The sequence below is a fragment of the Homo sapiens genome, chromosome Y (genome assembly GCF_000001405.40).
Source record: "Homo sapiens chromosome Y, GRCh38.p14 Primary Assembly".
Classification (NCBI taxonomy): domain Eukaryota; kingdom Metazoa; phylum Chordata; class Mammalia; order Primates; family Hominidae; genus Homo; species Homo sapiens.
In genome coordinates, this window is record NC_000024.10 from 18,870,476 (window position 1) to 19,158,833 (window position 288,358).

The 288,358-nt window shown below is 40.3% G+C and overlaps 2 long non-coding RNA genes and 4 pseudogenes across 9 annotated transcripts; 3 read left to right on the top strand and 3 right to left on the bottom strand.

The window, feature by feature from the left end:
* On the top strand, positions 1,627-1,797 carry MTCYBP2 (MT-CYB pseudogene 2; annotated as a pseudogene).
* Positions 2,026-207,072, bottom strand: TTTY14 (testis expressed transcript, Y-linked 14). 8 transcript variants are annotated; one of them, NR_125733.1, is made up of 5 exons: positions 206,570-207,072; positions 198,249-198,323; positions 62,882-63,000; positions 62,268-62,366; positions 2,026-2,359 (listed from the first exon to the last, which is right to left on the bottom strand). It is a non-coding gene; the product is annotated as a testis expressed transcript, Y-linked 14 (long non-coding RNA). The 8 variants fall into 8 exon arrangements; NR_125736.1 differs by lacking the exons at positions 62,268-62,366; positions 62,882-63,000; positions 206,570-207,072 and adding exons at positions 6,593-6,730; positions 41,893-42,007; positions 205,466-205,528; NR_158641.1 differs by lacking the exons at positions 2,026-2,359; positions 62,882-63,000; positions 206,570-207,072 and adding exons at positions 174,067-174,220; positions 174,767-174,816; positions 205,466-205,554 and having other exon boundaries at positions 61,532-62,366.
* ZNF839P1 (zinc finger protein 839 pseudogene 1) lies at positions 114,639-115,888 on the top strand (annotated as a pseudogene).
* CD24P4 (CD24 molecule pseudogene 4) lies at positions 120,165-122,343 on the bottom strand (annotated as a pseudogene).
* Positions 148,508-148,612, bottom strand: RNU6-255P (RNA, U6 small nuclear 255, pseudogene; annotated as a pseudogene).
* Positions 207,073-209,380: 2,308 nt separating the features above from the next.
* On the top strand, positions 209,381-218,403 carry LOC124905306 (uncharacterized). The gene is made up of 2 exons (XR_007068460.1): positions 209,381-210,250; positions 216,025-218,403. It is a non-coding gene; the product is annotated as an uncharacterized LOC124905306 (long non-coding RNA).
* The last annotated feature ends 69,955 nt before the right edge of the window (positions 218,404-288,358 follow it).

Here is a 288,358-nt window from a genome sequence, read left to right on the forward strand (position 1 = left end):
ACATGGGATTGTACCTAGGTATTTTTCAAAGAGTAAAATTTCAATTAAGGCTATTTATCAAATATTAAAACTGAGATGATTTAATTGCTTAACTAAAAATTGGATGGGTTTCTGGAAAGATGGTAGTGGTAGTAACTGCATAGTGTTTATCTATTGCCAAATTCCCACCCAAAAACAGACAGAGCAACTAGAAATCAAACCCCCTAATTCATGGACAATACGGCCAGCAAACTAGATGCCAGAGTATCCCAGAACCACAAACACATTGGAGTCATTCTATGCCACCAGCAGCCCCTTTGTATGAAGTCAGCTGTCAGCTGTCTCTGTGAAAAAATTTAGGTGGTGCTTTAGTTCTTTAAGAATTTAAAAATCACATACATATCAAAATATGATTTTTATATTAAGGGATGAAGAGGAAGAGTTGGTATATGAAATGGGTGCTTGACATTTCTATAATTGTTGTGTCTTAAAGCTTGTGCTGGTTGCTGGGGCACTTCAAGATCCATTCTGATCATAAAATATCTGGGATGATGCTGTTTTACATCTCTTTGATGCTTTTCATACTACACCCAGCTCTGGAAACACCTAGCTTTTAGCCATATAATTATATATAATTATTACATATAAGATAATTAAAAAATATATATTTTTAATTATAATATAATTAAAAAATATATATTTTTAATTATAATATAATTAAAAATATATATATTTATAAATACATATATAAATATATAAATATATAATTATATATAAAATATATAATATATAAAATATATAATTATATAAATATATAATTATATATAAAATATATAATTATATATTTATATAATTATATATAATTATATATTAATTATATATAATTATATATTTTATATATTATATTATATATAAATTTATTATATATAAGATTATATAAAATTATATATAATTATAATTATATACAATATAATATATAATTATAATTATATAAAATATATTTTATATAATTATAATTATATATAATATTGTATATAATAAATAAATATATAATATAATTATATAAAATATATAATTATAATTATATAAAATATATAATATATAAATATATAATTATATAAAATATATAATATATAAATATATAATTATATAAAATATATAATTATATAAAAATATATTTATATAAAATATATAAAATATATATAAAATATATATAGAATATATATAAATACATATAAAACACACACACATATAAAATGTATGTGTGTGCATGTGTGTCTGAGTGTGTGTAAACACACACTATATACATATCATATATTCAGATTTTAACTGTAAGTCTATGCTGCTATACATATAATAAAACATGTGTGATGTGTCCCATTGGGCTAATTTATATAAAGCAATCATAAAATACATAAGCAGAACCAGTCTGTTTTCTTTAAGAGGGATCTCATAGATATATTCCACAGAATAAAGATCTAACACTCTTAAATGATAAATTGCTAGGTACTCCCAAGCAATTAATATAAAATGAAGCAGAATTTATTTTTGACAGTTTTTTTTTGTAGAGTCATTACTGTATCTAAAATAAAAATATTTGCTCTGATGTTGAAGTGTTTATGAAGAACCTCCATGTATCCGTGTACCTTCTTAGTTGCCTACACAATCTTATGACCCATCCCTAACAAATTAGGAGGCATATTAGCTTTTGTATTCTCTATTCTCACTCTGGCAGTGATGCCCATGCGTCACACATCTAAACAACAAAGAGTGATATTCCAACCATTAAGTCAGGGCTTATTCTGAATTCTGGGTGCATCCAATGACAAACTCTACCAGTAATAAGCAGAAGAACCCACACAGACATTTGCTCTGTAACTATGATTTTTTTTTGCATTGGCTTAACTAATTGGAGAGACCAATTTCTGAAACTTTTAAAGAATAATAAGAAAAGTATACTGCGCAGTAAAATTCATTTACCTGACTTACCTATTCGTGAATTAAAGTAACTATTTTAGTGGAAAAACAGTCACCTGATACAACAAATTGTGATGTCAATATTTTTATTAGGTATGGCCTCTGGTGTTTTCTTAGTCCATTTGGGTTGCTATAGCAAAATACCAAAGATACTGGACAGGTAATAAACAACAGACATTTATTGCCCACAGTTCTGGAGACTGGAAGTCCAGTATCAAGATGCGGCAGATTCAATGTCTGGTGGGGACCCACTTTCTCATTCATAGACAGAGCCTTCCCTCTGTGTCCTCACACTGTGGAAGGAGCAAGCGAGCTCTCTGGAATCCTTTTTGTAGGAGTGCTCATCCCATTCATGAGGCTCCACTCTCATGACCTCATCACCTCCCAGAGGCTCCACCTGAAACTACAATTGCATTGAGGTTTAGTATTTCAACATATACATTTCAGAGGACACATTTGGAGTTAGATTTCCACATATGAATTTGGCTAAGGAACAAGAATTCTGCCTATAATTGGTCATAAGCAGACAAGTATTTTAAACTCATCAAAACAAACATAGATATTGGTTTAAACGTATAGATAGGCCAGATGTGGTGGCTCAGGATTATGCCTGTAATCCCAGCACTTCAGGAGGCCCAGGTGGGCAGATCACCTGAGGTCGGGAGTTTGAGACCAGCCTAACCGTCACGGAGAAAACCTGTCTCTACTAAAAATACAACAACAACAACAACAACAAAATTAGCTGAGTGAGGTGGTGCATGCCTGTAATCCCAGCTACTCAGAAGGCTGAGGCAGGATAAGCACTTGAACCCAGGAGGAGAAGGTTGTGGTGAGTCGTGATTGTGCCATTGCACTGCAGTCTGGGCAACAAGAGTGAAACTCCATCTCAAAAATAAACAAACAAACAAACACGTAAAATCTAGATAACTGCTGGATTTCAGAAAGTGCTAGAATCAAGACATGGCAGGAGATCAAAGAATGATTCTCAGCCTCATGCCTATGACTTCCTGATTCTTTACTATTTTTCATCCTTTTTCTAGAAAATGTGACAGAATGTGCACCTCCACAGCTCCTGGAGCAATGAGTTCTGCCTCCCTCCACCACTGGAAAAAGTCATTTGATGCACCCAAGTTGTTCCACTCTTAGTCAGCTGGGTAAGGCTAGAGGAGAGGGTCAGATGTCAGTCATGGAGACTTAAGAACTGCACTTGAAAACAGGGCCGTGTTTCTCAGAGATGAAGGAAATGCAAAATTGCAGAATGCTATTGACTGAATGTTAGTGTCTCCTAAAAATTCATGGTGAAGAGCTAACTGCCAAGGTGATGGTATTTACAGATGGGGCTTTTGGTCAGTGATTAAATTTAGATGAGACTATAAAGATAGAGTTCCCATGATGGGACCAGTGTCCTTATAAACAGCAGAAGAGACCAGAGCTCTCTCTCCCTTTCCCTCTCCACTATGTGATGACAAAACAAGAAGATGACTATCTGAAACCTGGGAAGACAGCCCCTACCAGGGACGAAATCTATCAGAACCTTGATCTTTGACTTGATAGTATCCACCAAAACTAACAAAAATAACTCTCTCTCTCTCCCCCACCCCTTTCTTTTTAGAGATAAGGTCTTGCTCTGCTGCCCAGGCTAGAGTGCAGTGGCATGCATGACCTTGGCTCACTGCAAACTCCAACTCTGGGCCCAAGCCATCCTCTCACTTTAGCCTCCCAAGTAGCTAGAACTACAGGTATGTGTGACTATGCCCAGCTAATTTTTAAAAAATTTATAGAAATGGGGTCTTTCTATGTTACCCAGGCTTGTCCTGTATGCCTAGCCTCAAGCAATCCTGCCTTAGCCTCCCAAAGTGCTGCGATTTATAAGCATAAGCCACTATGCCCAGCTAAACCTCTTTTGGAAGAAGCCCAGTCTATGGCATTTTGTTCAAGCACCCTCAGCACTCTGAGACATAAATGAGGCAGACACCCTTTCCTGCTAAACTGAACCTATCCCATTGCCTCCTGCAAGTCATAAGAGAAGGGTATGTGTTGGGCATTTCCATATATGCTCCAGAGGAATTTGCTAATGATAACCCTGTCATAGGTGCAAATAATCTGTCTCCTGTTCCTCTGTTTGACTTCAAACTTCCTCCACACATTAACTTCTTTGTATTTCCTAGAGGTGCTGGTGATATTGACTCCTATTTCACTCAAATAGGATTTTCAGTTAAAGAATAGATATCTTCCTTATCATCACTGTGATGGTCAGCTTTATGTGCCCATGAGGCTAGGCTACTGGGTCTAGCCTTATAATTAAATATAAATTTAGAGGTTGACATGAAGTCATTTGCTAGATGTGATGAAGCCCCTTGTTTGTTGATGTAAAGTAATGGAGATTATTCTATGTGATCTTAGTGGGTCTGACTCTGTTAGCAAAAGGCATTAAGAATAGAGGTGCAGCTTCCCTGGCTGGAGAAGATTCTGCTCATGGACAGGAGCTTCCACTCACTTCTGAGAATTCCAGCTAGCGTTTCTTGCCTTATAGATTTCAGGAATGCCTCATCAGCTCCATGATCACATAGCCAATTCCTATGTCTTCTTTTCTATCTCCCATTGCCCTTGCTGGATTACCTGAACTGACACATTCACGTTTTCGTAAAATTTACTGCGAAAGTCTTACCGTCTTGCAGCTTCCTTGCAAAACTGTAACTTCCCCAAAACCACAACCTTGCAGCTCCATTTTTTTAAAGTAAATGTTCCTTTTTCATACTTTGTTCTTGTGGGAGGATACATTGAGATGTGAAACATTGTGTTTCAAAATGAATGGGGGATACGATTTGACTATGTCCCCAGCCAAAACTCATTTTGAATTGTAGCTGCCATAATCCCTACCTGTTGTAGGAGGGACCCAGTAGTATATAACTAAATCATGGGGGAGATTTCCCATTCTTGTGGTAGTGAATAAGTCACAAAATATCTGATGGTTTGATAAGGGGTTCCCCTTTCTTTTGGCTCTCTTTCTGTCTTGCCTGCCACCATGTAAAACGTGCCTTTGGTCCTTCTTTGCCTCCTGCCATGATTGTAAGGTGTCCCTAGCCATGTGAAACTGTGAGTCCATTAAACTTGTATTTATTTTTTTGTTTTTTGTTTTTTGAGACAGAGTCTAGCTCTGTCACCCAGGCTGGAGGGCAGTTGCGTGATCTCGGCTCACTGAAAGCTCCACCTCCCTGGTTCACACCATTCTCCTGCCTCAGCCTCCCAAGTAGCCAGGACTACAGGTGCCTACCACTGCGCCCAGCTAATTTGTTGTATTTTTGGTAGAGATGGGGTTTCACCATGTTAGCCAGGATGGTCTCGATCTCCTGACCTCATGATCCACCCGCCTCAACCTCCCAAAGTCCTGGGATTACAGGTGTGAGCCACCACACCCAGCCACCTCTTTTTCTTTAAAAATTACCTAGTATGTCCTTACAGCAGCAAGAGAATAGACTAATACAAGGGGAAATCCTGAAAATAATGAAATTTCAATGGACTTATTCACAACTCATGATGCCCAGTGGTATCATTCAAAGACCTAACAAGGTGGGTTCTGGACAGATGCTGGAAACAGGATCTTAGCTTTTATATGTGAGATCTGAGATTGGATATAAAAGACCTCAGAGGCAAGTGACAGGCTAGGCCTTAAGTTAGTCATGAGTACACAGCTATTCATTTATCATTCTGCATTCTGCTGTGCATTGCAGCAGATTGAATGCTAGCTCCCAAAAAGTATGCCTGTGTCCTAACACTGGCAACCTGTAAATAAAATTTGATTTAGAATAAGGGTGTTTGCAGATATAATTATATAAATAATCTTGCAATAAGATTATCCTGAATTAATGTAGACCCTAACTCCAGTGACTGATGTCCTTATAAGAGACAGCAGAGGAGACACACACAGACGAGAAGGCCATGTGAGATGGAGACAGAGAATGGAGTGGTGTGTCCACAAGCGCAGGGACTCCTGGAGCTACTAGGAGCAGGGAGAGGGGTGAAGGATATTCCCCTAGTGTCTTCAGAGAATGGATGTCTCTGAGTCACCTTGATCTCAGACTTCTGGTCTTCAGGACTGGGAGAAAATTTATTTCTGTTGTTTCAAGCTCCTGGTTTGTTGTACTTTTCTTATTACAGTCATATACACATAGCTTATGTTCTTTTACCTCCACATAGAGTTAAAAAAGAAGAAACATTAAGCCTGAAGTTACAACTACATGATAATTTCTCACTGGTTTTCCAAGTGGTACACTCAAGAAACCCAGGATGTTTCTGGGAGAACCCTCCACAACTTTCTTCATTCTAACTTGATTCTCCTCCCTGTCTACTATGTTAAATGCATTTTCTGAAGGCAAGATGAAGATGGGTCCTTTTCTGAGGCCTCTCCAGATCTTCTATTAGAAAAAATAATTGTAATTGGACCAGAGTTTCTTGGGACTTTTCATGTGTCTAAGTTTCAACTAATTTTGAATAAACATTGCAATTTATAATTTTTAATTGAATGTGGCAGTGTCCTCTACTTAGCTCCAAAGTTTCATCTGTGACTTTAGAATATCACTTAACCCTGATGACCCTTGATGTCTTCATCTGTAAAATGCACTTCACATGAACTCACCTCATTTGATTTGGAGATTTAAAGAGTAGCTGTAGGGCATGTTGTACAACTTTTAGAAACTTTCCGAAATGTTAGCTGCATTTCATTATTTAACCCTCCACTTCCATCTTCCAATCATCTCTTCGGAACATGCTGTGGCTGTCAAAAAAAAAATCTTTCTAAACTGTGGTTTACCATTATTACCATGGGGTAATAAATACTCAACAGAAATTTCTAGCCAGTACCAATTCCCAACATGTTCTTTCCTGTGAACAAATATCCTGAAATGTCATTGGGAAGAACAAAATTCACTTTATCTTAACCTGATAAGCATATATGTCTTTAGCAATGGGAGTTATTTTCTTTTCTTTTTCTTTTACTTTTTTTTTTCTTTTCAGACAAGATCTTGCTGTTTCACCCAGTCTGCAGTACAGTGGCATGATCATGGCTCACTGCAAGCCTGCATCTCCTGGGCTCAAGAGATCCTCCCATCCCAGCCTCCCAAGTCACTGGGACTATAGGTGAACACCACCATGACCAACTAATTTTTGTATTTTTTTGTAATGGTGGGAGTTTGCCATGTTTCCCAGGCTGGTCTTGAACTCTTGAGCTCAAGTGATCTGCCTACCTCAGCCTCCCAAAGTGCTGGGATTACAGGGTGTGAGCTACTGCACCTGGCCAGAGTTATTCTTGAATTGTGAACCATAGTAACAAACAGAAAATAATCTTAAATGTCAATAATTTTCAGTGATATTTCTGGAATTCATGGATCTTTCTGTTAGAACTGCATGCCTTATTCTGTCTAAAGCAATAAAGTTCTTTAAATCTAAACATTTTCATAAACACTCGTGGGAAGTTAGAGATGCGATAATTCCTAAAAAGCCTGCATGGCAAAGATGCACACAATGTCAATATGGAACAGACATAGAACATAATTGAACCAATCCTATTAGTACTCAATTTAGCAAGGTTGCATTTTTTAGAACTAAATTTTTCATAGTTGCAGGCAGAGTGATGAAAGATGTTGGCAGACAGCCTCTTCATATAGACATCAGGAAGTGAATAAACCAGCATGAATTGATACATAATTTAAGAGAAGGTAAAGGACATAGTCAGCATGCAACAAAATGCTGAAACCAAAAAACCTCCTGCACATGCCTGGAGCAAGAAGGGTTGCTTTTGACTCTTTCTCCATCTCAGCACTGATAGGTAGATAATCCCAAGGCCTCCTGGTGTTATATCTGAACAACAGAGTTACATGCTTTCTTGCAAAGTGTCAGACTATCCACGAGTTATTTTACATTACTCAAACAAAAGTCTATGGTAACACAACACTTCTAAACTGTTAAGAAGAGGGCTTTAACCACATCTTCTAGGTTGATGAATTAAATGGAGTAGGGAGAAGATAAGAGATTTTCAACTATGCTTTTAAAAAAATTGCTGTAGATACCTTTTTAAACTTTATGCAGTCTGAATTTTGTCAATATCTGACAAAAATGAACTTGAGAGCAAAAATTTTCATGCACACAATAAATAAGCAAAATAAAAAATCCTCTAAGCCCAACTTTCTCATTACATAGGGAAATGTGTCTCTTCGTTAGAAATCTCCATCTTAGAAAGCTGAGCTCTGCACTGCCCTACCATAAGGGATACTTACTGTGGTTATCCAAGTCTCAGAACTTGAGGCTTCTTACCATTTATTGTCTGTTTGCAGCCCAAGATAAACTTTTCTTCCCCAGAGACAATGTTATGTGCTGAGGGACTACAGGTCAGGCAGAGTTCCTAGCAAATCATCTGCTTTTTTTCCTTTCTATTTTATCTTCATTTATTTCTATTATACAAAGTATACCACTCTGACAGTCTACTGTATGCATGTGTCATCCCCTAAGCTGTGCTGGTTGAATCAAAAGGATAAAATTGACTTATTATTTAAGGGAAAAAAAATGCATGAATTGATGAAACACATGGATTGAATTGATGAAACAAATGCCATTGTTTGGCATTCTACACTTCGCAGACCTTGGCATATTTCTTGGTAGGTAGCTGGACCTTAAATACTCAACCAGACTTTTTGGAAAACAAAGTTCACAGAATATATACCTGTTCTGCTCCAGTATTTTCTCTTTGGAGAACAGCATTTCTATAGTTTTTAAACATAGAACAACAATTTTTAATTTTTCTAGCTTCCAAAAGAGGAAACAGAGCAAACTCTGGCTGCAGAAGACCCAAGTATAGGCAGCCAATATGGAAAGAATTTTGGCAATCGTTGATAGTTCATTTGTTAATGATTTCCTTTGCTCTTGCAAATCTGAGTGTTGTCTAAGGTAATTTTAAAATGCACAAAATTGTGATTACACTATGCGAAACCAAACACCATTGTGTATTAGAATTCAACTTTGTGGCAGACGAGTCATTCAATGTATGCCAGAACAAAATTCACATCGCCAAGGGAGAGCGAGAAGAAGGAAAGAAGAAGGGAGGGTGGGAAAAAGAAAGGAAAGAAGGAAGGTGGGAGAGAGGAAGAAAGGAAACAAAGACAAAAAATTGTTTAAATAGACAAAGTAATATCCAGCAGGAGTGAAGTAATCTTAGGTTTGATATTGAAAATTAAAATTCAAGTGCTATGGCAGCATCCTAGCTAGTAGAGATGCCCCCAAATAGAGGAAGAGTCTGAAATTAATAGATTTCTGTGTGCATTCAACCCCACTTAGGTATGTGATCATGACTGGCTTCTATTGAGGATGGCTGTATATCTTCACTTTTTCAGCATATCTGGGGGGATATCCTAAAAAATAAGAAGATACAGAAATAAGAAGATCCATAGTAAAAATAGCACATCCTTGATTTTTGCTTTTATTTTATTTCTCACCTTGCTACACATGTTCATCATCATTTTTTTAGAGCCCAGTCTGTATATTGTGAAGTCTTCCTTTCTCATTTCTAAATTTGTATCTCTCATCTCAGCTTGAGAGGTGACAGTGTGCTGGCAGCCCTCGCAGCCCTTGATGGCTCTCCGCGCCTCCTTGGCCGCGCTTGAGTCCTTCAGCCCGCCGCTGCCCTGTGGGAGCCCCTTTCTAGGCTGGCCATGGCGGGAGCCAGCTCCCTCAGCTTCCTGGGAGGTGTGGAGGGAGAGGCGTGGGCGGGAACCCGGGCTGCCGCATGGCGCTTGCGGGCCAGCAGGAGTTCTGGGTGGGCGTGGGCTCTGCTGGCCCTGCCCTGGCAGCGTCAGGCCCACCCGCAAGCCCCAGGCAGTGAGGGGCTTAGCACCTGGGCCAGCAGCTGCTGTGCTCGATTTCTCGTGGGGCCTTAAGCTGCCTCCCGGCAGGGCAGAGCTTGGGACCTGCAGCCTCCCATGCCTGAGCCTCCTTCCACCCCAACGTGGGCTCCTGCATGGCCCTAGCCTCCCTGATGAGCCCTCCCCCTGCTCCAGGGCCACGGGTCGCATAGACTGCCCAAGGGCTGAGGAGTGCCTAGGAACCGCAGAGGGACTGGCAGGCAGCTCCATCTGCTGATGGGTGCAGGATCCAATGGGTGAAGCCAGCTGGGCTCCTGAGTCTAGTGGGGACTTGGAGAATCTTTATGTCTAGCTAAGGGATTATAAATACACCAATCAGCCCTCTGTAGCTAACTCAAGGTTTGTAAACACACCAATCAGAACCCTGTGGCTAGCTCAGGGTTTGTGAATGCACCAATCAGCACTCTGTATCTAGCTTAAGGTTTGTAAATGCACCAATCAGCACTCTGTGTCTAGCTCAAGGGTTTGTAAACACACCAATTGACACTCTGTATCTGGCTAATCTAGTGGGGAGGTGGGGAACTTTTGTGTCTATCTCAGGGATTGTAAAGGCACCAATCAGCACCCTGTCAAAATAGACCAATCAGCTCTCTGTAAAACAGACCAATTGGCTCTCTGTAAAATGGACCAATCAGCAGGATGTGGGTGGGGCCAGATAAGAATAAAATCAGGCTGCGGGAGCCAGCAGTGGCAACCTGCTCAGGTGTTCTTCCACACTGTGGAAGCTTTGTTCTTTTGCTTTTTGCATTAAATCCTGCTGCTGCTCACTCTTTGGGTCCACATCGCCTTTATGAGCTGTAGCACTCACTGCGAAGGTCTGCAGCTTCACTCCTGAAGCCAGTGAGACTACAAACCCACCGGGAGGAATGAACAACTCCAGATGTGCCACCTTAAGAGCTGTAACACTCACCACGAAGGTCTGCAGCTTCATTCCTGAGCCAGCGAGACCAGGAACCCACTAGAAGGAAGAAACTCCGAACACATCCAAACATCAGAAGGAACAAACTCTAGACATACCACCTTTAAGAACTGTAACACTCAATCGCGAGGGTCCGTGGCCTCATTCTTGAAGTCGGTGAGACCAAGAACCCACCAGTTCCTCACACAAGCTCACCACTTTTGATGTCCAAAACACTTTGTTATGAAACTTTAATTTTCAACTTGCTTACATTGGTAAAACAAACTAATGAATTCTTGTTGAAATGAGTTGGTTACTTATATAGGAATTTTTATTAGGAGGTTTTATAACAATACCTACAAATCACTGCTATTATGCGTTATTTACTGAGGTCAGAAATGACCCTATAATCTGGAAGTGGATCTTCTAACAATCCATTCCAGTGATGCTGAGTGTCATGTTTTACTTCTAGGTAATACGTCTCATTGGAATACATTTTGTTTGCTCTATGAATATAAAATGTGGGGCTCTTGTGCAAGAGAATGAACTTTTGAACTTCACAGACCAAGTTTAATTCTGATTCTGTAGATGGTAACACTGTTAACAGTAATTCTCTGAGCTTCAGTTGCTCCATCTGTAAGGAAGGGGATCATGCTAGGCATCTGATAGAAATCATGTGAAAGTGGCAAGGCACGGTGGCTGATGCCTGTAATCCCAGCCCTTTGGGAGGCCAATACAGGCAGATCACCTGAGGTTAGGGGTTGGAGACCAATCTGGCCAAAATGGTGAAAACCTCTCTCTACAAAAAATAAAAAAAATTAGCTGGGTGTGGTGACACACACCTGTATTTCCAGCTAACTGGGATGCTAAGGCAGGAGAATTGCTGAACCCTGGATGTGGAGGATGTAGTGAGCTGAGACTGTGCCATGGAACTCCAACCCGGGTGACAGAGTGAGACTCTGTATAAAAAAAAAAAAAATGTCAATGTCTCATTTTCCTGCCGCCTCTAGAGAGCTAGCTATCATCATTTGGCATATGTATAAATACCTACAGACAACATGTGGACAATTGGATGCGTTTCGCTGATAATATTATATGGTACTTATATAGTATATAATGAAGGTTTGGTGTGCATCACAGTACATAGAGATCAGTAATATAATTCTGTGTGTCTTTCTTTATAAATGATCATACCTATACAATGGCTTGTTTAGCCATCTCCCTACTAACGGATTTGAGGTTGTCTATAATATTTTGTTTTTATACACAAAGCCCTAATATAAGGGTAGATTTTTCTCTGGTTATTTGCAATAGTCAATTGTCTATGGTGTTAATTAACCTTTTAATTTTTTAAAAAAATTCAATTACTCCTTACTGGTAAATAGAAAAGCAATTGACTATTCACATTAACTTTGTATTCTGTGATTTTCCTATAATCAGTTATTCCAGGCGTTTTTGCTGTCATTGTTAATTCTTTGGGATTTTCCATATAGATGATCATATTATCTACAAAGAAAAAGACAATTTTATATCTTCTTTACTGGTCTATATAATTTTTATTTCCTTTTCTTGTCTTGTTACATAACCTAGAAACTCCATCACACTTTGAACTATGAATAGTGAGAGGAGACATCTGTGTCTTTTTCTTGGTCTGAGGGAGAAAATATTCAATTTCTCCTGATTAAGCAGGATATTAGCATTAAGATGTGTGGAGCTATTCTTCATAAAATCAAGGCATTGAGGACTCTACTTCTAACTTGCTCATAGTTTTTGTTTTCCATGAATTGGTGTTAAATTTTATCAAATGCTTTTTCTGGCTCAGTTTGTATGATCTGATGACTTTTCTTCTTTAACTTGCTGCTTACATTAATTGATTTGTAAATGTGAACCAGGCTTGCATAGACAGGATACACCTCACTTTGTCATTGTGTATATATAATTTCACATATGGTAGAAATCTATTTGATAATATTTATGGTAATAATTTTTGCATCTATGTTTATAAGAGACATTGGCCTGTAGTTTTTCTTTTGTGTAATGTCTTTATCTGTTTATCATGTAGAATTCTATTTTCTATTACTTATGTTAAGAATTTTTGCATTTATGTTTATGAGAGACATTGGCCTGTAGTTTTTCTTTTGTGCAATGTCTTTATCTGGTTTTGGTATTAGGCTCATACTTGCCACATAGCAGGAGACAAAAAGGGTTCCCTTTACTCTTATTTCATGGAAAATATTTAGAAAATTGGGATTGTTTCTTATGAGCTGGATTGCTACCCTGCAGTTTCCATACATTAAAGTTCTGACACAAAGTACCTCAGAACTTGACCTTACTTGAAGATAAAGCCCTTAAAGAAGCCATAAGTTAAAAAGAGGCCATTAGGATGGGGCCCTTATCCTGAATGACTGGTATCCTAATAAACAGACACCAGGTGGTTTGCACATAGAGAAAAGATGATGTGAGGACACAGGGAGAAGACAGCCATTTACAAGAATGGAGAGAGTTCTCAGAAGAAACCAAACCTGTAGACACCTTAATCTTAGACTTCTAGTGTTCAGAATTGTGAAAAAAATAAAATTATGTTATTTAAGCCACACATCTTGTGGTATTTCATATGGCAGCCAAGCAGACTACTGCATGTTTATTCTTTAGAAGTTCTGTAGAATTCTGTAGTTAAATTAGGTGACTCTGGTACATTTTTGGAAAAGACATTAATTAGCAATTCATTTTCTTTATAGCTATAAGCCTATTCAAATTATCTATTTGTCTTTGTATGAGTTCTGACAGTGATGTCTTTCAGGAATTTTGTTCTATTCATTGAAATTATCAAATTTGTGGGCATAAAGTTATTTATAATTTTTTGTTACATTTTCATGTCCATGGGATCATTCATGATAAACCCTCTTTCATTTGTGATATTACCAAAGTGTGCCTTTTCTCTTTTTGCTTGGGTAGTATACATAGAAGTTTTTTATTTATATTGATTTTTTAAAATTACTTCTTTTTTGGTTGCTGATTTTTTCTGTGGGCTGTTTTCAAATTTATTTTTCTCTGCTCTGATTTCTTTCTTTTCTCCTACTTGCTTTGAATTTAAATGTATCTCCTTTTCTGTACTTTACTAAGACAGAAACTTAGATTATTGATTTTAGATTTTTTTTCTAATATATGCGTTTATTGGTTTAAAATTTCATTTGCACTCTGTATGTTTCGGTAAGTTATATTTTTATTTTCATTTAATTCAAATATTTAAAACATTTTCTTCATTACACTTTTTCTTTGGCCCATGTGTTTTTCAAGAGAGTATTATTTTATTTTCGGATATTTTAGGAATCTCCATCTACCTTTGTTATTGATGTCTAGTTTAGTTCTATTGTGGTTTGAGAATATATTTTGTTTTGTTACAGTCTCACCAATGCGCCACAGTGTAGTGGTCTCATTGTTTCAGGTATCATCCAAAATTCTTTATCTTACGGCCAAGAAAATTAAGGCATGTGGACACAAATGGTGAGGCTGGAGTGAAAGTTTAATAAGCAAAAGAAGAAAGCTCTCCACAGTGGAGGGTAGGCCTGAAAGAGGATAGCCAAGTATGAAGCTGAGTCTGGGGTTTTGATGGACTGGGAAGGGGAGGAATGTGCTGACTGGGCTGCAGACTCTATTCGAGAAAGCAGCACTTAGAAAGAGGTATGAGAGCGTAAAGGACCAATTGGAGACAGAGGTGAAGGCTTGGCCCAGAATCTTGTCCTGGGAACAATCAGCAACTGAAGTGATGATTCACCCTATGTAAATGTAGACTTAGCCTACAGCCAGTTACAGAAATGTAAGCATATGTAAAATAGGTGAAAAGTAAGATACTAAGGCCTGCCCAGGAGAGAGAAATTTGTCCAAAAAGGAATGGAATTTGTTCATCTGGGTTCACAAAGTGAACATTTCTATTCAAGGCATGGGCTCTTTCTTATCTGGGGCCTGCAGTTTGATTTTCAGGCTGTTCTTTGTTTGAAGAAATTTTACCAAGAACCTACCCTAACTGCATGTGTGACCAGTTTTTTACTTTCTCCTCTCTTAGTATGATTTCTATTTCTATGAATGTGTTAAGTTGTATTGCCCAGAATGTTTTGTGTATTGGTGAGTATTCTATGTGAGCCTGAGAAGAATGTATATTTTGGTTCTGTTGGATGACACATTCTATATATGCAAGTTAACTCAAGTTAATTGATAGTGCTGTTTAGTTCAACTACAATTTTTCTGATTTTTTTTTGCTGTTTCCTCTATCAGTTACTGACAGACGGGATTTTAAATCTATAACTACAACAGTGGATTAGTCGGTTTCTCCGTTTAGTTCTATCAGTTCTTACCTCATGCAATTTTATACTCCTGTTTTTGGTGAAACATATTTGGAGTTGATATGTTTTCTTTGAAAATTGTTCCCTTTGTCTTTACAGTATTTGCATGTTTATCCTTGATAATTTCCTCATTCTGAAGTCTGATTTGTATGAAATCATTAAGTACTCCAGATTTGTTTTCATTAGTGTTTAGATGGCATACCTGTCCCTCTCTTTATTTTAACATGTCTGTGTTTTTAAATTCAAAATGAGTTTCTTTAGACACGTATAGTGGGTTTTATTTTCCTTTAAATTATAATCACATTATAATCTTAGTCTTTTAATTGATGTACATAAACATGAGTGTTTAAAGTAATATAGTTGAATGAATTTTTAACATGTTGGTAATCATTCAATTTGATATATTTTTTATTTGTTTTTTGCCCATTTTCAGCTTTCTCTGCTTGAGTATTTTTAAAAATTATTTTTATTTTTTGTATGTACATAGATGTATATGTTTCTGGGATATGTGGGATATTTTGAGCAGTTTAAACAATCTTATTTGTCCCTTCTCTTGGCATATATATTAAACTTTAAAACAATGTGGTATTTTCCTGAACATTACTAATATATCCTTTTAGCTAATACAAGTCACCTGTTGAATACTATGATACTGCTTCCTGGACAATGGAACTACCTCTCAAGAGTATTCTTAATTCCACCCTCCCATTACTTATGTAATTACTGCTATGTGTTTATTTTTATTTGCATATATGCTATAGTCTCTTAATACTTATAATACTCTTAATACTCATAATTGCTATTATGATTACTTTAAATTTCTATCTGTTTAGTCATAGGCAGAAGATTGAAACTATACTACTTCCTTACCCCATACACAAAAATCAACTGTAGATGGATTAAAGACTTACATATAAGACCCAAAACTATACAAACTCTGGAAGACAACGTACTCAATACCATCCTAGACATAATAATTGGCAAAGATTTTATGACAAAGATGCCAAAATACATCTCAACAAAAACAAAAGTCGACAACTGGAATCTAATTAAGCTGAAGAGCTTCTGTACAGCAAAAGAATCTATCAACAAAGCAAACAGACAACTTACAGAATGGGAAGAAATTTTTGCAAAATATGCATATGACAAAGGTCTAATATCCAGCAGCTATAAAGAACTTAGACAAATTTACAAGAAAAAAACAAACAACCCCATTAAAAAGTAGACATGAACACATGTTTTTCAAAAGAAGACATACATGTAGCTGGCAAGCATATGAAAAAAAGCTCAGTATCCCTGATGGTTAGAAAAATGCAAAACAAAATGACAATGAGATACTATCTCACACCAGTCAGAATGGCTATTATTAAAAAGTCAAAAAATAACATATGCTGGTCACGTTGCAAAGGAACATTTATACACTGTTGGTGAAACAGTAAATTAATTCAATGACGGTGGAAAGCAGTATGGTGATTCCTCAAAGAGCTAAAAACAGAACTACCATTCCATTTGGCAATCCCATTACAGGGTATATACCCAGAGGAATATAAATCATTCTACCATAAAGATATATGCACACAAATATTCACTGAAGCACTGTAGACAATAGCAAAGACATGGAATCAACCTAAATGCCCACAAATAACAGACTGGATAAAGAAAATGTGGTATATATACACCATGGAATACTATGCAGTCATAAAAACCAATGAGATGTCTTTTGTGGGAATGTGGGTGAAGCTGGAGGTTATTGTCCTTAGAAAACTAACGCAGGAAAAGAAAACCAAGTAACACATTTTCTCACTTATAAGCAGGAGCTAAATGATGAGAACACATGGGCACAAGAAAAGAACAACAGGCCCTGAGGCCTACTTCAAATTGGAGGGTGGGAAGAGGAAGAGGAGCAAAATAAATAACTATAGGTTACTGGACTTAGTACCTGGATGATGAAATCATCAATACAACAAATCCCATGACACAAATTTACCTATATAGCAAACCTACACATGTATCCCTAAACCTAAAATAAAAGCTTATAAAAGAAGACTAGGACTTAATTTTTTAACCATCTTTATTCCATCTCTAACACTCTCCCTTTATTGATGGAGATCCCAGCTACTGCATTATATATTCGGCACCATATTTTTCTCCCTATAGGGCCTCTTTTAACATCTCTTGCAGGGCAAGTCTCTGGCATTGAAATTCCTCAGCTTTGTCTGTCTGAAATATATTTTATTTTGCTTCACTTAAGAAAGATTATTTAACTTGATCTAGAATTTTAAGTAGGTGTGAACTTTTTCCTTTCCATATTTTAAATATTTCACTTTTCTCTCTTTTTGCTTGCATAGTTTCTAATGAGAATTCTGCTGCAATTTATTTCTTATCCTATTTGGGAGAGAGAGAAGGAGAGAGAGAGAGAGAGAGAGAGAACTCTGGCCTATTTTAACGTTCTGTGTCTGCACAATTTGCACTTTGATAATAATTTGTCTAAGTTTTTGTTTATTTGCTTGTTTTGCTTCATTTTGGATATTTGATCCTGTTTGTTATTTTCCGAGCTTCTTGTATCTGTAGTTTGGTATCTGTCATTAATTTTAAAACAATCTCAGTCATTATTGCTTCAAAAATTTTTACTGATTCTGTTCTCTTTTCTCTTTCTGATAAAACAATTGTGCATTCACTGTACTTTCTGAGACTTTACCTTGTGTCTTGGGTGTTCTGTGTCCTATTTTTGATTTTTATGATTTTCTCCTTTTTTGTATTTCAACTTGAGAAGTTTCTATTGAGTTGTCTTCCAGTTCATTGACTATGTAGTCTCCTAATGAGCCCATCAAAGCCATTCTTCATTCTGGTTACATGTTCTTGATACTTAGTGTTTTCTTTTGATTCTCTAAGGAGTTACATCTCTGCTCTTACATTACCCATCTGTTCTTGCATGTTGCCTACTTTTGCCATTAGAAACACTGACACAGTAACCATAACATTTTAGATTTCCTCTCTGGTAATTTCTTCTGTGGTATATGTGAGTCTGGTTTTATCCTTCAGCCTGTGTTGTTATTATTATTATTATTATTATTAGTCTTTTAGCACTCTTTACAATTTTTTTCTGAGAGCTGAATAAGTTGTATCAGGTAATAGGAATTGAAGTAAATAGTCCTTTAGTGTGAGTATTCAGGTAAATCTGTCCAGTAGTGATGCTGTGTCACTATATTTCTGTTTCTCTCTTATCTGTCTATCTATCTATCTATCTATCTATCTATCTATCTATCTATCTACCTATCTTCTATCTACCTATTATCTATCATCTACCTATTAGATATATCTGTCTATCCATATCATCTATCCTCTGCCTATCATTTATTATGTATTTGTCTATTATCTATCTATCTATCTATCTATCTATCTATCTATCTATCTATGTCAGAGGTGTCAGATTCCTCTGGTATTCTTGTGCTTGCTACTGTCTTGACTTTCCTAGATAATTCTTCTTGGAAAGAGTTTGGCAATTTGGGCTCTTTCTGCTGAAGTTCACTGTTACTAAAGTGGAGCCCTTTTACTGTGGTGATCAGGGTAGAGGAAAAAAGAAATCCATAATCTTAATATTAAATTTCAGTTGTTTTTTTGTGGGGAGGACTATAGTTCTGAGCTGAGAACTTTAAAAATGTTTCTCCAGTGATAAGCATTTATATTCTCCTTTTTTGTGAGGCAGGAAGATTAAAGGTTGTCTAAGATGTGAAGCATGATTTTCTTCTAGTTGGATTAAAGCTGAGTAAAGCCATTTTCCCTAAAGCAGGAGGTAACTTGATTATTTTTTACAGTGCTTTCATTTCTCAGCCCCTTGAAGAGCCACAAGGAATCTGTTTGGAATCTTCATAATGAAAACTTGGTGGAGTTTCTGGAGGTAAGGTCCATTAGAGTTACGGCTCCCCTAAAGAGAGTTGACTCCAGAAGTTCCTTACTCTCATGCTATTCCAGTCAGCCTCTAGTAATTGCGCAAACTTCCCATGGACATGTTTCCCTACCAATTAAGGATTATGTGTCTTCTGCTCCAGGTGAGCTGACCTCGGCTGTGCATCTCTGTATTCACCTGTCTCTCCAGTTTTCTGAATGGCATCTTTCTGTGCCATTAGTTCTCTGAAGGTTCTAAGCAGACTTGCTGATTTTACTTTGCTCAGCATTTTTATTCTGACAAAACAGAGTGTCAGCTTCTAAGCTCTCTACCTGTCATAGCTAAAACCAAGTTGTATTTACTATGTTAGTTTTCAAGAGGTCACAATGTCAGCCTCAGTGATCATGGGACTTCTGGAAGTCACATAAAGGGGGCTGAGGGCTGAGGTGAGACCTGGTCTTAACAGGGCAGAGACCAGAAATGGAAGTCACAGAGAGGGAACTGGAGAGCAACATGCCATCTGGGATTCACAAGGAGAATTCATGGGCAGAAACTGAGAGTTGAAGTCCCATCTCCACCTTCGTGGAGAAAGGTCACAGTTCCAGGTCATAAGTCAGGCATTGGTGACACAGGTCATGGATGGAGATCACAGGTCAAAGTTGAGGAGCATATTTCAAGCTTAAGGAATTATTCACACATCAAATACGAGGAGCAGTGTCCCATCTGAGTTCACAGAATGGAGCCTGGATTTTATAGGTCAGAAATTACCCTCAGAGTACACATTTAAGGGTCACAGAGTGGTAATCATGGATAGAGTAACAAGTAAGAGTTACAGAGTAGGGATCTGAGATGGAAGACCAATCTGAGGTTCACAGGTCAGAGTTCAGAAGAAAGAAGACCAAACTGGAGTCACAGGTCAGAGTTTAGCAGATGAGGGAGGAGTGCATCTTGGGTTCAAAGGTCAGAGTTCAGGGCCAAAGATCACAACTGCAAGTTAGAGCAAGAAATGCTTGGCTTCTTGGTAAGGAGACAACTGATGCAGAGAGTTGCTGGGGCCATACCAGTGCTCAACTCTCCCTATGTGCATTTGCTCATTGACGTCCTGGCTCAAACATGCAAATTATGTGCAGTCACTGTAGATGCCACCCAAATCCTCAAATTCTGCTAAACTTCTGGAAAATCAAGTCAGATGAGTGGGTCTGACATTTCCGGCAGTGGGGGGGGTGGGTAGCAGAATATTCAAATCAGAAAATTATCTTTATTTTAAAGATGTATCAATTAATTTGTAGTTAATCTTCAGATATTAGCATTTTGAACAAATTTTGAGCTGATTAGCTCATTTTAAAACACAGACTTTTTTTTTCTTTCCTTTCCTTTTCTTCTCTTTTATTTCTGTTGTGTCCAGCTAGTGTCTGCTTTGTATTGTTTTGTTTTGTTTTTGTCCCAGGGATCTATGAGGAAGAATTGCCTATGTCATCAATAGGAAGCACTGAGGACTCCACAAAACTCCCGGTTCTCAGGTTTGCTACAGAGGGAGCAGAAGGCCACTGGGATGTTGGGTTCATATACGTGAAATCATAAGGTGCCAGTTCCCTAGGTTCCAAAACCCAGTCTAAGATCGAAGCGTGCTTGCACGTGATCTGAGAAGGCAATGCTAAGAGAAAATTCTTAAGTACAATACTGTTGAGTTTTACAATAGCAAAGAAAACGAAAGAGCTTGAGACTTAGCAAGTGTGTAGTGATGTGAAGTAAAAGGAGAGAACCTTGCTGCAAACACAGTTTTGTGGACAGTTATGTAAAGGAGTTGCCCGACACTGTCCTACACAGAGAAACTCTTTGTCTGGGAGCTTACAGGAGGTTGTAAATCGCATATCAAGAGGGCAAGAGGAAAGACTTCAAGGATGAAACCTTTTCTAGCACTGAGATTATCTAGGGATGAGAGTGCATACTTCTCTGAGAATTTATTCTATTTTTGGTCAAATGCATACATTGTTAAAGGAACCATGATAGACTTAAACACTGGCTATATGAAACTTGCACCATTATAAAGGCTCTCCTGATATCTGAATAAATATTGATATGTTTTTTGAAAAAGAACTTATAGTATAGCAAAATAAAATAACTAAAGGAAAATGCATAACCTCTAGCTGTTGTAAAGAATTAATTGGAACATTCATTGCTAACACAGAGGTTGCATATTTCTTGGATAAGATAAATTTCATAAAAGTTACTAAGTCCAAACACAGGCCACCAAGAGCTAAAATATGGTCTGAAAACTAAATAAGCTCTACCAAAAATCCTGACTTATTTTTCTACTACTGTGGCAGAATTGGCTCCTTTAAAATCTCAATTTTTAACAGAATTTGTTTATTGCATGGGAGTGGTTAACAGTGTCAATGTTGAGCTGACTTCACATTAACGTGCAGTTCAGATACATGGAGTTTTTAATTTGCTATTATATAATGTAAGATTTCTTGAATCTGAAATGTATACTGTAAATATGCTGAGGTGCATTATAAACTAGAGTTTGGTTAGATGAGAACATATGTGTTTACATAGACTTTTAAAACCCTCTTTTTATGTTATTTTTAAGCTCATCAGTTACTTAACATTCATAGATGCAATGGTATTTAAGTATTACTATGGATGTTTCATTTCTACTTGTAATTATTTGGGCTTCTAGACCATAACTTTTAGTTTATGCTCAAAGTTTTCCATGAATCAGCATAAAATATTCCTCTCCCAGCCTTAAGTGGTGGCTCATGCCTGTAATCCCAGCACTTTGCGAGGCCAAGGTGGGAGGAACGCTTGAGGTGGGGAGTTTGACACAAGACTGACCAACAAGGAGAAACCTCGTCTCTGCTAAAAATACAAAAAATTAGCTGGGCATGGTGCTGCATGCCTGTAATCCCAGCTACTCGAGAGGCTGAGGCAGAAGAATTGCTTGAACTGGGGAAGCAGAGGTTGCAGTGAGCTGAGATCGTGCCACTGCACTCCAGCCTGGGCAAGAAGAGTGAAACTCTATCTCAAAAAAAAAAAAAAAAAATTCCTCTTCCTCTAAGAAAAAAATGATTTTAAATTCCATTTATCTTATTTTAAATGCTAAGTCCATTTTTTATGACAGATTTATCTGGGAAATCATGTGTTTTTGTGTGTGTGTGTGTATATGTATACTATAAAACATATGTATGTAATAGTATAACACATGTGATTATATTATACAATATGTATACATCGTATATATTTATGTAATACATATGTATATAATATATAAATATATAAAACACTTGACATTAAACGTTTATTATAGATAATGTATTAAAACCTAACATTATATATTTTATTAATTTATTATGTATAACATATATAGCTTATATATGTAATGAATTATATATTATGTATTATAGTTTATATACATAATATTTAATGTATCATATATTATATAGTTTCTATATTATATAATGTATTATATAGTATAGTATATATAATATACAATATTAAAATTTATATATAAAAATTTGCATATGAAAACATATAAACATATGTAAATATATATTAAATAATACATTATATGTTATATATTTAATATATTATATGTAATTTAAATTATGCATTAAATTTTAATATAATATATAATATATACTCAAATACATAATTGAATGTGATTACTTTATGTGTAAATATATAAATATATATTAGTATTTATGTGACATAAGAATATGTATTCTACATAAACGTGTATGTTTATGTAATGTAAAATATGTATTCTATGTAAATATGTATATATTTATGTAATATAAAAATATGCATTCTATATAAATATGTGTATATTTATGTAATATAAAATTTGCACCATATATTTATGTAATACATACATGTATTATACAGTTACGTAGCACATATACATATATTATATATGTTTATATAACACAAAGTATATATTATGTGTTATCTGTATGTATCTATAATGTATTTATTATACGTGTAATATATGTAGTGCACAAATATATACATGTATAATACATATAGTATGTTTATTATAAATACATATGTATTACAGATAGATTACACATGTACATGTGTTGTATAAGTATATAACAAACATAATATACATTACATATTCATGTATTTACATGAAAATATGTGAGCAACACATATATAAATATGTGTTAATATGTATATTATATGTAACATGTATAATATGTATACATGTTTTTAAAATACATATATGTATTATAATCATTTATAACATACACATGTATATATTTTGTATATACACACATCATATATATGTGCATATTTACATACATGCATTTTATTCATTCTCAAATGTTCTACATGTTTGCTAAAACTTGCCTTTTACAAATGACATACATCTGAATATAATTTTTTAATTCCAATTAGAAAATCATAAGTATTAATAAAAATGGGGAGGGGAGGAGCCAAGATGGCCGAATAGGAACAGCTCCGGTCTACAGGTCCCAGTGTGAGCGACGCAGAAGACGAGTGATTTCTGCATTTCCATTTGAGGTACCGGGTTCATCTCACTAGGGAGTGCCAGACAGTGGGTGCAGGTCAGTGGGTGCGCGCACCGTGCACGAGCCGAAGCAGGGCGAGGCATTGCGTCACTCGGGAAGTGCAAGGGGTCAGGGAGTTCCCTTTCCTAGTCAAAGAAAGGGGTGACAGATGGCACCTGGAAAATCCGGTCACTCCCACCCGAATACTGCGCTTTTCTGACGGGCTTAAAAAACAGAGCACCAGGAGATTATATCCCGCACCTGGCTCGGAGGGTCCTATGCCCACGGAGTCTGGCTGATTGCTAGCACAGCAGTCTGAGATCAAACTGCAAGGTGGCAGTGAGGCTGGGGGAGGGGTGCCCGCCACTGCCCAGGCTTGCTTAGGTAAACAAAGCAGCCAGGAAGCTCGAACTGGGTGGAGCCCACCACAGCTCAAGGAGGCCTGCCTGTCTCTGTAAGCTCCACCTCTGGGCGCAGGGCACGGACAAACAAAAAGAAAGCAATAACCTCTGCAGACTTAAATGTCCCCGTCTGACAGCTTTGAAGAGAGCAGTGGCCCTCTCAGCATGCAGCTGGAGATCTGAGAACAGGCACACTGCCTCCTCAAGTGGGTCCCTGACCCCTGACCCCTGAGCAGCCTAACTGGGAGGCACCCCCTAGCAGGGGCAGACTGACACCTCACATGGCCGGTTACTCCAACACACCTGCAGCTGAGGGTCCTGTCTGTTAGAAGGAAAACTAACAAACAGAAAGGACATCCATACCAAAAACCCATCTGTACATCACCATCATCAAAGACCAAAAGTAGATAAAACCACAAAGATGGGGAAAAAACAGAGCAGAAAAACTGCAAACTCTAAAAAGCAGAGCACCTCTCCTCATCTAAAGGAACGCAGTTCCTCACCAGCAACGGAACAAAGCAGGTTGGAGAATGACTTTGACGAGCTGAGAGAAGGCTTCACATGATCAAATTACTCTGAGCTATGGGAGGACATTCAAACCAAAGGCAAAGAAGTTGAAAACTTTGAAGAAAATTTCGAAGAATGTATAACTAGAATAACCAATACAGAGAAGTGCTTAAAGGAGCTGATGGAGCTGAAAACCAAGGCTCGAGAACTACATGAAGAATGCAGAAGCCTCAGGAGCCGATGTGATCAACTGGAAGAAAGGGTATCAGCCATGGAAGATGAAATGAAGTGAGAAGCGAAGTTTAGAGAAAAAAGAATAAAAAGAAACGAGCAAAGCCTTCAGGAAATATGGGACTATGTGAAAAGACCAAATCTACGTCTGATTGGTGTACCTGAAAGTGACAGGGAGAATGGAACCAAGTTGGAAAACACTCCGCAGGATATTATCCAGGAGAATTTCCCCAATCTAGCAAGGCAGGCCAACATTCAGATTCAGGAAATACAGAGAACGCCACAAAGATACTCCTCGAGAAGAGCAACTCCAAGACACATAATTGGCAGATTCACCAAAGTTGAAATGAAGGAAAAAATGTTAAGGGCAGCCAGAGAGAAAGGTCGGGTTACCCTCAAAGGGAAGCCCATCAGACTAATAGCGGATTTCTCGGCAGAAACTCTGCAAGCCAGAAGAGAGTGGGGGCGAATATTCAACATTCTTAAATAAAAGAATTTCCAACCCAGTATTTCATATCCAGCCAAACTAAGCTTCATAAGTGAAGGAGAAATAAAATACTATACAGACAAGCAAATGCTGAGAGATTTTGTCACCACCAGGCCTGCCCTAAAAGAGCTCCTGAAGGAAGCACTAAACATGGAAAGGAAAAACTGGTACCAGCTGCTACAAAACCATGCTAAAATGTAAGGACCATCGAGACTAGGAAGAAACTGCATCAACTAATGAGCAAAATAACCAGCTAACATCATAATGGCAGCATCAAATTCACACATAACAATATTAAGTTTAAATGTAAATGGACTAAATGCTCCAATTAAAAGACACAGACTGGCAAATTGGATAAAGAGTCAAGACCCATCAGTGTGCTGTATTCAGGAAACCCATCTCACGTGCAGAGACACACATAGGCTCAAAACAAAGGGATGGAGGAAGATCTACCAAGCAAATGGAAAACAAAAAAGTCAGGGGTTGCAATCCTAGTCTCTGATAAAACAGACTTTAAACCAACAAAGATCAAAAGAGACAAAGAAGGCCATTACATAATGGTAAAGGGATCAATTCAGCAAGAAGAGATAACTATCCTAAATATACATGCACCAAATACAGGAGCACCCAGATTCATAAAGCAAGTCCTGAGTGACCTAAAAAGAGACTTAGATGCCCACACATTAGTAATGGGAGACTTTAACACCCCACTGTCAACATTAGACAGATCAACGAGACAGAAAGTCAAGAAGAATACCCAGGAATTGAACTCAGCTCTGCACCAAGCAGACCTAATAGACATCTACAGAACTCTACACCCCAAAGCAACAGAATATACATTTTTTTGAGCACCACATCACACCTATTCCAAAATTGACCACATACTTGGAAGTAAAGCTCTCCTCAGCAAATGTAAAAGAACAGAAATTATAACAAACTATCTCTCAGACCACAGTGCAATCAAACGAGAAATCAAGAATACGAATCTCACTCAAAACCACTCAACTACATGGAAACCGAACAACCTGCTCCTGAATGACTACCGGGTACATAATGAAATGAAGGCAGAAATAAAGATATTCTTTGAAACCAACGAGAACAAAGACACAACAACATACCAGAATCTCTGGGACGCATTCGAAGCAGTGTGTAGAGGGAAATTTATAGCACTAAATTCCCACAAGAGAACGCAGGAAAGATCCAAAATCGACAGCCTAACATCACAATTAAAAGAACTAGAAAAGCAAGAGCAAACACATTCAAAAGCTAGCAGAAGGCAAGAAATATCTAAAATCAGAGCAGAACTGAAGGAAATAGAGATACAAAAAACCCTTCAAAAAATTAATGAATCCAGGAGCTGGTTTTTTGAAAGGATCAACAAAATTGATAGACCGCTAGCAAGACTAAGAAAGAAAAAAAAGAGAGAAGAATCAAATAGACGCAATAAAAAATGATAAAGTGGATATCACCACCGATCCCACAGAAATACAAACTACCATCAGAGAATACTACAAACACTTCTACGCAAATAAACTAGAAAATCTAGAAGAAATGGATAAATTCCTCGACACATACGCTCTCCCAAGACTAAACCAGGAAGAAGTTGAATCTCTGAATAGACCAATAACAGGATCTGAAATTGTGGCAATAATCAATAGCTTACCAACCAAAAACAGTCCAGGACCAGATGGATTCACAGCCGAATTCTACCAGAGGTACAAGGAGGAACTGGTATCATTCCTTCTGAAACTATTCCAATCAATAGAAAAAGAGGGAATCCTCCCTAACCCATTTTATGAGGCCAGCATCATGCTGATACCAAAGCCGGGCAGAGACACAACCAAAAAATAGAATTTTAGACCAATATCCTTGATGAACATTGATGCAAAAATCCTCAATAAAATACTGGCAAACCGAATCCACAGCACATCAAAAAGCTTATCCACCATGATCAAGTGGGCTTCATCTCTGGGATGCAAGGCTGGTTGAATATATGCAAATCAATAAATGTAATCCAGCATATAAACAGAATCAAAGACAAAAACCACATGATTATCTCAATAGATGCAGAAAAGGCCTTTGACAAAATTCAAGAACCCTTCATGCTAAAAACTCTCAATAAATTTGGTATTGATGGGACGTATTTCAAAATAATAAGAGCTATCTATGACAAACCCACAGCCAATATCATACTGAATGGGCAAAAACTGGAAGCATTCCCTTTGAAAACTGGCACAAGACAGGGATGCCCTCTCTCACCACTCCTATTCAACAGAGTGTTGGAAGTTCTGGCCAGGGCAATTAGGCAGGAGAAGGAAATAAAAGGTATTCAATTAGGAAAAGAGGAAGTCAAATTGTCCCTGTTTGGAGACGACATGATAGTATATGTAGAAAACCGCATTGTCTCAGCCCAAAATCTCCTTAAGCTGATAAGCAACTTCAGCAACGTCTCAGGATACAAAATCAATGTACAAAAATCACAAGCATTCTTATACACCAATAACAGACAAGCAGAGAGCCAAATCATGAGTGAACTCCAATTCACAATTGCTTCAAAGAGAATAAAATACCTAGGAATCCAACTTACAAGGGATATGAGGGACCTCTTCAAGGAGAACTACAAATCACTGCTCAAGGAAATAAAAGAGGATACAAACAAATGGAAGAATATTCCATGCTCATTGGTAGGAATAATCAATATCGTGAAAATGGCCATACTGCCCAAGGTAATTTACAGATTCAATGCCATCCCCATCAAGCTACCAATGACTTTCTTCACAGAATTGGAAAAAACTACTTTAAAGTTCATATGGAACCAAAAAAAAAAAGCCCGCATTGCCAAGTCAATCCTAAGCCTTTTGGCTTTTGAACAAAGCTGGAGCATCACACTACCTGACTTCAAACTATACTACAAGGCTACAGGAACCAAAACAGCATGGTACTGGTACCAAAACAGAGATATAGATCAATGGAACAGAACAGAGCCCTCAGAAATAATGCCGCATATCTACAACTATCTGATCTTTGACAAACCTGACGAAAACAAGCAATGGGGAAAGGATTCCCTGTTTAATAAATAGTACTGGGAAAACTGGCTGGCCATACATAGAAAGCTGAAACTGCATCCCTTCCTTACACCTTATACAAAAATCAATTCAAGATGGATTAAAGACTTAAACGTTAGACCTAAAACCATAAAAACCCTAGAAGAAAACCTAGGCATTACCATTCAGGACATAGGCATGGGCAAGGACTTCATGTCTAAAACACCAAAATCAATGGCAACAAAAGCCAAAATTGACAAACGGGATCTAATTAAACTAAAGAGCTTCTGCACAGCAAAATAAACTACCATCAGAGTGAACAGGTAACCTACAAAATGGGAGAAAATTTTCACAACCTACTCATCTGACAAAGGGCTAATATCCAGAATCTACAATGAACTCAAACCAATTTACAAGAAAAAAACAAACAACCCCATCAAAAAGTGGGCAAAGGACATGAACAGACACTTCTCAAAAGAAGACATTTATGCAGCCAAAAAACACATGAAAAAATGCTCATCATCACTGGCCATCAGAGAAATGCAAATCAAAACCACAATGAGTTACCATCTCACACCAGTTAGAATGGCAATCATTAAAAAGTCAGGAAACAAGAGGTGCTGGAGAAGATGTGGAGAAATAGGAACACTTTTACACTGTTGGTGGGACTGTAAACTAGTTCAACCATTGTGGAAGTCAGTGTGGCGATTTCTCAGGGATCTAGAACTAGAAATACCATTTGACCCAGCCATCCCATTACTGGGTATATACCCAAAGGACTATAAATCATGCTGCTATAAAGACACACACACACGTATGTTTATTGTGGCATTATTCACAATAGCAAAGACTTGGAACCAACCCAAATGTCCAACAGTGATAGATTGGATTAAGAAAATGTGGCACATATACACCATGGAATACTATGCAGCCATAAAAAATGATGAGTTCATGTCCTTTGTAGGGACATGGATGAAATTGGAAATCATCATTCTCAGTAAACTATTGCAAGAATAAAAAAAACAAACACCTCATATTCTCATTCATAGGTGGGAATTGAACAATGAGAACACATGGACAGAGGAAGGGGAATATCACACTCTGGGGACTGTTGTGGGGTGTGGGGAGGGGGGAGGGATAGCATTGGGAGATATACCTAATGCTAGATGACCTAATGTTAGTGGGTGCAGTGCACCAGCATGGCACTTGTATACATATGTAACTAACCTGCACATTGTGCACATATACCCTAAAACTTAAAGTATAATAATAATAAATAAATATAAATATAAAAATAAAAACTAAGCATACATTAAAATTGAAAACATCTCTTTAGTAAAAAGTTATATTCAGTGGAAAGACATGCTGTTTTTATTGCGGCAGTAGAAATTGAAAGCCTACATGTCTGATAAAAGTTATGTCCAAAGTGTGCAAACAGAGTAAGAAGATTCTCATATATTTTTTATGGTGAGACCCTCTCTAAAATCACAATTATTGCATTTGGTTAGATCTTATGTTTACACAAAATCTACAAAAATCTGTGTAATAAATATACATATATTTATATATGTATATTTTAAAAATTAAATTTAGCAAGAAGACGTGACTTACCAGTTCCTGAATAGTCATCGTTATATAACTTATTGGTCTCCAGACTTCTGCCACCAATTCACCACATTAGGAAGACCTTTACAATATCTAACCTGATTTTTGATCCAAATTGAATGCCTTTGAATTTTATTGTTTTATTAAATAAGTAAAATTTCATAATCAAGAATTACATCCAGGCAATATTCTATAACCTCAGAGGCAGGTGCTGCACCAGTGCTTGAGATGGAGGTGGGCTCCATGGTGTTCATTTATGATTCTGCATTTTAGTGTTCATGGGCATGGGTTGAATGGTAGCCTCCTAAAACATATGCTCATGTCCGAATGCTTGGAAACTGTGAATGTGACCTTAGTTGAAAGGAAGGTCTGTGCAGATGTAATCCATTTAAGGATGGGAAAATTAGATTATTCTAAATTGTTTGCATGGGCACTAATTGCAATGACAAGTCTCCTTATAAGAGACAGAGGAAGAGGAGACACAGACACTGAGGAGAAGAGCACATGAAGGTGAAGGCAGAGGCTGGAGTGAAGCAGCCAGAAGCCCTTGACTCCTGCAGCCACCAGGAGCTGGCAGGAAGGATCCTCTCCTAGAGCCTGCGGAGGGAACACATGTATATGTGTGTGTGTGTGTGTGTGTGTGTGTGTGTGTGTATGTGTTTGTATCATATATATGTATATGTGTATATATACATATGTATGCTTGCATGTATACATATGTATGCATATAAACATATATATGTATATTTTTCACATTAATTTTTAAAATGTTGAACTTACATGTTACTGAATAAAAGTCCCTCTTGTATAACTAGCTGGTCTCCATACTCCTAGCACTAAGATACTGTGCCATAGCTAGGAAAAACTTTGTGATAGCCATCCTAATACTTGGCCAAAATTCAATGCTTTTAAATGTATTATTCTATTAATTCAATATAGTTTAAAGAACCGTAAATACATCCAGGCAATTTTCTATCTGTTAGAAATACAGTTGATAAGATAGATTGAGAAAGACACCCACATTTATGAAAATTATCTTTGCGACTAGACACAGATTACAGAAAACCAGGTATCTAGTATTTTAGAATACTAGATAAGTAATATTACACATATTGACAATACAATAAAGTTATCTAGTATTTTAGAAGGTGTGGAGAGCTATGCAAAAATAACAAAGATACAGCAGCATGAGGGTGATCACAACATAAAAGGTGGGGCGGGGTGTCCAATTTTCAGAAGAGCGATTAGGGCAGGTCTCATTGAAAGTGGGATGTTTGAGCAAAGATTTAGGAAGAGGTGAGAAAGTTCAGTAAGGTTCTATTTGAGAGGGATGGTAATATTTCAGGAAAAAGAATTAATAGCTAAGGCAAAGCCCAGATAGAAAAGCCTTACAGGGATATTTGAACAGAAACCTGGGGGCCAGTGTGGCTAAGAGGAGAGAAGTTCATAGATGAAAGGGGGCAGGAGTATCAGACCTATGGTGCTGCTGAGCACTTAGGTTTTTATTCTAAAGGCTATATGAGTTATTGTGGCATTCTGAGAAAGGAATGATGCATACAACCTCATGTTTTCTGAAAGATAAGCCTGACTGCTGTGTTGAGACAAGGACACGGCACACGAGAAGCAGATAGGTCTGTTAAGAGGTTGTTGAGTTAAACAAAACAAAACAAAACAAAACAAAAACTGGGAAATGATGGATGGGTCTGCCAAGGTAGACCAACAGAAGTGCCTTTAGTGTGTGGAGCACACAATGCCATGAGCAAAAGAGAGAAATTAACAAAGAGAGGAAAGGCTGGCACGGTGGCTCACTCCTGTAATCCCAGCACTTTGGGAAGCTGAGGAGGGCGGATCACTTGAGGTCAGGAGTAAGAGAACATCCTGGCCAACATGGCAAAACCTAGTCTCTTCTAAACCTAGTGTCTATGATTTTTAGTCTACTAAAACTACAGAATTACTTGGGCATGGTAGTGTGTGCCTGTAGTACTTGGGATGCTGAGGCAGGACAGTTGCTTGAACCCAGAACGCAGAGGTTGCAGTGAGCCAAGATAGCGCCGTTGTACTCCAGCCCAGGTGACAGAGTGAGACTCTGTCTCAAAAGCAAAAAAACACCAACAAAAATAAAGGAATGAACACAGACGCCAAAGATTTTGTCTGAGCAACTGAAACAATGGAATGAGGAAGGAAGTAAATTGAGCAGGGCTGTAGGTGAGTTAGAGTATGATTTTTGACCTGTTGAGGGTAGGATGTACAAGAGACCAGGAAATGGAGATTTTAAGGAGACAGTTGGGTGCAGAGCCTGGGATCAGAAGAGAATTCTAAGCTGGAATTGTAAGTGTGGGGAAAATAAACTATGCCAATGTGATTTAAAGTCATGATAGTTGGTGAGATCCCTAAGGACAGGAACATAGTAAAGAAGAGGAGCAGTACTGACTTAGAGAACTCAAGCATGAACGGGTCCAGTGAACAGGAAAGGCCAAGACAAGGGGATAAAAGAAAGCAAACATGAAGAAGAACAGAAGTCAAGGTTAGGAAATCCTGACGAACACAAGGGTGTTGCTGTAGGGAATAAATATACATCGAGTTCTAATTGACCAGGTAAGATAATAAGCATTGAACAGTGGACTTAGCAACACAGCACTAATTGCCAACATCTGGGAAATGTCATTGGAAGATGGTTTCTCATTTTCCCTTCTCTAAGATTCCAGGATTTTATTTATTTATTTATTTGATTAAACTCCAGGGAGGGGGAAAAAGAAAAAAAAAGAGAAATAGGAAAACAATAAAAGGGAAGACGAGAAAAGGAACAAGGTCAGAATCAGAAGAATGTAATATTTGTTCCATTCCTTGATAAATCTGGCCAAGTAGAGGAGTATGTTAGCACTCACTAAGTACTTACTGAATCAATACAAAAAAGACAAATTTGATAATGGTAATAAACGTAAGGTATGGTGAGGTAGAGAATTTTGTTCCTGAAGTTTCAGTCATGTGTAATAAAAAAGTATTCCAACATTTATGATTGCAGTCATGAAAAGAATGTATTCTGAGATTTATGTTCGCAGTTGTGAAATAAGTTTCAGCACGTATACCTGAAGGTCAAAAGGCATTTGTAAGTCTGTTGAATGCATTTAAATTTGATTTTAATCCTTTGTCTCAGATGAATGCAAAAAGAGAGCTTTTAAATGTAGTACATTAAAGGGGAATGGACTTATCTTTTCCTCTTGCTACACCTAAAGGAACAGATTGCAGCTCCTGGTGGTAGACAAATAGTGCTCTTGAGAAATGCTGCCTGCAGATTTAAGAACATTAAGACAAAGGTAATATGGCAATAATACCAGTTACAACAAGGTGTCTAGTAAATTTTGCACTCACATTGTGACTAAAGATTTCCAGTCTCATGTTAAAATATGCATGGACATTCACTAAGGAGCAGAGAGGTCATAAATTATTCGTATTATTGCACAGGAGTAAATGTGCCTAACAGATGGAAAACTAAGTACCAAAAGATTAAGGATACAAAGCCACACAGCAGGAAAGCAAGTGTCAGGACTAAAATTGAGGTCTCCTTACTGCCCCTTCACCTGCAGCTTGCTACAACTTTATTTTTATAGCTAAACTAGGCTGCAGAGGACATGAATGAGTGAAAACATTTATCATATAGCATTCCAAAAGGAAAATGTTCTCTCCTTGAAGGGAAGAAAGGAAGAAAGGTAAAAGGGGATGGAGGAAGGTACAAAAAAGAAAGAGAAAGGGAAGCAAGGAAAGAGAAAGAAAAGAAGGGGGGGGAGAAGAAATAGAGAGAGGAAGGAAGAGAAGATTCAAGGTTTCAAAAATTCAAAGATCCAGAATTCAAGCCTCTGACATTAAATATGTTAAATCATAGTAATAATTGTCACCTCACTGTGCTACTTTTGATGAATGGAGGGAGGGAGGAGAATTAAAGAGAGGTAAGGGGGAGAAGGAAGTCAAAGAATAAAAAAGGGTGAGAGAAAAGGAAAAAAGAGAGAGAGGGAAGGAAGGAAAAAAGGAAGGAAGTAAGGGAGGGGGGGAAAGACCAGCCACCCCACAATGACTTCTGAGTAATTATTAAAGTCTTCAAAATATTGATATAATAGAAAAAAATATGAATTCCAAATTTGTTATAAATGTAAATGTTAGCGACAATAGAAACAACAACACTTTTGGCTGAAAGTGATCCCTAACTAGAGAAGGCAATCTGCCATGGAGACTCGCTGCCAGCTTCCAGCCTCCAGAGCTGTGAGCAATAAATGTCTGTTGTTTAAGCCACCCTATCTGTTTAGTTGGCAGCCTGTACTAAGACAAGACTTCAAAAGGAAAGAGAGATATAATTTTTGGAAAGGATGAATTATAATTATGTTTTTAAAGATGATATAATTAAATACATAGACAATTCAGGACAATCAAATTAACACATGAGAATTAATAAATCTAAAGCCATTTCTAAGCATTAGCAATGATTAAAAGATAAGATGGAGAAAATGAATCTACTCAAAGAAACTTTAACAATTTTATAAGGAAAAATATCAAATCTAACTAGCATAAATAAAGAGGCAAATTATATGCGCTGTTTATGACTGGATACTACAGAAAAAGGGAACAGGGAAAAGGGGAGAAAATGGAAATTTTCTACCATGTTCATACAGAGCTTTAATGAAGATCAAACACATTTCCAATTACATTTACTTTGTGACTTGGCACAGTCTATTGTGAAAAATGAAAATATGTAATATATAATATTCGATAGGTATTATAAATGTAATATGCATTTAATATAAGTGTGATGTGTTTGAGAATACACTACCAAATATCCTGAGTATTACCTTTCAAAATAGGCTATATGCATTTTTAATTGGAAAAAAATCTACCAGATAATTTATATATTAGAGTGGACCTAGGATTCAAATTCACATGTAATATGCATGTAATGTAATAAATGCAATGTATTTGATAATAATTATCAAATGTAATATATATTACATTTCAAAATAGGTAATATGTATTTTTAGAAGGAATAAAGTCTACCAAATAATTCTTGTATTATAGTGGACTTAGGATTCACATTCAGAGCACAGAAAGGAAGAGATAATTTTGAAGCTACCCCTACTGTATTACAGTAAATTACAGATGAATTTACTTTAAATAGATTGCTAAAGTAATGCTGTTTTGTGAAATTAACTTCTTGTAATAAGTAGAGCTATAGCCATCATTTCCAAATGAGTTATAGGGTGAAATTGAAAGAGTGCACTCAGAAGAAAAAAACAAGAGGAGGTTCTCAGTCATGGATGGTGTCCTTGGAGGCCAGACAGATATACACCCACACAATCTTCATCATGGCCATACACAGCCAGTAGCAAACAAAGAGAGGCAGAGTGGTATGGTGGAGAGACATTCTGGAATGAGCAGGCTGGGTATAGATTCCAGGATTCAAGCCTCTGACATTAAATCTGTTAAATCATGGTAATAATTGTCACCTCACTGTGCTACTTGTGATGAACTTTCAAGAACTAATATTTGCAAGGAAAGTGGGGTGTATGATGTCAAAAGGCCTTGTTCTAGTTGGAGTAACCTCCCTTTGACACAAATATCTCTAATAAATCAGACAGAATTCACTAAGCAGAACTAATATTTGCAAGGTCCTCAAAAGCAGTTACTTAAACGTGAAGAATATGATAAAATGTTCTTAGATGAACCCCCAATAGAGTGTATCAATGGGCTTCGTGGTGTTTTTCTAGCAGACCCAGCGGGAATATTCTTGGCAGCTGGGAGTTTTCATGCAGATGGAATGTCAAGGGATTCACGATGAAAAATGCTGCAATATCCTACTTTGTAACATTGACTGTGGATGCTAAACTGCATCCCTTATCTATATTAATAGAGTGTTGTATTATTTTTCTACATTTACAGATATCTTTCAATCAGATGCTCTTGTCCTTGTGCAAACTAAATGAAAGAACATCAAAATGAAATATACAATAGGGGCCAGGTGCGGTGGCTCACGTCCATAATCCCAGCACGTTGGGAGGCCGAGACAATAGGATCATGAGGTCAGGAGATTGAGACCATCCTGACTAACACAGTGAAACCACAGCTCTACTAAAAATACAAAAAAATTAGCTGGGCGTGGTGGCCAGTGCCTGAAGTCCCAGCTACTCCGGAGGCTGATGCAAGAGAATGGCATGAACCTGGGAGGCAGAGCTTGCAGTGAGCCCAGATGGCGCCACTGCACTCTGGCTAGGGCAGCAGAGCGAGACTCCATCTGAAAAAAAAAAAAAAAAAAAAAAAAAAAAAAAATATATATATATATATATATATATATATATATATACACACACACACAAACACACACACACACATATACACACACATATAATATATATAAAATACATATATGTATGTGTATACACATATATACACATACACATATATACATACATATATATACATACATACACACACACAATTATGAAAAGTGGATAAATGCAATTTCAGTTGACCACTGTGGACATGATGGTGCAAAGTGTCATATTATTGCATATTCTTTCTTGTCATTTTGATGCATTCTCTTGACTTATTATTATATTTTTTAGGAAATAGCAATAAGGCCCTGTTTAGGTGATAAAAATTAATCAAGTCCAGTCTAATTACAAAAATCAAAACTCTTAACAATTTTTCACTTGCCCTATGCTATAGTTTGAATATTTGTCCCCTCGAAAACTCATGTTGAAACGTAACCCCCAATGAAACAAAATGTGTTTCCATATTTTTGCTATTGTAAATAGTGCTGTGGTGAACATACATGTGCATGTATCTTTATAATGGAATGATTTATATTCCTTTGGGTATCAATAGCCAAATTGACCACATGATGCAGTTTCAATAATCTATCTTTTTGGGTGCCAAGATTTGTACAGAAACCCTCCCTGTTCTGCACTGGGAGCTGATAACCATGGACTAGAGGTCACTTACAGAGTTTTCAGCTGTGTCTCATCTATCTCAGCCTTGAGGAGGCATATATGAAGCTCCCTGATTTGATCTCATAACAAGGGAAATGTTACCAAAACACCACGGGTTTGGTTTAGATCTTGTTGCACCAGAAAGAAAGCCAATCACTGAGACAAGTATTACCAAGGAAGGCTTTTATGGGTGCTTCAGCCAAGGAGACAGGAGATAAATGTCAAATCCGTCACTGCAACCAAGTCAAACTAGTGGTTTATGTGGTAGGGAAGGAATCTACAGGAATTGGGGGAGGGCAGTAAAGAAAAGGAGTTTCAGTTCCTTGATACTACATGGGAGGCCTGAGGGTCAGTTTCCTGAGAGAAGAACTCAGATTAAACCAATGTGGGTTTCAAGCTCTGAGAAAGAAAGACACTATTTCTATGTTGATTCAAAATAATGATAATAGGCTGGGCATGGTGCCTCATGCCTGTAATACCAATATTTTGGGGGGCTGAGATGGGTGGACCACCTGAGGTCAGGAGTTCAAGACCAGCCTAGTCAACATGGTGAAACCTTGTCTCTACTGAAAATTAAAATAATTAGCCGGGAGTGGTGATGTGAGTGTGTAATCCCAGCTACTCAGTAGTCTAAGGCAGGGTAATCACTTGAAACTGGGAGTCAGGTTGCAGTGAGCCAAGACTGTGCCACTGTACTTCAGCCTGGGTGACAGAGTAACACTCTGTCTCAAAATAGATAAATGAATAATTAAAATTAAAAATTAAAAATATTAAAAACAAAATTTAAATTTAAATATTTAAAAATGTAAAAAATAGAAAGCAAAAATAAAAAATAAATACAAATAAAAATTAAAACAAAAACAATAAAATGAAAACAAATAAAAATTAATAAAATTAAAATGCATAAACATAAAAAATAATAAACATCAGTTCTATGGTGAAATTGGGCTGGTTTCAGCAAGAGGAGATGCTGAATAGAAAGATAATGGTAGGTAAGTAAGGTACTATTCACTTAATTTGTAGTGAAGAAAACATTCTCTTCATCTCTCAATTCTTCATGCTAGATGCTTGGGTCCTAACAGAAAATATATACTCCCTCCAAGGAATTCCTCATGATTGGCCTTGGACACTTCTCCATAGATACTTGACCTCCTCTCATTTAGCTTGGTGGTTATCTAATTTTCTAATACTGGAATAAGCAGTTTCACACTCCCACAGCATGTCTACCTTGGCAAAGATAAGGTAGAGTAGTTTCCACTTACTGTGTCGTCCTCAGGAAAAAATAAAGTAGTGCATCATGAATAGTTGTCATTAAAAAAATGAGGCAGTAGAAAAAGTTGTCTTCAATGTCATATCAAAACACATAAATTTTGTTTTCTTTGTATGCAAACATCTTCTCTAAGATTTTAGGAAAAGAATACTGAAAACTTCCACAAAAAATGGGTAAAGTCTAGAAATAAGTAATAAATAGAGAGATCAAGTGTGCATGATATATAAGAAATATGTGACATAATTAATCATCAAAAATGCCAAAGAAAATAAAAATAAGATGAGGTGAATTTCATAGCACAACAGGGTTACTACAGTCAATAATAATTTAATTGTACCTTTAAAAATAACTAAAAGGTGTAATTGGATTGTTGGTACTTCAAAGGATAAGTGCTGGACAGGATGGATACCTCATATACCCTGATATGATTAGTACACATTGCATGCCTGTATCAAAATATCACATATACTCCATAAATATATCCACCTACAATGTATCCACAAAAAAATAAAACAGGTGAAACAAAATTACAATGCACCTTGCTCACAATAGCAACAGAGATTGAAGAAAATGGTTGAGAGTATAATCAAAGGTAAATTCAAGAAAACTAAATGAGTTTAAAAAGAGCCTATTGATAAGATAATTGAAAAGATGTTTAAACGAGTTCCAATAGATCAAGAACAACTTTTTGTCTTTTCAAAACAGAATACCAAGTGGAACAGAAAATATATTTCAAAGAGATAGTAATGGATAGACATAAAAGCAAAACGATCTCCCAGGAAATGTGTATCCACACCTATAATCACTAAGATGCAATAAAATAAAGCTAACACAAAAATTCATGATATTTGGGTGACACACGGAATCTGGAGGTGGGAAAACTCAGATTTTTTTTTTTTTCTATAGCAGCATTGAAAACGGCAAGAAATGAGAAGATAGTTATAAAATCTCTAGGAAAAAAACATAGAGCCCGATAATCTTGTACCCTAATTGTCAGTCACTGTTAAGCTATCTATTTAAATGCAATAAATTCAAAATTTGATATACCTGGGTCTACACACACACATTTTTAAAAAGTACAAGAGAGTGTTCTTACCTAAATTAATGTTGGAGAGTAGTTCTGGCAAAAGAGGTCATGGGAAACACTGAACCAACTTAAAGGTACTATTAAGAGTGTGCAGGTCTTATTTCTGGGTTCTCTATTCTGTTTCATTGATGTGTATGTCTGTTTTTGTACCAGTACCATGTTGCTTCTGTTATGGTACCCTTGTAGTATAGTGTGAATTTAAGTAGTGTGATGTCTACAGCTTAGTTCTTTTTGCTTAAGATTGTTGTGCGTATTTCGGCTCTTTTTGATTCCATACAAATTTTAAAATATTTTTCTCTAGTTCTGAGTAAAATGTCCATGGTAGTTTCATAGCGATAGCATTGAATTTATAAATTGCTTTGGGCAGTATGACCATTTTAATGGTATTGAATCTTCCAACCTATTCATGAACATGGAATGTTTTTCTGTTTGTTTGAGTCATCTCTGACTGGGTTGAGCAGTGGTTTGTAGCTCTCCAAGAGAGATCTTTCACCATCTGAGTTAGCTGTATTCAAAGTTATTTGATTCTTTTTGTGGTAATTGCAAATGGAAGTTTGTTCCTGATTGGGCTCTTGTCTTGACTTTTGTTGATGTATAGGAATGCTAGTGATTCTTACACACTGATTTTGGGACTTGAGACTTCACTGACATTGTTTATCAGCTTAAGAAGCTTTTTGTCTAAGATTATGGGGTTTTCTAGATGTAAGATTATGTTGTCTGCAAACACAGATAGTTTGACTTCCTCTCTTGCTATTTGGATGCCCTCTTTCTCTTACCTGATTGCCTTAGCCAGGAATACCAATACTATGTTGAATTGGAGTGTGAAAGATTCCCTATTCGATAGATAGTGGTGGGATAACTGGCTAGCCATAGGCAGAAAATTGAAAAGGGACCCCTTGTTTACATCACATACAAAAATTAAATTAAGATGGATTAAAGACTTACAAGTAGAATCCAAAACTATAAAAGCCCTGGAAGACAACTTAGGCTATACCATTCAAGACACAGACAAGGCAAAGATTTCATGATGTTGACACAAAAAGGAATTGCAACAAAAGCCAACATTGACAAATGGGATCTAATTAAACTAAAGAGCTTTTGCACACCGAAATAAATTATCATTGGCATAAACAGGCAACTTACAGAATGGGAGAAAAATTGTGCAAACGATGCATCTGACAAAGGTGTAATATCCAGCCTCTATAATGAAAGTAAGCAAATTTACAAGACAAACAACTCCATAAAAAAGTGACCAAAGAACATGAACAGACACTTTTTAAAAGAAGACATATATGTGTCCAACAACCATATGAATAAAAGCTCAGCATCCCTGATCATTAAAGAAATGCAAATCAAAACCATGAGATACCATCTCACATCAGTCAGAATGGCTATTATTAAAAAGTCAAAAAATAACAGATACTGCCAAGGTTTTAGAGAAAAAGAAACACCTATACACTGTTGGTGAGAGAGTAGATTAGTTCAGCCATTGTGGAAGACAGTGCTGTGATTCCTCAAAGATCTAAAGACAGAAATACCATTCAACCCAGCAATCCCATTACTGGGTATATACCCAAATGAATATAAATCATTCTATTATAAAGACACATGCCTATGTATGGTCATTGCAGCACTATTCACAATACCAAAGACATAGAATAAACCTAAATGCCTATCAATGATAGACTGGATAAAGAAAATGTGGTACATATATGCCATGTAATTCTATGGCGCTATAAAAATAATGAGATCATGTCATTTCAGGGATATAGGTGGAGCTGGAGGCCATCATCCTTAGCAAACTAATGCAGGGACAGAAAACCAAATACCCCATGTTCTCACTTATAAGTGGGAGCTGAATGATGAGAAAACATGGATACATAGAGGTGAACAACACTCAGCAGGGACTTTTGAAGAATAGAGGGTGGGAAAAGGGAAAGGATCAGAAAAAATAACTACTGCATACTAGGCTTAATACTCGGTGTTGAAATAATCTGTACAGCAAACCCCCACAATGCAAGTTTACCTTTGTAACAAACGTGTACTTCTACCCCTGAACTTAAAAAAAAGTCAAAAAACAAAAATAAAAATACCAAAGTAAACTAATTCTAAATGATTAACGTGGAAGAAAATCCTAAAATCTTAGGGCTGCAAAGGTGAAACAAAAAGGAATTAGATGAGGCACAATATATGCTGACTGATTCATTCTTTTTTCCAAGCAAGCACTCAAAAATCTTGTTTTATCTTGTACACACACACACACACACACACATACACTCGTGCTCTTTCTCTCTCTCAAGAAATATAAAGGAGAAATAAAGGCAAATTTTACTGAACAAAATCAGGTGATAAACAGAAGTGGACAAATAATCATAAATATATCAAGCTAACTATAGTCATCAATTGTATTAAATAAATTCTTTAATAGAGGAATGCAAGACTGTCAAAAATAGTGAAAGATCTGAGATATCACCCTCATTGCAAACAGACAATTTACTCTAGCATGTTTCCATAAATGCTGATGGTAGACATGAGGTTCTGGAATCAGAGACAAAAGATATTATTACTCATGCACAGCAGGCAACATGAGCTTCCCATGTGTGTGAGTTCTCCCTGCATTCTTGCTGTCATTCTCTCTGTGATTTCTCCCTGTCATTCTGTAGAGATGACTTGGAGTATGTAGGTAAATACTGCTCATGCGGTAAGTTTGCATTACAGCTGAGGAACTTGAAGCTTAAGATATTTCCCTCTTTCGTGAGAGACTGCAAGCAAAATCGCCTACCACTTTCCTCTGGATGAGATGTTATCTTTATGATACTGAACACTTCTCCCCAGTAGATAGTCTTCCAACTGTGTTGGGAGATTCTTCCAACTATTTTGTTGTATTTCAAACATCTCTGAAAAACATTCAGAATAAAAGTTGTTGGTTCTCCTCAGGCAAGAATTCTATCTCACGAGAGACAGTGTTTACTACTAAAGCCACTTTGACTTGATTGTTTTAGACAAACTACCTGAGATGAAAGCAATTTTTAAAAATCATACAAAGTTAGGAAGAAATAACACATTAGCAATATTTGCAGTTAATAGGAATGCAAAACTGAGGAAAATATTGAATTGAACTTCTTCCTTAGACAATGGTGTTATGCAGGAATTCCGCAGGATAAATAAATGAATACATAAAAATTAAAAGCAAATTATACACACAAGCACACACACAATTTAGAAAAAAAAAGAAATAAACTACTGCAGCAAATATAAACTAAGGATGGAATTATAATTGTCCTAGGATCTCAGGAGTGAACTTATTGGAGAACACACAAAAACTTTATAAAGAATACAGTTGAGGGTTCACTTAGGCACAGATTTTTTTTTCAACCGATTGCAGATTAAAAATACATTATTCATGAGATAGGAAACCTGAGTGTACTGAGGTCCAATTTACATGTGTTCTGCAGGGCATGTTTTGGGACTTGAGTATGCATGATACTGGTGTAAGCAGGAGTCCTGGAGTCTATCTCTTTCATATTCTGAGGGTGATTATAATTCCAGTGCTACAAAGGAGGATACAGTCTACGTGGATTAAGAGAAACAAGCACTATCTTCTTGCCCAAGTTATCAATATTAGATATCAATTATCTCCAAGTTAAACTATAAGTGAATTCAATTCTACTTTTAAGATATCACTTTTTAGAAGGAAAAAAGTCAGATGTAGTAACTATTTTACAGAAAACTAAACTGGGGAGAATAGAATATTCTAAAGCAAATGGGTAATGCATGGAATTTTTCCTACCATATAATTTATGCTAGTGCTTTATTTATACCTTAGACAAATATGCAGCTCAGAGCAGAAACTGGGGACTCCAAATGCCTTTGTACAACTCTTGCAATATCTCTTACTAGACTCAAGACATACAGCAAATTCCTTAGCATCATTTTGTGTTTTCTCACCTTTTCAATTGTGACACTAAATCACTAATATTGTCAGTCTTTGTATAAATAGAAGAGGATTCATATGCAAAAGAAGGTAGTTAAAATATTGTCCTGTATGTAGTATGCATATAGCCACGAATGTGTAGGGGGTACCTAAATGTTAGCCATGGTGACATTATTGTTGGCATAATTGGAAACTGAGTAATGAGTTGGGATTAGTATATGAAGAGTTGAATAAATACTTGGAACAAATTAGTGCATCCAGGAACAGATCCCAAAATATAAAACAAGTTAGTATATGATGTAGGCGTCCATCGAATTTGAAAATTTGTAATTGCAAGTTTCCACCTTGAGGAATTCATTTCCTCTGGATTAAATATTTCAAGGTTAAAAGAAGCAGCAGAAAAAAGCTTGAAATTACTTTGCTTAAATGATCTCAGAGTGGTAAATATGATTTTAGCACTGAAATCACCTATTGTTAAAAGGTTGATATGTTGGGCTACATTTTAGTAGATTGCAAGTACTATCAATAAAAACAAAGTATACATGAAAACATTAAATATTAATGTATTTAATGTATAAAATGAATATAATATATATTTTAATATACAAATATATAAAGAATATAGAAAAAAGATAATATACATTAATCCGTTATTCACAAAAATACTATTTAATTTATAAAAAAGCTATTACTCATCACATTAGGAGAAAGGTCAATTAAAATTTAAACATTCACTTTCTGGATTGGAAAAGAGGATGTTTCGTAACACACAGCAAATTAATGAGTGGATGGAGAAACTCTCTCATAAATAGGTGATGAAAATATAGACCATTGTAACATCACTGAGGAATTTTGCCATACCTATCATGATGAAAAATGCACATATAGTTTGATTCAGGAGTTTCAGTTTTAGGAATAGGTTTAATCAGGAATGTGTAACATATTAGCATCTGGCTTTTCTCAGGGTGGTTCCTAGAAGCTCCACCCACCACCTTCCACTCATGTCTCATTGGTTAGGAAGAGGTCTAGATGGGCATGCTACTTTCTGGGAATTCTGACCAGGTAAATATTTTTATCTGGACACACTGCCTTTCTAAGCAAAATTGCTATTACATAATGATTTATTTTTATTTTCAATTTTATTGGGAAGCCTCCAAAACCAGAAAAGTTGCAGAGAGAATCTCCATAGTGGTTTCTTATATAGATATGTAAAAAGATTAAACAGCAAGATAGTAGACATTGTACAAATGAGTGTGTGTGTGTATATGCATTTGTGTACATATGTGGTGTTTTCTTGTGTGTTGTTTAAAAGGACAAAAAGATTAAACAGAAAGATAGTGAACATGTACAAATAAATGTTTGTATTTGTATTTGTGTATGTGTTTGTGTGTGTGTGTATGTATATTTTGGAAGTACAAAAAACTTGGTAATAATATTTTACTCTCATGAATAAGAGTGGAAGAAGCATATTTCATTTTATATATTGAATTTCATTGAAATTTTTACCATGTATTTATCATCTTTTAAAAATATACTCTTAAGAATATTACATTGCTATCCCCTTCAAGCTACCATTGACTTTCTTCACAGAATTAGAAAAAAAATTACTTTCAATTTCATATGGAAGCAAAAAAGAGCCCACATAGCCAACACAATCCTAACTGAAAAGAACAAAGGTGGAGGCATCACACTACCTGACTTCAAACTATACTACAAGTCTACAGTAACCAAAACAGCATGGTACTGGTACCAAAACAGAGATATAAACCAATGGAACAGAACAGGGACCTCAGAAATACCACCACACACCTGCAACCATCTGATCTTTGACAAACCTGAGACAAACAAGCAATGGGAAAGGATTCCCTATTTAATAAATGGTGTAGGGAAAACTGGCTAGCTATATGCAGAAAACTGAAACTGGACTCCTTCTTTACATCTTATACTAAAATTAACTTAAGATGGATTAAAGATATAAATGTAAGACCTAAAACCATAAAAGCCCTAGAAGAAAACCTAGTCAATACCATTCAGGACATAGGCATGGGCAAAGATTTCATGATTCCAAAAGCAATGGCAACAAAAGCCAAAATTGACAAATTGGATCTAATTAAACTAAAGAGATTTGGCACAGCAAAAGAAGCTATAATCAGAGTGAACAGGCAACCTACAGAAGGGGAGAAAATTTTTGCAATCTATCCACCTACAAACGGTTAATATCCAGAATCTACAAAAAAATTAAACAAATATACAATTAGAAAAAGCCCTATCAAAAAGTGGGCATGGGACATGAGCAGACACTTCTCAAAAGAAGACACATGTGCAGCCAACAAACATATTTAAAAAAGCTTATCATCACTGGTCATTACAGAAATGCAAATCAAACCTACAATGAGATACCATCTAATGCCAGTTATACTGGTAACCATTAAAAAGTCAGAAAACAACAGATGCTGGAGAAGATATGGAGAAACAGGAATGCCTTTACTCTGCTGGCAGGAGTGTAAATTCGTTCAAACACTGTGGAAGATAGTGTGGTGATTCCTCAAAGATATAGAACTAGAAATACCATTTGACCCTGTAATCTGGGTATATAACCAAAAGATTATAGATCATTCTACTATAAAGACACGTGCACACGTATGTTTATTGTGGCACTGCTCACAATAGCAAAGACTTGGAACCAACCCAAATGGCCATCAATGATAGACTGGACAAAGAAAATGTGGCACATACACATGATGGAACCTCTAAGTCGGGAGTTTGAGATCAGCCTGACCAACATGGAGAAACCCCATCTCCACTAAAATAAATAAATAAATAAATAAATAAATAAATAAATAAATACAAAATTAGCCGGGTGTGGTGGTGCATGCCTGTAGTCCTAGCTACTTGGGAGGCTGAGGCAGGAGAATCACTTGAACCTGGGAGGCAGAAGTTGCAGTGAGCCGAGATTGCGCCATTGCACTTCAGTCTGGGCAACAAGCGTGAAACTCCATCTCCAAAAAAAAAAAATAATGGATGAGTTCATGTCTTTTGTGGGGACGTGGGATGAAGCTGAAAACAGTCATTCTCAGCAAACTAGCATAAGAACAGAAAACCAAACACTGCATATTCTTATTCATAAGTGGGAGTTGAAGAATGAGAAAACATGGACACAGGGAGGGGAACATCACATGCTGGGGCCTGTTGGGGGTGTGGGGGGCTAGGGGAGGGATAGCATTAGGAGAAATATCTAATGTAGATGACAGGTTGATGGGTGCAGCAAGCCACCATGGCAAGTGTATACCAATGTAACAAACCTACACGTTCTGCATATGTACCCCAGAACTAGTATAATAAAAAAAAGAATACTACATATGACATATTAGTAATACTAATCATACATATTGAATATATTGATACATATATATGTATCTACATACTACTTATATGGATATATACCTATTACATGTGTGCTAAAATATTCTGTATTATACAATATATACACATATATACCATATGTTTTAGGTAAAGCATGTATATACATTATATAAACAAACTATATATACACATTATATATACACAAAAATAAACTTAGAAGTTTATTTTTGGCTTACCACACATATATATACATACACACCATATATATGTATGTACATGTATATACACACACACCATATGTATGTACATATATATACACACACCATATATATGTATGTATACATATATGTAAACCATATATGCATATACCATACAGATACCATATATGTACATATATACCCATATATATGTATACATATATATGTATATACCATATATATATATAAACACACACACACACACCATATATGTATGTATTGTAAGCCAAAAATGAACTTCTAAGTCCTGCTCCAGGCATCTGAGTGGACCCCTCCTCTTGGATAAGGACATTCTATAGTTAATCTGAAGATCTAGTTCAGGCCATGATGGATGAGGGGGTCAGACTTGCCTCATTCTACCTCTCCAGAATTAAACTTAACACAGACCTTAAGTCTGATGGAAAATTTTTACAATCTGTTCTCCCTGAAGCCTGCCACCTGAAGGCTTCATCTGCATGATAAAAACTGGGTCTCCACAACCCTTTATCTTAAGGCAGATACTCCTTTCTATGGATAGTAGGTTGGTGCAGAAGTAATTGCTGTTTTTTGCCATGGAAAATAAAATGCAATTACTTTTGGGCCAACCTAATAATAACTCTTTCAACCAATTGCCAATCAGAAAAATTTTAAATCTACCTAAGACCTGCAAGTCCCCCACCTTCCTACTTCCAATTGTCCTGCCCTTCCCAATCAAGCCAATGTAAATCTTATGCATGTATTGACTGATGTATTATGTCTCCCTAAAATGTATAAAAGCAAACTGTACCCAACTACCTTGGACACATATCATTATGACTTCCTGAGTCTGTGTCACAGTGTGTCCTTAACCTTAGCAAAATTAGTTAATTTTGCCTAAATTAATTGAGACCTGTCTCAGATATTTTGGGTTCACAGAGTACATTTTAAATACATACATCAATGTACATACATAGTTCATTATACTTAATTTTATATTGATAAGGTATTATGAAAGACTCAGGGAGTTAATATTTGAGAAGACACTTGGTAAAATGCACTCAAAATATACAAACCTAAATAATTCACTCACTGAGACAATTTACATTTGTTTCACTTCAAAACTTGCTTCAAACACCAATTAAATAAAATTCAGTATGTCTCAAAGTTTAAACTAAAAACAAGATCAACAAAATTTTCTCACACATCAACTTTATCCAGACAAAGCCATTAGAATTTATCTGAGAGGAAAAGCATTTTAATTTTTGTATAATAAACATTAAAAGCTCTCCCAAGCTGAAATGCCTTAAATCAAGTTGTACTTATTAATCAGAGTATTGATTTAAATGTTGATGCTGCATCACTTCTATGCTGTCTCATCTTCAGTTTTTATAATATTTTCATATTTATGTTTTTTGGGGGGTGTATCTGACTTTATCTTCAAATCAAAGCAGAAACTAGAAGTAAAACCTGATAGGTTTTTACCATGGTAGATACAGTAGAAATGTCCACAGAGTGTTTCAGATTTGTATGCATGGAAATTAGTCCTCAATGGTGAAATTGAAGGGGTCAAAGATCATTTTGGTAGCAATATTTGTGACAAAATGCCTTCACTCTATATGAATTCTCTAAAACATTATTTAAATGTGAAGCATCAGTAAGGTCCTGCACCCGTAGAGAATTCAACAGGCAGAGAGATTATGCATCTATTGTATCTTCATTTTCCGTCTGGGAAAACTCATGGCACTAATGAGCTCTAGACATACAAAGATCAACAGGATGTTGTTTGGGTGCTAGCCTGTCATAACCACAAAGTAGGGGGAAATTAGCTGGGTAGAATGAGTAACAGCATCAGATTAAGGTTCCAACCAAATTTTAGCCATACAAACTTAAGTACATTTATCTCCCTGACCCTTACTTTTCTTGCCTTTGAAGTGAGAGGAATAATTCTGCACTGAGCTATGTCTTCACAAGGATTAAGCAAGAAATTGATTGACGAGCATCTATACTCATGTCTGATGCATGATGTGGAGACTACAAGAAAATTATCCTTTTCCCTAAAACACAAATGCTAAAATAAAAGGTGTAGAAGAAGGAAGAAGGAAGATAATGTACATAATATTTTGTGGGGAGGAGGCAGAAGAACTGATGAGAGATTATTTGAATCTTAGAAAATCCTAGGAAAAGAATCATAGACAAAAAGATGGCACTGGTGTTGGGGCAGAGGAACAGGTCACGCTAATCGAGCAAATCTTAAAGACTTGGGGTAGATGGAGAAATGATGATTAAGACAGATGTGTTCACATGGTGGATCATGCCTGTAATCCTAGCACTTTTGGAAGCCAAGGTGTGTGGATTACTTGAGGTCAGCCTGGCCAACATGGTGAAACCCTATCTCTACTAAAAATAGAAAAATTTCCTTGGTATGGTAGCATGCACCTTTAATCCAAGATACTCAGGAAGCTGAGGCAGGACAATCACTCGAACCTGGGCGGTGGAGGTTACAGTGAGCTGAGATTATGCCACTACATTCCAGCCTGGGTGACAAGAGCAAAACTCGGCTGGAAAAAAAAGAAAAAAGAAAGAAAGATGTAGGCTAACAAGGCATTCTGCAACTCAATTTTAAAGAACTTTCTAAGTGAAGAGCAAACAGTGCTATGCCATGGGAGCTGGTTAAGGAAAACTTAAAGCATGGGCTTTGCTTTGGAGTTTTCAAATAAAGAGAACTCCTGGAGACATGCTGAATGTTGAGTGATGATATTGAATTTGGAGAAAAGAAAGTCAATTATACCAATTTATTCCTTTGTAAGGAATTGGTTTGTCTCCCTCAAAAAATATGTTGAATTCCTCACCTGTAATATTTGTGAATGTGACCTCATTTTGAAATAGAGTCTTTGCAGATATCATTAAGAAGTAAGTTAAGATGAGGTCATAGTGCAGTAGTGTGTGACCTTAATCCTGTATAACTGGTGTCTTTATAAGAAGAGATGGCTTGGCAAGGTGGCTCATCCCTGTATTTTGGGAGGCCAGAGCAAGAGAATTGCTTGAGTTCACAAGTTAGAGAACAGCCTGAGCAACACAGGAGAACCTGCCTCTACAAAAAATACAAAATTAGCCAGGTGTGGTGATGTGCACCTGTAGTCCCAGCTATTCAGGAGGCTGAGGTGGGAGGATTACTTGAGCCCAGGAGGCAGAAGTTGCAGTGAGCCAGCATGGCACCCCACACTCCAGCCTAAGTGACAGAGAGAGACCCTTCCTCAAAAAAGAAAGAAAGAAAAGGAAGGAAGGAAGGAAGGAAGGAAGGAAGGAAACAAAAAAAGAAAGAAAGAGAGAGAGAGAAAGAAAGAAAGAGGGAGGGAGGGAAGAAGGGAAGGAAGGAAGGAAAGAAGGAAGGAAGGAAAAGAAAGAAAGAGAGAAAGAGAGAAAAAGAAAGAGAAGAAAGGAAGGAAGGAGACAAAGAAAGAAGGAAAGAGAAGAGAGGGAGGGAGAGAAGGAAGGAAGGAAGGAAGGAGGGAGGGAAGGAGGGAAGGAAAAGAAAGAGAACAGAAGACACAGAGACCAATACACATAAGGAGGAGAAGACAACACCACACAGTCATGATCCAGGCAAAGGTTGCAATTATGTGTCCACAACCCAAGGATTACCAGAAACCAGCAGAGTTGGAAGAGTCAAGAAAGTATTCTCTGATAGAGCTTTCAGAGACAATGCAGACCTGCTAACTCCTTGACTTTTGGTCTCTTGAATCGTGAGAAGATAAATTTATCTTGCCTGAAGCAACAAGTTTGTGGAACATTGTTTCTGTAGCTCTAAAACTGATACAGATTTTAATATTATTTAATGCTAAACAAATGGAATGGACAGAAGGAACATCATCAGGTGGGAACAGAGAACAAGGGATGGTTGTAATAAGTAATCAGATATTAGGATCTGTCTGGGCACAGTGGCTCATGCCTGTATCCCAGGAGGCCTCAGATCACTTGATCTGATCAGGGCAGGAGTTTGGGACCAGTTTGGGCAACAGAATGAAACCCCATCTCTACAAAAAAATAAAACATTAGCCAAGTGTGGTGTCATACACCTCTAGTCCCAGCTACTCAGGAGGCTGAGTTGGGAAGATTGCTCAACTCTGGAAGGTTGAGGCTACAGTGAGCCATGAGTGTGACACTGTACTGTAGCTTTGGTGGGCAGAGTGAGACTCTGTCTCAAAGAAAAAAAAAGTTAGAATCTGATTCAGAGAAAACAAAAAAGGGCAAGGCTGATTCTGAAGTCTCTCCCTACTACTGCATTCTAGCTTGGGTGGGCTGAGTGACACTCTGTCTCAAAGAAAAAAAATGTTAGAATCTGATTCAGAGAAGATAAAAAAGGGCAAAGCTGATGCTGAAGTCTCTCCCTACAAGGACTGGGCAAGTAATGCTAACTTTAATCAATTGATGAATACTCCAGGAAGAGAACTTTTGGGGAACTAATGAGTTAATTGTTCATCATATATTTGAGCTGTCTGCTGGGAAATTAGGAGGAAATATCTACACATAGAGAGAGAGAGAAATCAAAGAACCCTGAGATGAAGCAGGCAAAATGCTGCCTAGCAGAATCCAAGCTACTAAACAAAGATAGAAGGCACTTTCGTGAGAACAGGTGGCCAACACTTCCAAATGCATGCTTCAGTGTTGGGGAGATCTACCTCTGATAAGCAGACCAGGAGAGGCCCATTTAAAGTCATCATTCTGGTAAGAACCAGAGTCAAGAAGGGAATTTAGATTTTTCTCACTCATCATTCACATTTTGATGTCAGTTGAAACCTAAATTGACTGCAAGTGCAGAACTGTACAAGATGATAAAATTTCTAACAAAGAAGAGTTTTAGAAATTGCTGTAGCTCTTAGAGTCCATCATGCCATCATACAAGGTCAAACACATCTGAGGATAGGTACTTCCTCTTATAATAAAAATTTTAGATTCTCCTCCCTCATACATTCTAAGGAGGTTTTCCCAGAAGTCTGCACATTCTTTGACAGAAAGAGAGAAGAAGAATGGCCACTTATTACCTGCAATTTGCCCAGTACTGTTAGGTGCCCCATTAAATCATCTATCAGTGCTAGGTACAGTTTTCCACATGAGGAAGCAGGTGATGGGATTTTTCAAGGTCATGCAAGTTGTGGCTCACTCATGCTGTCTTTGAAACCAAGCCTGAGCCCTTTCTGTTTTCGCCATGCTGCCCTCTTGGCTGACATCTAGTGCTTTGGTGCATATTCTAGATAACCATCAAGGTAATGTTGCATATCAGGGCTTTCTTTGACATTATTATGGTATACCTCCCTGCCCCTTGGGATACATATATATATATATATATATATGTATATATATATATATATGTGTGTGTGTGTATATATATGTGTATATATATATGTGTGTGTGTATATATATATGTGTGTGTGTGTGTATATATATATATATATATTTTTTTTTTTTAGATGGAGTCTCTCTCTGCCGCCAAGGCTGGAGTGCAGTGGCACGATCTCTGCTCACTGCAAGCTCCGCCTCCCAGGTTCACACCATTCTCCTGCCTGAGCCTCCCCAGTAGCTGGGACTACAGGTGACCATCACCATGCCCGGCTAATTTTTTTGTATTTTCAGTAGAGGCAGGATTTCACCGTGTTAGCCAGATGGCCTTGATCTCCTGACTTCATGATCCTCCTGCCTCGGTCTCCAAAAGTACTGGGATTACAGGCATGAGCCACCGTACCCTGCCACCCCTTTGGATATTTTTCAGAGGAGCAAGGAACATGTGCCCTTTCCTGCTTTATCTAACAACTTAGCATAATGAGTAAATTCTCTGCTTTTGTTTTGTTTTGTTTTGTTTTTGACAACTGCCCAACTCCATTAGAACTCTGCTTGTGTTTCAGGGTTTGATATTGTTTTCTAAGGTATCCTTTGAGTTTGATGAGTCTCGAATTACTCTCCAAAGGATTCATGCTCCTTGTTTTCTTGTGAGTGCCAGAAATAATATAAACCAGACAACATATATAATTCATGAGCACTGTTTCACCTCACAGTTATTTCTGGCTCCCAGTGTCTGTCTGTAAATAGTGTATTAAGAGCAAGCACTGTTTCCTTTTTTTCTTTATATTATGGTAGAATGATAAAAATAATGAACTGACTATTCAGCCTTAGAGGTTCTTGCCAGAATGTAATGTGTCTATATCTAATACTTTTTAAAACAGGTGTGAAGAGGTTTTGTGGTTTGGCAGAGCGAATCCCAGCTCTATTTTTGTGTGTTTTCTTGTCTTTATTGAAATGGAAAGGGTGGATGTTTTGCACACCGCTCTGGAGGTGGCATTCTGCTTGTGTGGCAGTTGATTGAATAAGTTATTTCAAAGACCATCATGGCTTCCTCAGCATCTTCTATTATTGGATAATAACCACAGCTCCTACAAACTGCCACCACTAATGACCTGTTCTTTATGATAGCTTAGTTTGCACCACAGTGGAGGTATTTATTTTCCCCATTAGGAACTTCAGTGTTTAGCAGTAAAATTGGCAGGAAAACCATTGGTTGGCATACAAAGCCTGCAGGTTGCTATTCTAATGACTTTCTGTTCAAATACACATTCCAATTGCAAGGAGAATGTGGAGATGCAGTACAGGCAAAGATGAACAGCCAAGGATCTGAAAGGCTGCCAGTGTTCCATATATTACATAACACAGCCTTCCCTACATGTTAGAGTCTACTCCCTCTGTTTCTGATGATGCATCTGACTCTTCATAAAACTCTTGTCATCCCAGAGTGAGACTCCGTCTCAAAAAAAAAAAAAAAAAAAAAAAACACCTCTCATCATCCTGAGTTTGTTATATTGCTAAGGCATATTATGCATTTGAAGAGCTTTAATTTTGAGGTCTTCTCTGTTTCAGGTTTGAAGGAAATATTTCTTCCTGCCAGGTCCAAACAATTAAATCATAGTTTGTTGGACTGAACATAAGATTTCAGAGATGTGGTCTGACTCTGACTCACATGAGTCTCTTTTATTCAGAAGCATTTAATATCTGTACACTCTCGGGCACTAAGCCAAGCAACAAGGGAACATATAAATGAGTCCGAGTTATTTTACTGAAAAAGTTTTTAGATTACTGCTGAGTGAAAAACCATGTAAGTCCTCTTAAAAAAAAAAAAAAAAAAAAAAAACAAGGATAGAGCTAAATGAAAAATAAATACTGGGTCCAAAGGGGTAGAAAGAGATCAGATATTTTGTCACATAGGCTGAGTTGGGAAGACTTTGAAGTAAGAGATAACATTTGAAGTGGGACTTCAATAATTTTGAAGTTGGACCAGCACAAAAGGGAACTTTCTGGTAGTAATAATTTACAAAGCTACAGAAAAGGATTGGGTTCTTTAGGAGCCTGGAGGAAAACTGGAGTGATGGAACATCCCAGCATGAACATCAAGAAAAGCAAGAAAACTTAAGACCCTAATGTTGGTCAGGCAGCAGAACCTGTTGGCTTTTGTGTGTATAACATGTGACAGTGTTTCAACTTTCTCCTCCAGGCAGTAATGGGCTGGCCTGAGGAAGGGTGTGCTTGCAGCAGACAGGATGATTCAAATGCAGAGGTGATATTTTTTAGGGTGTGACACTCTTTAAGTATTGATGTCATCTTGATCAATTGCAATGGTAAAGAAAAAGAGGGAATCTAAATTAGGGAAACTATAAAACAAGAATCCATGGAATTTGGAGTCCAAATAAACATAAGTATGGAATGAGGACAGAGTCTCTGCTGAGGTTTTAGCTTGGACTCCAAAATGGGTTAAGAAAACTATTACAAATATAAATCTCTGAAGGAACAGACAGCTTTTGGGAAGAGGAGGGAGATACCTGTTGCTTTAGAAATGTTAATCAGACCCAATCCCATTTTCAGGTATATATCGAAAGGAATATAAATCCTTCTGCCATAAAGATAATGTATACATATGTTCACTGCAGCATGATTCACAATAGCAAAAACATGTAATCAAACTAGATGCCCATCAACAGTGAACTGGATAAAGAAAATGTGGTACGTATACACATATATACTACACAGCTATAAACAAAAGTGAGATCCTGTCCATCAGAGCAACATGTTTGGAGCTGGAGGCCATTATCCTAAGTGAAGTAACACAGGAACAGAAAACCAAACACTATATATTGTCACTTATACATTGAGTATAACATTGAGCTAAGCATTGAGTACATATGAATTCAAGAAGGAAACGAGAGACACTGTGGCCTATTTGAGGGTGGAGGAAGGGAGGAGCGAGAAAATGGAAAATCTACCTATCTGGTACTATGCTTATTACATGGTTGACAAAATTATCTGTACCCTAGATCCCACAACGCATCTGTATAAAAAACCTGCACATGGACCACTGAACCTAAATTAAAAGTACAAAAAAAAAAAAAAGAAATGTTAATTTGAGACGGTTTTAATCATTTGAGTAGAGTTCAAATTTTGGTCTGGAACTCAAAGGAGAAAAGGCAGATGGGATCAGAGAAAGTGAATGCTGAGCTAACTAGAGGGTTAGTTTCTCAGGGCTGCTGTAATAAATTGCAGTAAACAACTGAGGAGCTCCAAATCAAGGTGACTTTAGGGCCATGCTCCAGTGGAAGGCTCTAGGGGAGGATGCTTTTTTGCAACTTTCATTTTCTAGTGGCTCCTGGTGTTCCTTGGCATGTGGCTCCATCAGTCCTATCTCTGTCTCCATTTTTCCATGTTCTTCTTTCTCTTGTCTCTGTGTCCTCCTCCCTCTCTCTCTCTCTCTTTTATCATGAAACTAGTCATTGGATTTAGGGCCCATGAGTTTATACCAAGATCTTAATCAATTACATCTGCAAAGACCCTATTTCCAAATAGGGTCACATTCTGAAGCTTCCAGAGTACATGAAGTTTAGGAGTGCACTCTTCAATCCAGAATAGCTACAGACAGATGAAGCTGAAGTAATGAGGGCTGATAATGTTGACCAGAGACAAAAATAGTGTTAATGAAGGACTGAGACACAAAAGATAGCCTAGAGAATATAATTGATGGGAAGACCAATGGAAGTAAACTTCAAAGAAGACAGAAGTCTCTCTCAAGTGCTAAGAGGAAACCAGGAGAGATTACAAACTCATGGCAATACAATTCTTTCAAATCCAATTAGGGTGAATTCTCAGAGGTTATTGCCTCAAGGAGGGGAAATAATAAATGAACACTTCAGAGTCCTACAGGACTGGAAAATAACTTGAGAGAAGCTCTGTTCATCAGTACATTTGCAGTGCTTTTAGAGTTGTCAGGGAAACCTCATCAATATCAGTCAAAGCAGCATTTATAAATTCGCCAACATGTCTCATCAAAAACAAGACAGACAGAAGGATGAATGCAGTCAAGTGTTGTTTTTTATTTCTTTAAATTTTGTTCAGATTTAAATGCAATTTTTTTTTGAGACAGGGTCTTGCTCTGTTGCCTAGCCTGGATTGCACGGTGTGATCATAGTTGAATGCAGCCATGACTTCTTGGAGTCAAACAATCCTACCATGTCTGTTGGGAGCAAGCCCTCCAAAATCTGGCCATAAACTGCCCCGAAAACTGGCCATAAACAAAATCTCTGCAGCACTGTAACATGTTCATAATGGCCCTAATGCCCACGCTAGAAGGTTGTGGGTTTACCGGAATGAGGGCAAGGAACACCTGGCCTGCCCAGGGCAGAAAACGTCTTAAAGGCATTCTTAAGCCACAAACAATAGCATGAGCGATCTGTGCCTTGAGGACATGCTCTTGTTGCAGTTAACTAGCCCAACCGATTCCTTTAATTTGGCCCATCCCTTTGTTTCCCATAAGGGATATTTTAGTTGATTTAATATCTATAGAAACAATGCTAATGACTGGTTTGCTGTTAATAAATATGTGGGTAAATCTCTGTTTAGGGCTTTCAGCTCTGAAGGCTGTGAGACCCCTGATTTCCCATTTCATACCTCTATATTTCTGTGTGTGTGTCTTTAATTCCTCTAGCGCCACTGGGTTAGGGTCTCCCCGACTGAGCTGGTCTCAGCAATGTCAGCCTCCAAAGTACCTGGAATTATAAGCACATACCACCATGCCTAATATTTTCAAATTTTTTATAAAGATAGCATCTTGCTTTGGTATTCAGGCTGGTCTTGAACTCCTGAGTTCAAGCAATACTCTTGCCTCAGCCTCTTAAACTGTTGGGATTATAGGCATGAGCAGCCACACCCAGCCTTGAATGCATTCTTTAAATAAAGATGACTGGGTTGGTGTTAAGTGTGCAATCAAAGATGTTTTATAACTAGCAGAAACTATTGCAGAAGAGTTAACTTCTGTTTCCTTATAAATAGTCATCTGGCAACACCTTAAATGTAAGTTCTGAGACTCTACAAAATAACTGAAGTCAGCCTCCCTCACCACTTGCTTCAGAATATATTGGAGAATATATTTGCTCACCACTTGCTTCAGAATATATTGGAAAATATATTTGCAGAAAAGGAAAAAACGGAAAACAACAGCGATAATATTGTGCTTGGCTTCACTTGCCAACATGGGAAGAGTAACAATAACAACCCTTTGATTTTCTTCTTTAATTGAGGAGTAGGTTTATGGACCTATAAGTTCACACACCCAATTTAGATTACTCATGTTCTTGACAAGGCCAATTTTAGTAATTGAAATTATATGAAATGTAGCTTTCAGTGTGTTGTTTCTACATTGGATCCATGTGTTTTTGAAGCAGGCAGCAATAGCAATTGCTATTACATTTGTTAAGTGGCAACTACAATTTCACAATACAATCTTCAGAATCCAAATTCCAAATGCATTTCATAAAGGCATTAGCCATGTTGCCCTATCTTTGTATTCAAACAATTTTATTTCATTATGTGAAGCTATTGTTGGATGTTATCATATTGTTTTATTTGGTACTGAGGAGACAAAACACTGATGAAACAGGAAACATTTAAATATGCTTTCAATTTATCTCTGTGTTTGCCCGACCCAGTGGCTCATTCCTTTAATCCCAGCACTTTGGGAGGCAGAGGCAGGTGATCACCTGAGGTGAGGAGTTTGAGAACAACCTGGCTAACACAGTGAAACCCCATTTCTACTATAAATACAAAACTTTGCTGGGCCTGGTGGCGCATGCCTGTAATCCCAGCTACTTGGGAAGCTGAGGCATGAGAATCACTTGAACCTAAGAGGCAGAAGCTGCAGTGACCCAAGATGACACCATCGCACTCCAGCCCAGGTGACAGAGGAGGCTCTGTAAAGTAAATAAATAAATAATAAATTACCTCTTTGTTACAAGAAATCTGCTGAAAGTAAGGTTAATGTAAAAAGTCTAAGATAAATGGCTGTTTCAACACAATATGAATGTGAACCAAATTGCAAGAAGTGCCATCTTTCACCATGAGCAGGGCTGTCAACTCTGTTTAATAAGCATTAATAAATTCAATTTATATTATAATCTACTGAGAAGATACTATTATGCCAGTGTTAAAGACAGTGGCACTTTAACTTAGAGTGTTTAAATAACTTTTCCAGGACAACTTAACTAGCAAGGGTACACTCCAGGTCTAGAAACTTTCCCTTTCTAACTCTGAACTCCATGTGTTTAACCACTCAACTATGTCACATACCTGGACAACCATAATGTCTAATTAGTTGCTAAACAAACTGCATTAGGAAACTGAGGGATAAAGACAGATTCTGTAGAAGCAGAAGTGAACCATGGTCAGAAGACAGCCACAATAAAACTGGATTGGAATATAAATATCTAGGCCAGATGTGGTGACTCATGACTGTAATCCCAGCACATTGGCAGGCCGAGATGGGTGGATCACAAGGTCAGGAGCTCAAGACCATCCTGGCCAACATGGTGAAAGCCCGTCTCTACTAAAAATAAAAAAATTAGCCAGGTGTGGTGGTGGGTGCCTGTAATCCCAGGTACTCGGGAGGCTGAGGCAGAGAATTGCTTGAACCTTGGAGGCAGAGATTGCAGTGAGCCGAGATTGCACTACTGCACTCCAGCCTGGGTGACAGAATGAGACTCAGTCTCAAAAAAAAAAAAAAAATAATAATAATATAAATATCTCTGTTGCTGCATTTCATTTGTGTTGGGAAGGTCTCATAACCAGGTATAATTTTCCATATGCTTATCCATGTCTTAAGTGGTTTAGAAATTCAGAATGTTTTTCCTCACACTGACAATTTTAATGAAATTATATATGTCTTCAAAAGTTATTTCAGAAAATGGAGAAGAAACACTCAGAGACTTATTTTATGTCAATGTAATTTTAATATGAACTCCTGACAAAAATTCTACAAAGAGTAAATTATAGCATGATAATTTCTTACTAGAGTGGATACAAAAAATACTAAAGATAAAATCTCCACATACAGTAAGAATAAAAAAATTATTTATTTATGTATTTATGTATTTATTTATTTTTTATGGACAGAATCTCACTCTGTTGCCTAAGCCAGAGTGCAGTGACGTGATCATAGCTCACTGTAGCTTTCAACTCCTGGGCTCAAGCAGTCCTCCAGCCTCAGCCTCCTGAGTGGCTGGGACTACAGGCATACACCACCACACCCAGCAAATTTTTTAAATTTTTGTAGAGTCAGGGTCTCACCATATTGCCCAGGCTGGTCTTAAACTCCTAGGCTCAAGTTATTCTCCTGCCACAACCTCCCGAAGTATTGGAATTACAGGTGTGAGCCCATAATCTGGCCTGGAATTTCTTGATTTTGATCAGTGACATCTAATATAAAAACATACAGCTAACATTCTGCTTTATAGTGAAATATGGAACACTGTCTTTTTTGAGATTGGGAGCTAAGCATTGATATGCACTATCACCTCATTTCCTCAAGATTGTACTGGAAGTCCCAGCCACTGCAGTGTTCCAAGAAAGACAGATATATTTCATATAGATTTTAAAACAATGAGTGAAATTGTCTATATCCAAAGACAATATGCTTTTCAAATGCAGAAATTCCTAATGAACATTCAAATCAATAGTAGAACCATTAAATGAACTTTGCAAGGTTGCAATTTACAAAGGTGATATAAATAAATCAATTTTTCTACATACTAGCAGCTAGCCATTATAAATAAAACTAAAAAATTCATTCCTTTTAGTATAAAAACAAACAGTAAATGTTTAGAATTTTTTTCTTTCTTTTCTTTTTCTTTTTTTTTTTTTTTTTTGAGACAGAGCCATGCTCTTTTGCCTAGGCTGGAGTGCAATGGCACAACCTCAGCTCACTGCAATCTTCACCTCCTGGGCTCAAGCAATTCTCCTGCCTCAGCCTCTTGAGTAGTTGGGATTACAGGCATGCACCACCGTGCTCAGATAATTTTTGTATTTTTAGTAGATACGGGCTTTCATCATGTTGCCCAGGCTGGCCTTGAACTCCTGACCTCAGGTGATGCACACACTTCAGCTCCCAAAGTGCTGGGCATGAGCCACCATGACTGGCCAGAATATTTAAAAGAAAAAAAAATTATCCAAGATCTCACCACTGAAATCCACATAGCACGATTTTAAGAAAAGAAGAACGCTGAATTAAAAAGGATGAGTTCATGTCCTTTACAGTGACATGGATGAAGCTGGAGATCATCATTCTAAGTAAACTATCACAAGGACAGAAAACCAAACACCGCATATTCTCACTCATAGGTGGGAGCTGAACAATGAGAACACATGGTCACAGGGCGAGGAACATCACACACCAGGGCCTGTTGGGAGGTGGGGAGCTAGGGAGGGATAGCATTAGGAGAAATACCTAATGTAAATGACGAGTTGATGAGTGCAGCAGACCAACATGGCACATGTATACCTATGTAACAAACCTGCACGTTGTGCACATGTACCCTTTAACTTAAAGTATAATAATAAAAAAAAGAAAATAAGAAGACTGAGATAAATTGGAATATATACCACGTGCATGGATTAAACGACTTAATGTTGTTAAATACAAAACCTTCTCAAATTGGTTGATATATTTAATGCAAATTTTCTCATTATACTGATAGGATTTTTAAGCAGAAATGGAGAAGTGTTATCTAAGTATTATCTGGAAATGTGAAGGACCAAGAAGAGACACATGATATTGAAAAAGAACTGTATATACAGGAGGTTGTGTAATCCCAGAATTTACTGTAAACATCAGGAATTCAGAGGTCCTGTTATTATTATACATAGAGGCAAATTAGCAATGCATAAAGAGGACATACACTGACCCTCATTTATATAGCATGTTGCTTTTTGGCAAGAATGCTAAAGGAATTAAATGGGAAAAGAAAGTCTAATAAATAGAGATAAAATAACTCAGTATTCACATAAAACATGGAGTTCTAAAACTTAGAACTATTTTTTAAGAAACCTATAAAAATTAGTAAGCTCCGAGTATTATTATTATTACTATTATTATTATTTTTTGGAGACTGAGTCTTGCTCTGTTGCTCAGGCTAGAGTGCAGTGATGCGTTCTCGGCTCACTGCAATCTCCACCTCCTGCATTCAAGCAATTCTCCTGCCTCAGCATCCCAAGAAGTTGGGATTACAGGTGCATGCCACCACACCCTTGATATGGGTTTTCACCATGTTGGCCAGGCTAGTTTCAAACTCCTGACCTCAAGTGATCTGCCTGGCTCAGCCTCCCAAAGCGCTAGGGATACAGTCATGAGCCACCACACCTGGTGAGCACAGTTTTTTAGAGGAATCAATCTCAAATTACCTATGTGTGTTCATTATTCACATACATACATATATATGGCATAGGTGTATAATTATATATGTCAATGTATAACCCTACCTCCCAATATTTTTCTTGGAAAATTCCTTTGAATTAGACTTACAAGGTCTTCAAAAATGACATGCAAGCCTTCATAATTAGTTATTTATTGCAAATTGTTATAGGTAAAATATGAGTTATGGTTTCACATTTGTGTACAATATACACAACAGCTAAAGGAACATAGATGCTGTTAGATTTAGTAGATAATTTCAGTGACAAGAGGCCAAACCCAACTTATTTTTGCCCTTTTCAGGTATATTTCTTCCTATAACTAATAAGTTGTTTTAGATCATCTCTGAAATTGTTGCTTTTGTACATGAGGCATTCTATTATTCCATTACTCTGTTTTTCCCCATTTTTTTGGTTTCAAAATTAGAATGATGCTTTCTAAAAATAGCAAGTTTTGTGAGATTGATCATTTTATCTTCCTGATGCTTCTCTCTTCCTCTCATTTTTCATTCTTGACCCTACCCAGGCATTCATAGACTAAGACTCATTTTCAAAGTAAACAAAGCTCAATATTTTTCACTGTAGTCCAAAAGGGAATGCTGTTTATTGAGAAATGCAAAGATGATTTTGAAGAGCTATTTTGTAATCCCCTCCCCTCAACATTATGATTATTGATTTACAGCTTAGTGATGAAATCCCATGAGAACCAATGAATAAAAATAATATTTGAAGCATAAAACAGTGCCAGCTTTGAAAACCTACATCACACATATCAAAATGATCTAACCTTGTAAGTCAGCATACTAACATCATCATATACAAGCAGAAAGTCTTGTTGCTTTTAATTTTTTTAAATTTATTTTAAAGTCAGGGTCTCACTATGTTGTGCAGGCTAGTCTTGAATTCCTGGGCTCAAGTATTCCTTCAGCCTCAGCCTCCCTGCTGTGTAGCTGGGACTAAACATGCATGCCACCAAGCCTGGAAAAAAGAAAAAAAAAAGAGAAAAAGAAAAATACACTAAGCTTCAAAAATACTTTGGGTTTTTAATGTTCTCCTGCCATATAAGTTTTCATAGCTCAAGGGACTGTTTTGAGTTGTAGCATCTGTCTCAGTGTGGAGTTACTCCTTCAATATAATAAAAACTAAGAGAATTTTCATCTCTATCTAAGGGTGCTATATATCTTAGCGATAGCACTGAGTTGTGATAACTTTTAAAAAGCTTATAAAATGATATTTAAATAATTTTAAAAATGCAGCACAAAGAATAAATCAATGATTTTACAGAAATAAATGGTAATAGGAATGAATACACAATTATCCATGACATTTTAAAATTAAGCTTTTTCTTCAAGATCTGGCAGGGGAAAAATAAAGGTTAGAAAGTAATGAGCTATATGTGAACATGACAAGAACAATTTTCAGTTGTACTCATTTGTCACCTGTCATTTAAGTTAAGCTGATATTTTGCTCTTAATCATTCCTCTGAAACCTACCCCAATGTGTAGGTTTCTGTCCCAGACTCCATTTATGGGATGTCTGCTTTAAATTTCTTTTCAGGATAAATGCTTATAAAAGCAAGCAGGATGATTCGCTCATAGCCAAATGGACAGTTCTATTTAAAACACAATCAAAATGGAAGTTAAAATTATTAAAAACATTTAAAATTTAATAATTGCAACATGTTTACTTTTGACTTCTAATCACTGTCTTACAAATTATTATCAGTGATTGGGCCAGATAACCTGCATTATATTGGAATTGATCTCCCAGGACCTTATTTATTTATTCAGCTTAAACGTAGCTCACTGTTGAGACTTGATTTATAGTCAGGGTATACATTATTACTTAGAAAGGGCAGACCACTTTTAACAATCTAAAAGGAATAACTCATTAGTGAGCTATAAAGAAAGAATGATAATGGCTAATCTAAAATATTAAGATAGCAACTAACTATAATAGTCATTTTTAAATAAAATATACTCAAATATAAAAAATGTCAATTCAGATACAGAATGATAGAGCTGTCATTATGAGATATATACATATATATAAAAAATATACACACATATACACATATATATGTGGGTATATATACATATACACACATGCATAATTATATTAATATAAATACACAATATATTTTATAAATATAATTTACATGAATTGTTATGTATTATATGTCACATATAATATATAGTTATACATGTAATGTGTATATGTAATATACATATATGTACATTATAGAAGGAAGGCTATACTGTATATCACATATAGTATAATTAAAATTTATATTTTAGGCCTGGCAAAGTGGCTTACACCTATAATCTCAACTGGGAGGCCAAGGTAGTAGGATAACTTGAGGCCAGGAGTTCACGACCAGTCTGGGAAACAATGAGTCTCCTTCTCTAAAAACAATAATACATAAGTAAACAGGCCAGGCGTGGTGGCTCACACCTGTAATCCCAGCAGTTTGGAAGGCCAAGGCGGGTGGATTGCTTGAGGTCAGGAGTTCAAGAACAACCTTGCCAACATGGTGAAACCCCCATCTCTACTAAAAATACAAAAACATTAGCTGGGTGCACACCTGTATACCCAAATACTCAAGAAGCTGAAGGAGGAGGATCCCTTGAACCTGGGAGGAGGAGGTTTCAGTGAGCGGAGATTGTGACATTATAATCCAGCCTGGGCGGCACAGAGAGACTCCGTCTCAAAAAAAAAAAAAAAACAAAAAAACAAAAAAAGTAAACAAGTAAATGAAGAAATCAATAAATTAATTTTTCTATTATAATATACTATGTATATATGAAAAATTTATAATACATAATATATGTTATTATTATAAACTTTTGTTTCTTCCTTTTTTTTGAGATGGAGTTTCATCTTGTTGCCCAGGATGGAGCACAACGGTGCAATCTTGGCTCACAACTTTAGCCTCCCAGTGCAAGTGATTCTCCTGCCTCAGCCTCCCTAGTAGCTGGGATTACAGGCATGTGCCAATATGCCCAGCTAATTTTGTATTTTTAGTAGAGACAGTGTTTCTCCATGTTGGTCACGCTGGCCTTGAATTCCTCACCTCAGGTGATCCTCTCACCTCAGCCTCCCAAAATGCTGGGATTAGAGGCATGAGTCACCAAATATTTTCATATGATATATTAAATAATTACATAACTATAACATATTTACATAATGTTATATAAAATTTATATAACTAAAATAGAATTTATAAAGCCACCATGGCACATATATACCTATGTAACAAACCTGCATGTTCTGAACGTGTATCCCAGAACTTAAAGTAAAATAATAATAAAAATAAAAAATTATATTGAGATATATTAATTATAACATATATCTTATTATATATAACATATTATATATAAGACATGTTATATGTTATAGTAACATAATTGTATAACTTATACAATATATAATTATGTTGTAATTAATATATCTCATATGATATAAATACTATATATTACATTACAGTTATACTGTGATTATATGCTATATATATCACAGTATGTAGTATTACATATTATAATAGTACATAATGAAACATTTTATGTTACATAATTATATTAGTATGTTGCATAATTATTATATTATTATGAGTAAATTATATTGCAATGGTTATATTATATATAGTATATATTACATATTTTGGTCATGATGCCAAAACATACAAAGAGTAAATATGTTATTAATATAAAAGTATCATGTTTGAATATATTCACAATATAGTTAGTACACACTGGAGTGACATAAATCTATGAGATGTATATGTTGAAACAGTTGAACCTATACTACCTACAGGGATGCATATCTGCAAGCAAGAATACCCTCTTCCCAGGTCTCAGTGCCTCTTCTTTTGCACCCATTCAACCTCATGGCACCATGAAGACCTCCTTCCCTAAGGAAAGGGAGGATTCCTAGATCTGAGTCCCCTTGGGAAGGTGGTCTTTGGAAATAGCAGCCCAACAAGAACTTCTATGATCCTTCTGTAATTATGAGAGTCACAGCTAAGCTTTATCCCCTAGAATGTAAAGTCAGTTGAAATAAAGGCAAAGAGTCTGGGCTAGGGAAGCATCCCATGGAGACGTGGCCCAGTAGCTACAGAATGCTCCTCCCCTGGGCTTCCCGTGTCCTGCACATCCTCAACTCCACAGAAGCCCACAGCATTTTCACAGGGGAAGTCCCACGTTGTTTTGGTCTTTCTAATACCATCCTTCTCAATGTCATGGCCATCAGACCAAATGAAATATGGCACACACACTTAAATCTTTTCCTGTTTGAAATGTAAGTATTTTTAACTTTGAAATGCTGCCTCTAAGAAATATCTCCCCAACGGATGCTTATTGTAAATTCAGCTACCAATGCTCCTTTTCAAATAAAATGAATAATATTGAGATGGAATGTCACTCTGTTGCCGGCTGGAGTGCAGTGGTGTGATCATGGCTCACTGCAATCTCTGCCTCCTGAGTTCTGCTCCAAAAGAGTGAGCCAACCAATTAGCTCACAGGTGATTAATACTATTTTGTAAATTGGCCTGATCACCAAACATCATGAATTTATGTCATGAATTTATTCTCGCTCCTCACAGACATGTCTTTTTCAGATGGTTTTTGATTCTTTGTGATTCCATAGAGTAGGAATGTTACCTCATTGTTCGACTCGCAATCCTGTGATATGTCATGAGTCTGAACATTTAACATAAGAATATAATCACTTTGTTTTGGAATTTGTGAGCCCACTCACATGTGGCTTCTTTGATGCCTTTGAAGTGCTTTGAAGCCAAAAGAACTGTCTTCTTGTGGTAAGGGGAGCCAGGAACAGCTGAGTAAAAACTACAGATAACCTTAAGCATCTTTCCTATTTGACTTCCTATTTATTTTAAGAACTTTTTTAGTTTTCCATATTTAGGGGAACGAATGCAGGTTTCTTATGTGCACGTATTTTATAGTGGTGAAGTCTGGGCTTTTAGTGAACCCATCAAACAAAGAGTGAGCATTGTGCCCAATAGGTAATTTCTCAACCCCTACCCACTTCCACACTTCTGGGGAAGATTCATATTTCTCCTTAGGCACTGATAAGTTCAAAAGTAAAGTTGGTTTCATAACCCTTCCATCAAGTCCTCCTGACAACAGCCCAAAGGCCTTGTGCAGAGCAAGCAGAAACTTGCCCACCATGTCAACTTCAAAGTGAATAATCATCACATCATTAATGAGCTTCTGACAACTACTCATTGATTATGGAATCATAAAACACTAGAAAGTAAAGGGTGGAAGAGACTTCCAATACATCACTTTTGCTTATTTTCCTTTAAGAAATTTTTTAGTTTTCTATATTTAGGGGTAGAAGTGCAGGTTTCTAACATACACAATTTTGTACTGGTGAAATCTGGGCTTTTAGTGAACCCATCAATCAAATAGTAAGCATTGTGCCGAATAGGTAATTTCTCAGCTCCTACCCACTTTCACACTCCTAAGTCTCCAGTGTCCATTATTTTACTGTCTATGTCCCTACCTGCACACTGTTTAGTTCCCACTTACAAGTGAGAACATGGGGTAATTTTATCTCTGTTTTTGAGTTATTTCACTTAGGATAATGGCCTCCAACTCCATCCAGGTTACTACAAGACAATATTTCACTCTTCTTTTATGGCTGGATAATATCCTATGGTGTACCTATACCACATTTTCTTTATCCAGTCCTCTACTGATGGACACTTAGGTTGATTCTATATTTTGGCTATTGTAGTGCTGTGATAAACATATGAGTGCAAGTGTCTTCTTTAGACAATTTTTCTTTTCCCATGGGTAAATACCCAGACGTTGGAACTTCTTGCAGATCAAGATACTTCCCCAAACTTCAAAATCAAAAATCTGTAGTATATATCTCACCATTTAGGGTACTCAAAGACACATTCTACACACTCTCTTCAACATGTAAGTTCTACCTTGGTGCTGACCAGCTGAAATTCTCTATCTTGGCTTTTTTTTTTTTTTTTGAGATGGAGTCTCACTATGTCGCCAGGCTGGAGTGCAGTGGTACGATCTCAGCTCACTGCAACCTCTGCCTCCTGGGTTCAAGCGATTTTCCTGCCTCAGCCTCCTGAGTAGCTGGGATTACAGGCACGTGCTACCCCGCCCAACTAATTTTTGTATTTTCAGTAGAGATGGGGTTTCACCATGTTGGCCAGGATGGTCTTGGTCTCCTGACCTTGTGATCCATCGGTCTCAGCCTCCCAAAGTGCTGAAATTACAGCTGTGAGCCACCGTGCCTGACCTCTCTATCTTGGTTTTCAAAAAGGAGGAAGAAAGAAGGAAAGATGAGAATAGATGACTTACAACCACAATGAACAATGTGCTGTCAACAATGTTGGATAGGTAGATCACATTTTTAGACTGATAAAAATTTGCAAAACAATTTTTTTGTTTTTTGTAAATTCTACATGCCTACACTCTTAACCCTTCAACACAAGAAGAAGGAATTTGGTTCTCTCTGAACAACTGCTCACACCTCATACTCATACTCACCAAAATATTCTCCCAAATAAATCCTTCTGAGTGGCTTGGTGACTGACACCTGCAATCCCAGCATTTTGAGAGGGCAAGTAGGGCAGATCATGAGGTCAGTAGATCGAAAATATCCTGGCCAACATGGTTAAACCTCGTCTCTGCTAAAATACAAAAAATTATCTGGGCATGCTGTTGCGCACCTGTCGTCCCATCTACTCAGGAGGCTGAGGCAGAGGAATCACTTGAACCGAAGAGGCAGAGATTGCAGTGAGCCATGATCACGCCACTGCACTCCAGCCTGGCAACAGAGTGAGATTCCATCGCAAAAAAGAAAAGAAAAGAAATCTATCTGTATAATGTGACTACATGTGCTGAATCATCTTCATTTATGCAACTGATTAGATAAATTTGGCACAAACTATTCAATTACCTGGCCAGAGTTCTCCAGAGAAACAGAACCAGTAGGGAAAATAATAGAGGCTGAGTGTGGTGGCTCACTCCTGTAATCCTAGCACTTTGGGAGGCTGAGGCAGGGGAATCACTAGGGACTAGGAGTTTAAGACCAGCCTGGCCAACATGGCAAAACCCCATCTCTACTAAAAATGCAAAAATTAGCTGGCCATGGTGGCACATACCTGCAATCCCAGCTACTCGGGGGGATGAGATAGGAAGATTGCTTGAGCCTGGGAGTTGAAGGCTATAGTGTGCCAAAATTGCAACACTGCAATCTAGCCTGGGCAAGAGAAGGAGATGTTCTCTCTCTCTCTCAAGAGAGAAAGAAAGAAAGAAAAAGAAAAATAATAGATGACTGATAGAAGATAGATGTGACAGATGATAGATATGATAGATGATGATGATCAATATAGATAGATGATAGATACATGATGGAGATAGATAATAAACAGATAACCGATACATAGAGACATAATAAGATGGATAGATGGATAAGATAGATAGATAGATAGATAGATACATAAAGATTTATTATGGGAATTGAAGTTATTATGGAGGCTGAGAGGTCCCAAGCCTTACTACGTGCAAGTTGGAGAAAGAGGAAAGCTGGTGTTGTAATTCCAGTATTTCCGAAGGCTGCGAACCAGAGAGTTCACCATGTAACTATCAGTCCAAGATCAAGGTCCTGAGAATATGGGACATCACTAGTGTCAGTTCCAGATATGAAGGTTCTGTCTTCTAAGAACCTAAGTTAGGGTGACAGAGAGCAGAAGAAGATGACTGCCCAGCTTGAGAGAGAGCAAATTCACCTTTCCTCTGTTATTTTTTTTCTACCTCTGGTGCTGTACAGTCTGAATCATCATGTCCACTCACATTGCTGAGGGTGGGTCTGCCGTCCTCAGTCCACCAGTTCAAAGGCCAGTCTATTCCAGAAACCTGCTCACAGGCACACACCTGGTATCCCTCAGATAGCTAAAGTTGCTGCCTAAAATTAATCATCACAATAGTGTTGTCTGAAATCAAATGGACGGGGTCCAGCACGTGTTGGTGTGTGCAGCAAATATATCATCCATACCAAGCCACTTGGTGGTAACAGCCAGGTGTTGGCTTCAAGGAAGGGCCTGATAGAGTAAATGGAAACTGTTCCACCAAAGCAGGGGTTCTTCAGGCATAGACTCTCTTGAGACCTATATGGCTGTCTACTAGTTTAAGCATTCTAACATTATGTATGCCCTATATCAAACCTCATAAAAGAGTTGATATGGCTGATAGACTATCATTACAGATTGAAAATTGGTTAAGGCCAGGCATAGTGGCTCATGTTTGTAATCCCAGCACTTTGGCAGGCTGAGGCAGGTAAATGGGTTGAGTTCAGGCATTTGAGACCAGCTGGGGCAACATGGTGAGACCTCTAACTTTGGAAAAAACTCAAACATTATTTGGGCATGATAGTATAGTACCAGCTACTTAGACAGCTGAGATGGGAGGATCATCTGAGCTTAGGGAGATCAAGGCTGCAGTGAGCTGTGATGGCACAACTGCACTGCAGCCTGGGTGACAGAGTTACACTCTGTCTCAAACAATTACAATAATAAGAAGTCAAGCAACATTTTGGTGCATATTTTAAATACTTCAAAAATACCAAGGCAAAGTTAAGAAGTAGCCAGTGTCACACATGGAATCTCTTCCTTTTAAGCTGGAAGTGGAATCACATGTTCTAACATTGGACTTCTGCTGCTGCATTTAGGTCTCATAAAGGGAACATACTTTGGGGTTGCAAATTCAGAAAGAAAACAAGGCTGTGATTGACTTTACCCTACTGCTGGAAATCTGGTTCCAAATAGTCCTTTGTCTCATACCCATTGTTCAAATCAAGAAACTGTTCATCGCTAAACCAAACCCTGGGATTAGCATTGACTCCCACACTTGAGGTTTTACATGCATGAAAAGACCAGGCTTAGAAAATTAGTTCAATAAAAAATAATAGATTTTTTGCCTATTTAGCTTGAAAATGGGGAGTTTAAAGATGATTGGCTAAATTATCTTCAAAATATTTTAATTGTATGCAGAAGATATTCATTCATTATCCTAAGTATAAAATGAATAAACAGACAGCTAAAACATATCCAGAAAGTATTTGGGTGTAAGTCAACCTAATTACAAGTTGATTATACATTAGTCAAGACTAATAAGGAAGACTGATTTCAGAATTTTCAGGTGTAAGTGTAAGTTTTTTTTTTTCCCTCACCATCTTCAGGTGTAAGAATAAGGTTTTTTTCATTTTAGGTTTTGTTTTCTTCTGTTTTTGAGACACAGCCTCACTCTATTATCCAGGCTGGGGTGTAGTGGTGCGACTGTGTCTCATTGCAGCCTCCAACTCCCAGGCTCAAGCCATCCTCCCATTTCAGACTCTTGAGTAGCTGGGACTAAGAGAGAACACCACCACACCTGGCTACTTTTTATATTTTTTGTACAGACAGGTTCTCCCTATGTTTCCTAGGCTGGTCTCAAACTCTTGACCTCAACCAATTCTCCAGCCTCAGCTTCCCAAAGTACTGAGATTACAGGTGTGAGCCACCATGTCCTGCAGGGAATAATTTTTTTTTTTTAAGGAAGAAAATGTTATTTGTCCTGAAAAACTTAGATATCTAGCCATCTTTAAAAAAGGAATTAAACTAGATAATCTATTTAGGTTTTATTCATGTATGTGTGAGCATCCATAAATATATGTTACTGCAAACAGATATCTGAGTTCCTAAACAGAATATGGCTTATTACTATGAAACACAATCAGTTTCCCAACATTTTTTTCATAAAATAGTTGACTCTTTATCTAGAAGATCTTTTCTGTATTTTTTCTTGGCCTTCCAAAAATAGCATAGAATGAAACAGAGAGCCATAACTGAGAGTATTAAGTGTCAGACTCAGCCTACACACCTATATGGGTGAACTATGACAGTCAGGCAAAGGTAATACACACCTGTCTTTGGAAGAAGAACTTACAATTGACCTTTGAACAACATGAGTTTGAACTGCATTGGAGGTCCTGAGACAGCAGGACCAACCCCTCCTCTTCATTCTCCTCCTCAGCCTCTTCAGTGTGAAGATGACGTGAGGAAGACCTTTACGATGATCCACTACTACTTGATAAACAGTAACTATATTTCATTTTTTTAGGATTTTCTTAATAACATTTTTTCTCTACCTTATTTTATTGTAACAACACAGTATATAGTATACATAACATACAAAATATGCGTTAGTTGACTCTCTATGTTATTGTAAGGCTTCTGGTCTTTTCAGCAGTATATTAACTGTTAAGTCTTGGAGGAGTTAAAAGTAATACATGGATTTTTGACTGCATGGGAGAGTAAGTGCCCCTAATCTCTACACTGTTCAAGGGTCATCTGTATATTGAAAATATAGTCTTTTTACCAATGAAAATATCTTTCACGTACTAATGCAAGATGAATGCTGCATAGACTCAACTATATTTTACTCCTTAAACCAAGACATATATATATACTTGGAAATTGTCACTGTATGGTATTGTAATACCTAACTCAGGATATATTGGCTGTTATAAAAAGTTCCTCCTGCCTGGTATGGTGGGCTCATGCCCGTAATTCCAACGCTTTGGGAGGCCCAGGTGGGAGGATCCCTTGAAGCCAGAAGTTTGAGACCAGCCTGGGCCACATTCGGAGACCCCATCTCTATAAAAAAAAAAAAAAAAAAAAAATTAAAAGTAGCCAGGCTTGGTGGTGCACACCTGTAGTCACAACTACTTGGGAGGCTGAGGTGGGAGGACCCCTTGAGCCCAGGAGTTCAAGGCTGCAGTGAGCTATGATCACACCACTGCACTCCAGCTTCGGTGACAGAGCAAGATGAGAGAGAGAGAGAGAGAGAGATGGAGAGAGAGAGGGAGAGGGAGAGGGAAGTTTCTCCTGTATAATTATTTTTAATATGAGAAAAAGAGACAGAGGGAGAGAGTGAGGAGGGGAGACAGAGAGAGGAAGGAAAGAAGGAAGGAAGGAAGGAAGGAGAGAGAGAGAGAAAGTTTCTCCTCAATAATTTTGTTTTTTGTTTTGAGACAGAGTCTCACTCTGTAGCCCAGGCTTGAGTGCAGCGGTGCAATCTCGGCTCTCAGCAGCCTCCATCTCCCAGGTTTAAGTGATTATTCTGCCTCAGTCTCTGGAGTAGATGGGACTACAGGAACATGCCACCATGCTGGGCTAATTTTTGTATTTTTTTTTTTAGTAGAGATGGAGTTGCACCATATTGGCCAGGCTGGTCTTGAACTCTTAACCTCATGATCTGCCCACCTTGGCCTCCCAAAGTGCTGCAATTACAGGCATGAGACACTGTCACTGGCCAATTATTTTTAATATAACCCAAATAGTGACCAACTATAAAGAGAAGGCAGAAAATAGTGCCAAAACCTTTTCTCACCTTTAGAGATAAAATGCCCTTGTTGGTATGGTCTGTTCTTTTAAGTCTGTTGTCATTTGGTATTAGAAAGAGAAATTTAACATATGGAGTTTCTCGTGGAAACTTCCTTTGAACTGGTTTCGCTTGGGTTCATTTGATAAATTTACATCTGTTTATTTTTTACGCCTCCAAATGTAACCACACAACCACCTATTTATTTATTTATTTTACTTTTTTGGGATGGAGTTTCACTCTGCCATCCAGGCTGGAGTGCAGTAGTGCAATCTCTGCTCACTGCAGCCTCTGACTCCTGGGTTTAAAAGATTCTCCTGACAGCCTCCCGCGTAGCTGGGACTACAGTGGCTATTTTTTTTTTTTTGCATTTTTAATAGATAACGGGGTTTCATCATGTTGACAAAGCTGGTCTCCAATTCCTGACCTCAGGTGATCCACCCATCTCGGCCTCCCAAAGTCCTGGGATTCCAGGCATGAGCTACTGTGCCCAGCCACAAATACCAATTTAAACCATGGGTTCTGTGTCTGTGGTTGTCTGAGGTACCTCAAATCCTTATTTTTCAAATGAATAGTTTTTGCTCTAGCCAGTTTCCTACCTTTCCACAGTAAAGAGCTTAGACACAAGATCAGGCATTCAAAGTTTTATTGTTTTTCTTTAATACTAAATGACACAATATAACACCATCCAGGCCTGCAGCTCTCAATAAAGCTAAATGTGATTTTGTTTGAAATGACAGGATCCACCAATGCATTCAACAGCCTTCTACATGTCTGAGGTCAGGAAGTTGTCTTAAAGAAGACAAATCCCTTCTAAGAGAAAAAAATAAAATAATTTTTTTTTTGATTCTTAAATTTATATAGCTGGACTATCAAATAAAAACATGAAGGATAAAAAGAAAAATCTACCAGCTGCTACACACCAGATGATAAAAATGTGAGAGATTCTGAATATTCAGCTTACGGAGGACAAAGTGCAGCTAAAATACAATGAAATGTGCTCCTTTTCACTTGAAAGATGTTAAACCACTTTCATAAAAGGTTAAGGCTTTACAACTATGTATTAATTTTCAAATCTCTTAAACAGCATCTTGAGTTGTTGAAAATATCAAGGAATTTTTGCTTTCTACTGAGATTTTTCCTTGCAAGGTCAAAAGCATGATCAGTCTCTTCTTAGGAGTTACTCAAGCGTCCATAAAACCTTATTGTTAACACTAGGCCCTGTGACATACAGCAGATCTTCAGAACTTACTCATCTCAAGTAACTTAACTGTAGATCAGTATCTCCCTTTTCACTCTCCTCACCTTCCCTAGCAACCACCATTCTGTTTTCTACGTCTCTAAGTTTGACTGTTTTACGCACCTCATATGAATAGTGTATACAAAAAAACTTGCTTCAAACTGTGTTTTACCTCTGCTCTTAAACTACAAAACATCATCAACACATAAGCAGCATTCTGTGACTAAATGTATGACCTTTCAAGAAAAAGAGTCAAACTCTGTAAAATATTTGAAGAGATTTATTCTGAGCCAAATATGAGTGACCATGGCCTGTGACACAGCCCTCAGGAAGTCCTGAGAACATGAGCCCAAGGTGGTTGGGGCGCAGCTTGGTTTTAAACATTTTAGAGAGGCATGAGACATCAAACTGTTACACACGTCCATGTGAAGGGAGTCCACCAACAGGCTTTGTGTGAGCAACAAGGCTGTTTATTTTACCTGGGTACAGGCAGGCAGAGTCCAAAAAAGTAGTCAGCAAAGGGTGGTGGGATTAACATTAGTTGTTACAGGTTTGGGATAGCAGTACAAAGTACGTTCTCACGGGCAGGGAGAATATTACAAAGTGACTTCTTAAGGGCTTAAGGTGGGCAAGGTGGGGGCGGGGGCAGGGGAAGAATATTACAAAGTACCTTAAGGACAGAGGAGAATATATCTTTTCAGTTAGGGTGGGACAGGAACAAATCACAATGGTGGAATGCCATCAGTTAAGGCTATTTTCACTTCTTTTGTGGATCTTCAGTTGCTTTAGACCATCTGGATGTATACATGCAGACCACAGTGGATATGATGGCTTTGCTTGTGCTCAGAGGCCTGACATTCCTGTCTTGTTATATTAATAACAAAAACAAAACAAAATGGTGGTGAAGTGTTGGAGTGGCGAAAACTTTGTGGAGATGGTACGGGGAGACAATGGGCAATGTTTCTCAGGGCTGCTTTTAGCAGAATTAGGGTGATGTGAGAACCTAGAGTGGGTAAGCTTAAACTGAAGAGCTGCTTTGAGCGGGATTAGGGGCAGTGTGGGAACCTACAGCGGGAGAGATTAAACTGAAGAAAGATTTTAGGGTAGGGTGTGATGTTGTGGGGTGGTCAGAAGGAGCATTTTTTGTATAGAATGATTGGTGATGGCCTGGATGTGGTTTTGTAAGAATTGAGAAACTAAACGGAAGACTCAAGGTCCGAATAAGAGAAGGAGAAAAATAGGTATTAACTAAGACTTGGGAGGACCCAGGACATCCAATTAGAGAGTGCCCAAGGGGGTTCAGTATAATTATTTGGTAGCTGGTGAGTTTTAGGGCTCTATCTTTGAGTTTTTTTATGTTGTCATATACCAGGCCAGATTGATTCAGGTAAAAACAACACACTTCATTTAAAAATATACAGAGTCCCCTTTTCTTAGCAGTGAGTAAGTCGAGGCCTCAGCGATTTTGGAGGAAAGAGAAATGCAAAGCCAGCAATTGTTTGTTAAAGAAGGATTAGAAAAGGCTGGAAAAAGTGAGCGAGATTGATAGTGTGGTGGAGATAGCTGGGGAGAGGTAAAGGGTGGCATAAGAACAGGAATGAGAATAAGAGTGAGTATAAAAGGAAAGAATAGGACTTCATCAGGGTGAAAGTGTTGGAGGGTGCCCTATCAGAAAAGATCATCTGTCCACTCCAAGAGGGAGTCAAGATTGGTGGACTGGGGATAGTACCAGGAGATATCTGCTGCAATGATTTGGAGGAAAAGTGTAAACCAGCAGTGGAAACAAGGGCAGGGTGAATAGGAGTATAACTAGACAGAAGATAGTAGGGATGACAAGTTTTTGGGGAGCAGTCCAAGTAGTGGAGGTGACTGCGTAAAGCCCTGTTGCAAAAAGTAGGGTAAGGACCAATAGACCTAATAGAATGAAGGGATGTATTAGGCTCATAAGGGTTATTACTGTTCTTCAGAAATGCGAGTGAGTTTAAGGGAAGTAGAGGAGAGTACTTGTGACTTCCAGGAGGAAGATGAGAGATCAGGCTGGCTGTCTGATGGACACAGCTTTATTTTGGAATGGTGAACCCAATGGGGAGGGTCCTGCAGGCAGATGGCAGCTGGGGTACGATAGATGACTAAGTAGGGTCTGGTCCATCAAGGCTGTAGAGTTTGAGGGGTCAGATTCTTAATAAGAACTGATCGTCCAGCTAGGGTCTCTTCCTATGGCTGGGAATCTGGAGTAGGCAAGAGATTAGCAGCCTGGCAAATTTGCTGTCTAGCCTGCTGGAGGACCAGTAGAGTCACCTAGAGGGCTGTTGTCTAGGACAAGGTTGGGGCCGAGCAAGAAAGTGTGTCTATATAAAAGTACAAATGGGCTGTACTATGTAGCATCTCGAGAATAGGCTCTAATTCTGAGAAGGGCAAGAGATAAAAGTACTGTCCAGTCCTTTTTTAAGTTGGAGGCTGAGCTTGGTGAGTTGTGTCTTTAAAAGACCATTAGTCCACTCTACCTTTCCCAAAGATTGAGGACGGTAAGGGATATGAAGTTTCCACTGAATACCAAGAGCCTGAGAAACTGCTTGGGCGATTTGACTAATAAAGGCTGGTCTGTTATCGGACTGTATAGAGGTGGGAAGGCCAAACCGAGGAATTATGTCTGACAGAAGGGAAGAAATGACCGCAATAGCCTTCTCAGACCCTGTGGGAAAGGCCTCTACCCATCCAGTGAAAGTGTCTATCCAGACCAAGAGGTATTTTAGTTTCCTGATTCCAGGTATGAGAGTAAAGTCAATTTCCCAGTCTTGGGCAGGGGCAAATCCCTGAGCTTCATGTGCAGGGAAGGGAGGGGGCCTAAGCAATCCCTAAGGCATACTAGAATAGCAGATGGGAGTACTGAGAAGTGATTTCCTTGAGGATAGATGTATACGATGGAAAGGACATGAGAGGTTCTAAGAGGCAGGCTAGCAGCTTGTAACCTACATGGAAGAGGTTATGAAATGACAACAGAATAGAATGGGCCTGTGAGGCTGGAAGGAGATATTTTCCTTGGTCCAAGAACAATTTGCCTTGTGTGGGAAGAGACTGATAGGTGGAAGTTTCAGTGGGACAGTAGGTGGGAGAGACCAATGAGGAGAAAAACCGGCTGTAAGGGACAGAAGTTGGAACACTAGCTGCTTCTTTAGCTACCTTAACAGTGTAAGTGTTGCCCTTGGTGATGGGATCTGATGCCTTTTGATGGCCCTTGCAGTGAATGACTCCAGCTTCCTTTGGAAGTAAAGTGGCCTTGAGAAGAGTTTTTAATAAAGAGGTATTAATGATGGAGGACCCTTGCATAGTGAGGAAACCTCTTTCAGCCCATATAACAGCATGGCGGTGCAGGATATGGAATGCATATTTAGAGTCAGTAGAAATATTGATGCGTAGTCCCCTTGCAAGAGTGAGGTCCCGAGTTAAGACAATGAGTTCGGCTTGCTGAGAGGTAGTGGAGGGCAGCAGAGCACTAGCCTCAATGATAGATGTGGATGATATTATAGTATAGCCTGCCTTTGCTGGTGAGTGGCAATTAGGCCTGGTGGAACTGCCATCAATAAACCAAGTGTGATCAGGGTGAGGGACAGGAAAGAAGGAAATATGGGGAAAAGGAGTGAATGTCAGGTGGATCAGAGAGATACAGTCACGGGCATCAGGTGTGCTATCTGGAATAATGTGGCAGGCCGGATTGAAGTCTGGGCCAGAACAGTGGTAACTGTGGGAGACTCAACAAAGAGTGAGTATAGCTGAAGGAGCTGGGGAGAAGAAAGTATATGTCAGGTGTGAGGAAGGAAATAGATTTTGGAAGTTATGAGAACTGCCTTGATTCTTCACCTTGGTGGCAAGCACCAACTCCCCTGGGGGGCTTTAGATTTCACAGACTAAGGACTCCATTCCCAAGACTGCCCCGCCCCACACACATCAGTCACAAGTCTGGGCTTCTAGAAATTCTGCCCAACCACCTTCAAATTGGGGTTCCCGCAAACCTCTCTTTGTATTCAATTAATTTGCTGGAGTAACTCACAAAACTCAAGTTACTGCTTAATTACACTTACTGGTTTATTACAAAGGATATCCTATTCCTTACTTTTATACTCAATCTTTTTCTTATGCCACCCTCTACCTCTCCCCAGCTATCTCCACCACACTATTAATCTCACTCACTCTCTCCTACCCTTTTCTAATACAGATAAGAACATGTGTAGGGCAAGATTTGGAGGTGGGAACCAAAAATAAAATTGTGAGTTCCCCCCAGCCACCTGAATGGACTTTCTCCTGGGCCAGGGGACTCTAAAATTTAACCTGAAAGACTGTTTCAGACCACGATGGGAAGTGGGGCTTGGAGATACCTCATTATAGCCGTTCAGCATTAACATCAACACAGACCTTAAGTCTGATAGGAAACATTTACAATCTATTCTCTCTGAAGCCTGCTACATGGAGGCTTCCACTGCATAATAAAACCTAAGTCTCCACAACCCCTTATCTTAAGCCAGACATCACTTTCTATTGATAGTAACTCTGTCAACCAATTGCCAATCAGAATATGTTTAAATCTATCTATGACCTGGATGCCCCCAACCCCTTTGAGGTAACCGACCATTCTAGATAAAACCAATGTGTTTCTTAAATGTATTTGATTGATGTCTCATGTCTCCCTAAAATGTATAAAACCAGGCTGCACCCCAGCCACCTTGGGCACATGTTCAGGACCTCCTGGGGCTGTGTCACAAGGCATGGTCACTCATATTTGGCTCAGAATAAATCTCTTCAAGTATTTTACAGAGTCTGACTCTTTTTATTGACAGGGAGGGGGCACAGAGCTTCCATGTCCTCCCTGCAGCACCGCCCTCCAGGAACCTCCATGTGTTCAGCTTCTGGAAGCTCCCTGAACCCTGTCCTCTTGGGGTTTTATGAAAGCTTCATAACATCAGCACTTCTTCCTCCAGGGAATAAGGTGGGACCTCTCTCATGACAAGGTCTTAAGTCTCACAATCAGAAAGGCTATGAGAGGCCTGCTTCTGAGCCCTGATAAATGCAATATTATAACAAAAGACTGTAAACAGGGCTATGGGAGTTACGGGCCAGGAACCATGAATGAAAACCAGCATGTATCATCATAACACAAATGGAATCGGGCAGAATTTCATACACTTAAAAATTTGTTAAGAGGGTAGATCTCATGTTATGTATTCTTACCACACACACTGTCAATGGAAAAAGTCAAACTCTGTAAAATATTTGAAGATATTTATTCTTAGCCAAATGTGAGTGACCACATCCCATGACACAGCCCTTAGGAAGTCCTGAGAATATGTGCTCAAGGTGGTCGAGTGCTTTATGTATTTTAGGGAGGCATGAGACCTCAATCAAATAAATATATTTGAGAAATATATTGGTTTAGTCCAGAAAGGTGAGACAAGTCAAGCAGGGCATGGAGGAGAGGGCTTCCAAGCTACAGGTAAATATAAACATTTTCTGGTTGACAATTGTTTGAGTTTGTCTAAAGACCTGGGATTAACAGAAAGGAAATGTTGAGGTTAGGATAAATGATTGTGGAGACCAAGATTCGTTTGAAGTATCATAGTGGCTGCCTTTAGAGACAATACATGACTATTTCCTATTCAGACCTTTAAAAGGTTCTAGACTCTCAGTTAATCTCTTTAGGATAGGGAGGGCCTGGAAGATCTAGTTTTGTTAACAGAGATTCTCTGCAGATGCAAATTTTCTTCCACAAAGGATGGCTTTGCAGGGCCATTTCTAAATATGCCAAATAAACATGTTTTCGGGTAAAATAATTTTATTTTTTTCTTCATCATGTAATGTTACACCCGAGTCAGACTGGAAGGTAAGTCTGATATATAGGGTTAAGTAAAACTCATAGAATGAGAATTTATGTTTTATAGAGCATGACACCCCAGGCCTATTACATAGGAATTTGCGCAAGATTTAAAACAAAACAAAACAAAAAAATCAGAAAATTAGTACACACACACACACACACACACACACACACACACAAGAAAATTCTAAAAAACAAAAAAGACACAAAGAACTTTGGAGATGATGGATATATTTCTTATCTTGATAGTAATGACAGTATTGAGGCAGGATAGGTAGTCAAGGAAGTGACTATGTAATCAACTCAATAAACCTCAGCATTCACAATGTCCTTGGGCTCATTCAAGCTTAGCTATCTTCAATAGGCACTTTTCATTCTAGAGAGCATGTGCATTTTGATGTTACCTGTCCTCAAAGTGACCCTTTGCTCATTTTAAGAGTGAAAAACACACCCTTTGGTGCACCCAGAGGAACACCCAGAACATGCTTACTAGTAACACCTCTGACTCCCATAAAAGGAGTCCCTTCCCTTCCCTCCTGTTCCCTCTGCTCCCCTTCCCTTCCTTTTGTTTTTAAATGGAATCTCATTGTTTCACCCAGGCTGGAGTGCAGTGGCATGATCTGAGCTCACTGCAAACTCCGCCTCCTAGGTTCATATAATTCTCCTGCCTCAGCCCCCGAGTAGTTGGGGGTACAGGCCACATTACCACGCCTGGCTAATTTTCGTCTATTTTTAGTAGACACGGGTTTCACCATGTTGTTCAGGCTGGTCTCAATTTCCTGACCTCATGATCCACCTGCCTTGGCCTCCTTAAGTGCTGGGATTACAGGTGTGAGTCACTACTCCTGGTCCAAAATGAGTTTCACCAGCAATAATCAATGCTGTCTCACTCTTAGGAGCAGCCAGCCCTGAAATCTCTCTCTCTCTCAGGGTGTACTGTCTATTCTTAGGCTGACTTTCAAAATATTCTTTTTCCTTTGCAATAAATTACTCTACACTGCATCTCCTTTGCTGTGTGTCTCTTGCTTCTTTTAAACTGAGAAGACAAGAACTGAAGTTTCACAACAGCTGTCCCCAATAACATCCAAACTCATTAAACTGTATATATTAAATATGTGCCTCTTTTGCATTTCAACTATACCTCAATAAAGCTGTTTTAAAAAAAGAGCTACTTCAGAAAATTCTCCAAATATAATGATAAAAACATAAAAAACAAACAAAAACAGTGCATTCCTATTTACTTGCTAGAGTTTTGAACACCTAGCTAGAACTAACATTTTCTATCAAGTGTATGTCAGCAATGATGTCCATTTCCTCAAAGTGTGGGAGAGACCACGGCTTCATTCTGACACATAGGTGCACATATTCTAGAATCTGATCAGCAAATGAACGTTGGTGTGGTGAGCAGAAAATTTGTATAGACAAGGAGTATTGATTGCAATGTGGTGAAACAGGTCTGACAGGTTTGTTTTGCCTTTCACGATGGGTGTCCACCAAGTTGTTTTCCTCCTTCATCTCTCTGACACATGCAGACCCATGCACTTATTCCCTGTTCGCTCTGCCCTTATTTTGCCTCAGCATGACCATATGTATCTGGCTTCACTCTCACAGCTAATGAATAAACCCAAAGGTCCCCACTGAGCCTGCGAGATTAATTAAGCTGCTGACTTATGGCTCCAGCAGAGCAAACCCCCTGAGCGTTCCCCAATATCAGCAGTACAGACTGTGATCAAGTCACTGATAATAACAGTATCTCTTCTTGTCTAACTACTGAGGTTTGTATTCATCCTTATTTGTTTATTTTTGTCCAAGTGGAAGACAACCATTCAGGTTCTTTGGTGTCTATCTCCACAGGGCAAGAACTCCCCCTACTGCCCCAAAATTTATCTTTTCTTTTTATGAAAGGCACACAGTAATTAGCCCTGTGAATTTATTATTTATTTATTTTTCTGTTTGAGAATGCACATGTATTAGAATGATCTGGACATGCCACAGGAGGGGCAGACAGTTTCTAAATTCAAGCCTTTGTAGAATTTTTCTCGATATCACAGATTTTAATGCTCCATCCCAACAGACTTTTTCAAAATGTATCTCCCTGTTGGATTGTCTTAACTATGAAGTTGCTAATGCTTGGAAAACATCTCAGGTGCAAAATTTTCCTTCATTTTGATATCATTAATATATCTATTAATCTTAATATCACAAAGAAATCATTAATATATGTATTAGAATTGTTAGACTGTATTAGAATAATGTAATAAAGCACTTCGCCCATTATGAATTATTTGAGAATTTAGTTTTCCTGGCTCTTTCTTACATATTTGTTCCATCGCCAAAGAAGTTCATTATTTTTAGAGGCCCTTAATTTTTGAAGTCTCACCCTGCAAAATCGTATAGTCAATGAAGAAGCATTTGTGAGTCCTACACAATTTTACCAAGCTACATTTTAGTTTCTGTGATATATCAAAGTAACACAAGAAATGTTTCTACCCTCAAAGCAGCAAGGGAGAAAAACAAACATACATTAATCAGTTTATTGTGAAAAGTTTAATTAAAGAAAAATTGGAGTCAATGTAAGCTGAGGACCTAAGAAAAACTTACAGGATGACATCTTTTCAAGAAAAGTAGGAGGACACTCCTGGGAGCAATGAAAGGAATGCATTTTGCATTTGGAAAGGATGTACACCATTAATCGTCAGAGGTTGACAGTGGTTAGCAGAATTTTTAAGATAGTTGCCATGGTTTTGACTTCCTGGAGTGAATGCCTGGTATGAATATAATGGGCTAATCAATCCCTTGATTAAGGTACATTATATGAGTCTTTAAAAAACAAAAACTTTCAAGCCTTCGCTGAGGGAGAAATTCAAAGTAGTTAAAATTCTCTTGCTGGCCTTGAAAAAGCAAACAGCCATGCTTTAAACCGCCTAAAAAGAGATCTGCAGGGCAATGACCTGGGGGCATCCTCTAGGAGCTGAGTGTGATCCTCAGACAACAGTCAGCAAGGAAACAGACACCTCAGTCTTCCAGCTTCAGTAAATCCATTTTTTTCCAATTACCTGAGGGAACTTGAATGCAATCCTTTCTTTACATTAGTTGGGCTTCCATAAAAGACACAGGCAAGCAAGGCACGGTGGCTCACGCCTGTAATCCCAACACTTTGGGAGGCAGAAGGAGATGAATTGCTTGAGGTCAGGAATTGAGATCATCCTGGGCAACATGGGAAAACCCGGCGTTACACAAAATACAAAAAATTAGCCAAATGAGTTGCCACATGCCTGTAGTCCCAGCTACTCTGGAGGCTAGGATGGGAGGATCACATGGTCCCAGGAGGTTGAGGCTGTAGTGAGCTGTGATCTCCACACTGCACTGCAACCTGATTGACATAGCAAGACCCTGTCTCAAAAGTATTTTAAAAATTTTCAGATATTGGCCGGGCAGGGTGGCTCACACCTGTAATCCCAGAACTTTTGGAGGCTGAGCAGGGTGGGTCACGAGGTCAGGAGTTGGAGACAAGCCTGGTCAATATGGTAAAACCCCATTTCTACTAAAACTACAAAAATTAGGCGGGCATGGTGGTGGGCACCTGTAATCCCAGCTATTTGGGAGGCTGAGGCAGGAGAATCACTTGAACACAGGAGGCAGAGGTTGCAGTGAGCTGTGATTGCACCATTGCACTCCAGCCTGGGTGACAGAGTCAGACTCCATTTCAAAAATAAAATTGAACTAAAATAAAATAACATACATAACATAACGTAACATAACATAACATAAATAAAATAAAATAACATAAAATAAAAAATATAAAATAAAATCCAGATACTCGTTACACAGCAACAGAAGAGTAATACAATGTAACGACATCACAGTAGAAGACAGAAGATCTATTCGTCAAATATTAGGGTGAACAGGAAGAAGGATGGAATGACTCAGTAGGATTTCAGTTAACAGAGGTATTCAAAGACCAGAACAAAACTTCATTTTTTATTGTCTGCCTTTTCTAACTGTTTAAACTAGCTCAAACCATGAGTGGAGCTTGGTCTCCTCTGTATACAGAATAATGGTGATGAGTTTGCATCAAATTCCCCATTCACTCTGTTTTGACCAACAAAACATACGGTGATGAGGATATCTGGTCTTGCGTATGGCACCATTATCTTTGAGTGGAGAAAGTAACTGTACGCATTTGTTTTTAGCTCTGTCTTGGCTACTATTACACATAAAAGGCTTCACTTATGCCCCCCCACTCCATAACAGGCATCTCTTTCCAAACACATCTCATTTTCAATTATATATTTTGGCAGATCTCAAGATCTCCTGGCACTATATTAGCACCATGATTGCATTTGAATGAGAAGCAACCTAAATGTACATGAATGTGGACTGCATAAAGAAAATGCGGTCCATATATATCATGGAATACTATGTAATCCATATACATCATGGAATACTATGCAGCCATAAAAAATGAGAAGATGTCCTTTGCAGGTGAACAGATGGAGCCCAAGGTCATTATCCTTGGCAAACTAATGCAGGAACAGATAATCAAATAACACATGTTCCCACTTATAAGTAACGGTTAAATTATGAGAACACATGGATACAGAGATGGGAAGAACAGACACTAGGCCTTACTTGAGGTTGGAGATTGGGATGAGGGAGAGGATGAGGGAAAATAACTAATGAGTAACAGGCTTAACACCTGGATAATGAAATTATCTGTACAACAACCCCCCACAACACAAGTTTACATATGTAACAGACCTGCACATGCACTGCTGAACCTAAAAATTTTAAAGAACATTTTTCTACTTTGTTTTATTGCCACAGCAAATTATTTGATATTCATCATTGCTGAGTTTATTGAATGTTGTGCTGTCCATGCTAGCTCTGAGTTAAGTGGCTTTTTGAGGTTTCTTTTAGCCAATCTGGTTTTGACATAGAAAGCAAAACCCCATGACTCTTGTGTTCTGTACCATAAGGTTCTTCTATTTCCAAAAAAAAAAAAAAGTCCTTTGATATAAGCTCCTTGACCATTCAGATTTGAGACTATTTCTTCATGTCTGTTTGTTTGTTTGTTTTTTGAGACAGGGTTTCACTCTGTCTCTGAGGCTGGAGTGCAATGCTGTGACCTTGGCTCCCTGCAACCTTGACCTCCCGGACTCAACCTATGCTCCCACCTCAGCCTCCTGAGCAACTGGGACTACAGGTGTACGGCAGCACTCACAGCTAATTTTTGTATTTTTCTGTAGAAATGAAGTCTCACTGTGTTGCACAGGCTGGTCTCACACTCCTGGGCTCAAGTGATCCTCCTACCTGGGCCTCCCAAGGTGTTGAGATTAAAGGTGTGAGCCACCGCCCCTTGCCCGGAGGTGTAATTTTTGAAGGTAGTGGATTACCCCATTTTGAAGAGGCTACCGTTGAGATTTCCAGTGTATTCTGTTGAAGTCCAGATATTAGCAGTACTGACATTGGACACCTACTATATCTTACAACAAGACTGAGAGAATGACTGTTTAACTTGATTTACCTATGAATGTAAATGTCATGTGGGCCAACCTGTCACCCCTGCTCGGTAATATTTTTGGTATCTTCCATTGGTTATTTTTGGACCATAGCTTTTACTCAGTATTTCATTTGCTGTCTGCCAACCCACCTGATGATAACAAGCCTGTGGTCCAGTTTGCTTATGAAAAATTAACTGCTCCACTTTTTAGTTTAACTCAGTTACTGTTGCTGCTGTTGAACTGCTGGGTTTTATAGTAAACAAGGAAAAATTAAAATCATCTTCCAATTTAACGTTGGCCGGCCCCAAAGTTATAACATATTTTATAACACTCAATCTCCAAACCATAGATCTCAGGAGATGGTAAATCAAGGGGTCATGTTACCTGTACACACACACACACACACACACACACACACACACACACACACACAGAAACCTAGACAGACCTTGACAGATTAAGAAATACTTAAATGTCTCCTCATATTAAGAATGAAAAAACTTCTAGTGGAAATAACATTAACTTAGATGTCAGGAGATCCAAATTAGTCCTGACTTACACACTTTCTAGATATGTGATTGTGAGCAAATCAGTCACCACTAATTATGCTAATGTTTTACATTTGTGGAAAAAAATAAATTATAATGCTAATATGGCCAGTCATGACAGCTCATGCCTTTGATCCCAGCACTTTGGGAGGTCCAAGCAGGAGAATCACTTGAGCCCAGGAGGTGGAGACCAGGCTGGGCAACATAGTGAGACACTGTCTCCATAAAAAAATTAAAAATAAATAAATAAATTAGCTGGGTGTGGTGATGCATCTGTAATTCCAGCTACTTGGAAGGCTAGGGCAGGAGGATCACTTGAACCTGGGAAGTAGAGGCTTCAGACAGGTATAATTGCACCACTGCACTCCAGCTTGGACAATAGAGCAAGACCCTATCTCAAAAAAATATATAGACAGTCTAGAGTGGACCTCCAGCAAATTCCAGCAGCCCTGCAGCAGAGGGGCCTGATGGTTTGAAGGAAAACTAACAAACACAGAAATAGCATTAACATCAACAAAAAAAAGTCCACACAGGAACCCCATCCGAAGGACACCGACATCAAAGACCAAAAGTAGATAAATCCATGAAGATGAGGAAAAGCCAGCACAGTAAGGCTAAAAATTCCAAAAACAAAAAAATCAGAACTGCTCTTCTCCTCCAAAGGATCACAACTCCTCACCAGCAAGGGAATAAAACTGGATGCAGAATGAGTTTGATGAATTAACAGAAGTAGGCTTCAGAAGGTGGATAATAAGAAACTCCTCCGAGCTAAAACCCAATGCTAGCAAGCTAAGAACCTTGAAAAAAATATTAGAGGAATTGCTAACTAGAATAACCAGTTTAAAGGAGAATATAAATGACTTGATGGGCCTGAAAAACACAGCACAAGAACTTTGTGAAGCATACACAAATATCAACAGCTGAACTGATCAAGCGGAAGAAAGGATATCAGAGATTGAAGATCAACTTAATGAAATAAAGTGTGAAGACAAGATTAGAGAAAAAAGAATGAAAAAGACCAAATAACAATGCCTCCAAAAAATATGGGACTATGTGAAAACTTCAAACCTCCGTCTGATTGGTATACCAGAAAGTGATGAGGAGAATGGAACCAAGTTGGAAAACACTCTTCAGGATATTATCCGGGAGAACTTCCCCAAATTAGCAAGACAAGCCAGCATTCAAATTCAGGAAATACAGAAAACCCCACAAATATACTCCTTGAAAAGAGCAACCCCAAGAAACATAATCATCAGATTCACCAAGGTGGAAATGAAGGAAAAAATGTTTAGGGCAGCCAGAGAGAAAGGATGGGTTACCTGCAAACGGTAGCTCATCAGACTAACAGTGGATCTCTCTGCAGAAACACTATAAGCCAGAAGAGAGTGGGGGCCAATATTAAAAGTCTTAATGAAAATATTTTCAACCCAGAATTTCATGTCCAGCCAAACTAAGCTTCATAAGTGAGAAGAAATAAAATCCTTTACAGACAAGCAAATGCTGAGAGATTTTGTCACCACCAGGCCTGTCTTAACAAGAGCTCCTGAAAGAAATACTAAATATGGAAAGGAAAAACCGGTAGCAGCCACTGCAAAAACATAAACTGTAAAGATCATCAAGATTAGAGAAAAAAGAATGAAAAAGACTGAACAACAATGCCTTCAAGAAATATGGGACTATGTGAAAACACCAAACCTCCGTTTGACTGGTACACCAGAAAGTGACGAGGAGAATGGAACCAAGTTGGAAAACACTCTTCAGGATATTATCCAGGAGAACTTCCCCAAATTAGCAAGACAAGCAGTTTCTAAGAAGAAACTGCATCAAATAATGGGCAAAATAACCAGTTAGCATCATCATGACAGGATTAAATTCACACATAACAATATTAACCTTAAATGTAAATGGGCTAAATGCCCCAATTAAAAGACACAGATGGGCAAATTGGATAAGGAGTCAAGACCCATGAGTGTGCTGCATTCAGGAACCCCATCTCAGGTGCAAAGACACACACAGGCATTAAAAAAAAAAAAAAAAGATGGAGGAATATTTTGTTGCGGGAAGTCAGGAACCCGGAATGGAGGGACTGGCTGAAGCCATGGCAGAAGAACATAAATTGTGAAGATTTCATGGACATTTATTAGTTCCCCAAATTACTACTTTTATAATTTCTTATGCCTGTCTTTACTGCAGTCTCTGAACATAAACTGTAAAGATTTCATGGACATTTATCACTTCCCCAATCAATACTCCTATAATTTCCTATGCCTGTCTTTAATCTCTTAATCACATCATCTTCATAAGCTGAGGATGGATGTTGCCTCAGATCCCTGTGATGACTGCGTTACCTGCACAAATTGTTTGTAAAACATGTGTGTTTGAGCGTTATGAAATCTGGGCAGCTTGAAAAAGAACAGGATAACAGCAATGTTCAGGGAACAAAGGAGATAACCATAAGGTCTGACTGCCTGCAGGGCTGGGCAAGACAGAGTCATATTTTTCTTATTGCAGAAAACGAGTAGGAGAAATATCTCTGAATTCTTTTTCCAGTAAGGAATAACCCTGGGAAGGGAATGCATTCCCACGGGGGGCCTATGGACGGCCACTCTGGGGTTGTCTGCCTTATGTGGTTGAAGATAAGGGATGAAATACTCCCTGGTGTGCAGTGCCTCCAGGCTTGCTAGGATTAGGAAATTCCAGCCTGGGGAATTCTAGTCCAATAGGTTCTCTGCTCTTGAACACTGTTTCCTGTTATGATGTTTATCAACGACAATGTGTGCACAGTGGGACATGAAACCTCATCAGTAATTCTAATTTCGCCCTGGCCTTGTGACCTTGCTCTGCCCTTCTGCCTTGGTGATCTTTTACTGCCATTTGAAGCATGTGATCTCTGTGACCCACTCTGTATTCATACACCCTTCCCTTTTTGAAATCCCTAATAAAAACTTGCTGGTTTTGTGGCTCAGGGGCATCATGGAACCTGCTGACATGTGATGTCACCCCCGGAGACCCAGCTGTAAAATTTGACCACATAGTTGGAAGTAAAACACTCCTCACCAATGCAAGAGAATGGAAATCAAAATGAATGGTCTCTCAGACCACAGTGCAATCAAGTTAGAATTCAGAAATAAGAAACTCATTCAAAATCACACGGCTACATGGAAACTGAACAATCTACTCCTGAATAATGGATACATAATAAAATTAAGCCAGAAATGAATACGTTCTTTCAAACCAATGAGAACAAAGACACAACGTACCAGAATCTCTGGGACAAAGCTAAAGCAGTGTTTAGTGGGAAATTTATAGCACTAAATGCCCACAAAAGAAAGCAGGAAAGATATAAACACCCTATCATTACAATTAAAAGAACTAGAGAATAAGAGCAAACAAATTCAAAAGCTAGCAGAAGCCAAGAAATAACTAAGATAAGAGCAGAACTGAAGGAGATAGAAACACAAAAACCCCTTCAAAAACAATAGTGAATCTGGGAGCTGGTGTTTTGAAAAGATCCACAAAATAGATAGACTGCTGGCCATACTAATAAAGAAGAAAATAGAGAAGAGTAAAATAGACACAACAAAAAATGATAAAGTAGATATCACCACTGATCCCACAGAAATACAAACTACCATCAGAGAATACTATAAACATCTCTATGCAAATATACTAGAAAATCTAGAAAAAAACAGATAAGTTACCAGACAAATATACCTTACCAAAACAAGACCAGAAGTCAAATGCCTGAATAGGCCAATAACAAGTTCTGTAATTGAGGCAGGAACTAATAGCCTACTAACAATAAAAGCACAAAACCAGAGGCATTCACAGCTGAATTCTGCCGGAGGTACAAAAAGGAGCTGGTACCATTCCTTCTGAAACTATTCCAAACAGTGAAAAAGAGGGACTCATCTTTAACTCATTTTATGAGGCTAGCATAATCCTGATATCAAAACCTGGCAGAGACATAACAAAAAAATAAAATTTCAGGTCAATATCCCTGATGAACATCAATGTGAAAATCCTCAATAAAATACTGGCAAACTGAATCCAGCAGCACATCAAAAGCTCATCCACCAGGATCAAGTCAGCTGCAAGGCTGGTTCAACACAGGCAAATCAATAAACGTAATCCATCACATAAACAGAACCAATGACAAAACCCACATGATTATCTCAATAGATGCAGAAAAGGCCTTCAATAAAACTCAACACCCCTTCAGGCTAAAAATTCTCAAAAAACTAGGTACTGATGGAACATATCTCAAAGTAATAAGAGCTGTTTAGGCTAAACCCACAGTGAATATCATACTGAATGGGCAAAAGCTGGAAGCATTCCCTTTGAAAACTGGCACGAGACAAGGATGCCCTCTTGCTCCACTCCTGTTCAACATAGCACTGGAAGTTCTGGCAAGGGCAGTCAGTCAAGATAAAGAAATAAAGAGTGTTCAAATAGGAAGAGAAGAAGTAAAATTGTCTCTGTTTGTAGATAACACGAATGTGTATTTAGAAAACCCCATCGGTGCTCATGCCTGTAATCGCAGCACTTTGGGAGGCCAAGCTAGCTGATCACAAGGTCAAAGGATCAAGACCATCCTGGCCAACACGGTGAAAGCCTGTCTGTACTAATAATAAGAAAAAAAAAACAAAAAACAAAAAAAAAACAGCTGGGCATGGTGGAGCGTGCCTGTAGTCCCAGCTACTTGGGAGGCTGAGGCAGGAGAATTACTTGAACTCGGGAGGCGGAGGCTGCAGTGAGCCGAGATGGGGCCACTGAACTCCAGCCTGATGACGCAGTGAGACTGTCTCAGAAGAAGAAAAAAAAAAGGAAACCCCATCATCTGAGCCCCAAATCTCCTTAATGGATAAGCAACTTCAGCAAAGTCTCAGGATACAAAATCAATGTGTAAAATTCACAAGCATTCCTATACACCAATAGTAGTCAAAGAGAGAGCCAAATCATGAGTGAACTCTCATTCACAATTGCTACAAAGAGTATAAAATAGCTCGGAATGCAACTTACAAGAGATGTGAAAAACCTCTTCAAGGAGAACTATAAACCACCTGTCAAAGAAATAAGGTAGGACACCAACAAATAGAAAAACATTTCATGCTTATGGATAGGAAGGATCAATATCATGAAACATGGTCATTCTGCACAAAGTAATTTGTAGATTCAAAGCTATCCTTATCAAGGTAACACTGACTTTTTTCATAGAATTAAAAAAAAAAAAACGACTTCAAATTTCATATGGATCCAAAAAGGAGCCCGTATACCCAAGACAATCCTAAGCAAAAAGAACAAAGGCATCACATTACCTGATTTCAAACTATACTACAAGGCTACAGTAACAAAAACAGCATGGTCCTGGTACCAGAACAGATATGTAGACCAATGGAACAGAACAAAGGCTTCAGAAATAACACCACACATCTCAACCATCTGATCTTTGACAAACCTGACAAAAACAAGCAATGGGGAAAGGATTCCGAATATAATAAATGGTGCTGGGAAAACTGGCTAGCCATATGCAGAAAACTGACACTGGACCCCTTCCTTATACCTTATACAAAAATTAACTCAAGATGACTTAAAGACTTAAACATAAGACCTAAAACCATAAAGGCCCTAGAAGAAAACCTAGGCAGGCTGGGTGTGGTGGCTTATGCCTGTAATCCCAGCACTTTGGAAGGCTGAGGCTGGCTGATCACAGGATCAAGAAATTGAGATGACTTGGCCAACATGGTGAAACCCCATCTCTACTAAAAATACAAAAATTAGCTGGGAATGGTGGCCCATGCCTGTAGGCAGGAGAATCACTCCAACCCAGGAGGTGGAGGTTGCAGTGAGTCGAGATTGTGCCACTGCACTCTGTCCTGGTGACAGAGTGAGATTCTGTCTCAAAACAAAAACAAAAACACCTAGGCATACCATACTGAACATAGGCATGGGCAAATACTTCATGACTAAAACATTGAAAGCAATGGCAACAGAAGCCAAAATTGACAAATGGATCTAGTTAAACTAAAGAGCTTCTGCACAGCAAAAGAAACTATCATCAGAGTAAACAGGCAACCTATAGCATGGGAGAAAATATTTTTAATCTATCCACCTGATAAAGAGTTAATACCCAGAATCTACAAACAACTTAAACCAATTTACAAGAAAACAAACAAACAACCCCATAAAAAAGTGGGGAAAGAATATGAACAGACACTTCACAAAAGAAGACATTTATGCGGCCAATAAACATATGAAAAAAACTCATCATCACTGGTCATTAGAGAATTGTAAATCTGCCAAGACAAGCTTGGTCGGGGAGACCCTATCCCAGTGGTGCTAGAGGAATTAAAGACACACACACAGAAATATAGAGGTGTGGAGTGGGAAATTAGGGGTCTCACAGCCTTCAGAGCTGAGAGCCCTGAACAGAGATTTACCCACGTATTTATTGACATCAAGCCAGTGATTAGCATTGTTTCTATAGATTACAGATTAACTAAGAGTATTCCTTATGGGAAACAAAGGCAAGGGCCAAAATAAGGGTTGGGTTTGGCTAGTTATGTGCAGCAGGAGCATGTCCTTAAGGCACAGACTGCTCATGCTATCGTTTGTGCTTTAAGGACACCTTTAAGCGGTTTTCCACCCTGGGTGGGCCAGGTGTTCCTTGCCCTCATTCCGGTAAACCCACAACCTTCTAGCGTGGGTGTCATGGCTATCACGATCATGTCATAGTGCTGCAGAGATTTTGTTTATGGCCAGTTTTGGGCCAGTTTATGGCCAGATTTTGGGGGGCCTGTTCCCAATACAAATCAAAACCACAGTGAGATACCATCTCATGCCAGTTGGATGGTGATTATTGAAAAGTGAGGAAACAACAAATGCTGGAGAGGATGTGGAGAAATTGGAACACTTTTACACTATTGCTGGGAGTGTAAATTAGTTTTTCCATTGTGGAAGACAGTGTGGAGATTCCTCAAGGATCTAGAACTAGAAATACCATTTGACCCAGCAATCCCATTACTGGGTATATACCCAAAGGATTATAAATAATTCTACTATAAAGACACATGGACAAATAAGTTTATTGCAACATTGTTCACAATAGCAAAGACTTGGAACCAACCCAAATGTCAATTAATGATAGATTGAATAAAGAACATTTGGCACATATAACCATGGGATAGTATGCAACCATAAAAAAGGATGAGTTCATGTCTTTTTCAGGGACATGGATGACACTGGAAACCATCAATCTCAGTAAACTAACACAGAAACAGAAAACTAAACACCACATGTTCTCACTCAAAAGTTGGAGTTGAACAATTAGAACAGATGGACAAAGGGAGGGGGAACATCACATACCTGGGTTAGTGGGTGGAGGGGCTGGGGAGGGATAGCATTAGGAGAAATACCTAATGTAGATGACAGGTGGATGGTTGCAGAAAACTACTACAGCATGTGCATATCTATGTAACAAACCTGCACATCTATCCATGTATCCCAGAACTTAAAGTATAATTTAAAAAGAAAAAGAAGTTATGTGTTCCATTGTATTTCACTCTTTTCTCTTATAAGTGTGAGTGTGCATTATTAAAAAAACTAGAGTTAAGTGATACTTTAGTGACACATCTGTATGGCTCACAATTAAAGTGCTTTCATTTGACAATCCCTACTATCTGTTCTTGGATTTAAATAATTTTATTTTATATATACATATAATGTGTGTATACATATATAATGAAAAAGTGCCATTAAAAAAGCTGTCCTGTTCTTTGTTTGTTAATTTCCAAGTTATTCCCGTAAGAGTCTATTTTTTTGTATCATCATCATCAATATAAAGCCTAAAAATCTAGCTATATGGTTTTTCTAGAGAGATTTCAACACTCGTCTTAGTTTATTATTTTGAGGTGAAATATAATATACTTTTAGAGAACTCAACAATAGTACGTTTTACTATTTGTGGTTCATTGCAAACTGGCCACCTGCCATAGTCCCTCCCCATCCATACCCTTTGCAAGACAACTTTGTCCCTCTTCTCATTAACAAGAGAAGTGCATTAGCCCTCTGCATGAATCTTCATTGTCTTTCTTTTGCCAACAGCATGCAGTGGAAGGGACACCATGCTAGTTTTAAACCTGGGCTTCACAAGGTCAGCATGCTTCTGCTCTTGGACCTCCTCTACTGAGGTTCCATATGTACAAATCTGAACCAAATTACTAGAGTTCATTCAAACCACTAGGAGCTGAAATGAGTTGTCACCATGCTTGAATCTGTCCTAGACCCTCCAGCCACCAGTCAACCTGTGAAGTGACCACAAATACATGAGGGAGCCCAGGCAAGACAAGAAGAGCCACCCAGCTGAGCCTAGTCCAAATTACAAAACTAGACACTCTTCTGCTAAACAATGAGTAGTTGTTTTTTTAGCCACTAACTTTAAGGGCAGTATGCCACAGAGAAATAACCAGTGATTCCCTGTTGGTGTATATTTTAGACACAATTTTACCAAGAAATATGTAAGCTAATTTAATTTATCAGCATTTTATTTCTCTGTTTCTATTATTCCTATTTTGCTTTGGACAGGGAAACTGATTTCTGGGTTGAACATGCAGAAGCACATTCACAGAACTTTCTTTTTCTCTGTTGGGCAGATTTTATCAGAATTACAAAAGACTTAGGAAATAAATCATATAAACCATTGCCGTCATCAAAAGCTTTCAAATCGATCTCCCATAGGACACTTGAAGTTTATGCATGTTTGGAAGGCAAATATAGACATGATTTCAACAGAACTAAAATGATTCTTTGTGATAGCCTGTTTCTTTAAGATCTGTTCAGAATATCAGCTTTTGTTTAACGTGTAAACTTACAAAACTAACTAAAAGAGAGTGTGCTTGAATCTGTGATTAACACAAATTATTATAGTTGCAAATTAAAAGCACAATGAGACACCATCTTACACCAGTCAGAATGGCTATGATTAAAAACTGAAAAAACAGCAGATGCTGGCAAGAACGCAGAAAAAAAGGAAGGCTTATACACTGCTGGTAAGAATGTAAATTAGTTCAACCTCTATGGAAAACATGATAAGAGATTTCTAAAATAAAACTAACATTCCATCCAGCAATCCCACTACTGGGTATCCACTCAAAGGAAAATAAATCATTACATCAAAAAGATACATGCATTCCCAAATTTATTGAAGCATTATTCACAGTAGTGAAGATATAGAATCAACCTAAATATCCACTGGACCAGATAAAATGTTATATATATATATCATATAATATATATTTATATATCACAATGAAATACTACTCAGTCATAAAAAAGAATGAAATCATGTCTTTTGCAGCAACATAGACGGAACTGGAGCCTATTATCTTAAGTGAAATTACTAAAAATCAGAAAATCGAATACTGAATGTTCTCATGTATATGTGGGAGCAAAATAATGTGTACACAGGGGCCTAGAAAGTGGAATAATGAACACTGGAAACTAGAATAGGTGGCAGGATTGGAGGCTGTATTTTGTACAGTATTTGGGTACGTTAATTCTGGCTTCCCACCTAGTTCCAGAAATTACTTAATGCATACAATGTACACTATTCTCCTGATATTTACACCAGAAGTCCAGACTTCATCATGACACAATATATCCATATAAAAAATGTGGCTGATACCATGGCTCATGCCTGTAATCCTAGGAGGGGGAGGAGGGTGAATCACTCAAGGTAAAGAGTTCAAGACCAGCCTTGCCAACATAGTGAAACCCTCTACTAAAAATACAAAAAATTAGCTGGGCATGGTGGCACATGCCTGTAATCCGTTACTTGGGAGGCTGAGTCAGGAGAATGGCTTGACCCAGGAGGCAGAGGTTACAGTGAGCTGAAATTGCACCACCACACTGCTGTCTAGGTGACAGAGGAAGACTCTGCCCTTAAAAAAAAAAAAAAAAAATTGTACACACTAAATCCATTAAGAAAAATTTTAACTATATAACCAAATAATGTGTAAGTATTGATTTTGCTGTTTAATGTTGCAATTCATATTTTAAATATCAAATACTTAATATTTAGTATATAACATTACTTCATAGTTAATAAATATTTAATGCTTAATTTAAAAATTGAAAGCTAAAAAATTCTTAACAGGTGCTGTGATGTTCATTAACTCTAATTATTTTATTTTGTCAAACTGTGATTGTTATAATAATAATTTGGAGTTATAGTGGAAAGTATTACACCGTACTTTGGGAAGAACTTACATGTCCATCACTAGCTAAGTTCAATCAAGTTTATTTCATGTCCTGAGGATAGGTCAGGGGAAAAATAAGTTGACATCAGATGCCTCAAATCTATTTTAATGAGTGCTGTGAGAATATATTTGCTGTATTCCTGCAAAATGTTCAAAGTGGCTTAAATTTTTTTTAGCCAACTTTTAAACTTTTATTAGCATTGTTTGAAATATTCGTCTGCTTGTTTTTCTCACTATCTTTATTTTTTTGAGATAATGTCTTGCTCTGCTGCAGTGGCAGGATCACAGCTTGCTGCAGTGGCAGGATCACAGCTTACTGCAGCCTCAACCTCCTGGGCTCAAGCAATCCTCCTGCCTCAGCCTTCCAAGCAACTGGGACTTCAGGCATGCATCACACAACACTCCGCTAATTTTCTGTAGAGGCAGGGGCTCTCTATGTTGCCTAGGTTGGTCTCAAGGTTCTAGGTTCAAGGCAACCCTCCCAACAACCTCCCAAAGTGTTGTAATTACAGGTGTGAGACATCACACTGGGCCTCTCACCATGTTTAACCAATATTTTCTCCTGGTAACGTTGTTTTCATCCACAAAGCATTTATATGTAGTCATGAACATCACTCTCTTTTAAATAAAAATTTCACAGTCAGAAGACCCATCAGGAGTCATGAATTCTAGCTCCTCACCTAGTTCTGGAATCTTCCTCCTCACTCTTGAGGATGGGACATGTGAAACCTCCCATGACAGCAGACGGCCTTTTCCACTCGGAGAGAACACTTACTATTTGCAAGTTTTCTTCAGATTATGCCCAAGTTAATGCTCACTGCCACCCACCAAAACAAACAAACAAAAAGATATCAAAGCAGATACAGAAGCCAACAGGGAAGGAAGATGGGTCCAGTGCCATTTCCATAGACTGCTCTTCAAAGAAAATATTTATAGCCCAGCTCTGTTGCCCAGATCCACAAAGAGAAAGCCAAATAATTGTTTCATCTTCCCTAAGTCATCACACTGCTAAATCAAACACATTGTGTTTTCTGTTGTCCTGCTGTTCTTGATGCAGTCTCTGCACTCTTCAACACACCATCAAAAAGCGGGGAATTTTCGAGGAATCTAAGATGTAAAGAGATGAAATGACCTTCACAAAGTTAATTCTTAGCTGGTGTGAGAAGGAAAGCCCTATTTTGAGTCCGCATCCAATGAACTTTCCAGCAGAGCCTGGCCGCGCAAACTTTACTCACATAAAGATCACCCAAAGGGCCTAGCAACACATGGATTCTGGGACCCCATCCCAGAAGTTCTGATTTAGTAGTCAAATAGTACAACCCAAAAATTTACAACTTTTGGGGTCTCTGATCCTGCTGGAGGTGCTGCATCATGGAATAGCCTTTCAATACTGTTGGGCTAAGCTGCACCAGAAAATGAGAACCTATTCCACAGGTCTGATATACTTGTTTTATTTTGTTTTGATATAGAGTCTAGGTTAGAGTACAGTACAATCTCAGCTCACTGCAGCCTTGACTTCCTGAGCTCAAGCAATCATCCCACTTCAGCCTCCCGAGTAGCTGAGAAAACAGGTATGTACCTGTTGTCTTTAAATCAATTGCTTTGGACTGCCACCTCACCCAGCTAATTTTTGTATTTTGAGTAGAGACAGAGTTTCACTATGTTGCCCAGACTGGTCTTGAACTTCTGAGCTCAGAGATCCACCTGCCTTGATCTCTCAAAGTACTGGGATTACAGGCATGAGTCACCATCCCTAGCCATACTTGTTAAAAATGTACCATTGCTAATGCAATAGTAAGTGGATTTTAAGGACAGATGTCCAGGTAAAGGGCAATAGTTCTAACACAATGAGAATCCTAGTAGTTAAGGCTCCTTTTCCAGCTCTAGGAGGGAGCAAAAGTAAACATTAAGAAATCTATAATTCCAGCATTTTGTGAGGCCACGGTAGGAAGATTGCTTGAATGCAGGAGTTTGAGACCCATCTGGGCAACAAAGTGAGACCCATGACTCTACAAATAAATAAATAAATAAATAAATAAATAAATAAATAAATAAATAAAAATAAATAAATAAAAATGAGTTGGATGTGGTTGTGTGTGCCTATAGTCCCAGCTACTCGAGAGACTGATGTGGGAGGATTGCTTGAGTCCAGGAGGTCAAGGGTACAGTGAGCCAGAATTACACCATTGTGTTCCAATCTGGACAACAGAGAAAGATCATGTCTCGAATAATTAAAAAAAGAGAGGAGAAAGAAAGACTCTCCTAGAATTAGAGCTTAGCCATTCAGTGGAGGTTGACTGAGCTAAATGAGCAAAACTCACTCTTCAAATATTTGCCAAGAAACTTCTCTAATAATAATAATTCTCTCACTCTTTCTCTCTCTCTGAGTGTATCCCTTCCATTGTACAATTGAAGAAATTGCTTCCAGAAGATAATTCTTAGTTTACACTTTATTCTCTCTTTATATATGTATCTCTCTCTGTGTGTATCACTTCCATTGTACAACTGAAGAAATGACTACCAGAAGATAATTCTTAGTTTACACAGCCTAAAATTGTAAAGTTGGATGCTGAGACCAGAATTTCCAAAACCCAGGCCAACATTCTGTCCAGAACTCAGCACTGCTTTTCTGTAGAAGCAGATGCTAAGAGCAGTCATACCTTGGTAGGAGAATTTGTTTCCCCTAAGCTATTGGTCTGTGTTCTGTTTTAGCTCAAGGCAGAACAACATGTTTCTACAAATAGTCAACACAGCGTAGCCCATAATACACAGAAAATAAAAGTATTTTATTCCTTAGGAAATCGTTTTCCATGCTGACAGCATAAGAAGTTGTGTTTTGTGGCAGCTGGTTTAAAATTTCTCCTTTCAACTTGTCCCTCTACTGTCTTTCTCTCTGACCTTTGATTTTTTTCTAACTTTCTCCATCTTCTTAGTCACATCTTTTCTCTTTCATATTTTCATTTCTGTTCCATTTTGATCAGTGACTGACCATATTGAACTCTAGAAAAATGGTTATTTAAGCTGTTTAGCCCTCATCCATTAGATCTCAACAGTAAATTTGTTGCTGTTCCTCTAAATCAATTGCTTTGGACCACAGAAATGGAAACTCCATTTTGCAAATGTATTTGGAATCTACTATGTTCATAGCTGGTTTTTAAGAGTCCATGCTGAGAAATTTTGTGACATTGCAAATTAATATCAAAGAAGGTCTACAAATAAAAAATTCTATTACACTGAATTATGAAAGATGATCTGATTATTCTTTAAGTTGAAAACTAGATAGAAGGGAAATGTAAAACACTTCAAACACAATATATCATGGGTTTCATGGGATAGTCTCAGTGGTTTGTGTTTAATTTTGTATGGATTTCAAATTTCCAAAAATTTACAATGAAGAAAATTTAGCATCTATGTAACCACCTCTGATTTTTTTTCCTGCTTACAGCATTTATTTTTTGAGATGCAGTCTCGCTCTGTTACCCAGGCTTGAGTGCAGTGGCACGTTCTCATGTCACTGCTACATCTATATCCTGGGTTCAAGTGATTCTCCTGCCTCAGCCTACCAACTAGCTGGGATTACAGGCATGCACCACTACACCTGGCTAATTTTTGTATTGTTAGTAGAGAAGGGGTTTCACCATGTTGGCCAGGCTGGTTTCAAACCCCTGACTTCAAGTGATCCATCCGCCTCAGCTTCCCAAACCGCTAGGATTACAGGTGTGAGACACCGTGCCCAGGCTTACAGCATTTTTGAAACAAAATGGGTCTTGGATAATTAATTTTGATGTATTTCAAGAGCCCAATGAAGGGGAATGTGAATACCAAAGTTCAAATATGAACGTGGGCTCAGGGGCTCTAGACTCATTCAAATTTATATATTTCAACTTCCTAAGAAGCTGTCTTGCCTCCACTCTTTCCATAAGCACTGCACACACAATTCCAGCAGCCACATGGAGATATTACAACCTCATGTTTCCATCAGAAAAGAGAATTGGCTTTAGCTTTGATACATTTAAAGTACCATGATTTTGGCTGTTCTGTAACTATATTTATTATTTATACAATCAAATTTTCATCTCAGGAAAAGAAAGTGTCTACATTTCTGTGTTTTTTTTTTTTTTTTTTGAGATGGAGTCTCACTATGTAGCCCAAGCTGGAGTGCACTGGCATGATCTTAGCTCACTGCAACCTTCACCTCTGGGACCTAAGCAGTTCTTGTGCTCCAGCCTCCCAAGTAGCTGGGACTACAGGCTCACACCATCATGCACAGTAATTTTTTGGAGGGGGTTTCACCATGTTGCCCAAGGTGGTCTTGAACTCCTGAGCTCAGGAGATCCACTGACCTCAGCCTCCCAAAGTGCTGGGACTACAGCTCTGAACCACAATGTCAAACCTTCTCTCTCCCTATCTGACTGATAGTTTCTCATGCTGAACCCTTTAAGAACCAGAAAAGGGGACCCAGGGCCAGCATCTTTCCATGAAACAGTCTCTGCTAGTAGATGTTATTGCCAAGGCAGCTTTCAGAAGGCTGGTCCTCATTGTCAATGCCAAGCATGCAGTCATCCATCATTTGGAACCATTTCTACCTTGCTAGTCCACCCGCTTCTCTTCGGGGGAAGCTGTATTTGTGGTAGAATGAGAAAACCCTCTTTGTTCTCATGAGAAACTGGGATGTGTTTTAGAAAGGCCCAGGTGGCCTGGGCATGATAGCTTTATGCCTGTAATCTCAGCATTTTGGGAGGCTGTGTGGTGGGGGGGATCACTTGAGCCCAAGAGTTCAAGACTAGCCTGGGCAACATAGCCAGACTCCGTCTCTACAAAAAAAATTAAAAATTAGCCAGATGTCGTGGTGCATGTCTGTAGTTCCTGCTACTTGGGAAGCTGAGGCAGGAAAATTGCTTGAGGCTGGGAGGTTGAAGCTGCAGTGAGCCATGTTCAGGCCGCTGCATTCAAGCTTGGATGACAAAGACAGACCCTGTCTCAAAAAAAAAAAAAAAAAAAAAAAGGAAAGAAAGAAAAGGAAAAGAATATGCTCAGGTGCACTGATGCTTAACAATGGAAGAAAACAATTAAGTCTTAAAAGATTAAGCATTAAGCATATTTGGATATTAAGTTTGCTTTGTAAATGATTTCCAACATGTGACTTTGTCCCTTTAACAATATATCATGTGTTAACTGCTTAAATAATGGTTTTTAGCTTCTTTACTTGCCAAGATGAAATGCCAATGAATAAATACATTTATTTATCACAGCAAATACTTGGAAAGTGTCTAATTATTACCATATTTGGTTATATGCCTGGTAATGTATTCTGAGGGACAAACAGAAGAATTAGGTAATCAAAAGGGAAAATGGTATGTTAATTTTCTTAAAATACTTGACTCTGGAATAAGGGAAAGTAGAACTTTAAAATGAAGAAGGATTCCTCCCTGAGGGAGCATTGGATCTAACTTCTACTTTGGGGCAGGGCATGGTGGCTCACACTAGTAATCCCAGCACGTTGGGATGCTAAGGTAGGAAGAGCGCTTGTGCGTAACAGTTTGAGACCAGTCTATACAACATAGGAAGGCACCATCTCTACAAAAAGTCAAATAAAATAAATTAGCCAGGCACAGTGGCAAAGTCTGTAGGCTCAGCTATGCAGGTGGCTGAAGCAGGAGGATATTTTGAGCCCAGGAGTGGAGGCTGCAGTGAGCTGTGATGGAACCTCAACACTCCAGCCTGTGCAACAGAACAAGACCCTGTCTAAAACAAACAAACAAACAAAAAACAAAAAGGAAACTTCTCCCTCATAAGGACATCTTTAAAGGTCAATATAGTGCAAGTGTTTCAAAAGTTTTTATCAAGAAGTAGGAAAATGAGAAAATATTAAATTCATGCACTCTAAATTTCTTTGAATGTCTTTTAAACTCAAGAGAAGAAGTATTGACTTATGAGTAGACACCATGAAAGTGCTCATCCTATGTGGCAAAACAGCCAAATTATTGTTGGAGATAATATTATATTGGCTAATTATCCTTCTCACACAGTTAGTTAGATACTGCAGATACACAGCTGCTCAAATTTGTGGGATGGGATAGAAAACAAGGTGTAAAGGCTAAAAAATGAAAATTTAATCATTGATAAAAACACTTATGGTTGACTTTCTTCACACAGTGGCTTTTGGTACTTAATAAATACAATTTTTTTTTTTTAAAGATGGAGTCTTGCTCTGTTGCCCAGGCTGGAACCCTGGTGTGCAATGGTGCAATCTCGGCTCACGGAAATCTCTCTCTCCCAGGCTCAAATGGTTCTCCTGCCTTAACCTCCCAAATAGTTGAGATACAGGTGCCTACCACCATGCCTAGCTAATTTTTTTTTTTTTTTTTTTTTTGAGACAGAGTCCCGCTCTTTCGCCCAGGCTGGAGTGCAGTGGCGTGATCTCTGCTCACTGCAAGCTCTGTGTCCCGGGTTCACACCTTTCTCCTGCCTCAGCCTCCTGAGAAGCTGGAACTACAGGTGCCCACCACCAGGCCTAGCTAATTTTTTTTGTATTTTTAGTAAAGACGGAGTTTCACAGTATTAGCCAGGATGGTCTCGATCTGCTGACCTCCTGATCCGCCCACCTCCGCCTCCCAAAGTTAATTTTTGTATTTTTTAGTAGAGATGAGGTTTCACCATGTTGGCCAGGGTGGGTCTCAAACTCCTGACCTCAAGTGATCTGCCTGCGTCGACCTCCCAAAATGCTGGATTACAGGTGTGAGCCACCATGCCAGCCAACAGGTACATCTTTAATTCAGTCTTCTGTTGACTTCTTGTGGTACTTTCTTTGTAGAGAGTTTATGTGATCCTTGAACCTGGGTTATTATTTATTTATAAGCATATAACTCTATCTTCCCCAGGAGATCACCAGTTCCAAAAGGCATTCATGTTAATTTCATAATAAAGAAAACATAAAAATATTCCTAAAGCTTATGAAATTTTAGGAGGCCAGGAAAAAATATATACCACCTAGCTTAGACCTATGCTCAACATATTTGTACATGAAACAAACAATGTAAGTCATTAATTCTGAATAATTCAAGAAAATTTGGTACGTAAAATACACTTAGGCAATGAACATAGAGGGGTTAGAATGGTTTGTCATCCCCAAATCAGAAACAATAACAAACACAAAAGGCATCTGATTCTCCAGCATATTTTTATTGGAGGATTGAGTAAAGAAAATGAAATGTCTTCATTTACCATTTGGTAGTATGAGACAAATAAAAAGAATAAAAAGAATGCAGAAATGTGTTAGTTTAAGTTTCTTCTCCTTTTTTTTTGACCCAAGGTCTTGCTCTATCTCCCCGTCTGGAAGGCAGTAGTATAATCATGGCTCGCAGCAGCCTCAACCTCCTGGACTCAAGCAATCCTCTCACCTCAGCCTCCAGAGTAGCTGAGACTAGGTGTTCAACACGATGTGCAGCTAAGTTTTGAAATTTTTTTGTAGACTCAGGATATTGCTATGTTGCCCAGGCTAATCTCCAACTCCTGGGCTCAAGCCATCCTCCAGCCTCAGCCTCACAAACTGCTGGGATTATGGGCGTGAGCCATTAGGACCAACACCAAAACTTCCATTTTAAGACCTGCGTTTTCTGTACAGAAAACTCTCTGTACAGAGAGTCACAGACACTATTAGCACTGGGGAGTACCAAGCATGACATTTATGGGGCAACACTGACCATTCTAAAATACACATATTTTGTTTAAATCCGTGAAAGTACACAGATAATCTTGACTCTTCTAAAGTAATCTCCTTAGAGCTATCCGCATACTCGTAGGTGCTGTTCTGACTTCTGGAAACATTTTCAGAACCTAGGGCATGTTCTTTCATGCCTGTGCTTCTTTCCACAAGACTGTTGCTTCAATAAATGTATTACTGAGTACATCTCCACAGATACACATCTTCACCCTTTCCAAACTGATGTGGGTTTTGACCACATTTTGAGTGAGTTTTGTTTGTTTGTTTTTTAGGGTCGAGGTCTCACACTGTCACTCAGGCTGGAGTGCAGCAGTGTAATCACAGCTCACTAAAGCCCTGAACTCCTGGGCTCAAGCGATGCTCCCAACTTAGCCTGCTGAGCAGCTGGGACTACAGGCACACACCACCACATCCGGCTAACATTTAAAATTTTTTTGTAGAGATGGAGTCTCACTATGTGTCCCAGACTGGTCTTGAACTCTTGGCCTCAAACCATCCTCCTGCCTCAGCCTCCTGAAGTGCTGATATTACAGGCATGAACAACCACTCCTGGCCCTGAGTGGCTGTTATATAAGATATAGTAAATAAGGCTGACAATGCTGTTAGAAATTGAAAAAATGATTTTCAAAAGATAATTTTTAACCAACACATCAGAAAGAATAAGAAAGTTAAGCACTGACATTGTCCGTTATATTCTTCCTCACAGTAACAAAAACTTCAGTAGATCACTTTCAAACTCCATCTGCATACTCTAAAAAGACATTCTCAAAAGGCAGTTGAAAGACTCAGCTGACTGAGTCTTCTCAATTGTTTGAGAAGATACTTGGCTACAGGTGGGTCCAGGAAAGAGGAAAAAGGGAAGGCACTTAACTAGTTATCCCAATTGACAGGTGGCTTTGGGATGGTATTAAGGAGAGCCTTCTGTTTTACAAATTTTGAGTTGCTCCCAGAACAGAATAACAACAGAATATTACTCTGTTCCTGGAGGAAGCAGAGAATATTGGAAATACTAAAGAAACAAATAACATGCGAAAAGTAAATAAAACACATGACTCAATTTCATAGGTCCTTTGATTTCGAAGGTTGTCCTGGGTATTGAATGCAGATCTCCATGCTTTGCAAGCAATCACACATCACCATTCAGCCATTGCTGACTTTTCATTTGTCTGTCTGCCTGCTGTTTTCTTTAATTTAGAATCTCTACATGGAAGACTATTCTATTTTGCATCCTCAGGGCCTCGCATGATGTCTGGCAAACAGAAAAATAAGTATAATTAAATTTAAAAAAAGCATTCAAACCTTAAAAATTGACTAAAAATAATGGGAGAAAATGTTGCCTTTGTTTGTTTGAGACAGAGTCTTGCTGTCACCCAGGCGAGAGTGCAGTGCTGTGATCTCAGCTCACTGCAACCTCCAGCTCCTGGGTTCAAGCAATTCTCCTGCCTCAGTCTCCCGAGTAGCCGAGATTACACATGCCTGGCACTAGGCCCAGCTAATTTTTGTATTTTTAGTAGAAATTGGGTTTCACCATGTTGGCCAGGCTGGTGTCAAACTCCTGACCTCATGATTCACCCACCTCAGCCCCGCAAAGTGCCGGGTTACAGGTATTAGCCACTGCACCTTGCAGTGTTGCCTTATTTTTAAACTCTAAATCAGTCCAAGTGGAGTGTAAGACCCCACACTACTCACTGCACTCCCCACACACCCTTGTAATAGCTTCTCTTCAAGATGCAGTCTTAATTTGTACCCCAAGCAGGTGACTAAGCCAGTTTCATTCACCTCTGGTTGAGCTCACCTGGAAATGATAGGATAACTTTTTTCTCACATTCTAAGCACACCCAGCTGACCCAGGATGCAACAGTAATTACACAGATGGGTTCTCTGTACCAGACAGCTCCTTTCATTGAAAAAAATATTACCATTCATGCATTTTCACCCACCAGCTAAACCTCACATGAGGGTCTAAGAGAGAACACCAGAATGTCAAAAATCATTGACTTCTAAGTTATTAAGTTTCCAAAAATGCTACTGTGGGTGCCATCAATTTGATTCAATTTGCTATTTAAGACACACACACACACACACACATCACTGTAACAGAAGGAAGAGAGGATCCTTTTTAAATAAATGAAATCAAGAATTGCTTTTCAAAAATAAGTGTGGGCTGGGTGCGGTGGCTCATGTCTGTAATCTCAGCACTTTGGGAGACCGAAGCAGGCAGATCACTTGGGGTCAGGAGTTAAGAGACCAGCCTGGCCAACATGGTGAAACCCCATTTCTACAAAAAATACAAAATCAGCAGGGTGTGGTAGCGTGTGCCTGTAATCCCAGCTACTTGGGAGGCTGAGGCAGAAGAATCTCTTGAACCCGAGGGTGCAGTAAGCCGATATCGCACCATTGAAGACCAGCCTGGGGGACAGAGCGAGGTTCCATCCAAAAAACAAACAAACAAAAGTAAAGAAAAGGGGGGGGAAAAAAAAAGAAAAGCAAAGGGGAGGGGAGAAAGGGAAAGAGTGGTAAAGCTATCCGTGTTGGCTTGTTGGAATTTTTCCAAAACTAGGAACCCATCCTTCTACAAAGACTGAGAGACAGATGTGTCATCTCCTTCAATTATTACATTTTAAAGGGATGGCTCTCAAGTCTTCCAAAAGGCATTCCTAGGTTGTAAAACTAGAAAGAAGCTAGAAGATTTGCATCACAAATAGGTATAGAAAGAACTCACAATTCCAAGTTTTCTAACATAAATCCTCTATGAAAAAGGAGGCCTGATGAATGGAACTGTAGCTCATTATGTAAGAGAAATAAGGCAAGTACAGAAGAAAAATATTGCATGTTCTCACTCACATGTGGGAGCATAAAAACGGGACCTCATGGAGATAGAGAGTGGACTGGTGGCTACCAGAGGCTGGGAAAGGGAGCAGAGAAGGGAGATAAAAATAGTTTGATTAATGAGTACAAATATGTAAGGGTTTTGTTTGTCTGATTTTTGTTCTTTGGAGACAGGATTCTGCTCTGTTGCTCTGACAGAAGTGCAGTGGTGTGATCATAGCTCACAGTAACCTGAAACTCCTGGGCTCAAGTGATCCTCCCACCTCAGCCTGACTAGTAGCTGGGACTACAGCTGAGTGCCACCATGCCAGGCTGATTTTTGTATTTTTTGTAGAGACAGGGTCTCACTAGGTTGCCCAGTCTGGTCTCAAACTTCGAGGCTCAAGCAATCCTCCCACCTTGGAAATATACAGTTTGATAAAAGAAATAAGACTTAGTGTTCAATAGAACAGCAGTGTGACTGTAGTTTACAATAATCTATTATACATTTCAAAATAGCTAGAAGAAAATAAATGTTTCTAGCATAAAGAAAAGGCAAACATTTAAGTTTATGAATATCCTGATCACACTGATGTGATCTTTACAAATTATATGAATGTATTTAACAAACACATGTACCCCCAACATGTGTGCATCTATAATGTATCAATAAAAAAAAATTAAAAAGATAAGGAGGTCAGGAGGAAAACTGTGTTAATAATCAACCTGAGGGAAACATGCAGGCTGTCTTAGTCAATCAATTCACCCTTTTCCTCTTAATGTGCTAATTATCAATTGATATGGTCTGGCTTTGTGTCCCCACCCAAATCTCACCTTGAATTGTAATAATCCCTACGTGTGGTGGAAGTGACCTGGTGGGAGGTAACTGAATCATTGGGGTGGGTTTTTCCTGTGCTGTCCTTGTTGATAGTGAATGTATATCATGAGATCTCATGGTTTTACAATAGGCAGTTCCCCTGCACACACTCTTTTGTCCACCACCAAGTAAGATATAACTTTGTCCCTGATTTGCCTTGTGCCATGATTGTGAGGTCTCCCTAGCCACGTGGAACTGTGGGTCCATTAAAACTCTTTCCTTTGTAAATTACCCAGTTTCAGGTATGTCTTTATTAGGAGTGTGAGAATAGACTAGTACATCAATAATCCCCATATGAGGACATTTTATTTCTTTGGAAATGTCTGCTCCTACCTCGATTTTTTATTTTTATTTTTTTGATTTTTATTTGTGAGACAAGGTCTCACTTTGTCACCCAGACTGGAGCACGATCTCGCTCACTGCAGCCTTGACTTCCGAGGCTCCAGAGATCCTCCCACATCAACCTCCCAAGTAGCTGGGACTACAGGCAGGCACCAGCATACCTGTTTAATTTTTGTATATTTTGTAGAGACGGGTTTTGCCACTTTGCCCAGGACGGTCTCAAATTCCTGAGCTCAAGTGACCCACCTAGCGCAGCCTCTCAAACTGCTGGGACAACAGGAGTGAGCCACTGTGCCCAGCTGTCTTGGTATTTTTAACCTTAAAAACAACCAAGTACATCCTTGGTATGGTCTCATCCCCCTTGCTGTAAGCATATTAAAATGCTGTTATTACATGCATTCAAGTAATCACATGGTGCTAACACCAATTTTTTTGCCTGCAGAATTAATTCAGGAGTTTATCTGAAATTCTCAATATAAATACCTAATATGCAAAACTCGCCAGACAAGAAACCATATGCAGCCATAATCTTTTTTTTTTTTTTTGAGATGGGAGTCTTGCTCTGTTGCCTAGGTTGGAGTGCAGTGATGCGATCTTGGCTCACTGCAACCAGTGCCTCCCAGGTTCAAGTGATTCTCCGGCCTCAGCCTCCCAAGTAGCTGGGACTACAGGTGCACACCACCACACCCGGCTAATTTTTTGTATTTTTAGTCTACAGGAGGTTTCACCATGTTAGCCAGGATGGTCTTCATCTCCTGACCTCATGATCTGCCCACCTTTGCCTCCCAAAGTGCTGGGATTACAGGCATAAGCCACCTCACTCAGTTGCAGACACAATTTTATTATTTTATAATTTTGTTTTATTTTACTTTATATATATATATTTTTTTGAGAAGGAGTCTCACTCTGTCTCCAGGCTGGAGTGTAGTAGCCAATCTCGGCTCACTACAACCTCTGCTTCCTGGGTTCAAGTGCTTCTCCTGCCTCAGCCTCCCGAGTAGCTGGGACTATAGGTACGCACCACGATGCCCAGCTAATTTTTCTATTTTTAGTAGAGATGGTGTTTCATCTTGTTGGCCAGGATGGTCTCAATCTCCTGATCTCGTGATCCACCCACCGTGGCCTTCCAAAGTGCTGGGATTACAGGTGTGAGCCACCATACCTGGCTATGTACATATTTTTCTATCAACCATTTATCCATCAATCTATCCATCTGTCCATCTATTTCTCTTACGTATATAAATACATATATAATCTCTATGTCTTATATCGGTAACACGTATTTTTTCTTTAAATTTATACAACTACATTAATTAAATCCCACCTAATAAAAATTGTATTCTAAAACCTGGTGTAGTAGGAAGCTGAATAACCTGACCCTAGACCAAGGTACACATTGTGTGGCTGAAAATCACTTGGCTTCGTTAGACTTCATCTTTCTCCTACATACGACTAGGTAGCCAGCCTAAAAAATCTCAAAGGTGGCTTACAACCTTTGAATGCATTGGTTCCATGGAAGCAGGAGGTTTAAGCTCTGCCTGCAGGAGATTTTTGTAGACTTCAGACAATCGGGGCAACATCAAAGTCAAGCACTCCCTGGTATAGTGTCTAACAGGGACCATGTAATTAGGGCATGTTTTATGTGAGACTGTGTTCAAGAGATGTACACATGAGAAAAAGGTGTTTTTTTCACAGCAGAGATAACATAATTGAGCTGTTTGGTATAGCGACTCAAAGCCACTGAAAGTTCTAATCAAATGATTCCTCTGGCTTTCACTTTTTTAATGTATTTCACTGTTACTGCCTCTGGCAACTACCATTACAAGGGAGGAAACTTTGTTCCATGAAGAGGCTACTCCATTTCATGAGCTCAAGTCAGATCAAAATAACAAGCTCTCCTACAATTCCAGTGTGTTTCCTGACCATTCCCATTCCCCTCTATGCTTGTCCAAAAATAGACTGTCTTTCAAGTTATCACTTTCATTCACAGCCAATATGAAGGCCTCATAGAAAAACACTGATTTCCAAAAGCAACAGATGTTGGAAAGAACACAGAGAGAAGCGAATGCTTATACACTGTCGGTGAGAATATAAATTAGTACAACCTCTACGGAAAACAGTATGCAGATTTGTCAAAGAACTTAAAACAGAGCTAATTTTGACACAGCAACTCCACCACTGGCTATCTACCCAAACAAAAATGAACTATCATAGAAGGCACCTGTGGCCGGGAGCAGTGGGTCATGCTTATAATCCCAGCACTTTGATAGGTTGAGGCAGGTGGATCACTCAAGGTCAGGAGTTTGAGACAAGCCTGGCCAACATGACAAAAACCCATCTCTACTAACAATACAAAAATTAGCCGGGGATGATGGCAGATGCCTATAATTGCAGCAACTTGGGAGGCTGAGGCAGGATAATCGCTTGAACCCAGAGGGTGGAGGTTGCAGTGAGCTGAGATCATGCCACTTCACGATTTAGCAGCTTGTGTGAAAGAGCAAAATTCCATCAAAAAAAAAAAAAAAAGACACCTTCCTGTTTTATGTTTATTGCAGCACAATTCACAATAGCAAAATCATGGAATGAACCTTAGTGTTTACTGGATAAAGAAAATGTGGTATACACACACCAAGGAATATTATGCATTTATAAAAGAAAAATGAAACTGTATTTTGCACCAAGATAAATGCAGCTGCAGGCCAATATCCTACGTGAAAGAACTCAGAAACAGAAAATCAAATACCGTATGTTCCCACTTAAAAAGTGGAGCTAAACAATGGGTATTCATGTACCTATAAAATGGAATAACAGACCCTGGACACCTTAAAATGGGGAAAGGTGGGAGGGTGTGAGGGTTGAAAACTTACCTATCTGGTATTATGTTCACTGTTTGGGAGATAGATATACTAGAAGGCCAACACCCCTCACTAAGCAATATATCTTGCAACAAACCTGCAAACTTATGGCCTGAATCTTTTTTTTTTTTTTTAAGACAGAGTCTTGCTTTGTCACCAGGCTGGAGTGCAGTGGCACAATCTTGGCTCATTGCAATCTCCCCTTCCAGGGTTCAAGCGATTCTCCTGCCTCGGCCTCCTGAGTAGCTGGGATTACAGGTGTGTGCCACCACACCCAGCTAATTTTTCCATTTTTAGTAGAGGCAGGGTTTCACCATGTTGGCCAGGATGGTCTTGATCTCCCAACCTCGGGATCCATGCGCCTCAGCCTCCCAACGTGCTGGGTTACAGGTGTGAGCCACTGCGCCTGGCCAAATCTATTTGTTTTTTAAACACTGACTTCCATGGTCACTATTTGTCTGTGAAATCAATCCTCACAAACCAGTACTCACATGTTTTTTTGTTTATCAGATGAACTCTGTCACCCATACAACTCAGCTTGCAACCACCCCTGGCCACAACCAGTTTCCCCACACTGAGGTGAATGTTGGACATTACTATTTTAGACATTACCACCTATTCTGAAATTCCACATCAATTTATCTGAGAAACTCTGATGTTCTAGGGCAATTTAACTGGAAAAGATCAGCTGGAGTCATGCATCATTTCTTTGCTGTTTTTGGAGATGGAGTTTTGCTCTTGTCACCTAGGATGGAGTGCAATGGCTCAATCTTGGTTCACTGGAACCTCCGCCTCCCAGGTTCAAGCTACTCTCCTGCCTCAGCCTCCTGAGTAGGTGGGATTACAAATGTGCACCACCACACTTGGCTAATTTTTGTATTATTAGTAAAGATGGGGTTTCACCATGTTGGCCAGGCTGGTCTTGAACTCCTGATCTCAGGTGATCCACCCACTTCCGCTTCCCAAAGTAATGGGATTACAGGCTTGAGCCACCCCAACTGGCTGTGTCATTTCAATCAACAACTGTTTAAAAGGAACAGGCATCAAAACCAATAGTATCAAATTATTTATAAGGGTTGTATACTGGTTTCTCCAAGCATCTCTCCTTCACAACATCATTCCTTTCAAGAGCTGCTTCTTTTTTTCTAATTTAGCTCAGGAATTTAGAAGTTCCAACATAACGGGGCATCCAGTATTCACCCACACCACTTTTTGCAGGAATCCATATGGAGCCACTACCACCATCCCTGCTCTCCTACTGCATAACCCAACAGGCCAAAGTGCAGTGCTCACACCTGTAATCCGAGTGCTTTGCAAGGCCATAGAGGAAGATCACTTGAGGTTAGAAGCCTGAGACCAGCTTGGGCAACATAGTGAGACCTCATTTCTACAAAAAAGTGTAAAACAAAAGGGGACATGGTGGTGCATACCTGTAGTCCTAGCTATTCAGCAGGCTGAGGTAAGAAGATCACTTGAGTCCAGGAGATTTGAGGCTGAAGTGAGCTAGATTACGCCACTGCGCTCTAGTCTGGGCAGCAGAGAGAGACTCCATCTCTAAAAAGACAGATAAGAAGAAGGAGAAAGTGTAGGAGGAAAAAGAAACGAGAGGAGGGAAAGGGGGAGGAGGAGGAGGAATAAGATGAGGAAGAGGTGGAAGAGTAGAAGGGGGAGGAGAAGGAGGAGGAGGAGAATACTGCTTCTTCCTAGACCCAAAGTAAAAAGGATTTTAGTCTCATGTTGATGAGAAAGACACTGATATTTAATTAAGCAATATAAAAAGGATTGTTTTAGAACAGAGAATTAAAGAGAAAGTAAAATTAACATTGAGATAGGAGGACTGAAGACATCAACTGACTTCCAATCCCAATGAAGAGGAGAAAAAGATACAACTATATAGGTGGTATATCTACTTATCACAGAAGAAGCCTTTTGACAGCAAAATAGAATTCATACCTCTTAGGTTTTAAATTCCTATGGATGCTGTAGCAAATAACCATAATTGGGGTGGCTTAAAGTAACAGGTGTTTATTCTTTTCCAGTACTGGAAACAAGGAATCTGAGATCAAGGTGAGGGCTGGGCTGAGCTCCCCCTGGAAGCTCTAGGGGAGGATCTTTCCCGCCTCTTCCAGCTCTTGGTGGCTCCAGTCATGATTGCCCACTGCATTCCAAACTGGGAAACAGAGCAAGACCGCATCTCAAAAAATAATAGTAAATAAATAATTGTATACACACGAGAAAAAGAGAGAGAGAGGAGGGAGGCAGAGAGAGACAGTGTGTGTCAAACTTTGAGGCAAGGAAACTAACCCCACTCCTTGACTGCAGATTCAACCCACATTCAGAAAACAAGGTTAGAATTACCATAGGGGCTTGAACTTTGCTAAACAATAGGCATAAGTAATCAATGACCTGCCATCACTTAGCGTGTTTTCCTGTAAGTTGCTCACTGCACCAGAGTCATGTAACCAGGGATCACTAAAAGTATAATTTCCTGAACCACTCCTATAGATAACATTACTATTGTAAAACCCAAGAATGGTCTTTGAAACATTTTTCAGATCTAGCATTTTGACAGACCAAGAGATGCTACCTGGTCCTGAGATATCCTCTCCTGGGTCGGGCACAAAGAAAGTTTTAGACACTCCTTCGATTTCATCCCCAGCCAACCAATTGTTGCAAGTGTTGCAGTTCCCTAGCCTTCTGACCACCAAAGTACCTTCAAAAACCACAGTTTCCAACTTTTCAGGGAGACGGATTTGATAAATCTCTCCTATTCCCCTCACTTAGCTGCCCCTGCAATTATTAACCTCCTTCTTTGCTGCAACATCCGCTGTTAGCAGTGTGTTGGGTTTTCAGGGAGCAGCAGACAAGAAGAAACCCTCAGGCTGTAACACTCTCCTGCACGCCTTTCCATGGAATCATAAATGTCCTTTCTCTCCTACCATATTCTTTAAATATTTATGTCACAACATTTGGTTTAAGAAATCATCAGTGTTTCCATTATAATGATGATTTCAATGATATTCAAAGATCAACCAGTGACTACAATGATTATGTCTTCTTCTTTTTTTTTTCTTTTTCCTAGAGTTAGTAATTCCCTTTTTTTTTTTTTTTTTGAAACAAAATCTCACCCTTGCAATGGTGCAATCTCGGCTCACTGCAACCTCCACCTCTCAGGTTCAAGCAATTGTCCTGCTGCAGCCTCCTGAGCAGCTGGGAGTACAGGTGCCTACCACCATGCCCAGTTAATTTTTTTTTTTTTTTTGTATTTTTAGTAGAGACGGGGTTTCACCGTGTTGGCTAGCCTGGTCTCGAACTTCGGACTTCAGGTGATCCGTCTGCCTCAGCCTCTCAAATTACTGAGATTACAGGCATGAGCCATCACACCTGGTCTTCTTCTGTATCACTTAAAAAGAAAACAGTCATAATCCACTAAGCTGATTTCATGACCAATTAAGAGATAACAAGAGCTGGGATTACAGGTGTGAGCCACCACAATCATCCTAGTTTTTGTATCTTGAATACAGATGGAGATTCATCAGGTTGGCTAGGCTGGTGACCTCAAACTCCTGACCTTAAGTGATCCTCCTGCCTTGGACTCCCAAAGTGCCAGGATTACAGGAATGAGCCACTAAACCCAGCCTGTGTCTGGTCAGAAAGGTCTTAAAAACACCACCTTAGTACAGACACTCTACATAAACTTTCATATGTAAGATGTAATTTAGAAAAAATGTCCATAATGGATTTATGATGAAAGCAAAATTGTGGACATGTTGATAAACACAATGTTTCTTTGTTCTTTGTTTTCTTTGTGTATGTAAAGAATTAGAAGCCATTTGTGTCAAGGTAACTTCTGGAGAAACAAAAGGTCAGGAAAGGACAATGACCCTACTGGTCACAAACCAGCCCCAATACAAGACAGAGACAGCCGCACAGGGGAATTCCTGCCTGGTGGGGCTCCTATCTTCAGCCCTCAGCTACTCAGGGTATGGCTCCTAGTGAGAACCGAGCCACATTCGTGGTTCCTAAGTGACCTATGTCAGCATCCTGCTTAGGTATTTGTACAGGGACTACTGCCAGCCTTCCAGACAGTCCCTACAAAGAGTCCGGCCCCCAAGGCTCCAACTGGACATGGCTCCATATTGACCCCTTTTTTGTCCTCCAACCCACTGGCAGTAGCATCTTTTTCAATCAGTTCAGTACATTTATTTCCAACTTGCACACAAAACATACTGAAAAACTAAAAAAAAAAAAAAAATCATTAAAAGTAGACCCTTCAAGACAAATATCTCTACCTCCCAAATACAAAGCTAAAAACAGAGGATTTGGTGGATGGTCATCTGTCAGATTCTGATGATTATTCAGAATTCAGTGTGGAAGATGACAAAGATCAGAGGTAAAAGCAGGCACTCTGACTTAAGGTGCTGTTCCTGAGGCCCAAAAGTGTTTGTCAGACTTGTGCAAAGTCATGTATGGAAGTTGGAGACGGGCTCATCATTTTAAACTTAATCCAGGCCATGGCCAGGTGGACCCCGAGATGAGTCCACTCTGAGGCTGCAGCTCAGGCTGCCTGTGCCCCATACTTCCCACAGATGCAGGGTCACTGCACCCTTCCAAAGCTGACAGTGCAGCCCATGCTCATAGCCTTTCTGCCTTCCCTTCCCGCCCTGTCCTGGGAGTTCACCCAAGCCCTCTGTGGCCCCCACCCAAGGCGTGTTTCTTGGTCTGCTCCTCCCATGCCCATTCTGGCTTCCCTGTACCATGCGGGGCAAACAATAGGTGCTCACTGGGGAGTGAAGGAAATGCCCATCACTTAGTGGCTGCTGAGGGGCTGAGAACTGAAACTTTGTTTAGGTTTTCTTCTGTATTTTCCATCAGTGCCTTTGGTTTAAACTTTTTAGTAAAATCTTTATTTTCATGAAGGTTGAAAGATCATCTAGCAAAACCTTTTTTCCCAGCTATATATAAGGTATTTTAAAAGCAGCATAAAATAGTTAAGAAAATGTGCCAAGATTACCTCAGTACTTCTGGTCTGTGTTCTCAGAAGATCCTGAAAATGACCAATGATAAGGTAATGATCTCCCATGGCAGAAAGAGTTTTGCTCAGAGAGTTAGCCAAAAGAAAGAAGGGCCAGGTATAGTGGCTTATGCTTGTAATATAGCACTTTGGGAGGCCAAAGTGGCCACATGGATCACATAAGGTCAAGAGTTCCAGGTCAGCGTGGCCAACATGGCAAAACCCTGTCTCTACGAAAAACACAAAAGTTAGCTGGGCATGGTGGCACGTCTCTAGTCCTAGCTACCTGGGAGGCTAAGGCAGGAAAATCGCTGGAACCCAGGAGGTGGATGTTGCAGTGAGCCAAGTTTGCACCACTGCACTCCAGCCTGAACGAGCCTGGACTGAGACCATCTCAAAAAAAAAAAAAAAAAAAAAAAAAAAAAAGAAAGAAAGAAAGAAAAAAAGTCCATTAATGAAGAAGGATGTTTTTTACTAATGACATTTTACTAGCCAACGTCGTTTTAGCCTTTTCCCATTAAGTGAATTTTTTTTTTCTCTATTGCCTAGGCTAGAGTGCAGTGGTGCTATCTTGGGGCTCACTGAAGCCTCCAACTCCTGGGTTCAAGTGATTCTCCTGCCTCAGCCTCCTGAGTAGCTGGTACTATAGGTACCTGCCACCATGCCCAGCTAATAATTTTTGTATTTTTAGTAGAGATAGGGTTTCACCATGTTGGCCAGGATGGTCTAGATCTGTTGACCTCATGATCTACCCATCTGGGTCTCCCAAAGTGCTGAGATTACAGGGGTGAGCTACAGAGTCCAGCCATTTTTTTTTCTTAGTGCAATAAATGATCCTCCAGAAAACTAAAAAATGAAGATAAGCTAAAAGAAAATGGAAAGAACCATAATCCTCCCACTCACTGATGATCACAGTTAATATCTCAGGTGTCATTTTTTTTCTTTATTTTTATTTTGAGACAGAGTTTCATTCTGTCTCCCAGGTGGAGTGCAGTGGTGCAATCACAGCTCACCGCAGTCTTGACTTCCTCGTTCCAAATAATCCTCTCACATAAGTCTCCTGAGTAGTTCAGAATATAGGCGTGTGCCACCATGCCCAGCCAACTTTAATTTTTTGTAGGGATGGGGTCTCACTATGTCATCTGGTCTGGTCTTCAACTCTTGGGCTCAAGTTACCCTCCCTTCTCAGCTTCCCACAGTGTTGGAATTATAGGCATGAACCACCATGTCCAGCCCTGTTTTCTTCTTTATGTGGGTTTCTGGGGATAGGTTACATAGGGGCTATTCATTATTGTTTGTGGTTTTTCTGACACAATTCTCATTTAAACATCATTGTTATTATCAAATTGGCTTTAGCTACATTGGATTTTTTGGGGTGATTTTTTTAGGTTTTTTTTTTTTTTTTTTTTTTTTTTTGAAACAGTCTTGCTCTGTCGCCCAGGCTGGAGTACAGTAAGCCCTTGAACAACATAGGTTGGAACTGTGTAGGTCCTCTTACATATGAATTTTCTTCAATAAATATATTAGAAAACTTTTTGGGAATTTGTTGACAATTTGAAAAAACCTGAAGATGAACCACATAGCCTAGAAATATTTTTTTGAATATTTAAAGGTTGGTGTAACATGAGAGCATAAAATATATGTAGAAGTCATCTGTCACTACTATAAAATATACATAGATCTATAAACTTATACATAAATATATAAATACATATATCATAAAATTATAAAAAGCTAAAAGTAAAATAAACACACACACACAGACAGTACATGCCATCTTCTGCAGTCCAGAGAAATGCAAACAATCATGAAGATGACATATTAATTCCTAACTGTATCAAACTAATTGTAGTACGTTCTGTGCTACTGGAATAATGGCATAGCCATCTCCTGTTGTGAGATGCAAGGGTCCACTGAAAATGCCATGTGGAACTAATGATCTCTGTGTGAGCAGTTCTCCGCTCCAAGACACTGTGAAGCACAGTAACAAGTGCTTGCTTATGGTGCTCACATATTTTGCATTGTGTTTAGTGCAATACCATGATGTGAACATTGAATAACACCATGCGACCCATAAGAAGTGCCTCTGATGATGCTGGAAATGCTCCCAAGAAGTACACAAAAGTCATGATGTTAGAAGAAAAAGCTAAATGCTTAGTATGTGTGGTAGATTGAAGTCTGCAGCTTGTAGCTGCCCATGATTTCAGACAGACAATTCACCTTGTAAACAGATGATTTCCACTTGTGCTATCAATAAATACAGTATAAGCATATTATATCTAATGTATGATTTTCTTAATAATCTTTTCATAAGCTAACTTTAAGGATACAGTATGTAATATATATGACACATAAAATATGTGTTAATCAAATGTCTGTTATCAGTAAGGCTTGCAGTAAGTAGTAGGCTATTAATAATTAATTCTGTAGGAAGTTAAAAGTTTATATAAAGATGTCTGACTGCATGCGGGATGTTGCCCTTGATTGCTATTTTGTACAATATAAAGGGTGGGTGAGGGAAACAAGTCTATTCAACGACAAAAAGGTCTTTTCAAGGACAAGACCAGTTGAAAGCTATGAAATTACTATTCTTAGAAGGACTGATCCTTTATTGTAATTATCAGCAAAATGAGGGAATAGAGGTAATAGTCTTCATTTATTAGTTGGATACTGAATAAATTTGGATTAGACAGAATCTGTTGTCCCTGTAAAGAAAGATGAACTGGTGAAGGAAAGACAGTTGGATCAGAAATTAAAGGACAGTGGAAAAGTTTGAAAGCACTGCCATCAGTAAGAAGAACCACAGTTGATTATACCTTATAACAAGGATTACAGGGAACACTGAGAACCAAGCTGAAACTGGTAACCATCAATTCAATTAGTATTTCCCATCCCTGACCTGCATTCTGAGGGATGTAGAATAATTCATTTTCCACACTTACTTTTTTAAAATTTCAGCAATCATATGTTTCTTAGAGTTATGTTACACCTGACTTTTTTCATAGCTTCTGTTTTTATTTAGGTTGCTAGTAACATCCTCTCAGATTTCTTTAAATATATTAGGTATGTGAATTTATTCTGTCCTGTTCCTGAACACCTCAGTCTCGCCTGCTCTGGCTCAGCTTTTACATTTGTGTTGGTCATTGTCTTTACTGTTGATTCTACACATGCATTCCAATGATCCTTTCAGAAAAGGGGCAGCATAGCTGAAGGGTTTCCTCATGTTTTCTGCACAGAACTCTTGTCTGCCATATTTTTCTTAAGAAGGGCTGGAGAGTGGTATGTCATGGTCTATCGCTTAAAAAAAACAAACTCACACCAAGACCAATGGAGCAGAACAGAGCCCTCAGAAATAATGCCACACATCTACAACCATCTGATCTTTGACAAACCTGACAAAAATAAGCAATAGGGAAATGACTCTCTATTTAATAAATGGTGTTGGGGAAACTGGCTAGCCATATGTAGAATGCTGAACCTGGATCCCTTCCTTACACTTTATACAAAAATTTAATCAAGATGGATTAAAGACTTAAATATAAGACCTAAAACCATAAAAACCCTAGAAAAAAACCTAGGCAATACCATTCAGGACATTTGTATGGGCAAAGACTTCATGACTAAAACACCAAAAGCAATGGCAACAAAAGCCAAAATAAATAAATGGGATCTGATTAAACTAAAGAGCTTCTTCACAGCAAAAGAAACTGATTATCAGAGTGAGTAGGCAACCTACAGAATGGAAGAAAATTTTTGTAATCTATCCATCTGACAAAGGGCTAATATCCAGAATCCACAAAGAACTTAAACAGATTTACAAGGAAAAAACAACCCCATCAGAAAGTGGGCGAAAGATATGAACAGACACTTCACAAAAGAAGATATTTATGTGGCCAACAAACATATGAAAAAAAGCTCATCATCACTGGTCATTAGAGAAATGAAATCAAAACCATAATGAGATACCATCTTATGCCAGTTAGAATGGCGATCATGAAAAAGAGAACAACAGATGCTGGACATGATGTGGAGAAATAGGAATGCTTTTACACTGTTGGTGGGAGTGTGAATTAGTTCAATCATTGTGGAAGACAGTGTGACGATTCCTCAAGGATCCACAACTAGAAATACCATTTGACCCAGCAATCCCATTACTGGGTATATACCCAAAGGAATATAAATCATTCTACTATAAAGACACGTGCACATGTATATTTATTGCAGCACTGTTCACAATAGCAAAGACTTGGAACCAACCCAAATGCCCATCAATGATATACTGGATAAAGTAAATTTGGGACATATGCAACACAGAATTCTTTTTTTTTTTTTTCTTTCAGCCATTTCTTTTTATTTACAGTTTGTGTTCAATGCAAATCAATTCCATAAGAAGTTACTATGAATCAAAGCGTAAATACACAAACACAATATACAATCCAAAATAGATGTACAGCATTCTGGAATAAAGCAAAAGAGTGTTCATTCACACACACAGTAGCTTCAAAACGGTTCGATCTGTTTGTTCTCATGTAGTTTTGTAAAGATGGAAAAAAAGGACTTTGGTCATCAAGACTACTGTGGCCATATTAGATTACTGGAACATCTAAGCATCAGTGTGTGACCATGCGAACAAAAGACTTCGGGGAGTGTCTATTTTTAAAAAGGTTTCTGTGTTTCGAGGCAGTTGTAAAAGATTTACTGCAGAATCAAGCCCACTTTTAGGCTTAGGACCAGGTTCTAACTATCTAAAAATATTGACTGATAACAAAAAGTATTCCAAATGTGGCTATTCTGATCCATAGTTGTTTTTTAAAGAAAAAAAAGTATATACAGAAAGAGTATAAAAGTTTGTGAATTTAATGCAAATTAGCTTCCAGTCTTCACTTCCCAAATACTTGATTTGTAGTTTTGACTCCTTTACATTTTTGCCTTCTTAATTTCAAGATTTGCAATTTTGCCTTCAAAACAGATCTTTTTTTTTAATTGTAAAAAGTATTCAACATATGCAGAAATAAAAAGCATTTTGATGGCTGGGCGCGGGGGCTCAAGCCTGTAATCCCAGCACTTTGGGAGGCCGAGGCAGGTGGATCACCTGAGGTCAGGAGTTCGAAACCAGCCTGGGCAACATGGTGAAACCCTGTCTCTACTAAAATTACAAAAATTAGCCGGGCATGGTGGCAGGTGCCTGTAATCCCAGCTACTTGGGAGGCTGAGGCAGGAGAATCGCTTGAGCCCGGGAGGCAAATGGTACACTGATCTGAGATCACACCACTGCACTCCAGCCTGGGCGACAAAGTGAGACTGTCTAAAAAATAATAATAATAAAAAGCATTTTGAAATTAGTCGCGGTCAATGCAATTCTACTCTTTGGAATCCGTTTAGCTAAATGAATGTAGTGCTCTTGTTGAATGGAAATAGGTGATAGGAAATGCCTACCATTTGACTCAATATGGATAATCAAGAGTTGCTCAGGCTGCTTGGATCTGGGGGTAGATTCTCATTCATCATTGCCCTGGCACATGTCAATTACTACATAAAAGGTCAAACGCAATGTCAAATCCAAAGCCTCAGGAGGAAAGTGAGTTCAGTTCCCAAGAGAACAGCAATAGCTCAACAATGTAAAACTTCATCTAGAGTATATCGGCATTAAATAAGTGCTGCCGAAACAATACGTTGAGGAATTACAGTAACACCTGGAAGTTCCTTCTCATGTACATATAAATAGAATCATGGAAGCTTTTTATATTACCTGTTTTATGGCCTTATAGAATTAATGAACCAAATGAAAACTGAATCTCCATTCCACAATCACATCCTTTATTTCTATTCTTATTTTCAAGGTAGTATTAAGTGTCCATATTTCTCAAGCCACATTCAAGGAAATCATGTCTTAACTATTTTGGATGTTGCCTCTCCTTCATCTTGTACATGAAACTCCAGCAGATTTAATATTGGCATCCATCATCTAGTCAAACCTCTCACATGTTCTTCAAATCAATCAAATTTGGGATTCTCAACATTTTCTGTGTCAATAAAAGGTGTGGAATTAGTAGATTCGATGAAGACCTGTTTTTCCTTGCCACATTGGACTTCCAGACGCCATTTGGATTGGGTTTAGAAGATGGGGAAGTTTAGAAGACGTTTCTTGGCCTGAGTCTCTTAAGAGTAGAGATGCAGAAGAGAGAGTGAGACCACGAAGAGACTGGCTGTTGACTGCAGGGCACCACCAGCCGCCTTGGTGGTGGCATTAGTTGGATTTGGGGCCAACCCAGTGTTGGAAGTACTCTGGGAGGAGTTACTTGAAGTTCCAGTTGTTGTTTCACTGGAATAAATCTGCGTGGGTAGGAGCAGTGCCAGCAGCAGCAGCCCCAGCCCAAGCCTGGCCACCATTGCTCTGCCCATGTCCCCTACGTCGGTGCGCGGCGCGTCTAGCAGGATGCTGGGTGCTTGGAGAACCGCTGGCTCCGGGCGGGCGCAGGCAAGGTGGGGAGCGCGGCGAGCCGGCGAGACCCTGGCCGACGGGACCCGGGCGCCGCCTAGCGCGAACCCTTCCCGGCTGGTCGGCGCTCCTCGCAGGCGGTGTCCCGGTCCGGAGCGATCTGCGCGCTCGGCCCCGCGGCCGCGCCCTCCCCGAAGCCCTTGCTTTGTTCTGTGAGCGCCTCGTGTCAGCCAGGCGCAGTGAGCTCACGGGGGCGTCCCGGGTCCGCATCCTCCCAGGAGCTGGGGAGCCGCTCGCTGGGCGCGGACCCGCTGCCTGACGCTGCAAACTACACGGTTTCGGTCCCCCGCGCTCCTGCCTGCGGCGGGCGAGGAGGAGACGGCCCACCCTAAGGGGACCCCCTCCGCGGCCCTGAAGCCCCCACCCGCAACACAGAATTCTATGCAGCCATAAAAAAAGGATGAGTTCATGTCCTTTGCAGGGACATAGACGACACTGGAAACCATCATTCTCAGCAAACTAAGGCAAGAACGGAAAACCAAACACCTCATGTTCTCACTCATAAGTGGGAGTTGAACAATGAGAACACATAGACACACGGAGGAGAACATCACACACCAGGCACTGTTTGGGGGTGCGGGGGTAGGGGAGGGATAGCATTAGGAAAAATACCTAATGTAGATGACGGGTTGATGAGTGCAGCAAACCACCACGGCACATGAATACCTATGTAACAAACATGCACGTTCTGCACATCTACCCCAGAACTTAAAATATTTTTTAAAAATCTGTAAACAGAAGAGTCAGTCATCTAAAACTGATAAGTCTTCTTTCATTTCTAGAAGACATACTATTTTTCTGTTGATATTTCATTTATTTTCTATTTTAATGTATGTGAGTCATTAACATAAAGGTTTGTAAACTGCTTAGAGCTCGTTCAAGAATGCATGTGAAATAATTGATGCAAGTCAGGGCATGGTAGCTTATGCCTGTAATCCCAGCACTTTGGGAGGCTGAGGCCGGCATATCACCAGGTGAAGAGATCAAGACCATCCTGGCCAACATGGTGAAACCCTGTCCCTACTAAAAATACAAAAATTAACTGGGCATGGTGGTGCACGCCTGTAGTCCCAGCTATTTGGGAGGCTGAGGCAGGAGAATCATTGAACCTGGGAAGTGGAGGTTGCAGTGAGTTAAGATCATGCCACTGCACTCCAGCCTAGTGACAGAGTGAGACTCCATCTGAAAAAATAGTAATAATAATTGATGCTAATAAAACTAGTAATTTTAACAGCAATTCTAAGGGGCATCCTGTTCTCAGGGCAGCACAATCCTCTGAGAACTCCCCAAATGGTTTAGTGCACTCCACTCAGCAGAAGCACGGGTGAATCAGACACTCAACGAAAATGAAGCAATGGCTCAGCAGAGACCATCCACGTTTCTTCTCATTTCCTATGAAAAATACAAATTTGGAGCTTTAGATGGGTGGGTGGCTTCCCACCTAAAGAATGAACTCCTAAACCTTCTTTGCAGCTGTTTAGGATCAGGTGACTGATTATGGCCAGCAGAAGATAAGAAGGGACATGTGTTCCTTTGGGTCCAATTACTTACTGGGCCCTTGCTTCCCCTCCCCTGTGGGCCACTGTGGAGGTGGGGCAGTTACTGGGACCCAGCCTGCAAACTTACATATGAGGGATGACAAAGCTGCCCTTGTACCACCAACCTGGTCTATTGGTGAGGGTGAAAAACTCTTTCAATTTAAGGTGTATCAGTCACATTTCAGTACAGGAAACAGATGCCATCTTAGACCATGTAGCAGAAAGTGACTTCAAACACAGAATGAGATGTTTCTAAAATCAGAGGAAAAGATAAAGTTCATGACTGAAGATCCAAAATTACTCTCCAAAATATTGGTCCTTAGAAGACCCAGGACAAGGATCACATCTGACACACATGGTTTGGAGAACACCATGCACACAGTGCCTCCCATCCAAGCCCTGAAGCTAGAGAGCAGCAGCAGGAGCTTAGACCTCCCCAAGCATACCTGCCCACAGAAAACACACAAGCAAAAAGATACTTCCTCCTCACTACCACCTTACAAGCTCTGTGAAAGTACGTTCAATGTTAAAGCAAATTCACATGGCTTTAAAGAGACTGTGAAAGATATCCGCAGGTCAGCTTTTTCTCTCTCTCTTTCTGTTTTTTTTTTTTTTTTTTTGAGATGGAGTCTCATTCTTCACCCAGGCTGGAGTGCAGTAGCGGGATCTCGAGTCACTGCAACCTTCTCCTCTGGAGTTCAAGTGATTCTTGTGCCTCGGCCTCCTGAGTAGCTGGGATTACAGGGGTGTAGCACCATGCCTGGCTAATTTTTGTACTTTTAGTAGAAATGGGGTTTCACCATGTTGCCCAGGCTGGTCTGGAAATCCTGACCTCAAGCAATCCACCTGCCTCAGCTTTTCTAAAGAAGAGCAGCTTCAGAAAGGGTGGACTAATGGTTGACCATACTAATTTACCGCACTGCAAGTGTTACTGTAGCTCAAACTGTGTATTAACTATTAACAGCGAAATTCATTTTCAACACAAGCTAGTTTACACAAAAAGAAATATTCTCTAATAACCTGATAATTATGAAACTTCTAGTAGAATGTCTGATATGTACTCAGATGATTCCAGGAATAGGGTGAGTTTGAGAATGTAAATATTACATTGTCATGGTAATTTTCAAAACATGAAATTTTCATACATCAAACTACTTTTGATACATTAAAATTAAGAACAGGTTGGCAAGAAGCTCATTTCTATACACACATCAGCATTTACAGGAATGCATTTCATCTAGTATAGTCAACATCAGATGACTGAATAAAGACACAATAAGGAGAATGTCATTTGAAGCTTTTCATGGTAACTTAAAAATCATTCTGAAGTTTTCAATAATATAGGAAAGCCTCTGCTGTGAGGTCGAGGGCAACAACTTGGTCGCATTACTTAAAGGTCATTAAAATACATCCTTAATCCTAACATGTGGTTCATTACAAATGAAGTTGCTTTATGTTCAATAAAACTAATTAAATGTAAGTGGTATTGTTTACTGCTACATGAAGCTTTTGAAATATGACATGAAATAAAGCATGTCATGATTTATTGAATATTGCTGTGGCCTTGTGGTCTTTAATAAATTTGCTTGAGCATAAAAGCCAGAAACATATTTCTCAGATGTCTATGGTTTCTGAAAACTGCGCCTCCAGACAGCTATGAAGCAGAAACTGTACCTGGCATTACAGGATCTGCAGCACTATTATTACATGACTCTTACAAATTTTAATTCTCTGACCATATTAGGTGCTCTGATAATCCAACAGAATTGATAAAGTTTCTTGGCTGCTTCCTCAGCTCTTCAAGATGGGCTCTCAGGTCTCTAAGTTTACTTAACCTGGCTCACACCACGGACACAGTCTTAAGTGACACAACTGGGGATACACAAAATAGGCTCATGGCCTGATAAACCAAACAGGCTCATGACCTGGACGGTCCATTTGACCCAGAGGCTGCGGGTAATTAGTGTATGGTTAATGTGGCATTTGTAAGCCAGGAACAAGGAGACATAAAGGGTAAACTTCAGAAGTTAGAATGTTTTGAAGGCATGAATATTACCCAGCTTATCCTGTCCTGGTGGCTACTAAGGTGTTTGTAAATCAGGATGAGGAGGCCAGGAGCAAAGCTAAATGCAGAGCTAAGGAAAAGGCAGACTGGCTGGAGACAGCCTTAGTTGGACAAGAAACGGGTTTTGTGAGAAGACATGGTCATGGTCAGAGTAGAGGACAAGCTAGGCAAAACCAAGAAGCTAAGCCAGGACAAGGGTGCCAACCTAAGCTTGAGAGAGATCAATGTTCAAGATGCACGCAGATGGGACACTGTAAGAACGAATGCCCAGAAAGAGAAAAGGAAAGAGGCAACAATCAGGGAAAAAACGGCTGGCCAGAACCCACCGCCACTGGTCAAGGGGTTCAGAAGTCAGACATGGATTTAATTGGACTGGCAGGAATCAATGATTATTATGAGGACTGAGATAGACCAGGCTCCATTTCATTAGGCCCGGAGGAGCCTATGGTCTCAATGGAGGTAGGGGGCCAGAAAATGGACTTTATGGTTGATACTGGTGCAGAGCACTCAGTAGTAACTCAAGCAATTGGTTCACTGTCTAAAAATTATTTCAATATAATTGGAGCTACAGGAATAATAGAAAGAGGCCTTACTTCAAATCTAAAAGATGTGTGATTGGAGGACAGCAAGTCCAACATGATTTTTTATATTTGCCAAATTGTCTGGTCCTCTGTTAGGAAGATAATTGCTCCAGAAATTGCAAGCACAAATCTCCTTTACTTGAGAAGGGGAAATGACTCTAAACCTAGGTCAAAGAAGACATGATAATGACCCTTACCATCCCCACAACAGAGGAATGGAGACTCTATGAGAGGTGCAAAATTTGTAAAGATGCATTTTGCCAGCAGGAAAATGAGGCAATGTATAAGGAATTGTTTCTCAACCTGGCAGGGGTCTGGGTGGAGGACAGTCTCCCAGAGCTAGCCATAAATCAGGCCCCCGTAGTGGTGGAACTGCTGCGAGACACTTACCCAGTGCAAATTCGTCAGTATTCCATCCCAGTAAAAGCCACCCATGGGATTACAAAGCATATAGTCCGGCTCTTTAAATTTGGGATAATAGAAAGATGTGCCTCTCCTTGGAACACTCCATTGTTACTGGTGTTAAAGCCCATAGGAGATTACTGGCTGGCACAGGATTTGCAGGCCATACATAAGGTTGCAGCTACATTATATGCCATTGTGCCCAACCCATACACAATGCTTGGGTGAATTCCTGCTGATGTTGCTTGGTTTACATGCTTAATGTTTGGATGCATTCTTCTGCATCCAACTGGCTCCTGAAAGCCAGGGCATCTTTGCCTTTGAGTGGAGCTCATCACAGTATACTTGGACCAAACTCCCCCAAGGATTTAAAAACTCCCCAACCATTTTTGAGGAAGCACTAGCCTCAGACCTGAAGGCTTTCATGCCACCAAGTGGCCACTGTGTACTGTTGCAGTACATAGATGATTTATGCACCCACAAAAGAAGAGTGCTTTCAAGGCACAGAAGCCTCCTTCATGTTCTATGGGAGGCTGGCTATAAGATGTCTAAGGAAAAGGCACAAATCTGTGGCCAAAGAGCAAATTATCTTGGCTTCGACATTTCTAAAAGGCAGTGTTAAGGGGGGATGTGAGAGAAAAGAGACTGTGCATGGCATTCTTCGACCTGACTCTAGACAACAAGTGAGGGACTTTATAGAGGCAGCTGGCTTCTGTCACATTTGAATTCCAAATTACTTGTTCTTGGCAAGTGTGAGGCTTGCATTGTGTGAGGCTACCAAAGGGTGGGGTAAAAGAACCCCTCTGGTAGGGAAAAGAGCAGCACATGGCCTTCAAAGAAATCAGAAAGCCTTGATCCAGTCCCCAGCATTAGGACTGCCAGACATGACAAAGCCTTTTTACCTGTATGTCCATAAAAGAAAAGGAATAGCTACAGGAGCCTTGGTACAAACACTAGGGTCATGGTATCGGCCCATGACATATTTGCCCAAGTGACTAGACTTCGTGGCTATGGGATGGCCACTCGGTTTCAAGGCATTGGCAGCCACTGCCCTGTTGGCAGAAAATGCTAACAAGCTCACGTTTGGACAAAGGTTGATAATTCAGGTACCCCATACAGTCATCACCCTGATGGAGCAGAATGGGCATCGCTGGCTTTCTAACCCTCAGATGTGAAGGACTTTTATGTAAAAACCCCTACATAACCTTGGAGACTGTGAATACTGTAAATCCAGCCACACTGCTGCCAAAAGAATAGGCAGAACATGGAAAGCCACCGTTATGTGGCCCAGAGTATCACTGTTGTGTGGAAACAGTGGATGAAGTTTTCTCAAACTTAAAAGACTTAAAGGAGCTGCCCTTACAAAATCCAGATGTTGAATTCTGATGGAAGCAGCTTCATATCTGAAGGTGTCAGACCGGCTGGACATGCAGTGGTAACACTGAATTCAGTAGCCGAAGTCTGCCCTCTGACGGTCGGATCTTCGGCCCAAAGAGCTGAGCTAATAGTTCTCACTAGAGCTAATACTTCTCACTAGAGCATTGCTCTTGGCCAGAGGAAAATCAGTAAACATCTATAATGACTTAAGGTATGCTTTTGCCACTTTGCATGCCCATGGAGCCATATATAAGGAAAGAGGATTATTAGCTACTGAAGGAAAGGAAATCAAAAATAAAAAGAAAGTACAGCAGCTCTCAGAAGCCATATGGGCTCCAAAAGAAGTAGCAGTCATCCATCGCAAAGGGCATCAAACAGGAGGAGGTGATGAGGCTAGAGGAAACAGAAAGGGGGACAGAGAAGCCAAAGGAGCTGCAATGACAGAGGTAACTAAGATGGAAGAGGAAACCCTTACCATGCCTTTACTGGAGCTTTCCCTTATGGAACCCCCTAAGTACTCCTTTAATGAAAAGGCTTCGTTTGAGCAGGAGAGTGTAAGTTACCAGAAAGGAGGTTGTCAGAAATTCTCAGATGGGAGGTTTACCATACCAGAAGTAATACCCCCCGGTTCATAAAGCAGTTTCATCACGGAATGCATGTGAGAAAAACTGCATTAGAGACTCTTGCAGGACAGCCTTTCTATGTGCCACGCCTAACTGCCATCACTAGAGCCATTTGTGAGCAATGTTTAACTTGTGCCCAAAACAATCCACAGCAGGCCAACAAGGCCCCCAGGGATTCAAGAAACTGGAGCTACACCCTGTGAAAACCTCTTTGTGTACTTTACCAAGCTGCCTCAAGCCAGAGGCTACCGGTATATGCTAGTGTTTGTCTGCAGTTTCTCAGGGTGGGTCGAGACATTTCTCACTAGGACAGGGAAAACTCGGGAAGTAACGAAGATCTTATTAAAGGACATTATTCCTAGATTTAGGCTGCCTCTAATTTCAGGATCAGACAGTGGTCCAGCACTTGTGGCAGAGATAGTACAATAGCTAACACAGATGTTAAAAACCAAATGGAATCTGCATATAGCTTATCACCCACAAAATTCTGGAAAAGGTGAAAGAATTAACTGGACACTTAAACAGCTGTTAAAGAAGTTTTGCCAAGAAACTCATCTAAGATGGGATCAGGTGCTGCCCATGTTCCTTCTCCAAGTCAGGCGCACCCCTACTAAATTAACTGGGTATTCACCCTATGAGATAGTGTTCGGCCAACCACCCCCAATCATAACTCAGTTAAAAGGGGATTTAAAAGAAATTGGGAAATTAACCTTAAGAAGATAAATGCAAGCCTTAGGTGAGGACATGCAGGAAACAGAAGGGTGAGTAAGAGAAAGAATACCTCTTAGCCTCAGAGATGCAATACATCCCTTCCAACCGACTCTGTCTGCATCAAATGATGGAACCCAGCCATCTTCGAGCCTTTATGGGATGGTCCCCATACTGTGACCTTATCTACCCCCACTGCTGTTAAAGTTGCAGGTATCACACCTCGGGTTCATCATAGCCAGCTGAAACCAGCAGTGACCGCAACTCAGGACCAGTGGCCCAGTCAACAAAACCCAGACCACCTGACATGGATGATCCTGAGGTGAAACTAAGCCACTGCTGACAAGGACAACTGCCCTACGCTGACCACACCAGAGGCTGGTTGGTCCACACACGGCTGAACCTTAAGGAAACATCAAGCCATGCTCTTGTCACACATCCAGAAGCTGGCTAGTCTACGCATGGCCGAAGCCTGAGGAAGTCAACAACACAAAAGTAAATGTGGATTTAATTTACAAGCATACTGGATTGAATTTACAAGCATAGTTAATACTCGTACCTGTACTGATTATTTTACTGTCATGTTATCTTTGCAAATGCTGCCAAGGTTGTTACCCAGAAGGGTGCTCACGCATAGTATAAGTTTAATCATGTTAGTAATATTGAAGCCACTGACACTTGCACCTATGGTTACAAAAGGGGACCAAGATGACTGTCATCACTGCATGATAGAAGCCTGGTCCAGAAAAGGTATGACTAAAACTATGTTTTGCCAGACCTACTATAAGTGTACAGGGACTCATACAGGAATTTGTGTCTATAACCAGACTAGTTACTCAGTCTGTGATCCCAGAAATGGGCAGCCCCAAGTATATTAAGACCCAGAGTTCGTGCCCTAGAACTTCTGAAGTCCAAACTGGTGAACCCCTAATGCCATCATATACAAACCCCACAGAAATCAGGGTCAGTAAACCTGTAAACAAAAAAGAAGTATTCCCTCACTCGCATAAAGGCCCTGTCTCCATATATTTTGATGCCTGCCAAGCTTCACATCTCAGCAAACTAAATAATATTGGGACCATCTGTAAAAATCTAGGACAAGAAAGAGTCAGCCAGCAGAGCCACCAAGGCCATAACAGAAGAATCCAAAAAGGAGTGCCCTGATTGTGATAATCAGTGGACCACACGTGAATTTATCAGCACCTATACACAGGAAGTGTTGCTCTGTTTGCCAGCCAAGAGGTGAAGATAGGGTGCACAACTGGAACTTGCAACCCACTCAATCTGACAATACTAAAGCCAAATAAGCCTTTCTGGACTGAAAGGCATAAATTTAGGGCTATTAACCTTTGATCAGGCAAGAAATCTCCTAGGACTTGGTATTCCTCTGGTCATTACCAGGAAAACCCAAAGGATCCAAGTTCAAGTTAGCCCAATGCAACACTTTAGGTTTTATACATCTTTCAATGAACACTTTAATCCTGAAGTATCAAAAAATCAAATTCCTCCTATATCAGCTGAAAACCTGTTTGCTCAGCTAGCTGAAAGTATTGATAACAATTTAGGAGTTACTGTATGTTATATATGTGGAGGTACTAATATGGGAGATCAATGGCCCTGGGAAGTTAAAGAATTGATGTCACAAGAAAATTTTACCTTGCCTGATTTTGTTACACAATTCAATGCAAACCAAGCATTTGGCTACTAAGGAACCTCATCATTGGAAAATCTTGTTATCACCTGTTGGGACAAGGCCTTTCAGAACCAGGTAGGGGAAGCAACTTGCCTAGGTCAACAACATTTTGAAGAATCCGAGAAGAGAACACAATGGAGAAGCTTTACAGACAATTCTTCTGTGTCAGACTTTAATCGCTTTTTGCAGTTCCCAGCACTAAATCAATCATGGTACCAATTAGATGCTCCAAGTGTTTGGAGAACACGTGCAGGGTTATATTGGATCTGTGAAACAAAGGCTTATCAATTACTACCCCATAAATGGACAGGACCATGTGTATTAGGAACAATAAGGCCATCCTTTTGCCTACTCCCACTGCAGCAAAGGGAAGATCTAAGCTATCTGGTCTATGATGAAGGCAGAAAAAGAATTAGAAGAACTGTGTTTACAAAAACAAATACTGTGGAAAAAATAGAGACTAACATTAAAAAAGACATTAAAATAGGGAGCTAGAAAGATAACGAATGGCCCCCTGAACAAAATTATCAAATACTATGGGCCAGTCACCAGGGCACAAGATGGGTCATTGGGACACTGTATTTCTATTTATATGTTAAACCATAACATATAAATAGGTTAAATCATAAGGTTTCAAGCAGTTCTGGAAATTAGTCAATAAAAGAGCCCGAGCCTTAAGACTTGCTAGCCATACAGGTGACCCAGATGACAGATGTCATTTATCAGAAAAGGTTAGCACTGGATTAATCTTTTAGCTTCAGAAGGAGGAGTTTGTGGAAAACTTAACAAATTGCTGCTTACAAATTGATGACAATGGAAAAGTTGTCATGGAAATCACTGCCAGGATGCAAAAGTTAGCTCATGTTCCGGTCCAGAAGTGCTCTTGTTGCAAACTGAATTCACTCTTTGGAGGATGGTTTTCACAGTTTAGAGGCTTTAAAACTTTAATAATCGGCTTTGTAGCCATAATAGGTGGATGCCTACTGCTTCCCTGTCTCCTGCCACTTCTCATCAGAAGCATCCAATCCACCATAGAAGCAGTAGTAGACAGATACCACCACCCGAATAAAGGCTCTGCAAAGTACCAACTGGTATCCCAGGATGAGTATGTACCCACTCAAGAAGAAATAGTTAACAGTGGTGCTCTTTACTAATCTACATTTGTGCTGAGCACCAAAGGGCAGAAATGAAGAATGAATTAATGATATCAACTATAACTTAATAGTAGTAGTGATAGAAATTTTAAAATCCTCTTAAAGTTGCTGCAAAGTGTGAACCTCCTTACACTCAAGTTAAAAGAGAAAACAGCCTGTCTTCTTTCTGCGGTCAGTGGATCTTATCTATACTCCCCAACTTCACATTCCTACAAGTCCAGTGAGTTCCTGCTTACCTCCCTAGCACTGCTGCAGGAGCAGAAGATCAAGAAGTTTAGGTTGCAAGTTTAGGTTACAAGTTTTTCTCAAGATGTAACAAATGTCCTAATGCTTGATTAACTGCCTGTGTTTCTGGCTTCTGTAACTTGCTTCCCAACTCACGTAGCTCCTGACTTAAGATGTTTAAAATGAGGAAAAGTCCTTTGGTCGGGGCTCAGATTTTCTGGACGTATGTCTGGCTGAGCCGGTGATCATCTTAATAAATTCTCCTGAACATTTTTCATTCTCTCCAGTCTTTGATTGTCCTGCAACAATGCCACTCATAAAAATAAGAAACCATTCTTGTAATATTGAAGATAATAAAATGTTACTTCCTGTAATCATGGCAAAGAGCATTACTCAGAGTTACAGATAACAGTATGGTAAAATTGTAACTATTTCATTTAGGTGTAATCTACACGCAAGAAGCTGCACATATTTAAAGTGTAAAATTTGGTTTTGATATTTGTATATGCCTGTGACCACCTCCATCTGAAGGTACTAAACATTTCTATTAGTCACAAAGAGTTCCTGTACCCCACTTGCATCCCACGCAACCCTGCACTCTTAACCTTTTTCACTTGCCGATTGGTTTGTACAGAGTTTTATATTAATGGAACCATACACCAAAACTCTTGGCTTGGTTGGTTTCTTTGGCTTTTTTTTTCCTTTTGGCAATTTCTTTCTAATACAGTGCTTTGATTCTACACTTTCTTTTCTACTGCACTAGGCAAAATTAAATCTATTACAAAATTATCCTTTAGTGAGACTTAACTCCCAAGTTGTCTACTGCCAGTGAACCTACAATTCTTAGAAATTTCTTCAGCAGGAAGACAAAGAGGGTGGGGCTTTTGCGCAAGTGTTACCCCAAACCAAAATCTCCACTCATTTAAGGATTCATAGTCTTTATTATCCTCCCATTTATCCTGGAGAGATTACTTGAGGATGCACACAGGAAAGAAAATAACACAAAGAAGAAACATGTAACACTAAGCCAGAAACAGTAGCACTAATCCAGCAATCAGTTCCAATTACATTAGAAAGTCAATAGGCTGCAAGAATGTCTCCATGATAAAACTTAATTTATCTTAATAAATAGTATGAGACTAATAAGTTAATAAGGTAATGCCACAGATTTATTCTGCAACATAAAAAGGCAAGTAGAAAACACTGGGAAAGCAGAGTGAGGAGGGGAAAGAATTGAGGAGGGAAATGATGACACAAACGCAGGCTGGAGTGAGACATCATTCTGTTCAGATCGTAACAGGTAATAATAATAATAATAACCTACTTAATCTTAACTCTAAAACAATTATCTAGCCATAAATAGTAAGTGACATGATTCAACTTCCCTCTCCTAGGTCTTTGCACATCAAGTGGAAACTGTAGGAAACAATATTTTAATAATCACAATACTGTCAATGCAAATTACCTGGATCTTTTCAATTCTAGCTACTGACAAACATTTAAAAGTGGTTAAAATGATAAATGAACACTGGTGGACAAACAACCTTCTAAACACAAAACAAAGCCTGCAAGTGCATAAAGGAAATTATATATTTTAAGAAGAGAAAACACACAGGCTGGGCACAGTGGCTCACGCCTGTAATCCCAGCACTTGGGGAAGCCTAGGAGGGGTGGATAATTTGAGGTCAGGAGCTCCATACAAGCCTGGCCAATATAGTGGAAACCTGTCCCTACTAAAAATACAAAACAAAACAAAACAAAACAAAATAATAATTAGTCAGTCATGGTGGCACACACCTGTGGTCTCAGCTACTTGGGAGGCTGAGGCATAAGAATTGCTTAAAGCCAGGAGGTGGAGGTTGAAGTGAGCAGAGATCATGCTACTGCACTCCAGCCTGGGTGACAGACTCAAACTCCATCTCAAGGAAAAAACAAACAAACAAAAAATTTGCAGAGATACACAATTTCTAATATGAGAAGAAAACCCATAACATAGTGCTGAATAAATATTCTACTAGAAAAAAAAAAAAAATATATAACATTATCCAACCATGTAAGAATGTGGCCAGGGGAAGGTACTATTACAAAGGATTTATACCAAAATGTTCATAATAGCCAGTGCACACTGGCAGGTTATGAGGGTTTTTCTTCCACTTTGTGATTTATGTATTATTTTAAATGCACATATTACTATTAAGAATCAGGAATAAAAACTGACGTCCACCTTTTTTTTTTTTCCTTTTTCTGAGACAGAGTCTCACTCTGTCGGCCAGGCTGGAGTGCCGCGGCACGATCTCGGCTCACTACAACCTTGGACTCCCAGACTCAAGCAATTCTTCTGCCTCCGCCTCCCGAACAGCTGGGACTACAGGCGTGTGCCACCATGCCCGGCTAATTTTTGCATTTTTAGTAGAGTCGGGGTTTCACCATGTTGGCCAGGCTGGTCTCGAGCTCCTGACCTCATATAATCCATCCGTCTTGGCCTCCCAAAGTGCTGGGATTACTGGCTTGAGCCACTGCACCCAGCCAACGTCCACCTCTTTTTTAAAGGAATGCCGCCTAAGGAAGGGAAGGGACATCTAAACTTGGCAGAACGGCAGGTATCCAGGCTCTGCAAGGCAGTCACAGGCCGGTGGAGGCTAGTCTTCTCAGCAGGTAGATCCCTGCTGACAAGCAAATTCTCAATACACAAATACCTGTTTGTTTTAGTTTAATTATAATTTGAAATGTCACATAATTTGTTTCATCCACAAGGAACTTAATATTTCTCAGTAAAAATTAATCAAGGATTTCTACAGGCCATGTTGTGGCAACTAATATGAGACTTGCCCTCCCACAAAAACAATTATAAATCTTGTCAATAGTAAATGGACAATATTTATAAAATACCTGTTTTCAGAGATTAGATACTGTGACCTCAGGGAGAAGAGAAACAAAGCCACGTGTCCCACATAAGCCCAGCTTCCTACATAAAAAATTTTAACATTTTATAGGGCAGAAGCCAGGTGGAGGGACGCAGCTGCTCTGAATTTAGAAGGCTGAGGCCAGAATTTAGGGAAACTGACAGCATTTGCAAAATACTGAAAAGGGGCAAGGAAGAAAAAGAATTGCAGAAATACGCAAAGTGTCCTACTTGAGTATTACTGAGTGCTAGTATGCACACCATACAGGATAAGATTATGTCTGGCCAGGTAAAGGATAACCAGTTAAGATCAACCTGAGCCACCCGCAGAGACTACAGAGTTGGAGAGAGATCAAGTTTTGACTAGCCAGAGTTTAGAGGCATCTCTGAACCAGCAAGGATTTCAGTAGATATCAGAAGAATCCCAGCAGGATCATGCTCTAGTAATAGGATTAAATTAGCATTACAATAAAGCAGCCCACTCTAACAAAGTTTAAGAACAAGCCTTGAAGAGATCAAGTTGACCCACAAGTTGCTAAACTAATTTAATAAAGATCAAGATGTTTTAAAGACAAAAATAAAAATTTCAGACATTAAATATAACATTTATATACTCAGTATGGGCCTATTACAAAGGGCAACAAATTTTAAACAGAAACACACCCTAAAATGACATAGACAATGGACTTAACAGACACAAAATTAAGCATTATAAACTGCTGAAATATTTAAATGAAGCCATATACATATTAGGAAAGAATTAAAAAGGTATTTAAACAAGAACAATGAGAGAAACCCATGCAACATCCAGTGATTACAACACCTGGAATAAAAAAATGCATTGGGAGGGCTTAACAGCAGACTAGATACTAAAAAAGACAAATATCACTGAATTTAATGACAGAGGAGAAGAAACTATCAAAATGAAATTATGGAAGGAAAAAAAAAAGACTGAGAAAAAAGTAAAAGAGCTTCAATGACATGTGGGAACATCAAGTGGTCTAATATTTAGTGTTATGTCCCAGATAGAGGAGTTTGGGCAGAAGGAAATAAATTAAACATAAAGGCTGAAAATCTTGAAACTGGATAAAAACCATGAAACTCCAGATACAAGAAGCCTGGCAAATGGAATCAAGACAAATCAAAACACATCCTACCTAAATTTCTGAAAGCCAGTCAAAACAGGAAAAACTTTCAAAATACCCAGAGAGAAAGGCACAGAGGATAAAGAAGAGGCATGGTAAGAATGCCTGCACAGATTTTTTCGGGGGACTACAGAAGCCATAAAAGTTCTGAAAGGCAGAGATACAAAATAAAGACTGTCAAATGAAAACTTCAAAATATTTTTCAAAGATGAAGGCAAAATAAAGACAATTTTCCAAGAAACAAACCTGAGATAATCTCTAGCAGACTTCACTACAAGACATGTTGAAAGAAGTTCTTAGTACTAAAGGAAAATGGCAGGGAATGGAATCCTCGATCAACCACAAGAAAGAGGAGTCTCAGAACAGGTAAACAGACAGGTAAATGCAAGATTACTTTCATTTTTTACTATCTTTAAAATATGCTTAACTACTTTAAACAAAAAATAGTAATGCACCATATGTCTGATAATACGTAGAAGTAAGATACACAACAAATACAAAGGATGGGAAGGAAGCTGTGGACATCTACTGTGCACGACTTTGACACCATAAGTGACACAGAAAAAAGATTGTGATAAGTTAAAAACATATTGGAAACATGACAAGGACACAAAGCAGAAAAATGCACATAGCCAATTAGCCAATAATAATTAAATGGAAATATAACACAACACCCAAGAAGAAGAAAAGAAATAAAGGACTGGGATAAGTAGAAGCTAAACAGTAAAATGATTGACTTCAGTTCAACCATGTTAATGATTACAATAAATGGACACCATAAAAATGCAGCAATTCTTAGAATAAAAAAGCAGTAGCTACCTTTATTATGTTAAGAAACACATTTTAAATTCAAAGAAACAGATACATAAAACATAAAATTATGGATAAAGATATATCATGTAAACACTAATCAAAAAAAGAGCCAGAGTTACCACAGTAGGAAAGGAAAATGTAGATTGTCTCAACAAAGGATACTACCGGGAATAATGAAAAAAGGTCAATTCAAGAAAATACAGTAATTTGGAATGTGTATGCACCCAGTAACAGTGCTTCAATATATGTAAGGAAACAACTAACAGATTCAAAAGGAGAAATAGTTAAATTTACAAAAACTATGAGATCTTAAAAGTTTTTTCATGTGTTTTTTGGCTGCATAAATGTCTTCTTTTGAGAAGTGTCTGTTCATGTCCTTCGCCCACTTTTTGATGGGGTTGTTTTTTTTTTTTTTCTTGTAAATTTGCTTGAGTTCATTGTAGATTCTGGATATTAGCCCTTTGTCAGATGAGTAGGTTGCGAAAATTTTCTCCCATTTTGTAGGTTGCCTGTTCACCCTGATGATAGTTTCTTTTGCTGTGCAGAAGCGCTTTAGTTTAATTAGATCCCATTTGTCAATTTTGTCTTTTGTTGCCATTGCTTTTGGTGTTTTGGACATGAAGTCCTTGCCCATGCCTATGTCCTGAATGGTAATGCCTAGGTTTTCTTCTAGGGTTTTTATGGTTTTAGGTCTAATGTTTAAACCTTTAATCCATCTTGAATTGATTTTTGTATAAGGTGTAAGGAAGGGATCCAGTTTCAGCTTTCTACATATGGCTAGCCAGTTTTCCCAGCACCATTTATTAAATAGGGAATCCTTTCCCCATTGCTTGTTTTTCTCAGGTTTGTCAAAGATCAGATAGTTGTAGATATGCAGCGTTATTTCTGAGGGCTCTGTTCTGTTCCATTGATCTATATCTCTGTTTTGATAACAGTACCATGCTGTTTTGGTTACTGTAGCCTTGTAGTATAGTTTGAAGTCAGGTAGTGTGATGCCTCCAGCTTTGTTCTTTTGGCTTAGGATTGACTTGGCGATGCAGGCTCTTTTTTGGTTCCATATGAACTTTAAAGTAGTTTTTTCCAATTCTGTGAAGAAAGTCATTGGTAGCTTGATGGGGATGGCATTGAATCTCTAAATCACCTTCGGCAGTATGGCCATTTTCACGATATTGATTCTTCCTACCCATGAGCATGGAATGTTCTTCCATTTGTTTGTATCCTCTTTTATTTCATTGAGCAGTGGTTTGTAGTTCTCCTTGAAGAGGTCCTTCACATCCCTTATAAGTTGGATTCCTAGGTATTTTATTCTCTTTGAAGCAATTGTGAATGGGAGTTGACTCATGATTTGGCTCTCTGTTTGTCTGTTGTTGGTGTATAAGAATGCTTGTGATTTTTGTACATTGATTTTGTATCCTGAGACTTTGCTGAAGTTGCTTATCAGCTTAAGGAGATTTTGGGCTGAGACAATGGGGTTTTCTAGATATACAATCATGTCATCATCACTGGCCATCAGAGAAATGCAAATCAAAACCACAATGAGATACCATCTCACATCAGTTAGAATGGCAATCATTAAAAAGTCAGGAAACAACAGGTGCTGGAGAGGATGTGGAGAATTAGGAACACTTTTACACTGTTGGTGGGACTGTAAACTAGTTCAACCATTGTGGAAGTCAGTGTGGCGATTCCTCAGGGATCTAGAACTAGAAATACCATTTGACCCAGCCATCCCATTACTGGGTATATACCCAAAGGACTATAAATCATGCTGCTATAAAGACACATGCACACGTATGTTTATTGCGGCATTATTTACAATAGCAAAGACTTGGAACCAACCCAAATGTCCAACAATGATAGACTGGATTAAGAAAATGTGGCACTATACACCATGGAATACTATGCAGCCATAAAAAATGATGAGTTCATGTCCTTTGTAGGGACATGGATGAAATTGGAAATCATCATTCTCAGTAAACTATGGCAAGAATAGAAAACCAAACACCGCATATTCTCACTCATAGGTGGGGATTGAACAATGAGATCACATGGACACAGGAAGGGGAATATCACACTCTGGGACTGTGGTGGGGTGGGGGGAGGGTGGAGGGTGGAGGGATAGCATTGGGAGATATACCTAATGCTAGATGACAAGTTAGTGGGTGCAGCGCACCAGCATGGCACATGTATACATATGTAACTAACCTGCACAATGTGCACTTGTACCCTAAAACTTAAAGTATAATTAAAAAAAAAAAAGAAAAAAAAGTTTTTTTCAGTAGTTAAGAGAACAAATGGTAGAAAACAGGTAAAATTATAAAGCTTTTAAACCACAGTTTCCATCAATTTGACTGAATGGACATTTACAGAACATCCACACAACAACAGAGCAAAGACTCTTTTTAAGCTCACATGGAATACTGACTCAGAGAGTTCATATGCGGGGCCATGTCACAAGTTTCAATAAATATGAAAGGATTGAAATAGAACAGAATATGTTCTGTGATCATAATAGAATTAAATAAATTACAAGACATTGGGAAAATCCCTAGCTATCTGACACATAACAATGTATTTCCAAATAATCAACGGTTAGAAAAAAAAATCATTAAAGGAAATTGAAAATATTTTTAACTAAATGACAATGAAAATGTGGTATATCAAAATTTGTGTGACACAGGTAAATAATGCTTAGAAAGAAGTTTACAGGTCTAAAATTTATAAATAGAAAATAAGATATAAAAATCAAAGGACTAACTTCCACTTTAAGAAAATAACAAAAATTAAACATAAACTATGCGGAATGAAGGAAATAAAAAGCAGAAATCAATAACAGAGAAAATGAACAGACAATGTCAATGAAACCAAAAACAACTGCTTTGAAATGATCACTAAAATAGAGACAGGATATAAATTACCCATGTTAGGAGTGAAAGAAGGAAGCCAACAAGGGCTAAAAAATAATAATGGAATAGTATAAACTTTATGCCATTAATGTTGTCAACATATAAAATGAACCAATTTTCTGAAAAACGAATTTCCAATGAACAAGAAAATCTAACTCTATACCAAAGAAATTCAATTCACAATCAAATGTTTTCCCAAAAAGTAAATTCTTGGATTAGATCATTTCAAGAGTGAATTTTTTCAACATTTAAAAAATAAATAAGACAAATTTTATGCCAACTATTAAAAATATTACAGGAGGCTTTAAAAAAAATCCCCAACTTACCTCTAGACATCAAACTAAAGACAATAAAAAAGCCAATACAGATCCATCTATTTCATGAATATGAGCACCAAACGTCCTGAACAAAATATCAGCAAATCTAACACTGTGACATATGAAAGATACTCAGCATGACTCCATGAGGTTTATGCCAGTAACACAAGGTTGGCGTGACTAATATGAAATCAAAATACCGTACCATATTAATAGATAAAGGAAAAAATTGTTACAGTATCTCTACAGATACAGAAAAGCTTTGGAAAAATCTAACACTTATTCATGACAAAAGCCCTCAGAAAACTAGGACTAGAAAGAATTTCCTCATCCAGAGAAACAAAACAGGACACATGACCAAGAGGACATGCAGACAGACAGCAAAACAAGCACGTGAAACAATGTTCAGCACAATTAGCCATCACAGAAACACAAACTGCAACCACAATAAGATGTCACTGCACACCTGTCAGAATGACTAAAATAAAAACTGATGACTGAATATGGCAAAAACACAGAGAAACCAGATCAATCATCTGGTGCCGGTGAGGATATGTAAAAGTACAGCCACTGTGGAAAATAGTTTGACAGCCCCTTTGAAAGCTACACTGTGTGATCCAGGAACTGCTGCATGCACACACACCCCAGCACCATTCTCAGATAAGGAGGTGCTGTTCCCTGACATATGACTTCACGATTTAACAGCTGCCTGGTTTTCCTTACCCCCAGGGAAGCAGGTAAAAGGCAACTGTCAACAGGGAAGAGTCAATGCCAAGCCCAGCATCTCCATCTGCTCAGTAGAATCTTATTTCCTTCATTCACTGACCATACAGAAATGTAAAATGTCATAACTCTGAAAATATAAATTATGCATAGTATCCTACATAATTTAAATAAACAATCACAGAGCATTTGGAATTAAAAACCCGTGAAAACAAATCATCTGAGTAGCACCTCACTGCCTGGCTTTGACCAACAAGCCTGACTAGATCAGCAGACTTTGAACAATTTTCAAACAGAACTTCTGACTTGAAGACTAATGGAGCTTATGTGACATACAGAGAGAAAAGAGAAGAAAGAAAAACATTTCTATGTTCCTGAGAAAGAAAAAATTAAAAACAGAATATTCATTTGCAAATATCTGGTTTTACTGATTTGAAATTCTACACTTGCAGACATGTAACTTCAAGTTGGCAAGCATCAATACGAAATGGCAAAAGGGAGGGCAAACAGTCAAATTAGAAATAAAAATTTCTGGCCGGGTGTAGTGGCTCATATCTGTAATCTCAGTACTTTGGGAGATGAAGGTGAGAGGATTGCTTGAGGCCAGGAGTTCAGGACCAACATGGGCAATACCACAAGACCCCATCTCTACAAAAAACCTTAAAAATTAGCTTGGCGTGGTGTGCACCTGTACTATCTACTCAAGAGGCTGTGGAGACAGCATCACTTGAGTCCGGGAGTTTGAGGCTGCAGTGAGCTATGACCATATCACTATATTCCAGTCCAGGTAACAGTGACAATCTGTCTCTTAAAAAATAAAATAAATTGAAAAAGAAAAGGGACATTAAGAAGAGCAGGAGGTGAAATAGAGGGAGAGAGAGGGCCAGGAGAGGGAGGAAGAGGAGGAAGAAGAGGAGAAAGAGGAGAAGAAAGAAAACCTAAATTCGAGGAAACTCCAGAATTACCTAAAACTGAATAATGTGCTAAGCTATCACAGAAACTATTTTGGCATAATTCTGAATGAACCTACATAAGGAATAAAGAAATTGCAAAACAAATTCTCAATGCATTAAATAAATTAGCTGGTCTAAACAGAAACAGATGTGAAACCTGGAAACTACTATTAAAAATAAAAGAATGCAGTAGTCTCGATGCTGCTCACCCCCAGAGCCAGCAGCCATTGCATGCAGCTCTTTGCCACTTTCAGCTTCCACTAAGTTTCACCATCTAGTTTATCAGTTCTAATAAAACATGAACCTTGGAAGTAGGGAACAAAAATTTACCACTCTTGAATTGTGTTAGAGAAGGTTTTTCCTGAGCTACAGGTGCTATTAAAGCATAATTCCAAGGCACAGTGGGACAAAGAAATAACAATCTAGATATTCCCACGAACAAAACTCCTTAAAAACCTTTTTTTTACACAATCTTCCTTGATTCACAGAACGAGTCTGCTGAAAAGATGTAGGTCATTTAATTTTTTTTAGTTAATCATTTATTTTCTATTTTCTGTTCTTGCCTATCAAGGTTTAACATTAATCAGTCTATTTTACAAAAACTAGAGTGATTGTTGCTACTTTCAATCCATGTTTTGATTAAGAACAGAAACAGAAAAACATGCAAGAGTGTGTGATACAGTCTTGCTAATAAAAATATCAGGCAGGTGGATCATGAAGACAGGAGTTTGAGACCAGCCTGACCAACATGGTGAAACCCCATCTCTACTAAAAATACAAAAATTAGCCAGGCATGGTGGTGCACACCTGTAATCCCAGCTACTCAGGAGGTTGAGGCAGGAGAATTGCTTGAATCCAGGAGGCAGACATTGCAGTGAGCCAAGATCATGCCATTGCACTCCAGCCTGGATGACAGAACGAGACTCTGTCTCAAAAAAAAAAAAAAAAAAAAAAAAAAATCAGATTTACCATCAATCATCATAAAAAAAAGTTCAATCATAAAACGACAGCTATAATACTAAGATCCAGGTGTTTTTACCATATGCTCACAGGCCTATTTAGTTTCAAACATGGAAAAATATTCTATTACAAAAATCCATTGCTCTTTGACCATGCCATCATCCTACTTCTCAGAATCTATTCTAATAACGGAAGAGCAAAAGCAAAAGATGACACACAAGACTGCTTCTTGCAGGATTATTTATAACAACAGAAGATTTTTGTGAAACAAAGGGGGAACAAACAGTACTAGCTGAATGAAGCAGAGCAAATGCAGCAGTAAAGACAGAGAAAGGAAGAAAGGACAGCAAACATGATGACCTCAAGGTATTGTTATGGAAATATCTCAAGGATATAGACAGTGAAATGGAGATTGCAAGGTGCAGCACATATATGTAGAAAATACATTATAGTTAAGAACAAGGGAAGGAGAAAATTTGTGTATGTTCATACATATCCGTATGCATGTATAACTTTGTATATGTGCATGTTCATCAGTGTATGGATATGCATCCGTGTATTTGTGTGTGCATATTCAGCGTGTGCATGAGTGTCTAATCTGCATTGTGTGATGTGTGTGTGCAAGCATATCTGTATGTGCACATGCACATGTATGTTTGTGTACATGGGAATCTGTGTGTGTATAACTGTGCATACGAGCACCTGAGGATCTGTTCGTGTGTGTGCATATTGGTGTGTGAACATTTATGTGTGGATGAAAGTGTGCCTGCTTATCCGTGCATGCATCTGTGTATGTTAGGGCATGCAAATCTGTTCCTATTTGTGCCTGTGAGTGCATCTGTGTGTCTGCAAGTGCTTCTGTGTGTGTCCACATATATCTGTCCAGACATGTATGTGTGCGTAATACCTACAGAGGGAGGAAGGGGACAGGAACAGATGCTAGGCCTTCTGAATATTTCTTATTTTATACTGTTCACTTTGAAATAAGATACATTTTGTCCAGGTGCGGTGACTCACGCCTATAATCCCAGCACTTTGGGAGGCCAAGGTGGGTAGATCACTTGAGGTCAGGAGTTCAAGGCCAACCTGACAAACATGGTGAAACCCTGTCTCTACTAAAATACAAAATTAGCCAGGCGTGGTGGCACACGCAGGTAATCCCAGCTACTTGGAGAGAACTGCTTAAATCTGGGAGGCTGAGATTGCAATGGGCGTAGATTGCACCATTGTGCTCCACTCTAGGCGACAAGAGCGAAACACCATCTCAAAAAAAAAAATTTATATATATATATATATATATATGTACACATTTCATATAATTAAAAAGTCAATTACACCAAACTTTTTAAACTCCTAAAAAATAAAAAGCAGCATATATTATTTGGAGGTTAATCAAAGAGAAAATTTATCCAAGTGACTTTTGAGGTTTCAGAGTTTTTTTTTTTTTTTTTTTCCTTTTTTAGGGCCCCTTCTGTCACTCAGGTTGGAGTGCAGTAGAGTGATCGTGGCTCACTTTAACCTCAACTTCCTGGGCTCAAGCAATTCACTTGCCTTAACCTCTTAAGTAGTTGGAACTATAGGTATGTGTCACAATGCCTGGCTAATTATTTTCAATTTTTGAACAAATGGGGTCTCGCTATGTTGCCCAGGCTGGTCTCAAACTTTTGGACTCAACCAGTCCTCCCACTTCAGTCTCCCCAAGTACTGGGATTACAGGTATAAGCCATGCTTGGCACCCAGCCAGAAAAATTTTAATTATAAAATAAAATAGTTCAAAATACTACACAAGTGTAGGTATGCCTAGAAAGTTATTACAAGGCAAATACTCTCTAAACAACCGCAAGGTCCCCTAGGAGACCCTCCAGTGTTCCAACCTGAACACAGTCCCCTCTTCTTTCCCAAGATGGATCACTTCCACCTCCTTGATTTGCATAAGAGTTTATGCCCAAATGGACACCTTCAGACACTAGAGCTGAGTTCTGCCCATCCTCGCTATCTTCAAAGTCATGTTTAATCTATAGGTCCCCTTCACCTCTACCTCTGATTCGCCTGCTGAAAGGCCTTCATTTGGTTGTCTGCATACTTGTGGTCCAGGGTGACTGGCTCTTACATCCACCTGGAGCCCAGCCTATGCTCCAGCTGGCCCTCAGCAACACAGCAATGCTGCCACCCAGAGGCACTAGGTCCAGGTTCTCCTCTGCTGTTGTGGTGGCCACTCATGCTCAGCACCCAGACAGACACTATATCACTAAAGGATGGAAAGGGAGATGACCTGTCCTCCTTTTTACTTTCAGCTGGAACAGAAGCAAACAGGTCACCTTCTACCCTTTTGGGCTGGGTGTGGTCACACAGTAGAACAGCTCCTGCAGGAAAGGGTGGCTCCCTGTTCCTCTTCACCCACATTTTAAGACAATGAACTGGCACTGCCAACCCCAGATGGTGACCAGTGGGGTGAGCTCCAGTATTTCATGAGTTTCAATACAATGTGATTAATAATAATACCAACTGTTATTACTATGGGATAATATAATTAGAATGTTAAATATTATAATGTAATAACAACAATTATTATTATTACAGAATCTCATATTGTCCCATGATTGGCCAATGGGAATCATTTCATGTGGTGCTTTAGCACTGGCAACATGAACCTAGTAGACTTTGGTGATTTCACTGCAATCTGATATTGTAAGATGCTCATTGCTACTGTACTGGACATTGTTTCGAGGTATTTTCAGTAGACAGAGCAAGAAGAGAGCGAGGGGGAGAGAGAACTAACAAACATAAGTTAACTCGTGAGTTCCTACTGACATTGCCAATTCCAAGTCAATACACAGGATGTTTTATTTAGCCTCTTCTATCCTACAGCTGCATGTCCTTTCTTTCATATTGAGAATCCTGATTTTCAAGAACTCGGGGGAAGACAGAATTAGATTTCTAACAGGCTCTGTGGCTGTGGGTGGTGTGTTTGGATCTGCCAGCATTTTGAGCTTTGTAGAGCAAAGTGATAATTTCATTTTATAGTAAATGCTGTCTAGGGGTTCTTGGCTCTAACTAGTTGCTTAGTCTCTCCTCTTAGATATACATGTTAATTTAAAAATCAACAATCTTATTGAGATCTAATGGCCACACAATAATCCTCATGCTTAACATATAAAATCTGATGTGTTATGGCGCATGTGCACATCTGTGAAACCACCATTAACATCATGACATCTCCATAATCATGAAGGTATATACACGCCCTCTTCTGCTGACTGCAGGTGTGTAGCAATCTGCTTTATGTTGCCAGCTCTGTTGCTGTTGTTGCAAGGATTTGGGAACGTATGACAACTGTTGCACAACCATCTCCAAGGATTTGAGAACTGCATATGACTTAATAGACAGAAACTGAACTGTACCTTCTAGTGGGACATATCCTAAGGGAAAAAAAATTACAAATTTTAAATAACCTTCCATTACCATAACATTCATGTTCACGTTAGTGCTGTAATACGGAAACACATATACACATATGCAAGCATGAGCTGCCATCACTTTGCACAGTTAACATGGGAACATAAACATGACCATTTAAGCTAAATCCATGCAGTGTAATCTTAATAATTAAAGGGAAAATGGCAGTCATTTCATGGCTATTAAAAACTTGTCAGAAGACTGAAACTTTCTTCCTGTCAATTATAAATGTATGTAGAGACAAAAAGAATACAACTAGTGTTCACTGAGTACACTGTAATTTAAACAGTGGAAACACTGAAAGTAAGTGTCTTCTTTCTTAAAATCTTACAGAAGTTTGAACACAACTTGCCTCCTCCTCATCACACAATTTATGATACAAAGAGAGCATCTTCTCAAGGCTTGGGCACTGCCATGTGGCCATGGAAACTTGAGATGAGCTTACATTGTGCACTGTAGAGGCTTTCAGTGTCATGAAACACACCTGAGAATTCCTTTAATGTGAAATTTTTTGTTGGCATCACTTCCTTCAGGACAGCTTAATCTTTTTCAGCACAATGATTTTCCCCATTTATGTCAGTAAGTTCAACTTCACTCAATTCCTCTGGTTTGACAGCGGCCTGAAGGGCAGCGGTGTGAACAATCCATTCACTTTCCCCCAGCTTCCTTCAAAGCCATGATTGCACCTTGCATTCCAGCCTGAGTGACAGAGTGAGACCCTGTCTCACACACACACATACATGAAAAAGGTGAAAGGGTAATAAGAATATACACTGTCTTAACATAAATCTAAGAAAGTAGGAAGGACTATATTAATATTAGAACAAACAGACTTCAGAACAAAAAAAAAATTAGCACAGACAAGAAATTTACAGAAAAATAAAAAGGTATGGTAATCCTAAATGTGTACACACCAAACAAAAAAAAATCTAAAAAAACTTGTGTAGCACAAACTGATTGAACTGAAAAGAAAATCAGGTAAATTAACATTTACACTTAAAGGCTTCAATATCCTTCTCTTGACAATTAATAGAACAATGAGAGAGAAAGCAAGGATATAAAATACAGCAAGGATACAAAATCATCAACCAACAGGATCTAATAATCATTTAAATTTTTTTTCACTCAAACAACAGAAAGCACATTCTTTTCCAGAGCCAGAACACTCCCCCAAAAGAAGTCTCCAGGGCCAAATGTTATCACTGAGAATGTTAGCAATTATACGACACCAAGTGCACAGAGTCTCCTTCAGGAAATAAAAGAAAAGAGAGGGGCCAGGTGAGGTAGGTCATGCTTGTAATCACAGCACTCTTGAGAGGCGAAGTTGAGAGAATCACTCGAGCTAAACAGTTTGAGAACAGCCTGAGCAATATTGATAGGCCCTGTCTCTACAAAACAGTAAAACAATTGGCTGAGCCCAGTGGTGCACACCTGCAGTCCTAGCTACTCAAGAGGCTGAGGCGGGAGGATCACTTGAGCCCAGAAGTTCAAGGCTATGGTGAGCTATCATAGCTATCACTGCATCACTATACTTCAGCCTAGGGGACAGAACAAGACCCTGTCTCTTTAAAAAAAAAAAAAGGAGAGAAGGAAAAGAGAATAATTCCTAATCCATTTTATGAAGCCACTATTTTTTTTTTAATGGAATACTTCACAAATTTGCATTTTATTCTTGTGCAGGGGCCATGTTAATCTTTGTATCATTCCAATATTTAGTATATATGCTGCTGAAGTGAGCACTGTGAGGCTACTATTATCCTCATACCAAAACAAGGGGAAAACAGTACCAGAAAACTACATACATACATCCATAATAAACAGACACAGAAACACAACAGAATATTAATGTACATAATAATGCAAAAATACATAAGAAGAACTATAAATCATGGCCAAGTATGATGTATTCCAGGGGTGCAAGGCTGGGCCATTATTTAAAAATTAATCAATGTAATCTATCATATGAATAGACTTTAGAAGAAAAATCACATCATATAAAATTGAATTTTTAAAAATATTTGACAAAATGCAGAAGATATGTCAACAACTTTCAGAAAGTGTTGCTATTTGTACATAACATGATTTTGTGTATATTTATGTATATATATACACATATATAATTCAAAGAATTCATAAGGTTGCAGATATAAGATAAAAATTAACTATATTTCCATATGTAAGCAATGAATACATGGACACCAAAGTTAGAAATATGCATACCATTTGCAATTGCTTTAAAAAATGAAAAACTGAAATGTAAATTTAATAATATACTCATAGGATTTACATGTGGAAATCTACAAAATGTTGATGAAAGTTATTGAGAGATCTAAACAAATGGAAAGATATAACATGAACTAGACGATTTAAAATAAAGACGTCAATTCCACTCAAAGTGACAAACAGGTTTAACTTAATGACTATCATAGTCCCAGGAAATTTTTTTAAAAAGATATGGGTAAGATTATGCATAGATAGGCAAAGTTGTTTGGAACAGCTAAAACAATGGGGGGGAAAATGAATAAAAAATGGGAGAAATTAGCCCATCAGATTTTAAGTCTAGTCAGATAGCTACAGTAATCAAGATAGTTTGATACGGGAGAAGGAACAGAAACACGGATCAGTGGAATAAAATGGAGAACCTAGAGAGAGTCCCCCCAACATAAAAATATGACAGCTAATTTTGATGCATGCACAAAAGCAATTTATGGAGAACAGAGTCTTTGCAATAAATGATGCTAGAGCATTTGGATATACATAGCCAAACAACCACAAAGCCTTGACCTAAACCTTACATCTTGTACAATAATTACCTTGAAACACATCACAGATCTCACTGTACAACTTTTAGGAAAAGAACACAGAAGAAATACTCAGGGCGTAGGGCTTGATGAATTCCTAGACAGGACATCAAAGGCATAACCCATAAAAGAAAAAAAAAATAGATCAGTTGCACTTTAACAAAATTAAATACATTGAATATGTAAAGATCTTTGCAGAAGATGAGAACATGCTGAACATCATTAGCCATGAGGGAAATGCAAATATAGACCATGATGAAGTATCACTACACACATGGGCCAGATGTGGCAAAAGTAGAGTCTTATGAACTGTTGGTGGGAGTGTAAAGTAAAACAGTAACTCTGGAAGACAGTCTGTCAGTCTTTTTTTTTTTTTTTTTTTTGGAGAAGGAGTCTCACTCTGTCGCCCAGGATGGAGTGCAGTGGCGCGATCTCAGCTCACTGCAACCTCTGCCTCCCCGGTTCAAGTGATTCTCCTGCCTCAGCCTCCCGAGTAGCTAGGACTACAGGTGTGTGCCACCACACCCAGCTAATTTTTGTAGTTTTAGTAGAGATGGGGTTTCACCATGTTGGCAAGGCTGGTCTTGAACTCCTTACTTCAAGTGATCCACCCACCTCGGCCTCCCAAAGTGCTGGGATTACAGGCATGAACCACTGCACCCAGCTCCTGTCAGTCTTAAAACAAACATAATTACCATAAAACCCAGCAACCTCACTCCTGGACATTTGTCACAGAAAAATAAAAACATTTGTCCACAAAGAAGTTGTACATAATTGTTCAAAGCAGTTTTATTTACAACAAAAATCCGTATACAACAAAAAGCTTCAACCAACAATGGTGAATGGTTAAAAAATATTATGGTGCATACATCCATGAAATCCTAGTTAGCTGTAAAAAAGGAATGAAATATTGACATACACAATAATCTGGATGGATCTCAAGAGTGTTGTGCTAAGTAAAAAGTGTCTCCAAAGGTCATGAATGGTTTATTTCATTTACACAGAATTTCAGAAATGACAAATTTATTGAAATGGAGAACTAATTTATGGTTGCCCTGGGTGAGGACACCACTGGGCTGGAAGCAGAGGGATGGCTGAGCCCACGAGGTTAGTGTGAGGGAGATCCTCACAGTAGTGCAACAGTTCTGCACTTTGACTGCGTTGATGGTGATAGGAACCCATATTTAAGATGAAATAACACAGCCCCATGTGCACACACTGTACCAGTGTCAATATCCTGATCTGATATTCTACTACAGATAAGCTGTCAACCACTGGGGGAATCTAGGTGAAGGGGAAACACAGGATCGCCCTGTACTATCTTTGCAACTTACAAGGAGTCAAATAGTTATTTCAATATAAAAGTTATTTTTTAAAAAAGGTGTTGTTCACTCTAGGAATAAGTTTTGAATAACAAATTAAAAGCTCTCAATTTAGGTCGATGATACAACTGCAATCTATCTTTTCTCTTAAAATGTATCTATATAACTTTGCTATACTAGTATAAAAATATTCATATTTCACAAATAAATTGCTTTTCATAACAGCCCTTCCCAAACATGAACAGTCTTAAATTTTGGAAATGGACAAAATTTCAGCAGTGCTAATGTACTACGATGGTATTGAAGCAACAATCAGATTTAAATAATACGTAGATTTTTAAAAATATTTTTAAATAAAAAAGACCTATCAAGTTTATACATATATAGACTTTCAAATATACTTTCAAACCTTCAGTTTTAATTCTATTTTTAGGAAACAGTTATGTAACAACATAGGAAAATGGTAGCATCAATTAGACTGAACACAATATGCTCATTAGCAAACAATCTTTCATGTATGACTTGAGAAAGTCTAGAAAGATTCAGAAGCAAACCATGTAAAGCTGTACAGCAGAGCCAAGGTGAAAACAAGAAACCAGGAAAGAAAGCAAAACTTCAAATACATGAATCAAAAACAGACAGAATTGAAGGAAAAAATAGATATTGCAACAGAAATATTGACAAAATTCAACACCACACTTTCAATAATTGTAGGACAACTAGATAGAAGATATATAAGGAAAAAGAAGATTTAAACAATGCTGCAGACCAACTAGTAGAGAAATCTATAGAGCATTCCACTCAACAGGAGCAGAATATAGATTTTGCTCAAGTGCATACAGAACATTCACAAGGATATCCAATGTGTTAGGACATTAAACAAAGTTGAATACATTTAAACAGACAGAAATAATATAAAGTGGCCAGGCGCTGTGGCTCATGCCTGTAATCCCAAACTTTAGAGGCTGAGGTGGCCGATAGCCTAAGGTTGGGAGTTCGAGACCAGCCTGGTCAGCATGGTGAAACCCTGTCTCTACTAAAAATGCAAAAACTAGCTGGGCATGATGGCAGGCACCTGTAATCTCAGCTACTTGGGAAGCTTAGGCAGGAGAATTGCTTGAACCCAGGAGGCAGAGGTTGCAGTGAGCCAAGATCATACCATTGCACTGCAGCCTGGGCAATAGCGTAAGACTCCGTCTCAAAAAAAAAATAAATAATAATAATAATAATAATAAAGTATGTACTCCAACTACAATGGAATGGAATTAGAAATCAATAACAAAGAAATTTAGAAAATTTATAAATATGTGGAAATTCATATTCATTAATAAACTATGAATCAGGCCACATAAGGTGACTCACAGCTCTAATCCCAGGACTTTAGGAGGCTGAGGTAGGAGAATCCCATGAGGCCAGGAGCTTAAGACCAGCCTGGGCAATACAGCAAGATGCTGTTTCTACAACAAAATTTAAAAGTTATTCAGGTGTGTTATGTGTGCCAGTATTCCTAGCTATTTGAGAGGCTGAAGCAGGAGGAATGCTTGACCTCAAGAGTTCAAGGTTATAGTGATCATCATAGTGAACTATAATCATGCCACTGTACTCCAGACTGGGTAACAGAGCAAGAACCTGTCTCCATTTAAATAAATAAATTAATAAGGAACGAAGCAAATAAGAAATCACAAGGGAAATCAGCAAATTATTTTGAAATGTATGAAAACAATTAGAAAATACCAAACATCATGAAATACAGAAAGACAGTGCTTAGATGAAAATTTGTAGTTTTAAGTACCGGTATTGAAAAAGAAGGCCTCGAAATCAATAATCTGACCTTCTGCCTTAATAAACTATAAAAAGAAAAGTAAACTGAAAAGAAAGCAAGTGGAAGGAAACAATACAAATAGAAACCAATAAATCTAATAAAGAACAGAAAAACAATTGAGAAAAATCATTAAAACCAAAAGTTGGTTATTTTAAAAGATCAACAAAATTAAGAAACCTTTAGCTAGTGACCAAGGAAAAAAGAGAAAAGAGTTCAATTATTAAAATCAGACACAAAAGGGGGTAAGTTACTACCAACATTACAGAAATGAAAAGGACTACAAAGAAATCCTGAAAACAACTGCATAGCAACAGTTGAGATAACCTAGATAAAGAGAACAAATTCTGAGAAGGACACAAACTAACAAAATTGACTCATGAAGAGGCAGACAATCTGAATAACTCTCTAACAAGTAAAGAAACTGAATTAGTAATTTTTTTTAAAAATTAAAGTCCAGTCCTGGATGGTTTCATTGGTGAATTCTACCAAACCCTTAACAAAGAACTAATAATAATTCCTCACAAACTCTTCCAAAAAACAGAAACACTTTCTAACTCATTCTACTAAGGCCAATGTTACCCTGACACAAAAACAAACATAACACAAGAAAAAGCAAAAGAAAAAAACTATAAGCCAATACATACTTTATGAATAGAGATGCAAAAAGCCTTAACAAAACATTAACAAATCAAATCCAACAACACACAGGATTATATATGCATGATCAAGGGTTATTTATTCTGGCCTCTGTATTCAGTTAAAGAGATGAGCCTTTCAATGGACTGGAAGGCCTGCAGAGCTCTCCCACTCAGCAGTCTGTGCTGTCAAAGCAATGGACTACAAGTGAGTAATTTGCATGTGACAAACTATGAAGGCAGCCTAAATGATTTTACTACACTATTCTTAAGAAGAGCAGCCGAAATATTTGAAAAGAAGAGCACATTATACTCCAATACTGGCAAACGATGGCTTCAAAATACAAGCATTAACACTCAAAAAATAAGTATCACCAATTGCAAAGAGAATTAATAAGAAGTCTTCCAGAAGGAAAAGCAATTAGGATGATAATCAGTTAAGGTAACACCAGCTATGGTAAATGACTAATCTTGCAAACTAAAGTGCTTAACAGTAGGAGTTTATTTCTCTTTCAAATACAGTTCATTTGGTAATGGAAGGGGAGGGGTTCTGTTCCACACATTTATTCAGGAAGCCAGACTCATGGAAGCTTTGCCATCTTTAACAAGCAGTTTCCAAGACTCTGCTAGTCGTGGTCACCTACCCAACAATGGGGAAGAGAAAAGCAGGTACCTGCAAAAGAGGTTAGGTGCAAGGCTAGATGTGATATACCAGACTTTTGGCTCCACTTTCTGCCACATTTCAGTGACATGGTCCCACCTAACAGCATGAAAGGAAGTCTACCTGTGCTTGCAAGAGGAAAGGGAAATGAGTTGGAAAACTAGCCAGCCAGTCCCTGCCACAGTTAGGAAAATAAAAACTCGCATGAAACACAATAATAAAGTAAATGTATCAAGTAGACAGAGGTCACTAGATTACCAGGTAGAGCTGAACTCCTGTTACAATGTTAATAACCATAACTACAACTGAAAGAAAACATTTTTCTTCTTTCTTATGACTAAAAATGTTCCTTTTAAAAGTATGTTGTTTATAAACAAAAACTAAATCAGTAACTCTGAAATCTAACTTATTTTTGTAGGGTTTTCATACTAAAAATAATAAGATACATGCTTAGTTTCTAATAAAAATAATAACATGCTTAGATTCCTATAAAACTGCTCGTTTATTTAATAAAGTCAGAAAGGCAGGGCAGAAAGAATCTCTGGATATTACCTGATATACTTCCTTCATTTCAGAGAAGATGAAAACGTGCGCCTATTTGGCAAGGTCATACACCCGGAAATTGACCAAAGTGACTCGAACTCAGGTTTCCTGATTTCCGACAGTTTTTCTTTTTTTTTAATTTTTAACTTTTTCATGTCACTTACTATTTATTTTTATTATACTTTAAGTTCTGGGATCCATGTGCAGATGTGCAGGTTCATTACACAGGTATACACATGACATGGTGGTTTGCTGCACCCATCAACTGGTCATCTACATTAGGTATTTCTTCTAAAGCTATCCCCTCCATAGCCCCCCACCGCCCAACATTCCCAGTGTGTGATGTTCCCCATGCGGTGTTTGGTTTTCTATTCCTCTGTTACTCTGCTGAGAATGATGGCTTCCAGCTTCATCTATGTCCCTGCAGAGGACATGAACTCATCCTTTTTTATGTCTGCATAGTATTCCATAGTGTATATGTACCACATTTTCTTTCCCTAGTCTATCACTGACAGGCATGTGAGTTGGTTCCATGTCTTTGCTATTGTGAATAATGTTGCTATAAACATACGTATGCATGTGCCTTTATAACAGAATAATTTATAATCCCTTGAGTATATACCCAATAATGGGACCACTGGGTCAAATGGTGTTTCTGGTTATAGATTCTTGAGGAATAGCCACACTGTCTTTCACAATGGTTGAACTAATTTACACTCCCACCAACAGTGGAAAAGTGTTCCCATTTCTCCACATCCTCTCCAGCATCTGTTGTTTTCTGACTTTTTAATGATCACCATTCTAACTGGCGTGAGATGGTATCTCATTGTGGTTTTGATTTGCAGTTTTCTCTAACGACCAGTGATGAAGAGTTTTTTGTCATGTTTGTTGTCTGCATAAATGTCATCTTTTGTGACGTGTCCGTTCATACCATTCACCCACTTTTGGATGGGTTTGTTTCTTGTAAATTTGTTTAAGTTGTTGGTAGCTTCTGGATATTAACCCTTTGTCAGATGGATAGATTGAAAAAAATGTTTTCTCCCATTCTGTAGGTTGTCTGTTCACTCTTATGATAGAACAAAATTAACTTGGCCACAGTAGGCTTCTATCCAATTACCTCTTTTTTATCTTTGTGTTTTGAAAGTTCAGGCCATATAAATAGGAACTTTTCTGTAAAGTCCACCTCTACTCAGTAGGCAAAACTATCTGTTCATACATACCGCTAAACATTTATTTTTTTTTCTTTGTTTTTGAGATGGAGTCTCACTCTGTCACCCAGGCTGTAGTGCAGTGGCGTGATCTGGGCTCACTGCAACCTCTGCCTCCAAGTTCAAATGACTCTCCCGTGTCAGCCTCCTGAGTATCTGGGATTACACGCATGCGTCATCCAGCTAATTTTTTCATTGTTAGTAAAGATGGGGTTTCCCCATATTGGCCAGGCTGGACTCAAACTCTTAACTTCAGGTGATCTGCCTGCCTCAGCCTCCTAAACTGTTGGGATTACAGGCATGAAATATGATGCCCGGCCACCCCTAAACATTTCTTTACATGAGTCAATACTCACACAATTAGGATTATTACTGTCAATGTATGTACTTTCACCAGTAAATAGAATATGAACTCTTTGAAGGTTGCTGCCTTTTGTATCCTGAGCAAAAATTAGTGCCTGGTACATACATAATTATTTGCTGAATTGACGAATAAAACTGCAAATGCAAAATAGCAATCAAATTTTAATAACAATCATTTAATTAGATATCATTATGAATCTGAATGAAAACACACATCGGATACATAGGTCCTGATAGGATTATTTTTAAGCAAATATATCACACAGCAGATGCATTTTTAAATATCAACAATTAAACATGATTTAGATATTAATGAATTCAATATATTATCAAATAAAATTTTTATAGGATCATTTCTACTTTTATCTTTTAGAATGAAAATTAAACTACTAGATTATCATCCCCGTAACTGGAGTGCATATATTTTCTTTGTAAAGCAGCTTCATCAAAAAATGAGGACTCTTTTTTCAAAGGTTTCATGCGTCTATTATAGTCAAAGTAAAATACTCTTTCTACAGAATATTTCTCATTGCTGCATACTAAAAATGTAATAAAAATTGTTTTTGCTTGTGTAGATGGTTGTAAATTTCAATTTTTGCAATAATAATATATAGATAAGTTTTTTAAAAAGTAAAAATACCAGTTTTTTATGAAGTCCTAAAAAACACCATGTTGGACAGAATTAATTGATTCTGCAAAGAGTTTTACAAAAGATTTAATTATCTATATGCAGGTCTATAAATTAACACAATTCCATTCCAAAGAAGAAATAGCTATAGAAACAACTAAAATAATGTTACAATTAAAATTTTGCAGCAAGACATGATAGCTCATGCACTTTGGGAGACCAAGGCGGGTGGATCACCTGAGGTCAGGAGTTCTAGACCAGCCTGGCCAACATGGTGAAACACTGTCTCTACTAAAAAGACAAAAATTAGCCAGATGTGGTGGCACAGGGCAGTAATCCCAGCTACTTGGGGGGCTGAAGCAGGAGAATCACTTGAACCCGGAAGGGAGAAGTTGCAATGAGCCAAGATAACATTGCCCTCTACCCTGGGCAAGAGAGCGAGACTCTGTCTCAAAAAAAAAAAAAAAAAAAAAAATTGTTGAAGTAACTAACACTTATAATTTGTATATAAAAATTGATATTTTAATTCACATTTTAGTTAAAATGCTAAGATTTTTTTACCATTAGTGAGCATTTAGTGGTGACTTTAAAAGTGTTTCATGTCAGCCAGGCATGGTGGCTCATGCTGGTAATCTCAGCACTTTGGAAGGCCAACGTGGGATGATTACTTGAGCCCAGGAGTTTGAGACCAGCCCAGGCAACATGGCAAAACTCCACTTCCACAAAATGTTTAAAAAGTAGCCGGGTGCAGTGGTAGGCCCACGGTCCCCACTACTTGGGAGGCTAAGGGTTGAGGATGGCTTCAGCCAGGGAGGTCAAAGCTGCAGTAAGCCATGTTCATGCCACTGTACTTCAGCCTGGGCAGCAGAGCAAGACCTTGTCTCAAAAGAAAAAATTTCAAGTATGAAAAAATGTTAAATACTGCCATTTATGTGTCCTCTGTTAGTCCTTAACCAATACGTATAACATAGCAGGTACTGCATTATAAAAAACAATGTCCTCCCCATTAGACTACATGGCCAAGGAAAGTGACGACAGTGGTCCTCCAATGTCCAACACAGAACAGAGAACATCATAAACCAAACACGTAATGGACATTAAAGTATAAATCTACAACTGAATAAGCAAGCAAACAAAAAATCCTGCAAATTTAAGGAGATATTCTTTCATGACACAGAAAAACTGAAAGATATTTACGGCATTTAAAACTTTTACAAGTCACTATTCATACATTTAATCAATATCACTAACAGTTCTATCAGTTGGGAAAGCTAAATTAGCCTAAAGAAAAAAATATATTTAGAATACTTCACACAATGTCATGAATTATGTATAGTTTTTGAACTTAATAAAGACTTAACTATCCATGGTAAATAAATGGATTGTCAGTGAACAAGTAATAAACTCAAATGTTAAAGCTGAAGGAAGCTATGTTGTCAGATAGTGCTGTTTCTTTCTAACGCTAAGAAAAAAACTAACACTAGAATAAAACTAACAAAAATGTGTAAGATCTCTACACAAAAAAACTATAAAATATTGAGAGAAATAAAACCTAAATAGAATATATTGAGTTCAGAAATTAGAATGTACATTACTGAAAGTAGGTCAAATGCTCATAAATTTGTCTATATATCCAAACCCAGTCAAAATCTTAGCTTCTTTTTTTTTTTTTGGTGGGAATTGACAAGGTACTCCTAATGTATACAAGGAAATGCAAAAGTCTTCTGATGAAATGTGAAGATTAACTCTATAACCTAATAAAACTAGATTAAAGTAGTCAAGAAAAGATAGGATTACACAAAGACAGATGGCTACACCAATGCAAAACTAGATGTCCAAAAGTAGGTCCACATATATATGGACACTATTTATGTAGTCTCCTTATTATCATTAAAGAGATAATCATCCTTTAAATCAATAGTGCTGAAAAAACTGAGTACTGTCAGGGAATGAGGGGAGATGATACCTGATCTTGACTTCAATATGAACACAAAACCTATTTAGAATTACAGTTCTAAATGTGAAAGAACACTAAAATGCCTAAAAGAAAAAAATCATCTTTCCTCATTGAATTGTCATCGCTCATCAAACATTACAAGAATAGTTTCATAACTTTTTGGTAGTGAAGGATTGCTTAATCAACACCACTATCATCAACAAAAATTTTCCTAAAAAACTAATCTTGAACGAAAAGATTAATAAAGCAGACTTTACTAAATTTAAGAATTTCTGTTTAACACAGCCTGCAGGAAAGAAGAGGAAGATATCTGCAACGCATATATAACTTAACAAAGAACTCCAATCCAGAATGCATAAAGGCCAAAAACTGATGAGAAGAAGGGATATCTTAGAAGAAAAATGCCAAGAAATTTTGACAGGCTTGTCACAAAAAATAAAGGCATATATGAAAGCATATGAAAAAGTACACAATGTTATTAGACTCTGTAGAAAGATGCATTAAAACCACTTCTACATATTTATCATAAATGCTAAGTTTAAAAGGCTGAAAATGCAAATGTTGGCAAAAAAGGCTGAAAATGCAAGTGAAGGCACTGCCTGACTGGAGTATAACTTAATATATCATTTGGCAAAATCATGTGAAGGGTTTACTAGAGCGGAACTGCATGACCCAAAACACAGCAGCTCCTGCAACAGGTAGATGTGTACACCAAGAGATATAGTCAAATATGACACAAAAGTATCATTCATACTAGATAAAACTTAGATGTAACCCAAATATCCATCAACAGTAAAATGGATAAAAGTCATACGGCATTACAAAATGGGTGGGTAACAACTACACAAAACATGGATGCATTTTCACAAATAGCATGGGGCTAAAAAGCACCCGCCCAAACACACTCCTACCTCAGTCAATTTTCTGGGCATTATTGTCAAAATTCAATTAACCATAAATTTCAGACTTTATTTATGGACTCTCCACTGTGAACTCAATGCTAGCTCTACAGTCTTGATTACTGTAAATCTGTATTAAATTTTCAAATGAAGTGTGAGTATTCAAAATTTGCCCATCTTTTTCAAAACTGTTTTGGCTATTCTGGGGCGCTTCAATGTCCATATGAATTTTAGAGGCAGTTTGTCAATTTCTGCAAAGACTTTAACTGGGATTTGAGAATGGTAACACTTAATCTATAGATCAATTTAGGGTACACGGCCTTTTGAACAACATATAATTTGAACTATGATCATGGACTGTCTTTCCATATACTTTGGTCTCTTTAATATGTTTCAGCAATATTTGGTAGTTTTTAAAATGCAAATTTTGCACTTATTTTGTTGAAATTTATTCATAATAGTTTTAGAGGCAGATTCCTGTTCTTTTACCCAGGTTGGAGTGTAGTAATGTGACCATGGCTCAATGCAGCCTTGAACTCCTGGGCCCAAGCAATCCTCCTGCCTCAGCTTCCTGAATAGCTAAGGACAACAGATGTATGCCACTGCATCTGGCTAATTCTTTAAATTCTTGGCTATGTTGTGCAGGCTGGTCTCAAATTCCTAGCTTTATGTGATCCTCTCACCTTGGCCTCCTAAAGTACCAGAATTATAGGTTCACATGAGCTACCATGCTCCGGCCTTAAAAGACCATTACTCTTTATGTCCTTATTCTCTCTTATTTTGTACAGAGCACTCATAAACAAACTAGGTAATTTCAAACAGTAATTGGATACTTTCTGTTGCTTCTTCCTTCACCTCAAGACTAAGGGCATCAGAAGGGCAAAGAGACCTGTATTTTCCTAACACCACATGCGCATGTGCATGCTATGGTGTAGAAACACAGCTGCTTCTCTGACTAGTTACTCATTTGGTATATCTGGACTTTATGAAATTGACACAGGTTTTCTGTATCAATATAAATTTATCTGTGATAAAGGTCCAAGGGTGCAACTACTGGGTAGTAGGATAGTTACACAGTTTTCTTTTTTTTTTTAAACTATCAAGAGATTTTCCAGAATAACTGTATTATTTGTATTTCCACCAGAAATGTACAAGTGATCCACTTAACATTGTTTACAACAACTGCTGTCACCATCCTTTCATTTTAGCTGTTCTGACATACACATACTGATATTTCAGTTTTAATTTGCATTTCCTGATGATTAATGAATGTTGAATTTATTTTCATGATTATTTTCTATCTGTAAATCTTTGCCAAAATGTCTCTTTAAGTCTTTTGCTCATTTTCTAATTTGAATTTTTTACTGTTAAATTTTATGAGTTTTTATATATCATAGATGAAAAATCTTTGTCAGTTATACAGTTTACAGATATTTTCTCCCAATCTATAGCTCGTGTTTCATTGTATTCACTTTTTTTTGCAAAGTAAACATTTTTACTTTTAATGAGGTACAGTGTATAAATTTTTTTATACATTGTTCTTTTGGTGTCAAGTCTAAGAAATATTTTCCTAACCCTAGATTCTAAATATTTTCTTCTTTTTTTCTAAAAGTTTTACATTTCACATTAAGTCCATGATCTTTACTCACCCATAAGTGCCCAGCCCCATTTGAAAAGGCTACCTTTTCTCTATTTAGTTGTTTTCGTACCTTTGTCTAATTTTGGGTTCTCTAAAATGTTTTATTAACCTTTGTCTCTATCATTCTTCCATACTATGTTGATTAATGTAGCTATGCAATATTCCTTAACATCAAGAAGTGTTTCCTCCCACTTACTTTCCTTGTCAAAGTTGGCTTATCTATTCTACTGCCTGTGTGTGACTTTTCACATTTGTTTTAGAATAAGATTACTTATGTCTTTTAAAAACCTGAGATATTGATAGGAATAGTATTCATCCTACAGAACAATTTTGAGAAAACTGGAATGTAGGATGTTCCAATCCAAATAGACAGTGGGTCTATTTACTTATGTATTCTTAGATTACTTTTATCAACAAATTCCAAGTTTCAGCATAAGTAAGGATTCATTTTCATAGGAATGACTGTAAGAGTACTGCATTTTTAATTTCTGTGCCCATATGTTCACTGTTAAATAAAAATGAGGTTAGTATTTATGCATTGATCCTACAACTTGACACTTTGCTGAACTCACTTACTAGTTATAGGATGTTTTCTATAGCTCCCTTAGGATTTTCAACACATACACAATTATGACACCTGCAAAATGAGACAATTTTACTAATTTTCTTTTTTTTTTTAAGACAGGGTCTTCCTCTGATGCCCAGGCTGGAGTGTGGTGGTGCAGTCTTGGCTCACTGAAACCTCCGTCTCCCAGGTTCAAGTGATTCTCCTGCCTCAGCCTCCCTGAGTAGCTGGGACTACAGGCGCATTCCAGCATGCCAGGCTACTAGGCCTTTTTATTTCTTTTCTAATATGTATGTTGTTTATTTTCTTCCCTTGCATTACAGTCTAGAACTGCCAACTGAATAAAAATAGTAACAGGAAACATCCTTGCCTTTTCCCCAATGTGACAGAGGAGGCATTCAATCTTACACCATTAAGAATGATGTTGGCTACAGGTTTTTTGTAGATTCTTTTTAAACAACCTATGGTTATTTCCCCTCTATGTGAACCTGCTCAAACTTTTTGTCATAAATGGGTGTTGGGTTTAGTTAAATGGTGTTCCTGCATCAACTGATTTGACTGTATGTATGTATGTGTGTATGTATGTATGATTTTTCTTTATTCTGTTGATAAGTTTGATTACATTGCTTGATTTTAGAATGCTGAACCAGATTTACATTCCTGGAGTAACCTGAACTGGGTTGTGATGTATTACTCTTCTTCATATACTGCTGTTATCAATTTGCAAATTTTTAAAAAGATTTTTGTGTCTACATTCATGAGGGGTATTGAGCTGTATTTTTTTTATTGTACTTTTTTTCTGGTGTTGAGATACAGATATTCCTAACCTCATATTGGGTTGTGTCCCATTCTCAATTATTTTCTGGAAACAACTGTGTGAAGTTGATGGTAAGTCTTTTTTAAAGGTTTTGAGGAATTCTCCAGTGAAAATATCTGCACCTAGACATTTCCTTCCTAGAGCTTTTCAATTACTAATTCAGCTTCTTTACTGGCTATAGGACTATTCATTTTGTCTATTCCATTTTGATTGAATTGTTATACTTTATAGTTTCAAAAGAATTTGTTCATTCCTTCTACTTATGAGTATACTTAATAGATATGCAAAGAGGCAAGAAGACAGGACCCATATGAGGAGAAAAAACCATTCAATCAAAACTGACTCACAAGTGTTATCACTAGCAGACACAGACATGAAAACAACTAAGAAAACTGTATACCCACGATCAGAAAGCTAAGAGACATGAAGAATACAAGGAAGATCCAAATCAAACTTCCAGACACAAATACAACAATGCTTGGAGTAAAAAATACAACAAATGGAATTAACAGTATGATATGCTTTGGCTGTATCTGCACCCAAATCTTATTTTGAATTGTGGTTCCCCAAATCCCCACATGTCCTGGGAAGGAAGAAAAAATATTCAAGTATTGGTAGGAAGTACTTAAATCATGGGGGCAGTTACACCATCATGTTCTCATGATAGTGAGTTCTCAGGAGATCTGATGGCTTTCTAAGGGTCTTTCCCCCTTTGGAGTAAAAAAGCACTTCTTGCTGACACCATGTGAAGAAGGATGTGTTTGTTTCCCCTTCCACCATGCTTGTAAGTTTCCTTAAGACTCCTCAGCCATATTGAACTGTGAGTGAATTAAATTTCTTGCCTTTATAAATTACCCAGTCTCGGGTGTGTTTTTATTAGCAGTGTGAGAACTAACACACAGTAGAACAGGCACTGTGGTAGGAAAGAATAGTAAATCTGAAGACACAGCAATAGAAATGCACAAAATACAATAGGAAAAAATAATTAAAAATAAAAATTTAAAAACATCATTGAATTGGGTGACAACCTCAAATGGTCTAACTATAACCGGAATCCTTGACACTGGAGAGAAAAGAAAAAATATTTGAAGAAATGAAGGCTAAACTTTTTCTATATTTAATGAAAATTATATCCTACAGATTCAAAATGTTAAATGAAACTCAAGCATAAGGAACATGAAGAAAATTACACACAGGCACATCATAACCAAATTGCTTAAAACCAGTAACAAAAAGAAAATCTTAAAAGCAGAGATAAAAGACAAGTAACCCTGAAAGAAACAACAAAACACTATTGAGAAAAAATTTAAAAGGGAGAATTATATCTCATATGAGTCAAATGATTCAATATAATTAAAGCGTCAGTTCTCTGCCAAATTGATTTACAGATTCAATGCAATTGCATTAAAAATTCCAGAAGCCGCAGGAGCCAAGATGGCCAAATAGGAACAGCTCCAGTCTACAGCTCCCAGCGTGAGCGATGCAGAAGACGAGTGATTTCTGCATTTCCATCTGAGGTACCGGGCTCATCTCACTAGGGAATGCCAGACAGTGGGCACAGGTCAGTGGGTGCACGCACCCTGAGCGAGCCGAAGCAGGGCGAGGCATTGCCTCACTCGGGAAGCGCAAGGGGTCAGGGAGTTCCTTTTCCGAGTAAAAGAAAGGGCTTACAGACAGCACCTGGAAAATCAGGTCACTCCCACCCGAATACTGCGCTTTTCCGACGGGCTTAAAAAACGGAGCACCACGAGATATATCCCACACCTGGCTCGGAGGGTCCTACGCCCACAGAGTCTCGCTGATTGCTAGCACAGCAGTCTGAGATCAAACTGCAAGGCTGCAGCCAGGCTGGGGGAGGGGCGCCCGCCATTGCCCAGGCTTGATTAGGTAAACTAAGCAGCTGGGAAGCTCGAACTGGGTGGAGCCCACCACAGCTCAAGGAGGCCTGCCTGCCTCTGTAGGCTCTACCTCTGGGGACAGGGCATAGACAAACAAAAAGACAGCAGTAACCTCTGCAGACTTAAATGTCCCTGTCTGACAGCTTTGAAGAGAGCAGTGGTTCTCCCAGTACGCAGCTGGAGATCTGAGAATGGGAAGACTGCCTCCTCAAGTAGGTCCCTGACCCCTGACCCCCGAGCAGCCTAACTGGGAGGCACCCCCCAGCAGGGGCACACTGACACCTCACACGGCTGGGTACTCCAACAGACCTGCAGCTGAGGGTCCTGTCTGTTAGAAGGAAAACTAACAAACAGGAAGGACATCCACACCAAAAACCCATCTGTACATCACCATCATCAAAGACCAAAAGAAGATAAAACCACAAAGATGGGGAAAAAACAGAACAGAAAAACTGGAAACTCTAAAAAGAAGAGTGCCTCTCCTCCTCCAAAGGAACGCAGTTCCTCACCAGCAACGGAACAAAGCTGGATGGAGAATGACTTTGACGAGCTGAGAGAAGAAGGCTTCAGACCATCAAATTACTCTGAGCTACGGGAGGACATTCAAACCAAAGGCAAAGAAGTTGAAAACTTTGAAAAAAATTTAGAAGAATGTATAACTAGAATAACCAATACAGAGAAGTGCTTAAAGGAGCTGATGGAGCTGAAAACCAAGGCTCGAAAACTATGTGAAGAATGCAGAAGCCTCAGGAGTCAATGCGATCAACTGGAAGAAAGGGTATCAGCGATGGAAGACGAAATGAATGAAATGAAGTGAGAAGGGAAGTTTAGAGAAAAAAGAATAAAAAGAAATGAACAAAGCCTCCAAGAAATATGGGACTATGTGAAAAGACCAAATCTACGTCTGATTGGTGTACCTGAAAGTGATGGGGAGAATGGAACCAAGTTGGAAAACACGCTGCAGGATATTATCCAGGAGAACTTCCCCAGTCTAGCAACGCAGACCAATGTTCAGATTCAGGAAATACAGAGAACACCACGAAGATACTCCTCAAGAAGAGCAACTCCAAGACACATAATTGTCAGATTCACCAAAGTTGAAATGAAGGAAAAAATGTTAAGGGCAGCCAGAGAGAAAGGTCAGGTTACCCTCAAAGGGAAGGCCATCAGACTAACAGCGGATCTCTCAGCAGAAACCCTACAAGCCAGAAGAGAGTGGGGGCCAATATTCAACATTCTTAAAGAAAAGAATTTTCAACCTAGAATTTCATATCCAGCCAAACTAAGCTTCATAAGCAAAGAAGAAATAAAATACTTTACAGACAAGCAAATGCTGAGAGATTTTGTCACCACCAGGCCTGCCCTAAAAGAGCTCCTGAAGGAAGCGCTAAACATGGAAAGGAACAACCGGTACCAGCTGCTGCAAAATCATGCCAAAATGTAAAGACCATCGCGACTAGGAAGAAACTGCATCAACTAACGAGCAAAATAACCAGCTAACATCATAATGACAGGATCAAATTCACACATAACAATATTAACTTTAAATGTAAATGGACTAAATGCTCCAATTAAAAGACACAGACTGGCAAATTGGATAAAGAGTCAAGACCCATCAGTGTGCTGTATTCAGGACACCCATCTCACGTGCAGAGACACACATAGGCTCAAAATAAAAGGATGGAGGAAGATCTACCAAAAAAATGAAAAACAAAAAAGGCAGGGGTTGCAATCCTAGTCTAATAAAACAGACTTTAAACCAACAAAGATCAAAAGAGACAAAGAAGGCCATTACATAATGGTAAAGGGATCAATTCAACAAGAAGAGCTAACTATCCTAAATATATATGCACCCAATACAGGAGCACCAAGATTCATAAAGCAAGTCCTGAGTGACCTACAAAGAGACTTAGACTCCCACACATTAATAATGGGAGACTTTAACACCCCACTGTCAACATTAGACAGATCAATGAGACAGAAAGTCAACAAGGATACCCAGGAATTAAACTCAGCTCTGCACCAAGTGGACCTAATAGACATCTACAGAACTCTGCACCCGAAATCAACAGAATATACATTTTTTTGAGCACCACACCACACCTATTCCAAAATTGACCACATACTTGGAAGTAAAGCTCTCCTCAGCAAATGTAAAAGAACAGAAATTATAACAAACTATCTCTCAGACCACAGTGCAATCAAACTAGAACTCGGGATTAAGAAACTCACTCTAAACCGCTCAACTACATGGAAACTGAACAACCTGCTCCTGAATGACTACTGGGTACATAACGAAATGAAGGCAGAAAAAAGATATTCTTTGAAACCAGCGAGAACAAACACACAACATACAAGAATCTCTCGGACACATTCAAAGCAGTGTGCAGAGGGAAATTTATAGCACTAAATGCCCACAAGAGAAAGCAGGAAAGATCCAAAATTGACACCCTAACATCACAATTAAAAGAACTAGAAAAGCAAGAGCAAACACATTCAAAAGCTAGCAGAAGGCAAGAAATATCTAAAATCAGAGCAGAACTGAAGGAAATAGAGACACAAAAAACCCTTCAAAAAATTAATGCATCCAGGAGCTGGTTTTTTGAAAGGATCATCAAAATTGATAGACCGCTAGCAAGACTAAGAAAGAAAAAAAGAGAGAAGAATCAAATAGACGCAATAAAAAATGATAAAGGGGATATCACCACCGATCCCACAGAAATACAAACTACCATCAGAGAATACTATAGAAACCTCTACACAAATAAACTAGAAAATCTAGAAGAAATGTATAAATTCCTCGACACATACGCTCTCCCAAGACTAAACCAGGAAGAAGTTGAATCTCTGAATAGACCAATAACAGGATCTGAAATTGTGGCAATAATCAATAGCTTACCAACCAAAAACAGTCCAGGACCAGATGGATTCACAGCCAAATTCTACCAGAGGTACAAGGAAGAACTGGTACCATTCCTTCTGAAACTATTCCAATCAATAGAAAAGAGGGAATCCTCCCTAACTCATTTTATGAGGCCAGCATCATCCTGATACCAAAGCCAGGCAGAGACACAACAAAAAAAGAGAATTTTAGACCAATATCCTTGATGAACATTGATGCAAAAATCCTCAATAAAATACTGGCAAAACGAATCCAGCAGCACATCAAAAAGCTGATCCACCATGATCAGGTGGGCTTCATCCCTGGGAGGCAAGGCTGGTTCAATATACGCAAATCAATAAAGGTAATCCAGCATATAAACAGAGCCAAAGACAAAAACCACATGATTATCTCAATAGATGCAGAAAAGGCCTTTGACGAAATTCAACAACCTAATGCTAGATGACGAGTTAGTGGGTGCAGCGCACCAGCATGGTGCATGTATACATATGTAACTAACCTGCACAATGTGCACATGTACCCTAAAAGTTAAAGTATAATTAAAAAAAAAAAATTCCAGAAGCCTTTTTTGTAGAAATTGGTAAGTTGATTGTAAAAGTCACAGAGAAATACAAAGGGCCTAGACTAGTAAAAACAGCACTGAAAATGAAGAACAAAGTTAGAGGGCTATAAATATATGATTTCAAAAATTATTACAAAGCAAAAGTAACCACAAAAGCATGATGTCCACCGGGTGCAGTGGCTCATGCCTGTAATCCCAGCACTTTGGGAGGCCAATGCAGGAATATCACCTGAGGTCAGGAATTACAGACCAGCCTGGCTAACCCCATCTCTACTAAAAACACAAAAATTAGCCAGTCATGGTGGTGGGCACCTGTATTCCCAGGTACTTGGGATGCTGAGGCAGAAGAATCACTTGGACCCAGGAGGCAGAGGTTGTAGTGAGCCGAGATTGTGCCATTGCACTCCAGCCAAGATTGACAGAGTGAGACTCTTGTCTCAAAAAAAAAAAAAATAAAAAATAAATAACATAACAGGAATACACGGAACATGGTATGAAAGCACTTTCAACTGGACGACTAATTCCTCTCAGGAGAAAACTCCACCCCCAGTACCAAAAAACACTCTACCCAAAGAAAAACTTCACACCCTCAGGCTGGGAAAAGTGGACCCAGTAAAAGCAAATTACTCCCTGTTTAAAAACTTGCTTAAACCTTTACAAAAAAACATTTCTTTTAACTTTTAATGTTGGTAAAAATCCACATTCTTAAGCCTCCTTATAAACCTTTTACCAAAGGTACTTTTTACTTTCCTTACACATCTTGCACATAAACTGTTTCTTCAATAGTTTTACATTCAGGAGGCCTAATACTTTTAAATTATACAACATTTCTTGCATAAATTCCATTTTACAACTTTTTTTCATGACTTTCACAGACAATTCTTCCACATGCCTCAACTTTCTGACTTGTTGCAAATATCCCTTTATTTAAACAACCAGTTATTTTAGGAAAATAACTTACCATATAGCATTCCGTTTTACATAAATTCTACCCCCCTTTTTTTTTCTCTCAAAGACGATAAACATTCTTTTCCAAAGTGAACCTCCTTCATGTCCACAGACATGGGGACTACACTGTCTAAGGACAGAAGATTAGAAGTTAAGTTAGCATGTTACACTGCTAACTTTTAGCAAATTTTACTTTTGTTGAAAACTTTGTACGTTTGGGATTTCAAGTATTCTTTGCTATTAGTAAGACCTGTTCAGTCCACATTAACTTAGAACTGGTATAGATGGCTCCTTCCTGATTCTGTAGGTACTTTAAGGCTTTGCTGAATGCAAACAGGTCGCACGTTTGAGCAGACCAATTAGAAGGCAATTTTCCTAACTCTGCTTCTACAGGAGTTTCAAACCCATTGTGTCTTTTTCCTTCAATCACCCGGGAGGAACCATCTATCCTTCTGTCCAGAAGGGAGTTCCTCCTAGGTATGGTCCGACCTTTGTGTGGTAATTAAGATTTAGATTCCCTGTTAAGAAACCTACTTGTCCAACCTTTGTGTGGTAATTAAGGTTTAGATCCCCTGTTAGGAAACCTACAGGGGTTAAGGGAATTTTCAGTGGTTAATGTTAAATCATCTTTTTCTAGCAGAATGGCCTCACACTTTAAGATTCTTGAGTCAGTAAGGACTACATTTTTGCCTTTTTTTTTTTTTTTAATTTAAGACAGTTCTGACCTGATAAGGTGGGCTCACAATGAGGCTTCCTCTAAAAGTTATTTTTCTACTTTCTTCCATTAGCAAAGCATTGGACACAATAGATTGAAGGTATTTGGACCATCCGCAGGTTACTGGGTTAAGAATTTTTATTAGGAAGGCTAGGGATTGTCAGTGGCCTCAGTGCTTTTGGGCTATGCCCTTGTTTACACTGACAACAAGGTGGTATTGTAGTGTTACAAGGTTCCTGAGAAGACCTTCAATTATTAATTATAGGTTTTTAATTTACCCTGGATTTTAAAGGAATAGGATACACTGTTTTCTCTTTACCACTATCTCTCTCTTTCTCTCTCTGATTCCGTTTGTCTGTCTCTCTCTGCTTCTTTTTCTCTTTGACTTTGTTTCTCTTTCTCTGCCTCTGCCAGCCGCTCATGCTGCTGTTCTCTCCTCTCCTTCCCCTTCCCCTTCCTCTAGAGGAGGGACCAGTGGGAGTGGAGCTACTCTTTCTTTCCCCAAGATGAAAGGAAAGGGGAGTTTTGAGTATTTTTCTTACCACCAGAGGTTTGTGTAAGGTTCAACCCCCTGAAATCTGCGGAAGGCTCAACCCCTCAAAGCAGGGGTGTCTCACTTTGCCTGCCCCAGAAGGCTCAACCCCTCAAACCAAGGATGTCTTGCCTTGCCTGCCTCGGAAGGCTCAACCACTCAAACCAGGTGATGGCTTGCCTTGCCTGTCCTGAAAGCCTCAAACCTTCAAACCAGGGATGTCTCACCTTGCCTGACCCCAAAGCCTCACCACCTCAAACCAGGGATGTCTAGCCTTGCCTGTACCAGAAGGTTCACCTGTTTCCTCCCTTTCCCCCTCTGAAGGTCCCTTGCACACTTCCCACTCATGTTATCCTCTTTCGTTGCCCCCTTAAGGGAGAATTAGGCCCCTCTTAATGTTGGGTGCCGGTATAAATCCCATGGCATAATCCGCCCTAAGCCATATGAGGTAGCTACGGAACCACGGAGAGAAACCCACTGACGCCATCCAGCAGTAGGACTTGTCACCATCCACATGAACAACACCGCAAGTAGGGTTGTTTTTGATCATTCACGCACACACACGTTTAGCCCTCCAGAATCTGACCACCAAGGAAGTACTTTACCTGACTTCCGCGGCCTCTCTCCTTCCTTGGTCTGTGCACAGAGTCATCGCCGCAGTACGTGAGGATGCTTTAAGAGGTTGCTAGCCCATTTCTTTCCGCGTTGCTGACAGCTTGGGTTATTTCTCTCACTGGGTGGGTCCTGATTTCTTACCCCTGAGGCCACCACAAGCGGGCAGGGTGCACCTACTCACAAGAGCAAGCCAGAGACCGGTGGGCCCTGAGAGGAATGTAATTACAGGTGAGCCCCCCAAATTGTTATAAAGTTTTGTGCCGCAAAAGAAACAGCACTCAAATATAATTTTTTTTTTTTTAATTCTCAGCAAGGCAATGTAATTCTATAGAAGGGTGCCCCCTTACATTTGGAGCAATAGTGAGCACACACCTGGACAAGGGAGGAGAGGAGGTTCTTATTCCCGATCCACGTGGACCCTGCTGCTGTGTTCCCCTATTGGCTAGGGTTAGATGCACAGGCTAAACTAATTCCAATTGGCTAATTTAAAGATAGTGTACGGGTGAGTGGTTTGGCTGGAAAAATGGTTATGGCAGAGCAGGAAATCAGAAAGAGTCAGGGTGGAAAATGAGTCAGGGCAGAGCAGGTAATCGGAATGAGTCAGGGTGGAGCAGGTAATCGAAAAACGTTGTGCTACAAGGATGTTAAGTTTAAAAGTAGAAAGCAAAGAATTGAACATACATACTGATTTTTTGAAGAGAAATTTACAGCTCATATCTAACAATACTATAAGTCAAATTGTTTCTTCTTGCCTAAAAGCAATCCAGCTCCCAATGGTGCTGCAAACTAAACCACGCATGAATATGCCATTCTTCCAAGGACCCTTAAAACCCCCGGAGAAGCCTTAGCTGCTGTTCCCCATTCAGCGTCCCTTTTCAGCAGAAAGCAGTGAGAAAATGTGGTGGCCCTAAACACCCTAACAGCAGTTAGGGTTAACTTGTTCAGAAGGAGGAATGTTACAGGAGTTATTAGGAAATTATTTCAGGCAGATAGAGGGGAAAAAGGGTCCTTGAAAAGCTTTCATCTCTTCTAAAGCAGCTCCAGGAACGCTTCTTGTCTAGCAGGAAAGCCTAGCTAAGAGCCCGCTGGCAACCTTTGACATGCAAATGCACACCATTAGAAACTGGGTCCACCCAAACATGGCGATTCTCACGGTTTTCCTCTTGCCCTTGCCCCCATATTTGCCTGGCAACATGGCCACCTCGACATATCCCCACGTGTATAGAACATCAGGGCCCCTGTGTTTGCATATTAAAAGGCTAAGGTGCAAGGGTCAGTTTTTTCAAAGACTATGGGAACAATATTCCTGGTCAAACCAATACCCTAAGCATATCAAACACCGACTCCTCATATAACTGGCTAGTATCTCGGGGCACTCCAGGTTTCCTATCTCGGCTATAGAGCCCTCCTCCCTCTGTCTCTGTAAAAGAAAGCTCCTTCCTTCATGCTGCCTATTAAACTCTCCGCTCCTTAAATTCACTCCACGTGTGTTGCTGTCATTTTATCCAATTCAACAGAAAACAAAAAACCCTGGTGTTTCTCCACTCATCAAAGCCGTCTCCCATTGTCTCCCATCAGCCTCGGCCCGGTGGCCCCAGGGTTGGGCGTGTTTGCGTCTCCGGGTGCACAGAGCTATCACTTCTCACTCCCTCCTCACTGGGAAGTCCCTCCCATTGTCTAGCCTCAGTACCTCTTGATACTCTCACAGCGCCCCGCTGCCATCCACAGCGCCTCCCAGCCCGCGGCTCTGGGACGCTACCCTCGGGACCCCAGCTGCACTCACCTAGGTCGGGCCGGCACTTGCCCTTGTCCTTTTGCAGCTACAGCTCGGCGCGTAAATCACCGACATCCTCGCAGCCTCCACTGGAACAATAGTTTCCCTTGTTGAGGCTGCTACCCTGGAAGCGAGGAGAGGCGGGGACGAAGGAGGAGCCGAGTGTCCATCTTGCGCATCTGGCCTCCCGCATCTAGGCACATGTTTAAGATGCTTACACAGCAGGTGCCATGCTAACTGCTGGCAGAAGGAATCCCGCCTTCTTGCATGCAGGCACTCGCCGGGCTTGGGAAAGAGCTGCCCCATGATCCAGCCAGTGAAGTGAGGTGGCCGCTTATGTGAGAGTTCTCCAGTCACCTCTAAATTTATGGACACGGGATATTGATGTACCCTTAACTCCCTTTTACAGATGAGTCAATTCCACAAGGACGGTGCCAGACAACTCCAGACAGTAGGGATCCCAATTCAAGGATCTTCAATGTCTAAGTTATCTGAATATTATACTGACAGAGAGTCTGCATTTCCCAGGACAGGTCCTGCTCAAGGTCACTGGTGCTGGTGACCTTGAGGACTCATTTAAGAAACATGTGTTGGGCATCTAATGTGTACTGGGTACACTGGGCAACAAAGATAACACCATCCCTGCTCTTCTGGCTGGTGGTGGACACAAACATTGACATGGTGTGGCTGGGGTGCAGTTGGGGGTGCATAGGGCACAGAGCAGAGAGGAGGCTCACAGGAGGCACCTGACCCAGACTCGGGGCATCTAGGAAGCCTTCCTGGAGGAGAAGATGTTGCAGCAGGAGTCAGGTAGAGCTGGTTGGCAGTTACATGAAGTACAGAAAGAGTGTTTCTGGTGGGAGGCACAGCAAGTGGGAAGGCCGAGAGGTGAGGAAGATACTGGCTCCTTCCAGAAAATGACAATAATAGGGAACATCATGGGTATCTTCCCACCAGAGCCAGTAGGCCAACAGGCAGTCAACTCCTAGCCTGTCTCTCTTCCCTTGGCTCATCCCTGACCCCCTGGGGCTGCCCTCTCAGAATTGATTCGGTGTCAGAGTGGAGCAGCTGGAGCTGCTTGTGGTGCAGCTGGTAGTGGATAACCAGAGCCAGCAGTGAGCACTGTGGCTGGGAGCTCAGGGCACTGGAGCTGCAGGAGGTAGGGGATGAAGGAGGTGAGAGACGCCAGAATGGAGGATCCCTGAGCTCTTGTGTGTGGAAAAAGGAGAAGCCATATTGGGTCCCAGCCAGGCTGAGGAGCTACCTAGGCACACCGACATACACATAAAACTCGTTCATGCACCCTCCTTCCACTTGCCAGACTAGTGTCCTCCCATGCAGGTGCTCAACATCCCACCCGACATCCCACCCAAGCCCCTCTTAGTTACCATCATTTCTTCCAGCAAGCAATTCCCTAAACTCAGTAGGCATTTCTCCCTTTCCCAAGCCCACGGATGATTGTCTTCTCCCAAGCAGCCTGTGAAGTCCTCACTTCGGTGTCTTATTACCTCCTGCTTTGGGTGTGACTGAATTCTCCTGACACTAGAAGAAAAAAAGTTAGGCGGTGATTGAATGGGTACCAGGGGAGATGTAAATGAATGGATGCCAGGGTGGATGGATGGGTGGGCAAATAGATAGATTGGTGGTTGGGTAAATGGACGAATGGGTAGATGGATGGATGGATTAGTTCTAAATTCCTCTTCAAAGAATCAATATGTCAGTATGTTCAGTTCTTTGCTTTCTACTTTTAAACTTAACTTCCTTGTAAAGCAACATTTTCCGATTACCTGCTCCACCCTGCCTCATTCCCATTACCTGCTCCACCCTGACTCATTCCAAATACCTGCTCCACCTTGAATCGTTCTGATTACCTGCCCATTCTCCACCCTGATTCATTCCAATTTCCTGACCTGCCAAAACCATTTTTCACGCCAAATCACTCACCGGGCACTCTTTTTAAATTAGCCAATCAGAATTTGTTTAGCCTGTGCAGTCTAACCCTAACCAACAGGGGAATGACACAGCAGCAGGGGCCACATGAGTCAGGAATAAGAAACCCTTCCCCTCTCCATCAAGGTGTGCACTCACCATTGGTCCATCTGTGAGGGTGCACCCTTCTATAGAAGTAAACTGCCCTGCTGAGAAGAAAAAAAGAAAATTTTATATTTGAGTGTTATTTCTTTTGTGGCACTGAAACTTTATTTATAACAGTGGATGAGTGAGTAGATGAGTACACACCATGGATGGGGGGAGTTGGGTGGCTAGGGATGGACGGGTGAATGGATGGATGAGTGAATGATTGGATGGGTGAATGGATGGATGGGAGAACAGATGGATGGAGGAATGAATCAGCTGATGGATGGGTGGATGACTGGATGTGTAGGTGGGTGGGTGGTTGGATGGATGGATTGTTGCATGGATGGATGGATGGAGTGGATGTGTGGATGGAGGGATGGATGGATAGATAGGTGAGTGGATGGGTGGATAAGTGGATGGGTGGCTGTGTGTCCGGAATTGGTGGGTTCTTGGTCTCACTGACTTCAAGAATCAAGCCACGGACCCTTGCGGTGAGTGTTACAGTTCTTAAAGGTGGTGTGTCCAGAGTTTGTTCCTTCTGATGTTCTGATGTGTTAGGAGTTTCTTCCTTCTGGTGGGTTTACGGTCTGGCTGGCTTCAGGAGTGAAGCTGCAGACCTTCACAGGGAGTGTTACAGCTCTTAAACGCAGGGTGGACCCAAAGAGCGAGCAGCAGCAAAATTTATTTCAGAAAGCCAAAAAGCAAGGCTTCCAGTATACAAGGAGACCTCCTCAGAGGATTGCCACTGCTAGCTCAGGCAGCCTGCCTTTATTCTCTTATGTGGCCCCACCCACATCCTGGGATTGATCCATTTTACAGAGAGCCGATTGGTCTATTTTACAGAGAGCTGATTGGTGCGTTTTGACAGGGTGCTGATTGGTGCCTTTGCAATCCCTGAGCTAGACACAAAAGTTCTCCACCTCCCCGCTAGATTAGCTAGATACAGTGTCCATTGGTGTATTTACAAACCCTGAGCTAGACACAGAGTGCTGATTGGTGCATTTGCAAACCTTGAGCTAGATACAGAGTGCCGATTGGTGCATTCACAATCCCTTAGCTAGACATAAAGATTCTCCAAGTCCCCAGCAGATTAGCTAGATACAGAGTGCCCATTGGTGCATCCACAAACCCTGAGCTAGACACAGGGTGCTGATTGGTGTGTTTACAAACCTTGAGCTATATACAGAGTGCTGATCAGTGTATTTACAATCCCTTAGCTAGGCATAAAGATTCTCCAAGTCCCCACTAGATTCAGGGGCCCAGCTGGCTTCACCCAGCGGATCTGGCACTGGGGCCGCAGGTGAAGCTGCCTACCAGTCTGGAGCCCTGCGCCCGCACTCCTCAGCCCTTGGGCAGTCATGGGTCCATGGGACTGGGCGCCTTGGAGCAGGGGGCGGCGCTCGTTGGGGAGGCTCAGGCCGCGCTGGAGCGGGGAGTGGGGGGAACTCAGGCATGGCGGGTTGCAGGTGTGGAGCCCTGCCCTGGGGTAGGCAACTAAGGCCTGGCGATAAATCAAGCGCAGCGCGGATGGGCCAGCGCTGCTGGGGTAGCCGGCGCACACTCCGCAGTTGCTGGCCTGGGTGCTAAGCTCCTCACTGCCCGGGGCTGGCAGGGCCAGCCGCTCCCAGTGCGGGCCCTCCAAGCCCAAGTCCACTCGGAACTCTAGCTCGCCGGCAAGCGCCGCGCGCAGCCCGGGTTCCCGCGCATGCCTCTCCCTCCATACCCCACGCCCCCGCAAGCCGAGGGAGCCGGCTCCCGCCTCGGCCAGACCAGAGAAGGGCTCCCACGGTGCAGCGGCGGGCTGAAGGGCTCCTCAAGCGCGGCCGGAATGGGGGCCAAGGCCGAGGAGGCACCGAGAGCGAGCGAGCGAGGGCTGCGAGGGCTGCGAGCACGCTGTCACCTCTCAGTTGGGTGGACGGATGGATGGATGGATGGGTGGGTGGATGGAGGGATGGTTGTAAGAGGGTGGTTGAGTGGATGGATGAATGGCGGGAGATGGTGGGTGTTTGGTATAGGTGGGTGGATGAATAGATGGTGACTGAAGCCTGATAAAAGGGTGATGAAGAACCATGAGAACGTAAATTGGATGGGTGAGTGGGTGGGTCGTGACCAATGGGTGGGTGGATGGATGTCCAGGTGAATGCATGAGTGGTAGATGGGTGGAAAGGTGACTTGAAAAATTCATGAGCAGGTAGATGGTAGGTAGAGGACATCTCAATCCCTACTCCCTGGTAAGAGGCAAATACAGATTTTCTTTCACTGAATCCCTTTCAGATACAGGACTCCCCAGTCACAACCCTCAAAAAACACGTCCCTTCAAGATATTCCTGCCTGACTTCCCTGCCTGTACAAATCAGGCCCAGGTGGACAGACGTGCATGCATGTACACGCTCACATCACACACATGCATGCAGCCATCGCCCCAGACCTCCACCCACTGTGGGTGAATTGCTGTCATTCACACAAAGGCCACACCAATGTGAGGGTGCCTACCTGTGAGGGGGTTCCCTCTGACTATCCAGTAAATATGCCTCTGTGCTGAGAGCCCTCAGCCCTGGGTTCAGTCTCCAGGGAGCCCCTGAATGTTGAAAAAGACAGAACCAGACTAGAACCTTCCAGTCTTGACAGAGGAAGAGACCCAGCTGCAGTAGGCAGAAACCTGATTTGGGGAGTTAGATCTCTGCCTGGGAACTTTGAAGGATGAGTAGGAGTTCAGCAGAGTAGGAAAAAGAAACCATTCTAGGCAGAAATAACTGCACAGAGAAAAGCTAAGAGGCCAGAAAAGGCTTGATCTGTTTGGATAACAGGAAATACCAGTGAGGCGCATTTACTGAGCTCATGTTTGGCCAGGCTCTGTGTAGGGACCATACCAAAAACTGACCATGAGTTGGTCAAGACAGCATCATTTCTCTCATTTTATAGAGGAGGGAAGTAAAACAGAGAGGGCAAGTAACTTGCCAAAGGACACACAGCAGACAGGAGATGGAGCAGCTCTATGTCTTTCTCTAGGGACCAGGACTGCTCCGGGAGAAGGAAGTGGTCCTTTTGAGGAGGGGAAGTAGCGGACTGTGCCACCCAGGACTGGTGTCCCTCACCCTACCGCCACTTTCTCCCTTCCCCAGGTGGCCTTGGGAAAAGAGAAATGCAGAACAGCGTCCATGAAGATTCTCACGGCACAATTTAAGACGACAGAAGATGTGAGGCCCTAGATGCCTGATAACCACTAACTTCAGGCTTCTGTATCCCAGGGCTTGAGTGAAGATCCACCCGTTAATTCCAGTCTACAGCCTTTGGCCTCTATCCACCTCTTCTCTTTTCCTCTCTGCTGGCCCCTGGCGCCCTTACCTCCCCCATTTCTCCCCAGACAAGCTTTCCCGCCATCTTACCTTTGCCCAGGCAGTTCCCTCCCCAAACAACACCTTCTCCCTGCATTGCCACCTATCAGACCCTCATCATTCCTCACACTGTGGCCCTAGTACCACCTCCTCGTTCAATCTCTGCTCTCCCCAGCCACAGTGACCCCTTGCTTTTCCAAGGACTCACTTTCTCAGGGAGCCTGATCTCTTGCTTTTCGAGTGTGTGTATCCAGCACATAATTTATATAGCAGGTGCTGTTCCAGGCACAGGGGAAGATCAGCCCGGGAAGAGGACAGGCACAATCCTTGCACTGGTGGAGCCGACCGCTGAGTGTGGGGGATGAACACAAAACAAGATAAATAAGACAAAATGTGTATTTTGTGCCGTGAGGGCAGACAAAGCAGGAAGGGGAACTGAAGCATCCAGGGTAGGGGAGGTGGTAGCAGTGTTAAAGAGGATGGCTGGGGAAGGCTTCCCACAGCAGGTGATATTAGAGTAAAGATCAAAAAGGGAAGGGGAGGACAAGATGCAGTGGCTCCTGCCTGTAATACCAGTACTTCCAGAGATGGAGGTGGGCAGATCCTTTGGCTGTGGGTAGCACTGTGAACTAGCATGAATGTCACTCCTGTATTTAGATTACATTATATGGTAAAGGTGAAGGTATTCTATATGAAGTAACTGAGGTCTCAGCCAGGTGGGGTGGCTCACACCTGTAATCCCAGCACTTTGGGAGCCTGAGGTGGGTGGATCATCTGAGGTCAGGAGTTTGAGACCAGCCTGGCCAATATGGCAAAACCCCGTCTCTACTTAAAAAAAAAAAAAGCAAAACAAACAAACAAACAAAAAAAACAGAAATTAACTGGGCATGGTGGCGTATGCCTGTAGTCCCAGCTCCTCGGGAGGCTAAGGCAGAAGAATTGCTTGAACCCGGGAGGTAGAGGGTGCAGTGAGCTGAGATCACACCACTGCATTCCAGCCTGGGTGACAGGGCAAGACTCTCTCTCAAAAAGAAAAGAAACAGAAGGGGAGGGAGTTTGCAGGCACTGCATACCAGGTGACTGGTACAGCCAATGCAAAAGCCCTGAGGTAGATCCAGCTGTCGTCTCTTGCATCCTTGTCTTGGTCTATGAACTATTAGAAATACATGCTTCTTCCTCAGTCATTCCCACTCCCTCCTAGGCCCCTCAAGTGCCTTGTGGTATGGTGGCCAGTTCAGGCCACAGATGGAGAGGATGAAAGTGAGGGTTCACCTCCAGGGGCAGTCAGTCAGCCTTCCTGAGCACCTCTTTGTGCCTGGCGTGGGTGGGCAGGCTTGACTTGGAGCCTTTCATTTTCCCAGTATGGGCTACGGCCTCCCCATCCTGTGTGATCTAGAGCAATCAGGGAGTCTATCTTGAGGAGGCAGTGCCAGAGCAGAGCCTGGAGCAACAGGGAGGATTTAGAGAAGTGAAGGCAGGCACATGAGGAGCTGGGTGCGGACCCGATGGACAAACATTCAGAGACTGCACTAGATCTGCTGGATTCACAGGGAAAACAGGCAGACTCTCTTGGCAGGGGCAAGGAGTGCAAGTCAGTGGGAGCCCAGGAAGGGGCATCCTTGAAAGCCAAAAAGAGGGGCCTCTGGAGCAAGCTTGGATTTCATTTTTTAATTTTTAATTCTATTCATTTATTTATTTTTAATTAATTAATTTGTTTGTTTATTTATTTATTTATTTTTGAGACAGCGTCTCATTCTGTCGCCCAGCCTAGAGTGTGGTGGCACAATCTTGGCTCATTGCAGCCTCTGATTCCTGGGCTCAAACGATCCACATGCCTCAGCCTCCCAAAGTGTGGAGACTACACACATGCACTGCCAGCTGTGCTAATTTTTATTTTTTATAGAGAAGGGTTCTAGCTATGTTGCCCAGGCTGGTTTTGAACTCCTGGCCTCAAATGATCCTTCCACCTCAGCCTCCCAAAGTGCTGGGATTAAATGCATGAGCCACCATGCTTGGCCAAGTCTGGATAGAATCAGGTGGCTGTGAGTTCAAATCTTTCCTCTGTGCCTGGTATATTCTGGGTGACTCTGGGCATATCATGACCCCTCTGTGGCTTCCTTTGTTTTATTATTTTATTTTTTATTTCATTTCATTTCATCATTTCTCATTTCATTATTTCATTTCATTTTTCTTTCTTTATTTTTTGAGACGGCGTCTCACTCCGTCACTCAGGATGGAATGTAGTGGTGCAATTTCGGCTCACTGCAACCTCTACCTCTTGAGTTCAAGCTATTCTCCTGCCTCTGCCTCCCAAGTAGCTGGGACTACAGGCATACACCACCATATCCAGCTATTTTTTTTTTATATTTTTAGTAGAGACAGGGTTTCTCTATGTTGTTCAGACTGGTCTTAAACTCCCGACCTCAAATGATCTGCCAGTCTTGGTCTCCCAAAGTGCTGGAATTACAGGTGTGAGCCACTGTGCACGGCCCATTATATTTTTAAAAATTTTAATTTAATGTCATTGAATTCACTTTTATTTATTTTACTTTTTTTAAAGTTTGTATTTTCTTTTCTTTTTGAGGAAAAGCCTCACTCTGCTTGCTACTTAGGCTGGAATGCAGTGATGCAATTTCGACTCACTGCAACCTCAGCCTTCTGGGTTCAAGCGATTCTTTTGTCTCAGTCTCCTGAGTAGGCTACAGGCATGCACCACCATGCCCAGCAAATTTTTTGTATTTTTTAGTAGAGATGGTGTTTCACTGTATTTTCCAGGCTGGTCTAGAACTCCTGACCTGAAGTGATCTGCCCACCTCAGCCTTTTAAAATGTGAAGATAACAGGCGGAAGCCACTGCACCCGGCGCTAAGTTTTTTTGTTTTGTTTTAAAAGATGGGGTCTCACTATGTTGCCCAGGCTGGTCTCAAACTCCTAGGCTCAAATGATCCTCTTGCCTCCACCTCCAACTAACTGAGACTACTGGAGTGCAACACCATGCTTGGCTTCTTTCATTTAATTTTTGTTGATTTTTTAGCACTATAAAGAGCTTAACATGTGCTTTGCATGTTTCACCTCATTTAATCCTCATCACCATGCTATGAGACAGGAGCTTTTATTATCTTCATTTTATAGGTGTGGGAGGGAAGCCCAGAGAGGTTAAGACACCTGCTCAGGGTCACATAGCTAGGAAGTGAGACACCACTTCCCCCCAGGGGTGCATTACTATGAACATTATTAGCCTGGAGATTGGAAAAGAGTGCCTTGATTGAAAAGATTGAGGGTGAAGATAGACGGGGGAGAGAAACAGATGAAAAACAGCTCATTAGCTGCCTACAACACATTGTGGCATTGGGTGAGCTTCATTAACTGTGGAATAATCCTAAAATTTTTCATCCCATTTGGTATCAGTTCCTCAATTATATGACCCTTGAACAATTACAGCTGACACCCCAGCACAGTCAAAAATCCATGTATAGGCAGTGTGCATTGGCTCATGCCTATAATTCCAGCACTTTTGGAGGCCAAGTTAGGCAGATCACTTGAGGCCCAGAGTTCAAGACCAACCAGGCCAACCTGGTGAAATCCCCGTCTCCACTGAAAATACAAAAATTAACTGGGCATGGTAGCCTGCCCCTAATTCCAGCTACTCGTGAGGCTGAGTTATGAGAATCACTTGGGAGGCAGAGGTTGCAGTGAGCTGAGATCGTGGCCTTGAACTCCATCCTGGGCCACAGAGACTGTCTTAAAAAAAAAATTTAGAAATAGAATTACCCATAAGATCCAGCAATTCTACTTCAAAGATCTATATACCCTTGGCTACATATCCAACAGCAGCAAAATGAGTGATTTGAACATATATTTGTAGCCCCCTGTTCATAGCAGCATTAATCACAACAGCCAAAAGCTTGAAACAACCCGTGTCCATCAACAGAAGAATGGAGAATCAAAATGTGACATAAGGAAGGGAATTCTACGTGGTAGAAAACAGATGAGCATTAAAGGAAGTGAACAATGTGCCTCTAGCATGTATTCAAATGAAGAATTTTTGCCTGAATATTGGTACTAAAACATATTAAAACCCAAAGTCAAAACATCATATTAGTTATAGCAGGAAATTTTTCTGATATATGCAGCAGAAGGAAATTGAAAGCATTATTTCCAAATTGATCACAACAAACAAATTCAGGCAAATGAAAGTCCAACACATCATGATGGGCGATGTCTACTACACCCACTCCACAAGCCACATGGCCTTCTGGGAACACAGCCTCGATGCCACTTGATTCTGTGGCTACAACAGCACTTGTCCATTTCCAAATAATGGGCTGCTCCTCCAAGCAGTATTAGATGCAGTTCAGAATGACGCCTCTATAGTTTTGTGACAAAAACTGTGGGTACTGACCATGATATGGGTTGAAATTTCAGTAACAGTAGCAGTCGCTTTCTCTGTGATGTCCACAGACCATAATAAAAATGACAGCATATTGCCAGGGAAATGCTGGGTTTTGGGGAAAAGACTCCTTTCTAAGAGAGACCCATGACAATTGGCAATTGACATGAATACATTTCCACAAACAGTCATCTTTGCACTGGCCTCATACCAACCACTCTAATGACTGGTGACACAAGGACCATTCAGGAGCCATGGGTAACACACTATGCTACATCCAGAATGCAATGGCTGGTAAGTGTGAGGCACTCACAAGAATAGGCTGCAATGTATCTTGAAATAAACATTACCAATTGTGGGAGGTGAAGTGAAAATTTTCTCAAAAATAAAGCCACTAAAAAAAGTAAAATTTGACACCCGGTGCAGCAACTGATGCATGTAATCCCAGAACTATGGGAGGCCGAAGTGGGCGGACTGCTTGACCCCAGGAGGTTGAGGCTACAGTGAGCACGATCGCACCTCTGTGTGCTCCAGCCTGAGCAAGACAGCAATTCTGTCTCAAAAGTAAGTAAATAAGTAACAAAAACTGACTTTGACCTCCACAAATTCAAGTTGGTCACAATTGAGGAATCTAAGCTGTGGGGGCAAATAGTTCAACTGAAGACTGACCCACAGGGGCAAACTGATCCAAAAGGGAAATATGCCAGTCACAAAGAACAACTATTTTATGACTCCACTTATAGGAGAGGTACCTGGAGTAGTGAAATTCTTAAGAGACAGGAAGTAGAGTGGTGGTTGCCAAGGATTATGGGGAGAAGGCAATGAAGAGTTAAGTGTTTGATAGGTACACAGAGTCACCTGGGAAGATGAAGACGTTCTGGAGAGGGATGTTGGTGATGGCCTCACACAATGTGAATATAATACCAGAGAACAGTACACTCAAAGATGGTAAAAATGGCAAATTTTATACAGCTGGGCTCAAACAATCCTTCACCCTCAGTCTACTGAGTAGCTGGGACCACAGGCACGTGCCAACATGCCCCGCTATTTTTGGTATTTTTTGTAGTGACGGTGTTTCACCGTGTTGCCCAGACTGGTCTCAAATTCCTGGGCTCAAGTTATCTGCCCACCCTGGCCTCCCAAAGTGCTGAGATTACAGGCATGAGCCATTGTACCTCACCTAATAATTCCATTTTAATACAAATTTACTAAAAAGGGAAAAATTCATAAAATCATTAACTATATCATCTTATTGAGGCTACCTAAGTTCTCTGAACTTCATCTTGTAATCTCAATAAGATAAATGCATCCTTTAACACTAACAATTATGGCCACTTCCATCAAAACATAAAGTTTTAAAAACTAGGGTTCTCATTTAAGGCTCTGTCTCTCCCTAACAGCTCAGCTCTCAGAATGTTCAGAAGACTCAGTTACTGCCCTCTCCCTCCTCTGGCACTCATTTGTGAAGACCTCCAGAGCATCTACTGCAAAAGCCCATTTCAGCATATTCATCACCACTGGTATACTTCCTTCTGTCACGAGCTTCATTTTATAAAAACTATCATTAATACTGGCTCAGAGTTTTTCAATAATTTCAATGTAGTACACCATGGCAACCTGTCTAGTTCACATTTAATACAAAATTAATTCCTTATGTTACCACATAAGCAATAGATTGTTATGAAGTTTAATGTTTCCATGGCTTTCTACTTATGGAAAAAATTAACTTCTTCACATCACCTATAGTGGAAATGCTTCCTGTTCAGACTGCAATTCTATTCACACACACACACAAAAAATAATACTGTAGTACTATTAAATCACAATGGTAAGGCCAGGTGTGGTAGCTCATACCTGTAAGCCCAGCACTTTGAGAGGCTGAGGTGGGCAAATCACTTGAGGCCAGGAGTTTAAGACCAGCCAGGCCAACATAGCAAAACCCTGTCTCTATTAAACACACAAAAATTAGCCAGGTGTGGTAGTAGGTGCCTGTATTCCCAGCTATTCAGGAGGCTGAGGCACGAGAATTGCTTGAACCTGGAAGGCGGAGAGCCGAGATCTCACCACTGCACTCCAGACTGGGCGACAGAGCAAGACTCCATCTCAAAAATAAATAAATAAATAAATAAATAAATAAATAAATAAATAAATAAATAAAATATCACTATGATGGAATCTATCCCTCTAACCTAAAAATTCTTAAAGTATCTTGAAGTGTGATACAGGCCAGATGTGGTGCACGTAGTCCCCAGCACTTTGGGAGGCGGAGGCAGAGGATCACTTGAGATCAGGAGCTCAAAACCAGCCTGGAAAGTATATCAAGAAAGACCCCATGTCTACAAAAATAAAAATAAATAGAGAAACCAGAGAACAAACTCTACAAAAGGAAGAAAAGAAAGCTTCAAGGACAAAAGTCAATAAAGTTACACAGTTCCAAGTTCATCTACTATGATAGGGCAACAATCTGGTGTTCAGAGGCCAAATATGACCCAATATCTTTTTTTGACAGTCCATAAGCTAAGAATGGGGTTTATATTTATAGCTAGTTGAAAAAGAAAATAATGTTTTGTGCTAAGTTAAAATTAGAAAATTCTAATTTTAGTGTCAACAGTAGTTTAATTGGAAAACAGCCAGGCTTGTTTAAGTGTGCCCCACAGTTCCCTCCATGATCCATGATACAAATGGCAGAGCTGAATAGCTGTCAGGGAATGTGTGGCCCACAAGGTCTAACATATCTACTATGTGGCCATTTACAGAAAAACTGAGATGACATTAAAAAAACAAGTCTGCATATTAAAGCGCTGCAAAATGCTAGCCAATATAAAGAAGTCATAATCTAAACCCTAAAAATAGTGAAATGTCAGACTCCCGCATATAAATAGAAAATCCTACAAGTTTCCATAAAATCCTAAAAATCTTACCCACAAAAGAGTCATGAATCACACTGGTGTCAGACTTCTCTCATCTTACAGCAGAGGCCATGACAAAGAACAGGAGTGGCACACTCTTACCATCAACAGCAGACAGTCCATGGTGGCCTTGCTCCACAGCACTGGCTGCCCGCACACGTCAGCGAAAGGCCTGCTTTCAGCACACACAGAATACCTGCTTAACAAGTAGGAACACTTACTCCTCCAGTATTCCACCATGAGACAATGGAAAAAATCTCAAGTGTCCTTTGGCACACACCACCCATGTACTCCTGGCACATCAAATGTACTAGTGAAAGAAGACCCCTCTGCTACACAGCCACTATCACACTTTCTAAAAGCTCAGGGTGCTGATCACAACAGGGACCAATAAAAGGAGGTTGTATCATAGCCTCAACAAAGTGCCCAGAAATAGATGCTGGCAGAACCTGCTCCACGGGCTGTGGGCTCAGGCACATCAGGTGAACACAGGAGAGCACATGCAACCCCATCTGTAACCAGTCCCAATCTGTTGTTGACAGTTCAGTTATCTGAAGAGAAAATAATTCTAATGATTTGGGTTTTAGATTCTATTTATCTAAAATCCAAAAGACTTAATTCCCATTTAAGGAGACGTTCACAATAAGCAAATCCACAGAGATAGAAAGTAGAGTACTAGTTGTCAGGGAAGGGGGAGAACGGGGATAGAAACTGACGGCACAGGGGACCTTGTGAGGATAGAAATATTCTGGAATTTGACAATGGTGATAAGGTGCACAATATACGATGAATATACTAAAAATCATGAATTGTGAGCTTCAAATGGTATATTTTGTGTTCTGTGAACTATGTTGCTTATTTTACAATTTCTGAAATAAATTCACCACCCTACAAAGTAAAATTCCTAATGCCTGGCATCCAATAAAAATTACTAGGCATGAGAAGGAGAGAAAAAAATACAAGCCTCAGAGAATTAGGACTAGTGCTGAAAAAAAAAAAGTCATAACGAAGACAAAAGAATCAATCAATGGAAACCAACTTAGAACTGAAACAGGTGTTAAAATCAGTAGACAAAAACATTAAAACCTGTTTTACAGTGGGCACAGTGGCTCACACCTGTTATCCCAGCACTTTGGGAGGCGGAGGAGAGTAGATCACGTGAGGGTCAGGAGCTTGAGACCAGCCTGGCCAACATGGTGAAACCCCATCTTTACTAAAAATAAAAAAATTAGCTGGACATGGTGGTGGGCACCTGTAATCCCAGCTACTCAGGAGGCTGAGGCAAGAGAATCGCTTGAACCCAGGAGGCAGAGTTTGCGGTGGGCCCAGATTGTCACTCCAGCCTGGGCAACAGAGTGGGACTCCATCTCAAACAAACAAACAAACAAACAAAAGCTGTTTTAACTTTATTCCATGTGTTCAACATGTAAGACACAAAAAAGGCACCTCAGCAGCAGCCAAACAAAAGATACACAGAACAAGGTGTGGGTGGCAGGGAGCCTTTACAGCATTCGAATGTGTCCAAGAGTTTTTAGAGCTTCATCTTCAGCTCCTGCTCCCTCCCTGGAGGTTAGTTGGTGAAGATGAAAGCTCCAGTCCTCTAATCACTTCGTCTTTCTGGTGACCAGCCCTAACCTGTCACCTCACTGCTTATATTCTGGTGTGATCAGAAAGGAGCTAGTTATGAATAACAAGTGACATCCTATCATTCAAAAAATTCAAGCGTTGTAGGAAATCTGCCAGGACTGAGAAGGTAGGGGAGACAAAGGCCACATAAATGTTTATTATCCAAAGTCTTCCAAACGAGTAAGCTGAAATTAGGCCAGGAGCAGTGGCTCATGTCTGTAATCCCAGGACGTAGGGAGGCCAAGGCAGGCAGATCACTTGAGCCCAGGAGTTCGAGACCAGCCTGGGCGACACTGCTAAACCCTATCTCTATAAAAAATAGCAAGAAAGACCCCATCTCTACAAAAAATTCAAAGATATATTACCTGGGTGGCATGTGCCTGTTGTCCCAGGTACATGGGAAGCTGAGGTGGGAGAACTGCGTGAGCTCAGGAAGTTGAGGCTACTGAGGTGGGATGGTACCACAGCACTCCAGCCTGGACCACAGAGTAAGACCTTGTCTCTAAAAAGAACCCCTGGGCTCAAGTGACTCTCCAAGTCTTGGCCTCTCAAGTATCTGGGACTACAGGCACACACCATCACATTCGGCTAAGTTTTATTTTTATTTTTGTAGACATGGGGTCTTTCTTGATATACTTCCCAGACTGGTTTTGAGCTCCTGATCTCAAGCGATCCTTCTGCCTCCGCCTCCCAAAGTGCTGGGGACTATGCGCACCACATCTGACCTGTATCACACTTCAAGATGCAGGATGCACTGCATCGCTGATCCCAAATGCTGTTGTGTATCCCATTAAGATACCACAGGACATGTTGGATATGTTTACAAATATCAGGTAAGACAACTGAGTGACTTGCTACCCACAGTCTTTTTTTTTTTTTTTTTTTGAGATAAAGTCTTGCTCTGCCACAAAAGATGGAGTGCAGTGGTGCAATCTCTGCTTACTGAAACCTCCCCCTCCTGGGTTCAAGTGATTCTCCTGCCTCAGCCTCCCGAGTAGCTAGGATTACAGGCATGTGCCACCAAGCCCAGCTAAGTTTTTTCATATTTTTAGTAGAGATGGGGTTTTGCTGTGTTGGCCAGGCTGGTCTTGAATTCCTGGCCTCAAGTGATCTGCCCACCTCGGCCTCCTAAAGCACTGGGATTACAAGGGTAAGCCACCTCGCCTGGCCTGCAGCCTTTTTCACTTCAGGACACTGTTCCCGTGAACTTAGCAAAGAAGGGTTTGGTAATTTAGTGATAACTTGAAACCAAAGCAGAAGATGAAACAATTATCTGGATGATTGTAGGGAGACCACCTGAAACTATTGCTACAGAATAAAAGATGAAATGCTCCTGATTATTGTAAATACAAAATTACACGCAGGATTGTGTAAAGACAATGCCAGGTTGGACTGCCAGAATGACCCAACAGCGTGTGATGTGCTTCCCCTTGCAGACAACCTATAAATGGACATGCAGTCAGGGAGGTTTCATATCACCAAGGTTCCTATCCCAGAAAAGCAGATGTTCACAGCTCTGGGAATGGAATGTGACCCTTGTGGAGAGCTTATAAACGGATTCATGAAGGGCACCTGTCCATATGGATAAGATAGGGCTATAAATGTCCTCATCTTGCCACAGCTATTCTAGGCCTCTTTAGGGTTAAAGCATACTCCCTTCTGAGAATTTCTGGTCTAACTGGTTGTCTGGCTTCACGTCCTGTTTCTAAGGATTGCTGGTAACCAGCTTTTGCTGCAACTGTTACTGCTGATTAATATCTTGCTAATCACAGGTTATAGAAAGACTGTGTTTCTGTTTTAAGGCTCTGTTACAAATTACTGATGCACACATTATATTGTAAATTCTTATCTCTGTATACTGTGCTTTTGCATACAGATGTTATGTTAAAGAATTACTTCATTCCCATGTGACCATCTCATCTCATAATCAAATGACCCTAAATCCCTCACTAACCTACCCTCGCCCTCACTAAACTTAATAATAAACGCTGGTATATCCAGTGCATTGTTGGCACCATGGGACAAGAAGGCAGTGACCCCCCTGGACTCAGCTTTCACTATCTTGTGTGTGTCTATTATTCCTTGACCTGCTGATCTGCCTGGGAACAAAGAGAGCCCCACTGCATTGCGGGCTGCTGGTCAGATCCCGCAATAAATGACGATAGTAAAAATAAGAGAATCTGGGTTTAAGTTGTTGCAGTAGGTATGCCCAAATTGCACAGACTCACCTTCTCACCCACACCTCCAATTCAAATGCAGCTCATTCCATAAGGAGGTCGAGGGAGAAAGTCTATTTTGCACTCCTTGAATCTCTTCTCACTCGGCGATTGCTTTTACCAACAGAATGAAGCAAAAGTGAAGCTGTGTAGCTCAAGCTTCTGCTGCCCTACTGTTCTTGGTAGCCCCAATGACTAGTCTGCTGGATGGTGAAAGGTGCAGGGCTCAGCTGACATCCAGCCAGCCATGTATCATACAGGAAGAATGACACATTGTTACCAAGTGGGTTTTAATGCAGGAATGCATGATTGGTTTAACATTGGAAGAACAATGTAATTAACAATATTTACAAACTAAGAAATCAAAACCAAATGATAAATAAATGTAAAAAAAAAATTATAGGGCCAAGTATGGTGGCTCACACCTGTAATCCTAACACTTTGGGAGTCCAACGCAGGTGGATCACCTGAGGTCAGGAGTTTGAGACCAGTCTGGCTAACATGGTGAAGCCCCGTCTCTACTAAAAATACAAAAATTAGCCTGACATGGTGGTGCACACCTGTGGTCCCAGCTCCTCAGGAAGCTGAGGCAGGAGAATCAATCAAACTTGGGATGCAAATGTTGCAGTAAGCCAAGACCACGGCAAAATAAATTATAAAATTCAATGTCCATTCCTGATAAACACTTAGCAAACTTGTAATAGAAGGGAACTTCCTCAACCTCATAAAGTGCCTTTATGGAACTCTACAGCAAACATCACGGTTAATGGTAAAAAAAGTAGGCGCTTTCCAATTACCGTCAGAAATAAGCCTGTGATGTCCACTCTCATCACTTCTTTTGAACACTGTACTGCAGGTTCTAGCCCAAGAGAAATGAGATAAAAGGTATCCAAGAAAGGAAAAAGTAAAACTGACTTTGTTTATTTCTGTAGAAAATCCAACAGAATCTATAAAAAGACACCAGAATTAATAATTGAGTTTAGTATGGTTGTAGGATACAAAACCAGCATATTTACAAAGTTGGTTTCCATCCCAGTTTAAAAAAAAATCAAAAATTAGAAAAGCAAAACCATTTACAACAGTATCAAAATATGAAATACTTAGGGATAAATCTGAAAAAAGATGTGTGAGATTCATACACTGAAAGCTAAAGCATTGCTAAGGAAAGCACAGTCCACCTAAATCAATGGAAGGATAAGCTGTGTTCATGAGTCAGAAGGCTCAAATTCACCAAAATGTCACTTCCTTCCAAATTAATCCACAAAGTCACTGCAATCGCAATTAAAATCCCAGCAGGCTTTTAAGTGAAAACTGACAAATTGATTCTAAAATTCATACAGAAATGTGAAAGACCTAAGATAACCAAAACATGTTTGAAAAAGGAAAAAAGTTGAAGGACTAATATTCTTTTGACTTAAAGGTTTATTAAAGCTACAGTAATCATGATGGTGTGTTTCTGGTGTAGTAACAGATAAATAAATTAAAGGAACAAAATGATGTCCAGGGGCCCAATGCAGTGGCTCACACTTGTAATCCCAGCACTTTGGGAAGCCAAGGGAGGAGGACTGCTTGAACTCAGGAGTTTGAGACCAGCCTGGGCAGCACAGCAAGACCCCATCTCTACAAAAAATTCAAAAAAGAATAAAGTAGTCGAGCATGGTGGGGCACGGTGGTGCATGCCTGTAGTCCTAGCTACTTGGGAGGCTGAGGCGGGAGGATCGATTGAGCCCAGGAGTTTGAGGCTTCAGTGAGCTATGATCATGGCACTGAGCTCCAGCCTGGGAGACTGAGTGAGACCCCATCTCTTAAAAAAGAAAAAAAAAATTGTCCAGAAAGAGACACTCCCATATATTGACAATGGATTTTTTGACAAGGATACAAGGCAACACAGGGAAGAATGGATTCCATTTATATGAAGTTCTAGAAAATGTGAAGTACCCTAAAGGGACAGAAACCAAATTGGGATGGGAGAGGGCAATTTTGAAGGGGTCCTAGGAAGCTTTGGTAGGGATAGATGCATTCATTGTCTTTATCTATAATGTATTCATACCCAAAATTTGTCAAAGTGTATACTTTAATTAAACTACAGTTTATTACATGTCAATAATATCTGAATAAAGTTGTTGGAGGAAAAAGCAGCAGTTGCCAGGCTTCAAATGCCAAGCGAAACAGGAAGGAAGAAATAAAATTATTATTTAGGGCTTACATGTGCCACTCTGGCAGTTACTTTAATAGTCATTAGCTCATTTAATCCCTCGCAAAAGGCCGTGAGAGGAGATATAATCCCAATTCTTAGAAGAAAACCAAAAGCAAGGAAAAATAAAGTAACTTACTCATGGTCATAGCTTATCACTAAGATTCAAAACCTTTCTACAAATCCTGCCCTATAGAAAAAGGGTTGAAATGTGATCCATTATGTGACAGGCACACAAGGGGAAACACATACCCCAGATAACAGTGAGGTAAGCTTATCCAAGTCCAGGTCAATGTGGATCGGTCTGAGGAGAGAGGCGTGAGTGACCACACTGAGGAGAGGCAGCCATGGGTGTTTTGTACACAGACTAAATGTATGTAGGGAATATTGGTTAACATGATAGACTTAGATGGGGAAAAAAAATTCTCTAAGAAATCTCATGAAAGCATAGGCACCAAAGCCTTCCATTCTACATCCTCAATCTAAAAGCATGACTGCGGTTGCGTGCAGTGGCTCCTTCTTGCAATCCCAGCACTCTGGGAGGGCTAGGTGGGAGGATCATTTGAGCTCAGAAGCTGGAGTCCAGCCTGTGCTGGACAGTCAGACACCATCTTTATTTTAAAAATAAAACATAAAAATAAAGCACTATTGAACCTCCAAACTAGGTACTATCTGGAAATTCTAACAATTTCCCAATCACACCGTTTGAGAAGCTGTGTGCAAAACCTAAAAGCCTGCTGCCCTCAAGTCCTGTGTGGTGTGGTGCTCTCATCTCCCTCAAGAATTCACAAAACAGTAAGAACTCACCAAGTTACCTGCAGTTCTGAAGGAGTTAACAGGAAGTGATTTTTGTTAGAGACTGCTGTAAGAAAAAGCTTCAGGTAACAAATTAGGCCACCATGGAGATACTTAAGGCATGATTTCATTTACTATCCAAATCAACTCATGATACAAATAAGACTTGGAGTCTTAAGGAAAAACGAACACTCAAAGGATTTTTTTTTTTTTTTTTTTGAGACGGAATCTCGCTCTGTCGCCCAGGCTGGAGTGCAGTGGCACAATCTCGGCTCACTGCAAGCTCCGCCTCCCGGGTTCACGCCATTCTCCTGCCTCAGCCTCCCGAGTAGCTGGGACTACAGGCGCCCGCCACCACGCCGGGCTAATTTTTTGTATTTTTAGTAGAGACGGGGTTTCACCGTATTAGCCAGGATGGTCTCGATCTCCTGACTTCGTGATCCACCCGCCTCGGCCTCCCAAAGTGCTGGAATTACAGGCGTGAGCCACCGCGCCCAGCCTCAAAGGATTTTTAAGCAAAGCAAGTTTATTTTTGCACAGAAGGGTGCCTCTGGTATGTCTGGTTGCCACGAGAGCACCCCAAACAAAGGAGAATAGAAGTTTTTATTTTTAAGGCAACTTTTGTCTGCCTTTTTCCTACTGGCTGGGGTTGGACCACACAATCTAAACTAGGCTCAACTGGTTAAACATTTAAACTTTTTTAGATAAGGTGGGCGCATGATGGGAGAGAGGGTGGAGGAGGAAGGGGTGGTTTATGACAAACTAGAGAGCCAGTCTTTTCCCAGATAAGGCAAGGAATGTGAGTTGGTGCTGATAATGCTACTGGTGCTGTGGCACGCCCGGGCAGGTAGTAAAGACAAGGAGAAGAAAAGGAGAAGAAAGGGCGGTGGGGTGGAGTTGGGGGCATGTACTGGGAATTAAAAAATAAAAGGCTGAGCAGGCTGTTATGAAGAAAAACCTTGCCATATCTCACAACTCACATGCAACTCCTCACAACAAAGAAGAAACAGGAAAACATTCATCTAGCAATGTGTCTTAGGTCCTTACTCCAATTACAAGACCATGAACATCATGAGCGATGGCTACCACCTACACATGCAGCCCTGCCAAACACCACATGCTCATTTTATCTCCAGACAAATCTCGTCTCATAAAATGGGAAGCTGTCATACCCTCGGATCTCCTCCAGCCCTAATACTCAGGTGACTACTTGGTAAAGGTGCTCTTCATTGAGCAGGAGAAACCATCAGGATTAGGGGCAGAAATGTAACATAGCAGCACATCTTAGGGTTCAGAGTCTGAGAGCAATTTCCTATCCTTCTTCTGAGACTGAAGCTCCTGTCAACACTGCCCAATAAACACTCACAGTACACAGCTAAGGATGGAAGCCAGAAGAGTAAGAGGCAAACAGGGATGCTAAGTTTGCACCCTCCTGTTCCAACCTGAGTATCATCTGTGTTTTTGTGTTTGTATGGATCTGGGGGAATGGTACCAAGATCTCTAAGGTGCAATATTAGAAGATCTGAACATTTACTAAGGGGAAGGGAAAGGGAGAAAGAAAACGATCTGACTCAACAATAAACCTAGGAATGAAAATAAGGAGGCTCACTGGCATTTGAAACAAAGCAGTAGCAAGGCCGGGCAGAAGCAGCCATGGCGGCACAATCAGGGACTAGCGTCACACGCACATCACACCCTTCTGATCCATTATATTTATTTCCTTTTTTTTTTTTTGAGATGATGTCTTCTTCTGTCCCCTACGCTGGAGGGCAATGGCACAATCATGGGTCACCACAACTTCAACCTCCCATTCCACTGCGCCCAGCTTGTTCCATTTTAATCAAAAAATTAAAGAAAGAAAGAAAGAAAGAAAAAAACAATGGGTTAATGAGAGGAGCACTAATAAACTGAAATTGTGTTTATCACTTTCGGGAATAGTTCCTAACATTGCTGTTAGGTCACAGAGGATCTGGGCATAGCAAATGTGGCCCAGCTGCCTCGTCAGCAGCACACACAGGGCAGAGACCAGAGAAACACTCTCATTACCTTCAATGACCCATTTTTTACAGCCAGGGTCCAAGAAACAGAAATGCACATACAAGCTATGACCCTAATAAAGACTCAGACTCAACACTGAAAAAGAAGGAAAACCAAATTGGAGTTGGTTTTTCTTTTAATGCCCTTCAAATCTATAAATAGGATGTCTATTGTGTGGACATCCCAATCCACATAATTCTTAGGAAAAAAAAGTTCCCTCTGTGGTTAAGCAACCTGATGTCTCCATACCACACCTGAACATTCTCCCTCATCCCACCTGTTAATTCACAATGTTCCAAAGAGAATGGATCTCAGGATCTCAAAGACCCACTGCCCCCAAGAAGCAACCTGGACATTCCACTGACATAAGCAATTGAGCATCATCACATGAATGTGTCTTTTTCATCCCCCAACAGTCACCCCCCAGTGCGAAGCTATCTCTGGAGGCCATCTTCTCTCCTCCAGCAGCTGGCTGTGCGCAGTTCTCCTGCACAGGTATCACCTGCACCACTGAAGCAGCCAGCAGCTTCTTCTTTTGACATTTCTCATCAGGGCTTTACATGCAAATTCCTTACTCCCATGACTAACATCAAAGAACCACACCTTAACAGAATGAAACTTTGATTATTCCTAAATTTCTCAAGGATGAGGTAATCTGGAAGTTAAACATTCTTGCACTGAGTTGTCCTCACTTGGGATGGCCTTCTAGGCCTGTCACTTGTTCGAGTACGTAAATAATGACCCAACACTTTTCTTTTCTTTTTTTTTTTTTTTTTTTTTTGAGACCGTCTCACTCTGTCACTAGAGTACAGTGTCATCATCTCAGCTCACTGCAACTTCAACTTTTGGGGCTCAAGACCCCACACCTTTGGTAAATCTGTGAGCAGTGGTTCTCCTGTTTACAGGGGCAGCAGTCCCATCAGTAGTAACTCCTGCTACGCCACCCCCCCGCATCCCCCCTCAGGACAGCCCAAAACAGTCCCTGAAGATTCAGGTGACAGATAACTGACTCCAAGAGTGCAGCATCACTAGAAAAACATTACTTACAAGGAAGGTTTGCCCCCTAGATAAAACAAACGTGACCTGATATAAAAAATATCTTAAGGCCAGGAGCAGTGGCTCACACCTGTAATCCCAACAGTTTGGGAGACCAAGGTAGGAAGACAGCTTGAGCACAGGAGTTTCAGACCAGCTTGGACAAAATAGCAAGACCCCATCTCTATAAATAAAAAGAGGAGACTCTGATAATAAAAAAGGCGGCAAGATTATTAAACCTGACAGCCCAGGAGGGGTTGATTTCAGCCCCAGCTATGAACACTTTGAAACTAAATAGCCTTTCTTAGCCCATTAATCTTAAATTATTTATATGAAACCTGATTCACTGAAAGCAGAGCCCTCAAAAGCATCCTTGTGAGGAGATTATACAGCAAATAAAAACAAATGAACCCCTGGATGACAAAGAAACAACAAGCCATTTTTAGGATAGGTAAGGAGAGGTGGCCAGGCGTAGTGGCTAACACTGTACTCCCAACCCTCTGGGAGGCAGTAGGGAGGATTGCTTAGCCCAGGATTTTGAGACCAGCCTGGGTAACATAGTGAGACCCCAGCTCTACAAAAAAACAAACAAAGACACAAGTTGCCTGGTGTGGTGGCACACACCTGTGGTCCGAGCTACTCAGGTGCCTGAGGAAGGACGATTTCCCCAGCCTGGGAGGTCAAGGTTGCAGTGAGCCACGATCGTGCCAGTGTACTCCAGCCTGGGCGACATGGCAAGACACTGTCTCAGAAAAAATAAATAAATAAAATGAAGGAGAGGCCTAGCTGACCTGTCTGATGTCAGGCCCTGAGAGATACTTTCAATGAGCCCTTGGCTCCTACTGGCACAATAATCAGTGAGCTAGAGAAACACCAGAGTAAAGGTCACCCAGGCCCTCCTGGATCTCGATAGCAAATCCAGTGCAGTCTAACACTCAAAAAGGAAACCGTGACTGGAGCAGCACTGTGGCAATGCCACAATTGTAAAACAAATTATCTCCCTCAAGATAACACCTGAAAAAGTAAAATGTTCCCATATGAGGGAAGGGCTAGTTAAGAAAAGGACTCAGCATAACTGTGGAGGGCTTATGTAAAAATAAACACAAAGAAAGTTTGCCACACAGGGCCCTTCTGTACCCGGAAGCAACTCCCTTTACGTGCACCTGGACCTGAGCACACTGCAGGGCAATGAGCCATCCAAAACATTTACTTCTGGTCTCCATTCATCTCTGTATCTGCAGTTAAGCCAAAGCGTAATTTAGGGCACTGATAGAAACACTGCCACTGGAGACAGCCATCCAATGGAAGGCTCCCTAACAGGGGCCCAGTGCTGCTGCCCCACACGCAGACCACAGAGGCTCACATCCAGAATGAAGACTGCATACTACCCACTTGAGACAACTCTCCAACACTCACATTTGTTCATAAGCTTGGCACAAGTTTAACACATTAAATGTTTATTGTATAAAATATTAAGTATTTTCTGTCAGGTATTACTGCCTTCTCAGACCATAAGCCTTTGTAAAAATCAGAACTTTTCAGACTTCCAAACAAAGTTTCAACCTAATATTAACTAGGTATCTATTAATATGCACATAGAAGTATTAGGAGATATAAAACAAAAACAAGTCCAAGGTGAGCCTAGCCATGCATTTGGGCAAACAGAATCCATATTCTTCCTTCTATACTGCTTCTACCAGCAGGCTTCTACCTTCAAAATCTCTAATCCCCTTCTATTTTGACCCAAAACTACTATCTTGGCCCACACTTTATTGTCTTGACAAAAATCTATGAGAGCAAATACCAGTCTGTCTTAGACAATAGAGCTATTTAGGAAACACATCTGTTGAGCTGATCAGAGCCAGCAGCTACACAACTGACTAACACAAGGCTCACTCCTGAGCTCTGCCCATCACACTTCCCCACATAACCATTTCCTTTCCTGAACCAAGATGCCCACTTCTCCCTCCAGAATGTATGCAAATGACACCAGTGACATCCACATCTGTCAAATGTTTCCAGGGCAGAGAATGGAGTGTGACATACAGTAGGCACAAAATAAACACCACCTAGCTTCTGCTCCACTGCCCTGTTCCCCATTCCTGCTTTATTTTCTGTCTCCTTTCCTCTATCCTTTCAAGAGCCACTCCCCTAACTAAAGTTTTCCCAATTCCCTCCACTGGGAATCAATTCATTTTCTCTTTTTCCAAGTTTTTTTTTTTTGTGAATACCTGTTAACAAACACCACTAAGTCTTCACAACTTGCTTACTCAGTCTGCTTTCCAAGTCCCCTCCCTGTTTCAAGTTTCTCCAGATTCTCTTGTAAGGATCTTCTTAAGGTTGGACATGATGCCTCATGTCTGTAATCCCAGCACTTTGGGATGCTGAGGAGGGAGGTTCACTAGCAGTCAGGAGTTCAAAACCAGCCTAAGAAACATACGAAGACCCCCATCTCTATAAAACATATTTTAAATTAGCCTGGTGTGGTGGCACCTGCCTGTAGGCCTAACCACTTGGGAGGCTAAGACAGGACAATCACTTGAGCCCAGGATCTCAGGGCTGCAGTGACCCATGATCATGCCACTGCAGACAATTTTTACTTCTATAGAAGGATGCAAGTTGCAGATGGAGTAATGGTGACAGCACACCTGGATGAGGGAGGGGAAGCAGTTTTTATTCCTGATACAGGTAGCCCCTACTGCTGTGTAATGCCCTATTGGCTAGGGTGGGACTGCACATAGTCTAAGCTAATTCCGATTGGCTATTTTAAAGAGAGCAGGGGTATGAGCCGGAGTGGCAGGCTGGGTAGTTTAGTGGGAAGGGTGGTTACAGAATAGGTGACTCAGAATGAAAAAAATAAAAAAAAAAAAAAGCACATCTTCCATTAAATCTCCCAGGTCACAGAGCCCTTCTCACCTATGATATATTATATCCTTTTTCACAGGAACCAGTACTTACTTCAAGTTTTAGTCAACTGAATGCATCTTTCTCCCAGTCAAAGCAGGGCCTGGGTCTGCACCATCTTTGTGTTTCCTAAAACACATCAGAAAAAGCTAAGTTTGTCTAGTTTTAGAAGTCTTCCATAAAACATGTAACTCATTCAAGTTGAAAAAAGACACAAAGCTGTTCTCCCACAATGGAGTGCATCCCATTGGGAAGAGCAGACAGGTAAGCTAGAAGTCAGCCACACAGTGTTTTACAATGGTGCCAAATGTGTGAATGGTCACAAAGACATAAAAAATAAGCACTGCCCTCATCAAAACTGCCAAAGTCATGAAAAACAAGGAAACACTGAGAAATAGTTACATACAAGAGACTAAGTAGACATGACAACTAAAGGCAACGTGGGATCCTGGATGGGATCCTGGGACAGCAAGGGAACATTATTGGAAAAATCTCCAGCTTGCTCAGTAGTCCCCCAACAATGCCACACTACTCTGGCCACATGGACTCTGGTGAACCAACTCAAAGCACTGCAGCCAGGTGCACGACCCTGCTCCAATCATACATGTGATGACAGGGTCCCAGTGTGGGAAGGAGAAGAATGTCCCAGTGGGTCCGTGTCCTTTCTCTGAAACCTGTGAATATCTTAGGTTGCATGGAAAAGGAAATTAAGGTTACTAATCAGCAGAGAGGGAGATGATCCTGCATTGTTCAGATGGGCCCAATGTAATCACAAGTCAAGACTAAGATTCCACTTGTAATCACAAGAGGAAGAGGGGCCAGGCACAGTGGTTCCATGCCTGTAATTCCAGCACCATCGGGGGGCTGAGGCAGAGGGACTGATTGAGACCAGGAGGCCAAGGCTGCAGTGAGCCTTGATTGTGCCACTGCACTTCAGCCTGGGCAACACAGCCAAGAACCTGTTTCCAAAAAAAAGGGGACCAGGGCAGCAGAAGAGTCAGAGAGATGCCATGAGGCTGGCTTTGAAGATTGCAGCACTACAGGCCACAGAAAGCAGGCAGCGTCTGGAACATGGAAAAGGAAAGAAAGAGATTCCCCACTGGAGCCTCCAGAAGGAACCAGCCCTACCCACACCTTAATTTTAGCCCAGGCAGATCACATTAGGCTTCTAATCAGCAGAACTATAAAACAATACATCTAAGTGTATGGCGGTTTGTTACAGCATCACCAGAAAACCAACACAGGCAGCACTGATAAAAGTGCCAGTGCTTCTCCAACGGCTGGGAGCTGTTTCCCTTCTACCTTCCGTATCTCCCACGTCACTGCTGCTTACACACCCTCCATCTGCCTTCGTCTCATCCCCCTGAACCAATGTATTTATGGACTTAGAAGAAAGCTATTAAGGAAAAGGAGAAGGTGTAGGTTAAATTCTAAGAGATATTTTCTCCTCAACTCCCGAAAACTTCACTGTGCCATTAGCCTCAACTTAAATGTCCCTCTTTACAAAAGTAATACAAAGTTTCAGCATCATCTTTTTAAAAAAGCCAGTCATCTGATAAGAACCCAAGTTTAGTAGAATCAGATCTAATCACTTTGCCAAAGAAACATAAAATTTGAATGTAAATTTCACTAAGGTTACATCTGTTTAGCATTATCTAAACTATTAAGTGAAAGTACATAGCACTTTTCTGAGTTTCATACTAAAAGATAAAGGATACAATTCAAATATACCTCTCTTATGTTAGGGGAAAAAATACCTATAAGAAAATGTTCTGATTGTTAGCATATTAATATATTATGCTCTAAAGAACTTCAAATTTCAGATAGACTATTCTCAAGGTAACAAAAAATATCTATGTATGTAATTTAAATAAATAACCAGCCAAACATACAATTCTAGTAAAGAAATATGCACAAAGTCTAAAAATTCCTTCAAATTAGAATCAACTGTGGGGTTGTGGAATACTAATACAAGTTCTCAAGACATTATTCAGCCTCCTAAAAGCTGGATTTTTTTCTTTGTCACCACCTAAAAAGGCAAGGTTTATTCAGTGCTCTGCACATCCTTTAATTAGCCAGACATCTTGGTAATAATAACTTTTTAAAAGTTAAGCCTTTCAAGAGTGGTGCTTTGGGGTTTTTTGTTTGTTTTACTTTTATTTCTTGTTTTGTATCTGTAAAACCACATTTAGAAACATGGTAGAATACTAACAAAGCTTGATATCTTAAGAGTAAAATACAGTCCCTCACTGCTTCTTACTCTCTCCTATTTTAGGTAAGTTTAAACAATATAGCCATAACAATCTTAAGTTTACATCATCATCCAGAATTAAATCAAAATCTTCTTTGATTGTGCCAGTGTGAAAGCAGGACATAAGCTAATCCCAACTCTGGTAAAACCTCAGGAATCAAGCACCCTACACAATCTTCCCATTGCTTAGAATGACTGCATTCATTATTTCAGGACATTAGCAACCTAAGTCCAAAAACTGCCACAGGGAGGAGAGAAAGTGCTACTTCGTTGTTGTTTTTTTTCTTTTCTTTTTTTGAGACAGAGTTTTGCTCTGTCACCCAGGCTGGAGTGTGGTGGTGCGATCTTGGCTCACTGCAACCTCCACCTCCCAGGTTCAAGTGATTCTCCTGCCTCAGACTCCTGAGTAGCTGGGATTACAGGTGCACACCACCACATTGGGCTAATTTTTGTATTTTTAGTAGAAACAGTATTTCACCATGTTGGTCAGGCTGGTCTCAAACTCCTGACCTCATGATCTGCCTGCCTCAGTCTCCCAAAGTGCTGGGATTACAGGCATGAGCCACCACGCCTAGCCAGCTACTTACTATTAATGCATCAAGAAAAGAGGTCTATTTGCTAATGTTACATGAAAAATAACCTCTGATATGACAAACTTATTAAGCATTTACAATAGAATTTCAATTTCATCCATTCTTAAAAGTCACATTTTTTAGAGTTAAGTAATGAGGGGGAAAGTTTCATAATTTTACCATGACAGAAAAAATTTTCATAGAAGTGATCAGAAATGTTTTGCATTGAGAAAAAGCCAACATTTTCAAATAAAGAGTGGGTGCACAGTGGTTGCTGTGTAAGTGGAAAAAAAAGGGGACCTACCGATTTTTCAGGATAATAAATAATTCAATACACAAATGCCAAGAACAAGCCTGGAAACAGGTCTCACGCTCCGCCAGCCACAGGGACACTATAACTAAGACAGCAGCACCCACACAGCCACTTCAACCTTGACCTCTAAGAGGAAAGAGAAAAAGCAGGTGTGGGGCATCCCAGAAGATGGGATTTTCAGTCAACAAGATTTGGCTCTTTCAGCGCTTGAAAAATCTCAGCCATTACTGACAGGATGGCTTACTTTTATTTTCACACTGAAAATGTGCTTTTAACTCTTTATTCACAGAACCAGTTTTCGAACTACAAGGTAAGATTTCTTAGACCTAGAACAGTGTCTGAATGTTTTCAACCACAAGCAACCAGTTTCCCTCCACCAAATATCCTTGCCTCTTACTATAAAGCCAAAAAATGAAAACAAGTCTCGATCTCCTAAATATACTCATAGTCTTTTCAAAAGCCATTTTTCACCAATTAAGTTTCATTTAAAAAGACACTTTGAAAACATAAACATGGGAAAATCAATAAGGCACACCTCTATTTTGTTGTATTTCCCTCAAAAGAAAATATTTTTTTCTTCATTAAAATGCAAAAATTTTCACATGACTCCACTTGTTCAGCTACATTTGGCCGGAAGGTACTCAAAGTTACAAATGAAACATTAAATTCTCATAAACAGCAGCAGCCAAAACTGATTTCAACCCATCCCTTACAGCATCTGAAATCCTGATGGAAAGGATGATGAAATTAGAATAAAAACAGCTTATGGCCTTCTACTTTGGCCTAAAAACCAGTCTTACTAAAACTGCTTTCACAGAAAGCATTTACTTCCCACAAAGACAACATTCCTTTTAATTATGTTTATCTCTTCTGCCAATTTTGAAAACTGTGTTCCCACCTTTATGTAAATTATAAAAGCAAACCTGTAATGAAAACAAATGGGAGCCACGCATGGTGGCTCACGCCTATAATGCCAACACTTTAGGAGGCTGAGGCAAGCCCAGAAGTTTGAGGCCTATGAAACATAAGGAGACTCCATTTCTTTTTTTATTTTTATTTTTTGTTTGTTTTTTTGAGACTGAGTCTTGCTCTGTCACCGTGGCTGGAACGCAGTGGCACAATCTCGACTCACTGTAACCTCCACCTCCCAGGTAAGCAATTCTCCAACCTCAGCCTCCCGAGTAGCTGGGATTACAGGCACATGCCACCATGCCTAGCTAATTTTTGTATTTTTTTAGTTGAGATGGGGTTTCGCCTTGTTGGCCAGGCTGGTCTCGAACTCCTGACCTTGTGATCCACCCACCTCGGGCTTCCAAAGTGCTGGGATTACAGGCATGAGCCACTGCACTAGGCCAGGAGACCCCGTTTCTAAAAAAATAAAAGTAAATTAGCTGGACATGGTGGCACATGCCTGTGGTCCCAGCCACCCAGGAGTCTGAGGTGGGAGGATCGCTTCAGCCCGGGAAGTCAAGGCTGTAGGGAACCATGTTCACGCCACTGCACTCCATAGTGAGCCACACAGTGAGATCCTGTCTCAAAAAAAAAAAAAAAAAAAGGCTTGCTAAATGCTAAAATCAAGTGATATTAAACTAAGACCCAAAGGCTGAGTAACAGTTATCTTGGAGTTGTGATGGAGGCATCTGCATGGGAGACAGCGATAGATATGTCAAAGCCATGCCAAAAACTATGGTACCTGGCTCAACTGAGGAAAGGAAAGGCCAAGGCAGCCAGAATGACGCAGGATCCGACTGGAGGCCTGAGGCGGGGTAAAAGAATGAGGCATGTATTCAGAATTAGGCCACAATCATCATTTGGGATGTTATTAAAAAAAATAACATCTGAAGTTCTGCCTTATACATACATAAAACAATATAAGCTGAATCTGACTCTAGGTTAAGAGATGCCATGAAAAAGGTTTCTCAAACAAATAAAAGCCACTTAATAATAGAACCCCTGGGCCGGATGTAGTGGTTCCTGCCTGTAATCCCAGTAACATGGGAGGCTGAGGTGGGCAGCTCACTTGAGCCCAGGAGTACAAGACCAGCCTGGGCAACATAGAGACCCTGTCTCTATATTACGAAAAGCAAGAGGCAGGAGAATCACTTGAACATGGGAGGCAGAGGTTGCAGCGAGCCGAGGTTGCAGCACTCCAGCTGGGTGACATAATGAGACTCCATCTCAAAAACAAATGAACAAATAATACACAATAAAATAATAGAAACGTCTATCAAAATTAATGAAGTGATCATTAAAGTGGATCATGTTCTAAGGCTAAAATGGCTTCTATGGGGGTCAGGTGCCATGGCTCACGCCTGTAATCCCAGCACTTTGGGAGGCCGAGGCGGGTGGATCACGTGAGGTCAGGAGTTCAAGACCAGCCTGGCCAACACGGTGAAACAAAAATTAGCCAGGCATTGTGGCACATGTCTGTAATCCCAGCTACTCAGGAGGCTGAGGCAGGAGAATCACTTGAACCAGGGAGGTGGAGGTTGGAGTGAGCGGACATTGCACCATTGCATTCCAGCCTGGACAACCAGCGAAACTCCACCTCAAAAAAAAAAAAAAATGCTTTCTAAGGCAATTATTTAGTTGCCTGAGTTCCAAGAGCTGAAGATTGACACCTTCTTTCATATGGTTTTACGATAAAAGCTAGAAAGTTGAATTGCACAGACATTCCATTTAAAATTTAAATTAAAAAAACACACACTGAAAACATTTCAACATTTCAAAACAGTAACTTTTAGTTATTTGAATTCATTCAATTTTTCTATAAAGTTTACCAAACGGGTCACAATTCCTACAGAACACTGACTACACAGCAATTTAAATAAGTTGATACAACATGCTGTTAGATAAGCAATGTATCTTCACCTATTCACTAGCAAATACCTTGCTATTAAATAACACTCATCCACTACACTTACCATTTGACCGATGAAGAGACTTATACAAGGTAATGGACAGACCTAAACACTTATTTTGGCAACCAAATGTAGATTATTTTCTGAACCAGCATTTACTGATACTCTCTCTGTTATTTAATGGATGATGGGCTCATTGCCCATATGCAAAGTAAATTTCCTCTTACATTTGATGAACCATTAATTTTACTATGTAAAACACCAAAGTACCAGTTGCAAAGTAATATTACAGGACTTGCTCAATCACTCTCAAAAGACACTAACAGAACTCTAAGTATTCCACGCAGCCAACATTTAATAAAAGAAATCAAGAGCTCAGAGACGCCAAATAAAATCTCAGGGTCTCTGATTTTGAACTATCCTAGTTATGCCATTAATGGCATTTGCACACAACAAAAATAGTAACTGTTTCAATAGTACTTTTTCCACAAGCAATATCATCTTACATGTTGGCTGAATAAGTCTCATTGCCTCAAAAAGGATCAAAAGATTCTAAGTTTTGCAGTTCAACAATTGTGAACAATTTTATTTCTCATTTCAAGTGTAAAGGATATTGCTCAAATCACCGCATGAAACTCTCTCCTCATGTAAGAAAGCCTGAAATCTGATTTCTCTACCAAAAAAAAAAAAAAAATCCAGTTCTTGCAAATGGATACAAAACTACTCATAACCTGCAAAAACCATGAAACCTAAGCATGTTACATCTTAACTGTTATAAGAAAAATAGTTAAAGCAAAGGGAGCTGTCAGAGAATCTTCATTTTCCCAGTGTCTTCCAAAACTTCTTGGAACTCGTATACAAGAATACCTTTCAAAAACACAACAGAAGCAGAAAACGTCAATCGGGCACCAGGAAAAGAGCAGGCCTAGAGAAAAACCTAGACTCCCCTGCCACCGACCTTCCCAAATGACACAGATACAAGCGTTAACAGCACAATCCCTCTGAGAGGGGATTGAAACAATGTGGCAGGTACGGACACACACACATACACACACACAGGACTGAATCAATGTGGCAGGGACACACACACACAAGACTGAATCCATGTGGCAGGGACACACACACGACTGAATGTGGCAGGGACACACACACACACAGAATCCAAGTGGCAGGGACACACATACACACACTCTCACATCACTCCCCACTCCCTTCCCCAACGCCCTGGATGATGAAATGAGAAACGGAAATTAACATTTCAGGCAACGTCTCACATTGTTCCTTAAGGGCAAGAGCTGCTGTTGAAGCCGCCACCGCCGCCGCTTTCCTCCCAACTCCCTCCTCCGACCTGCCTACCCTCCCCCCTAATAACCCCCACACTGTTGGCCCGCATTCCAGTCCCTACTCGAACCTACGCGCGCCTCCAGCAACCCTGCCTTTCGCCCGCCCCCAGCAACCCTGCCTTTCGCCCGCCCCTTCCGGCTGGGATCCCGGCAGCTGCCTGCTCTCATTCCAGAAGAGCAATAATAATAGGAACGCTGGCCAGGCGCAGTGGCTCACTCCTGTAATACCAGCACTTTGGGAGGCCAAGGTGAGCGGATTACGAGGTCAGGAGATCGAGACCATCCTGGCTAACACGGTAAAACCCCGTCTTTACTAAAAATACCAAAAAAATTTAGCTAGGCATGGTGGGGGCGCCCGTAGTCCTAACTACTCGGGAGACTGAGGCAGGAGAATGGCGTGAACCCGGGAGGCGGAACTTGCAGTGAGCTGAGATCGCGCCATTGCACTGTAGCCTGAGCGACTGAGCAAGACTCCGTCTCAAAAATAAATAAATAAATAAAATAAAAAGAATACTACTACTAATAATAATAGGGACGCTGAGAATAACAACTACGACCAGAACCGAACAGCGAAGGCGCCCCTGTTGTGTGTTAGAAGTCGGCGCCCCCCGAGTTCCGCAGCAGTCAACACCTGCCCAGGGCCCCCCTCGGCAGCCCCTCACAGCAGCCCCCGGGCTCCCAGAACCCCCAGGCGCTCCCGGAAGCCCCCAGTCGGTCCCCCACAGCCCCCTGGGGACCTTCTGCCCCGCCAGCCCCGCCCCGGAGCCCCCCGTCCGCCCCGCACAGCGGCCTCGGGTCCCCCTAACCGTCGCTCCGAGCCCCTCGAGCTCCCAAGCCCGCTTGGAGCCCCCTGTTGGCCCTTCACGACCTCCCCGAGCCCCCAAAGTCCACCGCCCACCCCGATCCCGGCCCTCCAGGCCTGACCCAAGGCCCACACAGCAGCTCTGTCGGCTGGGAAGGCCTGCAGGCTGCAAGGCCGCGCGAATGCCCCGGGCCAGCCCCAACCACTGTCCCTAGGCCAGCGGCGTCTCTTACTGGGATTCGAAGACTGGACGGCTCCCCGGCGGCTCAGCGGCGGGGCGCGAGCGCTGCCCATGCAGCCCGTGGCGGCGTTTCCCCGGCGGCGCTACCGCAGCGGGAAGGCGGAGCAGGCTCGAGGCCTGGCCGAATTGCGGGCAGGCGGTATGCTAGCCCGCCACTCGGCTGCGCGGCACCTGTTGCGGAGGACTACTGAGGGGGCATCTGGCCGCAAGCTCACCGGAGGCGCCTCCCCAACTGAAGATCTCGGTCCATCTCAGGGTGGCCTCTGACTCTCCGACCCGGCGCTGGTGCAGGCTGCATGAGAAGCTCTGGCCCATTGTCCCCGCACCCCACACCCCTTATCCGTCACAGCCATTGGCCCGCCCCAGTTGGCCGCAGGGACTGAGCAAGTTATGCGGTCGGGAAGACGTGCGTTAAAGGGCTGAAGGGGAGGGACGGAACTGACAGTCTCTGTGACAGCTCTGAGGTGGGAGTAGGAGGACGTCGCATTGACGATTGGGCAGGGTCCTGCGTAAGGGAGCACACGACCCTGGAAGTAGCGAGCAACCGGATTGGCGGTTTCCTTCGCAAACGTCTTGCCTTCTGGGGCCTGGCAATTGGTCTTTCCAAGTGTCGGAAGCGACGGGGATATGGTCTGGAAACATCTGGTTTTGAACATCTGGTATTGAAGCGCTGGGAGGCAAAACGTCTGCCCCGCGCGCCCATGCGGCGAGTGTCGGTCCGTGCCCCTGCTCAAGGACAGCTCGGGCCACGTGCGCCCCGGTCCCCAGAAGGCCTGGCTCCGGACTGTGCTGCCCTGGGGCGTCACTGGGCAAGGAGAGCAGTGGGTCGGCGTCGAGGGGAGGGGACCTGGGCTTCGGAGCGGTTGCTCCGGGTGGGCACTGGCCGCGCAACCCCTCTCCCGCGCAGAGACGCTAGCTCCACCGTGAGCGGGAACGGCCCTTGGGCGGGTTGTAGCGTTGGCTCCAGATTCCCTGGGTCTCGCGCACTGAGAGCCTGAGCCGCCTGAGGGAGGCAAAGCGCCCTGGAGCCGCGTCCCCTGCCTTGCAAGTTAGTTCTCCAACACGCGAAAAGGGTAGAGAGAACTGATGCGGTGACAGAAGCATTGGGTGAAGTTCACTTGGCACCACCCAATTTCTAATTCAGCCATATTTTTCATAGTTCTACAAACAAACGTCCAGCTGGGTCTGGGTGCTGTAATCCCTGCACTTTGGGAGGCCCAGGCGAGAGGCTGTATTGAAGCCAAGAGTTTGAGACCAGCCTGGGCAAAACAGCAAGACTCCATCTCTACAAAAGTTTAAAAAATTATGTAGATATGATGGTGTGTGCTGCTAGTCCCAACTACTTGGGAAGCTAAGACGAGAGGATCGCTTGAGGCCAGGAATTTGAGACCAGCCTGGACTCCATGTATAGAAATATGTATGTGTGTGTGTGTGTGTATTTAAAAATATATATGTGTATGTGTGTGTATATGTGTGTGTTTATATGTGTGTGTATATATGTGTGTGTTTGTGTGTGTATATATATATAGATGGGTGTGATTGTGCACACTTGTGGTCCCAGCTACTTGGGAGGCTGAGGTAGGAGAATCACTGAGCCTTGGAGGTTGAGACTCTAGTGAGCTATGACTGCACCACTGCACTTCAGCCTGGCCAACAGAGCAAGACCTTGTCTTGCTCTGTTTTCATATATATATATGCTGGGTATGGTGGCGCACACCTGTGGTCCCAGCCACTCAGGAGGCTGAGATGGGAGGATTGGTTGAGTCCAGGAGGTCAAAGCTGCAGTAAGCCATGATTGCACCAGTGCACTCTTTCCTGGGCCACGGCAAGACTCTGTCTCTAAAAAAATAAAAGGGCACAGACACCCACAGAGGGATGACCACGTGAGGATGCATTGCTTGAGCCTGGGAAGTTGTGGCTACACTGAGCTGTGATCACGCCACTGCACTTACCAGGCTCAAGTGATCCTCCTGCCCTAGCCTCCTAAGCAGGTGAGACCACAGTTTTGTGTCACCACTCCCGGCTAATTAATTATTTGTAGAAATGAAGTTCTAGGTTGCTCAGGCTGGTCTGAAAATCCTGGGCTCCAGTGATCCGCCTTGGCCTCCCAAAGTGCTGGGATTATAGGCATGAGCCTCTGTGCCCAGACCAACTGAATTCTTAATTGGTGTCTTGGTAGTTCATTAGTTAATCTGCCTCAGTTTCCTTTAAATGTTTGACCCTAGGCCGTGCACAGTGTCTCTGGCCTGTAATTCCAACACTTTGGAGAGAAGTGTTTGGGATACTGAGGTGGGCAGATCACCAGAGGTTAGGAGTTCCAGACCAGCCTGGCCAACATGGTGAAACCCTGTCTCTATTAAAGATACAAAATTACCCAGGCGTAGTTGTGGGCACCTGTAATCCCAGCCACTCGGGAGGCTGAGGCAGGAGAATTCCTTGAACTCGGGAGGGAGAGGTGGGTAAGCTTCAGTTGCACCACTGCACTCCAGCCTGGGCAACGAGAGTGAAACTCTGTCTCAAAAACAAAACAAACTAAAAAATACTGAGCTTGTCCTCTGGCTAAGCTCTATTAAGAAGGTTGTGTGCTGTCATCCTGTTGTACGTATTTGAGAAAAGTTCTAGATTTCACTTCTTGTCCATCTTTCATTTGATCTTTAACAAAAAAACAAATGGAGACAAGGTCTTGCTCTGTTGGCCAGGCTGAAGTGCAGTGGTGCAGTCATAGCTCACTAGAGTCTCAACCTCCAAGGCTCAGTGATTCTCCTACCTCAGCCTCCCAAGTAGCTGGGACCACAAGTGTGCACAATCAAACCCATCTAATTTTTTTTTTTTTTCACTTTTTGTAGCAGTGAAGTCTTGATCGCCTGGCTTCAAGTGAACCTCTGGAGAGACAGGACTAGCTGGATTTTCTAGGCCAACTAAGAATCCCTAAGCCTAGCTGGGAAGGTGACTACATCCACCTTTAAACATGGGGCTGGCAACTTAGCTCACACCCAACCAATAAGGTAGTAAAGAGAGCTCACTAAAATGCTAATTAGGCAAAAACAGGAGGTAAAGAAATAGCCAATCATCTATTGCCTGAGAGCACAGAGGAAGGGACAATGATCGGGATATAAACCCAGGCATTCAAGCCAGCAATGGCTACCCTCTTTGGGTCCCCTCCGTTTGTATGGGAGCTCTGTTTTCATGCTATTTTAAAGTCTTGCAACTGCACACTCTTCTGATCCATGTTTGTTACAGCTTGAGCTGAGCTTTTGCTCACCATCCAGCAATGCTCTTTGCCACCATCACAGACCCGCCACTGACTTCCATCCCTCTGGATCCAGCAGGGTGTCAGCTGTGCTCTTGATCCAGTGAGGCACCTGTTGCCACTCCCAGTTGGGCTAAAGGCTCACCATTGTTCCTGCAAGGCTAAGTGCGCGGGTTTGTCTAGTTGAGCTGAACTAGTTGAGCTGGGTTCCACAGTTCTCTTCTGTGACCCATGACTTCTAATAGAGCTGTAACACTCACAGCATGGCCCGAGATTCCTACTTGGAATGCATGAGGCCAAGAACCCCAGGTCAGAGTAGAAGAGGCTCACCACCATCTTGGAAGTGGCCCCCACCATCTTGGGAGCTCTAGAAGCAAGTCCCCCTGGCAACCTTTTGGCAACCACAAAGGGACCTCCAAAGCAGTGAGTAATATTGGACCACTTTTGCTTGCTATTCTGTCCTACCCTTCCTTAGAATTGGAGGAAAATACTGGGCACCTGTCAGGTAGTTAAAAACGTTAGCATGGTGCTGGACTTAAGACTCAGGTATGAGGCTGTCTGGGATAGAGCTTTCTAACAATCTCAACCCTTCTTGGTCGGGAGCATTGGTCTGCCTAGAACCAGCATCCTCTTTGATTATTCCTGGGGAAGCAGAGGGCTAACTAGAGGCAGAAAGCTGTCATCCCTAACTCCCAGCATTAGCTGTTTGAGATCATGGTGCAGCCAGAAGTCTCTACTCAACAGTCGCCCATGCGTGTGCCCCCACCTTTCCTTCTGATCTATACCTCCTGGGTCCTGACCATGACTTTCTTGAAAGTGTAGCCCCAAAATTCTCCTTACTTCTGAATCTACTTCCTCCAATCCCTGCCTCCTAATTAATAATGGTTCAGACTTTCATTTCCTCTAGCAAGTTGTATCTCCAAAGGGATCTAAGGAAGCTCTAAGCTGCATCCTTAGGCCCCTAGGCTATGAACCCAGAGAGTCTTTTCCCTGATATCCCTCCCAATTTATGCATACAGCTCTCAACATGGGCAGTTATGTGGGACCCATTCCCCACTACCCTTGCCAAGGCCCCAGGTTTCTAAAGGGCTAGCAGAAAACAGAGAGACAGAGGGGAGAGAAAGAGAGAGAGGCAAAGCAAGAGTCAAAAAGAGAAAGAAAGAAGAAAGAGAAAGAAAGATAGAAGAAAAAAACAGTGTGCCCTATTCCTTTAAAAGCCAGGGTAAATTTAAAGCCTGTAATTGATAATTGAAGGTCTTCTCCAAGACCCTATAACACTCCAATACTACCTTGTTGGCATTGTAAACAAGGTCATAACCTGAAAACACTGAGACCACTGGCAACTCGTAGCCATCCTATCAAAAATCCTTAACCCAGGAACCTACAGATGGCCCAAATGCATTCAATTTGTAGCAGTAACTACTTTGCTAACAGAAGAAAGTAGAAAAGTAACTTTTGGGCGAAACCTCTTTGTGAGCACATCTCACCATTTCAGAATTATTCTAAGTCAAAAAAGCATAAAGGTAGCTTACTAACTCAAAAATCTTAAAGTATGGGGCTATTCTTTAGAAAAAGGTGATTTAACATTAACCACTGAAAATTCCCTTAACCCAGCAGATATCCTAACAGGGAATTTAAATCTTAATTGCCATACAAAAGTCCGACCACACCTACGAGGAACTCCCTTCAGGACAGGAGGATAGATGGTTCATCCCAGGTGATTGAGGGGGAAAAAACAAAAATACAATGGTTATTCAGTAATTGATAGGGAGACTCTTGTGGAAGCAGAGTTAGGAAAATTGCCTAATAATTGGTCTGCTCAAACGTGCTAGCTGTGTGCACTCAGCCAAACATTAAAGTACTTACAGAATCAAAAAGACTGTACCTCAATCCTGACTCAAAAGGTTACCTACACCCTCTCTGAAATAAATTTGCGTAAGAACTGTTGTTTATAGCAATGCATATTGATGGGGCAGCTGGGTTGTTATGAAATACTCAGGAACCCAGCCCAGCTCTAGAACTCACCTATGAGTACAAAGGCAATGTTGGGCACACTTGGTAAAGGACCACTAGAATCCAGCAGCCCAGACCACTTTCTTTCTTGGTGGTCAAGAAGGGCAGGAAAACAGGTACAGTACTGCCGCATTGGTGAGCATAACTTATCCATTAAGCAGAAGTCCATTGGTGGTTACACACCCTGGAAAAGTATAAGCATTATGACCATAGAGGACACTCTAGGACTAATGCTCATCAGAAAATGACTGGGGTGCTGATATTCCCCCCAAGGCAAACATTCCCTCCAAGGCAAAGATGCCCCAAAGATGTATTCTGGAGTATTCAGCCCAGTCAGAGAATATGTACCTGTTTCCTTGTCAGACTTGAAGAAAATTGAAATAGACCTAAGTAAATTCTCAGATAACCTTGATGGCTATGTTAATGTTTTGTAAGGGTTAGGACAATCCTTTGACCTGACATGGAGAGAAATAATGTTACTGCTAGATTGGACGCTAACCCCAAATGAGATAAGTGCCACCATAACTGCAGCCTGAGAGTTTGGCAATCTCTGCTCTCTCCATCAGGTCAATGATAGGATGACAACAGAGGAAAGAGAACAATTCCCCACAGGCCAGCAGGCAGTTCCCAGTGTAGACCCTCAATGGGATGCAGAATCAGCAAATGTAGATTTGTGCCACAGACATTTGCTAATTTGTGTGCTAGAAAGATTGAGAAAAACTAGGAAGAAGCCTATAAATTATTCAATGATGTCCACTATAACACAGGGAAAGGAAGAACAGCCTACTGCCTTTCTGGAGAGACTAAGAAAGCCGCTGAGGAAGCATACCTCTCTGTCACCTGACTGTGTTAAAGGCCAACTAATATTAAAGGATAACTTTATCACTCATTCAGTTGCAGACATTAGAAAAAAACTTCAAAAGTCCACCTTTGGCCTGGAGCAAAACTTACTATACCCTATTGAACTTGGCAACCTCATTTTTTTATAATAGAGATCAGGAAGAGCAGGCGGCAAATTGAATGCCTAATGGGGCTTGCTTCCAGTGCAGTCTGCAAGGACACTTTAAAAAGATTGTCCAAATAGAAATAAGCCACCCCCTCATCCATGCCCCTTATGTCAAGGGAATCACTGGAAGGCCCGCTGCCCCAGGGGATGAAGGTTCTCTGAGTCAGAAGCCACTAAACAGATGATCCAGCAGCAGGACTGAGGGTGCCCAGGGCAAGTGCCAGCCAATGCCATCACCCTCACAGAGCCCCAGGTATGCTTGACCATTGAGGGCCAGGAGGTTAACTGTCTCCTGGACACTGGCATGGACTTCTCAGTCTTACTCTTCTGTCCTGGACAACTGTCCTCCAGATCTGTCACTATCAGAAGGGTCCTAGTATAGCCAGTCACTAGATACTTCTCCCAGCCACTAAGTTGGGACTGGGGAACTTTACTTTCACATGCTTTTCTAATTATACCTGAAAGCCCCACTCCCTTATTAGGGAGAGACATTCTAGCAGAAGCAGGGGTCATTATACACCTGAACATAGGAGAAGGAACACCTGTTTGTTTCCACCTGCATGAGGAAGGAATTAATCCTGAAGTCTGATCAACAGAAGGACAATATGGATGAGCAAAGAATGCCTGTCCTGTTCAAGTTAAACTAAAGGATGCTGCCTCCTTTCCCTACCAAAGGCAGTATCCCCATAGACCCAAAGTCCAACAAGGACTCCAAAAGGTTGTTGAGGACCTAAAAGCCCAAGGCCTAATAAAACCATGGACTAGCCCCTGCAATACTCCAATTTTAGGAGTACAGAAATCTAATGGACAGTGGAGGTTAGTGCAAGATCTCAGGATTATCACTGAGGCCACTGTCCCTCTGTACCCAGCTGTACCTAAACCTTATACTCTACTTTCCCAAATACCAGAGGAAGTAGAGTGTTTTGCAGTCCTGGACCTTAAGGATGCCTTTTTCTGCATCCCTGCACATCCTACCTCAATTCTTGTTTGCCTTTGAAGATCCTGGAAACCCAATGTCTCAACTCACTTGGACTGTTTTACCCCAAGGGTTCAGGGAAAGCCCCCATCTGTTCACTCAGGCATTAGCCCAAGACTTGAGCCATTTCTCCTACCTGGACACTCTTGTCCTTCAGTATGCGGATGATTGATTGATTGACTGATTGATTGATTTTGAGATGGAGTCTCCCTCTGTCACCCAGGCTGGAGTACAGTAGTGCAATCTTGGCTCACTGCAAGCTCCGCTTCTCAGGTTCACACCATTCTCCTCCCTCAGCCTCCCCAGCAGCTGGGACTACAGGTGCACACCGCCACACCCGACTAATTTTTTGTATTTTTAGTAGATACAGGGTTTCACCATGTTAGCCAGGATGGTCTTGATCTCCTGAACTTGTGATCCACCCACCTTGGCCTCTCAAAGTGCTGGGATAATAGATGTGAGCCACTGTGCCCAGTCGTGGATGATTTACTTTTAGCCACCCATTCAGAAACCTTGTGCCATCAAGCCATACAAGCGCTGTTAAATTTCCTCACCACCTGTGGCTACAAAGTTTCCAAACAAAAGCCTCAGCTCTGCTCACAGCAGGTTGCATACTTAGGGCTAAAATTACCCAAGGGCACCAGGGCCCTCAATGAGGAACTTACCCAGCCTATACTGGCTTATCCTCATCCCAAAACCCTAGAGCAACTGAGAAGTTCCTTGGAATAACAGGCTTCTGCTGAATATGGATTCCCAGGTATGGCGAAATAGCCAGGCCATTATATACATTAATTAAGGAAACTCAGAAAGCCAATACGCATTTAGTAAGATGGACACCTGAAACAAAAGTGGCTTTCCATGCTCTAAAGAAGGCCCTAACCCAAGCCCCAGTGTTAAGCTTGCCAATGGGGCAAGACTTTTCTTTATATGTCAGAGAAAAAACAGGAATAGCTTTAGGAGTCTTTACAGAGGTTTGAGGGACCAGCTTGCAACCTGTGGCATACCTGAGTGAGAAAATTGATGTAGTGGCAAAGGATTGGCCTCACTGTTTACAGGTAGTGGTGGCAGTAGCAGTCTTAGTATCTGAAGCAGTTAAAATTATACAGGGAAGAGATCTTACTGTGTGGACATCTCATGATATAAATGGCATACTCACTGCTAAAGGAGACTTGTGGCTGTCAGACAACCATTTGCTTAAATATCAGGCTCTATTAATTGAAGGGCCAGTGCTGTGACTGCGTACTTTTGCAGCTCTTAACCCACACACATTTATTCCAGACAATGAGGAAAAGATAGAACATAACTGTCAACAGGTGATTGCTCAAACCTACGCTGCTCAAGGGGTCCTTCTAGAGGTTCCCTTGACTGATCCCTATCTCAACTTGTATACTGATGGAAGTTCCTTTGTAGAAAAAGGATTTTGAAATGTGGGGTACGCAATGGTCAGTGATAATGGAATACTTGAAAGTAATCCCCTCACTCCAGGAACTAGCACTCAGCTGGCCGAACTAATAGCCCTCACTAGGGCACTAGAATTAGGAAAATGAAAAGGGGTAAATTTATATACAGATTCTTAAGTATGCTTACTTAGTCCTCCATGCCCATGCAACAATATAGAGAGAAAGGGAATTCCTAACTTCTGAAGGAACACCTATCAAACATCAGGAAGCCATTAGGGGATTATTATTGGCTGTACAGAAACCTAAAGATGTGGCCGTCTTACACAGCTGAGGTCATCAGAAAGGAATGGAAAGGGAAATAGAAGGGAACTGCCAAGTGCATATTGAAGCCAAAAGAGCTGCAAAGCAGGATCCTCCATTAGAAATGCTTATGGAAGGACCCCTAGTAAGGTGTAATCCCCTCTGTAAAACCAAGCCCCAGTACTCAGCAGGAGAAATAGTATAGGAAAACCCATGAGGACATAGTTTCCTCCCCTCAGGATAGCTATCCACCAAGGAAGGAAAAATACTTTTTCCTACAACTAACCAATGGAAATTGCTTAAAATCTTTCACCAAACCTTTCACTTAGGCATTGGTAGCACCCATTGGATGGCCAAATTATTATTTACTGGATGAGTCCTTTTCAAAACTATCAAGCAGATAGTCAGGGCCTGTGAAGTGTGCCAAAGAAATAATCCCCTGCACTGCAGGCCATTTGAATCCCTATATCTTTAACTTCCTTGTTAAGTGTGTCTCTTCCAGAATCGAAGCTGTAAAACTACGAATCATTCTTCAGATGGAGCCACAGATTCAGTCCATGACTAAGATCTACCACAGACCCCTGGACCAGCCTGCTAGCCCATGCTCCGACATTGATGACATCAAAGGCACCCCTCACAGGGAAATCTCAACTCCACAACCCCTACTACAATACAATTCAGCAGGAAACAAAGTGATCATTGGCCAACCTCCCCAACAGCACTTGGGATTTCCTGTCGAGAAGGGGGACTGAGAAGTAGAACTAACTGGATTTCCTAGGTCGACTAAGAATCCCTAAGCCTAGCTGTGAAGGTGACCGCATCCACCTTTAAACACAGGGCTTGCAACTTAGCTCACACCCAACCATTCAAGTAGAAAAGAGAGCTCACTAAAATGATAATTAGGTAAAAACAGGAGGTAAAGAAATAGCCAATCATCTATCACCTAAGAACACAGTGGGAGGGACAATGATGGGATATGCACCCAGGCATTGGAGCCAGCAATGGATCCCCTCCTTTTGTATGGGAGCTCTGTATTCACGCTATTATAAAGTCTTACATCTGCACATTCTTCTGGTCCATGTTTGTTATGGCTCAAGCTGAGCTTTTGCTCTCTGTCCACTCCTGCTCTTTGCTGCCATTGCAGACCCACCACTGACTTACACCCCTCCAGATCCAGCAGGGTGTCAGCTGTGCTCCTCATCCAGTGAGGCACCTATTGCTGCTCCTGATTGGACTAAAGGCTTGCCATTGTTCCTGCATGGCTAAGTGCCTGGGTTTGTCCTAATTGAGCTGAACACTAGTCCCTGGGTTCCACAGTTCTCTTCTGTGACCCACGACTTCTAATAGAGCTATAACACTCACTGCATGGCCCAAGATTCCATTCCTTGGAATCCGTGAGGCCAAGAACCCCAGATCAGAGAAGAAGAGGCTTGCCACCATCTTGGAAGTGACACAAGATGCCATCTGGGGAGCTCTAGGAGCAAGGACCCCTTGGTAGCACTTCCAGCTCAGCCTCCCAAATCACGCTATTACAAGCATGAGCCACTCTTTGTGGCCGCCACCTACTTTTTGAACTCCAATTGTATTAAACACCATAATAGACACTTTTGTCTGTTATATTTCATGGATCATAAACTTTTTTATGTATAATTTTACCTTTTATTTTAGATTCGGGTGGTACAAATGCAGGTGTTTTACATGGGTATATCATGTGACACCAAGGTTTGGAATACAGATGATCCCATCACCCAAGTGCTGAGCATAGAATCCAACTGTTAGTTTTTCAGCCTTGCCCCCTCCATCTCTCCACACTCTAATATTCCCTAATATCTACTGTTCCTAAATTTATGTCGATGTATATATTATATTTCTTAGAGTTCCCTGAATAATGGTCAGGGAAGGTAATGTGAATGATGCAAAGATGATTATGAATAAAATATTCAGTTTTCTGGAGTGAGCAGGACACTTTTTCATGCAAAATTCCATTTGAATCCTCCACCTCCAGCCAGCGCGGTGTAGGGAGAGGAAGAGAGACAGACCTATTAAAAGTTATATTTGTTCTCTTGCAGTCTTGTGACTTACTTCTTAATGAAAACCCTTATTGTTTTATAAGAAAAGGAGAATGAATGCAGTGTTTGAGATGGAGTTATCTAGAATTTTTAGAAGCATAAACAGACATTGAAAAATTATAGAAAACAAAGGCAGAAAAGCAGAAAAGACATAGTAGGTCAGATGGTATTTTAGGCAAATACACCATAAACTGGCCACCCAGGTCTGCATCTCTAGGGCTTTCCCAAAGAGGAGCAAAGCAGTTTATATTCTATTATTATCACCACCATCACCTTTATTTCCCCCCTTACATGATGGATGTCAATATCATGATCATTCTCGTTGTCTGTATAACCGTCATCATCATCATTAATACCTCATAAATTTTTTCATGTTATTTTTAACATAGTTAGAAAGAAAGAGATTTTGGGCCTCCCAAATCACTAAGCTAAAAGGAAAAGTCAAGCTGGAAACTGCTCAGGGCAAACCTGCCTTCCATTCTATGCAAAGTCACCGTCTGTTCACTAAGACAGATGTATATTCTGATTGCTTCTTTTGGAAAGACTTATCAGAAACTCAAATGAATGCAACCATTTTTCTCTCAGCTACTTGTGACCTGGAAGCCAGTTCCCTGCTTCTGTTGTCCCCATCTTTCTGGAAGAAGCTAATATACTTCTTACATATATTGATTGATGTCTCATATCTCTCTACAATGTATAAAACTAAGCTGTTCCCCTACCAACTTGGGCACATGTCATCAGGACTTCCTGAGGTTGTGTCATGGATGTACGTCCTAAATCTTGGCAAAATAAACTTTCTAAATTAAACCAGACCCATCTCAAATTTTGGCAGCTCACAATAGCACATAAACAACACACCTTCCCGTTCCCCAAAATATTAGCGCAGGATAAAAATCTAAGAGTATTTCATAGCAACTGATAGTTTGACCAAAAAAAAAAAAAGTTTTCTTTTCCCAAAATAAAGTTCTGTGGCTTCTGTCAGGGAAAGTTTTTTGTTTGCTTATTTGTGGGTTTTTTGTTTAGTTTGGTTTCGTCTTTTGTTTGTGGCTTTGGTGGTTTGTGGTTGGGTTTCTTTCTGGCTTAAACATTTCTTGGTGAACAAATGTTTATGTCTTCAGGTCTGTAGACTTAGATAACTATCTTAATCTGAGAAATCTAAAGTTTTGAATTGTTCTGTGAATACCAGTGAAGGAATCCACCTTCCCTCTGAAACCATATTCACAAGGCCTAACTTGAGGATGCTAGAACCATTTTCAACAACAAAGACACCACATTCATGCTTCCATGGCATACTGCATGTCCACTTCAAGATAGCACCTTTGTATACATTTGATTATTCCCCTTACACCCATCTTACTTTGTAGTGTCTTCTGAATGATGAACAACCCAAGACTTATATGGTCAGAACTGAGATCTGAGATTGTCAGAACAAAGTGTCCTACTGTTTTTTTTCTGCTTGGAATGTTATTCCACAATATTCTACAATATTCAGTGCCATGCAATTGAATGTGAAATATTCAATAAATATTCAATATTCAAAAACATATTCAATGCTATTCAAAATATTCTATGCCAAATACAGGAACTGGACAAGAAGAAGGACCCTAGTCTCAATGTTGAAACAGCATCCTGTGTCAGGCATTGCCAGTGTGAACCATGAGGAGATTGGGAGTCCCATTCTGGAGTGTGGAATCCAGAGAGTGAGGTGTGGGACAGAGGCTCTTTGACATACCACCTCATTGGTGTGGCCATATTTTAAGCCCAAGAACATCCCAAGAAATATTGTAAAGCTAGGAAGTATGTACAAACTGTACTCAGGTTTTGTTCTGAAATTTAGTGATTTGTACTTTGTGGCTTGCCACTTCCAAAAACTCATGCAACATGAGTTGACAGTTAGTATTTTAATACAAATAGTTACGATTTTAGGGAGACCAAAAAAAAAAATGTTTTCCTGAGAAGAAAATACCTTAGCTGTACATTTGTGTAAAGTGATTTTGATGAAATATGTAGTCAAACAATGACACAGTGATATAGCTTGCTAAAGTCAATATTTATGTTACCCTCAATTGAAAATCAAATCCCCAAGGTGATGGTGTTAGGTGGTGGTGTCTTTGGGAGGTGATGAGATCATAAGTGTGGAGCCTCATGAATGGGATGAGTGCCCTTATAAAAGTGGTCTCAGAAAGCTCCCTTGTTCCTTCCACCATGTGAGGATACAAAGAGAAGGCACTGTCTGTGAAACAGGAAGAAGATCCTCACCAGGCATCGATCTTGGACTTCCAGTCTCCAGAACTGTGAGCAGTAAATGTCTTTTTTTTAATCCATTTCCCATTTACCCGAAGAATACTCTTTTCCCTCATCCTAATGTAATAGAAGAAGTGTATAAGATTTTATATTAGGATTAGACATAATTGCATTTTAGAAATAACTCCAAGAACAGTTTTCGTACTTTATTTTCCCATTGGAAATCAGATTTCCCTCAGTCAAAGAGTGTGTTATGTCAAATTTAATGAGCGCTGGCAGTGATCTGCACCTTTTTTCTAAATGGGAAATGGGTTAAAAGCCATTCATTTTATAATATTTTTTCATAGCAGTCTGAAAATACAGAGCTCCAGTGAGATGTCCCAGAGGATAAAAAACATTGGTATCATCTTTCTACTGTTTTGATGTTCTTTTTAAAGGAGGAAGGAAGGAATACCCCATGAATTCCACTTGGGCTAGACCTTTTATTTTACCCTATTTCTAGTTACCAACAATGCATTGCTACTTGCTGTAGTCCAAGCACCAACAATGTTGGCAGCATCCAGGACCTGGTTAGGAAGAAAAACAACCTGGACTCACCAAAACTTCCGAGATCACATTCTTCATTTTCATGCCAGTCACTCAGTGATTTGTTTGCAAGTTAACACTTAAGGAGCTATGTCTAGGGACAGAGCATTTTCTCAATCCATGATGCAACTTCTAGGGCTAGATCAGTGATTCTCAATGAAGGGACAATTCTGCCTCAGCAGGGAATACTTGGGCAATGTCTGGAGGGCATTTTTAGTTGTCACAACTTGGGGCTGAGGGAAGCCTACTGGCTCTTAGTGGATGGACACCAGAGATATTGCTAAACCTCCTACAGTCCACAGGCCAGCCCTCACCACAGAGAATCAAAGACTTAGTTTGAAATGTCAATGGTAAATTAGCCCAGCTTGGTGGCAGGCACCTGTTGTCCCAGCTACTCGGGAGGCTGACACAGGAGAATTGCCTGAACCCCAGATGCGGAGCTTGCAGTGAGCTGAGATCATGCCAGTGCACTCCAGCCTGTGTGACAGAGCGAGACTCTGTCTCAAAAAAAGAAAGAAAGAAAGAAAAAGAAAAAAGAAAGAAAGAAAGAAAGAAAGAGAGAAAGAAATGTCAACGGTACAGAGAGGAGACACTTTCTCTAGAGGTCAGAGGACAAAGAATTCTCCTGGATGCTTCCCATAATAAGCCATTGGTTTATCCTACAGTTACCTGCTGTGAATGTGTATGTTTTTCTTCTATTCCTCCTGATAGTTTATTGGAAATACTGCCTTCTGAAGTAAACTTTTTTTTAATCTCCCATCCGATTCTTCAACAAAGAGGCTAAGTAAACAACACACAGAAAGAATTATTTTTTTCCACTTCTTTTTCTTGTTTTCTTTTTGGGAAAGGTTCTCACTCTATTGCCCAGGCTGAAATGCAGTGTTGGGATCATGGCTCATTGCAGCCTCCAAATTCCTGGGCTCAACTCATCCTCCCACCTTAGCCTCCCAAGTAGCTGGGACTCCAATCACACACCACCACACCCAGCTAATCAAAAAAAAATTATTTTTTGAGATAAAGTCTCATTCTGTTGTCCAGACTGGAGTGCAGTGGAGTAATCGTTTATTACTGCAACCTCCACTTTCTTAGCTCAAGGAATTCTCGTGCCACAGCCTCTCAAGTAGCTAGGATTACAGGGGTGCACTACCATATCTGACTGATTTTTGTATTATTACTACAGACAGGGTTTCACCATTTTGGCCAGGCCAATCCTGAACTTCTGGCCTCAAGTGATCCATCTGCCTTGGCCTCTCATAGTACTGGGATTATAGGCATGAGACACTGTGCCCAGCCCCAGTTTTTTATTTTTTGTAGAGACGAAGTCTTGCTCTGTTGCCCAGGCTAGTCTCAAACTCCTGGCTCAAGAAATTGTTCGACTTCAGCTTTCCAAAGTGCTGAAATTACAGGTGTGAGCCACTGTGCCTGGCAAGAAGCACTTCTTGGGTGTCAAGTGTATTTACCCCATGTGGTTTTTCTGGGGCTGCCATAATGCATTGTCACAACCTGAACAGCTTTTAAAAACACAGGAGTTTATTGTCTCCCAGTCCCAGAGGACAGCAGTCTGAAATCAAGGTATGTCAGGGCTGCTCTTTTTCTGGAGGTTCTAAGAAGGATCTTTCCTGCCTCTCCCAGCTCCTGGGGGCATCAGGCATCCCTAGACTTGTGGATGCATCTCTCTAGTCTCTCTACCTCTTGTGTGGACTTCTGCTCTGTATCTGTGTCTCCTCTTCTGTGTCTTAGAAGAACACCTGTCATTGGATTCAGGGCCCACCCTAATCCAGGATGATATCATCTCAAGGTCTTTACTTGATTATATCTGCAAAGACCCTATTTCCAAATAGTGTTCCATTCAGAGGTTCTGGGGGATAGGACAGGAACATATGTTTTAGGGCCAACATTTAACTAATTGCAGTTGTGTCCAGTTTCTCTTGGAGGCTCTAAACAAGGATTCTTTCTGCCTCTTCCAGCTCCTGGTGGCTCCAGGCACCCCTGAGTTTGTGACCATATCACTCCAGTCTCTGTCTTTGTCTCCATCAGTTCTTCTCTTCTGTGTCTGTGTCTCCTCATCTGTCTCCTAGAAAGACACCTGTCATTGGATGCAGGACCCTCCCTAATATGGATTAGCTGTGTCCCCACCCAAATCTCATCTTGAATTGTAACTTCCACAATTCCCACATGTTGTAGGAGGAAGATGTGGGAAGTGATTGAATCATGGGGGTTGGTCTTTCCCATGCTGTTCTGGTGATAATGAGTGGGTCTCATAAGATTTGATGGTTTTAAAAAACGGGAGGTTCCCTGCACATGCACTCTCTTTGCCTGCCACCATCTACCTAAGTTGTAATTTTCTTCTCCTTGCCTTCCCCTATGATTGTGAGCCTTCCCAAGCCATGTGGAATTGTAAGTTCATTAAAACTTTTTATTTTGCAAATTGCCCAGTCTTGGGTATGTCTTTATCAGAAACATGAAAATAGACTAATACACTCTGAAATCCAGGATAAGCTCATCATGGAATCCTTTACTACTAACATCTTCAAAGACTCTATTTCTAAATGAAATACCATGACAATTTCTGCGTATTAGAAGTTGAACATATTTTGGGGGGATCACCATTCAATCCATTGCGATTGTGTTTGGTTCCTTTAAGAAGCTCTAGGGGAGAATCCCTCCTCCATCTCCAGCTCCTGGGGCTCTAGGTGTCCCTGGGCTTTTGGCTGTATAAGTCAAGTCTTTGCCTCCTGCTCTACACAACTTTCTCTGATGTGTCTGTCTCTTCTTCCATCTCTTAGAAGGATACTTATCACAGGACTCAGGCCCCTCCCTAATCCAGGAATGTCTCATCTTTAGGTCCTTAATCTCTATCTGCATCACTGACATCACGTACATTCTTCGCTACATCTGCAAATACCCAGTTTGCAAATAATGCCACATTCACGGGCTGAGAGTTCAGGATTCAACATATCTCACTTGGGCATACAATTCAGCCATCAACAAAGAAATGTGAATCCGTGGTAACCTCTTCTGTGCTTTCAAGCCATCACCTTCATTATATGGGGTTTCTTCTTTCTAAAATTTATTTTTACATATAGTAGCCACAGCTGTTATTTATTTATTTATTTATTTATTTATTTATTTATTTATTTATTGAGACAGAGTCTCTCTCTGTCACTTAGGCTAAAGTGCAGTGGTGCAATCTTGGCTCAGTGCAAGCTCTGCCTCCCCAGTTCAAGTGATTCTCCCACTTCAGCCTCCTGAGTAGCTGGGATTACTGGTGCCCGCCACCATGCCTGGCTAATTTTTGTATTTTTAGTAGAGGCAGGGTTTCATCATGCTGGCCCAGCTGTTCTCAAACTACTGGCATCAAATGATACACCCACCTCAGCCTCCCAAAGTGCTGGGATTATATGAGCCACTGCACCAAGCCAGCTGTTATTTTTGAAGCACTCATGAGGTACCAGTCGCTTCTTATCTTCTTTGCAAACTAAAAATCACATAATTTTCACGCAAATCCTATAAGGAAAGTATTACTGTATTTTATGAATGGGGAAGCAAAAATTTGGAAACACTAAGACAAGCCTAATATTTTACATTTAAAATATGGCGGTTACCATTTCTAAATATATCTCCAAGAGAAATGAAAATGTGTTTTCACGTAAACACTTTAACATACATATTCACAGCAGCATTATTCACAATAGCCTTAAGGTGGTAACAGCATCAAATGGCCTGTCAGCAAATGAATGCATAAACTAAATATGATCCATCCATATAATGGAATATTCTTCAACCCTAAAAAGGACTGAAGTTCTGACACAGGTCGCCGCATGAGTGAAACTTGAAGGCATTTTGCTAAGTGATGGAAGCCGGTCACAAAAGGCTGTGTTCCAAGTGATATTATTTACAGGATAAGCCCAAACAAGGATATCAATGTAGATGGAAAGTAGATTCGTGGTTGCTTAGGGATGGACAGAGGGGGGTGTAAAGGGGTTTATAGAAATATAGTTTACATACTATAAAATTTACCCACTTAATGCATACAATTCAATGGTTCTTAGTGTATTCACAGGATTGTGCAACCATAACCACTGTCAGTTTTAGAACATTTCATTTCTTCAGTAGGAAGCTTCATACTCTTTAGCTACATGTTCGAAAACTGATAGTGGTGATACTTGCACAACTCTGTTGAACCACACTCAGTGTAACAAGCCAGGCACAAAAGACCATACGTTGTTTGATTCCATTTATACCCAATGTCTATAACAGGCAAATGCACAGAGTCAGAACATAAATTAGTGGTTGTTAGGGGATGGACAGCTGGAATGGGAAGTGATCTGTAGTGGGTACAGTGTCTCATTTTGGAAGGATGAAAATGTTTTGGAACTAAATAGAGATACAGTTGTGAACATATTAAATATCACGGAGTTTTACACTTTAAAATGGTGTATTTTATGTTCTATACATTTCCTCTCGATAGAGAAAAAAATACCTTTTCCTAGCTCTCAAAGCCTACAGTGGACATCACCTCAGTCACCTCAGAAGTTAATCTCCAGGACCAATCCCAGTGGTTCACACATGTAATTTCAGCATTTTTGGAGGCCAAAGTAAAAGTACCACTGAAGCCCAGGAGTTCAAGACTAGTGTAGGCAACACAGCAAGATCCTATCTTCACAAAAAACAAAATAAAAATTTAGCTGGGCATGGTGGAGCACCCTGAAGACAAAGCTGGGAATATTGCTTCACCCCAGTATTTCAAGGCTGGAGTGAGTCATGATTACACAATTGCACTCCAGCCTGGACAACAGAGTAAGTCCTCATAAAAACATTTTTTAATTAAAAAACAAGGTTAAGAGCAGAGAGAATCCTTGCCCTCCCCATCCCCACACTGTCCACAACTCAATGCACAAATAGATCCCAATCTTTCTGTATATTTATACAAGACTTTATCTTAAAAGATTTATCTGTGCACCACTTTGGGGAAATTTTTGAAAGAAATGTGTCATCAGAATGTTGGGAATTTTAAAGATAGTTTAATCTCATTGACTTTACAACTTTTATTCGGTTTTCTAGAAGATAATACAAAATCCCTATGGACATAGAAGGGAAGGGTAATATGCAATTAGCAGAAAGTTTATAAATTAAGAACTGCACTTATTTATAAGATGATAACACTGGCCTCATTATTTAAAAAAGTACAGGTAAGTGGCACACCAATTATATCCCAGGAAGAAGTGGCAGACATTCAATGGTGTGAAAAACTAATCCTATTTTTATATGGTCCAAAACACCTGAAAGTACCTCAAACATATACAGCTTCCAGTGCTGGGTGACCATGGGAGAAAGCCATGAGTTTTCAAACCCGTGCCAGCATGTCCCTGAAGTTTTCACTTACTTTTTTTGAGGGGGTTGGAGGGAGGCAGTGTCTCCTTCTGTTACCCAGGCTGGAGTGCTGTGGCACAATTGTAACACATTGCAGCCTTGGACACCCAGTATCAAGTCATCATCCCACCTCTTAGCCTCCCAAGTAGCTGGGACCAAAGAAGTGCACCACGGTATCTGTTCAATTTTTAAATTTTGTAGAGATGGGGTCTCACTATTTTGCCCAAACTGGTCTGAAACTCCTGGGCTCAAGTGCCTCCTAGAGAACTGAGATTACAAGTGTGAGGCACTGGGCCCCAAATTTCACTTACTTATTTTGAAAACAAGTTGCAGCCCATTAGAGAAGTTCCAGAATCCACAGGTTTTGTATAGGATGGGGATGAAATTCTTACTTCCTACTCCATCAACACCATCAGCCAAAGGAAAGAGAACACATTGCTCTGGGCTGCAGTAGGTATTATGGACTGAAAGACATAATTTCAAAACTTATATGGGGAGACCCTGACTCTCATGTGGCTGTATTTGGAGATAGAGCCTATCAACAAGTAATAAAGATGCAACGAGGTCATAATAGTTGGGCCTTCATCCTATAGGACTGGTGTCCTCATAACAAGATGAAGAAACACCAGTTATATCTCTTTCTCTCTTTCTTTCTCTCCCTCTCTCTTTCTCTCTTTTATTGTGGTAAAAACCCTTAATATGAAATTTATCTGCTTAAATATTTAAGTATACAACACAGCTTTTTTAACTATAGGCATGATATGCACGATAAATCAGAGATTGTAAGTCCTACATAACTAAAACTTTATACCTACTAGACATCTTCATCCTCATTCTCCCTCCCACCAACCCTGGTCAACAGAGCTCATTATCTCTCTCTCTTCCCATCACCTATCCCCTTCCTTCTTTCTGCTGTGTGAGAATGCAGCAAGAATGTGGCCATCTGCAAACCAGGAATAGCGTCCTCCCCAGACCCCAGTCTTAATATCATCTTGATCTTGGCCTTCCAGCCTCCAAAACTGTGAGAAAATTAATCTCCGTTGTTTAAATCTCACAGGCTGTGGAATATTATTACGACAGACCTACCGGAATAATATGGTGAGGATTCGTCCCCAAACAGGAATGCCTGAAGTTGAGACTCTCTGACTCAATAGAGCTGGATGTGTCCATTTTCACATTGCTATAAAGACATAACTGAAACTGAGTAATGTATAGAAAAAAGACATCTAATTGGCTCACAATTCTGCTGTCTGTACAGAAGACATGGCTGGGGAGACCTCAGGGAACTTACAAACATGGCAGAACGTGAAGTGGGAAGCAGGCACAATCTTCACATGCCCAGAAGGAGACAGAGAGAGTGTGAAGGGAGAAGTGCTACATAGTTTTAAACAGCCATATCTCTTGAGAACTCACTTATTATTAGGAGGACAGCAGAAAGAAAATCCGGCCCCAAGATTCAATCACCTCCTACCAGACAGATCCCTCTCCCAACACAGGGAATTACAATGTAACATGAGATTTGAGTGGGGACACAGAGCCAAACCATATGAAGAGCTATATCGGGATCAAACCTCTTTCTCATTTTCTCTGGATGACAAAAATGTTAGCTGCAGCTCACTGAATTCATATGCTTTAACTGTAGAGATTGTCCCCAAATCTTATTTCAAAGACAGCACAGATAAGCTTTTTAAGACCAACCTGTTTCCAAAGGTAAGGGAAGATTGAACTACATAATATTTGCAAAGCAGTTAACTTATTTATTATACACTATAAACAACGACTCGAAAAAAACATACAGGAACGTGTTGGAAATTATCTCAATGGCTCCTCTCCTCTTCCAGATGTTGTTTTAAAAAATGGCTATTTCCTGTTTCTTAGAAAATTAGAAATAAGTATATCATGTGACCAAGCAATTCCACTTGTAAGTATTTCTCTAAATGAAATGAAATAAAATTATCAAAGAGACAACTGCACCCCCATGTTTACCACAGTATCATTCACTATAGCCTGGGCATGGAAACCACCTAAGTGTCAGTGCATGGATGAATAGGTAAAGAAAATGTCATGTATATATATAATGGAATACTATTCAGGTTTAAGAAAAAAAGGCAATCAATCATTGGCAACAACACAGATGAACCCACAGGAAATTATACTAAGCACAATCAGCCAGGCACAGAAAGACAAATAATGCCGTGTCTCACTTATATGTGCAGTCTAAACTCAGCAAATTCATAGAAGCAGAGGATGAATGGTGGTTGCCAGGTGCTTTGAGGAGGACTGGGATGTCGTTCTGTAGGTATAAAGCTTCAGTTACACAAGATGAATAAGCTCTGATCTGCTGTATAAAACACTGTGCCTACAGTTAATAATACTGTCTTCTCAACTACTCAGCCATAAAAAGGAACAAAATAATAGCATTCGCAGCAAACTGGATGGAGTTGGAGACCATTATTCTAAGTGAAGTAACTCAGGAATGGAAAACCAAATATCATATGTTCTCACTGATAAGTGGAAGCTAAATTATGAGGATGCAAAAGCTATGAGGATGTAAAGGCATAAGAATGACATAATGGTCACTCAGAACTTGGGGGGAATGCGTGGGACAGGGATGAGGGACAAAAGACAACATATTGGGTACAGTGTGCACTACCAGGGTGAGGGTAAACCAAAATCTCAGAAATCACCACTAAAGAATTTATCCATGTAACCAAACACCACCGGTTTCCCAAAAATTAACCAAATATTTATTTTAAGTGTGAGATAATTCAAAAGTAATAATACTGTTTTTTCTACTTAAAAATTTGAGAGGATAAATTTCATGTTAAGTATTCTTATCACAATTTTTTAATGGATCTGTTTTCTGGTTCCATCCAAATCTTCTAATCTGCCACTATCTGACTCTCTGTCACCTAAGAATTTCCTTCAATGGCCTCCAATAAGACGTCCCCCATCTTGCTTAGCTGTAGGACACCTGAGCCTTATTTCAGGTCACACAAGCTAATGCCAGCAAATCCACCACTCTGTCAAACCATAGGTACACAGCCTTTCTTAAACCCAATCCACCAGCTTCTCTTGTCATTCCAATCTAACTCCATGCCATACTCAAGTTTGAGGAGATTGATTCTTTAGTTCTCCAATTCACTTTAGAAAAATAAATAAATAAAACACTCACTTCAGGATATCGTCCTTTCTCTCCCAAGAGGTAAAATCTCAGAGCAGGTGCCCTGGGAACCTGCTGGGAAGGTTCTATCCTTGGACTAGTGTTGGAGCGCAAGTTCCCAGTGAAAACCTTTAGAATAAAATTGGACCGCAGATATCAGGTATGGGTATAGGAGTGCAGCCAGGTGAGGGGGCTAGAAAGAACAGACCAAGGTGGGAAGCAGAATTTGTAAATTCTCTCGGCTACAGGAGTCCTGAGTCAGACCGTTTGTATGGTATGCAGTTGTAAACATACAAGTCTCAGTCCAGAGTCCTCCTGACCTGACCGTTGGGTCATTTTACCAGAACTTGAAGGTACCTCCATAGACAGCCATCAAAGATTGCATCAGGTAAACAATGACCCAGAACAATCTCCCCATGGTGAAGCAGTGACTTCCGGATCATGTCAGACAACTCTCAGCCAGCAAGACCTCCCTACTTTTCTTCCTCCTACTCTTCCTCCTTCTCTTTAAAAAAAAAAAAAAAAAAAAAAAAAAGAGGAAATATATAAAACCTCATGCCCTGCAGAGAAGACTCTAACCTACAACAGCCTGTGAAACTCAGATGAGTCCAGGAGTACACTTTATATTGTTGACTTATATTTTTGCTACCTTAGAGCCTTGAATTCATCAAGTAACCGAACATGAAATCTGTGTAGATAATGCAAAAGGGTTCTCAGTATGTGACTATCATTCCTTGCTTCTCTTCCTTTCTTCTTTAGCTCCTCCTTCTTCCCTCCTCCTCTTATTCCCCCTACCTCCATGTTTTCATTCTTTTTCTCCTTCTCTTCCTCCTCCTTCTGCTTGGGTTTTTTTCTTTTCTTTCTCCTCCTTCTCCTTCTCTTTCTAATTTTTTATTCCTTTTCTCCTCCTCTTTGTGTCTGGAGTTCATTCCTTCTGGTGGGTTTGTGGTCTTGTTGACTTCAAGAATGGAGTAGCAGAACTTCATGGTGAGTGTAACAGCTCTTAAAGATAACATAGAACCAAAGGGTGAGCAGCAGCAAGTTTTATTCTGAAGAGCAAAAGAACAAAGTTTCCATAGCAAGGAAGGGGGCCTGAGTGGGTTGCCGCTGCTGAGTGGGGTAGCCAGCCTTTATTCCCTTATTTGTCCCCAACCATGTCCTGCTGATTGGTCCATTTAACAGGCTGCTCATTGGTCTATTTTATAAACCTCTAGCTAGCTACAGAGCACTGATTGGTGCATTTTACAAATCTCTAGCTAGCTACAGAGCACTGATTGGTGGATTTTGCATTCCTAGCTACAGGGTGATAATTAGTGCATTTTGCAAACCTCTTGTAAGACAGAAAATTTCTCCAAGTCACCACCCAACCCAGAAGTCCAGCTGACTTCACCTCTCAATACCCCCTCTAAACAGGACACACCAAATGCTGTTGGGAATTGGGTGATGATGGCTCTATCTACTTCCTGTTGGATAGGGGTGAAGAAGGGGTCCTGGAGTTTTAGTGTCCTTCAGAGGGGAACTCTTTAGGCCAGTCAAAGGGCCAGTGGCTCTGTCCAGGGGTCCTCAATAGAAGTTGTTAGTTGAGTTCATTTGAGGTTCCATTTGTAAGAGCATCTGTAGCTTGATGGCCTTCATCTTACAGGAAACAAATTTGACAAGGAGGTTAGAAATACAGGTCCCAAAGGCGAGTAATATTAAGATGGCTGTCAGGAGGTCTAGAAAGGGGAGAAGCCATATCACTCAACTCTAGACATTGTCTGATTTCGAAGACTTTTCCAGTAAATGCCGAGCAGTGTTTCATACTATCCCTGACTACTTAGTGTAAAACAACAACAACAACAGCAACAAAAACAAAAACAAAAACAAAAACAAAAAAACTCTTCTCCTAAGCAGGTGTAAAGTCCTCCTTTCTCATCTTTCTCATCAGTGGAGATGTCTAGAACCCAGCGGTTTGGGAGAGTCACTGCTAGCAAAGATTCTGTTTGGGAATGTAGAGTAAGGATAGATTTTGTTATTTCTTGCAAACTGTCTGGGAAATCCTTTGAGAGAGTGTGGTAGTAGCATAATGAAGTAGACAAACTGGCTGTTCTGGTTCCTGTAGTCATAGCCATTCCTAACCCTATAAGTAAGGGTACTAGTTGTATGGCTCTGCCCTGACAGACTTTAGCTTTGAGGGACACTGATAGGGTCTGATTTTCTGGGGCAATGTTAATGTCGGGACTTAGGAAGACTAAGGTGCAGGTGCCTGTCCAGTTGGTGGGGAGGCAGATAAATGTTGAAGTTCCACATAAGAAGAATGTGTTCTATTTCCCCATTGGAAAAACAAACAAACAAACAAACAAACAAACATTTTGTATCTACTAGGAACAATTTGAGAGAGTGATTGAAAGAGGGGAGAAGAAGGCATCCATTAGTGGTGAGGATGGTGCTGCAGGGAGTCCAGAGGTGAATGGTCATGCAGGGAGTATGGTTGCCATTACAAAACCTAAACTGTTTGCTAAGCAGGGAAGAGGTGATAATTTTTGGAGGCTGTGTTGACAAGCCGTCTGAATGGAGCTGTTTGTGTGACTCGGAAGTTACTATGATCAGTTGGGGCTTGAAGTTGTGGGGTGTAATTACACTGATGGGGAGGTAGGTACCCCAGGGGCAGGCCTGATAACAGGTTGTGTTGGATGCGTAAAGGGTCTTGGGAAGTTAAGATGGTTTTCGCAGTTACAGTGCCATGTATTGGCTTTTCATTGCTTATGTATTGGGTGAGATTGGAAATGTAAGAACATAAAAGTTGGATTGTGCGTCATATTAGGGTATTCTTGGTCCTATCAGAGATGGTGAAGTTGGGTAATGGTTACATATTTAGAAGTGAGAAACGATCTCTTCCTTCATAATGAGGGTGGTAGATTAAGTTAGTAGAGACCTAATTTTTTTGCGGGAATGAGAGTTGCAACGCAAGCAGTGGTAGGTAGAGAGATACATAGCCAACAGTGGTTTGCCAGAGAAGGATTGGACTGGTTTAACAGAGTTTGGGTTAAGTTGAGAGTCTTGTAGAGTTAATTAGAAGCTAGTGGAAGGGGAGGGGTGACTGTGTGGGGTATCCCAGGAAGCAGGAATGATAGATAGGCATAGAGTAATTAGGAAGGTTAAGAGGGTGCTTTGAAGATGAGATCATTTTATCCAGTCTGAGTTAAAAGTAGGAGTAAATTGCTGTCAGAAGGAAGGATGATAGAAAGGAGGTTGATGTGGTTAGGATATTTATCCCTGCAGGAGCTACAGTATATAGCCCTATTGCAAAGAGTATGGTTAGTATGCTGCTTAATGTGATGAAACAGTAAAAGAATTCCATTAAAAGGGCAAGGAGAGGTGTTAAAAATTATGTAGATTTTCACTTACCTTTTTAAGTAGGAAGGGATTTTTCCTCAGGATCAGCTGTAAGAGTCTTCTTAGTCTGGGATGTTTCCTTCCAGAAAAGAAGATGTAAGTCCTCCAATGGCTCACAGGTGTATCTAGCCTACTCTTGCTGATCCTTGGATTCCTGAGCTGTTTGTCCAGCAGGTTCCTTAGCAGGTGTCCAAAGTTTAAGTGGGGTGTGGTGAATCCAAGACTTCACTCCTGCCACCTTAACTGCAGTGGGGGTAGAGAGGATTACTGAGTATTGTTCTCTCCACAAAAAATCATAGATGGGGAGTTAGAGGGGAGGAATTTGACAAACACTAGATTTCCCAGTTAAAACAGCTCTGTTCCCTTTTCTCTGTAACATCCTTCATGTATGTTTTTAAGGTTTCATTGATATTTTGCCAAATAAGTTATATCCTTCATCAAGTTGGCCATTTCCTGATAAAGTAGGAGGTCATTTGTGAGAAAAGGTTATCCATACAGCATTTCATAGGAACTGAGCCCCATTTTGTGAGGAGAATTTCAGATTCTCAACAAGGCCATGGGCAAGAGAGTAGGCCATGGGAGATGAGTTTCTTGTGTTAGTTTCCTTAAGTGCCTCTTGAGTGTTTCATTTACCTTCTCCACCTTCCCTGAGGATTGTGGTCTCCAGGTGCAGTGAAGGTGATGCAGATATCACCAGCGCCCTGGAAATTCCCTGAGTTATCATGGCTTTAAAAGCCAGACAACTGACACTTTGAAAGCTTTAGGGAATCCCAAATCTAGGAATTATTTCATGAATTAAAAGTTTAACCACTTCCATACCAACAAGTATTTAAATTCCTTTGATTTAGGCATATAGGTGAAGCCTAACAGCCAGTCCTCTCTGGGATAGTGAGCTATTCTTTGTTCTCCCAGGAGGGCCTTAGAATGGACCAAGGGATTATTCCTTTGGCACTTCTCACAGACTTTGACTACTTGTTGTTTGGTCTGGAGGAAATTTGCCCTGTAAATAGGGATTTGTTCATTTGATGAATGTTCTCAATACCCATATGAAAAGTTTTGTGTAGGGTTTTAAGTATTTTCCACTGGTTGGTTTTGGGTATGAGTACCCTTCCCTCTTCTGTTGCTAACCACCCTGAGGGGAGAAAACTGTGCCCCCATGAAAGTCCTCATTCTGTTTCTGTCAGGGAATACTGGGGATTAATCTCAAGGAGAGGTTTTTCCCATAACAAGGGTCCTTCTATAGGTATTTCTAGTGGGAGATTCTGCCTGGCAGAAAATTTGGCCTCAGCAGCTGCCCAAAGATTTTCTTCTACCTTTTCTCCTTCACCTTTTTGATGGTTTGGGCAGAGTAAGACTGCAACCTCCTTGGGTTTTTGAACTTGGTGCAATAACTCCATGATTTCTTTGTGGTATTTAATTGGGTTTCCCCTAGAGGTTAGGAACTCCCTTTCTTTCCATATTGCAGTGTGGGCATGTAGGATTAGATAAGCATACTTGCAATATGTATACACATTTATTCTTTTTCCCTTTTCCAATTTGAAGTCTCTAGTAAGTGTTACTACTTCTGCTAACTGAGCTGTGGTTCCTGGGGTAATAGACTTACCTTCAAGTAGTGTTACATCATTAACTATGGCATAACCTGCCCTTCATATCCCATTCTCCATAAATGAACTTCCATCAGTATATAGGTTAAGGTCAAGATTAGCTAAGGGGAATCCTAAGGTATCCTCTTAGACAGCATAAATCTGGACTATAATTTGTTTGCAGTCATGCTCAATTGGTTCTCCATCTTCTGGGAGAAAAATCGCAGGATTGAGTGTCACAATCATGTGTATTTGAAGCAACAGTCCCTTGAAGAATGATGCCTGGTATCTATGCAGGCAGTAGTCTGATAGCCATAAACTTCCTTTGGCACCTAGTATGCAATTTACATCATGAGTAATCCAAACGGTAAGATCCTTTTCTTCTATTATTTTGACAGCCTCTGATACTAAGATGGCCATTGCTGGACCCTCCCATAAACAGAGTTGGCAAAAGCTGGTGATTTCAAGGAACCCCCACAACTGGTTTAATGTCTTATGGAGAGGATAAGCCAGTATAGGCTGTATTCATTCCTTTCAGGGGCCCTAGTTTCTCCGGGTAAGATTAGGCCTAGATATTTGACTTGTTGTAGGCAGAGCTTGTCCTTCAATTTAGACACCTTGTAGCTTTGATTAGATAGAAAGTTCAAGATATCTACAGTAGCCTGCTGGCATGAGGCTTCCAAACTGGGAGCCAAAAGTAAGTCTTCCACATAATGAAGGACTAGAGTGCCTGGATTTCAGAAGTGGCCTATATCATGGGCCAGTGTCTGACCAAACAGATGAGAGCTATCTCTAAACCCTTGGGGCAAGACCATCCACGTAATTTGGGACGTGTTTTGTGGCATCCTCAAAGAAAAAGAGAAACTGGGGGTGAGAGTGTGGGGGAATACAGAAGAAGGCATCCTTGATGTCCAGAACAGTGAACCATTCTTCTTCCTCTTGTATTTGAGAGAGAAGTGTATAGGGTTGGGTGCAGCTAGATATAGAGCTAGCAAGATATAGAGGAATTACTGTCTCATTGATGAGTCTAAGATCTTGCACTACTCCCCACTGATGTTTGGTTTTTGTATTCCTAGAATTGGGGTGTTGCAGGTACTGCTGCTTTTTCTTACTAAGATTTGAGTTTTTAAATGTCTAACAATATCCCGTAATCCTTTATGAGCTTCAGGCCTTAAGGGATTTTGCTTTTGATTAGGAAAAGTGGCACTGTCTCTTAGCCTGATTTTGCCTGGGTGGGTATTTTTTGCCCTTCCAAATTGTTCTTCCTATGCCCAGACTTCAGGTTTGGTTCCCTCCTCAAGTAGGGGACAAAAAATTAGTAACTTGTTCCCCATATTCACACAGATAATAGCTCCAGCTTTGACTAAAATGTCCCTCCCTAATAAGGTTGTGTGGCTTTCTGGGATAACAAGAAAGGCATATGAAAGGACGAATGTCTCTCAGTTACAACTGAAGAGGTGGGAGAAATACCTGGTTACAGGCTGTTCCAGGATTCCTCAGATGATAGTGGAATTTGAGGACATGTTTCTGGGTCAGAAGATTATCACTGAGAAGGCAGCACCAGTGTCCAAGAGGAAGTCAATTTCCTGGTCTTCAATAGTTAAATATACCTGGGGCTCAGTGAGGGTGATGGCAGGAGATGGCATTCACCCCAGGCACCTTCAGTCCTATTGTTGGATCATCTTGTTGGGGGTTTCTGGCCCAGAGAACCTTTGCCATCTGGGGCAGTGCACCTTCCAGTGATTGCCTCAGCATAGTGGACATGGGCTAGGGGGCGGCTTGTTTCTTGATGGACAATCTTTTTAAAAGTCTCCTTGCAAACCACACTGATAACAAGAGCCACCAGGTGATTGGCCCGCTCCATTTTCTACCCTGTCTGAACTACCAAGGCTTGTTTGTCTGAGGGCCATGACTAAGACTGAGGCCTATCTCTGATTTCATGTTTCTTTTTGGCCTGTTCCTCTTGGTCCCTATTATAGAACACTGAGCTTGCCAGGTTTAATAATGCCTCCAGATTTGTTCAGGCCCCAGGGCTGGTTTTTGGAGCTTTCTCCTGATGTCTGTTACTGATTGGGTAATAAACTTATCTTTTAGGATCATTTGACCCTGAAGTGAGTTGGGTGACAGAGTAGTATACTTTCTTAAGGCCTCCTGTATTTGCTTGAGGAAGGTGGAAGGATTTTCTTCCTCTGTTTGAGTTATGGTGGATATCATTGAATAACTCATGGGCTTTTCCCTAATACTCTTTAGTCTTATATTTTCTTTTGTTCTATAAGAATTAGCCCTAATTCTCTTGAGTTCTATAAGAAAACAGGTTAAGAAATGTTTGTGACTCCAGTCCCCATGATCTGAGCTGAGTTCACAGTGGGATCCATACTGGGGACAGCTTGCTGACAGGTAGGGAATTTTTGCCTTCCTTCAGCTGTCATTTCATCATTTACTTGATTAAAATACCAGGTATCTCCAAACTCGGGCTACAGCTAAAGCCACATTTGTTTCATTAAATGATAGGGTTTGATCTCACAATAGCCTGACATCTCTACAAGTTAGGTAGAACTTTAGACCCTGTAGAAAATCAATATACCTATCAGGATTATCTAAACACTTCCCCAGGTCTACCTTGATCTGCTTTAAATCAGAGAGGAAGAAGGGGATATATACCCTGATTGGGCCAAATTCCCCTCCCTCTACAGCTTGAAGGGGACATAACTGATAATCCAGGGGTTTTTGTGTTCCGTTGGAGATTCCTTTGCTTGTTTTCTTCTGGGTGGGGGAGATTAGAGGAGTCTTATCATTAATAGGAAGTGGAGCTATAGAAAGTCTAGGACATGGAGGTAAGCTGAGAGGTCCTCCTGTAAGTTGTAAATTGCAAGCTTTGCATAATTGTAGATTATCCTTCAATGAAAAGAAAACTTGGACATAAAGTATTTAACTCCCTTTGCCTTCCCTCTTACAGAAAAGGTCAAGCTGCAGAAAATTTTGTAATTTATGCTTTTCTCGTATGGCCATATTCTCCATCAGAGAGAGATTATTGGGGCCATCACATAGTGCAGAAAAAAAAAGAGCTGCTTCTTTTTCAGGGTTTGGGGGCCAGATTCTTCCCATAGGCTTAGGATACATTTCAAGGGTGAGCCTGTTGATGCCTGGGTGTTTTCCATCTGATAGAAAAAACTGCCAGTGGTTTGGGTTTGTTGTTCTACACCCCCCCACACACACACACCCAAGAACCCACAATTGTCTCTGGACCCTACTGATCAGAATAGTTGCACTCACCGATGCAGCAGCAGATCCCCCTCTTGCCCAAGAACCCGCAATGGTTCCTGCATCCTGCCGATCGGTATAGTTGTGCTCACCGTAACAGCAGCAGAAACACTAGTTTTCCTCCTAGAACACAAAGAGGACCGAGCAAGGTCAGATTTAGTGGCTCTTACTGACACATATTCAAAAACCTGCACTTTTGCTTTTTCTCTTAGAACACAAAGAGGACCAAGAAAAATCAGGTTTAGTGGCCCTTACTGAAGCATTCTTAAAAACCTGTTAGAGTTCTAAGCATTTTCTTCTGTCAGTATTGGGACCTTATCCCGTCCTATAAAGATGTTATGCCTCAAAAACGGAGTGGATGGCCATACCCTGAAGGAGGGAAGAGATCTCTAGGGTTGGAAGAATGATATCTTTTGTCCTAACTTCTCATCATATGAATAGGAAGGAAAAAAATTCTGAGGCTACCCATATCCTAGCTTCAGGAATAGACTTTTCAGGCCAGCTAGTCTGAAGAGGGATCCTAAAATTCCAGATAATCCCCCAACCCCCAGTGGGGCTTTGGGCAAAAATTATGTATTTCTGTTTGTTGAGACTGGGTACCTAAAGAAAGAAACAGAGTCCCGAAATTTGTACTAGAAATTTTTCTTACAATAGAAGTTGGAAAATCACCAGAGAGAGAGAGAAATTATTTTAATTAATTAATTAATTAATTAATTTACTTACTTTTATTTTTTATTATACTTTAAGTTCTAGAGTACATGTTCATAACGTGAAAGTTTGTTACGTATGTATACATGTGCCATGTTGATGTGCTGCACCCATTAACTTGTCATTTACATTAAGTATATCTGCTAATGTTATCCCTCTCCCTTCCTCCACCCCACAGCAGGCCCCAGTGTGTGATGTTCCCCTTCCTGTGTCCATGTGTTCTCATTGTTCAATTCCAACCTATGAGTGAGAACATGCGGTGTTTGGTTTTTTGTCCTTGTGATAGTTTGCTGAGAATGATGGTTCCTGGCTTCATCCATGTCCCTACAAAGGACATGAACTCATCATTTTTTATGACTGCATAGTATTCCATGGTTTATGGTATTTATGTGCCACATTTTCTTTTTCTTTTTCTTTTTTAAATAAATAGTTCCTTATTACCTAGGTAGATTTCTGTAATCTGAGGTAGATTTCATTAATTTCATGTTATTGTGGGAAGGATCCTTGAATGATGACCTTTTATTATTTATCTTTTTATGCCTCTGAAGGATTTAATTTAATTTAATTTAATTATTATTACACTTTAAGTTTTAGGGTACATGTGCACAATGTGCAGGTTAGTTATACATGTATACCCGTGCCTTGCTGGTGTGCTGCACCCATTAACTCGTCATTTAGCATTAGGCATATCTCCTAAAGCTATCCCTCCACCCTCCCACCAACCCAGAACTGTCCCTGGAGTGTGATGTTCCCCTTCCTCAGTCCATGTGTTCCCATTGTTCAATTCTCACCTATGAGTGAGAATTTGTGGTGTTTGGATTTTTGTTCTTGCAATAGTTTACTGAGAATGATGATTTCCAATTTCATCTATGTCCCTACAAAGGACATGAACTCATTATTTTTTATGGCTGCATAGTATTCCATGGTGTATATGTGCCACATTTTCTTAATCCAGTCTATCATTGATGGACATTTGGGTTGATTTGAAGTCTTTGCTACTGTGAATAGTGCTGCAATAAACATACGTGTGCATGTGTCTTTATAGAAGCATGATTTATAGTCCTTTGGGTATATACCCAGTAATGGGATGGCTGGGTCAAATGGTATTTCTAGTTCTAGATCCCTGAGGAATCACCACACTGACTTCCACAAGGGTTGAACTAGTTTACAGTCCCACCAACAGTGTAAAAGTGTTCCTATTTCTCCACATCCTCTCCAGCACCTGTTGTTTCCTGACTTTCTAATGATTGCCACTCTAACTGGTGTGAGATAGTATCTCATTGTGGTTTTGATTTGCATTTCTCTGATGGCCAGTGATGATGAGCATTTTTTCATGTGTCTTTTGGCTGCATAAATATCTTCTTTTGAGAAGTGTCTGTTCATGTCCTTTGCCCACTTTTTGATGGGCTTGTTAGTTTTTTTCTTGTAAATTTGTTTGAGTTCATTGTAGGTTCTGAATATTAGCCCTTTGTCAGATGAGTAGGTTACGAAAATTTTCTCCCATTATGTAGGTCACCTGTTCACTCTGATGGTAGTTTCTTTTGTTGTGCAGAAGTTCTTGAGTTTAATTAGATCCCATTTGTCAATTTTGGCTTATGTTTTCATTGCTTTTGGTGTTTTAGACATGAAGTCCTTGCCCATGCCTATGTCCTGAATGGTAATGCCTAGGTTTTCTTCTAGGATTTTTATGGTTTTAGGTCTAACGTTTAAGTCTTTAATCCATCTTGAATTAATTTTTGTATAAGGTGTAAGGAAGAGATCCAGTTTCAGCTTTCTACATATGGCTAGCCAGTTTTCCCAGAACCATTTATTAAATAGGGAATCCTTTCCCCATTGCTTTTCTCAGGTTTGTCAAAGATCAGATAGTTGCAGATATGTGGCATTATTTCTGAGGGCTTTGTTCTGTTCTATTGATCTATATCTCTGTTTTGGTACCAGTACCATGCTGTTTTGGTTACTGTAGCCTTGTAGTATAGTTTGAACCCATGTAGTGTGATGCCTCCAGCTTTGTTTTTTTTGGCTTAGGATTGACTTGGCAATGTGGGCCCTTTTTTGGTTCCATACAAACTTTAAAGTAGTGTTTCTACTATTCTGTGATGAAAGTCATTGGTAGCTTGATGGGGAAGGCATTGAATCTGTAAATTACCTTGGGCAGTATGGCCATTTTCATGATATTGATTCTTCCTACCCATGAGCATGGAATGTTCTTCCATTTGTTTGTATCCTCTTTTATTTCCTTGAGCAGTGGTTTGTAGTTCTCCTTGAAGAGGTCCTTCACATCCCTTGTAAGTTGGATTCCTAGGTATTTTATTCTCTTTGAAGCAATTGTAAATGGGAATTCACTCATGATTTTCCTCTCTGTTTGTCTGTTATTGGTGTATAAGAATGCTTGTGATTTTTGTAAATTGATTTTGTATCCTGAAACTTTGCTGAAGTTGTTTATCAGCTTAAGGAGATTTTGGGCTGGGACAATGGGGTTTTCTAGATATATAGTCATGTCATCTTCAAACAGGGACAATTTCACTTCCTCTTTTCTTAACCGAATAGTCTTTATTCCCTTCTTCTGCCTAATTGCCCTGGCCAGAACTCCCAACACTATGTTGAGTAGGAGTGGTGAGAGAGGGCATCCCTGTCTTGTGCCAGTTTTCAAAGGGAATGCTTCCAGTTTTTGCCCATTCAGTATGATATTGGCTGTGGGTTTGTCAAAGATAGCTCTTATTATTTTGAGATAAGTCCCATCAATACCGAATTTATTGAGAGTATTTAGCATGAAGGTTTTTGAATTTTGTCAAAGGCCTTTTCTGCATCTATTGAGATAATCGTGGTTTTTGTCTTTGGTTATGTTGATATGCTGGATTATAATTATTGATTGTGTATATGGAACTAGACTTGCATCCCAGAGATGAAGCCCACTTGATCATGGTGGATAAGCTTTTTGATGTGCTGCTGGATTCAGTTTGCCAGTATTTTATTGAGAACTTTTGCATCAATGTTCATGAAGGGTATTGGTCTAAAATTCTCTTTTTTGGTTGTGTCTCTGCCCGGCTTTGGTATCAGGATGATGCTGGCCTCATAAAATGAGTTAGGGAGGATTCCCTCTTTTTCTATTTATTGGAATAGTTTCAGAAGGAATGGTACCAGTTCCTCCTTGTACCTCTGGTGGAATTCGGCTCTGAATCCATCTGGTGCTGGACTCTTTTTTGTTGGCAAGCTACTGATTATTGTCACAATTTCAGAGCCTGTTATTGGTCTATTAAGGGATTCAACTTCTTCCTGGTTTAGTCTTGGGAGAGTGTATGTGTCGAGGAATTTATCCATTTCTTATAGATTTTCTAGTTTATTTGCATAGAGGTGTTTGTAGTATTTTCTGATGGTAGTTTGTATTTTTGTGGGATCGGTGGTGATATTCCCTTTATCATTTTTTATTGTGTCGGTTTGACTCTTCTCTATTTTCTTCTTTCTTAGTCTTGCTAGCGATCTATCAATTTTGTTGATCCTTTCAAAAAACCAGCTCCTGGATTCATTAAATTTTTGAAGGGTTTTTTATGTCTCTATTTCCTCCAGTCTTGCTCTGATTTTAGTTATTTCTTGCCTTCTGCTAGCTTTTGAATGTGTTTGCTCTTGCTTTTGCAGTTCTTTTAATTGTGATGGTAGGGTGCCAATTTTGGATATTTCATGCTTTCTTTTGTGGCATTTAGTGCTATAAATTTCCCTCAACATACTGCTTTGAATGCGTCCCAGAGACTCTGGTATGTTGTGTCTTTGTTCTCATTAGTTTCAAAGAACATCTTTATTTCTGCCTTCATTTTGTTATGTACCCAGTAGTCATTCAGGAGTAGGTTGTTCATTTTCCATGTAGTTGAGTGGTTTTGAGTCAGTTTCTTAATGCTGAGTTCTAGTATGATTGCCCTGTGGTCTGAGAGACAGTTTGTTATAATTTCTGATCTTTTACATTTGCTGAGGAGAGCTTTACTTCCTAGTATGTGGTCAATTTTGGAATAGGTGTGGTGTGGTGCTCAAAAAAATGTATATTCTGTTGATTTGGGGTGGAGAGTTCTGTAGATGTCTATTAGGTTCTCTTGGTGCAGAGCTGAGTTCAATTCCTGGGTATCCTTGTTGACTTTCTGTCTCGTTGATCTGTCTAATATTGACAATGTGGTGTTAAAGTCTCCCATTATTATTGTATGGGAGTCTAAGTCTCTTTGCAGGTCACTCAGAACTTGCTTTATGAATCTGGGTGCTCCTGTATTGGGTACATATATATTTAGGATAGTTAGCTCTTCTTGTTGAATTGATCCCTTTACCATTATGTAATGACCTTCTTTGTCTCTTTTGATCTTTGTTGGTTTAAAGTCTGTTTTATCAGAGACTAGGATTGCAACCCCTGCCTTTTTTTATTTGCCATTTTCTTGGTAGATCTTCCTCCATCCTTTTATTTTGATCCTATGTGTGTCCTGCACGTGAGATGGGTTTCCTGAATACAGCACACTGATGGGTCTTTACTCTTTATCCAGTTTGCCACTCTGTGTCTTTTAATTGGAGTGTTTATTCTATTTACATTTAAAATCAATATTGTTATGTGGGGATTTGATCCTGTCATTATGATGTTAGCTGTTAGTTTGCTCGTTAGTTGATGCATTTTCTTTCTAGCCTTGAAGATCTTTACAATTTGGCATGTTTTTGCAGTGGCTGCTACCAGTTGCTCCTTTCCATGTTTAGTGCTTCCTTCAGGAGCTCTTTTAGGGTAGGCCTATTGGTGACAAAATATCTCAGAATTTGCTTGTCTGTAAAGTATTTTATTTCTCCTTCGCTTATGAAACTTAGTTTGGCTGGATATGAAATTCTGGATTGAAAATTCTTTTCTTTAAGAATGTTGAATATTGGCCTCCATTCTCTTCTGGCTTGCAGAGTTTCTGCCGAGAAATCTGCTGTTAGTCTGATTGGCTTCCCTTTGTGGGTAACCCAGCCTTTCTCTCTGGCTGCGCTTTACATTTTTTCCTTCATTTCAACTTTGGTGAATCTGACAATTATGTATCTTGGAGTTGCTCTTCTTGAGGAGTATCTTTATGCCATTCTCTGTATTTCCTGAATCTGAATGTTGTCCTGCCTTGCTAGAGTGGGGATGTTCTCCTGGATAATATCCTGCAGAGTGTTTTCCAACTTGGTTCCCTTCTCCCCATCACTTTCAGGTACACCAATCTGATGTAGCTTTGGTCTTTTCACATAGTCCCATATCTCTTGGAGGCTTTGTTTGTTTCTTTTTGTTCTTTTTTCTCTAAACTTCCCTTCTCGCTTCATTTCATTTATTTCATCTTCCATCACTGAGATCGTTTCTTCCAGTTGATTGCATCAGCTCCTGAGGCTTCTGCATTCTTCACATAGTTCTCAAGCCTTGGCTTTCAGCTCCATCAGCTCCTTTAAGCACTTCTCTGTATTGGTTATTCTAGTTATACATTTGTCTAATTTTTTTTCAAAATTTTCAACTTCTTTGCCTTTGGTTTTAATTTCCTCCTGTAGTTCAGAGTAGTATGATCATCTGAAGCCTTCTTCTCTCAACTCGTCAAAGTCATTCTCTGTCCAGCTTTGTTCCATTGCTGGTGAGGAGCTGCATTCCTTTGGAGGAGGAGAGATGCTCTGCTTTTTAGAGTTTACAGTTTTTCTGCTCTGTTTTTTCCCCATCTTTGTGGTTTTATCTACTTTTGGTCTTTGATGACGGTGATGTACAAATGGGTTTTTGGTGTGGATGTCTTTTCTGTTTGTTAGTTTTCCTTCTAACAGACAGGACCCTCAGCTGCAGGTCTGTTGGAGTTTGCTAGAGGTCCACTGCAGACACTGTTTGCTTGGGTAACAGCAGCGGTTTCTGCAGAACAGCAGATTTTCATGAACCGCGAATGATGCTGTCTGATCATTCCTCTGGAAATTTTGTCTCAGAGGAGTACCCGGCCGTGTGAGGTATCAGTGTGCCCCTACTGGGGGGTGCCTCCCAGTTAGGCTGCTCGGGGGTCAGGGGTCAGGGACCCACTTGAGGAGGCAGTGTGCCGGTTCTCAGATCTCCAGCTGCATGCTGGGAGAAGAACTGCTCTCTTCAATGTTGTTAGACAGGGACATTTAAGTCTGCAGAGGTTACTGCTGTCTTTTTTGATTGTCTATGCCCTGTCCCAGAGGTGGAGCCTACAGAGGCAGGCAGGCCTCCTTGAGCTGTGGTGGGTTCCACCCAGTTTGGACTTTCCAGCTGCTTTGTTTACCTAAGCAAGCCTGGGCAATGGCGGGTGCCCGCCCCCAGCCTCGCTGCTGCCTTGCAGTTTGATCTCAGTCTACTGTGCTAACAATCAGTGAGACTCTGTGGGCATAGGACCCTCTGAGCCAGGTGTGCGATATAATCTCCTGGTGCACAGTTTTTTAAGCCCATCGGAAAAGCACAGTATTGGGGTTGGAGTGACCCGATTTTCCAGGTGTTGTCTGTCACCCCTTTCTTTGACTAGGAAAGGGAACTCCCCTACCCCTTGAACTTCCTGAGTGAGGCAATGCCTCACCCTGCTTTGGCTCATGCACAGTGCACTGCAGTCACTATCCCGTGCCCACTGTCTGGCACTCCCTAGTGAGATGAACCCGGTGTCTCAGATGGAAATGTAGAAATCACCCGTCTTCTGTGTCGATCATGCTGGGAGTTTTAGACCAGAGCTTTTCCTATTCGGCCATCTTGCATGCCCCATTTTCTTAATGCAGTCTATCATTGATAGACATTTGGGTTGGTTCCAAGTCTATGTGATTGTGACTAGTGCCTCAATAAATATACGTGTGCATGTGTCTTTATAGCAGCACGATTTATAATCCTTTGGGTATATAACCAGTAATGGGATGGCTGAGTCAAATGGTATTTCCAGTTCTAGATCCCTGAGGAATCACCTCAGTGACTTCCACAAGGGCTGAACTAGTTTACAGTCCCACCAACAGTGTAAAGGTGTTCCTATTTCTCCACACCCTCTCCAGAACCTGCTGTTTCCTGACTTTTTAATGATCGCCATTCTCACTGGTGTGATATGGAATCTCATTGTGGTTTTGATTTGTATTTCTCTGATGGCCAGTGATGATGAACATTTATTCATGTGTCTGTTGGCTGCATAAATGTCTTCTTTTGAGAAATGTCTGTTCATGTCTTTCGGGAAGTTTTGATGGGTTTGTTAGTTTTTTTCTTGTAAATTTGTTTGAGTTCTTTGAAGACTCTGGATATTAGCCCTTTGTCAGATGAGTAAATTGCAAAACTTTTTTCCCATCCTATAGGTTGCCTCTTCACTCTGATGGTAGTTTCTTTTGCTGTGCAAAAGCTCTTTAGTTTAGTTAGATCTCATTTGTCAATTTTTGCTTTTGTTGCCATTGCTTTTGGTGTTTTAGACATGAAGATCTTGCTCTTTCCTATGTCCTGAGTGGGATTGCCTAGGTGTTCTTCTAGGGTTTTTATGGTTTTAGGTTTAACGTTTAAGTCTTTAATCCATCTTGAATTAATTTTTATAAGGTGTAAAGAAAGGATCCAGTTTCAGCTTTCTACATATGGCTAGCCAGTTTTCCCATCACCATTTATTAAATAGGGAATCATTTCCCCATTTCTTGTTTTTGTCAGGTTTGTCAAAGATCAGATGGTTATAGATGTGTGTTATTATGTCTGAGGACTCTATTATGTTCCATTTGTCTATATCTCTGTTTTGGTACCAGTACCATGCTGTTTTGGTTACTGTAGCTTTGTAGTATAGTTTGAAGTCAGGTAGTGAGATGCCTCCAGCTTTGTTCTTTTCAATTAGGATTGACTTGGCATTGTGGGCTGTTTTTTTGGTTCCATATGAACTTTAAAGTAGTTTTTCCCAATTCTGTGAAGAAAGTCATTGGTAGCTTGATGAAGATGACATTAACTCTATAAATTACTTTGGGCAGTGTGGTTATTTTCACTATATTTGCTCTTCCTATCCATGAGCATGGAACGTTCTTCCATTGCTTGTATCATCTTTTATTTCATTGAGCAGTGGTTTGTAGTTCTCCTTGGAGAGGTCCTTCACATCCCTTGTAAGTTGAATTCCTAGGTATTTTATTCTCTTTGAAGCAATTGTGAATGGGAGTTCATTAATTATTTGGCTCTCTGTTTGTCTGTTATTGGTGTATAAGAATGCTTGTGATTTTTGCACACTGATTTTGTAACCTGAGACTTTGTTGAAGTTGCCTATCAGCTTAAGGAGATTTTGGGCTGAGATGATGTGGTTTTCTAGATATACAATCATGTCATCTGCAAACAGGGACAACTTGACTTCCACTTTTCCTAATTGAATACCCTTTATTTCTTTCTCCTGCCTGATTGCCTTGCCCAGAACTTCCAACACTATGGTGAATAAGAGTGGTGAAAGTGGGCATCCTTGTCTTGTGCCATTTTTAAAAGGGAATGCTCCAGTTTTTGCCTGTGTATGGTATTGGCTGTGAGTTTGTTATAAATATCTCTTATTATTTTGGGATACAGCCTATCAATACCTAATTTATTGAGAGTTTTTAGCATGAAGTCATGTTAAATTTTGTCAAAGGCCTTTTCTGCATCTATTGAGATAATCATGTGGTTTTTGTCTTTGGTTCTGTTTATATGCTGGATTACATTTATTGATTTGTGTGTGTTGAGCCAGCCTTGCATCCTAATGTTGAAGCCCACTTAATGATGTTGGATAAGCTTTATGATATGTTGCTGGATTCAGTTTGAAAAAGTTTTATTGAGGATTGTTACATTGATGTTCATCATGGATCATGATACAAAATTCTCTTTTTTGGTTGTGTCTCTTCCTGGCTTTGGTATCAGGATGATGCTGGCCTCATAAAATGAGTTAGAGGGGATTCCCTCTTTTTCTATTGATTGAAATTGTTTCAGAAGGAATGGTACCATTCCTCCTTGTACCTCTGGTAGAATTCAGATTTGAATGCCTCTGGTACTGCACTTTTTTTTGGTTTGTAAGCTATTAATTATTTCCTCAATTTCAGAGTCTGCTATTGATCTATTCCTAGACTCAACTTCTTCCTGGTTTAGTCTTGGGAGGGTGTATGTGTCCAGGAATTTATCCATTTCTTATAGATTTTCTAGTTTATTTCTGAAGAGGTGTTTTTAGTATTCTCTGATGGTAGTTTCTTTTTCTGTGGGATAGGAGGTGATATCCCCTTTGTTATTTTGTATGGTATCTGTTTGATTCTTCTCTCTTTCCTTCTTTATTAGTCTTGCTAGTGGTCTATCAATTTTGTTGATCTTTTCAGAAAACCAGCTCCTGGATTCATTGATTTTTTGAAGGATTTTTTGTGTCTCTATCTCCTTCAGTTCTCCTCTGATGTTAGTTATTTCTTTCTTTCCGCTAGCTTTTGAATGTGTTTACTCTTGCTTCTCTAGTTCTTTTGATTGAGATCTTAGGGTTTCAATTTTAGATCTTTCCTGCTTTCTCTTGTAGGCTTTTAGTGCTATAAATTTCCCTCTACACACTGCTTTAAATGTGTACCAGACATTCTGGTGTGTTGTGCCTTTGTTCTCACTGATTTCAAATAACATCTTTATTTCTGCCTTCAATTCATTATGTACCCAGCAGTCATTCAGAAGCAAGTTGTTCAGTTTCCATGTAGTTCAGCGGGTTTGAGTGAGATTCTTAATGCTGAGTTCTATTTTGATTGAACTACAGTCTGAGAGACAGTTTGTTGTGATTTCTGTTCTTTTACATTTGCTGAGGAGTTCTTTACTTCCAACTCTGTGGTCAATTTTGGAATAAGTGCGATGTGGTGCTGAGAAGAATGTATAATCTGTTGATTTGGGTTGGAGAGTCCTGTAGATGTCTATTCGGTCTGCTTGGTGCAGAACTGAGTTCAATTCCTGGATATCGTTTTTAGCTTTCTGTCTTGTTGATCTGTCTAATGTTGACTGTGAGGTGTTAAAGTCTCTCATTATTATTGTGTGGATGTCTAAGTCTCCGTGTTGGTCTCTAAAGACTTCCTTTTTGAATCTGGGTGCTCCTGTATTGGGTGCATATATATTTAGGATAGTTCCTCTTCTTGTTGAATTGATCCCTTTACCATTATGTATTGACCTTCTTTGTCTCTTTTGATCTTTATTAATTTAAAATTTGTTTTATCAGAGACTAGGATTGCAACCCCTGCCTTTTATGTTTTCCATTTTGTAAAGTATTTTATTTATCTATCAGTTATGAAGCTTAGTTTGGCTGGATATGAAATTCTGGGTTGAGAATTCTTTTCTGTAAGAATGTTAATATTGGTCCCCACTCTCTTCTGGCTTGTAGAGTTTCTGCGGAGACATCTGTTAGTGTGATTGGCTTCCCTTTGTGAGTAACATGACCTTTCTCTCTGGCTGCCTTTAACAATTTTTCCTGCATTTCAACTTTGGTGAATCTGACAATTATGTGTCTTGGAGTTGCTCTTCTCAAGGAGTATCTTTGTGGTGTTCTGTGTATTTCCTGTATTTGAATGTTGGCCTGCATTGCTAGGTTGGGGAAGTTCTCCTGAATAATATCCTGAAGAGTGTTTTCCAACTTGGTTCCTTTCTCCCCATCACTTTCATGTACACCAATCAGACATAGATTTGATCTTTTCACATAGTCCCATATTTCTTGGAGGCTTGGTTCATTTATTTTTACTCTTTTTTCTCTAACTTCTCTTCTCACTTCATTTCATTCATTTGATCTTCACTCACTGATACACTTTCTTCCAGTTGATCAAATCAGCTACTGAAGCTTGTGCATTCCTCAGGTAGTTCTCATACCATGGTTTTCAGCTCCATCAGGTCATTTAAAGACTTCTCTACAGTGGTTATTATAGTTAGGCATTCATCTCATCGTTTTTCAAGGTTTTTAGCTTCTTTGCTATCGGTTCAGACTTCCTCCTTTAGCTCAGAGAAGTTTGATCGTCTGAAGCCTTCTTCTCTCAACTCATCAAAGTCATTCTCCATCCAGCTTCATTCTGCCTCTGGTGAGGAGCTGTGTTCCTTTGGAGGGGAAGAGGCACTCAGATTTTTAGAATTTTCAGTTTTTCTGTTCCTTTTTTCCCCATCTTGGTGGTTTTATCTACATTTGGTCTTTGATGATGGTAACGTACAGATGGGGTTTTGGTGTGGATGTGCTTTCTGTTTGTTAATTTTCCTTCTAGCAGTCAGGACCCTCTGCTGAAGGTCTGTTGGAGTTTGCTGGAGGTCCACTCCAGACCCTGTTTCCCGAGGTATGAACAGCAGAGGCTGCAGAGTAGTGAATGTTGCTGAAGAGCAAATGTTGCTGCCTAATCATTCCTCTGGAAGTTTCATCTCAGAGGGGTACCTGGCCGTGTGAAATGTCAGTCTGCCCTATTTTGGTGCTGTCTCCCAGTTAGGCTACTCAGGGGTCAGGGACTCACTTGAGGCAGTCTGTCCATTCTCAGATCTCAAATTCCATGCTGGGAGAACCACTACTCTCTTCAAAACTGTCAGAAAGGGACATTTAAGTCTGCAAAGATTTCTGCTGCCTTTTGTTTAGCTATGCCTTGCCCTCAGAAGTGGAGTCTACAGATGCAGCCAGGCCTCCTTGAGCTGCAGTGGGCTCCACTCAGTTTGAGCTTCCCAGCTGCTTTGTTTACCTACTCAAGCCTCAGCAATGGTGGTCACCCCTCTCCCAGACTCATTGCCATCTTGTAGTTTGGTTTCAAATACTCTGCTAGCTATGATTGAGTTTCTGTGGGTATGAGACCCTCTGTGCCAGGAGTGGGTTATAATCTCCTAGTGTGCCATTTGCTAAGACCATTAGAAATGTGCAGTATTAGGGTGGTAGTGACCCAATTTTCCAGGTGCCATCTGTCACAGCTTCGCTTGGCTAGGAAAGGGAATTCCTTGACCTCTTGCACTTCCTGGGTGAGGCAATGCCTTGCCATGCTTTGGCTGATACTTGATGTGCTGCACCCACTGTTCTGCACCCACTGTCCAACAAGCCCCAGTGAGATGAACTTGGTACTTCAGTTGGAAATGCAGAAATCACATGTCTTCTGCATCAATAATGCTGGGAGCTGTAGACTGGAGTTTTTCCTATTTGGCCATCATCAGGAATGGTTTTTACAAGTGGGATTAGCCTCAGAGATGGGAGATGGAAGGAAATTAATCTTACAGGCATTAGAACCCAGGAGGCAAGGGTCAGGATTGATAGGATAGATAAGCAAGTCTCACTTGGTTAACATGATTTTAAGAGTTCTCCTCATGTCTGCAGGGTCAACCAACTTATTCTCTGGACCCTGCAGCTGAATGGCTTTCCTATCTGACAACCCTCAGTTCAGCTCAGGAGTACAGAAAAATTGGAAGCTGGTTTCAGGCAAACCAATGCTCCCAACTCTGAAGAATAGGGGGTTCTTAGAGAGATCTTTCCCAGAAAGCCTTACACCCATGTCTTTAGTCCGGTTGCCATGCTAGTCACTTTTAATTGGCTGACAGGTGCCTGGCATTTAGCTCACAAATTCTAAGGAAAAATAGGACACAATAGTAAGTAAAAGGGGTCTGATGGTACTCACCATATGGGGCTATCCCTGGTGAGCCCCCAAGATGTGTTCTGAGTTTTTTTTATTTCTGGTGTGTTTGTGTCCTCACTGACTTCAAGAATGGAACCATGGACCTTTGCAGCGATTGTTACAGCTCTTAAAGATGGCACAAATGCAGTTGGGCATGGTGGCTCATGCCTGTAATCCCAGCACTTTGGGAGGCTGTGGTAGGTGGATCACAATATCAGGAGATCAAGACCATCCTGGTTAACATGGTGAAATCCTGTCTCTATTAAAAATACAAAAAATTAGCCAGGCATGGTGGTGGGCACCTGTAATCCCAGCTTCTCAGGAGGCTGAGGAAGGAGAATGGCGTCAACCCAGGAGGCAGAGCTTGCAGTGAGCCAAGATAACACCACTGCACACCATCCAGCCTGGGTGACAGAACGAGACTCCATTAAAAAAAATTACACAAACACAAAGAAGGAGCATCAGGAAGATTTATTGTGAATAGAAAAAGAACAAAGCTTCCATAGCATGGAAAGGAAGCAAAGTGGATTGCCACTGCTGGCTGGGGTGGCTAGATTTTATTCCCTTATTTGTCCCTGCCCATGTCCTGCTGATTGGTCCATTTTACAGAGCACTGACTGGTGAATTTTACAAACCTCTAGCTAGCTACAGAGTACTGACTGGTGTGTTTTACAATCCTAGCTGCAGACTTCTGATTGGGGCATTTTACAATCCTCTTTTAAGACAAAAATTCTCCAAGTCCCAACCCAACCCAGAAGTCCAACTGGCTCCACTGCTCACTATTTCTCTTATTTTTTCTTCTATATCTCCTCCTGCTCCTCCTCCTTCTTCTCTGTTTCCTTCTCCTCCTCTTTCTCCTATTCTTCCTTGTCTTTCTCCTCCTCCTCTTTGTTTCCTCCTCCTTCTTTGTTTCCTCCTCTTTCATCTCCTTTTCCCTCCTCGTCTGCCTCCTCTCCTCCTTCTTCTTTCTCTCTGCCTTTCTCTTACTTCCTTTGTTCTTTTTTCCTTCCCACCTTCCTTCCCTTCCTTGTTTCTTTCTTCCTTCTTTAAGCACCCCATGCAACAAATCCCACACAGTCATTTGCAAATATGTGTGTCATTGGAATATGATTAAAGACATATTAAAAACAGTACCAATCAGCCAAAAAAAATAGTGGGTCTGATATAGGTCAGATATCATTATGAAACCACCTGTAGCTCTATTCCGGAATGGGATGGATGTTGAAGGCTGACACACATCCAACATAAAACACAGTCTCAACCACATGACCAGCAATTCCACTCTTGAGTAGGTACAGAGAAGAATTTGTGTCAGGCATGGTGGCTTCTCCCTGTAATCCTAGCATTTTGAGAGCCCGAGATGGGAGGGTCACTTGAGGCAAGGAATTCAAGACCAGCCTAATCAACATACTGAGACCCCCATCACTAAGTTAAAAAAAAAAAAAGAATTCAGAGTCCAACAGATATGTACACACTCATATTCATAGCAGTACCATGGGTTAAGCAGTGTGGTAAATGCCTGTAATCCCAGCAGTTTGGGAGGCCAAGGTGGGTATATCACTTAAGTCTAGGTGATCTGAATAAAAAACACAAAAATTAGCTGGGGGTGTTTCACAGCTGTAGTCACAGCTACTTGGAAGGCTGAGGAGGGAGAATCATTTGAATCTAGGAAGCTGAGGTTGTAATGAACCAAGCTTTTGCCACTACACTTCAGCCTGGGCAACAGATGAAGACCTTGTTGCTAAATAAATAAATGCATAGCCAAACATAGCAAGATGCAGAAGAGGCAGAAAGTAGAAACAACTTAAATATTCATCAGAGCATGAAAGCATTTACATAAATGGAGTTCACACATGCAACAGATTATTACTGGAAAATGAAAAGAAATGGAGCTCTCATTCATGCTGTCATATGAATGAACATTGAAAACATGATGTTAAATTTCAAAAGACAGACACAAATGTTTCATGTTGTATGATTCTATTTATATGAAATGTCTAGAATAGGCAAAGAGAGAGATGGCAGACTGATATTTGCTGGAAGCTTCAGGTAGGGAGAGGATTGTTGGACAAGGGGCTGATAATCATTGGATGTAGTATATTTGTGAGTTATAAAAGTGTTTTACTGGGCATGGTGGCCCACATCTGCAATACCAGCACTTTGGAAGGGCAAGTCAGGTAGATCACATAAGGCCAGGAGTTCAAGACCAGACTTGCCAACATGGTAAAGCCCTGTCTCAACTAAAAATACAAAAATTAGCCAGACATGGTCGTAGGTAACTGTAATCTCAGCTAGCTGGGAAGCTGAAGCATGAGAATCATTTGAACCTGGGAGGAGGTGGAGGTTGCAATAAGCAGAGTTCTAGCCACTGCTGTCCAGCCTGGGCAACAGAGTGAGGCTGTGTCTCAAAAAAAATAAATAAATAAATAAAAGTGTTTGAGCATTGATTGGCATAATCATTGCACAACCTTGTTGTTCACACAACACTAACTTACGGTTGTGAATGCACTAAATGCCATCAAACTCCACACTTTATTTTATTTTATTATTTATTATTATTGTTATTGTACTTTAAGTTCTGGAGTACAAGTGCAGAAAATGCAGGTTTGTTACATATGCATACGTGTGGCATGGTGGTTTACTGAATCCATCAATCCATTGTCTACATTAGGTATTTCTCCTAATGCTATCCCTCTCCTAGCCTGAAAACTCCTGACAGGCCCTGGTGTGTGATATTCTGCTCCCTGTGCCTATGTGTTCTCTTTATTGAACTCCCACTTATGAGTGTGAACATGCGCTGTTTTGTTTTCTGTTCCTGCGTTAGTTTGCTGAGAGTGATGATTTCCAGTTTCATCCATGTCCCTGCAAAGGATATGAACTCGTCCTTTTTATATGGCTGCATAGTATTCCTTATTGTATATGTGCCATGTTTTCTTTATCCAGTCTATCATTAATGGGCATTTGGGTTGGTTCCAAGTTTTTGCTATTGAGAAGAGCAAATTGTACACTTTAAATGGCTAAAGTGGTAAACTGTATGTTAGGTGTATCTTGCAACAATTAAAATAGAAAACTATAACTTCACAGTCTCAGCGATGTGACACCCATCCTCCCATGGCTAGTGGCTGATGTTCTGCCAGAGCCTGAGGCTGGAAAGAAATTCCAAAATCGGCAATGGTTTTTGAGAGGTTTCATCAACAGGTTACTATGGACACCCTTTATTAACTGTGCCTTTTGTTGGAGTGCTTTGTGGTATCCAGGTCAAACCCTGAAGGAAATGAAATCCCCTCTGCTGCTCCTGTCTTTGGGATTATGTTTCTCCCAGTTCTCAGCAGTGGCTGCATCTCATACACCCTTTGAGCTCCTCTGAGTCTGAGTCTCTAGGGAGTTGTCAGGGATATCCTCATCTTATCCCAAGCAGCAGCTGGGTGGTAGGAGCCCACCTGTGCACACCCACCCAGCAGGTACCCTTCCTTCTCTGGGAGCAGCTCGCCTTCCTGGGAGCCCCATTCCTCAGCCATGCAGAAAGCTGTGGATAAAGGGCACCTTGGAAGCACTGAAGTATTGGTGTCATTAACAGCAAAGCCATGAAACTCTACAGCAATCTTAATTCCTACCTTCTCAGGAGAAAGAATTTGACTGAGAGGCATAAGGCAGAAGGAGAGATGGAGGCAAGTTAGTGAGAATGAGTGGAAGATTTTTAGAAAACTTTAGAACATGATAGCAAAAAAGGAAAGGACCCTTGGAAGAAAGACTAGTGGGCAACTTCAGAGTCAAGTGCATGGTTTTACTATTACACTTGGGTTTTTATGCATTGACTTTTAGACTGCAATCTTGCATTCCTTCTCCCCTGATTCTTCCCTTGGAGTGGGCTATTCACAAGTGCAGGGGAATGCCAGCACTCAGGAGGAGAGCACGCACAGTGTGTTTAGTGGCTTTGTGCACGTGCTCACTTGAGGCATTCTTCCTTTACCAGTTGAGTGTCCCTAGAAGAAGGTCACATAGCAGTTACACTCTCCCATTTGTCTCTTAGTAGGCATGCTTGATTCCATTTATCCAACTCCTGAGATCTTATTGGGAAGTTGCTGATCACATTTCAGGTGTTTTCTGTGTATCAGGAGACTGTGTTTCCCTGGTGCCACGACCAATTATTATTTATTTATTGAGACAGTCTGTCTCTGTCACCCAGGCTGGAGTGCAATGGCACAATCTTGGATCACTGCAAACTCCACCTCCAGGGTTCAAGTGATTGTCCTCCTTCAGCCTCCTGAGTAACTGGGATTACAGGCGCACCCCACCATAGCTGGCTAGTTTTTGTATTTTTGGTAGAGACAGGGTTTTAACATGTTTGCCAGCCTGGTCTCAAGTGACCTCAAGTGATTCACCTGCCTCAGCCTCCCAAAGTGCTGGGATTACAGATGTGAAACAACATGACTGGCCCCAATTATTATTTTAAAGGGATAGTTTATCAATCACCTGACCATCACCTGATGGTCTTTTCACATTTCTGGTATGTGAGGGAAAAGAAAGGAGGTAGGGGGAACCCCTCTCCTGCCCATTCATGGCTGAATACCTACCTACTCTAACAATAGGAGGCACAACAAGACCAAAATTCATTTGTTTAAACCTCCTTAGAACATCTCCTAGGACTGCTTTCCTTCTGTTCAATTGCAGCTGTTTTCTGGTAATGTAAAACATTATGCTTACCTTACAGTTCCCAAAAACTCATTGGCCAAACCTCTTTTTCTCCTACAGAAGAAAATCTACCTGAAAAAAAAAACAAAAAACAAAACCGGCAACCACAGATGGATATCAGATGAAACCTATTCCCAAGGCCTCCATTAACCTGCCTTGCTGAGGGAGGGAGACTTGGCCCCATCCCTATCACCAGAAAGATGTCATGTTTTGCAGCCTTAGGTAGAACTCACTTTTCTGCAAAAAGCAAAACAAAACACTTTGGGGTACAGCTTCTGCAGACAGATCTAGGTCAGATCTTCAAAGGAACAGTTTGAAACAGGAGTCATGAGGTCTGCCTTTTCTCAAAACCTCCTCCCCATCAGGGACTTGCAAGGGAAAGGACTAGGAGATCAAATTCCATCTGCATTGTATCTGCTTGGTTCTGAGAACTCCCGGGGAAGATCTGCAGAGCCGGTTGCCTCCCCAAGCCTCATGTCCAGTCTTTTCTTTCCATCTTTTTTTTTTTTTTTTGGAGAAGTTTCTGAGCTAGACGCATTTATTTCTCCTTGTATTCAACAAGATAACCTCTAAAAAACCTGTTTGTCAGGCTTTAAGTATTCCAGTACAGAAGCATGCAGAGAAAAATATTTAAGGTGAAATGAGAGCTCTGACTGATGTTTCTGTTCCTTAGGTCCTGTGGCAGCAGGAAGTTGCTCCAAGGAAACCTCAGAAACCCAGGTGGCAGACAGGAGAGGAACCTGGCTCCCCCAAGAGCCAAACTGCAGCACTCACTACTCTAAACTGCCTTTCTGAGAGGTATTTATTTTCCACATTTGAAAAGTGGGTAAAATGAGTCAAAAGATCTTCCTATGAGACAACTTAGCTTACCTTGAGGTAATTCTAACTGCTGTGGATTCCTGCAAACACCCATCTTTGTGCACCAAGCAACTTTTTCAGTGTACAATAAGACAATTAAGAGGAACATACCATTCTGGTCCTCTGTTCAGTCTTTTTTTTTTTTTTCTATGTGATTTCAACATCAGGTTAATTGGCAATTGCAGTTAACATAAAGTGCTTCCTTGCCAGTATTAAACTAGGTTTCAAATTTGTCAAGTATTTAAAATTGTGTTCATCTTGGAAGATGAGCCCTTCCTGAAAGCTTTTATATGAAAAGTTATTGATTGAAGCATTCCAGCTTCAAAGGAAAGGGAATTCTAACACAGGCTACAGTGTACCTGAAACTTGAGGATGGCATACCTAGTGAAATAAGCCAGGCACTAAAGGATAACTATAGTGTGGTTCTTCTCATTTGAGATGATCAACATAAAAGGAAGAAACTCAGGCAAATTTAATATAAATAGAGCATTTATTTGGCCAAGCTTGAGGCTTTCATCACTGAAGAACAGACTCAAGTTGCCATGAATACACAATTAGATGCTCTGATCAGCAGAAGTTGTAAGTGTCACAGATGACAAATTCTTCATCAAGAAGTTTTAGTTCCCTGTTCTTTGTTTCTTAAGACCAACTTCCTTCTATGTCTTGTCTCCTAGCTACCTAATCTGTAAACAACTTTCCCATCTTTGCTGTGCCCTGACAAGTTCAGATATGCCTTCTCGCCTAGTAACAAACAGTTTCTGTTTCTTCCCATCTAATAGAACCTATTCAATTTTAAACCTTCCCCAGTCATGTTAGCTTAGATGGTGGGGTCCAACCTCAGCCAAAGGAGAAAGGACACAGAAGTGCTAGAAACTGCATTAGGGATAAAAATCCCTGCCCTATCCCACTTGACATGATCTTTTGATCATTACTGGGGCAAGCCGCACACCTTCTACAGAAGTAAATTTGCCATGCTGAAGAATGTTCTGCCTATGTGCTTGTTTTCATTGTGGCACTGGGCAACTGTTTCTAACAATTTGGGGGCCCATCCAAGATTCCCATTCTTCTCTGGGGAGGAATCTCTGATCATCTTTCATTAGAAGATATATGCTGCTGCCTCACTGTGGTGGTCTCAGGGGTAAGGGGTCAAGACCCACCTGCTGTGATGAATAAACATGGACTCTCAGTGATGTGGGAAGTAAAGGCCTATAGATACACAATGATCAAGTAACTTTGTGGAGAGATCAAGGTAAGAAAAACCATGGAGATGGTGAAGTATTTCCTTGGTGATCAGAACACCCTGGATGTTGAAAGTGTGTGAGATGTACAATTGAGTGCAGAGTCTGGATCTGGTCCTGAGGTCACCTCATACTGCTTAAAAGCAGCTTGCCTGTCGTGGGGTTTCTACCAACCTGCCTATGTTAAGAGCGATCTGAAAATTCCCACAAGGAAAGCAGATGGTGAAGGATGAAGCAAAAGATAAAGAGTGCCAGAAACCTGTAGCAGAGAGGGGAGGTTGAACCTCTCTGGAAAAAGAAATCTCTAGTAGCAGAGGTTGAGCCTCACAGAATTGCTAGGGTATAAGAAATCTCTAGTAAGAGACAGTGAGGCCTGTAAAGTCAGGGAAAAATACTTTCTCCAGGATGGGAAATAAAACAAGTAAGATGAAATGTAGGAAAGATCATGATCATGATAATATACACTCTGATAGTCCCCTGGGCCTAATGTTAGAATACTGAAAGGATAGTCAAAGGAGCAAACACAAGAAAAAGCAACAAATAATAAAATACTGCTGTTTTATTTGGACAAAAATACCTATCCTCAAACCCTCAGTTTTCTGGCCAACATTTGGATCAAATGAGGATTGTATCTGTCAACTCTTAATAGAATATGACAATGATAAAAATCCTGTCTCACAGGAAGAAAGAGACTATGCCTTATGCTGGCAGCAAGGTTGGGTTCTCCAGTAACCCCTAAAAGCTACAGGAGATAAGTCAAAAACTATCTCCTATGAAGAGGTTAAACCTGAACAGTATGCTTACACATGAGACCCTTTAGAGCAGCTTCCCCTACCAAATACCCCTAACCTTACTCTCCCCCAAGCAGCTGCCACCCCAAACCCTTCCTCTATGCATGTTATTCCTACCCCCATAATCCTTAGTGTCACCCCTTAAGAAGACTTCCTCATGAGATATAACAATGTAAGAAAGATATCCAAAATTTCCCTTTTTCCCCAATACCTTCAAAGAGTCTGCTCCATCTCTTTTCCTTAAGAGAAGTGCCTCTTGAAGGAGGAGGCATTGAGTTTGTGAGCACCCCCTTAACGAGCTCAGAAGTCCAAAACCTAAAAAGGGAACTTAAACTACTCTTAGATGACCTTTACAGAGTGGCATATCAAATTGACGGGTTTCTAGGATCCCAATTATATACTTGGGCCAAGTTAATGTCTATCTTAGGCATCTTATTCTCAGAAGAAAAAGGAGCATGATACACAGGGCCACTATGATAGTTTTGCAATGTGAACACCCTCCAGATCAGAACGTCCCAGCAGCTGACAAAAACTTCCCAGCCCAGGATCTTCCATGGAATAACAGCAATATAGTCCATTCAGGAAATATGAAAGACCTTAGGGAGATGATAATAAAAGGAATTTGAGAATCACTGTCCTGCACCCAAAGTCTTACCAAGGCCTTCAATATACAACAGCGAAAAGATGAGGGACTGATAACATTTTTAGAAAGGCTTAAAGAGCAAATGGGAAAATATGCTGGCCTACAATAAGAAGGCCTCCTTGGACAAGGAATGTTAAAGTTCCACTTTGTTACCAATAGCTGGCCAGGCATAACTAAAAAATTACAGAACAAATGTTTCACATGTGGAAAAATAGGTCACTTTAAAAGACAATGTCCTGAATGGGACAAGAAAGAAATAGTCATCCCACTTATGGCTTTTGAAGAAGACTAGGGAAGTCAGGGGCTCTATCTTTTTATCTTGGGTGCCACGAAGAGCCCTTGATAAATTTAGAAGTGGAATGTAAACCTGAGCTTATTACCTTTTTAATTGATTCAGGATCATCTCACTCAGCTGATTCTTATCTTCCATCCAGTGTAACTTGCTCACAAGAAGATGTTTTATCTCTGGGGTAAAAGGAGAAGAGTTTAGAGCAAAAATCTTAGAGGAGAGCAAAAGTATTAGAGGAGATGGAAGTAAAATATAAAAACTGATTAGCTAGTATCAAATTTCTGCTAATTCTAGAAGCAGGGACAAATCTGTTAGGAAGATATTTAATGCTAAAATTAGGCTTAGGCCTCCAAATTAATCATGGAAGTTTCCTCCCCTCCCTAAACTTCCTAACCACCGCAGATGAAGAACATATTCATCCTGAGTTATGGTCTAAAGATAGGAATCAAGGAAAATTATGAATTCCTTCAATTCATATTAAATTAAAAATGCCTGGGGAAGTAGTAAAGAGAAAGCAACACCTTATTCCTTTAGAAGCCAGGGTAAATTTAAAATCTATATTGAAGGTCTTCTCCATGATTAGTTTCATTAACCCTGTATGTCTCCCTACACTTCTCCATTACTACTTGCAAGGAAACCAGATGGGTCATACCAGTTACTACAAGACCTTAGAGCTATTAATCAGATAGTATAAACTACACATCCCATTTTTCCGAACCCTTATACTATTATCAGTATGATCCCATACAGCCATTAGAGGTTTACAGTAATAGATTTAAAGGATGCCTTTTGGGCTTGTCCATTAGCAGAATACAGCTGGGACCTATTTGCCTATAAGTGGGAAGATGCTAACTCCAGTTGAAAATGGCAATACCAATGATCAGTCTTACCCCAAGGGTTTAGAGTCTCCAAATTTATTTAGTCAAATATTAGAAAAGTCCTAGATAAACCTTCTTTTTCCTCACAAATGTGCCTCCTGCAGTACATGGAAGATCTTCTAATTTCAGGGAATGATAGAAAAAGAGTAGCAGCCTTCTTAACCCATGTCTTAAATTTTCTATGGGATAAAGGTCTAAAGGTCTTGAAAAAAATAAATAAAGCACTCAAATTTGTAAAACCTGAAGTAAAATATTTGGGGCATTTAATTAGGAAAGGTCAATAGAAAATTGGGATTGAATGGATTGTTCTTGCCTCTAGTGAAAACTAAACAAGAATTTAGAAAATTTTTAGGATTAGTTGGATACTGTCATCTATAGATAGGCTGTTATGCCCTAGAAACAGAACCTTTATAAAAAAAAAAAAAAAGCTCACACAGACAAGTCACACAACCTCATTTGGCAATTACTGGAAATCTGACAGGTGTAAAGGTTAAAACATCTGTTAGTAACTCCTCTTGTCCTAGCTTTACCCTCCTTAGAGCAGCCATTCCATCTTTTTATCAATGTAAACAAAGACATAGCCTTAGGAGTATTTACCCAGAAGCACGGAGGCCACTGGCCATCTGTTGCCTTTCTATCAAAACCCTTTGACCCAGTAACCTGTGGATGGACCAAAGGCATTCAATTGGTAATGGCAACTGCTTTGCTAACAGAAGAAAGTAGAAAAATACCTTTTGGAGGAAACCTCATTGTGAACACAACCCACCAGGTCAAAACTATCCTAGTCAAAAGGCAGAAAGGTGGCTTACTGACTCAAAGATTTTAAAATATGAGACTATCTTGTTAGAAAAAGATGATTTAACTCTAACCACTGATGATTCACTTAACCCTGCTGCCTTCTTAACAGGAAATCCAAACCCCCCAAAAAACCCACACCACAGACCAGAAGAACATGACATGAATGTTTAGATATTATTGTCTATCAGACAAGAGCTAGACCAGATTTAAATAAACTCCCCTTCCAACGAAAACACACCTTTTTTGTACATAATTATTCTCAAGTAATAAGAGGTAAAAGCCTTAATGGGTACTTAATGTAGACGGAGACACCCTCACAGAAATGGAAGCAGCAAGATTACCTAATGATTGGTCTGAGCAAACATGTGAGTTGTTTGCACTATAACAAGCCTTGAAATTTTGGCAAAACTGGGAAGGAATGGTTTATACTTACTCAAAGTCAAGTATGTCTTTGATGTAGCCCACACCTTTGGAAAAATTTGGGCAGAGTAAGTACTATTACTTATTAATAGTAAAGGCCAAAACTCTCTTGTAAAATGCATCTGTCAGTGCTCTGTTAAATGAGCACTCTGTAGCTAGTTATAAGTTTGTAAAATGCATGAATCAGCACTCTGTAGTTAGCTAGAGGTTTGTAAAATGCACCAATCAGTACTTTGTAAGATGGACCAATCAGCACTCTGTAAAATGGACCAATCAGCACTCTGTAAAATGAAAAAATCAACAGTCTGTAAAATGGACGGATTAGCAGGACATTGGTGGAGACAAATAAGGTAATAAAAGCTGGCCACCCCAGCCAGCAGCTGCAACCCAGTCAGGTCCCCTTCCATGCTGTGGAAGCTTTGTTCTTTTACTCTCCACAATAAAGCTTGCTGCTGCTCACTCTTTGCATCCCTGTCACTTTTAAGAGCTGTAACACTTACACAAAGGTCCACAGCTTCATTTATGAAGTCAGCAAGACCGTGAACCCACCAGAAGCAACCAACTCTGGATACATGTTTGGGGCTCCTCCAGGATGTTGTCAAGCAGTGAATACCACTGGACCCCTTTTGCTTGCTATTCTGTCCTATTTTTCCTTAGAACTCAGGGTCTACACACTGCGCACCTGTCAGTGAGTAACATGTGACTAGGTGACTGCAGAGTAAAGACATGGGTGTCAGGCTTTCTGGGAATGGGAGCTCTAACAATCCCCAACTCTTCAGAGGTGGGAGAATTGGTTTGCCTGAAACCAGCTTCCACTTTTCCTGTACTTCTGGGCTGAGCTGAGGGTCAACAGAGAGGAAAGCCATTCAGCTCCAAGGTCCCAACAAAAAGGTGGCTGACCTTACAGCCAGGAGTGGAACTCTCAAAGCTACATCACCCAAGTGAGACTCACTCATCTATCCTATCTACCCTGACCCTTGCCTTCTAGGTCCTAATGCATGTCAGAAAAACTTCCCCTTACCTCTCTTATCTGAGGGTAGTTCTGCTTCAAAAACCACTCCCTGTCCCTGGTGATCTTCTAGTTTTTCCTATAAGGATAATTCCTGGTATAAGTTTTGGGACTCTGTTCCCTTCTTTAGACACCCAGTCTCACCAATCAGAAGACTTTTTTTTAGGCAAAGTCCCATTTGGGGGGACTATCTGAAATACCATCTATCTTTTTAGGATCTGTACTCAGGCAAGCAGATGTAACAAAGGCTGTTCCCAAAGCTAGGATATAGGGAGCCTCAGAAATTTTATCCTTCCTATTCATATAATGAGAAGTGAAGCCAAAGACATCACTCTTCTAACCCTAGAGATCCTATCCCTCCATCAGGATATGACCCGCTACCCCATTTTAGGGAATATCATCTTTATAGGACAGGGGTAAGTTCCCAATACTAACAGGAGAAAATGCTTAGGACTCTAACAGGTTTTCAAGAATGTGTCAGTAAGGGCCACTAAATCCAATTTTTCTTGGTCCTCTTTGTGGTCTAAGGAAAGGCAATGGTGCTGGTTTTTGAGCAAGCATCAGTAAGGACCACTAAATCTGACCTTTCTCAGTCCTTTGTGTGGTCTAGGAGGAAAACTAGTGTTTCTGCTGCTGCATCAGTGAGTGCAACTACTCTAATCAACAAGGTCCAGGGACCATTGCTGGTTCTTTGTCAGGGGGAAGAAAACCAACAAACCAATACCATGGGTGATTTTTTCTTTAAGATGGGAAACACTCAGGCATCAACAGGCTCACCCTTGAAATGCGTTATAAGCCATTGGGACCAATTTGAACAGCAAACCCTGAAAAAGGAGCAGCTTTTTTTTTTTTTTTTTCTGCACTATGGCCTGGCCCCAATATTCTCTCTCATGAGGAAAAATGGCCAGTGAGAAAAGTATAAGTTACAATATTATCTTGTAGGTTGAACTTTCCTGTAAGAAGAAAGGCAAATGGTGTGAAAGACATTATGTCCAAGCTTTCTTTTCATTGAAAAATATCCACATCTATGCAAAGCTTGCAATTTACATCTCAAAGGAGGATCTCTCAGCTTACCTCCATACCCAAGCCTTCCTATAGCTCCCCTTCCTATTAAAGATAAGCCTCCTTTAATCTCCCCCTCCCAGAAGGAAACAAGCAAAGAAATCCCCAGGGGACCACACACAAAAAAAGAAAAAAAACAGGTTATCTGTTGTATCCCCTTCAAGTTGTAGGCAGAGGGAAATTTGCCCAACCCAGGTACATGCCTCCTTCTCCTGTATCATTTAAAGCAGATCAAGGTAGACCTGGGGAAGTTTTCAGATAATCCTGATAGGTATATATATGTCCTACAGGTTTTAAGGCAAACCTTTGACCTCACTTGTAGAGATGTCATTCTATTATTAGATCAAACACTATCCTTTAATAATAAAAAAAAAAGGTGGCTTTAGCTTTAGCCCAAGAGTTTGGAGATGCCTGATATCTTAATCAAGCAAATGATAGAATAACAGCTGAAGAAAGGGACAAATTCCCTAGCAATCAGCAAGTTGTCCCCAGTATGGATCCCCACTGGGACCTTGGCTCAGATCATGGAGACTGCAGTCACAAACATCTGCTGACCTGTGTTCTAGAATGACTAAGGAGAATTAGAGAAAAGCCCATGAATTATTCAATTATGTCCACCATAATTCAGGGAAAGGGAGAAAATCCTTCTGCCTTTTTCCGAACAGCTACTGAAAAGGTTAAGAAAATAATATACATCCCTGTCACCCTACTCACTCGAGGGTCAATTGATCCTAAAAGATAAGTTTATTACCCAATCAGGCACAGCTATCAGGAGAAAGTTCCAAAAGCTAGCCCTGGGCCCTGAACAAAATTTGGAGGCATTATTAAACCTGGAAATCTTGATGTTCTATAGTAGAGACCAAGAGGAGCAGGACAAAAAGGAAAAGAAAGATCAGAGAAAGGCCATAGCATTGGTCACAGCCCTCAGGCAAACAAACCTTTGTGGTTCAAAGAAGACAGAAAATGGAGCAGGCCAATCACCCTGTAGGGCTTGTTGCCACTGTGGTTTGCAAGGGCATCTTATAATGATTGTCCAATGATAAACAAGCTGCCCTCTCACTTACGTCCACTATGCGAAAGCAATCACTGCAAAGCATGCTGCACAAGAGGGCAAAGGTTCTCTGGGCCAGAAGCCCTCAACCAGATGATCCAACAACAGGAATGAGGGTGACCTGGCCAAGCACCAGCTCATGACATCACCCTCTCTGAGCCCTGGGTATGTTTAACCACTGAGGGCCAGGAAATTGACTCCTCCTGGACACAGGCATGGCTTTCTCAGTGTTAATCTTCTGTCTTTGATGGCTGTCCTCAAGGTCCGTTACCATTCAAGGAATCCTGGGACAGCCTGTAACCAGGTATTTCTCCCACCTCCTCAGTTGTAATTGGGAGACTTTGCTGTTTTCAAGTGCTTTTCTTGTTATGCTTGAAATTCCCACACCCTTATTAAGGAGGAACATATTAGCTAAAGCTGGAGCTATTATGTATATGAATATAGGTAACAAGTTACCAGTTTGTTTTCCCTACTTGAAGAGGGAATCAACCCTGAAGTCTGGGCATTGGAAGGACAATTTGGAAGGACAAAAAACGCCCACCCAGATCAAATCATGCTAAAAGACTTCACCACTTTTCCTTGTCAAAGGCAGTATCCTATAAAGCCTGAAGTTCATAAAGGATTACAAGATATTGTTAAATATTTGAAACCTCAAGGTTTAGTAAGAAAATGCAGCAGTCCCTGCAACACCTCAATTCTAGGAGTACAAAAACTGAATGATCAGTGGAAAGTAGTGCAAGATCTTAGACTCATCATTGAGGCAGTAATTCCTGTATATTTAGTTGTACCGAACCCCTATAATCTGCTTTCTCAAATACCAGAGGAAACAGAATGTTTCACTGTTCTGGACATCAAGGATGTCCTCTACTGTATTCCCCTGTACTCTGACTTGCAGTTTCTCTTTGCCTTTGAGGATCCCACAGACCACAAATCCCAACTTATGTGGATGGTCTTGTCCAAAGAGATTAGGGACAGCTCTCATCTCTTTGGTCTGGCACTGGCCCAAGATCTAGGCCACTTCTCAACTTCAGGCACACTAGCCCTTCAGTAAGTGGATGATTTACTTTTGGCTCCCAGTTTGGAAGCCTCATGCCAGCAGGCTACTCTAGATCTCTTCAGCATTCTATCTAATTGAGGTTACAAGGCATCTAAATCCAAGGCCCAGCTCTGCCTACAACAAGTCAAATATCTAGGTCTAATCTTAGCCAGAGGATGCAGGGCTCTCAGAAAGGAATGAATACAGCCTATACTGGCTTATCCTCATCTTAAAACATTAAAACAGTTGTGTGGGTTCCTTGGAATCACTGACTTTTGCTGACTATTGATCTCTGGATATAGCAAAATAGACAGGTCTCTCTATACTGAAATCAAGGAGACCCAGAGGGCATATACTTATCTAGTAGAGTGGGAACCAGAGGCAGAAACAGCCTTCAAAACCTTAAAGCAGGCCATAGTACAAGCTCCAGCTTTAAGACTTCTAACATGACAAAATTCCTTATACATCACAGAGAGAGCAGGAGTAGCTCTTGAGGTCTAACTCAGACTCATGGGACAACACTACAACCCGTGGCATATCTAAGTAAGGAAACTGATATAGTAACAAAAGGCTGTCCTCACTCTCTAAAGACAGTTGTGGCAGTGGCCAACTTAGAGTCAGAGTCTATCAAAATGATACAGGGAAAGGATCTCACTGTCTGGACTACTCATGATGTAAATGGCATCATGTGCAGCGCTCAACCCTGCCAAATTTCTCCTACAGGATGGAGAACCAATCGAGTATGACTGCCAACAAATTATAGTCCAGCCTTATGCCACCTGAGAGGATCTCTTAGAAATCCTCTTAGCTAATCCTGACCTTAACGTATATACTGATGGAAGTTTATTTGTGAAGAAGGGGATATGAAGGGCAGGTTATGCAATAGTAAGGTAACAGTAGTTGAAAATAAGTCTCTTCCCCAAGGGACCACAGCCCAGTTAGCAGAACTAGTGGCACTTACCTGAGCCTTAGAACTGGAAAAGGGAAAAAGAATAAATGTGTATACAGATAACAAGTATGCTTATCTAATCCTACATGCCCATGCTGCAATATGGAAAGAAAGAGAGTTCTTAACCTCTTAGGGAAACCCCATTAAATAACAAAGAGAAATCATGGAGTTATTGTATGAAGTACAAAAACTCAAGGAGGTGGCAGTCTTACACTGCCAAAGCCATAAAAAAAAATGAAGCGTAAAAGGCAGAAGCAAACCATCAGGCAGATGCTGAGGATAAAATGCTGCCAGGTGGAACCTCCCATTAGAAATACCTATGGAAGCACTCTTGTTATGGAACTATTCTCTCCAATAGATTAAGCCTCAGTATTCCCTGACTGAAACAGAATGGGATTTTCATGGGGGTATAGTTTCCTACCATGGGGTGATTAACTGCAGAAGAGGTAAACATACTCATACCTAAAACCAGCCAATGGAAAATACTTAAGACCCTCCACAAAAGTTTTCATATTTGTATTGAGAACACACATCAAATGGCCAAATCCCTATTTACAGCGCCAAATTTCCTCTGGGCCATCTGATAGGTAGTAAAAGCCTGTGAGAGTGCCAAGGGAATAATCCCTTTGTTCTTTGTAGGTCCCCTCTAGGGGAACAAAGAGTAGCTCACTATCCCAGAGAGGACTTGCAGTTAGACTTCACCCATATGCCTAAATCAAAGGTATTTTAATACTTATTGGTCTGTGTTGATATCTTTACAAATTGGATAGAAGCCTTCCCCTGCAAGACAGAGAAGGCTTAGAAGTGGTTAAACTTTTAATTCATGAAATAGTTCCTAGATTTGGGCTTCCCCAAAATTTGCAAAGTGACAGTTGTCTGGCTTTTAAAGCCATGATAACTCAGGGAATTTCCAGGTGATACAGTATCACTTTCACTGCACCTGGAGACCACAATCCTCAGGGAAGGTGGAGAAGGTAAATGAAACACTCAAGAGACAGTTAAGGAAGCTAACACAAGAAACTCATCTCCTATGGCCTACTCTCTTGCCCATGGCTTGCTGAGAATCTGAAAATCTCTTCACAAAATGTGGTTCAGTCTATATGAAAGGCTGTATGGATGACTTTTTCTCACAAATGACCTCCTACTTGATCAGGAAATGGCCAACTTGATCAAAGATACAATTTATTTGGCAAAATATCAATGAAACCTTAAAAACCTGCCAGAAGAATGTCACAGAAAAAAAGAGAATGGAGTTATTTCAACAGGAGATCTAGTGTTGGTCAAATACCTCCCCTCTACCTTCCCATGTATGGATTCTTATGGGAAGAACCATACTCGGTAATCCTCTCTACCCCCACTGCAATGAACATGGCAGGAGTGAAATCTTGGATTCACTACACCCAGTTAAACTTTGGACAACCCCCGTGGAACCTGTGGGACCGACAGCTCAGAAACCCAAAGATTAGCCAGACCAGCCTCCATACACCTGTGAGCCATTGGAAGACTTCCATCTCCTATTTCAGAAGGAAACATCCCAGACTAAAAAGACTCCTATAGCTGATCCTGAGGAAAAATCTCTTCCTACTTAAAAAAGATAAGTGAAAACCTACATTATTTTTAACTCCTCTCCTTGCCCCTTTAATGGAATCCTTTTACTGTTTCATCACATTATTAAGCAGAATACTAACCATACACTTTGCAATAGGGTTATATACTGTAGCTCCTGCAGGGATAAAAGTCCTAGTCACATCAACCTTCTTTCTATCGTCCTTCCTTCTGACAGTAATTTACTCCTACCTCTAACTCAGACTGGATAAAATGATCTCATATTCCAGTGCCTGCTTTTGACCTTCCTACTTACTCTTTGCCTACCTATCCCTCCTGCTTCCTTGGATACCCCATACAGTCACCCCTCCCCTTCCACTAGCTCCAAATGACCTCTACAAACTCTCAGCTTAACCCACTCTCTGTTAAACCAGTCCAACCCTTCCCTGACAAATGACTGTTGGTTTTGTATCTCTCTATCTACCACTGCTTATGTTACCACTCCTGTTGCCTCAAAAAAACTGGGTGTGTACTAAATTAACCTACCACCCTCTTTAGGAAGGAAGATGCTCTTTCTGACTTCTAAATATGCAATCATTAGCCAACTTCACCATCTCTGATAGGACCAAGGATACCCTAACATGTCATGCAATTCAACTTTTACATTCTTACATTTCCAATCTCACTCATTACCCAAGCAATAAAAGCCCATACATGACACTGTACATGCAAATACCGTCTTAACTTCCGAAGACCCTTTATGCATCCAATGCAACCTGTTATCAGGCCTGACTCTGGGGTACCTACCTCCCCATCAGTGTAATTGCACCCTACAACTTCAAGCCCCAACTGATCATAGTAACTTCCGAGTCACCCATACAGCTCTTGATTTAGATGGCTTGTTCACTTGTCAGGGCCTCCATAAATCATCACCTCCTCCCTGCTTAATAAACAGTCCAAGTTTTGCAATGGCAACCATACTCCCTGCATGGTCATTCACCCCTGGACCCCCTGCAGCAGTGTCCTCACCACTAATGAATGCTTTCTCATCCCCTCTTTCAATAACTCTTTTAAATGGTACCTAGTAGGAACAAAATGCTTTTTTCTCCAATGGGAAAATAGAACACAGGGAGCCACTTAGTTTGCTCCCAACACCCGTTTCCAGCTGCTCACTGGAGCTGCCTTGACAAGTACTCTAGTGGCATGGGAAAATAAAAACAAAAAACTCACTTGTCTTTTTAACATACACAACCAGTTCTGTCTACCCAGCCAAGGCATATTGTTCTTATGTGGAACTTCAACCTACATATGCCTCCCCACCAACTGGACAGACACTGCACCTTAGTCTTCCTAAGTCCCAACATTAACATTGCCCAAGGAAATCAGACCCTATCAGTGCCCCTCAAAGCTCAAGTCTATCAGCACAGGGCCATACAACTAGTTCCCTACTCATAGGGTTAGGAGTGACCACCACTACAGGAACCCGAATAGCAGGTTTTTCCACTTCACTATCCTACTACCACACACTCTCAAAGGATTTCTCAGACAGTTTGCAAGAAATAACAAAATCTATCCTTACTCTACAATCTCAAATAGACTCTTTAGCAACAATGACTCTCCAAAACCGCCAAGGCCTAGATCTGTTCACTGCTGAGAAAGGAGAACTTTGTACCCTCTTAGGGGAGGAGTGTTGCTTTGACACTAACCAGTTGGAGATAGTACGAGATGCTGCCCAGCATTTACAGGAAAAGGCTTCTGAAACCAGACAATGCCTTTCAAACTCTTATAGCAACCTCTGGAGTTGGGCAACATGGTTTCTTCCTTTTCTAGGTCCTGTGACAGACATCTTGCTATTATTTGCTTTTGGGCCCTGTGTTTTTAACCTCCTTGTCAAATTTGTTTCCTCCAGGATCAATGCCATCAAGATACAGACAGTCTTACAAATGGAACCCCATATGAGCTCAACTAACAATTTCTACTGAGGACACTTGGACCAACCCACTGGCTCTTTGGCTGGCTTAGAGAGTTCCCCTCTAGAGGACACTAAAACTTCAGGGCCCCTTCTTTACCCCTGTCCAGTAGGAAGTAACTAGAGAGGTCATCACCCAATTCCCAACAACAGTTGTGGTGTCCTGTTTAGAGAGGAGATTGAGAGGTAGAGAAGAGATTGAGAGGTAGAGAAGAGATTGAGAGGTGAAGTCAGCTGGACTTCGTGTGTTGAGTGGGGACTTGGAGAACTTTTCTGTCTTACAAGAGGTTTGTAAAATACATCAATCAGTGTTCTGTTAAAACAAACTAATCAGCACTGTGTAGCTAGCTAGAGGTTTTTAAAATGCACCAATCAGTGCTCTGCAAAATGTACCATTACAGCATTCTGTAAATTGGACCAATCAGCACTCTATAAAATGGACCAATCAGCAGGACATTGTTTGGGACAAATAATGGAATAAAAACTGGCCACCCCAGACAGCAGCAGCAACCAGCTTGGGTACTCTTCCATGCTGTGAAAGCTTTGTTCTTTTGCTCTTCACAATATATCTTGCTGATGTTCACTCTTTTTGTTCGTGCCACATTTAAGAGCTGTAACACTCACCGCAAAGGTCTGCAGCTTCATTCTTGAAGTCAGTGAGACCACGAAACCACCGAAAGGAGTCAACTTCAGACACAGTTGCATAGTGTGCAGAAAAACCAACAAACAAATCCTGAAAAGAAAGTGGGAATACCACACACCATGGAGTACACCCTCATCAGGAAAAGTAGAGTCTATTTCCCTGTTGAGAGTATGAACTGCTCTCTGAAAAGACATAGGCCTATACCCTTATGAAATTCTTTATGGATTGCCTTATCTAAATTCTACTACTGATGTTCCTACATTTGGAACAAAAGATCAGTTTCTTTGAAACTCTGTATTAGGTCTATCTTCTACCCTCTCCTCCTTCAGGACTCAAGGCCTCCTGACACATACACCACCCCTTAAATTCCCACTTCATCAACAGCAGCCTGGAGACCACCGTTCTTATCAGAAGTTGGAAAGAGGTAAAGCTCAAACTCACTTGGGAGTTTGAGTAGTGCTACTCACAAATGAGACAGCAGTCCGGACCACTGAGAGAGGATGAATACATCATAATAGAGCCAAGAAAGTGTTACCCTTTCCAAAGTCATGGAATGTTGTTTCAGGACCTACACCCACCAAAGTAACATTAAAGAGAAAAGCTTAATCTGCCTCTTCATCCCTTTCCTCTTTTGCCAAGTTACCCGACACCTTATTATTAATAATACTAATTCTACCTCATCTCAAACTTCACTGTTAATGCTTGTCTTGTTATACCCTGTGGAGATCTGCAAAGTCAAAGAAAACTCTCTACTTCAGAAATGTATCTTTGCCTCTCCTGGCTCTCCTCAGAGGAAAATCAGTTAACCGGGATGAATTAGTTTGGGAAGATTTTAACGGAGATTCTGGTAATTGATAATCTTGTCCTGCTAAAGCAGAGCATTAGAATCTGTGCCATAGTTGGCCCAATGTTCTGTGGACCACAAAAAACCAAGGATAGACTGTCCCAATGAGTAGTTGTATATTTCCAAAACCACACATTTATTTTGCTAAAGGGAATATTCCCAATTGCCAATATAACCAGTGTAATCTTGTACAAATTTCCATTACTATCCCAACATCCCAAGATTCTTACCCTTTCTTGAGCCATTTTTATAAAAGGAGCAGAAGTCTCAGAAGAGACTCTATAGAATATTTCAAAATGAGCTTCATCGTTCCTCCTCCTCTTTCACCCTCTTCTCCCTCTCCTCCTGAACCCTGCTCTAACAAAAATTTCTCACTTCATACCAATGATAAAACTAAGGTAGCAATTGTATAAGTTAAAGATTTAAAGCAAACTCTAGCTATTGAAACAGGAAATCAAGATGCAAATGCCTCGTTGGAATGGATTAAATATTCCATCCACTCACCAAATAAAAGTGACTGTTATACTTGTGTGACAGCTAGGCCAGAAACCCAAATTGTTCCCTTCCCACTTGGATGGGTATCTAACAAGGCATGAGCTGTATGGCAGCTCTCTTCCAGAACCCCACAATCTGGGGTAATGAGTCATGCAAGACTCTTTCACTGCTGTTTCCTGAACTTAAAAGCCCTATCGTTAAGCCCCCGAGGACCATCCAGCTTCCAGCCTCCAATGTTAATTTCACCTCATGCCTTTCACAGCAGGGGGAAAAGTTAGTATTCCTTGGAGACCTAACTAAGTGCAGCGAAACATAGCTTTTTCAAGAGCTTATCAATCATTCTGCCCTTGTTCACTGCCGAGCAGATATATGGTGGTATTGCAGGGGACAATTTCTGGGTACTTTGCCAAGTAACTGCAGCAGCACTTGGGCTCTAATTGGCTATCCCTTTCACCTTGCATTTCATCAGCCAAGAAAATTGAAGACAGAATATCATAAAGAGAGAGATGTCTGTCATGAATCCTTTGATCCTCATGTTTATATACAAGCTATTGGAATACCATGAGGGGTACCAGATGAATTCGAAGCCCAAAATCAAATAGCTGCAGGACTGCAGTCTATATTGTTCTGGTGGTCAACCGTAAACAAAAGTGTAGCTTTGATAAATTATGTCTATTACAGTCAACAGTGCTTTGTTAATTTTACTAGAGATGGAATTAATGGAATAGCTGAAAAATTAGGCCATACTAGTCAAATGGTCTGGGAAAATAGAATACAACTTGACACGCTATTAGCTGAAAAAGTTGGGGTTTGTCATGATTGGAGTTCAGTGTTGGACTGTTATTCCTAATAACACCTCCCTGATGGAATAATAACAAGCCTTGCAAGCACTTAACTCCTTTTCAAATGAGTTGGCTCAAAATTCTGGAATAGATGACCCCTTTACAAGTCTCATGGAGAAATAGTTCAAGAAATGGAAAATAATTATGACCTTAATATTTACCTCCCTTATAATCATTATAAGTGTGCTCATTCTTGTAGAATGCTGTATCATACCCTGTATTTGTGGTTTAGTACAATGACTTATAAAAACAGTTCTCACCAAAACCTCTCTTAGTTTATTCAGATAAAACCTTCCCACCTTATTCAGATAAACTCTTCCTACTTGATGCCCAAGAAGAATAACAGAGCCTAGATATGCTAAGGAATTTTGAAGAGGTAAAATTATAAAATCAAGAGGGGGAAATTGTCAGAAATGATACATTTCTCTTCAAAAAGCTTTAGTTCCCTGGTCTTTGTTTCTTAAGACCACCTTGCTTGTTTCCTAGATACCTGCTCTGTAAACAACTTTCCCACCTTGGCTGCACCCAGACAAGTCCATATACGCCTTCCAGCCTAGTAATGGACAGTCCCTCTTTCTTCCCACTTAATAGATCCTATTAAATTTTAAACCTTAGCCAATCAAGTTAGCTTAGATTGTGAGGTCCAACCCCAGCCACTGGGGAAAGGACATAGAAGTGCTAGGAACTGCGTTAGGGATAAAAACCCCTTCCCTAACCCTCTTTTTGTGCTCTTGCAATCATGACTGGTGCAAGCTGCATCCTTCTGCAGAAGTAAATTTGCCATACTGAGGAATTTTCTGCCTATTTGCTGGTTTTCTTTGTGGCACTGGGTACTTACTCCTAACATAAGTAAATTATTTGTTTGTTTGTTTGAGACAGTGTCTCACTTTGTCACCAAGGTTGGAGTGCAATGGCACAAACACGACTCACTGCAGCCTCGACCTCCCAGGTTCAAGTGACTCTTCTGCCTCTCAGCCTCCCAAGTATCTGGGAGCACAGGTGCATGACAGCACAGCCTGCTAAATTTTATACTTTTTGTAGAGATTTGGTTTCCATGGGGAGTGGATTGATACAAAGTTGTTTGTCAGAAATTCTTACCATTTACAGAAATAATACTGATTCATGATTGACCATCTCTTGTTAAGCCACAGGATAGGATGAGGCTTGTGGAGTCCAGATGGCATTACAAGGTTAACTTATAGCTACCTGTGACAGTGGTGTGCAGTTTCAATAGATGTATACATAGCTAAAAGCAGGAACTAGGACATGATTGCTGTCTCATTATAATGCCTTTCTGGGTCTAATAATTTGAAAGTGCTCAAATTCCTCAGGTAAAATACTTCTTTTTCCTGAAAATACTTGGAATAGTCAAAACTGTAGAAACAGAAAATATGACGATGCTGCCATAACTTGAGGGAGGAGGAGATGAAATCTGAGGACAGGATGCAACTATTTTAACACAATAAAAAAATAAAAGGCTGGGTGCAGTGGGCAATGCCTGTAATCCCAGCAATTTAGGAGGTTGAGGCAGGTGGATTACTTGAGCCCAGGATTTGAAGATTAGGCTGGGCAACATGACAAAATCCCTTCTCTACCAAAAATATAAAAAATATACCAGGTGTAGTGACATGCCTGTAGTCTCATCAATTTGGGAGACTGAGGAAGGTGAATTGCTTGTGTCTGGGAGGTGAAGGTTGCACTGAGCAGAGATGACATTACTGTGCTTTAGCCTAGGTGACAGACAGACCCTATCTCAAACCAAAAAAAAAAAAAAAAAAAAAAAAAAAGAAAGAAAGAAAAGAAAGAAAGAAAGAAGGAAAGAAAGAAAGAAAAACAGATGGAAATGTGCCATCCCCTTTTATAGTATGCAAACTACATCTAAAGTAAAGCTGTTATAAAAAAGTTATTGATTGAGATGCTGTTTTTAAATGTATGAATAAGAATATTCCAACTGTGAATTTTCTCTAAATATTGAAATAAACAGAGAGCTGTATATGGTGGTTCATGTCTGTAATCCCAGCACTTTGGGAGGCTGAGGTGAGCCAACTACTTGAGGTCAGAAGTTTATGACCAGCCTGGCCAATATGGTGAAAGCCCATCTTTACCAAAAATATAAAAATTAGCTGGCTCTGGTGACGTGTGCCTGTAGCTCTTGGGAGGCTGGGGCAGGAGAATCACTTGAACCAAGGGCAAAGAAGTTCATTACTCCCATTCTCTCTCTCACCTTCAGCTAATGAGAATGACACAGTAATACAGTTTGATTATGTCCCCACTGAAACCTAATCTTGAGTTGTGGCTCCCATAGTCTCCACATGTCATGGGAGGGGCCCAGTGGAAGGTAATTAAGTCACGGAGGTGGATTTTTCCAATGGTGTTCTCATGATAGTAAATAAGTCTGATGAGATCTGATGGCTTTACAAAGGGACATTCCTCTGCACAAGCTCTCTTACCTGCCACCATGTAAAATGTACCTTTGCTCCTCCTTCACCTTCTGCCATGACCATGAGGCCTCCCCAGCCATGCAGAATTGGGAGTCCATTAAACTTCTTTTTCTTTAAAAATTACCCAGTCTCAGATTTTTTCATAACAATATGAAAATAGACTAAAACAGTCACCCAAAGGTATTATGTAAGAAATCATAATAGATCTCTCTGGTCCTCTTTGCATAGAAAGACCCAGGAATGACCTCCCTTTTATGAAAATAATGTAAGAAGCATTTGAACCAGAGTGACTCCATCTTGAACAGGAGCTGGGTAAAACAAAGCTGAGACCTATGGGGCTGTATTTCTAGGAGTTTAGGCATTCTAAGTCACAGGATGAGATAAGTGGTCAGCACAGGATACAGGACACAAAGTCCCAGGTGATAAAACAGGATGCAGCGAGAAGCTAGTGAAAACCCACCAAAACCAAGATGTTAATGAAAGAAAGTTCTGGTCATCCTTACTGCTTATTATATGCTAATTATAATACATTAGCATGCTATAAGATACTTCCACCTGTTGTACCCAATTGAGTTAGAAAAAAGCCACACTTTGAAAAGAATTAAGAGTCCTTTATTCAGCTGGTGGCCAAAGAGATGGCTAACGCTCAAAATTCTCTCAGCCCTGAGGAAGGGGCTTGATTAACTTTTATACTTTGGTTTAGGAAAGAGAGGGGAGCTCAAATGCAACAACCCTTCAGAAGTAAAAACATGCAAAAAAATTAAAAGGACAAATGGTTACAGAGAAACAATGTAAAAGACAAATGCCTACAAAAAGGCAAGGTACCAGGTGCCGAGCTCTAAATCCTGCATAAGAGTTAGATATGGGCACTACGCTGGACAAAAACTCAAGGCTTTATGGTGTTATCTTTTGAGCAAAATCCTGGTAACTCCATACATTGTTTGTTCCAGTACCTTATCAGTTAATTGGACTCTTTGATATGTTGAGAACCTGCTTATGCAAGTTGACTCCTTGAGGAGAGGGGGTGGGTAAGGAGTCCTTAATGTCTTGTAAATCAAGGGGGCCAGATGGAGCTCCTCTGGCTTTCTCAGCTAAGGGAGAGTCTATTCACATGGAAACGAGGCTAGGTGATTAAGGGAGCAAAAGGGAGAGTCTAAAAACAGGGTTAGTGAAAACAAGGTTGGGAATTACACACCAGCATTATGCAGTTGACAAATGCCATGGCAACATCAGGAAGTTACCCTATATGGTCCAAAAAAGGAGTCCTCAGTTGTGTAAGTTGCCCACTCCTTTTCCAAAAAACTCATGGATAATCAAACCCTTGTTTAACATACAAGCAACTTATTAGACTATTCTCACACTGCTATGAAGAACTTCCCAAGACTGGGCAATTTTTAAAGGAAATAAATTTAATTGACTCATGGTTCCCTATGGCTGTGGATGCATCAGGAAACTTATAATCATGGCTTAAGAGGAGATAGTCATGTCCTACATGGTGGCAGGCAAGAAAGCATGTGCAAGAGAAAGCAGGGAAAAAGTGCCTTATAAAAGCATCAAATCTCTTGAGGACTCACTATCATGAAAAAAGCATGGGGAAAACTGCCCCCATGATCCCATTACCTCCAACAATGTCCCTCGCTCTACATATAGAGGTTATGAGAATTACAATTCGAGATGAGATTTGAGTGGAGACACAGAGCCAAACCATATCAATCCAGAAGTAACTATAAGTGTAATCTGTTGAGCAGCCCATACTGATGCTCTGCCTATGGAGTAGCTATTCTTTTATTCCTTTACTTTATTCATAAGCTTGTTTTGTGGATTTTCCCTGAATTCTTTCTCATGTGAGGTCCAAAAACCCTATCTTGGGGTGTGGATAAGGACCTGTTTCACCTAACAGTACCAACCAATATCCACCGTTCTGGGACCCATCCCTTCTGGAAAGGGAGTCCTTTGATCTTGCTCCAAGCCCTCTCTGGTTTTAGCTTTCCCCATTCCAGGACCCATGGGAAAGAAATAGTGTGTAGGTGAAATATGGATATGTGAGGCTGTAGCAGCATCAGAGTTTCCATAAATGTATTGATAGCACATACGGCAGAGTAGAGAACACTAAAATGTGAGTAGGTGTGACCAGAAAACTATTCAGAGAAAAGGAGGCCTACTGTATAGTAGGATGCAGAAGTGTCCAAAACAGATATTGTTTCTACCCATTGGAGCAATCAGTTAATGTTCCCAAGGGCCATGATGCGCAGGAATGAAGCTCTCCAGGAAGCTGTGAGTGGTTTTAGACTCTTGATAGCTCAGTGAAGATATTTTCATTGCCAGCTGTGAAACAGTCCCTATAACCTTTATAAAATTAATCATGGAGGAAGAGAAGGGAGAAAAGAAAATAAAGCAAGCTTGCAGCCTATGCGGCATTCATCCTGAGGTCAACCTGCTGTCTGCCTTTGCAACCTCATGGTTTGGTGCCTCTTGTCCTAGAAGCACAGAGATGCTACATTTTACTTTGCCTGAACTACTCTGGCAACAGCAACTTGAATATTAGGAAATATTACATTTTACCTATGAGATATTTTTCACACCTTGGCTTTCTCCATTCCTATAACAATAATTGCAGCAAGGCATGTGTAGAAGCTCAAACTTGGGGATAGTGATGGTGATGAGAAATCTATATAGGGGTTAAAATTTTATGGTACTACACATGCACATACATTTCACATAAAACCCATGAAAACAAAACGATATTATTTAGTGAAGACATTGCATCAATGTCAGTTGACTGGGTTTGATGATCTGTGATAGTTAAGTTAGATGCTTTTATTGGAGAAAGCTAAGTGAAGGATACACAGGAACTTTATCATTTTTGCAATAATTTCTGTGTCTTAAAAAATTATCTTAAAAGAAAAAGTTAAAAACCCTTAATGAAATGCATGATGGTTTCGTTTCTACCCGTTTGAATCAGAGAAGAGGAAAATGTGAAATCATTTTATTTTAAGATTTGTTCAACTAGAGGAGCACTGAGTGGATCAGTCTCTCTGGACAATGGCCAGAAGTGACCAGTAAAAATCAATCCTGTAGACTTCTGCATTCACAGTATATATTTGGTCTTTCAATCACTTGAATGGGATCAGGGTAAATTCTAAAGCTCATTCGATGTTTGCAATGAACTGATATAGCCAATTCTCAATACTCTCAGCAGTGATTTTATAAAACCACCAAAAACACTGAATTAGCAAAGACTGAACCTTGGTACTTTGAGAAATATGAGATTAGGTTCCTGTTAGGGTCTAGTCACATTTTCATCAAATAATCAATACATAGCCTTGTTTTAGGTGTGTGTCTGTTTAAAGCACATTATTAAATAGATATTTATGACTTCTTTTTATTGAACTCATGTCCAACAACTATAACTCCTGCCTGAATACCTGACAGAAGCTTCTCTAACATACGTATTTTCTCTATAAACAACATCACAACCTTCTTGCACTTAGAAGAACTAGACAGCACTCAGGCGTTACACTTGGGGGTCTTTTTAAAAAGCAAAATTACCAACAGGAAGAGGTTACATTTTGCAAAATTGCAAAAAGCATGACATTCAATAGACCACAAAAAGACGTGTGTTTACAGTATGAGTTGAAATAAAAAGGTAGAGCTCGTCCTAGCTCAGCTGGAACTGTGCAAGTCAAGTGCAAAGGAAATGTGCACATGGGTGGCACCTTCCAATTTTTTATTGCTCAAATTTCCATTAAAATGCAATGAGTATTTAATTGGGGCTACAAAGGGATTAGAGCAAGTACTTGAATTTGCAAAGAGAGAATCTGTGAGCAATGAAGATTGACTCTACTTAGGTAATCCGCAAAAGACCTTGGTCTCTGGCATTCACAACCTTGTTTATACCATTCTGCTGGACCAGAGTAGCACTGGGATATAGTTTATCCAACCCTATGTGGCCGAAGGTGACTGCACTCATCCTGGGTTTAAAAAGGACTGAAAATTTCTGCTTTGTGACATGGGATAAGTCACCCTACAACTACTTTGAGGCAGCTATATTGACAGAAGCCTGAATGGCCCTTATGGAGGAGAACCAAGGACAGTCAACAGCAATACTGAGCTCTTGATCTTCAGACAGCATTTCTCTGCCATGCCAACACATAAGGCCATCTTGGGAGTAGAATGCTTTAGTCACACACAGATGTATCTGCTTATGTCCCAGAAAGCAGAGCAGTGCTATGTCTACCAAAGTTTTCTAGGTGTCAGGATCCCAAACAGATGACTGAAATGGGCATAGTCATAGCCCATTTTCAGCTGTTCTTTCACTACCTGATACACAGCTTGCTACTATGAGATGGTTGCCTTGGCTTCTAAGACTGTTTACTCAAATTCCACTTGTTTTGAAATGCAAATGTGCACCTTCCCAATGCAAGGGATCTCTTCCAAGAATTAAAGAAACTAAACAGGATGCTACCCTTCAGCTCTCCTGAAATGTCTATGACCAATTTCAAACATCAATCACAGTCACTAGGAGGTTCTATATTTTCCTAAGCCTGTTTTTTGCCATTGTCTACTTTGTTTTTGAAACAGCTATGTTATGCATCTGGGAGAGACTAACAAGGGTTATGTTTTGGCTGAATATTTATTATTTAGTGTTGCTAGTCAAATTATTTCTTACAAGGTTATGTCCAGGTGGAAGAAAGGTAAATATTGACAGAATGTGATGTTAAACACTTACTCTATGACCTGAAGGTCAATCAACCCAAAGTATATTAGTAACAACAATTTTTCATTTATATATATGGCCTCTCAACATCCTGGAAGGTAAATGACCTGAAATAGGTAAATGATCTGAAATAAATAATAGTATACATGATGTATAGATGGATACTTCTTGTGTTTACCTAAAAAAAGGTGGTGAACACACAAGTTTATTTGCATCCCCAAGACAGAGCCCCATATGGCCCCAGTGGGCCTACAATGGGTGGGTCTGGGCAGAGCAGCCCCAAATCTGTTAAACAAGAAATGAAACTTAATCACAAGCGTGCCATGATGGTGATAAACAATGTCTACCTAACTCTCTAGGGCTCCATGATTAGATATTTAAGTTGGGAACAAACTATGCATTACCTATAGTTGGAATGAATTTTTAAGCTCATTAGTTAAGTGATAACTCCAGGAATGTTCTGCCACATGTCTGTAGGGTGTCTAGGGATTTTTAGCACAGCACAATTCCCAAAAGAAGACTGGTAATAACATCAGAAACCATGCTTCTAAGGGAAGTCTGCAGAGGGAGAGAAGTAGGAGTTGTTTGAATGAACGCACCAGAACATTCAAATTGTCAGTTGTTCTGGAGACAGAAATAATAGAAAGCCACCTTCAATACATGACATGTCAGTATGAGCGAAGTGAACTGAAAATGTAATGTGCAATTAGTTTTATTTTTTTGCCTAACGATGTGAATAGAAAGTCATTTCTACCAGGAGGACTTTTACCTTCTTCCACTTTTGCATGTTGTCTGGGTCAGAAATATTCATTTGGAACAAAGTAAACAATAATTTGCTGCTGTTGTCAGCAAACCAGATGCAAGAAAAGGGCAAGACACCATCTAGCAATCTCAAGAATACAATTATGCAGTTAGCAGAACTGAATAACTATTTTAAATAAATAAAAAATAAACATAACTCCTAATTCAGCCCAACCTTCCTAAAACTATACCTTTCTACCCCCTGGGAGGTACTGAGACACCTGAGAAGAACAGAATGGACGCTGATTTCTTGAGACTTTGACATCCTAGAATACTCTTGTTTTAATCCATTTGTGCTGCTATAACAAACTACTATAGACTGGATGGCTTAAACAACACACATTTATTGCTGACAGTTCTGGAGGCTGGGAGCCCAAGATCAAGGGGATGTGGCAAAATCTGAGTCTGATGGGGACCTTCTTTCTTTTCCATGGGTGGTGCCTTCTTACTGTGACTTCACATGGTAGAAGGGGGCAGGGGAACACTCTGGGATGCTCTCTTTAGAAGGGTGATAATCCTATTAATGAGGTTCCACCCTCATGACCTAACCACCTCCTAAAAGTTCACCTGTTAATACCATCACCTTGGGAGTTAAGTTTCAAGCTATGCATTTTGGAGGGACATATTCAGTAAATAGCAACTAAGTTTCCACTGCAAATAGACTAAAGTGGCCATTTAAGAGAGGGTGAGCCTTGCACAAACTTTTCCAAGCAGCCACGTGGGAGTATTCAGCAAGACGTTTTGATATGAAATTTTTTCATCTTTCTCCTAAGTGAAATTCAAATTTGTTAAAACTACCACAATAGATATTAAATAATAGAGAAGTGGTAAAGGTGAAGGTATTCTACGTAAAGTAACTGAGGTCTTGGCTGGGGGCAGTGGCTCACACTTATAATCCCAGCACTTTGGTGCTCCACACAAAGGTGTTTGGCATTTTGTAGCTGGAGCATATGACTCATGGCCAGGCTTTTTCCACCCATGGACAGCCTTCTAAGGAAGAATTCCTGCCTTCACTTCTGATTTTACATCAGAAATAAATAGTGTATGATTGTATGAGTTAGCTGCTGCCATGTAACAAATGATCACAGTCTTCGTGACTTAAAGCAACACACATTTACAATCTCACCATTCGCAGGCACAGTAAGTCTGGGTGTTCTGCTCACAGTCCCACAAGGCGGAAATCAACAGACGAACCATTTTATTTGAATTTTGAGTCCTCTCCTGAGCTCTGTGGCTATTATCAGGATTTGGTTCTTGGTGGTTGTTGGAATGAGGTTATCAGTCCATTTCCTGGCATAAGGCCCTCTTCATTAATGTGTTAATTTTCTTCTTTAAGGCAAAAAGGAGGATAATTTTTGTTGTTTGAAATCTCTTTGTCTTCTCTTGCCTTTTGTCTATAGAAGCACTTATTAAAAATTCACTTGATTAACTCAGGTCCATCCAAAATAACCTCCTTTTTCATTAACATAAAGTCATTTAATGAGCTATCTCAGTTACTTTGTTTTTTGTTTTGTTTTGAGATGAAGTTTTCCTCCTGTTTCCCAGACTGCAGTGCAATGGTGCAGTCTCAGTTCACTTCAACCCACCTCCTGGGTTCAAGCAATTCTCCTGCCTCAGCCTCCTGAGTAGCTGGGACTACAGGGTCCTGCCACCACGCTATGCTAATTTTTTAATATTTTTAGTAGAGATGAGGTTTTCCCTTGTTGGCCAGGCTGGTCTGAAGTTCCTGACCTCAAGTGATCCACCTGCCTCAACCTCCCAAAGTGCTGGGTTTATAGATGTGAGACACTGCACCCAGCCAAGACCTCAGTTACTTTGTGTAGAATACCTTCACCTTTACCATGTAATGTAATCTAAATACAGGAGTGACATTCATGCTATTTCACAGTCCTACCCAAATTCAAAGGGAGAAAATTAAACAGCGTGTCTGCATTGAAGGCAAGAATCTTGAGATCATTTTATTTTTCTTTCATTATAGATTCAGAAGTTACACTTGCAGTTTTGTTTCAAGGGAACCCACTCCTGATAATTCATGTGGTTCTTTTCTATTTTCCAGTCTGAGAAATAAAGGGAAAAAATACAAAAGAGAGAAATTTTAAAGCTGGGTGTCTGGGGGAGAAATCACATGTTGGCAGATTCTGTGATGCCCCCTGAGCCATAAAACCAGCAAGTTTTTATTAGTGATTTTTCAAAAGGGGAGGGAGTGTATGAATAAGGTGTGGGTCACAGAGGTCACATGCTTCACAAGGTAATAAAATATCACAAGGCAAATAAATGGAGTCAGGGTGAGATCACAGGACTGGGGCAAAATGAAAATTGCTAACGAAGTTTGGCCTAGACATGCATTCTCTTTCTCAGTGTTGTTCCTTGCTGAGAAAAATAATTCAGTGATATTTCTCCTATTTGCTTTTGAAAGAAGAGAAATATGGCTCTGTTCCACCCTGCCCACAGGCAGCCAGACTTTGTCACCCTTGTTCCCTGAACATTGATTTTATCCTGTTCTTAAGGTGCCCAGATTTGATATTGTTCAAACAAACATGCTCTATGAACAATTTGTGCAGTTAAGGCAATCATCACAGGGTCATGAGGTGACATTCTTCCTCAGCTTATGAAGATGACAGGATTAAGAGAATAAAGTAAAGACAGGCATAGGAAATCACAAGAGTATTGATTGGGGAAATGATGAATGTCCATGAAATCTTCACAATTTATGTTCAGAGATTGCAGTAAAGGCAGGTGTAAGAAATTATAAAAGTATTAATTTGAGGAACTAATAAATATCCATGAAATCTTCACAATTTATGTTCTTCTGTCATGGCTTCAGCCAGTCACCCATTCATGATCCCTGACTTCCTCTAACAGTCAGATGCAGGGTTTGGGTTTCTGTTGAATCCACCATGCAAATAGTGAACCTAGTACCCAATAGGACATTTTACAGCCTTTGTTCCCTCCCTTCCTCACCCCTTTTGAATCCACCGCTTTTGAAGTTCATTGTTTCCATCTCTACACCCATGTGTATTCACTGTTTAGCTCCTACTTATAAGGGATAACATGTGATATTTGGGTTTTCTCTTTCTGCATTTATTCATTTAAGATAATGTCTACTAGCTGCATTCATGCTGCAGAAAAACACGTGATTTAATTTTTTTATGGCTGCACAATATTCCACGGTGTACATGCATAATATTTTCTTATGGAACAGAGCCATATTTCTCTTCTTTCAAAAGCAAATAGGAGAAATATCGCTGAATTATTTTTCTCAGAAAGAACAACACTGAGAAAGACAATGCATGTCTAGGGGTAAGCCTCTAAAATGGCCACTTTGGGGACATCGGCCTTTTATGGTTGTAGATAAGGGAGGAAATAAGCCCTGGTCTCCTGTAGTCCTTCCAGGCTTATTTGGGTGAGGAAATAACCACCTAACAAATTTTCATCAGACCAGTTGTCTGCTCTCAAATCCTTTCTCAATCTGCCATGATGGACACTTACGTTAGTTCCATGATTTTACTATTGTGAATAGTGCTGCAATAAACACATAAGTGTGTGTGCCTTTTTGATATAATTATTTTTTTCTCTTTGAGTAGATACCCAGTATTGGGATTGCTGGGTAGTTCCATTTTTAGTTGTTTGAGAAATCTCCATGCTGTTTTCCATATAGTTTACACTAATTTATATGCCCACCAGCAGTGTATAAAAGCTTGCTTTCCTTTGCAACCTAGTTAACATCTGTAATTTTCTGACATTTTAGTGATAGTCATACTATTTTATTTTGGTGTTAATTTGCATGTCTCTGATGATTAGTGATGGTGAGCATTTCTATATTTTTTGGACTGCTTGTGAGTCTTCTTTTTTAAAAAAATTTATTATTATTTTTAAAAGAGTCTTGCTCCTTCTCCCAGCCTGGAGTGCAGTGCCATGATATTGACTCACTGCAACCTCCAAATCCTAGGTTCAAGTGATTCTCCTGCCTTAGTTTCCTGAGTAGGTGGAATTAGAGACAAGTGCTGCCACACCTGGCTAATTTTTATATTTTTAGTAGAGACGGGGTTTCACCATGTTTGCCAGCCTGGTCTCAAATTCCTGACTTCGTGATCTGTCTGCCTTGGACTCCCAAAGTTTATGTAGTGTATGTCTCCTTTAAAGGAGTATGGGCCAGGCATGGTGGCTCATGCCTGTAGTCCCAGGAGGCTCCAGTGAGCTTTAGTCATGCCACTGTTCTCCAGCCTGAGCAAGAGAGTAAAACCCTGTCTCTAAATACATACATACATACATACATACATACATACATACATACATACATAAAATGTAGCCTGGGATGGTTTACAAAAATTTGGAAAAATTTTAGCCTGGAACAGGCCTAAGTTGTCACAAGCAATTCTCATAGGCAACTGGTACAGCACAGCATGCAGCACTCTGTAGGCAACAGTCTGTTTGTTTCTCTGCCCACTCTACGTAAAGATGTTTTAATGTGAGTTGCTGCAAAAGCTCTCAAAGATGCTGTCAACTCAATCACAAGCCATTGAGGGGTGAAGCCAGTTGGACTTCCTGGGTCTAGTGGGGACTTGGAGAACTTTTCTGTCTTACAAAAAAAGGACTGTAAAGTGAACCAATCAGCAGCTTCTAGCTAGGATGTAAAATGTACCAATCAGTGCTCTGTAGCTAGCAAGGGGATTGTAAAATTCACAAATCAGGGCTCTGTAAAAATACACCAATCAGCACTCTGTAACTAGCATTAGTATTGTAAATTGCACCAATAAGCACTCTGTAAAATGCACCTATTAGTGCTCTGTAAAACACACTAATCAGTGCTCTGTAAAATGCACCAATCAGCACTCTGTAAAACACACCCATTAGCAGGATCCTAAAAGTAGCCAATCGCAAGGTGTATTTAAAACAGGACATTGTGATAGGACAGAAATGGAACATGGGCAGGGATAAATAAGGGAATAAAGCTGGCCACCCCAGCCAGCAGTAGCAACCCACTTGGGTCCCCTTCCATGCTGTGGAAGCTTTGTTCTTTTACTCTTCACAATAAATCTTGCTGCTGCTCACCCTTTGGGTCTGTGCCATCTTTAAGAGTTGTAAAACTCACTGTGGAGGTTTGTGGCTCCATTCTTGAAGTCAGTGAAACCACAAATACACCAGAAGGAACCAACTTTGGACATACCATGATGCCCCCTTTTGGAGGCTTAGCTGGTCCTTCCATCTGAGGCTCCAAGTAAAAGAATATTTGTAGCTCTCTGATATCTCCTCCATCGTTAAATAAGCTAAAGTCTTCCCATAAAACTTACAGGTGAAGATAAAAGCCCTGGGCCTTTTTATTAATTTTCCTTTTCTAAACTCATGCAGATCCACAGACACCAGCATTTATGACTGTCATTTGCCCATAAGTTAAAAAGGAGACCCTGACTGGGTGCAGTTCCTCATGCCTAAAATCCCAGCACTTTGGTAGGCTGAGGCAGGTGGGTCACAATGTCAGAAGTTCAAGGCCACCCTGGCCAACATAGTGAAACCTTGTCCCTACAAAAAATACAAAAAATTATTGGGGCATCTTGGTGGCTGCCTGTAATCCCAGCTACTTGTGAGGCTGAGAGAGGAGAATGGCTTGAACCAAGGAGGCAGAGGTTATAGTGAACTGAGATAATGTCACTACACACCACCCCAGGCTACAGTATAAGACTCCATCTCAAAAAAAAAAAAAAAAAAAGCTAAAATAAAAGAGCAGATGCCTGCAGTCTGGACAACTTTCTCCAAAAAGAAGCCCTAGTATCGCTGTCCCTGATCTTTCTTTGAGAATAGAAAAGGAAACAAACCTCAGGCAATCGTCTAGAGTTGAGGTATTCACTTAACATACAAGCAGGAAATAAGAGCCTGACATTGACAGGAACAAACAACAGCTCCCTTTATAACTGTAATTATTATCCCATTTACACTGGGATGTGAATTCAACAAGAAAAAAGAAAACTCAGTAGGTGTGGTCAGGACAATTGCATCCCAAATACCCATTAAAGAACAGATGATAAAGTCTCTGTGGTTACATTTTGAGCATCTTTTGTCCTTGAAGAAGGATGACAAAACTCTCTTTTTTTTCTTTTTTTATTTTTAGTGGGATTCAGTTGGATTCCCTTTGTATCCCTCAAGGATCTCTCACATTTTAGGCTGAGGAAGGCCAGAGAAGAGAATGGAGAATTCCATCATCATAATTCCACAGAGAAAGACCAAGTTTCAGGATGTCTTCAGGTGGACAGTGTCCAGTGTGTCATAGATCTCAGGCTCTTACAAAGTGATGTGGGAGATCCCCAATACATGTCTCTTTTCTCCTGCTGCACCCCTTCCTACTGCTAATCTAATTAACCCATCTCTTATCCTCCCACTGTGAGCTTCACCTCTTCCTTCTACTCTGAGATAGGCTTCTAACTGTTTAGCTAATGTCTCTCTCCCCTTTCTCCATATTATCCAGAATTTAATTTTGTTTTAGGTCGTCTCAGTTTAAAGGCTACAACCCCACCCTCCTCTGTTACTATGAGATTTTGAATGGGGTCTGTTGGGTGGCGCCTCTGTGAAAGCTGTGAAAAACGAAGTGCATTTGGAGATTTCTCATAGAACTTAAAACAGAACTACCATTCAACCTAGCAATCCCATTACTGAATATATAACCAAAGGAAATAGGTTGTTTTACCAAAAATAACATGCATTCATGTGTTTATTGCAGTACTGTTCATATTAGCAAAGGCATGGATTTAACCTAGGTGCTTGTCAATTGCAGATTGAATGAAGAAAATGTGGTAGTTATACACCACATGAAATACCACAGCACCATAAAAAAATAAAATTAGGTTATTTGCAGCAACATCATTGCATTTGGAGGCCATTATCTTAGCCAAAGTAACACAATTCATGTTTCTTAGTGGGAGCTAAATATTGGCTACTCAGCAACATAAAGATGGGGACAATAGATACTAGGGACTACAAGTGTGGGATGGAAGAAAGGTTAATAAACTAACTAGTGGGTAATATGCTCAGTATCTGGGTTATTTGATCATCCCAAACCTTGGTATCAAAAACATACCTATGGAACAAACTGGCACATGTACTGCCTGAATCTAAAATAAAAGTTGAATTTTATTTCAAAAAAAAAGATACAGGAGGTGTAAGCCAAGATGGCCTAATAGGAAGAGCACCAGTCTGCAGCTCCCAGCATGATGGACACAGAAAAAGGGTGCTTTCTGCATTTCCAACTGAGGTAAGTGGTTCATCTCATTGGGACCAGTTGGACAGTGGGTGCAGCCCATGGAGGGTGAGCCAAAGCAGGGTGGGGCATCGCCTCCCTCAGGAAGTTCAAGGGGTCAGGGGATTTCCCTTTCCTAGCCAATGGAAGCTGTGAGAGACTACCTGGAAAAAGGGAACACTCCCACCTATATACTGTGCTTTTCCCAAGGTCTTAGCAACAGGCAGACACACTGATTCTCTCCTGTGCCTGGCTCAGTGACTCTCATGCCCACGGAGCCTTGCTCACTGCTAGCACAGCAGTCTGGGTTTGATCTGCGAGACAGCAGTCTAGCTGGGGGAGAGGCATCTGCCATTGCTGAGGCTAGAGAAGGTAAACAAAGTGACCAGGAAGCTGGAACTGGGTGGAACCCACCACAGCTCAACAAGGCCTACTGTCTCTAGACTCCACATCTGTGGGCATGGCATAGCTGAAGAAAAGGCAGCAGACAACTTCTGCAGACTTAAATGCACCTGTCTGATAGCTCTGAAGAGAGCAGTGGTTCTCCCAGCGTGGTGTTTGAGCTCTGAGAATGGACAGACTGCCTCCTCTGGTGGGTCCCTGTGTAGCCTATATAGGAGACAACTCACAGCAGGGGCAACAGACACCTCATACAGGCTGATGACCCTCTGGGATGAAGTTTTCAGAGGAAAGATCTGGCAG